The sequence below is a fragment of the Lissotriton vulgaris genome, chromosome 11, assembly GCF_964263255.1.
Source record: "Lissotriton vulgaris chromosome 11, aLisVul1.2, whole genome shotgun sequence".
Classification (NCBI taxonomy): Eukaryota; Metazoa; Chordata; class Amphibia; order Caudata; family Salamandridae; genus Lissotriton; species Lissotriton vulgaris.
Genome location: NC_141699.1, coordinates 993,629,014 through 993,917,371, shown reverse-complemented (window position 1 = coordinate 993,917,371; position 288,358 = coordinate 993,629,014). Strand labels below are relative to the sequence as shown.

At 43.7% G+C, this 288,358-nt stretch overlaps 1 protein-coding gene across 1 annotated transcript; it reads right to left on the bottom strand.

Moving 5' to 3' along the window:
• Positions 1-49,433: 49,433 nt before the first annotated feature.
• Positions 49,434-274,594, bottom strand: LOC147683839 (anosmin-1-like). The gene is made up of 14 exons (XM_086944239.1): positions 274,302-274,594; positions 183,234-183,281; positions 153,945-154,007; positions 137,842-138,049; positions 134,482-134,666; positions 129,638-129,767; positions 107,229-107,434; positions 82,354-82,489; positions 79,802-79,954; positions 73,700-73,794; positions 62,988-63,156; positions 58,032-58,264; positions 50,993-51,134; positions 49,434-50,550 (listed from the first exon to the last, which is right to left on the bottom strand). Exons 1-13 carry the CDS (start codon positions 274,491-274,493, stop codon positions 50,994-50,996), a joined length of 1,959 nt encoding a protein of 652 aa, XP_086800365.1. The 5' UTR covers positions 274,494-274,594; the 3' UTR covers positions 49,434-50,550; position 50,993.
• Between the last annotated feature and the right edge of the window lie 13,764 nt (positions 274,595-288,358).

The following is a 288,358-nucleotide window of genomic DNA, read 5'->3' as shown; positions in this document are numbered from 1 at the left end:
TTAACAGAATAATAAGAAAGCAAAACAAATACATTGTTGCATGGATATGAATTTACCTTAACCCCTTCGCTGCGGCGGCAATTCCGCCGCAGCGCTAGGGGGGGGGGGCCGAGCGGCGCTCCCATGCTCGTGACGGAGCCGCCCCGTCACGAGCCACGGTTGCGCTGTGCTCATGACGGAGCGGTTCGGTCATGGCCCCGCCCGCTCAATAGAACGCGCCGTGCGGCAGGGCCATGACGGAACCGCTCCGTCATGAGCACAGCGCAACCGCGGCTCATGACGGAGCGGCGCCGTCATGAGCATGGAACTGGTTAAAGAAAGGTAAACGACAAGAGGCGTTTGGCAAAACAGGAACAAGTTGGTTTCATTAAATGCAGCGGCCAGGAGCGTCTCAACAAAATGCGTCTTGAGAATGGTGTTGGTGTACAAAGTTTTGACTGACATTATTAACATCTGTGGGGTACAATAAATTCATTTCTGCATTCCTGAAACAGCATCTCAGTCGTTAATTAACCAGTGTGGGCAGCTGATAAGGACACAGATGACTCTCAGTCTTGGCGAGAGCTAATGTGGGCCAGTATGTATGTGTCTAGATGTACGGCATGAAGAGCGCGTGATCACTGTGTGGTGTGCATGTCGTGTCCTCCTGATTAGGGATGGGTGGCGCACCCCGCACCGCCAGCAGAGTTTGCAGAGTTCTGCCAACTCCACACTCTGAAGAGAATGCGGAGTTCGTCAAAAACTCAGATTCTACGGCGTGACGGAGTTTGCCACTGCCGCCTACCCCGTGAAGGGAGTTAAGGGATGAGGAGGACCAGCACTTACCTGGGTCTGGTGTTCTCCGCCGTGTCCTGGTCTCCTTGGTGCAAAAGCAAACCCCCTACGCTGTATATTTTGGGGGGGATTGTGCATGCTCAGTCCTCTCAAGCTGTACAGTGTAGGGGGTTTGCTTTTGCACCGGGGAGACAAGATAGAGGAGGACAGCCCGGGCACGGCAGAGAACGCCAGACCCTGGTAAGTGCTGCAAAGCAGGTGGCCATCTGAGGGTCAGGTACCCTCCAGGTCTGCCGCCAGCATGTAGGGCGGAGCTAAATTCCACTGAGTTTTTACGTAACTCCGTGGAATTCTGCATAGTGGCACTCTGCCCAACACTGGTCCTGATTGGCTGAGTGTTCCTATCTACATGTGGTATCTAGCTTTGGGAATTTTTGGGCAATGCGAGCCTTTGGCCAAAAGTATTTTATTGGGGCCCATTTCCTCAGGCTTGTTTGTGGTGCAACGATCTGTGGGACTGATCAGGGTTTCCCGTAGGCGCGCATTTGTCTTTGGGTTAAGAGAGACCCGACCTGTGACATGTTATTTGATAGGCCTGGGTTTGGGTCACAAGCCCTGCGTGACCATGTATCTCTGACTCAGGTTGATGGGGAGGTCACCTTGGGGGAATCCAACAGCAATGTTATGAGTTCACTGGAACTCCTGAAAATATTATGGCAGTCACAGGTGTCATTCTCAACATTGTGCATACAGTTGTCATAGCGTACATCCGTTATCCGTTCCTAGATGCTGGCATTGTGTTTTGCTGGTAACAACATTGTCATTCGTACATGGATTATGGCATACATTCACATCGTTACTGTCGGTATCAGCATGGTTGTGCGGACACAGGTGATGGTATATGTCGACTTTGCATTTATTAGTATTGCCGTTGTCGATCCTACACATATCACAGTAGTCATTGACATCGTATTTAACCATTCCAACAAGATTATTTTCACAGATCAAGTGAAATAGTAATAACTTCTCAAATAAAACAACAAAGTTCAGTCCATTATGCAGTCCTTAAATTTGATTGGGGATCAATTGATCTGTCAATTCAGTTCGCTTACCCCTGCAGTCATTGTTGACAAGCTGTTGCTCATTACAACGACTTGCACCAATTCCCTCTCAGGCTTCGAAATATCAGAAAAGTGTTACCAAATCTACATGTTTAGTCATCTGAATAATCTACTTGACCTAAATTAAATGTGCTTGACCCATACATTTGCTTCAAATTGTGTGATCCTAGGCAAATATTTTATTTCACAGAGTTGCCTTTGTCATCAGGACGGGGGAAGGAATGTTTCTCAGTTCATAGATAAAAACTCTCACTTTTAATAAATATATAACTAAAGCATGATGGGGTAACTCGCTGTCATTTACAAACAGACATTTTCAATTGAAATGGCACAAATGGCCCACTGAACTGCAGTCTTACTGATAACACTATATAACCTATAAACAATAAAGTGTGGAAATCAGGTTTCAGAAAATATTATAATTTGCTCATCACCAAGTAAAGCATTCTGATGTATTTTGATTCTATTAAAATCTTTGTTTCCACCTCACCCACTTTAGAATTACACAAACGTGCTTTCCTAATTACTGGAATATAGAAATATTTCTACAGTTCATTTACAAGCTCTTTAATTGTTATATGCTCAGCATAACTGTCCGAAATTTCACTTTACAAAATCCTCTAACTCTCGAGTCAGAGAAAGAAGAGTAAACACTTTAGAAAATAAGCAGCAACTGTTAAGAAGACATAAGATGCCTTAGACCTCTGTCTTTAAACACACAGCAAACATGACAAGATAAAAACAAGATTTAAAGGCACCTTTATTGCTCATTCATTTACTGAATGAACAGAGCATCTGTTATCTGGCTCTTTCACCACACTGCACTATTCGGCCCCAAAAATAGCTCACCCTGATGAAATCTGACTCGCCATAGCAAGTGGGGGAGTAGATTTCTCGAGGTTGGCCTGAGACATCGGAGGCAATAGCTCCTCAACATCATCATTATCAATCATCTGAATATTCACCTCAAACTCATCCCACAACCGACCATCATTGTATTCATGGTCACTCATATAGCATTCAGAAAAGCTGTCTCAAGCACAAGTTACTAATTCAGTAGCCTCATATATCAGTCTCCGTGTATATTGAAGGATGTTATTAATTTGACTTTGAAGATTTATCCTTTAATTGTTATGCCGGATGTCCTCGGGATCTTTTTGAAGTATTATATTCCACCTCTAAATCTAGCCAATGTCTGAGTGGCCGTAATGGCACAGTGCATTGGAAGGATTAAGTGGGGGAGTAAGGGTGGTTGGGGAAAAGGAAAGGAAAGGAAGGGGACAGCAGGGAGGGAGATCTGGAAAACACAAAGAGAACGTATATCATGAGTACCTTAATATTCTAATAGCACTGTTCATACTGCCAATCCTCACTAAGCACCTTATGCATTCTAAATACCTGAAAAGCAAAATACACTCCAGTGGATAGGTAGTTGATGGTTGATTATGTAGATGGTGGTATAAAGGGTTTTGCTGCAGTGATACAAAATCAACATAAACATATAACAACAACTTATTAGATGCATATCAGACTATATAGCAATGAGATTATAATGATGCATGAACATACCCCTAACTCACTCCTTTTACGCTTCACAGGGATAGAGTGTAGACCACTACCACTCATTAGGATTCCCTGTTAATAAAGGGAGCCAGAGACAGTTTGGGTTAATACACCATACATCCTGAACACAATATCCATCAAGAAATAAGAAAGTTACTGAATTTGAATTGCCCCGTAGTTTACAACACTCGTGGCAAATGAATCAGAGGCTTATTCCTCGAGTATTTCTTGAGCATAGTTAAGAGCTCCTTGCTCCTAATTCCTGAATATCAAATATATGAACATCCAAAATAACTGGAGATACTTGTGGATCTCAAAACATCCACATCTCCGTCGGCCGACAATACCGACCGGGTCAAGTTCCTGACTGACTTAGAAGTCCCCCCAAGAAGATCCAGAATAGCGCGTGTAGGCAAACCTTGCCAACACAACCAAAACCAAGTTAGAAACAAAAGTGGCCACAGTTAGTTCCTAGTGCAAGCACCCTTACCGCACCCACAGACGATCCAGCAACGGCCACCAGAAAGCGCTGGACAGGAGGAATTCCCGATGCCGAGCTCGGGAAAGGCTTCCTCCTTATGCTTCCTTGATCGTAGTTGGCGAGATTCGCGGAGGAGCATGGGAGTTGTAGTTCCGACTCGCGTCTTGCTGGGAAATGTAGTTCTTTCACCAAGCGCGATCGTGACATTAATATACATCTTAACAGTTTTGGTTTTATATTGTTTGTATATTATTAGTTGTAGTTGGGCTTGTAACAAAATGATAAATGATGGGGTTAACTAACCTTAAACATGTATCTTTTGTTGTAGTTAATGCAGTTTATCTTACACAAAGTACTTGCGAGGTTCTTAATCTTACTTGTTTATCAGATTGAATGATTGTAATTGACAATGAATACCTATTTGAAATACAAGTTCTCTATGTAACAATGTCAAATCAAAAATGGTAAAGCAATTAAAATCTGACCTATTAATGGTCCTGTGAGAAAAATAACCTTTTGTATTGGCATCCCCTTTTTTGCTGTATTTTCTTGCTGATTTTTAGACTCTGCATCCTGGGGCACTGGTATCCAGTGCTCAGTGTATGTCAACTGTGGTATGCAGCACTTACTATGCCATCCACTAGTGTGACAGGATAAACATTACTTCAGGTCTACAAATGTAACCTGACTGATACAGTTTAAACCTGCTGGCTGACTTGCCAAAATAACCCTTTTGACAGGGAAAGAACCTTTCTTTTAAATATTAATTTCAGCCATATGTGGCCTGTAGCCAACACTGTAGGGTGCATGGTATTTAAAAATGGAGCATGTAGACATGTAACGTCACCACGTCCCCCCAGTGGCAAGCCTTCAAAAACTATTTTCACTGTGGAAGGCTCTGGCTGTCCTATGTGAAAACCAGAGTACCGATTAACATATTCATTCTGTATCTCATGTTTGGAAACAGCTAGAAAAATATTCCACCCACTCTTTTTAATATTTATTAAAATCCCAATTCAGTGGTGAAGTTGAATGTTTAATACATATTTAGTAAAAGTAACATTTAGAAAGTGCCAGCCTAAAGTTCCTTGAGGCTAATCTGCATTAGTAATGAGGTGTGAAAACTATTCCCTGAACATGGAAAATTACCTGGGAGTGGGGAGGTGGTCTCATTCCCTAGTAGAAAGACCAGCTGGGGTCGGCCCGGGACCTTAATTAACTTCAAAGGGACCTGCCCTGTCACAAGTAAATGTCAGATGACACCTGGAAAGCCCCTAGCTTTTGTGCTCCTAGTCAGGCTAGAACCAAACCCAGTTGGAGGAAAGCTACCCAAGAACCATTTTTGGGTTCCATACAAGAGGAAACTCAACATTAGCCTGGCCACATCGCTGGATGGGCACACAGGCTCTGCACAAGGGAAGAGTAGTTTTCTTATCTATGATTTCAGGAGTAAGTTGCACTGTGGGATTGTTTGCAGCAAAGCAAACATGAACTGCTGCAAAAATGGGTAAGGTTGCCACAGGAATTCCTTACCCCATTAGAGAGAAAAGAGGTAAGAGTCACCCCTGCCCACTGATTTGTACTAAGCATAAATGTACCACAACGCACCATACTTAGAACACTTTCTGGACCTGTGGAAGAACAGAAAATGGAATACAACTGATGTTTGTGAACTGTGAGGAAGTCTGAAGGATGTACCTGCCCCCAGTACCTAGGACAAATAAGTGGATTCCAAGGGTCAGGTGGCTGACCTCCTGTGTGGCTACAGGGACACAAAACCTGCAAGAGACCTTTTTCTGTTGTGCCCAGTTGACTATTAGTTATTGGGCCCTACTGTTGGCCCCTCTCCGATACCCTTAGAGCCTTTAAGTGTTTCCCCTGATGTACTGGGGGCTTTGGTAGTGCATTTATGTGTTTGTTTGGCAACAGAAGAATGTTTGGAACCCTTTGAAAACTTTTTCTACACAGCTTCAATGGCATCCGCTCGAAAAAGTATTCAACTGGCAGTTTGTGGCATCAGACTGGATATTCAATTCAACATGCTCAAATGTCCCCTCACCTTAGAAAAAAACAACTAAGTCCCAGTCTGTGTTGCAACAACCTGCGGTTTTGCAACAAGCATCTTTCAGTTCCATGGTAGTCGATAAACTTTTAGTGGTGATCGGCTCAGGAAGGAGTCTTCTTCTCAAAACGTGACAAAGTCGAATTCTGATTTAGGACCTAGAAAAAAGTTCAACATATTTCTTTCAGAAAGTGGTGATGCACCTTTCTAAAGCTGGACTGAGAAACCTTTTTAGATGTCTGACTTCCAGAGATTCATCCTGACCAATCCACTTGGTGTACCTGTCCCAGGACTGAAATTGTATGATGGTCCTGGCCTACCACGACCATTGACTTACATTGGGTGCTTTATTTCACATGAATCAAATTAATTCTTTAAAATTCCACTTAAATCTTTAAAACTTCATATCTCCTGGAACCCTTATTGGATTTTAGTTATTTTGGTGTCATATTGCTTAGTAAAAGTTCCTTATTTTTATAATCTGGAGAGTGGTGTTTATTGCGTTGTGTCTTTGACATTTAACTGTTTTTGTACTTCTAAATACTTTACACATTTTCTCTAAGTTAAGCCTGTCTGCTCAGTGTCATGATTACAAGGGATTTAGTTCAAATTTAAATGATTGGAACTTTTGACAGGACCTAACAGGTTAGAGACTTTGGGCCAGATGTAGGTAAGTATATTTTACAGATTCATAAATACCGAATTTTACCAATTCGGTATTTATGAATCGGTAAAATAGAAGGGGGGAGATGTAGATAGAATCGGTAATTTAATTACCGATTCTGTCAGAATCGGTATTTACTGAATCGGTAAATACCGATTCGGTAATGCCCATTGATTCCTATGGGCATTGAAGCCCATAGGAATCAATGGGCATTACCGAATCGGTATTAACCGATTCGGTAAATACCGAATGTTGCAAGGGTGCAGGGGGTGTCACTTTGACACCCTCTAGCACCCCGAATTCAGGCATGTGTGACATGTGGCACACAGACATGCCCTAAGGGCATGTCTGTCTGTCACATGCCATAGGTGTGCATGCACACATGTGCATGCACACCTGGAATCGGTATTTTACCACCCAATTGGATTGGGTGGTAAAATACTGATTCGGTAAGGCCTGTGGGACTCAGAAGAGTCCCACCTATATCTCAAGATTACCGAATCGGTAGAAATACCGATTCGGTAAATTTACCGATTTTGTAAATTTACCGAATCGGTAAAATAGGGCCCCTACATGCCAAATACTGAATACCGGTTGGTAACGGCCGAAATCGGCCGTTACCGACCGTTATTTTGGCTCCTACATCTGGCCCTTTATTGCTTGTGTTCGACTACCATCCACCTAGTTTATAATTTACTTTTATACAGGTGAAAATTGTTTTACTTGCATTATCAGTGCACAGACAGTTCACACCTAAGAATGCTATGGAAAACAAGAACTACAAAGTGCTAAATAGTATTAAAACAAGGTTCACGTCCAACAGAACCTCTTTCTCTTAACTTGTAAGAGGCATGCCTCTAGGCTAATATCAATGGTAATTGTATTGGGTGCCATCTGAGTTTTTGTGCTTGATTTATCGTGGGATAGAAAATTCGCGCCGCCTATTTTGAATGCTGCCATATTGTACACCACAACCCTCCCAATTCAGGCAGGAGGTGCCCAGATGTTTAACTAAAACGCATTATATTTTAGTTTTACTTAAAACTTCTTCCACAACAGTGTAAGTCAATGAGAAATGTAATTTCCCTGGATTTGTTTCTATAATCTCCATCTAGTTGTTCGCAAATGTTATCACTTATGTTTTGTGTGAACAGCATAGTAGTATTACCCCGTGCCATGAGTTGCATGACACATACTGTTGTGTTTTCCCTGCATGGCCTATTGTAATTTTGCATATGTTAGCCTAACTGTGCACGTTGTAGGCCTCATTTTCCTTTGAACACTTTATTATATAAACACATTTTGCTTTTGTGCCACATAGTACTTTTCACATAAAACCTGCATGTTTTCACGTTCTTTTCTTTTCCTTGGATTTAGACTGACCACCATAGACAAGGTGAAAAAACAATGTCCCTTGTTATTTCTTCTTGCAAGGCACGGCACTAGCACCTAGACATATCACAAGAATGCAGCTGTTGTTTATGTGCACACATGTCCTATTATATTGATGAAAACATGAGTAGAAAATAGACACATAGAACAAGAGTTCTGAGACAAGAGTACTGCGTCTGCTTAAATGTATAGCATCCATCTGAGTATGCTAAGGTAGAGGGTCTGCCAGTAATCCCAGATATCTTTGATATATATTCATTTAGCTTCATTAGCAAGGAAGGGGGTTTAGGTTACTCTGTCCTATAAAATAACAGGGATTTTTTATGATATATGGATTGATAACCATGCTAACAGTATTTTTAGTATGGATTTGATTTTTAGTTGTGCATGTATACTGCATTTCAGAGCTCGATATATTAAATAAATATTCTAAACTTCCTTTGTGTCTCATTGTTATCTTATTGTGGATGAGACACAAAATGGTGAGAGTGAACGGGTGTGACCTGTTACCACAATCCCGAGAGGGTCAAGAGTGTTGTGTTCTGGGGTGCCAATTCATTTGTTTCTCTGGTAAGGTTAGGAGGGCAAGTGAGGCACTATAGCTAGTCGGACTCGGGCCCATAGGTACTGAAGTGGTATAGTGACTCAATCCCATACTAATGTTCTATGGTTCTAAGCACAGTTCTGTTCTAAGAGTAGAATCCCTGCAACATGGTGCCACCAACGTTTGGGCTGGTACTAACTTACGGGACCCCCTGAGTAGTGCTTGTGCTTGCCCCCAAAACCTTTGCACCTTGTTTTGGAGACATCCGTTGTGCAAGGGATCTCTCCTCCAAAGTTATTAGGCAGCACCTAGTTCCGTTGGTTTTATATGCTTGAATATTAAAAGTTTTTTTATACCCTGATTTTGCTCCACTTTAAATCCATTTTTAATTTGCCATGGCTCAGACTGTAACTATTGGTGTTAATTGCTCCTGGCAGCAACTCAATATTTAATGCAACATAGAGTTACTAATGCTGGTGCCACTGGGATTTTTGTAGTTGATGTGGATGCAGCGTTCCGCTTTGAGGTTTTATATTCCTGTGTCACCTTCCCAGCTATGGACGCTAATGATAATACTTTTCCTGTATATACCCTGCGGCTGTTCTTAACACTGATTGCCCATATGCTTATTTATTAAGAAGTTTTATATAGCGCTGGCCAGACCCGAGGGTATCTGAGCACTTTACAACAGATTTAAAGCAGAAATCACATAAAAAGGTAAAGGTAAATGTTCGAAAGACCCAGTGTGCTGTGCATCATTGAGGTAGGGAGGTCCCAAGATAGCCTCGATGAGTGCACAATGTCTTAGGCTAAACCTCCTTCTGGGAAGTGGGAACGAGGAGTGGGTAGGGAAGCGGGGATGAGGCAGGTAGTGGCGGAACTTTGTCAAGGGGCTGTAAAGTGCAGGAAGAGGACGGTTGTGGTGGAACATTGTCAGGTGACTGCAGAGTGCAGGCTTGTGCATTTTGGCTGCGATTCTTGGTTCGGGAAGGCACGGTTGAGGTAGAGGTCTTTTAGGAGTCTTTTAAATTTTATGAAGGAAAGGATAGTCCTGATATTGCCTGGGATGGAGTTCAAGACTTTGGGTGTGTTTCCAGCGAAGGATCGTACAGCTGTTTTTTGTTTGCGTGTTTTCATAGGGATGAGTAAGAGGGCGTTTGAGCTCCTTAGGATTCTTGTCTGGTCGGCTTTCTCAAGCTATTCTGGTTTCCCTTTGTACAGGGCTTTGTGCGTGAGGCAGGCAGTTTCTAAAACTGGTGCGCATTTCGACTGGGAGCGATTTTAGTTCTCTGATTGTAGTAGATAAGTGGTCATATTTCTTAACTCCGGTGACCATTCTGGCAGCTGCATTAAGAGTTGTTTTGAGTGGTGCTAGGTGGGATTGAGCTGCACCGGTGAGGACTGCGTTCACATAGTCGAGTCTAGATAGAACCAGCGATTGGGTGGCTTGTTTGAGGTCCTTGGGTGGGATGAAGGGCTTAATTTTGTTGAGATGCTTCAGATTGAGGAAGGCACTTTTCGCGGAGAACTTAATGTGTTTGGTCATGTTAAGTTTTGGGTCGAGGGTGATTCCTAGAGATTTTACCAAGTTAGCCAGGGTGAGATTACCGCTGAGAGGATTGATTGCTTTCAGCCACTCTATGATTTGAGGGTTTTCTTCTTTGTTGGGGATGAGGATTTTGGTTTTCTCTTGATTGAGTTTAAGGTGGTTTGTTGATAGCCACTGCTGAACTTCTCTAAGAGTGTTGTTGAGTCTTAGAATGTTATATGCTCTTAATGAAATACCACTTAGTGTCTGGGAGCACCAGACATGGGTTAATGGTGCCCTTCCCCATGAGCATGGCACTGTCTGGATGGGCCCCTTGAGAATTGAAGGGGCCCCATGGCCGGCACTAGCGGGTTATACCCTGTACTCGGACTTAGTTAATATTAATTTAGTACAAAGTAGAGCTTTATACACTGATCTAGTTCTATATCATTGCATTACCCAATTTATTGCATGCGCCTTGCTGGCTAGAAGAGCTAGGGTTGCCCTGCAGGGACAAGCACAGGTGCCTGCAGGTCATAATATTAGTCCCATAATTGTTCCTTCAGCTATGGGCAAACAACCCACAAATCGTGAGGAAATACCCTTCTGGATTGCCCGAAAAATAGATCAAGTTGAAGCTGTGTTTCCCCTATGGGACCACAAGACAAGCACAGAATTCTAACTGTGTGCTTACCCAATGGCCTGGTTCCCTCTCTAACCAACTTGGGGGACTATTTTTGCCAAAGTCTACACTCTTTGTCATGGCACTCCCACAATGGCAATTCTACTGAACGTCCTTAAACGGTTACAGAATAAGCATGGGGCAGGGCAGAAAATGTTCCCATCATCTCTGAAATGATTATTTCTAATGTTAAAGGTGAAGCAGCATCGTCGGCGATATGCCAGCGGCTTGCCCTGGTGGCAGTGGCTAACCGGGAACGTGAGTTGCCTGTCATTATTGCTAATGTGTATACATCTTTGAACATAATAGTTTTAGAACCAGACCTTCAGTACCACCGCTTGGCAAGGCTAGCTTGGACAAGGATGCCAGACCGGCCTGTCAGTTTCCTAGGAAACCATGGGTCAAATCTAAACAACAACCAAAACTAAGACAACGCGAAGGCACTCTACGCCCAGACTCTTCTGATAGGCGATATGATTTTCGTGATCGCACAAAAATTAAAACCGCTGACAGGTATCAGAATCCTGATCCCCATTCTTCTTGTTCCTTTCAGGACTCATCTAAACAACAGTATGACTGAGTAGGATGATCTGATATCAGACAAGGAGAGTATGTGCCACAAAAATGGGAAATACAATGCTTGTCTGATGTAAAGCTAAAGAAGGATGATAGACCTCCTCCATACAAACTTCCATTTTAGAAAAAGAAAGTTGCAGCTTTGACAGCTAACTATGCCACAGGCGGTGCAAACCCTACTCCTTAACATGAGTTGGGTGGTGACTCTCCTACATAGTGCAGCAGAAGTCCCCATTGTACGCCAAAATCTACACCAATTTCTGGTAGCGAAAGCAACTGAAACATTTATTGCAGTTGAAACTGTGGACACCCGCGTTCCCCCCACAGACAGATTATTTCTTCTGGCTATTCAAATTGAAGGTGGTGTTAAACACATCATTAAGGCAACATTCTGGAACAATTTAACTACATCTTATAGTATTCTCTTATATTCTAGGAAGTTGACCGGCCCACACTTTTTGTTCTTTCATGCCCCCAGGGAGAGGATGTCATTCTCCCTTCTTTTTCACACCTTGAGCCTGACAAAGTCAAACAAGCTTATTCTTCCGAATGGGCCCTTGCTTTGGCCCCTGCACTTTATCGTAACCATACAGGTTGGGATAAGGATTCTCCCTATAATGTTATTCCTATAAGGTCCACACCTCCGGTACAACCACAGCGTCCTATTAAACGGGATGCTAAAGCACTAATTTAAGGAAATTCTTTCCCAACTGGAGTACCAGAGAGTCATTGAACCCTGTGTCTCTCAAATGAACAAACCCTCTTTGTCCGGTTCTGAAACCAAATCATTCTTATTGTATTATCCTGGATTAAAGACAATTTGAATAGTATTACTCACACATTTGCAAAATACTCACTGATTAATAATATCATATGTAGAAAATGTAAAACCACGTGTATATTTCCAATGGCTTTTTCAGTCACAATTTGGCTCTAGAGAGCCGCCACTGGTCTGCATTTAGCACCCCTGGCTTTCAGAGTCGCTACGTTTGATTTCCTATGGGCTATAGGAAAAGCTCCGGAATCTTTGCTGCGTGCATTACATTGATTCTTCATGAGATAGACCCTGATGCACTATCCTATGTTGATGATATCTACCTAACTGATGATGAATTAAACCCCCATTTGTCAAGAGTGGATCACATTATTTTGTGATTTGCTGAACTTGGTTACAAGTTCAACTTCAAGACGTCTTTTATAGCTTTTTGCAGTGCCCTTTTCTTAGGTAATCAACTGACCAATGATGGAAAAAGTCTTACCCTTCATTTTCTAGAAAAGTGTGCTCAACTGCAGTCTCTGTACACGTGAAAAATGGCAGTCCCTTCTGGCATTTTTAAATTTTGGCAGAACTTATATACCAGATTTTTTTTAATTAGTTTATTTATGCATTTTCAAAAACATGTACAACCAGGTAAACATTAGCAATTGGCAGGGCATAGACAAGATATTCAAGTCATTTGGCATCTCACAACAATTATAGAGCTCGACTCTTCAGATAGGCACAGGTATGACAGTAATCAAAGTGCGTACAATGGAATTATTAAAACACAACATTACAGTGGTAACTTGGTTCATTAAATATCAGTTACAGTCATCAGATATGCAGTAAGCGGACCCCAAATATCGTGATGTTTCGAGGATCCAGGCAATTCTTCAGCATAGCATGTGAACTGACCCCGACAATAGATCAGGTCTTGTAACCATTGTTTAGATGTTGGTGCAGGTCTACCCCCCAACATATGGAAACTCTATATTTAGCTATCAGCAGTGCTATTGCTACTAACTTTCTGTGAGACGCTTTAATGCTGGCAACTGTACCCAGTAGACATAGTTGGGGAGCGTATGTTATGGGCGCCCCCACCATTAATTGCAAAGTGAGTGTGATTGACCTCCAATACAGATTCACTTTTGGACACAACCATGCTAAGTGATGAAAGTCAGCATCAGGTACACCGCATCTCTTTCATTTGGCATTCTCCCATAACCCATATTTATAGAGCTAGGCCGGAGTATAGTACATTTGGTGTAAATATTTAAAATGCACCAATCTTAGGTTGCCGTGCGCTGTCAACTGCCCTGTCAGTTGGCAACAGCCATACCACTCCTCTTCTGAGATTGGGCTTGGTAGCATGGCATTCCATTTGGTCAGTGCAGTCATCCTCACAGAGGCCTTGTCTCTCTGTGAGGCACGATACAGTCTAATGACCAGCTTGGCATGTGATGTAGTAGTGTATACAAGTTGTAGCGCCTCTAGTGTTGGTGGTTCGGCAGGAAACTGTGGTTATAGCGCACGCTTGGTGGAACGCAGTCGAGTGTATACAAACGTTAGCATTATAGTGTTATTTTCCTCAGTGAGTTTAGTCACTGATTGCACAAATTGACCCCCGGAAAACACATCTTCCATGGTGGTCATGTCCATTTCCTTAAAGGTTTTCAGTGCTCCAGTTTCTCCGGTAACCAAGAGCTCTGTGTGGTGTAACAATGGCATACGTAGGGCATAGAGCGGCAGTTTCTGCACCCCAGTTCTTGCCATGCCTTAGCCGTAATTAGCACTGTGTCTATTTCCCCTTTATCAAAAACTGTGTGTTTGTTAACTATCATGGCTTTAAGTGTTATCGGATGTACGGCGCCTGCTGCCACCGCTACATGGGGGATATAGGCTGGTTCTTGCTGCCAGTAGTAGGCATAGTACGCTTGTGCGCAGAGAATGAAAATCAGGTGATGTAAAACCACCCTGGTCGTAAGGGAGTGTTAGTGCTTCCCATTTGAGTTGTGGCTTCTTACCGCCCCATGCTAGTGTGACTAATAGGGAGCGGAGTGTGTCAAGTAAGTGTTGTGTTACAGTACAGGGATATTCATGAATAAATACAGAAACCGCGGAATTATCACCATCTTCATTAACGCTATCTGATCCGCAAATTATAATGGTAGCTTAATTCAGCGGTTCACTTGTTCTTCAAAGAGTGTAATAGCTGTGCCATAGTTGGATTGGATGACAACCTGTGAATCTCTATGGAGTCATATCCCCAAATATTTTACGGAGTCTGCACACCATGCTAATGGATAATCCAGTTCAACCTGGGGCGTGCTATCCGTGAGAGGTAATACGATTGATTTAGACCAAATGATCCCAGGCCCCGAGAACCATTCAAATCGGATATATTCCCTAATGAGCTGCGCCAGGTGTGCAGTGGGATCGCGCACATACAACACCATGTCGTCGGCATACATGGAGACTGCCAGAGGGCGCTGTTGAAAACGCAGCACTGCTTGAGCATAACGCTGTCGTAGAATACATGCTAATGGTTCTAGGACCAATGCAAAAATGCAAATAGAAAGGGCGATAGCGGACACCCTTGCCACGTGCCACGCTGTATTCCAAACACCTCTGATAATTGGCCATTGACTCTCACCCGCGCCATGGGATCTGTATAGAGCAGTTTATTCCAGTTGGTAAAAATGAATGGCACACCCATTCAGTGCAGAATTGCAAACATATGTCCACTATATAGAGTCAAAGGCCTTTGCGGCATCGAGGAGGTCCACCAATGCCAGTAGGGTGGATTCAAGTATGTGTAGCGCTGCAAATAGCATGCATAAATTATGGGACGTGGGTCAAGTTGGAATAAACCCCGACTGATCAGGAAGTACCATAATTGGAAGAAGTAGCTTCAGTCTATTTGCTAGTACTTTCGCTAGGATTTTTATGTCGGTATTTATGAAAGACAGGGGTCGATATGAATCACACCTGTCTGGCGCTTTCTCAGGCTTTAACAGGGTGACCACAAGTGCTTCGCACAAGGTGGGGGGCAGACTGAGTTTCGTATGCTTCCATGTATAATTTGAGAAGGCAGGGGGCCAGTGTGTCTATATACTCTTTATAAAATTCTGCTGGTAGACCATCAGTACCAGCCTTCTTCCCGTTTGGCAATGCGGTGATGGCCTCACGTATTTCCTCTAGTGTTATTGGGTGCATCAAAAACTTTTGCTGTCCGTGCAAGAGTCACACCAGTGCTATGTTGTCAAGGTATTGTGCTATATCTGCCTTGTCTGCCATTTGCCAATGAGTGTCATAGTGCATCGCGTCGTCGGCTGTGATGGCTTTAACTATATAGTTCTTGCCCCAGAGTGTTATGTATTATTTTAGGACCCTATTGTAAGTTTCCCGATTCATGCCCTTATATAGGTATAAATCACTATATCCTTATATAGGCATAGAAATCATAACCATATTTAGGCATAGCTCATGCAGTCCAAATACGGCAGGGCTACTTCCACTAGTTCCGAAAATCCACAACGATTTCTTGGAAAAACCCGCCTTCAGCAGTCAGGGACATCCCCTTGCTTGAGCACTGATTTTTCCAAGAGCTCATGGAGTTTTCAAAGAACTGAGACTCTTGATGACATTATTATGTCCAACCATACGTAAAACCAGGCACCTTCAAGGTATAAATATGCCCACACTTGCCCAAGCAAACACATGGTGGTTTGGAGCAGTTCGACTATCTACTTGCCCGACGCAGCCTGCTACAGCAAGCGCCGAAGGAAGCAGACCCTCCAGCAGACGCACTGAAAGATGCTGTCTTTTCTCCTGCTGAGAAATCCAGCTCCAGTGTTTCCAAGCTACCCTTGGGGGTTGCTGGGGAATCGAGTCCCGAGACCAGCCTTCTTCATTCTAAACTAAGGTACAGAGCTGATTAGACCCTTAGAGAAATCTTGAGCAGATTCTTGGCAAAAGAATACTACATTTATGCTACACCTCGCTTACTTATTCCCTTGTACTAAGCTTAGGTTAGGTACACGGGGGTAGGCGTATTTTAGAAGCACCAGTTGAGTACTTTTAGCCGCTGGTATTTATGTATGTATTTTTATATGGTTTAGGAACCATACAATGCTCTTACAGTATTATTTTATTCCACTATTTATACTGTACGCATTATATTTTACAAACTGTGTCACGATTGTAGCAGTTCATTTCTTATGCTTGAGAAAGAAGACTTCAATAAATCTTTTAAATGAAAACGCCCGTCTATCTATTTCTCTGCACCTCAAGTGAAACGGAGCATGCATGATTGACTGAGTGAAATATCTATCTATTGTTTCTATGACTCTGAAGATACTTTTTATCGTGGGGAAACAAAGTTGTCATGTTTATGCGGTTGTCAGAGACTAATCCCTTCTTGTGAATTCGAGAAAGTTTCTAGTGACCTCTGAGCTAGCTGGCACACACAATTAAGTTTAGTGTATTCGGTAGGGACCTAGTCCACCTCAGTCCTACGTCCAACCAACAGGATATATTATTCCAATGCGCAGAGCCTATTGAGACTATAGGAACTACACTACATGGCGCCCAACACTAATTTAACGCTAGATACTAGAGTAACTCAGTCGTGCTTTTCACAGAGACCCCCTTTTCCCGTAAAATACTCCAATAGACGTCTGGAGTGGGTTAAAGGATAAAATATCCGCCTCAAACTGAGTAGGACGGAAAATCCTATGTATTAGTTTTTGTATTAGTTTTTGGTTTTGTTCAACGTTGAAGGATACAGTGTTCCAAAATATTGTGCACCTTATCTTTATTTCCTTGAAACTTGCTCTGCAAAACCTTCATAAAAAATGACGGAAAGTGACGAAGAGTTGGCTAGAGCCGCACAAAACCTAGATACTACAGGTTTTAATGAAAATTACCCGGATGTTATACACATCCCGGCAACTGTAAGAAAAATTATAACTTACAAACTCATAAATAATGGAGTATGATTGAGAGGTGGTAAAGTAATATTTGTGATAGAGGCACATGAATATCGGCAGACAGAGGTATTCTATTCATGGATTGTCTTTCCACAAGCAAATCCAGTAACACATGAGTTCCACTACTATAAAAAGGAGGAACCTCCAGCGGAATACGTTCCTTTCGAGGACGTTGAAATTCCACTAACTTACCAAGAGCATCAGCTCTGGTTTAATGGCGCCCTACAACATCAAAATCATATTACCAGGCTCGGTCCACTAGGTAGACCAGGAGCTACATGGCCGGTATTAGCCAGCTATACACCACATCCTAACATCGAACGAATGACAGTTGTAGAACTGTTAGCTGAGCTAAAACAATTAATTAAAATAAATAGACAATTGGTACAATATGTCATGCGGACTTTAACAGTCCAACCAGCTGTAAGAATTCCATAGCACACCCCTCATCAGGGGAACACAAACAAAATCACACCACAGACAATACAGTCAGTAATCAGTACGTTGCCCGCAAAAAGGGAACAAATTCCATTCTGGTTAGCACAAAAAATTACTCAAATAGAGGCAGTTTTTCCCGATAGTACACCTCATGAGAAACAAAGGATTCTAACAATCTGTTTACCAATGGGGATTGCACCACACGTAGAGGACTGCAACACTTGGGGTACAGTCTTTGCTACAATTTACACAAAAACACATGGTGTCCCGTCTATAGCGGTAATAACAGACGTTCGGAGACAGATTCAAAATGAATACGGTCCAGAACCGGCCTTAAATCTTGGTATGAAATTACTGAAAGATTTCAAACAGGTCTCGGCTATACTATTAGCCAACATTAAAGGTGAAGCAGCATCTGTGGCAATCCGCCAAAAGCTAAAAGAAACAGATATTACTGAGCAACCACTCCATATGAAATCCTTTTTGGTACTAGAATGTTGGTCGAAGATCTCGATCGTCACACTTGAGTGGTGGAACAAAAACCCTTTGATATCAAAGTTTGTTTGGCTGTTTTACAGGACTTAAATGAAACAAGAAGAAGTCTAAGCAATACCAGTGAAAAACAAATGACCACTGAAGAAAAACCTCCTGTCCCAGCAAGACCTGTCTGGATTCCAAAGATTGGGGATCTGGTCAGGGAGAAAGTAGCGGACAAGAAGGAATTTGGGCCTTCTTACAGAAAACCAGTACCTGTGCTAGCGATCCACGGATCAAGAACAGTACTACTGCCGGCCCTTGCTGGAAAAAAGGAGAACCGGTCTGTGTCAATTGACCTGGTAAAACCACACCATGTGGCCGATAATAAGTAGTAGGCCCAGTGGACTCCCAAGATGTAGCAGATGACCAAATCTTGCTACAATCCAAGAGGTTCAAACTGAAAGACTTATCACCTTTGATAACCCTGTAGTGAGAAAAGAGGACTATGCAACAAAGCCATGGAACTTGTGCCTCTTGATACCCAAATAACAGTTCGTCAAGAAACTCCAGTCTACAATGATGTAGTTTCTGAATATACAAACATGTCAAGGGAACAAGCAAATCCAGCGATTTCGAAAAATCCGGATGCGATACCAACAATTGACAGAACTGCCTCTGGCTATTTTATCAACTTCGATAACTTTTCTGAGGATCCCAGTGAACCTGAAACTACGCCAGCAAGCAACTATTTCAAGGAAAAAGTAAAGGAACTTGGTCAAGAGCTTACACATACTTATCTAGTTTCACCATGGGTTGAACTTTGGATTGTATTAGGTGTACTTTATGTCCTGATATGGCTCATTGTTGTGTTAAGTTTGGGAAAGCTGATAGATGGAAAGCACATTAAAATGGACACAGCAAGTAAGAACATCAACCTGCTCCTGAAGCCACACAAATCATCTCATCGTGAACAACAAGACCTGTCATCAGTGAACATCACAGCGGTCCCACTACCTGGTGGAATAGCACGGGATACAACTGATTACGACATTTATGGCCCTGTTGATCTGCTAAAGATTCCTCATCAATTTAAGGTTTCCTTGAATGATTTCGTCTCACCTAGCACATTTTCTGATGATTGGGACTTTGAGACTGTTAATAACATGATGGCAGACTTAGAAATGTCAGCAAAATTTACAAAACATGAATGCTTAGAAGGTTCATCAAATTATGAGGAAATGTATTGTTTTAATCATTTTGGCCATCATTACTTGCATAAATCTGCAAACCCTAGAAATGTTTTAACTTATAATTAATGAGAACATTGTCCAACACCTCCAAAAGGTGGTTCTAAAACGTTTCTTAGAAAATTTCCATATTTTAAAGGTTTTAATGTTACAAACCCAGAAAGTTTTTACTTTAAAAATGTGAATAAGACAGGCATGAAAAGTATGTTGACAAATACTAAACAAATTTATTCTGCTGCCTTTTGTGCTCAATTGTCCACCTTAGGCTTTGACTTTTGGAAAGACAACATTGAGACAAAAACTGTTTGGTGCACAAAAGACTGGCAGGTACAAGGTTTAGAAGCATTGTTCAGAGCCTGCATTATCCCAGAAAAAATAATGTTCTTAAATGACACTGTTCAACAGACATCTTGTCTTGGCATTGCTAAGATAAAAGATTTAAACAAACCGTCAATACCTAAGCCCGCACCTGTTAGTAACTTAACTTCAGGTGAGGAGGTAGACGTAAATTATATTTTACAACAGAACAGAACAAATCCTGAATGGAAAAAATGGTTAATCTGGCCCACAGACACGAATAACTTTCAAGATAGATTCCTGAACAAAACACAAGGGTTTACAGTAACTCGGCCAGATCTAAGATATGCCCAGAGACAACATCCAGAGATAATAACAACTTATAGTGTAGGAAAACTATGCCTTGAGTGGCTAAAGAGATCCACACTTCCAGACATAAAACAACACTTATTTTTGCTTAAAGATGGCGTTGATTTACGAGAATTCTTTATGGGACCTCGTAATCCACGTAATAAACGTTTCATATGCGCCGGTATATACGCTTCTTACAATGAAGCTTGGAAAGTCACGCAACTGGAAACAGCTGAAAGAATACGTGAAATTGATCGTATTAATCTAGAGAAATCACTCTCTGTAGTTGACAATGGGTTAACAACTCTTTCGTCCAGAATGTATTCTTTGGACAGCATTGTATCATCTGCCATAGACATAATGGAACAGGACTTGCTAATGCTACAACATGATCAGTCTCAATTACGTTCTATAATGCTACTAGGCTGGACGTTGGGAAACCTTCGTTCTGGCTAGCTGCCCTGGCCTTTAATCAACACTACGTCATTGTTTACTATATTTAACCTTACAGATAAACAAATCTCGTTGGCACAGAAGGGAGCCGACTATACGGTGCTGAGCATTGAAAAGCTTGAGAGATTACCATTGACCATTTCTGAGAAACCATCAGTTGAATGGATAATACATGGCACCATCACGATACCAGTGACGACTTTCCAGTTTTAGTATTGCTTAAAACACATACCAACAGGCCTGTATGAAAGGTTGAGTAAAGAATACATTAAGTAGACCTGGGATTTACCATACACACACAAATGTTGGAGTGGGGGAAAGGAAGTATTTCTTAGTGGTAAAAATTGTGAAAACTCACTAAGCGGTACACTATTGTGTCAAGGTATTAATTTACACGGAGCCTGCGAAGATTCTTCCAATAACCTTTCTTGCCACCTGCAGGGTTCGCCCACAGCGGTGATAGATCCAATTTTCAGGCAGCTTTCCAATGGCAGCTACGTTATGTTAAATGATCACAGCTGTTGTGGAATGATGCCAGGAATAAGCTATCTCCTTACTGTGTCAGCCAGGGTCACTTGTTGTATGCAGGTATTGTTTCCTAAAACCAAGACAGAAGGGGAGTCGCCACTATGGCCTTCACTAACCATCTCTTCTATACAAATTGATACTTTAAGCAGAATGAAAGCCATTCTTTTGCAAAAAACTGTGCCACTGACCTTGTCCAGAGAAAGGTGTGATCTGCAAGTTTGAAGGTCCTCTGCAGAGATACATGCATTATTATCAACAAACTGCCCAATACATTTTGTAGAAATGTTACGTCGTATCTTTAACATGTCTGATACCAGCGGTATTGCACATGTGTTTAAGACAATTTTTTTCGGGACTATTAGCACCCTTTGAAGCAGTCCTGGGCATTTTCCCTAACTTCGTCCACTCTGTGTTCGGCGGCCTGCCTCTCATTTTGGGACTCGTAGCAGGGATCCTATTTTTATTCCTACTGCTCCGTTATGGCAAATCCAGCCACCAACCATACCCAAGCCGGCATGGAACATGCGCTACAGGCGATGAGGTACCGTGACAGAACAACACAGATCCTTGGCTTGGCTCGTTTGAGAGACCTGAATACCACATGGTTCCTGTCATTCAGACCAATCTGGCAAGATTGCATCTTACCTGTTCTACTATGCCTGCTTTATGGAGAGGAATGCGTGTTAGATGTCTGTCTAACATTACCATCGGTTGCGCCAACGGATCTATGACAGAATTTCGACTACAAAAATATCGACCTACAAGAATATCGAGTCAACAATATCGAGGGCAAAAATATCGACATCCTATCTACAACATGGTAAGTACAAAAATATCGAAAAAATAATATCGTTGTAAAAAATATCGATGTTAAAAATATCGATTTTTTTTTAATATATATAAATATAAAAGTAAGTATATAACACTAATAAATAAAATATACATATTTAAAAGTATCTAATAATGTTTAAAATTAATAAATAAAACATATATATTAATAATACATTAATTAAATATATACAGTAAAGATATAATATATATGTACTGAACAATAAGTATTAATAACTAATTTACTAATTTCTAAATTAATGAAATATATTCTAATTTACTAATACATGTACAAACATAAAACAATAACATACATAAAATGTAAGTAATATAAAAAATAAAATAAACATGTGATATTTTAACAATTAATTATATAAAGCGTTTGATAGCATAGGGATAAAATTACTATTCCCACTCCAGAGAGTGCAACAGTCGAGAAAACTGACCCTGAACCCAAAAACAACCCCTTTACCCACGAACTGAAAACTGACCCTGAACCCTAAAAATACCCCTTTACCCAAAAACTGAAAACTGACCCTGAACCCTAAAAATACCCCTTTACCCAAAAACTGAAAACTGACCCTGAACCCTAAAAATACCCCTTTACCCAAAAACTGAAAACTGACCCTGAACCCTAAAAATACCCCTTTACCCAAGAACTGAAAACTGACCCTGAACCCTAAAAATACCCCTTTCCCCATGAACTGAAAACTGACCCTGAACCCTAAGAATACCCCTTTACCCATGAACTGAAAACTGACCCTGATCCCTAAAAATACCCCTTTACCCATGAACTGAAAACTGACCCTGAACCCTAAAAATACCCCTTTACCCAAAAACTGAAAACTGACCCTGAACCCTAAAAATACCCCTTTACCCATGAACTGAAAACTGACCCTGAACACTAAAAATACCCCTTTACCCATGAACTGAAAACTGACCCAGAACCCTAAAAATACCCCTTTACCCAAAAACAGAAAACTGACCCTGAACCCTAAAAATACCCCTTTACCCATGAACTGAAAACTGACCCTGAACACTAAAAATACCCCTTTACCCATGAACTGAAAACTGACCCTGAACCCTAAAAATACCCCTTTACCCAAAAACTGAAAACTGACCCTGAACCCTAAAAATACCCCTTTACCCAAAAACTGAAAACTGCCCCTAAACACTCAAAATACCCCTTTACCCAAAAACCCAAAAATGACCCTGAACCCTAAAAATACTCCTTAACCCAAAGTTAAATAATATTATTTAATTAGCAATTAATAATTAATTAACAATAACAATAAAGTAAATATATTAGCACATAAGCTGTAATTAATATAATTTAATAATTAATATCATTTTCCCCCAATTAATTAATTAACAGTAACTAAAAATTATATATATAAATAAATTACTCTAATAATGTAATTAACTAACTAATATTATTTAATTACCAATTAATTACTAATTTAAAATATGTACCAAATTATATTAATTAATTAACTAATTAATATTAATTATTTGCCAATTAATTAGTTATAAATATTTAAAAACATATATTAATTAATTAATTATTATTAAATTACTCCCCACCCTATTCCCCTATAAACCCACATCCCGCTACAGAAAATATATATCAATTAATCAATTAATTATTTCCCAATTAATCAATATTAATTAGCAAATAATTATAATTAATTAATTAATCCTACTAATTATTAATCAACTTACCATAATTAAATTACTTCCCACCCTATTCCCCTATAAACCCACAACCCGCTCCGGTACTAAAACATCAAATTTCCTTATAAATTTCTATATTATTATAGAAAATGTATACACATATAATAGTAATTATTTTAAATACTTAAATTAAACCTATAACACATACATAATAAAAAACTATAAAATAATACAAATATCGATATTAGTGTCATCGAAATTATTAACATCGATATATATGCTATCGATATTACTAACTTCGATATTACTTACATCGATATTAAGTATTTCGATATTACTTACCTTGGGTCGATATTCTGTCCTACGATATTCTTGCCTTCGATATTATGCTCCTTCGATATTTCAGACTCGATATTATGGTAGGTCGATATTTCCAACTCGATATTTTGACTGCCTACCGCGCCAACGGATGCTGATGCATTACTGGGTCCAGTAACGGCTCATGCGTTGTGTTGCCCCCAACGGCTATCAATCCTGATGACGGCATTCATTGAGATCTCACCAGCAAATCCAACTGGAGGTGAGATACGCGGATCAAGAGGCACACAGGCACCATCTGATAGGAACATTGCTAACGGGCTGACGCTGATGGCGATGCTCCGCATCTGTGCACAATTGACCTTTTTAATGAAGTAGTCGAACTTTCATCTACTGTGATAGACGATTTATTTGCCAGCCTTGATGACTTAATGTGTTCTCCTGACACCGAGAATACCTTTTGAAATTAAGCACACAGCGTTCTTATGGACTCTGAAATACGACCTTCACTTTTTCAAGATAAAAAGCATCCATGTTTGGTACTCTACTTACTACAATTTGATTTGATTTTTTTTTTCAAAACAGACTGAACTTTGGCACTAAGTAATCTGCTTAAAGTAGAACTATTCTTAGAGAACAATAATTCCTTGAACACTTCCTAAGAAACAATATTAGCCTAATCCACAAACAAAGAACAGTATGTATTTTCTGCTATGGGATGGTCTCGACTTTTTCTTCTGTACCTAAGAGTCATTTCATAAATGTAATTTTCATGATTCATTTAGTTAGTATTACTAATATTTTATCATTTGCTTACAATAAAGTCATTTGCTTTAAATGTGTACTATACAACATACTCATTTTTTTGTGTGCAACAGTTTCAAATGCATTTTATATGATATTTTGGGCGTTGTAAACACATGCTCTAGATTATATGTTTTAGTATTTACTCTTAGATTAACATAATAGTGTGGAGTGGGTGTTATGTATTATTTTAGGACCGTATTGTAAGTTTCCCAATTCATACCCTTATATAGGTATAAATCACTATATCCTTATATAGGCATAGAAATCATAACCCTATTTAGGCATAGCTCATGCAGTCCAAATACGGCAGGGCTACTTCCACTAGTTCCGAAAATCCACAACGATTTCTTGGAAAAACCCGCCTTCAGCAGTCAAGGACTTCCCCTTGCTTGAGCACTGATTTATCCAAGAACTCATGGAGTTTTCAAAGAACTGAGACTGGTTTGGAGCAGTTCGACTATCTACTTGCCCGACGCAGCCTGCTACAGCAAGTGCCGAAGGAAGCCGACCGTCCAGCAGATGCACTGAGATAGACTCTGTCTTTTTTCCTGACGAGAAATCTAGCTCCAGTGTTTCCAAGCTACCCTTGCAAGTTGCTGGGGAATCGAGTCCCAAGATCAGCCTTCTTCATTCTAAACTAAGGTACAGAGCTGATTAGACCCTTAGAGAAATCTTGAGCAGATTCTTGGCAAAAGAATACTACATTTATGCTACACCTCACTTACTTCTTCCCTTGTACTAAGCTTAGGTTAGGTACACCGGGGTAGGCATATTTTAGAAGCACCAGTTGAGTACTTTTAGCCTCTGTTATTTATGTATGTATTTTTATATGGTTTAGGCACCATACAATGCTCTTACAGTATTATATTATTCTACTATTTATACTGTACGCATTATATTTTACAAACTGTGTTACGATTGAAGCAGTTCATTTCATATGCTTGAGAAAGAAGACTATTCAATAAATCTTTTTATTGAAAACTCCCGTCTATCTATTTCTCTCACCTCTAGTGAAACGAAGCATGCTCGATTGACTGAGTGAAATATCTATCTATTGTTTCCACAACTCTGAAGATACGTTTTATGTTGGGGAAACAAAGTTGTCATGTTTATGCGGTTGTCAGAGACTAATCCCTTCTTGTGAATTCGAGAAAGTTTCTAGTGACCTCTGAGCTAGCTGGCACACACAATTAAGTTTAGTATATTCGGTAGAGACCTAGTCGACCTCAGTCCTACGTCTAACCTACAGGATATATTATTCGAATGCGCATAGCCTATTGGGAATATAGGAACTACACTACTCAGGTCTGGTATTCTGCTAGCCAGTGCTCTATCAGGCCTACCCCCTTCGCCATGGTATCTGGCTTTGCTTCTTCTCGACATGTGGCGTATTTCTTGGTCAGCCACTTCGTTATTCTCTGTGACTTTCATTTTAATAATTGATAGTGTAACGGGGTCTGTTGTAGTGCTATATTTGCGCTCAAGGTCACACAATTCTCACTCTAATTTACTCATAGTGCCACATAGGGATTTCAGAACTCCCGCCTGTAGGCCTATACAGGCATCCCGAATGGTCACATCAAAGGCCTCCCAGAGTGTCCCCACAGTTTGCACCGATTCATTATTGTGCGAGAAATTGTCTGATCTAGCTCCACGAATTCCTTTGCAAAAGACCTGGTCGAGTAGGGAGGAAGATTGCAGGCGCCATTGAAATTGGCAATGTTATGCTGAGAAGTACCGGGAAGTGGTCTGACAGGGTCCTAGGTCGGTGTTGTATCTGTATAGTCCATGCATTGATGTCATTCATGACTAACCAATTGTCTATGCAGGACCAGGATTGAGGCGCATATGAGTGACATGTACCTTCTTGTGAGCTCGCATCTCTCAGCCTCCAAATATCTATGAGCCCCAGGTTTAGTAGACCAATGTGTACTGATGCTGCCGCTTTTTTCCAAGTGGGTTCAACTATGGATAATCTATCCATTGCAGGGTCCAACACGACTTTGAAGTCTCTTCCACATATAATGGTTGAAGGGAGCAGTTTGCATAGCTTACCCCATAACGTTTCATAGAAGGTATGGTTGTCAATGTTGGGCCTGTATATGTTCACAATAACTATCCTCGTATCATGCAGTGTACTTTGCACTAGTATGTACCGACCCCCCTCATCTTCCGCCACATGAAGTGGTTTGAAGGGGACACCTCTTTTAATGAGTATCATAACGCCCCATGCTTAAGAGGAATTTGAGGCAGCCAATCGTATTCCCGCCCACTTAGTGGCTATTGTTAAGACCTCTCGCTTAGTAAGGTGAGACTCCTGTAACAGGGCTATTTGGATATGGTGGCAATCCAGGTTGGAAAGCACTTGCCTCGCCTTATTGGGGTTGTTAAGACCTCTAACATTCCAAGTTAACCACGAGATCGTATCAGCTCTAGGTCCTGTCATAGCTAATGGCGGTGAATAAGAAAATGTGCCATCTCCCATAATTTGGTGTTGTGTAAGCCAAGATCTGCCAGTGTGGTGTGGCCCTCGCAGCTTCAATGATATATAACAACATTCCCTCCCACCCACTCCAGCATCAGAACTATGCTGAGATTCCCCACCCACATAACAAAACAATAACTGAGCACTCACATGCCTGAATCAGAACAACAGGAAAGACACTTAAAAGGTGCTGTAACACAATAAGAAACTTTTGAGGGGCATTCCCTTTCTGAGGGTCGCTAGTAGCCATTAGCCCCCTGTTGGTACAGGGTGGGTCGAGGCAGAAATTAACAGGCATTCCAACCTTAGGCATAATAACTTATTGTAGATTCCAAACTGTAGCACCATCAAAGATTACTAGTAACTTTAAACATCGCGCACTATGCATGGTAACAGTCACAATATACGTGGAAGTGCAGTTATTGCAGGGTAGCGGGTAGCAACTGTATAATGCAACTAGTATATCAAAAAAGGTCAGCGTTCATAACTACAGTCCTCGAACAAAGTTCTATCTCATTTTAGTAAACAATTTGAGTCTGACATGGTCAGCCCTCAGTATCGAAATCAGCTCCTGTCTCTTGCATCGACTACTGCTGCTCAATCTGTAGTACATATTGCAGGGCATCTTTGGGCGTTAAGAAGATGTGGGCTTTCCCAGCATGTTGTATTCGCAGTCGTGCTGGGTATAACATTGCGTATTGGATGTGCAATGTTTAAAGTTTTTTCTTGACAGCTTGGAACTCACGCCATGCTTGTTGTACAGTCACCGTGAAGTCAGGAATAAGCTCCACTTTCAGTCCTTGGTAGGTTAAGTTCCCTTTTTCTCTAGCTAGACGTAACGCTGTATCCCGTTGACGATAATTTAAGAGTCTTGCTATAATGAGACGCAGTGGTGCCCCTGGTATAGGTCGGGCCGCCAGGGATCGATGAGCCCTCGCCACGATAGGTACATTAGAGAGATTTTCCACTCCCAGCATGTCTTTAAGCAGAGTCTCAATGTATGATTCCATGGGTCCCGTGTTGGTGGACTCTGGTATACCTGTGACTCGTAAATTGGTCCTGCGAGAGCGGGCTTGAATGTCCGCGTTTTTTGGCCAGATCACCACCAAAAGTTTTTCCACGCTGGAGCATGATGCGCAAACAACCTCCATCCAGTCCTCCGTCGTGGAAATGCGCTACTCAGCTTCTGCTATCTGTATGCCATACTTGTCAATTTTCGCCGCCATATTGTCCATGCACAGGTTAAGGTGATCTATTGTTGCCTCAATAGTTTGCACACTCTGTTGCATGCTTAGCATCGTTAGCAAGTCCATCTGAGTTGGCATTTTCAAGTCCTGCTGCTGAGTCCCAGCCTCCTGTTTTTCAGCTGAGTACCTCCGGGTACTATATGGATCAAGGTAATTTTTCTTTTGACAGTTCTTTCATTTTGTACACGTCTCTATTTGTGTCTTTATTTCATGGTTTAAACACACTTATCTGGTCCCTCCTTGGATATGTGACTGAATCATACTCTCCTGTTCTTGTGTATTGGATCTGTGACTGTTTTTTTCCCACTGATCAATGGCCATTGCCTCCCGGAACTCTCTGCTCCAGAACTGTTCAACAGGGTGTTGGCCTCCCATTCTTCATCACATAAAATGAAAAGGGACTTGTCCCTCGTTAACATTTCAGCCGTTCCAGTGACTGATGGGAATGTTTGGAATAAAGTTCCTTTCGACATATTCGGTCCGACGGAGATCCTGCAGATACCATGTGTGTTTAAAGTTTCTATGGGTGAAGGAATAGTACCTGGGTTACAGTCAGATGATTGGGATGTGACACTGTAAATTCTATGCTTTCTGACTTAGAATATTATACTGTTTTTGAATCAGAAGATCTATACCTTAATTCTGCTAACTATGCTGATATGTTCTGCTACCATCATTATGGGCACCATTTCCTACATAGAACTGGTAGACAAAGTCCCCATTTTAACTATAGCCAATGGAAACATTGTACAACCCCCCCCCCCCCAGAAAGTTCCAAAAAGTGAAGAGATAAGTATACATATTTTACGGGATATTAGACCCCACATCATATTATTTTAAATTAACTTCAACACCACCAAAAAAATATATGCTTACTCAAACGAAGCTTAATATATACCAATTTTTAGTTAATCTATTAGCCCTTAAAGGTTATGATTACTGGAAGGGCACCATAGATCTGAAATCAGTTTGGGGTACGAAGCCCTGGCAGGTTCAGGGAACAGGAAACCTTGTTTTTAACCTGTTAAATTTCACACAAATGATTTTCCTGAATTAAACAATCCAGCAAACTACTTGTTTAGGATTGGCTAAAATTAAAGAAATACATTCCCTGACCATTCCCCCTGTTGTCCTCTTTAAGAATTGGCAGAATCTAAAAAATTACACTGGAGAACAGTTAAATAGCATGGTGCAGAACTGTACATTCAATTCTTCATTTTGAGTCCTGGTGGGTGATTATTGTGGACAGTAGACATAAATAGTTGTCATGCTTGTTTTCTCAATCCCACATCTGGGTTTAAATCAAGTACACCTGATCCCCGATATCTTCAGTCAACACATTCTGGTACCATTACCACTTATTCAGTGGGAAAGTTATGTCAACAATGGTTAGAACATTCCTCACTGTCTGCAGTAAAACAATATCTCTCCCTCCTGCCTGAGGACATGAATTTATCAGATTTTCTTTTGTGACCTAAATCCCCAAATTCTAAAAGATTTATATATGCTACTTATAATGAAATATGGAAATTATCCCAAATGGAAGCTGCTGCACGTGTGAGACAAACAGACTACGATAACTTGGACAAAGTATTATCTCTTGTTGATTATAGTAATAATAGGTTGTCATCTCGTATTTATAATTTAAACAAAATGTTGTTGCCTGTTATTGATATTGTGCAGAGTGACATGTCGAGAAATGCGTCCCTTAAATTTAAGGGGCGACCCTCTGGGCGCAGCTTCTTAAAAATCGTAACTGCGATATAAATATCAAATTATCTACGTTTTTTTTCACCAAAAAGATTTAACTGAAACAACAGAAATCATTCTTTTGAAATCCACTTGTATCCATTTATTATGGCAAGGCCCCGTTTGATTCTGATACAAGAATTGGAGAGTTTGAATAATATCAATGATTGCATTGAATTTACTTATCAAATTCATCAAAAATCCATAACTTATCTGGATGTTCTACTTCAAATTGAAGACAACAAGATCCCTACCACCTTGTTCAATAAGCCCACTGATTGAAACAATTTGCTTCATTACCGAAGCTTTCATCAATCTTCACAAAAAAACAACCTACCTATATCACAGCTGTACAGAGTTAAAAGGATAGCTTCAGAACCCAATGAATCTAATGCACAGATACAGAAAATTATCCAACGTTTCCATGAACGTGGGTACCCACCTGAGATCTTAAAAAGAGCAGAGGAGAAGGTTTCAGCTAAAACACGGTCTGAATTATTACAGACGTTCACAAAGAGAGATGAAAGGCGGATGGTAATAGTCTCTAAATTTTCCACAAAGAGTCACATGTACAAGCAAACTATCTTAAAACATTGGCAGATTCTTTCGAACGAACCTGACTTCAAGGGCATTTTTCTAGAAAGACCCAGATTTTCTTTCACCAGAAGCAAGAATATTCTAGACATACTCAAACCCACTAGTTCTATTTCAACCAACATACAACCCAAAGGTACTTTGCCTTGTCATAACTGTAATAATTGTCATGCTATCATCAAAGGTACCACAATTAACCATCCACGCAGGGGCACACCAATTTGCTTAAAAGTCACAGCACTTGTGACTCAATGAACTTGGTCTATTTATTGAAATGCCCATGTGGTGTTGTTTATGTGGGTAATCCCATTAGAAAGATTAAAACAAGACTCTCAGAACACAAGAGGTATCAGGAGAAACTATGACAAATCAACAGTGGCAGTTCATTTCAATGAACGAAGACACAACATCTCACAACTACAATTCATGGTTTTGGAAACTATCACAAACACTGAAAATCAAGATGTTAATAAAAGACTGCTTCAGAAAGAAAATGAATGGATTTTTAAACTTGATTCTATGAAGCCCTTTGGGCTGAATGACCGATTGGAATTTTCCTGTTGCCTGTAATACTTTGAGTTATATCGTATTTGAGAAGCTAAGATTCTACAGTTTTTTTTGCATCATAAATTAGATTTATGATTGTTACTTAGCGATATATTTTTATGCACAATGTTACACATCTATCTCACTTCCACATGGTGGTCTCTTTTTTTAAAAATTTTGTTTGTCACCTGATATACATCTAACTTGTTCTCGGAACTTTCACTGTCCGCTTTAAGATGGCCGACACTCAGGATCACTTTAAATTATGTTTGGAACTGAACGTCGTCTATGTTTATACTCTGAGCATGCTCAATAATAGGCCAGTGCGGTCTTTACAACTCACAACCGCGACACTGACGGCGTTTAGTTTTTCGTGGTGACTACGGCCCTAGGGCCAAACCGGTAAGAGATTGATAACTTGTCTTGATATTATGCGCATAGTGTGGCACCCGTTTCTTTACCGCAGACCACTTTTGAACTATTGCGAGCACGTACACGTGCATCATTTAACGCGCAGTGACGGCACAACCTACTGTCAACAATCGGGATCGCGAATAGTTCACGGTTTTGCTCTCACCTTTGTACTCGTTTGTGCACATATTTTCACTACTCTGATTTCACACGTCCTAGTTTCTTTTCAACGAGCACTACCTTGACTTATCAGGCATTTATGTATAATTCTCAGGATACGGAAGTACCTTTCACTTACACCGTTTCGTTTTCACATTGAACGTCGGGTTCTATTTATCTTGTATGTCTATCCATTCACAATATAGTCACACAATTTTGATTTGATGTATTTAATTGTGAATAGTGTGGGTCCTCATAATAAATTTGTATCTTCAGATTCCGCTGATGAAGTGCCATGGTGAGCACGAAATGCATTGGGACCATTCTATATGTTTGAATAACCTTATTGAAAGAAGAAGAAAAAATTAATGTGATTTACAACATTGAATTTCGTTTTCACATGCATGTGAAATAAATGGATACACGTGGATTTCAAAAGAATTATTTCTATTGTTTCAGTTAAATCTTTTTGGTGAACAAAAACTTTGATAATTTGATATTTATATCGCAGTTACGATTTCTAAGTAGCTGCGCCCAGAGGGTCGCCCCTTAAATTTAAGGGACGCATTTCTCTCGCTGTTTCTAATTTGACACCTAAAGAACGACTAGGTGATACCTCTGTGGCACGCTACAACATATTCACCTACTTTCAGAGTGCCTGTGCACAGTTGACAAACTTTTCCTCAGAGTGACATGTCAATATTATGTCATGGACAAACTCAGCTTATGTAATAGCTGCCTGAAAACAGCAGGGGGGGAGCTCTGGTATTGAGAATGTCCTCAAATTGAAACAAATGAAAATATCTCCTTTGTCGAAAATATCCCCTTTGCCGTAACGGTAACTTTTCTGTCTTCGCTGCCCGGCCGCGAAGTTCAAACACTCAACTGAAGCGGTTTCCAGGCAATGCGCAGGCTAGCGTGTCACCTGGCCAGAAAACAAAGGCAGGACCATGTTACCTGTCAGCGTTGTGCAGGCATGCTGACACCCCATCCACTCAGGACGTTGCCGACATCTAGTAGGTTGCCTAGCAACGCGCTTAAACATGACGTTGCCAGGCCTCCCCTTAAAGGCTAAAATTTAGGCAATAAGTAACCTCTCCCCTTTTAGGAGAGGTTACTTGGGAGGCACGTGGACAGACCGATGGCTTTCCTCATTGCACCATGTCTCCCTTCCAAAAGCTAACTGAGCAGAGGCCATGCCAAAAGGAGAAGCACCTCTAATAATGACAATGTGTCCCCGTACAGCGGCTACGCCTGCAATGCCCACATGTGAAAGAAACCTCAGAGGCACTTTTCGCACTTTTGGCATGGCACAGCAGTCAAAGACTATACCTAAAAAAAACAAGCAATTAAGCTAGAAAAAACAAACTTACCTAGCCGACCATATATTGGAGGGACACAATAGAAAAAGACATACTCGTAAGCATGAGCTATGGGAGAAACTATCAATAAAGCAAACTTAAATGGCAAAAGGTAGTACTTATCTTGTCAGGTGCAGCGAATAAAAGAGGAGGATACCTGCGTGCACTGGATACTTATGTGTTTTGAACATTCTAAATGCTTTGTGATGGGTAGATATTCTTTAAAGGACTGCATGTTAGGGCAGAAATAAAGGATTAGTGCATAATGGTAGCCTCCAGTCTTGTAATGAAATTGGCAATTATCTATTCCTTCAACCGTAGAAACTAAAAGCCGTAGATCATTGTTTCTGAGAATCTGGACACTTCTGGAAATACGGAAGCAGGAAGCATTGCATGATAATGGGATAATTTTTAATATAAGTTGGAAAGGTAGGAATGAAGAAGTAATCTGGTAGCTTGTCTCACTCAATACTAGCTTTGATTCAAACAATGTTACTAAAGTATTTTGGAAAAAATACATGTATTTTTAAAGAGAAATATACATAAGGGCAATCACAACTGAAATGATTTGATTGGACGCTTAATTGAAAAGTTGTAACGCCTAAAAACTAAAAGCTTGAATTCATTGTAAATGTACTTTGTTAAGAAACAGCACATCATCAGCACAGTCTCAACAGTTGCTTTCCATGACATTAGGACGAACTAACGTCCCAGGAATAGATGTTTTAAGTCATTGCAAGCCGTTGTGGCTGTGTAATAGAAGTATGGCTAAGCACCACAAAACTAGAAGCACTATACCATGTCAAATTCGGAACTAAAAGGATAATGCAATGAAAGTCAATTAATAACACAGAGGAAAGTATCAACTGATCTAGATGAACTTTGTTTAGATAGAACTACCAAATAATTGGGGGCGAAATCCATGTGGATTTTGAGGATTCTCGTCATGTAAGAGTAGTGTAAAGACAACTGGCAGCAAATTATTATTGTGGAAAGGAAATATGATTAAATCTGTATGGCTAAACAAATTGGAAAAGGAAAAAAATGACCAGAGGGTTCAGTTGGTATTCATGAAATTGGCACAGCATGGACTCTGTAAGTCCTGGAGGAGAATCTTCTCCCGGATATTTAGCCAGAGTCTGATGTTGATTAAATGGGATGGAGTAGATCAACTATGAACAGGCTTCAGTTATATTTCCTTTAACAGTGGTGGTGTTACGAGATTACAGCCTAATGCTCGTGAGAGATATGGCAAAAGGTATTATCTCTGTTATTGACAGGTGACTGGGCAGCTGCATTCTAAAAAATTTAAATCACAATACGTGAGAGTACAAAAATGCAGACAAATTAGAATATTTGCTAAAGTATGTTTAAACAAGCACCCCAAACAGGTCACCATGCATTGCAGCCTGCATGGAGAACATGCGCTCAGGCCAATCACAATGCTGCATTGCAGCTTTGTGAGAGGCTTAGGGGAGGAAGGAAGCCTGCCTGCCTGCTTCCTGTTCCTGTCGGAATCAGGTGAGCAGGAGCAGAGAAGATGCGGGACCCGGCCTAAAGGTAAGTTTTTTTAAAAATTAAGACCACCCCGCGACCACCAGCCCCCTCCCGCAAGCCATGCCGGCGGCAACTGTCACCATATTTCCCTAAACTCCTAGTTAGTACTTTGCTATTGTTGAGTAGTAATCATAGATAGGTGTGGACGTGGATCACATTAATAAAGGGAACAATGTTTAGTGGTAGGCCTTGCTTTGTTGTATCCCAGTGATCCACTGGGCAGTGGAATAATGTGATCTCACATGGAACAAGGTTTGATAATTTTGGGCAGAGAACACTTGATTTGTGTGATACAGAGCTGTTACTGCAAGCTTGGCCATCAATTTTCCTATGATCATGTTTGTAATAAAATTGTTTGGCTAAAAGCACACTAATGTGGTAATACATGTACAAAGCTACAAACTGGCAGCATTTAAAAAAATCTTTTTTTTGCATAATGTAAATTAATCAGGAAAAGAAGCAAACTAAATTTAAAAAGTGGAATTAAATGGGAAGAAAATGGAGAAGAAAGGGTAGGTACAGTGCCACATCCATGATTGAGCTTTCAAGCTGTAAGCAACAGTTTGGCAGATAAACAATTCATATATAAATTATTGTATAGTTTCAGAAAGGAACCAAGTGAACTAATTTTTTTTGAAACACCACACAGCACTGGATCAACAGCAAGAATGTGTAGAAATCAAAATGAGAATTTGTCTGGAGAATCAGAGCTGTACCTCCTTGCACTTCTCATCTTTTCAGATTGATGCTGTTCTGGTCTTTTTCTGTGTAGCTGACTACTGACAACATTCTTGAATGTCATGTATGTAACTTCTCCGTTGTGTTCAAATTACCTAAAGGAACTGTTGATGTTCTTGAAAACTGGAATGCAAACACAGGCAATGCAAATCTCAACTGATTGCAGTATATTGTCTGGACCACCCCATTGGCTTGAGTCCTGTTATCCATGTTGAAGGCAATGGGAGGATAAATCAAAAGACTATATTGAATTGAGAATAGGGCAAAAGTTTTCATGGTTCTTTAACACTCTATTCCAAGTTTTCTACCAAAATGAGAAGAACAAAAGTGAACATGTGTAACCGAAGCCTTGCAGAGAGAAGGACGCATGGACTAATATTTCATGGTAAATGTGCCTACTGAGTAGTCTGAGATTAACCACATCGCTGCTGTGGTTATTTTTCCCCTGTGCTGGAAATTGAACTTAGACTCTATTCATGACGAGCTCAGCTCGTCATCAGCACAGCTCAACTGTGCCTCATGACGAGCTGAGCTCGTCATGAGCATGGAAGGGGTTAAAGACACAATTTCCTCTTTAGTCTATGGCCATTCTTTGTCAATACCGTGTTTGTTTGAAATTCTCTTCTTGTTTTACATTTGAAAGTCTGCCAGTGGTGTAATTGATCATAAAATGAACCTGGATCCTCAAAGCTATTTCCACTTGAAACCTTCAAACTCACAGTCCAAAGTGTCCTTTCCGAGAAAGGGCTGATGTTTCTCAAAGTTATGGAATCCAGGCAAAAGGACAAGCAGTACCTCTTTATGTGATGTTACTTTTATTTTACTGGGCATTTGTTCGGAGCATTGTGACCAATCAACGGTCAATGGTTGCACTGAGAAAAGGTATGTACTAACAGGCACATGCATCAATGTTGGCTTTTGCGATTCCTAATTGCGATTTTTAAGGAATCTCAATTAAGGAATCGCAAAAGCCTATGCATGTAGAAACTGCTTAAAAAATAGCGATTTCTAAACATTCCTTAATTGCGACTAGCAAATTGCGAATCGCAATTAAGGAATACCTCCCCATTCATTCCTAGGGGCCTAGAGGCCCATAGGAATGAATGGGAAGAAATTCTCAATTTGCGATTCTCAATTAGAGAATCGCAAATTGAGAATGCAATTTCAAGGGTGCCAGGGTGTCAAAAGGACACCCTGTTGCACCCCTGAAATTGATCTGTCCACATATGTTGCGGACACACATTCCCTAAGGGCATGTGTGTGCGCAACATGAAACTTTGAAAAATGCACAAAAGTGCATTTTTCAAAGTTTTTGCAAAAATTTGCTCCCCCTATTTGCGAAATCGCAGATTTTTTAACTTTAATGCATTGCATTTAAGGAATCGCAAAAAATGCGATTTCCTAAATGCAATTGCAGTTTGAGAACTCGCAATTAATTGCGAATTCTCAAATTACGAGGGCCTTGCCCCTTGATGCATTGCTAAAGCTAATTTTGCAATCGCAAACGGACAATTTTTGCGATTCGCACCGTTTGCGTTTGCAAAAGGCTTTGATGCATGTGCCTGTAAGTATCTATAGTATTTTCTGAAAAAATAAAAATAAACATGTTTATTGCATTTCAACATAAGGGACACATAATGAAAATTGACACATTTATATTGAAGTAAGATATAAATCGGCCTCAGAACGTTTCATGTTTTGTGAGCAGCCCCAGGCATGATAGTGGGATAGTCATGATCTGTCCATGCGTGAGTCTATCTATTTACTTCTGGCACATCTCTGGTGACCCAACGCAATGCCTTTTTGGCAAGAAGCTACCCATGATTAATTAAGTTTTTCATCTAGCTCAGATCCTCCACAGGGCCCAAGAGGGCGGTGTGCAACAGAACACTTTAGGACTGTTGATGGTTTGGTGATTGGCATTATGCATGGAGCATACATATAATTGCATGGGAGGACATGATTATTTTTTAAATGTATCTCACATAAACATTAGTGCACATTAAGATTATTTTTATGGATACGTTTGTGAGCATGATGTCAGTGACACGTACTGTGTAGGCCATGTCAACAGAATTCATGATTAATGACACATTTTTAATTGTGTTTTCAAAGTAGGTGGGAAGGAGCAGCCCAGAGATGTAGAGGGGCATTGGTGAAATTATCTAAGACAAATAGAGTTTAAGGTACTGAGGGATTTGGCCTAGGATGGCTGGGTGCTGCAAGCAAATGAAGGTCAGCATCTCCAGGATCTGGTTAGAAGGTGAATTAAGTGAGGGTATTTCAAGGTAATTGGCTGCCATGTCTGTTTCATTTGAAGACTAAGTTTCAATATTTGAAATTGGGCTCTGTTGCTAGAAAGGTTTTATATGGTATGTGGAGGTGGGTTCATGATGAGCACGGTTGAAAACCTATGGACTGGACTATACACCCGATACTCCAAAAGGTTTGATTGAACTGACTAGCAAAAAAGATAGAGCGGTGCAAGGAAACAGTATCAGGATTGGTGGAAAATAATCTTCTGGCTCCAAGCTACCTTGGGGAATTGACTACTTCAAACTTGATAGAAAATACTTTTGACTACAAATTACTTTTTAAAAAGAAACATTTCTTTTTATTGAAACATAAAGAATCGACTTCCACAGTACAGCTTCAAATGCGAATAAGATACATAGAGGTGAAAATGCAATCAAGTTCTGAATCATTAGACAAGAGTTATTTAATCAATTATGGGGACTGAGAATCTTCAAGCTGGGGAACACTTGGGGGAGTACAGATATTTCCACAGTAAACATTCCTGTCATTCCAGATTAAGAACCATTTTCGGGGGCATCCCCCGCCACATATACTGTCTTTTCCATGAACATGCACCAGTAGATGTCTGTTTTCCAGGCCTCTAATTTGGGTGGGTGTCCCCCCCCCCCCACAATTGTGCAATATTCCGTTTTGAAATCAATAAACCCAGTGTGACCCAAAGTGTGCATTTGATGTTAAGGTCTGTGGGCTCCCACACATTTAGGAGGCACCTCTTTGCTTCCGGGCCAATAGTAATTGTGAGTTCTTCACTAAGGACTTTGTGTATCTTGCGCCAATAGTGCTGAATCTGCTCCCACTCCCAAAGGATATGCATAAAGGTCCCCTCCTGGCCACACTGTCTCCTACAACCCCCACTCTCCACTCTGCCCACACGCACCAGACACAGGATGTTATGTACACTCTGTGCAGAATTTTAAGGTGCATGAGCCGCAATCTGACTGAGATGGCCACCTCTCGGGGAGAGGCCACTGCTTCCTGCCAGTCTTCATCATCCAGCACTATCCCATCTCTTTCCCAATGTTCTCTACTGCGCTGGAGAGGGTCAACAGAGTTATTAATCAGTTTTTTTATAGGCCAATGAAATGGCTTTCGTTGGCAGATAGCCATCTAGCATTTGGTCCTCTAGGGGGGGGGGGGACTACACCCTTAGTCAGTTTCGATAGCAGGGCTTGTCAAATCTGACGGTACCGGAAATGCGCTGAGTCTGCCAAGTCATATTCTTGTTGTAAAATAGTGAAAGCTTTCACCTCCCCTTTCACCCAGAAATCTTTTATTTTGGAGATGCCAATTAGGTCCCATTTATCAAACCCCCTTTGACTACCACAGGTTCCCCAGGGCTTTGGAGTCCCACAAAGGGGTAGTCAGGGTGAGTTTTTTCTCCCAGCTTCTGTTCGCGGCGTGCCATATTTGAATAGCAAGGAGAGTCGCCCGGGTTCAGAGTGTAGTATTCTGTTGTAATTTCCTCCCGGCAGGAGACATCTGTCCATGGCATAGACCAGGTCATCAGCGCGCCGATATGTCTCATGGTTTTTGGCCGCAAGATGTGCTGCCCAATAATATTTTTTAATGACTGGGAGGCCAATATCTCCGTCATACCAGCTAAGCTTTAGTTTGGCCAGCGCTATACGGGGTTTCCTGTTCCATAGTAGAGTCCTCTGCAGACTTTAGATCTCTCTAAAGTAGCTTACGGGGACCAAGTCTGGAGTATTTAGCAATGCATACAAAAAGCGGGAAAAGGACATTATTTTAAAGAAAGCCGCCCTGCCTAACAACGAGAGCGGGTGCGTCATTCAGTTTGTCGCGTCTCGCTTCAGTCTTTGCAGAGGAGGAATCAGGTTCTGGTCGTATCGGCTCCTAGTGTCTGTGGTAACGAAAATTCCAAGATACTTAAAGCCCACCATGCTGGATTACATGGGGCAGTTCCTTGGCAGGACCGGTGGGGGTCCCTTAAGGACATACAATATTGATTTACTCCAGTTAACTGAGTAGCCGAACTACTGGCCAAAGATAGCCAAGATGTCTAGCACCGCACTGATTGAAGATTTCGGAGAGGCCAGGAAAAGGAGGATATCATCCGCATACATAGGGATGCGGTCTTCCCAAGTTTCTGACCAGCGCAGCCCGTGTATCACTGGATCCTTGCAAATCCAGGAGGCCAATGGTTCCAGTACCAGAGCGAACAGGAGGGGGGACAGAGTGCAGCCCTGGCGGGTTCCGCGACTTAAATTAAATATTTCGGATTTTTTGTTGTTGACTACAACTTGAGCCAGGGGTTCAGAGTAAAGGAGCCTGACCCATTGGATGAACTTGGGCCCAAACCACATTTTAATGAGGACTGCAAAGAGTTATGGCCATTCAACTGTGTCAAATGCCATTGTGGCATCCAGCGACACTACTGTCGCCGTTTCTTGAATCGTTGCCACCCTTCCCATCTTCGATGAACTCTGCACAGATTTAATGCAGTGTTGCGATTGGGCATAAAGCCCGATTGGTCGGGGTGTACCAGACTACTAATTACTTTGGCAAGTCGCGTGGCTAAAAGCTTTACAAATTACTTTTGAGTATATTTACCACAAGCTCAGACATTCCCTCTCCAGTTCCTGCTACACATTTATGGCAGATTGCTGTAGGACTGGCTTATCTGCTAGTGTTACAAGGGACCTAGGCCTGCAGAGTTCTCACACATGGATAACATAATGTATGTCTCCGTGTGTTAGATGTCATCCGGTAAATGGTCAGCTGCCTGGACAGTGAATGTCAGAGAGATGGATAGACGAGGATGAGCAGCAGCCTTCTTTGCACTGGATGTGTGTATTTTCTGGAATGGGAGGCACTGTGAAGTTGCTCTACAAGTAGACAAAATATTCATTCTAAGACAATAGAAGGTGACTTGTGAATCTAATATGCTCATGGTGATAGTTATATCCCAAATACTTTCCCTGCATGTTTCTAATAAAATAACAATTACATGCAGCATGTATACATCATATAATGAAAGGCTTACATGGCTAAAAGAGACTGGTCTCATTAGGAGGAACAACTGATGTTATTGAGTGATAACACCTGTAAAGCTTTATATTGTGGACCTGACCATCTTAAGGCACTCTACCGTACAATGGTTTATGCTGTCAGTTATTGGAAATAGCACATTTTTGAGAAAATCCCAGGTTTTTTTAATAAACATTTCCACTGAAAAAGTAACATTTCCTGGCATCTTACAGAGGAACTTAAGAAATTAAAGATGAGCATGTACTTTTGGCTGTAAGACATTTGCCCTGTAACAGAAATCGAGCATCTATGAGTATTCATTCATACCAGTTTGGACTCCTCCATGCTGTTTTCTTGGCTTGGGAAGGTAACATTTCCTAAAACTTCATAACGCTGAAAATCTACGCTAGAGCTGCTACAGTTAGGCTATTTAGTGACAACAGTATTTTGCACATAATTATTGAATTTCAGCAGTCAGCACATACACCATCATTTTTGAATAGTTTAAAGAGCACAACAAAAGTCCAATTTCTAGCTCAAAAGGATCAAAGTAATTTGAAATGTTGCACCCTGGGTGCAAATCTGTTCCTGGGACTTTGCAATAGTTACTTGATCACCTTCCAAATGTCGATTGCTATATCCATGCATTTAGAGATTTCTGTTTTCTGTAAATTAAGAAAACATACCTAATTAACGTATTGTGGGTGTACAGCACAGTAGGAACAAAACCTTAAATATTTAAATTAAATTCTTCATCTCCTACTAGGGAGGAAATACAATACAATGAATTTCTGCGTAAAACTGCTGTCAGACCTTGAACTGTTTGTTTCTAGCATTAGTAATCTGAAATGGATTTTAATTCAGTTGTATTATTCGATGAACAGCCCTGAAGAAGTTCCTTCCAGTGGACCGAAACACATTGGCTGTGACTGTATTTTGAATGTCTTTGAGGAACTTAATATAGAATTGTTTTGAAAGAATATCGGATGCTGTTGAAAAATTCAATTGCGTGAAGTGAAAAGATACTTACCAAGACATTACTTATTTGGAAGGAAGTCCTTGAATAAATGAATGGTTTTTGCATCTTTGTGACGGTTGACAGAGGAAAGTGGACAATGGTAACCTACAGAATTGTGGTATAACCAATTTATGCGTTAGATTTGCCAGAACAATCCTATGTAAATTAGTAAAATATTATTCATTGTTATTTGGAGCAGCCATCACAGTAAATCATAACATATACTGTTTAGATGTGCAATCTCACCTTATAGGGTTAGCAAAATGTACTTGAATTTGTGGGTAGCCAAGTAATAGATGTCAACCGACTACCTCACATTTTCTAAAAGTTTTTGTGTTTCTTCTACTCAACATCTGGTCTATTAGTTGTATTGTATATGTCCGGTTGACAGGAGTGAGGGCACAAACAAAGATCTATGAAGAACAGGGACAATACAAAGCCCAGCAGTAATGCCCCAAACAAATATTGAGGATTCTATAGAAATAGTGGAAGAAATTTCTGCTCTTTCCTGAAAGAAGAAGCCTCTCCCAGATTCTCACTACCTCGAGTCTGGTGACAGTGTCAAATGACGCTAACAGATTAACCCCTTGTGTGCTTGTGACGGAACCACTCCGTCACAAGCCACGGGTGAGCTGTGCTTGTGACGGAACGGTTCCGTCGCGGCCCGCTCGGCGCGCCTGCGCGGCGTGTTCCATTGAGCGGGCTCGTTCGTGATGGAACCGTTCCGTCACAAGCACAGCTCACCCGCGTGCCGTGACGGAGCGGTTCCGTCACAAGCACGTGACCGCCGCGCGGCCGCCCTACCCCCTTAGCGCTGCAGCAGAATAGCCACCGCAGCGAAGGGGTTAAGCAGGATCATGACGCCACCACTGTCCTAAACTTGTTACCCCAGCCCTTCATAAAGGACACTTAACACTTCCAATTCCATAGGTGCCAAGGTGGAACCTAGCCAGAAGGGAATCAAGAACAACACTACCCTGAGTAAACAGCTTCCACTTTGAGTTATTACCACTATTGCTAACAAGTTAGCATGGCATACTGAGCTACAACCTGGGTGGTGTTTGCACACATTTTTGGAGTCTAATTGTGGTTTCTTTAGCAGCCGCAGAGCTTTAGTTAGATTTTGGGGAAATTAAGTCATGAAATTCCACATAATATTGTGAATGTCATTCCACACTTTTGAAAGTCTGTGAACATTTACACATACAATTTTGTGAGTAAATTACTAAAATGGAAATCGATTATCAGGCAATGTCCAAAGTGGAATCTTTTTACCTTACCCATTTTAATTCTGAGAGTAGACTTCAAAGCAGAGTAACCAACACCACTTGTAAGAGCCCCATCTGGAAGCAGGGAATGGAGAAAGGAACTTGTGAGGAGAAGGAAGTAAAATGCATGTCAGCTAGTTGAAGGATAATATTTTAGAGGCTTCAGAGGTCACAAAAGTTTTGAAGGGGATGAAGAGTGGGTCTCCTAGTGACCCAGTGCCCATGAAATATCTTAAACTAGTGGCAGACACTTTATCCTCCCCGCTGTCTGACCTCATTAATCTTTCAGTATCCCAGGGCACAGAGCCTCATAGATGGAAAAAGGCGGTGGTAAAAGCACCACTGAAGAAACCAGGCTTAGACTCTTCTAACTTGGCCAACTTTAGGCCGATCTCACTTCTGCCCGGCTTTTCTTATTGTCGCAGAAAAGTTGGTCAATCGTCAACTTTCTTACCATCTTGAGTCCCATCATCTGCTGGGAGACTCCCAGACGGGCTTCCACCCTGGTCAGGGAATGGACACAGCTTTATTGGCTGTAGTGGAGGAAGCTAGGAGCATTCTTGATTCAGGAGGGTCAGTGGCAGTGATCCTCCTGGACTTGAGTGCTGCCTTCGACACCGTAAGTCATCAGGTGCTCCTCCAACGCCTGTCAGAGGTGGGTGTGACAGGGCTGGCTTTGAAATGGCTCGAATCCTTCCTCTCCAACCGTTGTTATCAAGTTTGGGAAGGGGTAGAGCAGTCGGCCTTGTTTCCTCTTCAATGTGGAGTCCCGCAGGGCTCATCTTTGAGCCCTACCTTATTTAACATTTATATGACTCCTCTTGAAAGAGTGGTCGCCCCTTCAGGAGTTAAGATCATCAGTTATGCTGATGACACTCAGCTGGTGGTAGGGCTCACCCAGTTGGCGGAACAACCTGAAGTCCTTCATGACTGCCTTGCCAATGTCCATCGTTGGATGTCCCACTCTGCCCTCAATCTAAATGGGGAGAAAACTGAGCTGATGCTCCTGGGAAAATCCAGTCCCTCTATCATTGCTAGCTGCTGGCCTCGGTCTCTGGGCGACCCTCCATCCCCCAAGAAGGAGATCAAGACCTTGGGAGTATGGTTGGAGGAAGATCTGTCCCTTAGGACCCACGCCAGGAAGACCGCAGGGGTGTGCTTCGGCTTGCTTCGGTCAGCTCGCAAGGTTTTACCACTGCTCCCTGATCCAGCAAGGAAGCTTTTGATTCGTGGTCTAATCTTGTCGAGGCTTGATTACGGGAACGCGGTGTTTCTCGGTGCCCCCGAAGCGACTTTGAAAACCCTCCAACAGGTACAAAATGCAGCCGCTAGAGTGTTGATGGATGTTCCCAGAAGACATTCAGCTGCTCCGGCCCTGAAAACGCTTCACTGGCTCCCCGTTAGGGAACGGGTGAAGTTTAAGGCGCTGTGCACGGCCCATAAAATTCTGCATGGTAAGGGCCCACCGATTCTTGCCCCCATGGTACGCCCCTATAAGCCCACATGCCTACTGCGTTCGGACCAAAGACATCTCCTGCAGTCAACTAGAGTAAAGAGAGCTCGCTCTGGGGGTAGACGTTTCTCAGTGCAAGTGGCGGCACTGTGGAATTCCCTCCGCCTTTAAGATCCGTTCAGAGCCTAAGATCCTACTCTTTAGGAAACTTCTGAAGACCCATCTGTTTCCAGTGTAGTGATCGTTCGGTGCCTCTTCTTGTTCTGTATTGCGCCGGGATGCCCCTGGGTAACTGAGCGCATTATAAATTTTATATAATAATAATAATAATAATAAACCTTGATATTTCATTGTAAACATGGTGCAAGCTATCAAAGTAGCTGCCTTTGTGGTTGTTTTGTGGGCATATGCTGGTCTTAAAAATGTCTTAATGGGCTTAGAGGAACCACTAAGCAGAGTATGGACAACTTCATACCTTGGTTCTGAAGAAATAACTCCCTGAGGAAGGCATGGATGTATGACAGACTGTATATTTGAGTATGATAGTGGGTGATACAGTAGTTTTGCACATTACAAATAGTTGTAAGCAACAACTCTCCTGAAAGGGTTCACCATGCTAGATAGCCATCCTTTCAGGACAGAGGACGGGATTACATTTGTTGGTGGTTTGAGAAAGTAAAATAGAGCAATAAGACAACACAGATGTTATGGGGCACAGTTGTTATCAGAACAAATTCAGAATTGACACAAGCCAAGACCACAGCTGCACTGAAATTGACAAATACAAAGACCTGCTCTCAAAATATTAAGAAGTGTCTCAAAAGCCAGAAGTCATTTGGATCTCTATGAATGTCAATATATGTATTTGGCTTTTGTAATTTAAATATGAGCCACTTGGAGCCTGGAAGCAAATACATTGAAGCATTGAAAAGGAAACTATTGTGTAAAACGTGTAAAAAAACCATAAAACAAAGAAAAATGAAACCAGCTCATCATGTACTGCCAGTTTGTGCCGAGTGGTGGGGGCGCTATAAAACAAAGAAAAAACATTCAAACACAAGAGCAACTGGGCTAGGTAAAGAAGGAAAAGGGAGAAAGGTATGGATCATCTTCCAGGAATAATCCACTTCTTAGTACCTATTGGGTATCCAAAGATATTGAAGTAGACGCCTCACTCACTTTATCGTGACATGCTTCATCATTGGCACCTATCCCCACCCTGGTAGGGTGATATCAATAGGGCGGACTCAACCAAAAAGGAATGAATGTTCTTAGATTAAATCTGGCTGGTTAAGCAAGAATACAAAGAACATTGGGAGGTTAAAAATACCAACAAGTATACCGAAAGAGTTCCTTTATTTATAGGGTACCTGGAGTATGAATACAACTTTTTTAAAAGGTTTTTATTGAATCTAATTGTTAAATTAACCCTACTATATGAAACAAAGAATAATGCCTTGCCAGCTAGAGAATGACATATGCAGTTTCAGAAGAATAGGTGGATGAAACACTTCATGTGACACTTATATTCTCTGTATGATAAGCATTGGATCACACATCAGGCCTGTGCATTGTCCCCCCGCTCACAAAAACACTCAGGAGCAACTAAACTATATTTTGTTACCAGGGAGTGTACGTGTTCTAAAAGGGAAGTATAAATTACCTTTTGATTTAACTAGAATTATTATACTCGTGGGGGATTTCAGCCAACCCTCTTCATACATTGGTCTGTTGTGTCATTCACATTTTTTGTTCACCCAATACATACTACAGCATGGGGCAATGGGTCAGTCCACTTCAGTCACTGGCTAACATCAGCTTGAATGAGGGCATTCTGCTCTTTTCATAGGAGGCACATCCACCCACACAACAGTTTCCTTCAGTCTCAGGAACTACTATGGCAATGGATGCTTTATTTTTTTAATACTTTTTATTGGTTTTCAAAACTTATAACCACGGTTGTACGCCCATTCTTGTTGTTACAAATCAAGATTAACATTGCATGTGGTACATTACACAGAAAAATTATTTGGCGTCAAATAGTGTAGCCGACTACTCCTGGTCAGTGCATTCCTGCATACCAGCACGTCAAAGGAATACCTAGTATTCTTTTCCCTGGTGTCCGTAGTGTGTCAACAATCCCATAATGGCCTGACATGGTGTACATTGTGAATGATAACGATACGCATTAACATCTACTGGGCAATTTATTCACTCTTCAACATTAAGATCTACTCCACTTCCAGGCCTTCGTTCATGTTACCGACATCTCACACTGAGCAGTGTCGTAGCATTCCTTTTCTGTCCAGTATAGAAATTATGGAGTTACAGGTTCCACCCTCATGAAGGATGACAGGGATGCAGCCCATTTGTCTGCAATTGGGCGGGTTTGCAGGTTCCTACACTCTTCATCTCTGAGAGCTGACTCCTCGGCCAGTGCCCAGCGTTCAACCTTCCCAGTACATATGCCCTGAGGAGAACACCCAGGTGAGCTCCAGTGCATTGGAATAGCCCTTTTAGCAAGGATTAGGGCTAGATTCCCAACTCCAAGAGATTGGTGCAGCTAAAGGTTAACTCCGGCTCGCCTATTAGTGCTTGCCAGAATTGCTCTATTTGAGGGCAAGCCCAAATCATAAGTAAAAAAGCATCATCGGGTACCCTACATCTTGGGCATGACTTATCGTGCGTCCGATGGATCCTGTTTAGTTTGTGTGGTGTGAGGTAGGACAAATCCAGGTGGTAGTTGAATTGAGTGTAGCAAAATCTAGTGTTTCGGCAGACTAAGTGCATGTTCTGGAATTCTATCCCAATGGCAATGTGAGCTTTTAGAGATCAAAAGGTATTTTTGTTTCAGCCATTAGTTTCACAAAAACCTTGACAAAACAAAATAAACAAGTTGAAAGGCTGGAAACCAGTGCCATGCCTCTTGGTTTTGCCATGCTTGTGTTTTATATAGACTATAATGATACCTGACCAGTCGTCAGACTTTCTGATCCACAATGGGGACTACTATTTGTCATTTCATGTGACTTGCAAACAGAAAAACATTATCAAGACCACATTGGGCCTACAAAAAGCTCATAGACCCACAAGGTTTTGAGCAAAAACATGGTGGCTTGAGAAGACCTATTTCGTTAATCAATTGAAAAAAATGTGCTCTGAGACCAAGATTTCAATTCAATATAATATAAAAACTGTGATACGCAGATGGAGACCTTTCATATTTGAGTAAAAAGACTTCTGAAGGTGTGCTAAGCAAACCATGTTCTTTTTCTGCAAAAAAAGATCTAAAGTGACTTAAATGAGATATTGGTCATGCCATATTCCTTCAAGTTCAACCTGGCATTTGGCTGTATAAAAAGTAGTAGCAACACCTTTCTAAAGAGGCTACTAAAATAAAACACATAGAAGGAGGTTGGAGCACACGGCTTCACCTCCCAGCACAGTTCGCCCCTTAGCATTATGGTAAATGCAGTTCATGGTAAATGCTTACTTGAATATTTACTGGAGTATTTCACCAATTTTCTCCAGTAAATATACAAGTAAGCATTTACCATGAACTGCATTGACCAGAATGCTAAGGGGTGAACTGTGCTGGGAGGTGAAGCCGTGTGCTTCCACCCCCTTCTGCTTAAAAAGGCTTCCTTGAGCCATTGAGCTGACGAGCTTTTGGAGATGCACCTATGCACCTGTGAGAGGTACTGAGACCTGAAAGGATTGCGGCAGCTTACTCAGCAACCCCAGATTAAATGTGTTTTTATCTATACTGATGATAGATGAAACACGCGTCTAGAGCTTTACAGCACTAACCTGCACACATTTTGGTGACATACTTCAGTAAATATTCAAATAAACATTTACCATTGTTGGACAGGCCACATGAAGGGCTCGCTCCCTCCCCGCATGACAGGGCCCAGACACCGGCTCTCCCAGGGCCACCCACAGAAGCACCCCGCAACCCGTCCCCTACGGGACGCCTGCTCCCGGACATCTCTGCATCCCTGGCCCGGGCCACCGTCAGCACCATTGCCCAGACCAGCCGCCATCTTGGACACTGCACCACGAGGCCGCGTGGCCTCAGCTCGACCCCAACCCTGGGCCTGGCCAGGCCCCGACAGCCCGGCACCACCATCCACCCAGGAGGTGAACGGACCACTTGGCAGGTCAATGGGAGGAAGAAGTATCGATGGCTCTCCCCTGCCAGGTGCCGATCGCCCCCAGCCTCCCCGGGCGCTGGCTCCACCCCCCTGCTGGGTGTCTGGACTCCCTCATCCCGGACCTCCCGACCTCCAAGTGCGAGGGTCCGGACATCAAAGGGCGCCAGACCTATAACTGGGGCAGCTCCAGAGCAGGAAGGAGTTGTATCCTGGAGTCGAGAGACACCTAGAAGAACTCATCCTTGACGGACTGCTGGCGCTGCCGCAGCCCTGCCTTGTGAACTGTCGTCCTGCCTGCTGGCGCTGCCGCGGCCCTCTGCAACCTTCATCCTCGCCGGGACCTGCTGGCGCTGCCGCGGCCCGTTGTAACTACCATCTTCGTCGGGACCTGCTGGCGCTGCCGCGGACCGTTGCTACCTTCGATCACCTCGGGACCTGCTGGCGCTGCCGCGGCCCGTCTTCCTAGAACGCCGAGCTCGAGGATTGTGAGCTACCCACCTTCTCATCGCAACTGCCAGATTGGTAACAAGACTGTCCCGCTACCCCCTTCTCCCATCCATGAGACTAGAATCGAGGGGACCTCTGAGTCCTGACCTCCTTGTACCATTCTACCGTACTTCAAGATTGCTTATAAAGAACGTTAAACCTTATCTTTGTGTGGTGTCCGTCTGTGGGGGCGAAGTTACTTGTCTATACGATCACTGGAGACGGCTCTCCCCGGAGACCTCTCCCCTTGTCCTCGGCCGACCCTCCAGGTCCCGTCTAACAACCATGAACTGCACTTACCATAATGCTAAGGGGTGAACTGTGCTGGGAGGTGAAGCAGTGTGCTCCCACCCCCTTCTGTTTAAAATAAAACACATATTGGGATGGACACTCAGGCTTGGAGATAATAACATTTAATATTATACATTTTAGAAACACACAATACATGAAAATATTCCCAATTCAAATTCATAATCCTTCCATAAATTAAGGATTAGCTGGATTCTTCATTTCTTCTAAACAATGCAGCATATAATACATTAAAATATTTACACTTTGTGATCAGGTCAGGGGTGAGACCTGAATGGGAAGAGATAACACTTCAGCAGCTCAATTAGGGAGCTCACCTTGTCCTCATTCATTCTGCTGAGAAAATCCACTTCAGTGACAACATCTACACAACATGGGGGTTTTCATTAGTTGGACATGAGCATTGCAACTGGAGGCTTATTTTGTGAAAATGCAAACGGATGGAGCAAACGTTAAACCACAATCGAGATTCATGTTTCATCAGAAAGCCCAAGGTTGAAGGTTAGCATGAGCATACCAAATGGCACCAGCATTTGTAGGTGACAACCCCACCACTTGACCATTTCAGAGTTATATTTGGGGAATGCATTTGGCCATTTTGTAGATATTTTCCAGCTCTCCTTTTCAAACGTCTTTGTGTCTTAAGAGTTTAGGTAGAAGGTGGAACGTATCCCACCTCTGTAACCAAGACGTGCTCCAATGCGGATGGTCATTGAAGCCATTGACCACAGTTAGGCTGACTATACAGCTCCTAACACGTACCTTTGTTTAGACCTTACTTTGAAACTGGCCAATGATTGGTTTATTAGGCAGAAGATAAATAATTATGTAGTTCAGATCTGGACCCAAGGGCATGCGTGGTTATGCTGAAGAAAGTCAGAAGTAACACTGGCCGCTTTCTGCTGGTTTTCCTGTAATCCTTATTTATTGAAGCTGTGCTGTATTATTTTCTTTTTAATACTAATGCAGAGTTGTTCAGTGCTTGATCTTTGAAAGAGACTTCATCTTCTGAAGATGCTCCTGATTCATACTGTAGAAGTTAGATAGGTATGTTAAGATGGCAAGCGGCCACTGTTTTCCTTCATTGGCAAAGTTTCACATTTCTTCGTGCCACGCCATATGCTACAGTGGGTACAGAATACAGTTCGTCTCCTAGAAAAGAATGGAAACAGATAATGGATAAAATAAAAGGTGGGAAGTGAAGATGGCAATTACATTATATATTAGGTTAGACCTTCAACAGTGTTGGTGTTCTATTCCATCTCTCATTATGCTGTACCTTTTCTGTATGCATGCTTGCATTAAGTTAATCAGGAAATATTGTGTTACAGGACTCCTGATCTGGAATGAAACTATTGGTGCAGTACCAGATGTGTCTGATAAAATCCTTTGATTAGTCTGCCTGAGTTCTGCATGTAGTTCAGCCAGAAGAAGAGGGCTCTACATCAATGAGAGCTGCATACAGTGAGCGTAAAACATGTGGACTAACGTCATCTTCTTGGTCATGGCTCACAGAAAATATTATGGGGCAATGTATAAGTCAGCTTCTTTTCAGAGGCCAATCAATGAATTCCAATTAAAGTTGATCACTAACCTCATAAACCTGTTTCATTAAGTGCCGGTGTCCAGAAGGTCTTCGTTGTTGCTGGCCCATGGCCAGCCGTCGAAAGCACTTGAACTTCCACATGATAGAGGGTTAATGGTTTAAGACTGTCAATCACCACAAATAACTGAGCCTAAAGGAGGAAAATTGACTGTTTAATTACAGGTGTTCACATGTGTTACGTTTTCTTCATAACAAATCAGGGTAGTTTCAAATACTAGTAAATTGCATTTCATTCACTAGAAAATAAATCCCCAAAGCAATTGATATTGACCGAAGCCGTAGATCACGTGGCAGTATATTTGATATCTGGCATCTTACCACATCTCACTGGTCTTCAACAAATGTCACACTGGCTCCAGATTGAAACTTGATGCATATTTACAAAGGATATCCAAATACAAACATCCCCTCACTATCCAAAATAGGCTGATAAGCTATCCATATCATGAAGCCATTTTGTTTCTACAACAAAAGGAATCTCGCCAGAAATTCCCAATTACAGGACTCTTTAGTCAATCTTTCTTCTGAGTCAATCATTCCCTTGAGTCAATCTTTCCCTTGAGTCAATCTTTCCCTTGAGTCAATCTTTCTTCTGAGTCAATCATTCCCATGAGTCAATCTTTCCCTTAAGTCAATCTTTCCTTTAAGTCAATCATTCCCTTGAGTCAATCTTTCCCTTGAGTCAATCTTTCCCTTGAGCCAATCTTTCCCTTGAGTCAATCTTTCTCTTTAGTCAATTTTTCCCTTGAGTCAATCTTTCCCTTAAGTTTATCTTTCCTTTGAGTCAATCATTCCCTTGAGTCAATCCTTCCCTTGAGTCAATCTTTCCCTTGAGTCAATCTTTCTCTTTAGTCAATCTTTCCCTTGAGTCAATCTTTCCCTTAAGTTTATCTTTCCCTTGAGTCAATCTTTCCCTTAAGTTTATCTTTCCCTTGAGTCAATCTTTCCATTGAGTCAATCTTTCCCTTGAGTCAATCTTTCCCTTGAGTCATTCTTTCTCTGGTAGTGCCCTACAGAGCTACAGCTCTCACTCACCTAACCAACACTGAGCCTCATCCCTCTTTGCCTTACTAAAGGAGGCCATGATCTGCCTTTCAAGGGTCACTTCTAACACAGGATCCCATTCCACCCCACAGCCACCGAGCCACAGGAATCAATAAAACATAGTAGCTGGTGCATGGTTTCCGAGGCACTAAATTGGTGGTCATTTTCCCCAATATGCTCATTCAACTGCCCTCTGCCTGGTACTCCAAATACGGACAATTTATGTGTTGGCCGCATGTGGAGCGCTTTATGCCAGAACTTTATCAGCACTCATAGCTTAGCTATATGCATGTGCTTGGATATGGTATCATCCCACTAATATGTCCTACTTCACATGCTGTTGAACTAACTGGGGTTTCACTCATGGAAGCTCCTTTCGAGGGAGGCATTTCCCTTCCTTTACATGCCACATTGGTCATCCTGGACACTTTGTCCTCTTTGTGGCCTTGCACCCTCCGTGTATCTGTGAGCACATATTGTGATCTAACCCTGCATCCAGCTATGAGTGTACCCAGCCATTTGTCAATGTCTACAAGGACTGTTCCTACTTCTCACTTTTAGATGTTAGTTTACTATAAGCGAGCACGTGGGTTAAATCCTAATTGCATTCTGCAAGGCTCTGGTGTATTTCCTTTCTTGCAACTAAGTTTATTTTTTTGTTTCATAATTCTTTATTAGAAATTAAAGAACATGCCAATATAAGTAACACACAGTGTAGGAAACTCACAGGGTCTATTGTCATTGCAGGTGCATGTGTTTTTGTTCAAAGGAAAAACTACCCAGAATAAGGGGATGGAGGAAGGTAGCAAGGACCAAGAGGAAGGGAGGGGGGGGGAAGGGGTGCGGGGGGATAAGGAGGAGGGAGGATGGATTACATATCAAAATCGGATGAATAGACTTTGTTAGTGGAAAGCAACAATGGGGTAGGATTCTGCGGGGGTAACCCCCCATATTGGGATCTGTGTGAAAGAATAAAGTAGTTTGGGGGTTTGAATACAATCAACTAAGTTTTGACATTCGGAGTTCACAACAGCTATCACCGAGACTCTATAAAAATTTCGGTGCAGCACTGTAACATTCATGATGGAATTAGGGAAGAGGTGGAAAAGATCCACGGTTTGTGCGTTACCCACAAAAGGGTGCTAGTACTTTGTTAATAAGCATTACTATCATCGAAATCAGAGTACATGGGCCTGGACAGCAGTTCTGCCGTTGCTATCTTTAAAGAACAGTTTTGCTTTATTTAGTAAAGAAAGCTGGTAGCATGTCATCTTAGTTTTCTTACGGATGTAGTCCTTGAAGATTGACACTGTTGATGAGCGTGAATCAGAGTAACTTGTTAGGTAATAGTTGGATGTCAACCAGTAGAGATTCGTGTTTTTGAGTCACTTTTTGACTAGTTGCTTTTGATTGTTAGGGAATAGAAGTCATTTGTTCTTGGTAAGTTTGAGTTCCCAGTAGGTGCTATACACCCCAATCTGGGTAAGGCACATGTAATGCTTGCATTGTTGTATGTTGAAAACAGAGATTGTCAGATAGAATTGTGCGTCATCTGCTTCTGGGATCTAGAGGATGAAGTGGTGTCAGTTGGATAAATAGGAAGAGAACCAGTGAAGGACGGTGCCTGCAAATCCCAGTTACAACTTAAGACTCTGGCTGAGGGTAAGATGGATGATAGTGTTGTATGTGAATAATCAGCCTTGCAGTAACAGGAAGCTTACTTCTATTTGTCAAGTAACTTGCTTACTATTTGTCAAGTGGCTGTTTCAGTGCAGTGGCATGATCTGAAGACTGGAGTCATTATGGTTAGGGCTGGTATTACTGAGTGCTTGAAGTTGTTTGTAGACTGATTTTCCATTGATCTTGCCAATGAAGACTAGGTATGTTATAGCCTGTAGTTGGTAAGGTCATCAGGCTCTAGGATTGGTTTCTGCAAGAGAGGCAGCATCTGTCCAGTTTTGACGGCTTCTGAGAAGATGCCTGAGGTTGTGAAGGCGATGATTATTGTGAGCAGGGATAAGGGAAATTCTCCAGTGAAGGTTTAATGACGTCTCAGGGTAAGGCCTCATCCTGATAGGAGGTAGGAAGCAGAGGCTTGAGGATGATGGTGAGGTCTGCTTTAGAGACGTCTGAAACATGTTCATTATGGTATGTTGTGTGCTGGGGTGGGTGCAAGGGCGCAAGCAGGCTTGGTGCAGTTGATGTCTGTCTGATTTGTATTTCTCCGAAGAATTTGATGGCATTGCACGTGCCAATGGAGTTGGGGATTGGCGGGTCTGACAGGTGATTGCTGCAATTCATGATGTCTTGAAGATCATCCTGCTTCTCAGGCATGCTCCATTGATGTAGGTGCAGTATTAGGCTGTGGCTGATGTGGAGAGTTATATGCATATTGTGGAAGGGGATTCTGTTAGTGCAAGGTTGGCAATGCTCCATTTTTCTTTCCTGTTTGTGAATGGTGTATTTGTTGCCAGTGAAGTCGCAGGAGTACCAAGATGATGAACGTTTAAATTTGCTCTAGACCCTTTTCATTGGTGCATTGATGATTACATGGTTTCCAGGAATACATTGAAGATATACACAAGGGTATTGATTTTGGTGATGTGGTGGGTGATGGAGGGTTTAGGGTAATGTTTGTGCCGTACATTGTCAACTGAGAACTCCTTGAAGGATCTGAAAGTTAGTTATTCTGTTTTCGGTTGGCCTTAAAGTGTTGATTGGGCATACACCGGGTGATGGAGATAGTGGGGTGATCAATTTATGGGTATTGGATGTTTGCACCGGATGGTTGTTCATGTAGAGTACAATGCTGCATATGTTGGTTCAGTGGCCTCCTGTTCTATGTTGCGAATGCTTATGACTGTAGAGGTGTCTATAATTCTTTGTTTGCTGATGTTGCCAGAGAGGCTTATGTTTCCAAGCAGGACAGTGTGTATGAGTGAGATGAATGAGGCAATGAGGGGGTTCTCAAATTGCAAGTATGAACTGCTTGCTTGTGTATACTTTAGTGTGAACTCCTTGTTCTGTAGTAGGTCATTAGATGAGGTGGAAGGTGGTAGACTGGGTTATGGAAAGTGAGAAGTGGCAAGTGAGGAGCTCTTTGAACGTAAGTGTTGCAGGTTCACCTCAGGTGTAGGCCCAGAGGACTTGAGGATGACAGGGAGAAAAAGACATCTGGACTGCTTGAGGAGGTGAATGTGAGCCATGTTTCTGGGATGAAGAGTGCATGAAGGTTGTGGTCTGTGATGAGTTCTCCCATGGGGATGAGTCTATTGCAGCACAGTGTTCATTGATAAGTATGAGTTGAAATGTGGGTTTGGTCATTTGTGGGTGTCTTGAATGTGTATAACGTTAGCTCTATGTGCTGTGAATGTGTGGTGTGGGTATTTGTGTTGTCTTGGTCTGAGTGTGTTTGTGCCGAGGGAGGGACAGTGTTGTGTAACATTCGGGCTGGGGCACATGGTGAAGTATTGGCTTGCAGGTGATTGTTGTTGTTGCAGTACTAGCAGGGGTTACAGTCGTCTTTCAGACTGAAAAAGGGTGTCATGTCACTGCCCACTCCTTTCTGAGGCTTCCCCAGTGATGAGACACTCTAACAAAGGTTGATAGAACCGGGAACACTCTAAACCCCTTTTTCCTAAAATGTCTATTTATTGATGTTCTTTTTTTAAAGTGTTTTTCGGTTTAATGGTTCAACTAGTATGGTAGGGAAAGTGGTAAGTTCCAGTCAGCGCTTCCAGTTCTGCTGACCGGAAAGTCATGGTCGTGTGACTGTATGCTCAGCCTGATGCTGCCTGCCCCTGGAGAGCACTGCTAGAATCCCGGCTACTGGATGGCAGAAGAGAAAAGGTGCCAATATTAGAAAATGCATGCCTGAAAGGCAAGTTAATGAAACGCTTCCTAGAAAGGAAATTGTTGCTCAAACGATGAGGGGACGGGAAGAACAATCTAGGCAGACATTTCCATAGCAACTAGCCCGTAGTTTTAAAAAGGTAATAAAGCAAGATTGTATAAAGCTGTGAGGCAGGTATGGCTATAATATCCAGAGACCAGGCCCAAACAATATGCGAGAGAAAGAGATGACCAATTATTTCCCTTATAGTGTTAATTAACGCCCTACAAAACTAGCATTAGCAAAGCCAATAGCTCTCGCCTATGCAAGACCTATTGGCTTTGCCAATGTGTTTTAGCCATGTTCTTCGCCAGTGTGGCTGCTGTTCAGCATGGCTAAAAGTTAGTGGCGTAGAGGAGAGTGGCGTTGGGAGGTGAGGCCTCAAAAAATCATATAAATGTTACTAGACCTGCAAGTCTAGTGACTTAAATAATCTACTCAACCTATGTATAATGCTCTTGACCCATAAACGGGTTTAAAATGATGTGATGAAAAGCCAGAATATGTGATTTACAATCCAGGGGCCATATTATGTATCAAGGCGTACTTTGTCAGTTTGCCACTGGCGCAATTTAAAACAGGTGCGCCGGGCACAAACAGGGAAAGTGCGCCCTATTACATAAAATACGCTGCCCCAGGGCTGCTGTGAACGCGTGCGGCCCTAGGGGCAGCGCATTCAAGTGAAATACGGAGCGGCTTTGAAGCAGCCACTCCCTGCGTCACTGTGGAGCAGGCAACCCGCCTGCACTTTTAAGGGGGATTAGAGATCCCCTTGCATGCGGGTGCAGTGAGTGACTGCACCCGCCTCAAGGCGATGTCTGGGGGGTCCATTGGACCACCTGTACCCCCTCCAGACATCTGCTCTCAGGGGGCGCACTGTCTGTGCGCCTCCTGAAAGCAACTTTGCCTCTGCTCCCTTGTCTGTAGTAGGGCGCGAGCGCAGACGCAAAGCGATTCCCTCATTTGCATGGACCACGCCCCTGTGCAAATGAGGGACCGCCCTCTGATGGTAGCGCTGGTGCTTTTAGTGCCCCAGCGGTATTACAAAAGGGGCCACACAAGTTTCTGGGGGCACTTTATGTAATACGGCCCGTGAAAGCCAATGGTAAGGACTGGGCGGAATGCAATCACTCCCATAGAAGCTTTCCGAATGTCTCCAAGATGTCTTTAGCAAACTAGACAGCTGCGCTCTCTGGTAGGCTTCGATCTAGACAGTAAACACGCCTTCTTTAGTTCCATGGTCAAGAGCTTTTTCTAGCTGGCCACTGGATGTTGCTGTTGCGCTGATGTATATGTGTTCCTTCCTTTCGATTCCTGTAGGTAAAGCATGCTGGGGATTCCATGAATGTCAGTGTAAAAAAAAGATGGAAAAAATAATAATATAAACTGGGATTTCTAGGCATTACAAGGTACCATAAGCCAAGGGCTTTAAGTGGAATGAAAAAACAGAGGGTCTCTCAAAGGGGTATGGCCAATGTAATAAAGGGCGTGGTTTAAAAACACGTAAGCTAAAAATCTGTGCTCACCATAGTGTGCCGCCCGACTTGTATTTTGCTGTGTCTGTCATTGTATCCAGCTATAAGATACAACAAGTAACATCATACCTACAACAAGCCAGGGCTATTGGCTTTGTCAATGGTTAGTTCCATAAGATAAATAAGCAGCAACTATGGCTTGTATAAAATATTGCAAAAAAGCTTCCACTTAAAGCCCTGGTGACATCACTAAAATATTGCTTATCCTGAGTTTCAAAAAGAGAAGGGAAATGCAGAGAGAAAATGACTCTTTAAAGGAGTTTCCTTCCCCTACAACGCTCACCTGGCATGACGTCATGCCGTAAATTCTCCACTAGTGAGAGGTGAGCAGTGTGAGCAGCGCACATGATGTGCCTGCTGTCACTGCAGTCATGCAAAAAAACAGACTGTGCTAGGGCACAGAACAGCGCTCGACAGAGACCCGTTTCGAGGCCCCCTTTAAAAAACTGCCGGTGCTCAGCACCCGTGAGACCCGGCCCACTTAAAGCCCTACATAAGCCATGCCTCACTCATATTTTAAACACATATATATTTATGTACCCCGTAGCACACTTACTGGTGAGAGTGTCAGCGTTTGGGAAATTACTCTGTCATGGTCAGCCCCTTGAAGATCGGTGCCGGATATTTCCTCCCATCTGAACTGGTAACTGGTCACGGGCTGCTCCCTGGATGGGTCGCGCTGCAGCACCTCCCAGTGGAATTCCCCGGCAATGGAGCCGTTTACACTCCTAAACACAGCCGAGAGTTTCTCCGGCCTCAGCATCACTTTCCTGGACGGCAGGTGGCGCTCTGGTATAATATAACATTAACAGAGTTTTAATCAATGTAGGTGTAAAGAACACAAGCATGAGAGGAATCTTTCGATTAAACTGCTAAAAGGATGTGCTCAAAACTCGCTACAAGGGACCTGAGAAAGTGCATAGCATTAACTGAGCTGTGGCTCAAATTTTCTGTACAGTTTTCGTTAATTTGGGATTTTGTTTAGGGTAAATGTATAGAGCAGACCAGGGCCAAGCACCAGTGCAGTCTCAACACATCTAATATCAATCTTACAAACATCAGGAGACATACACCCATGATCACACATTTCAACCCATGATCACACATTTCATCAAAACTGGGATTCAAACATGGGTCTTTTGTATTCAAAGTCTTCAATTTACGCGTTAACCACGTATCTATTCCTCCCCCTTCCCGCTGCCCCTTCCCAAAAATAATTACTGACACTTTAGATAATCCATTTTACAAGTTTTGCAATTCTTTGAAGTTTTCTGAAAAATAGCGAAAATTGCGGAATTTTGTTGTTGTCAATATTCAATGGCAAATCCTTCCACGTTTATATTTTTTTTGGAAACCACACTTTGATTCCAGAACGGAAGGCTATTAATATTTGCCAAAATAACTCTGCCTTACAGGATGCATTATTAGCACGTTTATTTAACACCTCATCGTTCCTGTAGTATTGTACTATATCTATATTTCAGCTGGTTATGTTACCTTAGAGTTTGGAGAGAAATAAAAAAATTATTGTATTTCTGGGGGATACGCGCAATAGTCAGGATCACTGGAATTATACGTTGGTGCGGCCGCATTTGCAACATAATCCATTATCTGCAGCATAATCTTCAGATTTTAACAAAACAAAAACAAAATTCTACCTCAAATGGTTCAAAATTTACTAAAAATACAGCAATACATATTGCTGTGCAGTGGAAGGTTCTTTGCAAAGGCTGACTGCTCACCTTTCAGTTGCTTAATGCCATATTTAGGTGTTAAATCGGTACCAATGAGATGAAACCTCTGCTTAGTGTTAACAAGCATAAAAAGGAAGCAATGACATAATACTATGACAAAACGTTCCGTATTATGCAGCATAATTTGGCTTTTCTTGCTGCATAATTTAGTTAACCCTGCCACATAATTTGGCCCTCCCCTGCCGCATAATTCCTCCCTACCTATAGTCCACCAGCTGAATTTCCAGAGGTATTTGGAGTTTTCTTCAAAGACTTGGAAACCAGGGTCTTTCTGTTTCCGAGTTTGGAGAACATGTAAAATATTGGATTTTTAATCCTTGCCTAAGGGTATTTCACTTGCTAGAAATCGGTCAAAGTGCTTTTTTTTCCAGGGGATATTATCTCTTTCCTGCAACATGTTTCCTGTAGCTGTCTTAAAAGCCATCTTCTTGATAACCACAATAACTGCTATTGTTTAGAGGAGTTAACACCTGAAAAGAAAATCCAATAAATCACTAATTAAGTAATTAATCATCACACTGAACGATGAGTGACCCTTTTTAGGTCGAGCCTAGGCAGTGCATGCGCTGCTCTGTGAGCCATGCTGTATTTGAGTATGGAGTTGAAGCTCCACCCACTCCCCCGCCCATATTTTTCATTGGCTTGTGTAATTGTCCTTCATAAATGCTGGCTTCTGATTCGTTAATCGACTTGTTAGTCCCTACTTAGTACTGCCTTGTCTTCATTTGTAACCTCCCATGAGGACTGGCCCTTTTACTTCTGTTTTACATGGTATGTCTTATTTAGTCTGCAAGCACTATTTTCTTTAACCCTTTCGATGCTGATGACGAGCTGGGCTCGTCATGGTGCACAGTGGTCGTGTGCTGATGACGAGCCCAGCTCGTCATAAAATAAGGAAAATAGCAATTTCCAGCACAGGAGGGGAATTGCCTTAGCAGCGAAGGTGTTAATGAGTTTCTCCTACTGCATCATGCGCACTTTCGCTTTTCAAGCAGCCCGGGACAATGGCAGCCGCTTCTTTGAAATGAAATAGGTCGTGCATTTACAAGAGTTTCTTCTATTGGCATTGTAAATTACAATGCCATTTATTTATGTGTTATCAAAACAGATAAATAAAAGACATTGTCATTTACAATGCCAACAGCTTAAACTCTCAGAAATGCAAGACCTATTTCAAATGCTTGTCGTGCTAGCGACCCGCTAAATTGCCACTTCACTTCACATTTAGGGCCTCCTCCTGAAACTCGTGGCATTATGGAATTTATACTGGGGGCGATAAATACCTATCTCACAAGGTGTGATATTGATCAAAAGCATTTGTACCACAATATGCTGAAATAATGAGGTCAGAATGAGGCATAACATGCGGTTTCAAAGTCTATGCAGCCGATTAGCTCATGTTTGGCCTGTTTGGGACAATTTCTTTATTCGGCTAATTTAACTACTTTTTACATAGCTAAAACTAGTCTGGGACAAATCGGAGAGGTGTAGTACTTTACGCATGACATAGAACCCAGAATGACGTAAAACTCCCCTTTGTACTGGAATCAGGAATAGGGGTCACTCGGAAAGAGGCCCACAATTGGGGGCAGAGCAGCCTATCTCTGAATAAATACACAGTTCTATCATCAGTGTTCTTTTTAGCTCTCTTTTTTTAGGTGGGCCAGGACAGGAATAACTATGTGAACACGCATCGCTGCTACTTTCTTAATGCTAGCTGCTAAAAATCAGTAAAAACAAAACGATCGAGTTGGGGCCCAAGGGAGTTTAAAGACCAGGCTTTGACACATTCCCAAATAACACTTTCCTACACACAAGTATCAAAGGGTCTACAGAAGAAAATATACGCTTAAAGTGATAAAGGCTCCAAACACAGACACTATATTTATCCTGTACCTCAAGGTTAAACCCCAGACCTCCGGATTGGTCGGTAAAGGATACCCATCAGTCACCACACGGAACCGCCCTTCATCATTTGGGATTCCTTCTTGACCAAAAGATGGAACCCCTGCCCTTCACAGATGGGGACAAGATGGTAAAAGCCCTCACCTGTTCAGACAGGCCTCAGTATGGTCGCGTTACTCTGTGTTAGAGTTCATAGATGAAACAAAGTGACTGATGTCGCAGTGCAAAAATAAAAATGTAAGAAAATGGTGTGCTAAAATTGTATGAGGGAGTACCGAAGAGTTTTATTCTGGTGCTACTCACTCCTCCAATGTTAAAAAAGGTCAATGACAGTTTGCTAAGATAACTGCCTACGTGTAATGAGAGGTCAACATGTTTCAGCAAATCTCCTGGACAAATGTGTCCTTGCTTTCTTCAGGACCAATATGACTATTGCTACTGCAAAAATGTTAAAAAAACAAATAAAGTGTGATTCCGTAATGTATAAGAAATCATAAAGAGACAGCTTGGATGCCGGCGGAGAAGTACCGACGGACAGAGCAGTGCTTCACTCATTTCCTGAGCCGCAGCTAGGTGGGGTGAGGTCTCTACTTCTTACAATACTGTGACACACACAGTCTATGAGGCAGGACATGGCGTGGACACCTAGGGAACCAGGTGATCTCTAAACTTGTCTCTTTATGATTTCTTATAAATTACGGAATCACACTTTATTTGTTTTTTTCACATTTTTGCAGTAGCAATAGTCATATAGGTCCTGAAGAAACCAAGGACACATTTGTCCAGGAGATTCGCTGAAACATGTTGACCTCTCATTACACCTAGGCAGTTATCTTAGAAAACTTTCATTGACCTTTTTTAACATTGAAGGAGTGAGTAGCACCAGAATAAAACTCTTCAGTACTCCCTCATCCAATTTTAGCACACCAATTTCTGATACTTTTATTTTTGCACTGCGACATCAGTCACTTTGTTTCATCTATGGACTCTAACACAGGGTAACGTGACCATACTGAGGCCTGTCTGAGCAGGTGAGGGCTTTTACCATCTTGTCCCCATCTGTGAAGGGCAGGGGCTCCATCTTTTGGTCAAGAAGGAATCCCAAATGATGAAGGGCGGTTCTGTGTGGTGACTGATGGGTATCCTTTACCGACCAATCCGAAGGTCTGGGGTTTAACCTTGAGGTACAGGATAAATATAGTGTCTGTGTTTGGTGCCTTTATCACTTTAAGCGTATATTTTCTTCTGTAGACCCTTTGATACTTGTGTGTAGGAAAGTGTTAAAAATCAGTGCCTTCATCCAAGACTTTTTTTAAGATTGGAACAAAACATGTGAGTTTCCCCATTTAAACGAAAAATGATAGCTCAGCACTTCCTACTGAAATCTGGTAATGCCCTTGGGTTCACAGGTTCATATACCAGCAGGCCGACTCTCCTCTTCATCCTTCTGAGGTTGAGACACTGAGTGGCTGTCACTGAGCAATAATCCCACTGTTATTTTCAGCTCTTTAAAATTGCAAATTTGAGATTGACATTACTAAATATCTAAAACAAGTGATATTTCTGCAGTTCCTTTCCTTTTAGATTACAAGTAGTAAAATGATTTTATACACAAAAATCTGGAATTAGAGATGTGGATTTCTAAATTTATTTTCATAATGCATATTGTTTTGTAAACTTTATTTACTTAAGTGTCATTTAGGACCCCGGGAGAATGTTTAACTGAGGATACTCCCTTATCTTTAAAACACTCCCACGTAGAACACAGAAAATATTGGCAAACTACCAACAGAATTGCAAACCCTAGATTTACTCCAGTTAGGAATCTTAGAATGTTCCTGTTTGTCACTCACCTTCTGACATGCACTGCAGGCGCTTTGACCCTTTTTTCCGTAGTGAGCTGCATTTTGGAGTTGTCACGAAGGTCACCGCTTCCATTGACGCTTCCTGGAATGTGATTGGCTGCACAGTCATCTTGTATTTACACGCGAACTGGAGTCCAGTGATAATAAAATGGGAGCCCTGTGATCAAGAAAGCACACAAGAGACTAAAAATTAATTATAAAGGCAACCACCCAGTGAGACAAAAAAGGAAAATGCTACTTACCCGTATGCATCTGTTCTTGGCATGTAGAGCTGCAGAGTTGCACACTGTGTATAGATAGCAAACTAGTGTTGGGCCCGGATGTTTGCAGTTTGTTGTTGTCCTGAAAAGTTCTTTGGAAGTCACAAGATAGGTGACTCTTCCTTAGGACCACATTGCGCATGGGCATCGGCTCCATCCCCAGATTGTTTTTCGCCATTAGGGAAATGATGGAGCTTTGCAAGAAAAGGAAGGATGCACATGTAATTTGTATCTAATTAAGATAAAACTGGAACAGACAAGGGTAGCCGGGGAGGCGGGTGGGCGTGTGCAACTCTGCAGCTCTACATGCCAAGAATAGATGCATACTGGTAAGTAGCATTTTCCGTTCGAGGAATATGAGCTGCAGATTACACACTGTATAGCAGTACCCACTCTATCTGTTGCAGTAGTTTGGAATAATATTTTGAGAACAGCCTGGCTGACATTAGCTTGTTGTTTTGCTTGCACATCTACACAATTGTGTTTTGTGAATGTGTGCGGTGTAGACCATGTAGCTGCTCTGCAGATGTCATCTAGGGGAATGTTCCCTAAAAATGCCATTGAAGCCCCTATTTTTCTTGTAGAGTGGGCTTTAGGAGGAACAGATAACGTACGTTTAGCTTTGTGGTAGCAAATCTGTTTGCATTTGACAATCCATCTAGCTATCCCAGATTTTGAAATGGGATTACCCTTGTGTGGTGGTGGGAAAGACACAAAAAGTGGTTTTGTCCTACGAAAAGGTGTGTCCTTTCTATGTAGTAAAGCAATGCTCTTTTGACATCTAATGTGTGAAGAGCTCTTTCTGCTACTGACTGTGGTTGTGAGAAGAAAACGGGCAGTTCCACAGATTGATTGAGATGGAATGGAGAAATGACCTTGGGCAGTAATTTTGAATTAGTATGTAGAACTACCTTATTTTGATGCATTTGCAAGAAGGGTTCTTGGATGGTTAGTGCTTGTAGTTCACTAACTCTCCACAGAGAAGTAATAGCTACTAGGAAAGCAACTTTCCATGTTAAAAATTGTAATTCACATCTGTGTAAAGGTTCAAAGGGAGGTCCCACACGCGAAGGAGGAATTATTATTTTAAGGCCTTCCATAAAGGCTTTATTGGCAGGCACTCTGAACAGAGATAAATGTCTGTTTTGCAGATATGCTGCTATTGCAGCAAGATGTAGTCTAATAGACGTATAGGCTAAGTCGCATCTTTGGAGATGCAGTAAGTATCCTATGATGTGTTGAATAGACACATTTAGGGGATCAATATTGTTGTTTTGACAATATCACAAATCGTTTCCACTTGGCCGCGTAATATGCCCTGGTGGTAGGACGTCTAGCTTCTTTAATGACATTCATGCAGTCTGGAGGAAGGTTCAGATATCCAAATTCTAGGACTTCAGGAGCCAGATCGCAAGGTTGAGCTGAGCTAGGTCCGGGTGTCTGATCTCTCCACGGTTCTGTGTTAAGAGGTGTGGATACAGGTGCAGTTTTTGGTGCTCTACTACAGACAGTTGTAGCAGTCTGGTGTACCAAGGTTGTCTGGCCCACGTTGGAGCAACTAGGATGAGGGTCAGAGAATGCTGCTGTAGTTTGCGAACTACTAGTGGCATGAGTGGTAGAGGTGGAAAAGCCTACGCAAATCTGTTTGACCAATTCATCCATATCGCATTGTCTTTTGACTGTGGGTGTGGATATCTGGCGGCGAAGCTTGGGCATTTTGCGTTTTCGTGGGTGGCAAATAGGTCTATTTGAGGTTGTCCCCACATCTGAAAGAATCGTTGAAGAACTTGCATATAAAGTTCCCACTCATGGGCCTGTTGCGTTTGACGACTTAAAAGATCCGCCATAGTATTTTGTACTCCCAGAACATGCTGGGCTAGAAGGAATATGTTTTGAGTTATATCCCGCCTCCACATGTCCTGTGCTAGTTGAGAGAGTTGCAGGGAGTGTATGCCTCCCTGCTTCTGAATGTAGTACATTGCTGTCATGTTGTCTCTGCGGACTAACACAGCTTTGTTTGCTACTTGCTTCTGGAAAGCTTTTAGTGCTAGGAATATAGCTAGTAACTCCAGATGATTGATGTGGAGTAACTTTGGTTGCGGTGTCCACCTGCCTTGCATGGTGTGTTGCAGTAGGTGGGCTCCCCAGCCGTAGAGCGATGCGTCCGCAGTCAAGATTATGACTGTCTCTAGGAACGGTCGTCCCTTGGAAAGGTTTTTGGTGTTCCACCACTGCAGAGAGCGATGAGTCCGACCGTCTACCAACACTAGGTCTGTTAATTGACCTTGAGCCTGGTTCCATTGACGGGATAGGCACTCTTGTAGCGGAAGCCTCTGAAGTCTTGCATGGGGTACTATGAAGATGCAAGAGGCCATCATCCCTATGAGTTGCATGAACACTCGTGCTGGGAGGGAGTGTTGTAGCTGAAACTTTGCAGAGAAGAGTTTGCATGCTGTCTATCCTTGCTGGAGTGGGATAAGCTAGCGCTGTTGAGGTGTTTATTGTGACACCGACGTACTGTTGTACTTTGGATGGCAGTAGATGAGACTTGGTGTGGTTTATTGTGAACCCCAAATTGTGGAGCAGTTGGATGCTGGCATGAGTGTGTTCCACGCATTGGTTGTATGAGCTGGCTTTTATGAGCCAGTCGTCGAGGTAAGGGAAGACATGGATGTGCGGTCTTCGTAGATGCGCTGTCACTACTGCTAAGCACTTGGTGAATACTCTTGGTGCTGTTGTGACTCCGAATGGAAGTACTTTGAATTGATAGTGCTGCCCATCTATTACAAATCTGAGATACTTCCTGTGAGTCTTGTGAATGGGAATGTGGAAGTATGCGTCTTTGAGATCTAGAGTAGCCAGGAAGTCGTTTTGCAGCAGGAGCGGAAAGACTTGTTGAAGTGTGACTGTATGTATATGTTTAGCGGTCTGAGGTCTAAAATAGGCCTTAGAGAGCCGTCCTTCTTTGGAATCAGAAAATATAGAGAGTAAACCCCCTTGTTTTGTTGGTGCAGAGGAACTGGTTCTATTGCACTTTTTTCTAGCAGGGATACTACTTCTTGCTTTAACAGTGATAGATGTTCTTGTGACATTGAACACTGTTTGGGTGGTATGTTTGGGGGGGGGTAGATGTTAGTTCTAGACAGTAACCTGACTGAACAATTTGTCGGACCCACCTGTCTGATGTGATGTTGATCCAGGCAGGCAGGAATTGCTGAAGTCTTCCCACCACAGGAGTGGAATGTTGGGTGGGAAGGGGAGGAAAGTCATTGGGTAGGGGTAAAGGCAGAGCGGCAGTTATTGTTTTTGCCTCTGCCTTTGTTGTTGTTACCCCTGTAACCCCCTCTATGGTAGCCCTTAGTGAATGTGGATTGACCAGGGGTTTTGTATGAAGTGGGGAGACTTTCTGAGGAGTAGCCTCTTGTGTTGCCTCTGTATGATGAGCGACGAAAGGAACATCTGGGAGCTTGCTGCTGCAAGGCTCCCATACATTTAGCTGTATCAGTGTCTTTTTTCATTTTCTCTAAAGACACGTCAACATTTGGGCCAAATAAATGTGTCTCATCAAATGGCTGATTAAGGATGAAGTTTTGTCCCTCAGGTTTAAAACCTCAAATACGTAGCCAGGCATGACTACGTAGTAGGGTGCTGGTATTGATTGCCCTTGAGGCGGTATCTGCAGCGTCTAGGGCACAACGAATGGAAGAATTAGGGATATTTTTACCTTCCTGTATAAGTTCATTAGCCCTGTTTTTGTATTTGTCTGGTAGGTGCTGCATTATGGACTCTAGTTCATCGTAATGTGCCCTGTCATATCTTGCCAGCAACGCTTGGGTGTTGGCAATGGGCCAGATGTTAGCTGCTTGTGCCGCTGTTCGCTTGCCAGAGGTGCCAAGGAGCTTAAAATCTTAGTCTGGTGGTGAGGCCTCACCTGATGTCTGGGAATTAGCACGTTTACATGCATTAGACACTACTAGAGAATCTAATTGTGCTGGACCTTTAACCTGTTGGCTGCTGCTGTCGGCCAACGGTCGTCACGAGCACTACCTTGGCAGTGCTGCGCACGTCCGTTGGCGGACGCTACCCCACCCGTTTTTCGAACGTTCAGCACTGGAGCAGAACGTTCGAAGCAGCCAACGGGTTAATATAAACTGTGTTTGCAGGGGCAGCTTTATATTTTTTATCAATGCAAGGATTGAGGACCCTAGCCCTGACAGGATCCTTAAAAACCTCTGTTGCGTGCTTGATGACACCCTTAAGCATTGGTAAAATGGCAGTAGACCTTTGTGTGATATCAAAAGTGTCTAGTAGGAAATCTTCCTCTACTGCATCGGTGTGTAAGTCCACCCCATGATATTGTGCCGCCCTTTGGACTAGTAGATTAAACCCTATAGTGTCCTCTGGTGGGGAAGGTCTGGAAGGGTATACATCATCTTGTGGGACGTAAGGCACATCAGGGGTGTTGTAATCATCCCATGGATTAGGTGACTATGGGAGACTATTGGTGCCTGCTGGGTCGTGTGCACCCCCACATATGTCGCCAGAATCTGTGTCTACATCATCATCTTGATTAGTAGATGGTGTAGGTGAATGATGTGGTGGAGGGGGTGTAGGAGGAGGAACAATATGGGGAGGTGGTGGAGAAGGCACCCTTAATGGAGAGGTTGCAATGTCCTTCTTCTTTGGAGGGGGAGGAGGTGCTGGCACCTCAAGTGCTCTCTTTTTGGAGCTGAGAGTCAATTGTCCGGTTTTAGGATCCTTTACAAGAGTTTTCTGATTGGGATCCGGTGTAAAAAGTTCTTCTAAGAGGGGCAAATTCTTCGGCGTCGAAGTTTTTTGCTCTGTATGTTCTTTCGGCACCGAGTAGGTAACTGATGTCGAGTCTTTCGGCTTAGGAGTGTGCCCTTTTGCAATGTCTTTTACCGGAACCTGTTTTTTCGGTTCCGGGTGTTTTTTCGGCTCCGACGCGTGTGAATCTGGTGCTTTGGGCGGTTTTTTACTCGGCTCTGAGTGCGGTTTCGGCATCGATGAGGCTCTGCCAGTCTTTGGCGCCGTGTGCTTAGGTGTCAGAGCAACGGTCGGCGTAGTAGAGGAAGATGGCTTCTTCTTCGGTGTCGATATAGGATTGGCACCGGGAATAGGCTGGCTCGAGCCCGAGCCGCCTGAAGGCTTAGTGGGCTTCTTTTCTGGGCCCGAAGGCGGGGCGTGTAAAGCAGTGTCTCGGTGTGCACCCGGGCCCAAAGGTGAGGGTGTGACAAAGCCTTTTTTGAGGGTGTCGAGGAAGGGTTGGGGTCGACGGTCTTACTTACGACCCGTTGAGCTGGAGTGATGTCCTCGACATTGGAGTCTTCTGCATCTGAGGATCCGATACTCTCTTCGGCGTGCTGGTTTTCTGGCACGTAGACGCCCTCTTCGAAGATGTCGTCGGGGATCGAAGCTGACGAGTGAGCCATATTTTTCCGGGCTCGTCAGTCCCGAATGGTTTTCTTGGAACGGAATGAGGCACACGCCGAACAGTCTTTGGCTTCGTGCTCCGGTGAAAGGCAAAGGCTGCACACCTCATGTAGGTCGGTGTGGGGAAACTTCGACCCACATTGAGGACACTTCTTGAATGGCGTTCTTTCCATGAGCCAGAAAGCAAGGCCTAGGTAGGCCCGAAGTCCTTCGTCGACGTCCGGAATCGAAGACTTCGAAGTGGTAGAGAATCGTGTCGATGTAGCGCAATCGAAACAATACTGCCGAACTGGGTGAGGATTGCGCATCGAAGGAAAATCAGTTCCAAACTGGAGTGCAGGAAACACATCCGAGCCCAATGTCCGAAAAAAACAATCTGGGGATGGAGCCAATGCCCATGCGCAATGTGGTCCTAAGGAGGAGACACCTATCTCGTGACTTCCAAAGAACTTTTCAGGACAACAACAAACTGCAAACATCCGGGCCCAACACTAGGTGGCGATCTATGCACAGTGTGCAATCTGCAACTCATATGCCTCGAACACTAATTTTGCAAATATTTTCCAGCTCCCTCCTTTTGAAAATGTAGATGTCACTTAACACTTATCTAGTGTGACATTATCTCAGCAGTGTCCATGGTACTGGTGATGACCCTAAGAAGCCATCATTTAGATTGTTTTGGATGGCCCAATAAAAGCTGGACTATTTCAGAACAAATAGAAATATACACTTTTAGATGACTCAGTAGCTCTTTCTTTAAATATCTTTTTTTGTGAGTGTGAACTAGCATGGGGCACCTCTTTATTAGGTTCCCTACAATGGGTTGCATGGAAACACCAAGGGCCCTATTTTTCCTTTGCTAAAGGCCCAGGAGTGTCAGAATCTCATAAGACCCCTCAGATGGTGAGCATGGTCACTCTACACATCTGGAGTGGTGGAAACAGATGCTGTTTCCCTCACTTGAGAAGAGTGAGGTAATGAAATAGCTGCACTTCTAAATCAAACATTGCCTCTTCAATGTCCAGGTGCTTCATTTTCTTACAAGAACGTTTGCTCAAGAGAGTTGTAAATGTACATGTATTTATATAGTGCAAATCACCCACATCGCAGGTATCTAAGCGCTTGCTTAGGGAACCCGTCCTGGTATTCCCCTGTGAGATAACCCCGGCAGGGTATCCACAAGGTGAAAGCCAGGCATCCCGTCGCGAGGGGCCGTTGTGGAGATTAAGCAAGCTATTGCCCAGAGTCGCAGAGTGTGAACCCGTGAGTCGAGTAGGCACCGGAGCGAGAATTATCGAGTCCGTGGAATTATTGAGTCCAAGCCCCGTTGAGGCGGGGAATTGAACCCTGGTCCAGGGCCGATCTCAGCTTCCGGGTCTGCCGCCTCTAACCCCTGAGCCACACTTCTCCACTGAGTTGGTTGATCAACTTTTCTACTCTGAAAGTTTGAGTTACTGTTAGACCTGTCAGCCTGAGGATGGACTCCCCCAAACATTTTGCCTTCACCCTATTATTTTTCAGAATTTGTTTTTTCTGGCCTTAGGTCTCTGTGCACTTTACCACTGCTAACCAGTGATAGAGTGGTTGTGATCACGCCCCAAAATATGGTGAACTTGGATATCACCCGATTGGCATATTTAATCTACTTATATGTCCCTAGTAAAGTGGTATAACATATAACCAGGGCTTGCACATTACATGCTACTAGCGGGCCTTCAGCATTCCCTGTTCTACCCACTTAAGTAGACCTTTAAATCATATCTCAGGCATGCAATTGGAGCGTGCCACCAGTTTTAAACCGTCAATTCGACTTGGGAAGTCTAAAACTCCCTTTTTGTATGACACATAAGTCACCCCTAATGTAGGCCCTAAACAGCACAAAGGGCAGAATGTACTTTAATTCAAAAGTTGGCCCTGTAGTTTTAAGTTTTACATGTCCTGGTAGTGAAAAAATAACAAATTATTTTTCACTACTGTGAGACATATCTGTCCCATAGGATGGGTTACCTTATTACATTTAATAAGTGTTACCTTTTGATTAGGTGTAGGTAGGAAAGTCCTGTTTGGTACCTGAGGAATTGCAATGCAAAATTCTCTTTAATGGTAAAGTCAGATTTAAGTCACAATTCTGAAAATGGCACTTTTAGACTGTTGGAATTTGCTTGTCCTAACCATTTGATGCCTGCACCCTGCTCTTGGGTTGCATGACTAGACGTGAATGGCAGTTGGCCTTTGTATATTCCTCCTAGACTACCAGATAGTAGAGGGACTAGGTGTGCCTGAATGGGCTTTCACTTGCAGGATGGGGGCAGAGCTGTGCACAGCCCCACTTACACATCAATAGGCTGGGACCTGCTCACACACAAAGAACTTCACATTGGTCCACTGTGCCTCTAGCCAAGTTGGAGCCAGGGCAGGAAGGCAGGAAATTCCAGACACGTCTGTAGGGGAAAGCCTCCAGAAGTTTCTCCCACTTCAAAGAAGGCATCAAGGATGAAAAGGGGGCCCTCTGACACACTTCTAAATTCACTGTTGGACCTGCAGAAGAACTCTCAGTGGACTGCCTGCTGCTGTGGCCAGGTGTGTACTTCAAAGGGACATCTTTGCTGCACCATCTAGGACTGCTCTGCTGCTTGGAGCCCACTCTGAACCCCAGACATCTGCCCTGCTGTTTGAGCCCTGCTCTTCTCCTTGAACCCAGGACTCCAAAGGCTAGTTGGCTGGCCTCCTGATCAGAGCCTTAGGGACAGAAAAGGCTCCAACCATCTTAAACCCACACTTGGACACAGTCTGAGTGAGTCCAGACCCTATAAGTGGTACATCACCTGCCTGGACCCTTGGATTTGGTGCTAAAGGTGCCCAGAGAGCCCCAATCCATATCTTGGGACTTACTTTTTTTTGCCTACTTGCTTGTTGATCGACCCCCTAAGTGCATCGACGATCGGCCTGACTTTGCGGCAGTTCCCACTATGTTCTTCGCAGCAGCAAGTCCTATTCAACGGCTCCTTACAGAATGGGTATCTGACCTCATCGGCTACAGTCCGCAGCTTTGTCCTGGTGGAGATTTTTGGTTTCCAAGAGAGAGACTAAGTCCAAACGAAGGAATCTTTACTTCGACTTTGTCCAGCGTCCCCGATGACAACACCTCCTCCTCGGACACTTCTAGCTACCTTGCCCCCTTTCCCTTCTACGACATTTTTCCTTGAAATTTCTTATAAGTCAGAAGGTAAGTGGAGACCGGGCCAAAACACTTTGTGTATTTTAACCGTGCTCCATCCCGCTCAGCCATAACTTTCGACTTTGCCCCGGTCTCGTGCAGCTAGGTGTTTGCGGTTGATACTTTGATCTTTTAAGATGCTAGTTTTCACTTTAAACTTGAAAAATTCATAACTCCAATTCTACTGATTGGAATTTTGTCAATTTGGTCTCAATTTATTAAAATTTACTCTATTTTTCTACATTAGTGTGGAATTTTTATTGTGTTTTCACTTTATTACTATGTGTGTGCTGCATAAATACTTTACACATTGTCTCTAAATTAAGACTGACTGCATTTTTGCCAAGCTATCCGAGGGTTAAGCACAGGTTCATCTATTGACTTTAGGGGTTCACTCTGATGCGGGATTGTGGCTATGCTTTGGCAGGGCTCACCCCCTCCCACTGTCTGGGGAGAATACACAAAACCTCACAAGCAGGCACTTATCTCAGAGACAGCCAACGTTAGAGCAAACAGGATAATCGGTCTGTAAATCACCTCTGCCTATAGTCAAGCTGAACATCAAATCACCCCCCCACCCTTCCCACAGGGTGTTTTGTGGTTAAATAAAATCCAATTGGCATTCCAAAACACTTGTGAACAGAACGCATCATCTCTTCAATAGATGATTAAGGAAACCCCCACCCTTTGACAATGAATTAGGAACGTGAAAGTCTCTGCTGACTGCTTGAACACTTCTTCTAAGATAGCCCTGTATCCAAGCCTTTGAAGCTATCTCCATGGACACCAAGCACACCAAAACTAGGCGTAGGAAAATAGGTTTGGTACGCCATCTGGTAATGTAATGCAGTATATTGGACACTGGACACACTGCATTGAAATTCAACATGCATTCGTTAGTCAGCTGGAGTGATGCAACATGAGTCCAATTTACTTGAAAGCTTGTGATATTTTCCTTGTGAGATTGTTATTCTGTATGTCCAATTATTGGCTTCAGGAGCAATCACTATCCTTAAATACTCCCCTTGTTCCAACATATGATAACAAGACTGACATCTTAGAGTTCCAAAGGTGCCAAGTCATGTCTTGAGTACAATGTTCAGCCAATCATGGCTTTTTAGCCAGCAGAACATTACCGTCTAGGATGTTTGAGATTATAGCCACCAGGTAATGAGCAAGACAGGAAAAAGGGAAGTCCAGGTAAAGTTATTGCACATGCCATTGAGCCCTTTGCAGCAATTTATTTTAAAGAGTTTTATATAGCGCGAACTAGACCTAAGACATCTAGCGCTTTACATGAGCACCAGTTTCCTTACAGAAGGACACATTCATTGTTGTTAGGCACATGAAGATTAAGTGATTTGCCCAGAATCACAGGATGTTGAGCGTCGTTGCCGAGACTCGGACACGGTTCTCCAGCTTCGAGGTCGACAGCTCTAACCGCAAGGCTACATCCTCTCCCATATAGAGCTGTATTACCCAATATATAAATATTGAAGAAGATTAGAGAAAAGTAATAGGCATTAAAAATAAAATATGTATGCTATCCCCCTATACATATATTATTACTGTATTGACGCAACAGGTATTTTCAATTGCATGATATCACAAGTACACAAGACCCGCGATGTGGCGTGAAGTCACTCATTGCCAGAGTGCATTTAAAGCCTTGTGTAACTCTTTTTGTAGATTAATGTATTCTTTTATCTGTATCCCCCATGATGTCAGTGCACCTGCTGCTACTGAGAAATAAGCTTCACCATATGTACCTGGACTGTTGCCCTTTCCTCGTCCGCTGTGCTGTTTCCCGCACAAATTTCTGGCTTCCATTTTATAAGGTAAGCACTGGACTCCCCATGGTTGTCTGAAAATCAAATTTCACAAATATGTTAGCATTTTCCCTTAATACGTGAACTTCAAATGCAAACTTATCAGACAGCTTTTCTTATAAGGACTCAAAATATGAATTATTTTGTAAAGCCTTCTCCTAAATGTGAAATCAGTAGTTCAGAGGATCTGACTTTGAGTTTATTGGGTTAATTGAAATCTTTACATGAAGTTTATTTTCAAAGATGGCTGCAAGCTGTCCACTCTGCAGTGACTTGTATACCTGCATCTTCACCATAGATATTGTATTGAAGTATGTATCTATCATATAACACACACTGATATTGAAACAAATATTACAGCTTTGCTTGTCCTACCATAAGAAAGCAACATATACAAAGTTGTACTAAGTTGCTAAATTGAAATCTGCCCATTGAAGGTGAAGTTCGGCTGATAGATCACACAATAAGTCACAATTGTAACCTTTGAGGAGATTTAGGGCCCTGTCTATAAGTTGGCGGACAGCCCATCATTTTGCCAGGGGAACGGAGTAAAGCACGCGTGATTTATAACGCAATGTCAGGAACCGCCGTCATGGCTGTTCCTGCCAGTGCCTTTCGCTAATCAGTAAAAGGCTGTGTCAGCTTGATGCAGCCCTGCACCAATTTGTTTTATTTGTCTATTCTCAAAAATGAAATGCCAAAACAGGATTTTCTTTTTTGAAAATAAAAAATGTAATGCTCTCCTTTACCATGGGAGTTATCTCCCAGGACAAGGGAAGCATTATTAGCATTTTGTTGCTTACCTCCTGTTTGCCGGACAGTAAATGCTTAGCAACATATCTGCCCATCCTGATTGGGTGGGTGGACAGTTACCTGTTTCTCCGATGGCCCCCTACTCCATCGGACCATCAGAGAATTTTGGCTATGGTGGTGATGGAGTAGTCCCTGCTGTAGCTAAACCTATGGTCCGCCCACATCTAAATCTGATGATCGGACCATTCTGTTGGCGGGAAGGGTACTCCATTGTGATGGAGTATCCTTATCGCCAACATATGAATCAGCCCCTCAGTTCCGTTGTTTGGAGGTGAATAGCACATTGTTTTTACATGATTAAACATGAGGGGGTGCTTAAGTGCCAAAACATTAACTGGTCACTGATGAAGGTCCTGAGCCTCTTGAGGACAAGAACAAAACCTGACAGGTTTAAAACAGACGTTTTATTGGCCAAGGTACAGAGGTTGTCCCTCTGGCCTCATGCTCCAATGGAAAGAGAGGTAACGGTACTGGGATGCAGACTTATAGCATCGTCCAAGGAGGCAGTAATAATGGTGGCATTGACGCAACCCTATATTCTCTTTTTAGAAATTTCTATTGATCAATTAGCAATGAAGACATAGAATTATATCTGAATTGAGAATCTTCTAAGATCATCTTTTGTTTACTCTCCAAGCCCCAATGAGCTTAAAGGAAAAGGCAAAGGAAGTCCAGGAGAGGGGAGAAACGGGGACTACTTAATGTACTGATATGACACTCCATTTCCTCTGGGTAACCTCATTTAGATAGCTCTGTGTTCCAGTTCTTGTGACTTTGCTGTTACTTTCATATTTTTTATCGATACCAGGAAACTCCTGTGGTTTTAGAAGCTCGCCTACGCAAGCAGTGAAATACTGATATATGGCAGCCACGGGTATACAGTCCAACAAACTAACTTCAAAAGAACAACTAATACAAGTCAAAGCAAACACATACTGTCAGTGCTATCCCGATAAATTAAAATTCTAAAAAAAGTATGTTTTGCACAATAGCAGTCTTATCAGCCAGTTTTATATGGGAGCTACCACCTGTGGGAAAGTGATCCTTTTTTGCCCTGATCACCCCATTTTTTGATTGATACTGGTGGTAACTGACTATGACTGTGCCCTGGTCCCTGCTAACCAGGCCCAGTGTTCTGATCAAAAGGTATATGGTAATTAGGTGTAATTACAATTGGTACTGACAACCTACCTGTAAGTCCCCAGTTTTTTTACGGTAGTGCATTTAAGTTGAGAGACCCAGCAGATTTAACGATCTTATACGTGCATGGCTGTTTTGCCGCTGTCATTTTAAAAGTCAGCCCTGCTTTGCAATCTGCTTTTAAATTGAAATTATACGCAAATTCGACTTTCAATTTAAATGTTCTTTCAAAGTATGAAACTACCTTATTAGAACATATAAGTTAGGTGTCCCCAGGGTAGGGTGCCATGTAAAAATAGGCAGGGACATTTTAAAACATGTTTTATTTGCCCTGGTGAGGTAAAAACTGCCAATTTCGTTTTTCCCCATGATAGCATTTTAGTTCCGTTAGCTAACAGGAGAATATATTAATAAAGTATAATTATTGACAGGAGTGAGCTAAACTAATATCTCAAGAACTTAAAAGCCTTGCTACTGTTGAATTTAACATTACTAGTACAGGAGAGAAGTATTAAAACTTTATTTTCAGTGAGCCAAAATCCAGCCTTCTAGCAGCCACTCTTGATTGGACAGTCTTGCCAGGCCGAGCCAAACCTCTTTTGAAAAGGTGATAAGTGGCCTGCATAGGGACAGTGGTTGTCTGGTGGGGGGGGGGGGGCAGAGATTTGCAGAAGCAGAGAACATGCTGGGAAAGGGGTTGCGTAAACAAACTGATCTTCAAAGAGAGCAGGACAGTAGGCCTGCAACCAGGCCTACCACCTTGTCCTGTACCCCAGCCAGATGCGATCCCCACGAATGGAATTTGCAAGAGGTCTCGGTGGGGATTAAAGGGAAAGGAGCCACATCAGTAGTTTAGCTTAACCCCATGGAGAAAGATTCTCCATCTGGAATTATGAAGCACAGTGCTTTGTAGGACAAGAATATGCCACACTATTGATGTGTTTTATCTAGGAACCCGATTCAATATTGTGACTTTATGCTCCTATACGACTATAATCAATAATATCCCTATAATGGCATTATAATCAGATCCATATTTCAGTAAATCGCCCTTGCAGTCCAAGGCACGGCAAAAGCTATTTCCTTGGGTTCCTAGAGAGCACACAGAGTTCTTTGGACACACCAAACCTCCAGCAACCTGGGAAAGCCCCGCTTGCTTTGTTTTGATTTGTAATAGAACTCCTGCGAGCACTGTAAGAACGGCCAGTTCTTAGTGACATCTTTATTGACGTCTTATGTCCAAACCTTACGTCAAACTCTGCACCTTTCAGGTATAAATATACCAATGTTGCCTTAAGCAAACACACGGTGGTGGTTTTGGAGCAGAGCAGCTAATCTACTTTCCGAGAGCCCAGCAGAAGCGAGATGCCCACGGACGCTGCCCCTCCTCCTTTGACGCACTGAGAAAGACGCTGTCTTTTCTCCTGCCGAGAAAATCCATCTCCGGCGTTTCCAGCCTACCCTTGCGGGTGACTGGGATATCGGGTCCTGAGAGAGAGATACCAGACCTCCTACATTCTATTCCCAAGGTACAGTGCTGACTAAACCCTTAGAGAGAATTCTTGAACAGATCCTTGGCAACAAACCTACTTAACTTAAACTGCTACTTACTTACTCCTTCCCACGTATTAGGCTTAGGTCAGGTACACCGGGGTAGGCTTATTTTAGAAGGACCAGTTGAGCATGTTAGCCTATGTATATATGTATATATATTTTATCAATTTTAAAGTGTCTTATGGCTAAGAAACCATATCAATGCTTTTACAGTATTATTTCATAATACTCCTTTTACTGTACGTACTTTACTTTATATTAAGTATTGCAATTGTGGCAATTCATTTCTCTTGCATGAGAAGGAAGACTGCTCAATAAATAATACCTTTTATTGAAAACGCCCGTCTCTCTATTCTCCGCACCCTGGTGGAACTAAATATGCACATCTGACTGAGTGAAATAGCTGTCTATTGTTTCACATGACTCTAGAGATTGACTCTTATTCTGAGGGAGCAAAGTTGTCAGGTTTATGCGGTTGTCGGAAGCTGAATCCCTTCTTGTCTGAGCCAGGGAAGCTGATCACTTCCTATTCATTCCAGAAAGTTTCCAGTGACCTCTGAGCTAGCTGGCGCAAACCTAAATTAAGTCTAACATAGTCAGTAGAGACCTAGAAGACCTCAGTCCTACGTCTACACTGCTGTTTATGTTATTCCAATGCACAGGGCCTATAGGGAAAATAGGAACTACACTACACTATGGAGGAAGCTGACATATCTTTGGGAGGCAACTTGTACCCCATTGGTCAAGAGTGCCCCTCGCTTGTAGCCCCAGAAAACTAGATAAATATGGAAGAGCTGCATAGCAAATCAGATCTGCTGCCTGATACTACAACAAGAAGAAGGACTGTCCTGCTGGAACCCTGGCAGGCATCAAAAGGAATGCACTCTGAAGGACTGCACCTGCTGCACACTAAGGAACTACGGCCCTAAGGACTTTTCTTTGCTCCAAAAAGAGAAGAAGTGGACTTCATGAAAGCATATGTTAAAAGAGCTCCACCTGCATCAACTCCAGCAAGAATAACCCAGCTGAAGCTGGCCGCCTTCAGGTGGACTTTAAAGGATTTGGCCAGGTGGATTATGGGAACTGTAGTCTCAACTTCCAAGGAGCAACTCGGAGAGTCTGGAACTTTTTTTTTTTTGGACACTTTGAAACTTCAAGAGGAACTTCAGGAAGAAGTTCCAGAAGTTTGTAGCAACTTTTGGAAAACGCTCCATAAAGTGACCGACCTGTCATCGAGTTAAGCTGACTGAAAAACTGCGGCCCGGCCTGGATTTCAGGTTTGTCCTGCTCTAAGCTCCGGAGCTCAAGACTTTCAGGAGTTGACCAAGGGCTTCTGCTGAGCTAAGCTGACTAAGCTGCTGTGAATCTGGCCGGCTGGAGCGGCCCGCTCGACGTCAAGAGAACATCAACCAGAAAAGTTTCTTAGTGCAAAGGTAAAGTTTTGACCAAAGCCTTCGCTTAGTGCATCCAACCAGGGCTCCATATCGGTCGGCCTCAAACTTTGACTTTGTCTCAGTCAAGCCGGACCAGATGTGCCAATTTGGAACTATTTGTTTGTAATCACTAGAAAGTGTTTATTCTTTACAAATTCATATCTCTGGTTCCCTACATCCGATTTTTTGTCGTTTTGGTATTATTTTAAAGATACAAATAGTTCTTATTTCTATAAATTGGTGTTGAATTTTTATTGTGTGTTGTGTCTTACTTATTTAAGTATTGGTGCTTTTAAATGCTTTACACACCTGTCTCCCAAGTTAAGCCTGCCTGCTTGTTGCCAGCTACCAAAGGTTGACCAAGGGAATGAATTATTGAGACCTTGTCTGGGCCTTATATTGTGTTGGTGGCCTTATTGCTAGTGGTTGAAGTATACTTACTCCTACACATAATCCACCTTCCAACACCACCAACCTGAACTTTGTGGGCCACACCTTCACCCACTATTGTTCCCGAGCCCTGTCAGCCATTATGGTGCAGGAGCCCAGCCCATTATCTATGTTTGTGAAAGAGCTCTAAGTCAGTCTCTATTGTGAAGAAGCTGCTTAGATGGCTCAATTACTTAGGTAATCCCATCAGCCAACATGATGCAAGGATTACCATAAGCCAACCATGTACAGGTTCACTTATGAGCATCCTGCACAGTTCCTACCAAAACCTTAACCCTTCAGGTCCCGTCCAAGAGTAAATCCCACCTGCCAGCAGACTCCCACAGGAACCCCCATCCCTTAGACCCATTTCTCAATACCTTCACCACATAGACTCCTGCCCTAGAAATCTTAGCTGCAGACCCATTTTGAGGGCTCTCACTCCTAGAAGGTCCAGCCATTCACCTTCTTACTATGTTTCTCATAGACACACCCTCTCCAGTATTCACCCATCAACAGTGTCCATCAATAACATTCCCCTTGGAGTCCAGCTAGCTTGACATGTGACTGGTTCTGCACTCCCTTCAAACTTTCATAGGCACTGACCAGTTTGAAACCCTGTGATTTCCACAGTGCTGTCAGCCTCTCATTCAACCTCCTCTGGTTTATGTACCTTCTGTTTTTTTCCAATAGATTTTTACTTGCAACTGCCCATCATGGTAATAAGGAGAGGCGGCTTCCACCTTCTTTATGGGTGACGCTTTGTGTAGCGCTGGTAGCTCATTCGATACCACAGCATCAGGGTTCAGACTGCGGTCTTTGAGATCTGAAAATGTAAGCACAAAACATTTATGTTTCACAAGTAGTGTAACTGATATCTCAAAATACCATTGGATCTAGATAAACATTTCACTAGAGAACAGTCGCACTAGTGTCAATATTTTGACCATGTGAACTGTTTAAAAAAAAAAACATTGATAATAATATCATTCAGGTGAGCTATTTTAATCATGTGAAATTTTTATCCTATTTCAAAGGAGGATGACAATTCTGGCAAGGCGAGCACCAGGGTTGGCTGGTGAGCATTCAAATAATTAAAATTGAAACCCTCTGTTGCTCATGTCATGAGAGCACAATCAACAGAACTGAGTCCATCCCTCTCAGCAGTGATCCTATGACCCTCCAGATAAAAGTTTCAAAAAATTAGGACAAATTATGAATTTCTTGTATATTTTCAATTTAAATTGGCTAAAATCACCAGGTCTTACAGGAAACTGCGACGTGCCATCCAAGAAATGTTGCCCTCTAACAGTGCTTTTGTGAGGGTTACACCCACAGAATATTGATAAAAAGGGACAACATGCCATTTTACATCCAATGTCCCCAAGAGATTGTCTAAAGACTGTAGGCCTTTTTAGAGTTTGATGTATGGGATACTCCATCAAAAACATGGTATATGTCCGGCTGTTGTTTTACAAGTGCATTAAAGCCTATGGTACTTGTAATACAGTACATAGGATATCCACTACATTTTGACGGAGTATCCCCCCCACCAAAGTATAAATATATAAATATGGTCCAATGATTAAATAATAAGAAGTTATAACTGGAAACAGTTTCCTATGATTTTTCAGATTGTATAAAGCGTTTGACTGTTCCTCTACTTTCAGCTTTCTTTCATTTGTCCATCCTGTCTTTTCTATAATATGAACGAGAATCTCTTTGGACATCGAAGGAATGAAAAATGAAAAATTATACATAGGACCCAATATCATGCATTAAACAGCAGAGCTAGCTCTCGTGTTTCACATATTTTACAGGCACTGGTTGAATAAACAGCAGCAGATGCAACTGATATTACAGTCTTAGGTTTCAGAAAACAGTTATGCATAGTAAGACACAGGGCATTAAAAGCAGTCAGTTTAGATTAGGATTTGTCACAGGAACAAATAAATAAGCTACACAGCAGCAAGCAAAGTGCACTCTATAGCCAAAGAAAAAAATCCATTCTGGAGGCCCCCAAATTACCGCTGGCATATAAATTTGAAAAAAAAATGTAAATGCACTTACCTTCTGCTTTTCTGAAAATACCCTTATTGGCCCCCAAATACCACATCTCACATTTATTTACCTAATTGTGTCATTTTTATAACAATATACTAACTCTGTCCTCAAATAACACATTTTCATTCTACAAAAAACACTGATTGGTTCTCAAATCTTATTGAAATTTTTAGAAAATAAAAAAACTAATTTTAGCTCAATCAACCTGTCCATAAAAGCTACTGGGATACTATCAAGTGCTCAGGTGGCTCATATTTTGTAATGAAGATATTGCTAACATGTGACTGACGTTTGTCACATACAAACGTGAATGACATGATGTGACCCAGGTTTTCATACGCCAGTTAATGCCATATGAGCTCTAGGCAAGAATTCACATGCCATTTTATAATCATAAAGTTCCTGTGGACTCCACACAAATATACCATACAGTGACCATGATGTACATATGTTTTTCCGCACACGCCAGTTGATGTCCTTGGCATTCCATTGGTACCGCCTCCACACGCCAATCAACAGTTGTGATATGCGACTGCTATCTCCACCCGGCACAATATGAACATTTAATATTTGCATTATTTGTACCACTTATGAATTATGAAACGCTTTTATATAGGGTGCTTTTTGACCGGCAGTGTGGAGTTTGCATCCCTTTAGGGATCCTATCCAGCACAAAACAAATGTTATTCTGGAAAGGAAATCACTATTCTATACTTTGCACAGGTTTGCGTCACTTTTTTGATAGAAACCCTGTATAAAGTTTTAGCAAATCTGGGGCTTGACTTCAGGAAGAACATGTTGGGATCCACCATTACAATTGATAGTCCGTTAGCAATTTCAGTTCTCTCATTTGTATAATCTCTGGTAGGTTTTCGATTACATTTTTCAACTTTATCCTCAAAATGGTAAGAAGATCTATAAATTTCAAGGATATCTAAGATTGCTGTAAACTCCAGAAGATTGATAGGTACTCATGGACACCCTTAGGCACAGATTTTCTTATTTCACTCAACTGTTTGGCGTAAGTGGTGGCGATTAAAAAAACTATTTTTTGTTAAGAAATTTCAACATCTAGGGAAACATTAAAATATTTGTTCTTCTTGTTGCTGACACTGAAGCTAGTACATTCACGATGATTAAAGAAAGATGCATTGTTCTTACCCAGGAGCGGTGTATGTACATGAAGCAGAGATTTCGGGCTCTTGAGACGCTTCTGGCCCCAATAAGATATCGCTTGCACCTGTACCAGGTACTCTGTGTTTGGCTGCAGTCCATCCAGTTCTATTTCCGGCTTCATCTGGAAAAAAAAAATATTTATTTAGCATACATATGCCACAAGACTAGTGACGCGCGTATTGTATTTGTTACCCTTATGCACGGTTATAACTAGGACAGTGGGTTGCACGCCTTTTAAACACTGCACATTTCTTGCTTGTTTATATTTAAACCTATTACCTGCTACCAGGGAGAGTCCTCGAACCAAAGACCCACTAGCAAAAAAATCAGGGATTAATGATTGACAAATAAATGTGATCAATACATTGGCAAATTCAAATAAACTCATTAATACATTGTATTTGTTTTAATAATAAATAAAGATAATGCAAAAAGCTAATGCTTGGAGACTAGCGATTGTAAATGTTTACGTCAAATGTGATATAAACTGCTTCTCAAGTATGGAACGTGTGAATCAGAATGGAGTTCAGAAGGGGACACTTCCAATGTTGGAATAGTACTGTAATTTTTGCAATGCTTATGCACCATTTACAACAATGCCTCGTTACAAATAATTTGCAAAAATGATTTTTGGGTAAAAAAATAAATATATTGTAAAAATGCATATGCACAGTTGGAAGCCATATAAAAGGAATGGTTCCATAAGTCCAAATACATGTGTTGACATTGGACAGCATAAACAAATTAAACTAATTCCTCATAATAAGTGCCCGGGAGTCTTTGCATTAATACCAAAGATCATAGATATGTTGTTTCCAGATGCGGTATTCCCTCCTGAGTCAAGGTCTTTCAGTTCGAAATGAGGGACAATCTCAGCCATCATAGTTTTCTGGACTCAAAATCTCAGATTTCCCTATTTGCAAGAATTTTTCCTGTTCAAATTTCACCAGATTTTTCCAGCCGAAACGTCAAGGGGTATTTTTTAATATGAGTTGTAAATTCTGAAAAACACAAATTCAGGATCAACACCGGACTCAGGATGAGGTCTTAAACTATTGGGCAGATATTTGGTTTGAGCACCAAGTCAACTACAGCAACCAAAGACGTTTTCAGTAGTCACATGAAAATTAAGGGTCTTTAGCTAGGGTTCTGGCTGGAAAGGACCACATGTGCAGTTGGCTGACATTTGTGTTAAAGGTTTTGAGTTACTTTTGGGATTAAACACCCTACAAAGTGATAGTAAATGGGTACTCCAGAAAAAAAACTGGTCACCCTTTCTCTTAAAGTTTGGTGAAAAATAAATCTCTTATTCAGATTCTAATATATTTTGTGTTTTAATTCCAATATTGTTGAAGCATCTAAGCATTCAGTCCTCCTAACATGTAGGTCAAGTTAATTTCCAGCCAACACATGTTTCGCCCTAAGCTCATTGGCAGTGGAGCCTTTGCAATTCTGAACCATGTGTAATGTTGGACAATCGTACCTGATTCAGTTAAGCACTTTGGTTCTTGTAAGATCAGCTGCTGTATGTGTGTGGTTCCGCTGAGGCGTAAAGAAACGTGAGGGGGCCTCCCTGCAAGGTAAGTGGAGGGCCCCCCTCCGGACTCAATCAGAATCTCTCCGGCCGAAGTGCTGTGCAGAGGAGGCCTCTGGAGTTTGGGCCACTGCACCACAGGGGCTGCAGGGGCCTGTGGTCCCGGTCTATGAGTCTGAATAAGAGTTGTATTTATCAGCCAGTCCTTGAGACATTGCTACCCGGTCTTTCTAAGAGCACATCATTTTAGTATACACATGCCTTGAAATAGCTCAGACTTCCCCCCACTATGTTTGCCCTACTATCGTAATCTTTGAGACCATTCTACCCTGTGACATTCGTTTCAATATTACGGCCCTGATCACAAGTTTGGCGTACCGGGTTTCTCCATCACAAATGTGACGGATATCCTGTCCGCCAATTTACAATTCCATTATATTCTGTGGAACCTGTAATAGAGCGGATGGGATTTCCGTCACCTTTGTGACGTAGTATCCCATCCGCCAAACCCGTAATCAGGCCCTATGACATGCTTTCCAATTTCATTTTGCAGCGCCACAGAGTTTATTATGCCCTACAAACTCCGGGTAGGACATTCAAGCATTGAACAAAACAGGTTAGAATTAGATAGAAAGCGCAGTAGGCACTAACACAATACAGAAATTGTTTTTTAAAAGATGTAAGATTGTCCTATTTATGGGCGTCCCCAGGTAGACTATTCCACCATTTTGTAGCCCAGTCCAAGAAATGTCTGCCTCCTCATCACAGCTGTCTATTCATAGTGACAGGGAGCCGAGATTTCACTGATTGCCAGAATGCAAATGTTCTTCATCAGGTAAAGAGTTAGAATGTTGGATGCAGCGTGAGGTTTAAAAGGGATACAGTGTAAACCACTTCATACTAGTGGTGGTTAATATTTAAAATTCAACTGCAAAGTTGACATAGCAGAAATGTATGCAGCAGCTCTATGAATATGTAAAAAAAACCATGCGGTGACATACAAGCACCACACAGAGGCAATCAATCTCTTTTAATTAAAAAAGAAGTCCTACTAATCTCTGGTTGGCCATGACACCACAGACTCCTCTGCTAGATGATCTAGGAAGCCCGCTTAACCATTGGTGCCAAAGACCAACAATTAGTGAAGCATCATCAACTTGATCCAATCCAGTCCCACACACTGACCAATCGGAACATGAAAAAGCATAGCCTCTGTACCTCTTGCTTGTCAATATTTTAAAGTGCTGATTAACTAGTACTTGATTGGACTCAAGCATGGTCTGCAACTGTTTAAAAGGGTTTTAGTGGGAAATGAATGTTAGAAATAGATGAACTTGATCAAATGAAGCATTAACTATCCATGCAGTGTTTAATGAGTCTAGTGCAAAGGGTGAAGCAAATGAGTTCTTTCTGTGTCACGACTGATGAGCATACGGTCAAAATGATGGAACTCTGGCACTGAGTCACTGAAAACAAGGGAAGTTGTTTACATTTACTTCATTATCACCTTAGCAGCTATGGAACGTCCAGCTCCAGTGCTGAACGTTCCATTGCGCAGGTGAGGTTCGAACGTCCAACGGCCGACGGCAGCACTCCTGAGGTAGTGGTGCCGTCGGCCGTTGGACTAGGCGCAGCACTTATGAGGTTATAAGCATCTGATCTGCTTCCAAAATAAACAGAAGAAAAGGTGGATAGAGCTGGTTTTAATTGGCCCAAGACTCTAAAGTTTGAGAGCGGCTCCTATGTGAACGTATAGTGGGACTTTAACGTTACCAGTAGGTACAGAACTCATAACGGATTCCCATATTTCCAGACACTTGCAATTAAAAGCAAGCAAAGCTTGATAAACTTCTGGGTGACAGAATAGATGGAACAGTTGTATGCTCTCCTCTGTGTCTAAGGACTTTAAAGTTTCTAGTTCGATCGGTCAAAGGCATGCCGCAAGCCACCTATGCTTCGATGATTGGATTGTCAGTTTTTTAAATTTGTTTAAAAAGTTCAGATTGAGTCCTGATTACATGACCTTTGTTCATGCATACGCAAAATACTTCAGCCAAGTTTTTTAGTAGGAATTTCTTTATAGAATTAACACTTTAGCATTATAAAAGTGCACATTTGGCTATAATCATCTTATCCCAATCTTAAAGATAGTTTTCTTGATACCTTTCCAATAGAAATTAATAGCATGGTGTACACCTCCACCAATGAAATCAGTATCAAGGAGATAGATTGCACTTTCCGCTCTCAGAATCCATCCATCCACCCACCAAGGTAACTACATAAATTTAATAATGAATTTGAGAAGCCAGAATGTAGTGAATTAGAAACGACTCGGCCCCCATGAACTCTGTGACTACCCGATTACTCCGTTCATTACACAAGCCAAGCACCTGTAAAATACATTGAGAAGAAATGGAAGTATCATCTTACTCTCCTACACAACCTCTATCTCACTCAACAAGTCTCAATCTGGAGTTTCTGTGGTTCAAACCCCCCAAACTCTGATGGCTTCACCAATATTCAAGGATATTCAAGAACTTAAAAGTTGTGCTGCCTTCCTGGGGAGAACATGATACATTTGGTCCCATGAGTTTGAGCTTATAAGCGGGTTATACATTCTGAACTTGGAGTAAATCACACAATAGTTAGAAAGTGCAGATCAAAGGATGGCTTTTGCAAAAACATGTATTAAATACAGATCGATTTCTCTACAAAAATTATGAATATGGATTCCTGGATTAGGAAATAACCAATAATTATTTACTACAGCTTAAAAGAGATAAAAGGTGTTAGACCTGTCTGCATCTGGGGATGTTCTAACCAACATTAATTATTTTTGTCCCCCTTAGCCTCCCAGTGTTTCTATTTTTATTTTTTATATAACCACCAGGATTTTTCAGTGCTGTCAGGGGGCTAGGTGTTCCTTGACCATGACGCCATTTTCCCCTCATATTCTGTGAGGCCTAGTTATGCTCCTGGAAAATCTAGGGACACTCAGGAACCTAAAATGGTGTCCACCAACTGCCATAACGGACATTCCAGAGGAACAGGCCCATAGGCTAATATGAGGAAGGTTCCAGAAACATCCAGTGGCTTCCAGAGGTCTCAGGCCACTCTATAAAAGGCCAGTGACCAGCAGCCATTTTGTGCAGTCTCAGGAGTGACCAGTGAGGAGAGAGGCGACTTGAGGAGGAGGATTGCGCACCAGTGGTGACCATATCGACCTGTGGGCCGGCTGTCGCGTGTTGGGAAGTGCCCCCTTTCAGGCTGACCAAACCCCACTGTCACACCATCCATAAAGTGTGACCAGAGACTTTGTGACTAGTTTGTAGAGCACCGGGTCGTGTTGTGAGAAGACCCTCGTAAATTGCGACAACGCGACCCCTTTTGTGTGTCCTGTACACCTGCCCTGAAGGCTGTGGGCAGATCTGGTGGACATTGAATCAGCGCTGTGCCACCCGGCTGAGGAACGTCAGTCACATTCCTTACACTAGTGACCGGCTCTCATCCTGTGGAGAAAGGCGGTGAAAACAGCGGAGACTCCTACCTGTGAGGAGCGCCAACAGCACGTCTGACCCAGGCACGAGGGAAGTGCCCAGCTGTTCCGTGTATTGACGGAAGAAATCATCGTGGGAGAGAAGGCGGAGTCCGGAGCCAGGAGGAGGCCGGCGCCGCCGGAAGAAGCGCGCCTGAGGCAGAGCCTGTCTGCAGGAAGGACTCAGCCGCGTCATAGAAGAAGCGCCCGAGGCGGAGCTCCAACCTGAGGGAGCGCGGAAGGAAGCTGCGGCGTCGCCACGGTCCCGCCGGAGGAGCGTCCAGACCGCAGGTAAGCTGACCCGTTTCCCCACCCCGAAGCCGACTCCACTGAGGCCCCGTCGTCTGCGCTGAGGGAAGACAACTGAGCGCGGGGGTGACCGGACGGATCGCTTCACAGAACAAGTAAGCAGGGATCAAGGGGAGAGCGGGAGGCGGCAGCACCTGCTGGCCAGGAGCCCGGAAGCGGCCACATTAAAAGAACGATCCGATTAACTGAGGAGCTGCCGGGGATTAGGAAACGAGAACTTGGCCTCGGACTCTCTTAAAATATTGGCATTGATTATACCCAGTTCACTAACGGAAGGGGGGAAGCAGCGAGCAGGGGAAACAAAGAGTTAAGCTCCGGTGCCTGACAAAATAGTATTGCAAGTTGGGCAAAAGGGTGCCAGTAACAAACAGGGCCCAGTCGCAGCCACCCGTCCAGTTAGTCCTTTGCCTAGCGGCAGTTCCCATCAGGAAGGTGTAGCCATAGATTAGATATAGGGCAGCACCATTAACTTGCCTTATCTCTTCTAGCCATCTAGCTGGCTGCCTGAACTGTGAGGAGCGCAGCTGGGGGTGTGGAAACCTATTGAGCTGCTCTGGAATCTGAGAGGAGAGGGGTAAGGTACATGCCAAGATTGTAAGAAGTTGCGCATTGAACCTGTAATGTGAATTTTCCCTTCTGTAACCATTGATTGAAGAAGTAATTTTGTGGAATTGACAGTAACTTATCTCAAGTGAAATGTACCTGTGATATAGCATTGCTATAGTGAGAAGTGTATTGAAGTCTGTGTAACATGTGTGAATTTATGCTGAGCCAAATGTAAACAGATTTTGCATAAGAAACCGAACAATCATTATTTTTATAAAAGGTACTGGTATTTTTCTAAACTGGTGTAGTGTCTTTTATTTTAGTGGTCAATCATTGGGTTACTGTGAGTGGGTTCTGTAAGCACTTAACCAACGCCTAGAGTTTAGCTGTTTCCTCTACTGTTCCAGGCTACCCTATGTAGTCTAGGATACCCTAGGTCTAACATAATTGGTGTTTCAGCGGTGGGATCACGGATTTGTGCTTACACTCACTTAGTAGTAACTCAGTGCCTACCACGGGACCACACCTGGAGTTTACTCCCTGCGGCCCTCCTAATCTGAATTTTGCTTTTTCTAAATTGACTTCTGGTGGTGGGTGGAGGTTGACCCCAGGTCACTTTTTGGATTTCTCCTGGGTAAAAGTTTATCCTCTAAGTGGAAATGGAGGTAAATGTGGAAGAGCTGGAAAACTATACCGTGACCCAACTAAAGGACTGGTGTCAGCAGCAAGGGGTGTTTTTTAAGAAAGGCGCCAGGAAAGGTGAGCTGCTGACCAGTATCTGGGCATGGGTGGAGGCTCATTCCGGGGAGGAAATAGATCCAGAGGGGAGTGACCGGGACACTGTCCTTGAGACCGCAACACTGTACCAGGCGGGAGGGGGGAACCTTTTAACAGGTCCTTGGACACCTTCCAGAGTGGGCAGCAGCGTCTCGGAGAGGGGTTTGACCGACGCCGAGCTAGAAGATAGGAGGGAGGAGAGGAAGATGAGATTAGAACTAGCCAGGATGGACATGGAAAGGGAGGATAAGAGGTTGGCACATGAGCGAACCATCAAAGAGATGGACCTACAAGCCCTAAACCTAAGGTCCCCCAAATCTGAGAATGGTGGCAGCGATACCAAGGCAAGCATCAGAGAACCCAGACCCTATTTACCCAAAGATGTCATGGCTAGCTATGTACCCAGTGATGATATTGCAAAATGGCTAGCCGCCTATGAGGTCTCACTGAGGGCCCATGGGATCTTGGAAGCCCACTGGGGGGGTGGGTTATATAAATACATGCCACCCACTGGCAGGGATACCTTGTTGGCTCTGGAGCAAAGTGAGCAGACCTACTACCCTGCTATGAAGGTGGCGCTGATAAGGAAGTTTGGGCTAACCCCTGAGAAGTATAGGCAGAAGTTTAGGGGTAGCCACAAACTGGGCACGCAGAACTGGGTGGACTTTCTGGATTACACCAGGAAGGCCTTGGAGGGTTGGGTGAAAGGCAGCGAGGTAGGGGACTATGAGGGTTTATATGACCTCATACTCAAGGAACACCTACTCGAGAAATGTCTTCCCGAGCTATGACAGCATCTGGTGGACAGCAAGCTGACCAGCCCCAGGAAGCTTGCTGAGGAGGCGGACATCTGGGTTAGTACCCGGGTGTCAACTAAGGGGACTGGAGGGGATTCCCAGAAGTCTGGACAGGGAGCCCCCCAGAAGAAAGAGGGCGGGGATAATAAGAGGGAGTTCTCAAAAGGTCCACAAAATACTTCACACGGAAGGGGCAGAGGATTCATCCCTAAGAGTAACCCCCCTCGCAACCCTAATCCTGGCCAAAGCCAGCAGCCCAGGGTTGTTCATTGTTTTGAGTGTGGTGGTGTGGGACACTATAAGGGAGATGTGAGATGCCCAAAAAGACCACCCCCTCCCACTGGAGGAAAAACCCCGGGAATAACTAGTGTAGTGCTCGGGGAGGAGATGCCTTTGGGTAACGGAGGGGAGCGGGCGGGTGTCACCTTAGTGTCCCTGGGTGATAAGGAGATGGTGCCAAAGACCCAGCTGCCCTCTAATACTACCAAGTATGAGCAGTGGGTCACCATCAATGTCCGTAGAGGGGAGGCTCTGAGAGACACAGGAGCCAGTATGACTATGGTAAGGAGTCAACTGGTGTCCCCAGAGCAGGTCATCCCAGATGTACTCCATCCCGCCGTGATGGCTGACGGCAGATTGGGCCACTATCCGGTGGCCGAGGTTCCCTTTGAATGGGGAGGGGTTGCAGGTCCACTTCGAGTTGCCGTAAGCCCTGCCGTGCCTGTTGACTGCCTGTTAGGAAATGATATGGAGCACAATGCTTGGAGGAGGGTGGAGTACCAGACTCACTCTGAGATGCTGGGACCCCCTGACTGGGCCTGTGTCAGCACAAGGTCCACGACTGCCCGAAGGGGGAGTTCACTTACGCTGGAGCCTGGAACAATGGCCCAGCCGGCTGCCAGAGAGGAGAAGGACAGGAGGCCGGAGGACCCTGCCTCGGCATCTCCACCTCGTGAGACAGACGGGCCACCTGCGGAGGTGGATCTGGAGTCCTCAGGGGAGAATATTGCTTCCTTGGAGAACCTACCCATCCCTACTGAATGGTATGTGGAGGGAGGTCCTTCCCGGGAAGAGTTCTGCAAAGCTCAGAAGGAGTGTCCTACTCTTGAGGGGCTGCGGCAACAGGCCAAAGCCCAGGCAGCAGGAAACATTGGGGGGAGCTACCAGATTTACTGGGAGGATGGACTTCTCTATAGTGAGCCCAAGGCACCTGGACATGGTTCATCCAGGGCCTTGGTGGTACCTCAATGCTTTAGAGCCTTCCTTTTGGAACTGGCTCATGAGATACCATTGGCAGGACACCTAGGACAGGACAAGACCTTTGCCCGGCTTGTCCCCCACTTCTACTGGCCTCGAATGAAAGTGGCGTCTGATACATATTGTCGGACGTGTGTGTCCTGCCAAGCCAGTGGGAAAACAGGGGTGAAGCTAAAAGCTCCCCTGGAACCACTACCTGTCGTTAGCACCCCCTTTGAGAGGGTGGGCATCGACATTGTAGGGCCATTGGATCCACCAACTTCAGCTGGTCACCGGTTCATCCTGGTTTTAGTGGATCATGCCACCCGGTACCCGGAGCCAATACCTCTGAGGACCATTACTGCACCCGCAGTGGCAAGGGCCCTAATGGGGATCTTCACCCAAGTGGGTTTCCCCAAGGAGGTTGTGTCCGACAGGGGGACTAACTTCCTTTCAGCATACATGCGGGCTATGTGGAAGGAGTGCGGTGTTACCTATCGGTTTACCACCCCTTACCACCCACAAACCAATGGTCTTGTGGAAAGGTTTAATAAAACCTTGAAAGGCATGATAAGAAGTCTGCCTGAGAGCCTGCGGAGGAAATGGGACGTCCTCCTACCCTGTCTCTTGTTTTCTTACAGGGAAGTGCCACAGAAGGGAGTGGGCTTCAGCCCCTTCGAACTTTTGTACGGGCACCCTGTACGGGGTCCTCTCAGCCTGGTGAAGGACGGATGGGAAAAGACTCCCAGGAAGCTTCCCCAGGACGTGGTGAGCTACATGCTGGCCTTCCGGAGCCAAATGGCTAAGTTGTGGAAGCAAGCTTCTGACAACTTGGAGGCCAGCCAAGCAGTTATGAAGGAGTGGTATGACCACAACGCTCACCCAGTGGAACTGGAGCCTGGACAAAAAGTGTGGGTAATGGAACCTGGAGAGCTAAATGCCCTCCAGGATCGTTGGACAGGCCCCTTTGAGGTATTGGAGAAAAAGGGTAAATCCACCTACTTGGTGGATCTTAAGACCCCGAGACAGCCCCACAGAGTGCTGCATGCCAATCGCCTCAAGCCACACCATGAGAGGCCCGAGGTTGTCTTAATGATGGTGACCGATGGAGCAGAGGAAGAGGAAAGCGAACCTCTCCCTGATCTTCTCTCGTCCCAAGAAAAGGATGGGTCGGTGGAGGGAGTGATTCTCTCACCATCCCTGACTCCTGAACAGCAGAGAGATTGCCGCCAGATCCTGGAGCAATTTTCTTCTCTGTTCTCCCTTGTCCCGGGTAGGACCCCCCTGTGTACCCATGACGTGGACACAGGAGACAGCCCACCTGTGAAGTCTAAGATCTACCGGCTGTCGGACAAGGTGAAGGCCAGCATCAAAAGTGAAGTCGCTAAGATGCTGGAGCTAGGAGTGATTGAACCTTCTAGTAGCCCTTGGTCTAGTCCGGTGGTTTTGGTACCAAAAGCTGCCCCGCCGGGCACCACACCTGAATTGAGATTCTGTGTGGACTACCGAGGACTAAATTCAGTAACCAAGACAGACGCTCATCCCATCCCTAGGGCGGATGAACTTATTGACCGGTTGGGAGCTGCCCAATACTTAAGTACCTTTGACCTAACTTCAGGGTACTGGCAGATTTCCCTTACTGAGGGGACGAAGGAAAGGTCAGCCTTCTCTACACCTCAGGGACACTACCAGTTCTGTGTGATGCCCTTTGGGCTCAAGAACGCCCCTGCCACTTTTCAGCGGCTGGTGAACAAGGTCCTTTCTGGTATGGAAGCTTTTTCTGCTGCTTACCTGGATGACATTGCTGTCTTCAGTAGCAGCTGGGAGGACCACTTGCAACACTTGCAAGCTGTTCTGCATGCCCTGCAACAGGCTGGCTTGACAATCAAGGCCAGCAAGTGTCAGATCGGTCAGGGGTCGGTGGTGTACCTAGGTCACTTGGTGGGCAGAGGGTCGGTGCAGCCCCTCCAGGCAAAGATTGAGGCTATCATAGCCTGGGAGCCCCCCAAGACTCAAACTGAGGTCCGAGCCTTCCTGGGCCTCACTGGATACTACCGTCGCTTCGTGAAGGGGTATGGCACCATCGTGGCACCCCTCACTGAACTTACTTCCAAGAAACAACCCCGATGGGTAGTCTGGACGGAGGCTTGCCAGCGAGCCTTCATGACCTTGAAGCAAGCATTGTGTTCCGCTCCAATACTCAAGGCCCCTGATTTTGCTAGAGAATTCATTGTCCAAACAGATGCGTCAGAACATGGCATTGGGGCAGTGTTATCGCAGCTAAATGATGAGGGCTTGGATCAACCCGTGGTTTTCCTGTCTAGGAGACTACTCCCCAGGGACCGGAGGTGGAGTACCATTGAGCGAGAAGCCTTTGCGGTGGTTTGGGCTCTGAAGAAGCTGCGTCCATACTTGTTTGGTTCGCACTTCCTAGTTCAGACCGACCACCGACCCCTTCGTTGGCTAATGCAAATGAAGGGGGAAAATCCCAAGTTGTTAAGGTGGTCTATCTCCCTACAGGGAATGGACTTTCGGGTGGAACACCGGCCTGGATCGGACCATGCCAATGCAGACGGTCTATCCAGGTATTTCCGCCTTAGTGATGAGAACTCCCAAGGGATTGGGTAGCTCTCCCCACTTTCAGCTGGGGGGGACGCGTGTTAGACCTGTCTGCATCTGGGGATGTTCTAACCAACATTATTTATTTTTGTCATCCATAGCCTCCCAGTGTTTCTATTTTTATTTTTTATATAACCACCAGGATTTTTCAGTGCTGTCAGGGGGCTAGGTGTTCCTTGACCATGACGCCATTTTCCCCTCATATTCTGTGAGGCCTAGTTATGCTCCTGGAAAATCTAGGGACACTCAGGAACCTAAAATGGTGTCCACCAACTGCCATAACGGACATTCCAGAGGAACAGGCCCATAGGCTAATATGAGGAAGGTTCCAGAAACATCCAGTGGCTTCCAGAGGTCTCAGGCCACTCTATAAAAGGCCAGTGACCAGCAGCCATTTTGTGCAGTCTCAGGAGTGACCAGTGAGGAGAGAGGCGACTTGAGGAGGAGGATTGCGCACCAGTGGTGACCAGATCGACCTGTGGGCCGGCTGTCGCGTGTTGGGAAGTGCCCCCTTTCAGGCTGACCAAACCCCACTGTCACACCATCCATAAAGTGTGACCAGAGACTTTGTGACTAGTTTGTAGAGCACCGGGTCGTGTTGTGAGAAGACCCTCGTAAATTGCGACAACGCGACCCCTTTTGTGTGTCCTGTACACCTGCCCTGAAGGCTGTGGGCAGATCTGGTGGACATTGAATCAGCGCTGTGCCACCCGGCTGAGGAACGTTAGTCACATTCCTTACACTAGTGACCGGCTCTCATCCTGTGGAGAAAGGCGGTGAAAACAGCGGAGACTCCTACCTGTGAGGAGCGCCAACAGCACGTCTGACCCAGGCACGAGGGAAGTGCCCAGCTGTTCCGTGTATTGACGGAAGAAATCATCGTGGGAGAGAAGGCGGAGTCCGGAGCCAGGAGGAGGCCGGCGCCGCCGGAAGAAGCGCGCCTGAGGCGGAGCCTGTCTGCAGGAAGGACTCAGCCGCGTCATTGAAGAAGCGCCCGAGGCGGAGCTCCAACCTGAGGGAGCGCGGAAGGAAGCTGCGGCGTCGCCACGGTCCCGCCGGAGGAGCGTCCAGACCGGCAGTAAGCTGACCCGTTTCCCCACCCCGAAGCCGACTCCACTGAGGCCCCGTCGTCTGCGCTGAGGGAAGACAACTGAGCGCGGGGGTGACCGGACGGATCGCTTCACAGAACAAGTAAGCAGGGATCAAGGGGAGAGCGGGAGGCGGCAGCGCCTGCTGGCCAGGAGCCCGGAAGCGGCCACATTAAAAGAACGATCCGATTAACTGAGGAGCTGCCGGGGATTAGGAAACGAGAACTTGGCCTCGGACTCTCTTAAAATATTGGCATTGATTATACCCAGTTCACTAACGGAAGGGGGGAAGCAGCGAGCAGGGGAAACAAAGAGTTAAGCTCCGGTGCCTGACAAAATAGTATTGCAAGTTGGGCAAAAGGGTGCCAGTAACAAACAGGGCCCAGTCGCAGCCACCCGTCCAGTTAGTCCTTTGCCTAGCGGCAGTTCCCATCAGGAAGGTGTAGCCATAGATTAGATATAGGGCAGCACCATTAACTTGCCTTATCTCTTCTAGCCATCTAGCTGGCTGCCTGAACTGTGAGGAGCGCAGCTGGGGGTGTGGAAACCTATTGAGCTGCTCTGGAATCTGAGAGGAGAGGGGTAAGGTACATGCCAAGATTGTAAGAAGTTGCGCATTGAACCTGTAATGTGAATTTTCCCTTCTGTAACCATTGATTGAAGAAGTAATTTTGTGGAATTGACAGTAACTTATCTCAAGTGAAATGTACCTGTGATTTAGCATTGCTATAGTGAGAAGTGTATTGAAGTCTGTGTAACATGTGTGAATTTATGCTGAGCCAATGTAAACAGATTTTGCATAAGAAACCGAACAATCATTATTTTTATAAAAGGTACTGGTATTTTTCTAAACTGGTGTAGTGTCTTTTATTTTAGTGGTCAATCATTGGGTTACTGTGAGTGGGTTCTGTAAGCACTTAACCAATGCCTAGAGTTTAGCTGTTTCCTCTACTGTGCCAGGCTACCCTATGTAGTCTAGGATACCCTAGGTCTAACAAAAGGTATGTGAACATTTGTCCCAAAATGAAACCAATTAGATCCTACATTTTAGCTCCAAAGTAGCGGGGTAATTTTGGGGTTTGGCAGAGAGGAATGATCAAAGTAAAACTCCACAGTTCTCATGTTTCACCAAACCCATGGTTCCTCTGCTGCATCTGGAGGTTGGGAAGCACCCAGTCTCAAACAGGTGAGCGTCAGTGGGCTATGCCACCACAAACCTTCTGCAGCCAACCACCCCACACGTCCATAACAGGCTCGCAGGCTAATGAAAATCAGAAGTTCCACGTTATTTAGGACGGGGGTTCCAATTTCTTTTTTCTTGACCATAGGCATTGTTCACTTGTCCAGAAAAAAAGCCAACATTTCATTGACATGCCTTGGGAAAATTCATCAGGTTCATGTCTTTTTGGTTTCTTATGAATCAATCTGCACTTGGAGTTTGAATCTGAGAAACATCAGCATTACAGAGCGGAACCATAACTTAGAGGCCCATCTTAGCACTAATTGTTTGCCAACAGTGCTCCTGCAGTGTCAAAGAGATGCACTTTAGGCAAAAAGGGTGCACCCAGCCAGTCATTTCACCGACGTGCTGTTGGACGATAGCCTGCCGCCTGAGGAATTTTGTATTTACGAGTTAAGCCCCTGCCTTCCCGGAGGGAACCTGCTACTGCCGGGACTCCCGGGAGTTTCTGTGCAACTTTGAGGAAGTCTCCCTCGATCCGGACTATAGCCCCCATATTCCACGGAGGGGATACGATTAGACTTGGACTCCCATGTTTTTCCCTGCCTGACCAGAGGAGGTTTTGCCTTTCTTTAGCACTGTGATTTGTCTCCATACCGACTTTTTCATTATTGAGCTATTCGTTATTCATTCTCTAGCCCAACTTTGGCCATCTGTGTTCGTGGGATCCTGCCCTGGAGGGCGTGTGTGGGCCCCCATATCGAGTTGATTCTCCGCCTGTTACATTTCTGGACGCTGTAGAGTAGTTCCGCTCCGCTGTGGACTGCTGGAGATGTTATAAAGTCATATGTATTATTTCTGAAGTGACAGCCCTGAGTATCTATATATCTACAATTTGGATAGATTATTTGAACATTGAACACTGAAGAATTCTACGCTCTTGAAGAAATTGTTTATATTTCCATTGCGCCCTGACGAAGGATTTGTGGATACTTGTCCTTTCCGAAACGCGCGTCGGCGCTCTTTGTTTGTATTTATTTGTGTTTTTGTCTGTAATGTGTTACAATTGTATATGGTTTTGTGGTTGCCTGTGAGGATGCTTGGTTGCTTGAGGTTGCTTGGGGGCTGCATGATATATCTATTTTATTAAATTATATTGTATATACTTTTTATGCAAAAAAAGTCATGATTAATGGATAAAAAATAAAGTGATATGTTTTTCAAATAAATGTTCTTGTGCGGGACAATGTTCATATAAAGAAATTGATGGATATATTACCTATAGATTAATAGTTTCTAGGAAGAGGCCTCTGTGTTTGTTGCTGCACCCAGCCAGCAGACAACTCTCTATTTGGTGGGTGGGTTGGTACACGCTGATAGGGCCTCTGCACCCCCAGCCTTTGTGCGGCCCACCCCGCAAAACACAAAGGATGCTCTAGCCATCTTTACATCTGTTTGTCAGAACACTGCCTACAGAAATATCGAAAGATTCTGGAAAACCAAACCTGGCAGTTTGGTTGCATCGACAAACCCTATGATGCCTGGCATGATAGATGACTGGCAGAAAAGTTTTTTAGTTTGGATCATTTGTTTTGTTGATGATCTAGGTGGCTTTGTCCTATAAGACTGGTTACATCTTGTCCAAGATACGCTGGATTGATAATGGCGCACGGAGACCCTGATGAAGTGCAGCACCCTGGACAATATTCATCCAAAGCAAAATAACTGCATCATTGAACAAGGACATCAGAATGTTGCTTAGCTATTGTGGTGCATCAGGAAGTGATATGGACAATTCTTCATAAGTCACAAGAGTGCTTTCGCTTACATATCTGTTTCCGCAACACATGATGTTAGATTAACATGTGGACACAACTTCTTCCAAAGGTTTCCAGAGAGCTGGACCACTTTGTTTCATGAGCCAGAGCTCTTTGTAGAACTATTTGTTTTGAAGTGATTTGAAGTGATTTAGCTGGCAGGCTTGTAACAGTAGATACAGAGAAGAGAATTTTTCCTTAGTGAAGGGCCCATACTATTGGCAAGAAGTGATGCTCTTTCTGATGTATGGAATGTCTCTGGTGGACGCTATGCTCTGCTGTTGGTAGGCTTGAATACCACGAAGAAGGGCTTTGTGCTCTGAAACCCCAGTATAAATCCAGGTTCTGTCTTTAACTCTACATATGTTATAACTCTCAAAGCACTTGGTACTCCAGTAAAAAGTCTGTTCTATGTTACAATAATTTCCATGTTGTTTATGGTGGGCCAGCAATTTCCGGTTCCAGTCGTTAAAGACATATGTGCATATTACCATTCCTAGGGAAGGCATTCAGAGTCACCGTACTAAGATTATGTGGTGACATGACTTGTGTGGGAGCTGAGCCTTCACCATAGAAGCAACATGCAGGAACTGACACAGGTCATACAGGTCCATGTATATGATTCACCAATAATACATGATAGGGGCCATTTTCGTCTTCCTCTGGAGGCACCGATGCTGTGGATATCAGTATCCTGTTGAGCCGCAGGGTAGGAATTACACCAGCACGTAATGCTATGCCAAGTGTGAGACTAGGCCCATGAGAAATAAGGGACCTTTTAATTAGTGTCAAACAAGGAAAACAATTCTTGCCCTTAACATTCACTCACCTGCAGTCCCTGACTCTGACTGCGGCATCAACAAGGAAAGTTGCTTCCTGTGAGTGGTATACATGCTGCGGGGGGTCCAGAGTAACCCTGGGCGTAGTTCACGTAGTAGCGCTACGCTTAGCAACGCGAAGTGCACTTCGCGCTACGCGAACTGCGTAGTGCACTGTGCAAAATGCCGCTCGCACTGATTGCATAGTGCCGTATGCTTGTAAGCTCTGTGCAATCAGTGCAAACCACATCTTGCACAGTGCAAGCGGTCGTTTTCTGCTGCTCGAGTAGATTTCTACTCGAGTGGCAGCTTTCTCAACGTGGACTGGTAGTTTCTCATCGCGAGCGGTTGCGAGCATACGCGACCACTCGCAATGAGAAACCTGACCTCCCCGCTTTGAAAATCTCGCTGGGAGGTTTATTTTCCATGCTCGCGATTGGCAACTTGATGTTGCTGATTGCGAGCGAGGAAAAAGTCTCGCCGGGATGTCATTTTGCGTGCTTGCGGTTGCCAACTTGATATTGAGGACCGCGAGCAAGCAAAAAATGACAGCTACGCGTGTTTGCACTATGCTACGTGCAAGTTTCGTATTGCGAAGTAGCGCAAACTTCGCAAACTATACGAACGTAGGGTAGTACTTTGCCCGGGGTTAATCCAGAGGTGGAGACTACTGCGCTTACTCAGAGGAGAGGTAGGAGCAGTACTCGCACAAAAGTCAGTGTAGCTGCAGACTAGTCACCTCAAAACCAGGCCAAGTGGCACACCCTCTGGGACCACTTCTGTCCTCCTACTCCTGTACCCACAGGCCAGATGAAGAAGTGTGGTTGGGCATTACAACACAGTCACACCTGCACAATAGAATCTGCGAAGCAGAAGAAGGGTGACCAATATGGGCAAAGCCCCCCCCCACACTTATTTTACTGCTTTCTAATGTTTTTCTACTTTAGCTAATTAGCGGTAAAATTAACAAAAAAAATATGCTGATAGTACCAGTTGGTGGATTGCTTGGCTGCCTGTCTGTCATACTGAGGGTAGGCGGGTAGCAGTGGCGAAGGAAGGGGGAGGCAGTGGGTGCTGGCCACCCCGGGTTTTATCACTCGGGGAGGTGACTAAATGGCAAAAAAATGTGTTTTAAACACATATTTTTGCCATTTTGTCAAAACACATATTTTTGCCATTTTGTCAAGCCGGGGGTGGCAAGAAATTTTTTGCATGGGTTACCACCTGACCTTGCTACGCCACTGGCAGGTAGTACGGAAGCATGTAGCTTCTCGTGCACTTATGCGCATGCACAAGCCAGATGAGGCCTGTGAGGTCATCATCTCACAAAAGTCACCGCTTCCTATGCTCATGGCCTCCTTCTGGAAGTAAAGTTAGCCCTGGGCCCTTTGGGCCTCATCGCTGCAGTGCCAAGATGTTATGCTATGTTAATTATTTTATTAAGCGCGACTGTTACCCTTGGGTGTCCTGGCGCTAACTGCTATCCTGATGAGGGGAGAGTCTAGGAAAAGATTAGAACAGCCAGATCTTAAGCATTTTCCTGAACACCAGCAAATCGGTGCTGTTCCTCAGAAAAAAGGACGCTGATTCCACGCCTTTGCAGCACCTACCACAAAGCTTTTCCCACCCCAACGAGCTCTTTTCGCGTGTGGAACTTTGACCAGCTTTTGAGCAGATGATCGTAGCGGTCTGGGAGGAGTATGCCATTAAAATTGTTCCTGCAGGTAGCCTGGTACTTGATTGTGAAGTGATTTAAAAACTAGATTTAGGGATTTTAATTGAACTTGTTGCCTTACTGGCAACCAATGAAGTCTGCGGATTTCATTAGAGATCGGGGCAAATTTTGGTAAGCCAGATAGCAACCTAGCGGCGGTGTTCTGCAGCATCTGGAGTCTATGCAGCAGACTCTCTTGCATGTTTAGATAGAGGCTGTTGCAATAGTCCAGGCGTGACATAATCAAAGCCGTAACCACCGTTTTCCGACTCTCCTTGGGCAGAAAAGGAAGGATTTTCTTAGTAGTCCTAAGAGTAAACATCGTAGATGATACAATGGTGTTGACTTGCCTTTTCACGTCCAATTTCTCATCCAAGTACAATCCCAAGTTTTTCACTTGCTTAGAAGGTGCTAGGAGGGGCCCCAAGGAGTCAGGCCAGCATTCAGGGGTCCACAGGTTGAGATCATTCCCAAATAGGATGACTTCAGTCTTGCCTGAGTTTAGTTTAAGGCAGTTACTGGTTAGCCAACAACCGACTGCCTCCATACAGTTGTGTAGCCTGTGGCTTGTGCTCCTTTCTAATCCTGGGAGAAGTGATACCACTATCTGCGTATCGTCTGCATAAGAGTTAAGATGGAAGCCAAAATATCTAATCAATGGAGCCAGCGACGATACGTAGACATTAAATAGGGTAGGACTTAACGATGACCCCTGTGGTACCCCACATGGCAACTGAAAAGGGGAGAAACAGAAATTACCTAACACCACTATTTGCTGATGGTCGGAGAGAAAGGATTTTAAAACCCTCCAGGTAGTCTTCTCTACTCCGCAGGCTGACAATCGGTCCATCAAAATATCATGATGGACTGTGTCAAACGCTGCGGAAAGGTCCAGCATAATCATCACCGCTCTGCCCCCCTGATGCAAGATTTTCCTGATCTCATTAGTGGACTTGAGGAGGGAAGTTTCAGTGCTGTGGCCCTCCCGAAAGCCTTAATGGGTATAGTCGAGTATTTCCGCACTTTGAAGGTACTTACTCACATGACTGTTAATCCATTTTTCAAGCATTTTAGCAGGAAAGTGGAGGCGGGATAGATATCTCCATCAGGGTCTGGAGGCTCAGCAATGCCCATCCTTTCACAACTTAGCTTGGGTGGTTGTTAGCTAGCACCTCACTAACACCACCCCAACCTGTGATGAGTGGTGAAAGGGAGGCGTTAACACAGGAGAGGCAGCATTTAGAAAGGCAATGTCCTGCAGCTTGCCTCCTGCATAGGCACAAGTTGTGATAACGGGCTGTGCAAGTGCCAACTCTGAATTTCCTGCGCTGTTCTGAGGTATTGCGCGTTACTAAAGTGCGCAGTTCATACAGAACAGCCCCAGCCAGCTAGGAATAATGTGTTGGCATCTGCGAAGCTGTTGGTGTCCTACGTCTTACAGAGAGAAAAGTTCTTCTAGGGTGGTAAGATAGCTGAGTGGTCTGCTTGCTCATGGGAGAGATCTGTGAGAAGCATGCAAGTTACCATTTTGAAACTTGGTCAGCCTGTTTAATGCGCCTAAGAACAATAACTACTTTCAAAACGCAATTTAGTTTATGGTATAATGTGTGTGGTAACGTTATCTGTTTTTTTATTTTTTGCAAATTTCATGTGGAAGTGCTTCAATGAACGCTGAATATAAATGCCCATGTATATATATATATATATATATATATATATATATATATACACACACACACACACACACACACACACACATGTACTGAAGGTGCTGCATTTTTAATACATATGTAAAGAAAATGTATATGATTGATGACCAATGGTGATTGGTCAATGTGTTACATGGGCATTTTTTTTAGTTAATCTGCTCGTGTCCGGGCCTGCTGAGAAAAAAGCCTTCCGTTATGGGCTCGTCCACCCTAGAGGCGGAGGGCATGGTACCTTGTAGTTTGCCACCTTTACAGCCATGCTTTTGCAAGAGGCTTATTGCGAGCGCAAGCCTACAGAACACCCTCCTGGGTCATGTGCTCTCCCCAATGTGACTTATCCACAGTGGGGACGTCACTAGTGTTTCAATTACTTAGTAGTAATCTTCACTACCCTGATTCCTAGTCCCCCTCCTCGCAGTCCTTACGTAGAAAGGCATTCTGCCTACAGGCAGAATGCTTACACTCTATGGGATGTAATTCCAGCTTTCTTTGTCCTCTTTCTACTTCTATAAAAATGTTAAAGAACACCTCAGCTCCTGTATATTACATGATCCAAAGATTGGAAGTGCAAAACTTAGGAGGGAGGGAGGCTTGTGGACTGAGACAAGGAGGACTATGAGTCAGGATGCTAAAGATTACCGGTAAGTAATTGAAACCAGTGCCTTGTTTGTAAAATAATAAGTGCCAGGGCGCTAACCAGGAGGCCAGTGCAGCTTGCGCCACTCATTGTCCGACATCGTACCAATAGCGAACCAAAACAACTACTAACCATCTCTCTCACCTGCAAGCGCATCAGTTAGGATTATTCCAGGTCCCCACAGCTAAAGGAATGGCTGGGGAGACAGGCATTAGTATGTGAGGAAGTACTCACCGATGCGGTCCCGTGGGCCGATAATCTCCAACGGACTTCAAAGACAACAACACCCGATCCTGATCCATGTCGTCTTTTCCTCTCCCTACAGAATGGCTGAGAGGCAGAACCCGGAAGAGGACGGCGGCAACCCCGGAAGTGGAAAACGGGGTCCAATGAAAACGGAGCACTGCGTGGACAGAGGCGGGTTTTCGAACGAAGGAGAAGAGCGGGAGAAGACGTCGGGAAAGGTGACGCTAGGAGAGAAGTTGAACCGGAACCGAGAAGACTGCAAGGAGAAGCCCAGGAGCGGAGAAGCCCAGGACGAGGAAGCGGACGAGCCCTGGAGTGAGGAGTGGTGGATCCCACCGGAGGACGCTGAAGAGCGGCCGCGGACTCAGGAGAGTTTGCGGCAGGAGTCGGTGAGTTAAGGGTTACCACGCTATCTTGGGAAGCAGGGACTATACGGGAGGGTAGCGGGTGGAGCGGGTGGACACTGTAGGGTGGCGGGTGGAATGTACTTCGCTATTGTTCACAGTGAACCGCTATCTTCCTTGTCAATTACAGTAAACCTGTAACAGGATTCGTAACAGTGGCCATTAATTGTCAGTGATTAGAAAACTGACTAGAAAACCTGAAACAGACTTGTAATGGTGGATATTGAGTATATGTGATTAGATACCCTGACTTTCTGTTCAAACCTTTGTAGAAAGTATCATAAGATACCCAACCTCTATGTTGAAATCACTTGTTAATAAGTGAAAGTCATTTCTTTAAGGTGAGGGTTCCTCACCAGACTCTTGAATTACTTTTTCCTTCCCATGGTTCCTTATCCTCACTACTACCCTAGTTTAAAATTCACAACCCCAACTGTCTTACGCTGAGCACAAACGAGGTGCGGTGACGGGTTAAAACTTCCCTGATAAAAGGTAAACTAGTGTTCTGACGACTCCCTCTCTTTCCTCTTTTATGAGCCTCCGGGGAGCACCCTTCGATTCCGAAGACGAAGAGCCAGGACCATTGCCAAATACTGAAGAGGATTCCCAGGAAGAAGACTATTGTGACGCCCGGACATCTGTTTTACCTGACCCTACACTTATTCAAAATAAACCTTTGCCTGTTCGCAATCTTATTCAGCCTCCTCGCCTGTATATTAGACCCGCACTCCCACATAGTATTTTTTTATGTATATGGTATTCATAAACAACCATTGTTCTGCTCCTCTTTAAATTAGATAAGCAGCGCCACCATGTGGCAGACTGCCATAAGTGTGGTGCTGATAATTAAGTGCCGTACCGAGCACCTGAAACCAATTAAGTGGCGGTGCAGAGCACGGAAACCACTGGCTCAAATTAAGCACTGATTGAAATATTACCATCTTGTCCTCCTCACCCCAGTTCTTATGTAGCAAGGATGTACCAAGCTTTAAAAATAAATGCACAGACAATCCATGATGCAGAAACACCTGTTTTGTTACTGCAACAATTATTTCATTGCTGCGTGCAAAACAGTAGAAGAAAATTTCCGAAAATCTAAAGTGAAAAGATCCATATTGTAGTGTTTTTCCAACGGGTGATGAGGAGACCATGTGGTGGCCCTACAAATCTCTAGTAAGGATGCCCCTCCCGGTTCAGCCCAAGTTGCAGAGACCGCTCTAGTTGAATGGCCTTGTCAGAAGATAGAGGAGATTCATTCATCACCTTGTATGCCTGCGGAACCTCATGGCGAACCCACCATCCAATTGTCTGAGAATTGGCTTATTCTCTTTATTGCAGTGCCATATGATACAAAAAGTGACTTGGATATTCTAACATCTTTTGTACAATCCAGATATATTGGTGAAAGGAAGAAGGAATTTGAGCATTGTTGACTGTAAAACAGGAAGAACTACATGGAAGGATGAAGTAACTTTGTAAAGAAATTCAACGCCCAATCTTAAATTCACACTGGCTGGAAAGAAACACAAATAGAGAAAAGAATTACCCAACGCACTCAATTCCCCCAAACTCCTGGCTGACATTATTAAAAAAGGGAAACATCCTTTACATCGCGATGATTACACCGTGATGCATTTAGACGCTGACGCTGGCATTACAACGTAAGTATTACATCGACTTCCACTGGAGGGCGTTAGACCTTAAGGAATAGTAAGATTTACTATTCCAACACCTTCCCTACTGTACGTAGACTGGTGTTGGAATAGTAAATCTTACTACTACTAAGTCCAGTGCCCTCCAGCGCAAGTCGTTGTAATGACTTGCTTTGTAAAAACTGCGAGGTTACAAACCGCAATCATTTTGATCGCGTTGTAACATCACATATTCTTAAAAAAGCTGTCTTTGCAGATAACAAACCAATTTCCATTTCTTCTAGATGTTTGAAAGAAGGTAAATGCAATCCTTTCAAAACTTTTGACTGATCCCAAGAGAGAGAAGGTGCAGCTCCTGTTGACTTCTTTAGACAAAAACTTTTTTAAAGTTGTCATGTCAATGGTAATATATCTTTGCAGACTTGCCCGCCCATAAGAGCCATAATGGCCGCTCACTGAGCAGACAAGGAGAGGGCGCTAAGCCTTGCAAACCCCGTTTGGAGCAGGATTATGACTGATTTGCATTTGGCTTGGTCCAATTTGTGGTGGCATGGTGTGCAAAAAAACAATGGATTGGGAAGTGGCCCAAATAATTACCAGTGGTTGAGATTAGTTCAAACATTGCATCCATTATTTTTATGTATACTTTAGTGTGTCACCCTAAGACGGATGGTATGCCCAGATAAGGGTCATGGGAACACTGTGTCAGTGGAACCAAGCTGTACCAGGTTGATGAGGCCATAGCATGGCAAAACCTGTTCTGGGTGGCTCGTGTTCCAGTTCAGGAAGAAACTGCCTTGGCAGTTCAGTCTGGACTGTCCCGATTGGAGCAGGGTTAAGACTGATTTGTTTATGGTTGTGTCCAATCTGAGGTGTAATGGTGTGCAAAATAACAATGTATTGGGATGCGGCACAAGTAATTACCAATGGCTAAGATTAATGTATGCATTCCAACCATCACTTTTCTGTATACTTTAGTGTGTCGCCCTAAGTAGGATGGGTATTCCCAGACACAGGTCCCATGGACAGAGTCACTGGAACCAACCTTTCCCCGGATTATGAGCCCATAACTAGGGTGAAACTGGTCCTGGGTTGCTTGTGTTCCAGTTCAGGGAGGACCAGGCTTGGCAGTTCAGGCTGGACTGTTCCGATTGGAGCAGGGTCCAGACTCATTGGCAAATGGCTGGGTCCAAACTGTGGTGGCCTGGTGTGAGAAATAAGGATGCACCTCAGAGTAATTACCAGTGGCTGAGATTAATCCAAGCATTCCATTCATCACTTTTTTGTGTACTTGTATGCTATCTAGAGTAAGACATTATTGGCCCATCAACAGCACTACCCCTGCATGACAAAAATTCCTTGAAGGTTGGGCCAGTATCCTCTGATTAAACCCCTCACTTCTTTTCACTGCCTTTAGTGCACTCTTGATTGCACTGCATTTCGGCAGGAAAACCAATTTCAATATTGGTCTGTGGAGGAAGTACAATTTTGCCATTTTTTTTGCACCAGTGCCTTGAGGAAAGGGGGAGTCATCCACTCACTAAGATTAGTAGGGGGAAGCCTTCCACCCTGTCTTGTGCTCAGCCAATGGATTACATGACAGACACTTAGTCCTCCATCCTGAGTAGTGTGATACCCACCACAAATGCACTTCAGTGCATACCTATCAGTTGGCAGTGCTTAATTTGTAAATAAATAAAATAAAAAATAATAATACTTTTCGGGACCTAAAATGTCTCAGATGCCCGAGGGGTGCTGCTGAATGTCAATGTGGCTGACTACTAAGGATGCCTATTTTTGTTCCGCTTTGTCTCTGTTCTTCAATCACCTACAATTCTAGTCTCTTTACTTCACCCTTGGAAATTCGTTCTCATCCTGCTTTCTCCTTTTGTCACTGTTTTCCTCTCTTTATCCATTATCTGCCTCTCTCTCTCTCTCTCTCTCTTGCTCTGAGTCACAGTCTGAGGGTGAAAAATAAGTCCTGGTCCCCAAAAATGAGTGCAGCTGCCCACGACATCCAACCACCAGCCTAAATGAATCACTGCAAGTAGGACATCCATTTAATACATGCTACCCCACTCCTTCAGGCCATTAGAACTGGCCCATGCTCCTAGGTGGTCTATTGCCTTACCCTTGCCTTTTCAGTTCCTATACTGAATAAAATGTTATTAGGAATTCAGAAATGTCTTTCCCTAATCATATAAGGTGCTTACTGGACACACATAGTGACAGTCATACGCACACCATCTGACAGCCTCCAGTGGTCCTTCTTTGCCAGTAGGATGTGTTTCCGGGGCATCCAGTAGTTCCAAGAGATTTTGTAGTGATGGATTTCCAGGTCTTCCTCCTGAGGTGAATCCCAGGAAATGATGACGCCAAAGGTGCCATCCGCGCTTATCGTAAAATTCCCACTTCGGAGATCCCTGGGAGAATTTGGAGGCAACGGATCTGTGTAGAAAAAAAATCATATAATCGCAGTATATTAATACATGCATTAATGGTGAAAAATATTATCAGTGAGTAGGGATTTCATATAAAAGATGCTGTATCGTTCTGAATCTTGGGAACATGCATTAATGGTTGTGGTAATAGCGCGCCAGCAAATTGCAATACCAATTGGAGTTAAATTCTGCAGGTAAGGTCCTGAGATTTTGAGTAACTTCATCCCGTTTCATTGGTCCCTTATCTTGGCAAGATTCTGGGGAAATCTGTGCTTATCCAACTTCCAAAGTATGTTGAATGTAATCACATCATAACTCCTTTCTTGCTAAAGTTTACTGCCCACCAAAAGTGATGAGCCCTTTTTCTGATGTATGGGGCAATTCGCACTGAAGACTTTCTAACTTTTTTCTCTTTGTTTCTCACATTTTGCTGATTCTAAAGATATCCAGAGTTTTTGGACTGCCCTGGAGAAAATAACCATATAAAGTCCCCAAAAAATGTAATGTGAAAAAATGCGATGTGTGAGAAAGTGCATGTTTTTATTTTAGAAAAATCACATCAACAAAAGGTTTGCTTTGCTCAGATTGTAATCTTCCTAGCATTTACTAACAGACAAAGTTGCAAGACAAAATCATATTCACGGATAAAACAAAGGTTAAATTGACATTAAAGTTAGGTATTCAAATAACACAAAATCGAATCTTTAAAAAACAAAAGACATTGAAATTCACCAGTCAAACTTTACAGAGCTAACTATAACTTGTGCCTCGCCGTGCACTGCTTTTGACCTTTTGTTGGCTGCAGGGCTTGGCCTCCAACCATGCCATCTGGGCAACCCCCCTTAGTGCGGAAAACCATCCTTTCGCAGAAAGCCAACCCGCCCTCCCCCCACTGCTAAGGCCTTTGACGACTGGCCAAGCAGATACGCCGCACCCTCTGCGGATCCCCTGTCACCCCACAGATTTCCAACCTACATTTTAGTTTTATTGCCGGCCACCACCCACTGTGCACAGCTACAGGTCACGTGCAGCAGGACTTGGCTGCAGGGCCTTGCCTCATCCCAGATACTACAGCCAACCCACTGATGCATGTGGGCAACGTCCCAGGGGGTGGCCATCCACCCCACGGATTCCCACCCCACAATTTATGTATTCATTTTCATAATTATTTGTTTATGTCATTTTTTTGTCTGTTCAAACACATGGTCCCACGGTACTTTGAAGGACACACCATGAGCAAAAATATAAACAATGTTACATTGTTATGATAGAGGGTCCAGGGGCGGCTCTAGGGTCATGGTTGCCCTGGGCAGGGAGCGTAGGTAAGGGGCCCCGGAAGAGGGGGTCCGGGCGGGGCGGAGCACGGAGGCCAGTAAAGAAGGGGGGGGGGGAGGGGTCAGGGTGTTTGGAAGCGGAACAGAGCTGGAGGCCGCCAAATCCCTGCCAGGGGCCACCACGCAAATATGTATCCATCCTCAGAGGATTATTATATTAAGGATATATATTGGCGTGGTGGCCCTTGGGGGTTGGTGGCCTTGTGCAGGTGCACAGCTAGCACGGAGGCCAGTAAAGAGGGGGGGTCAGGGTGTTTGGAAGTGGAACAGAGCTGGAGGCCGCCAAATCCCTGCCCGGGGCCACCACACAAATATGTATCCATCCTCAGAGGATTATTATATTAAGGATATATATTGGCGTGGTGGCCACTGGGGTTTGGTTGCCTTGTGCAGGTGCACAGCTTGCACATGCCTAAGTCCGTCCCTGGAGGGTCCAAGTACGGCCAGTGGTACTCTCACGGAGTCCTCATTCAAGTTTCACTCCCATGGTACCATGCAAGCTTCACACAGATAAGCTTGCATGGCCCAGGGTATCATGGGGTGAAGCTTAAGTGGTAACTATGTGGGAGTACCACTGGCCGTACTTGGTCCTTTGAGCGTAACGATTTAAAAACATATCTATCTTTGCACCCCTGGTGGGTCCTTCTGTGTCCCGCCCCTTAAAGAGCCTGGAGAGAAGGGTACCCCTAACCTGACCCCTTATACTATTTTTAAATTACTTCCAGGACTTGAGGACCGATTCAAGTCGTATATTCAATGACTGACACATAGATACCAAAGTTTACCAGATGATTCCATATTATTAATGGCACAATACTGCACTCTTGGGGTTTTCTGTAACAACAATGTGCATTTGGGGACATGCAGCCTTGGTTCGTTGGTTCTGAAGAAACTGGACAACAGCCGTAAAGCAACAATTTGTAAAAAGAAAGCCCAACGTTTGAACCTGGTGCCCAATGACACGGAGTTATACGGTAAATTCTGCACACCCTTTACTGCACAGATTTGGGCCTGATTTTTTTAAAACTTCGGGTGGATGGATGGCTGTGAGACTTCCGGATCCCTAAGAAGACCATGACCTTAGAGTTATAACCTAGCTTTTATTAAGTGAAGGGGCCTTTAGGCGCTGTTTGCAAAGGTGACACATGACAGGGTTGCTAAAATAAATGTCGTGTCACTTTCTTCCACACCATAAGCCTAATGTCTCTGTATATCCCTCCGGAGTTTATTTTTCGTCAGTGTGTCTCTGTTTTCTTATCTTTCTCCATTCTCTGTTTTTTTCTCTTTGGCTCAAAATCTGTTAACGAATATAAGCCCCGGTTGACAAAAATGAGTGCCAATGCCATGCTTGCCAACACACCCAGTCAGATTGGCGACTCCTAATTTTTCTAAGCCAAAAATTGATTTATTTACCTTTCCCTCACCTAAAATTACTCCACTGCAAAGCAAGTCAATGTGGGTGAATATATTCTTCCAGTTCATTTCTCAAAATCTCCCTTTTTGCCTGCTTCCAAAGCTTGTTATACGACCTGCCACCTGCACAAATTAAGCACTCATGTATTGGCATACGTCTAATTCATAAACCTGCGTGACCGGTAGAGTACCTTCAACCCTCGAACATATCTCCACCTCCCTGTCATGTCAGCGCCATACACTAAATATGAGCCTGTCACACTGATGATGACGCGTCTGATAACTGCTCCTAGAAATTAATTTTTGCAGAATTAAGTACTGGAGAAGGGATGAACGGGGTCTGGGCTTCCGGTTCCCCTCAATCGAGGCTGTCATCGGAGGCAGACGGGTCAGAGCTGGCGGCACCGCCTCGACCTTGGTGTACGCTGCCAGAGCCCGACAGACGTCCATTGTGGACAGACAGGCGCGGAGGTCTCACTTCTTGTTTAGAAGCTTTGTTCTTCCGCAAGTCACGTTCGGTAACATTCACTTTCAATCTATCTCCCGACCCGTGCTTTAAAGAGAAGGCTATGACCCCCTGGGCGGTGCCAAGTGCAATCAAGCAGAGGGGGACCTTTTAACCCTTGATTCTTTTTTCTCAAGTGCTCTAGGGGGTGAACCTCTCCGGTGCTTATGTTTGCATGAGCTGAATTATAAGTGATCTGTTTACCACTGCAACTCCCCTAATCAGTGACACTCGTGATTACGTCTAAACGGGAGATATGCGAAATATAATCTGCCTTTTGTCAAAGAATATTTTTTAAAGCGATCATTCCATTTGACTGCGAGTTTAGTGACATGACATGTGGTGTTCGGATTCCCAGTATGGGTTTTTTCCGCCTTCCTTTTATTTTCTGCTCTTGGCACGTGGAGAGAGGTACAGACCCAGCGACCGGCCCTCAGGGCTGGGTCGGAGTCCCTCGTCGCTTTTTAGTGGTAACATGGCTGTGTGCAGTCTGGAATTTTCAGTCCAGTTAGTCTCTGCATGATAGATGACTTTGTGGCCCATTATTCAACTTTTTATCTTATCTAAGAGGTCATTAAGTGAAGGTGTGTAAACATTTAAAGATGTTACGTGACGAATCAGGCAAATGGGATAATAATTAGCTAGCTAAAGGTCATGGGTCACTCCACGGGTTTAACTGGGCCTAGTTGGGATGGAAGCCAAACGAAGACGCAAAAAAAACAATCTTGCATTTATTGCCATCAGAAATGCGTGCTACTGTGCATTTAGTGTGTTCCTAGGAGGCACTTAGGGGAACTTTAAATGAAGTACAGAAACCTCTTTTCACTGATGGAAATATTGCGATGGATTGAATCTTTTTTATATTAGAGCTGCACCAGGGGCTTTCTTTACTCAGAGAGTGTGATGACATGCTGGCCTTGCTTTTGATTAGGGAGAAGGGGCGTGCGTGCAGGGAGCGCGTGCTAGTACTGCATATCCCTGCAGACGTAAATTCATAAAGTGCTCAGTGTTTGTGGAAGGAAAGATGTGGTCAGTTTAATCTCTGCTGGATGTTGTTGCACAGTACATTAGCACAGGTAGCGCCTATAGACCGGAATTGTGGATTCTGTAGCTGCTGTGTTTTCCACATCATAGTGGATTAGCCGCATTTTCCACATAATCCATCATCTGCAGCAAAATTTGCATTTTTTAACCCAAAAAAATGGTTTCTAACTCAAACTATGGCAAGTCTAAAAAACGTGTTGCTGCAAAGTTGGAGAACCTTCACAGAAGCTGACTGGTTACCCTTCAGCTGCTTATTGTTGTGTTTTGGTATTAAATAGGTATTAATGTGGCGAAACCTCTCTCCAGACATGTGGAAAAATGAACAAATAATGAAGAATACTAACGCAAAATGAGATGCGTTATGCCACATAATTTGTCTTTTCCTGTTACATAATTTAATCAACTCTGCCATATATTTGGTCCTCCGCTGCTTCATAGTTCAATTGGTCCTGCTAATAGATAGTAGCGGAGAATGAGAATAGGGTTCTAGTAGGAATGGGCTACTACACCTTTTAACACAATGAAGGCATAAACCGGTCACCACCCTTCTAGGAATGATTCAATATATTATATTGGAAATGTATTTTTTCGAGGTATTAATGACCCTAACAAGGGGCCAAGATGCAGCAAGATGGGGATAGATTGCCATCTTTGTAAGAAAGTTCAAACTTTGTGTGCAAGAAAACTAGAAGTTTCAGCCTTCCTCAGACCAGTGCCTCAGGAAAATGTGTTGCCCACCAAGGAAGCTATTCTAGGAGGTGACTGGAAGGTAACCGAGCTATAGGAAAACATACAGGAAGATGGAACTGGGGAAGAGGAGCTGGTGCAGGGGTCTCCAACCTTTTCTGTAACAAGAGCTACTTATGTTCAACACAAATTATCCTGAGTGCCAGTAATATTAGTGGTGCAATAGTGCACACAGCAGACAAGATTACATTAGTGGCCATGCTATGCTAGATTACCAGTAATGTTCACCAGTGGTAATCTGAAAAACAGGTATTGTGAATCTTGAAAACCTGTAGCCGTAGCTGCTATTCTCATGGGGGAAACATCCTTTACAACGTAACTGGTACAACGCGGTACCGTTACGACGCAGCTTTAACAACGAAAGTCGTTACAACGACTTTCGCTGGAGGGCGCTCTAGGATAGGGGATAGTTTAATTTACTATCCAACACCTTCCCTACTATCCAGGGGGACTGGTGTTGGAATAGTAAATTAAACTATTCACTATCAGCGCCCCCCCAACGCAAGTCGTTGTAACGACTTGCGTTGTTAAAACTGCGTCGTAAAGGGACGCATTGTAACGGTACGCGTTGTACCGTTATACATCCTTCTCATGGCACCTAGGTAATAATATTCACAAGTTTCTGCATACGTACATGATTCATCATTTAGACATTAGTGTTAAAAATATTTTTGAAATTGAAGTATTTTCCTCTAAATATTTTATGAGTTCTGACAATGCACACATTTTCGTTTTGAATACACACTTTTCAATTTAAAAAATATATATATATTGAGCCAAGTAAAAGGTTTTTTTCTCCAAACACCAGTTTATGAGTTCTGAAAAATACACTCTTTTCAATTCTTTCATGCATTTACTAATTTAGCCAAATAAAAGCTTCTTTTTTTAGTAGGCTGAGCAGCATACAGAAAAGCCACTCACAGGTAGCTGGAAAGCTAGCAGTAGCTCGCGAGCTATTCGGAGAAGACTGGTGCATCCTCCTTGTAATGTAGGGCGCCCACCTACGGATACTAAAGACCATCTTTTAAGGGGCACATGTTTACACCTGTACACTCTATGTACATCTTGCCAATGTATTTAGATTGTGCTCTAAAATACACTATTTTGCACATTTAAAAAAAATATATATATCTTTGGAGGTGGGAGCCAGGTTTAGTCATTACTCAAGGTCATTACTTTTGGTAAGGGCAGGTCTTTACGCCCCACCTAACTGAGAGTCCCCCCCGCCACCCACTGATTCTCAGGGCTGCATGCACTTAGTATCCACTATATAATCCAAACACACCGCTGACCTAGGGCTGTGTAATTGAAGACAGTGTGATGTAAACCATACTTGATTCGTTTAATCCGATGAAACAAAGCTCTACTTAAACTCTCAGCTGAACACAACTAGTGGCCCACCATTTGATTCCCATTACATGCCTGTCAGATCCGTCCTGTAAATCTCCCGTGACACCCGGGGCCCCATAAATCATCATTGCTTTGAGCAAACATTTTCTGCGCTTGAGATATTGGCAGAGACGAAAGAAAGGTTAATGGCGACCGCATCAATCAACCAATCAGTTGAGTGGCATGCTGGTGGAGTGGTAATCGCTTCCATGCTCTGCGGCATCTGAGAGCAATCTCCGCTCCTTGGCATGGTCGTCAGCGGGTCATACAATGTGCCACATTTGTTTTTGCAGGACGGTGAGTGACAGATGGTGAACTTGCCTACATCTGCCCTGGTGTTCCTTTAAACCAGAAGAGCTCATAAGTACTTGATTCCCGCGTCCTTCAAGTTCTATTGATGGGCTCTCAATGGTAATTGACCCAGTAAAAGTGGCACAAACTTGGGCTTAATTTGAAGTGGCGGGTAAAGTAACAGTCTGCCTTGGATTTTATTCTTTGTATGAAGCATGTTTCTTCAGGACATGGGGCCCGCATGCATGTCTACTACACTGACCTGGCAGTGGGACCATAGTGCTGTAAAGCTATTGAGGTAGGTATTGTCTTGTATCGTAATTGCATTTATATAGCGCTTACTACCCCAGACGAGGCGTCAAAGCGCTTTTTCGGCGAGTAGCGTGCTACTCCGGAACCTACAAAGGATTAGTGTTGAATAAGTATAGTGAAATATGAAAGTGATTTAAGTGGTGGATAGATTAGTCAATTATTTTGATTCAGAAAGATCACATGTTAGACGGACCGGGAGGGTCGGCCGAGATTACGGGGAGAGGTCTCCAGGGAGAGCCGTCTCCAACGACTGTACAGACAAGTAACTTCCCCCCCACAGACGGACACCACACAAGATTGAAGGTTAACGAGACTTTATATGCAATTCTTAGGTTACGTTGGTATGATACAAGGAGGTCTGGACTCAGGGGTCCCCTCGATTCTAGTCTTTGGTTGAGGAAAGGGGTAGCGGGACAGTCTTAGTTACCAATGAGTACAAAATAGCTCTCAATCCTCGAGCTCGGCGTTCTAGATGATCGGGCCGTGGAGGAGCCAAGCAGGTCCCGAGATGGATGAAGGAAGGACGACGGTCCGCGGCGGAGCCTGCAGGTCCCGGTGAAAGATGACGGTTACAACGGTCCGCGGCCACGCCAGCAGATCCCGACGACGATGAAGGATGAAGGTTACGACGGCTGTGGCAGCGCCAACAGGCAGGACGATGGTGCACAGGACAGAGCTATGGCAGCGCCAGTAGTCCGTCCAGGATGAGTTCCTCTTTACGTCTCTCGACTCCAAGATACAACTCCCTTCCTGCTCTGGAGCTGCCCCAGTTATAGGGCTGGTGTGCTTTGATGTCCGGACCCTCGCACTTGGAGGTCGGGAGGTCCGGGATGAGGGAGTCCAGACACCCAGCAGGGGGGTGGAGCCAGCGCCCGGGGAGGCGATGGGCGAGCGGCACTTGGCGGGGGAGAGCCATCGGCACCTCTTTCTCCCATTGACTTGCCAAGTAGCCCGCTCACCTCCTGGGTGGAGGGTGGTGCCGGAATGTCTGAGGCCGGGCTAGGCCCCGGGTTGAGGTCGATCGGGGGCCAGGCGGCCTCGTGGTGAAGTGTCCAAGATGGCGGCCCGGGCTGGGCGCGTGGGCCGGCAGTGGATCGGATCCACGAGGTTAACGTGCTCGGGGCCAGGGGTCCCTGAGGGGACGGAGGACGTGCAATGGTGGTGTGTGGTACTTGCGTGACCGGGCTCGGGCCTGGTTGAGCCGGGGGAGAGCGGCCCTTCATGTGGCCTGTCCAACATGCGTCCCCCCCAGCTGAAGGCGGGGAGAGTTACCCATCCTCTTGGGGACTCTCCTCGTCGAGGCGGAAAAACCGGGACAGGCCATCCGCGTTGGCGTGGTCTGACCCAGGCCGGTGTTCGACTGTGAAGTCCATACCTTGCAAGGAGATGGACCAGTGTAGCAACTTTGGGTTTTCCCCCCGCATATGCATCAGCCACTGCAGGGGTCGGTGGTCGGTCTGCACCCGAAAGTGGGTGCCAAAAAGGTAGGGCCGGAGCTTCTTGAGGGCCCATACCACAGCGAAGGCTTCCCTCTCTATGGTGCTCCAGCGTTGCTCCCGTGGTAGGAGTCTCCGGCTGATGAAGGCCACCGGTTGATCAAGGCCTTCGGTGTTCACTTGAGACAGGACCGCCCCAATGCCCTGGTCGGAGGCGTCCGTCTGGACGACGAACTCCCGGCTGTAGTCTGGGGCCTGGAGCACAGGAGCGGAACACATGGCGGCCTTCAACTGTTCGAATGCCGCTTGACACTCTGGGGTCCAGTTCACCTTCTTGGGCTGATTCTTTGACGTGAGTTCGGTGAGAGGCCCCACTATGGTACCATAGTCTTTCACGAACCTTCGGTAATAGCCCGTGAGGCCCAGGAAGGCTCGTACCTCGGTTTGGGTGATAGGGGGCTGCCAGTCCTGGATGGCGGCAATTTTCAGCTGTAGAGGGGCCACTAGGCCGCTTCCCACCTGGTGTCCGAGGTAGGTCACAGACCCTTGTCCAATTTGACACTTGCTGGCCTTGATCGTGAGGCCAGCTCGCTGAAGGGCTTGCAGCACTGCTCGGAGGTGGTGGAGGTGCTCGGTCCAATGGTGGCTGTACACAGCGATGTCGTCTAGGTAGGCGGCGCTGAACCCTTCGAGCCCCGCCAGGACCTGATTGACGAGCCGTTGGAAAGTCGCTGGGGCATTCTTCATGCCGAAGGGCATGACCGTAAAATGGTAGTGGCCATCGGGGGTGGAGAAGGCAGAACGTTCTTGTGCTCGGGGTGTGAGGCCGATCTGCCAATAACCTGCTGTCAGGTCGAAGATGCTGAGGTAGCGGGCAGCTCCCATTCGGTCGACCAGTTCATCTGCCCGGGGGATGGGATGTGCGTCCGTTCTGGTGACTTCATTCAGGCCCCGGTAGTCGACGCAGAACCGGAGTTCTGGTGTGGTTCCGGGGGCGGCTGCTTTGGGGACCAGTACGACCGGGCTGGCCCATGGACTGTCTGAGGGCTCGATGACCCCGAGCGTGAGCATCTTAGCCACTTCCGCCTGGATGCAGGCCCGTACCCGATCAGGTACGCGGTAGGCCCGGTGGCGGATAGGAGGGCTGTCTCCGGTGTCCACATCGTGCACACACCAGGAAGTGACACCTGGGGTGAGGGAGAACAGACTGGCGAACCGTGACAGGAGGGCTTGGCACTCTTGGCGTTGTTCTCTGGTGAGGGTCTCCGAGAGTCGGACCCCATCCACGGAGCCGTCTTGCTCCTGGGTCCGCAGGAGGTCAGGGAGAGGCTCGGAGTCGTCTTCAACCCCATTGTCTGTGGCCATCAGTAGGCTGAGTTCTGTTCGTGCAAAGTGGGGTTTCAGTCTGTTGGTGTGGAGGACTCGGAGTGGGTTCCGGGAGGACTCCATATCGATCAGATAGGTGGCAGGACCCTTGCGCTCGATTACCTTGAAGGGTCCCGTCCATTTGTCTTGGAGAGCGCATGGCTCCGTGGGGGACATTACCCATACCTGTTGCCCCGGCTCGAATTCAATGGATGAGGCGTTCTGGTCATACCATTTTTTCATGTCCTCTTGACTGGCCTCTAGGTTGGCTTTTGCTAGGTCTCTGAACCGCCGGGACTGGTTGCGGAGGGTGAGGAGGTACCGGAAGACATCTGGAGGGCTCTTGGCCGGAGGCATCTCCCAGCCTTCTTTGATCAGGCTGAGCGGCCCCCGCACTGGGTGCCCATATAGCAGTTCGAATGGGCTGAAGCCTAGAGATTTCTGTGGGACCTCTCGGTAGGCGAAGAGGAGGCACGGCAGCAGCACATCCCACTGGCGACGGAGGGGCTCTTCCAATCCCCCGATCATCCCTTTTAGCGTGCGGTTGAACCGCTCAACAAGTCCGTTCCCTTGGGGGTGATAGGGGGTCGTGAATCGGTAGGTGACCCCACACTGTTGCCAGAGGGATTTCATGTATTTAGAGATAAAGTTCGTGCCTCTGTCGCTGACGACTTCTCGGGGGAACCCCACGCGGGAGAAGATCCCCATCAGGGCCCGGCCGACCACTGGGGCTGTCACGGTCCGGAGAGGAACAGCCTCAGGGTAGCGGGTGGCGTGGTCCACTAGCACCAGAATGAAGCGATGGCCTTGTTTTGTACGCGGGTCCAGGGGTCCCACAATGTCTATTCCGACCCTCTCAAATGGGGTCGTGACTACTGGAAAAGGTTGCAAGGGGGCCTTTAGTTTGCGGCCGCTCTTCCCACTGGCTTGGCACGTGGGGCAAGATCGGCAATGCTGGTGTACATCGTTTCTCATTTTGGGCCAGAAGAAGTGGGTCACTAGGCGACTGTAGGTTTTATCTTGTCCCAGGTGCCCTGCCAGGGGGACATCGTGGGCCAGGTTTAGCAGGAAGTCTCTAAAGCGGAGGGGCACTACTAGTACTCGGTTGGCCCCCAGCTCGGCGATTCGTTGCTCGCTGTACAACAGATCATTGTCCCAGTAGACCCAATGAGTTCCGGAGGTATCCCCTGCGCTTTGGGCGAGCGCTTGTTGGCGGAGTCCCTCGAGGGAGGGACAGGTCTTCTGTTCCTGGCGAAATTGTTCTTGTGTGGGTCCCCCCTCTTGGGCCCACTGGTCAAGGTTAGCGAGGTCGGAAGGTTGAGCAGGTTCGAGGGGGGTGTCATGGTCGGGGGTCTCGGCTGGGGCGACCGGAGGCGGTGGCGCCGGCCATTCTGGTTCTTCCGGGTGATGGTTGGCACGGGCGGCCATGGACCGGGTGGTGACGCACGCCCAGTCCGGGACGCCCAACATCCCCAAGTGTTCTTTTCGCTCCACGGCTGCCCACGGGGAGCTCTCCAGGTCATTTCCGAGGAGGCAGTCCACGGGGGCGTCGTCTCGGACCGTCACCTTCAACATGCCGGAGACCCCTCCCCACTCAAAGGGGACGCAGGCCATCCGACACAGACTTTCCGAGTTGTCGGCTGATCGCACAGGGCAGAGAATGTTCGGTAGATATTGTTCTGGGGTCACCAGGTGACAGCGGACGGCTGTCACACTGGCCCCGGTGTCCCGAAGGGCTTCGGCCCGTTGTCCATTGATGCTCACCCATTGGCTGTACTTCTGGGTGTTAGCGGGTAGGGGGACCCGCGGGACCATGTCTCTTCCCCCTAAGCACGCGAGAGTCATGGCGGCTGGCTCCCACTCTTGATACTCTTGCTCGTCTGTTTCTTGTTCCTCGGAGATCTGTTCTTCCCCTAGTGCCGCGGCGGCCACATGGCGGGGTTTTGGACTCTGATACTGCGGGCAGCTTGGGTCGTTTGCATAGTGGCCGACTCGTTGGCATCGGTGACACGTGACATTGGCTCTGTACCCCGGTCGCGCCGGGGTGCTGCCCCGGTTGGCCGGGGGGGGTGGTGCTGGTAACGGGGGCGGCCGGAGTGTTGTCTCTTCCTCGTCCTTGGCCCCCTCCTCCTCCTCTGGGTCGGTGGTGACCATTGTTGTTCCTGTTCTGCTCGTAGGACCCATTCCGGCCCACTCTGGTGATCTCCCACCGGTCAGCTTCGGCTGCGAGCTGCCGGGGATCGGTTAACTTGCTGTCGAGGAGGTGTTGGCGTAGTTCAATGAAGCAATTGTTGGACAGATGCTCCCATACCATCAGATTGAACAGCTGCTCGTAGGTCGTGACGTTGTTCCCTCTGATCCAGCCTTCGAAAGCTCGGCTAAAGTACGTTACATAGTCCACCCAAGTTGTACCCGGGATGCGTGTGCAGTCTCGGAACCTCTGACGGTACATCTCGGGCGTGAGGCCATAGCGGGTGAGGAGGGCCGCTTTCATATGGTCGTAGGAGGTCATCTGGTGGTCTGGGAGCTGTAACAGGGTATCGCGGCCCTCATTGAGGAATCTGCCCCATAGGCCGGCTCCCCAATCGTTTCTATCGATCCGGTGCGCAGTCATAGCGATTTCATAGGCCTTAAACCATTGCTGGATGTCGTCCTCTCGAAAATATTCTCGGACAACATCCTTGGGGATGTGTACTTTTTTCTCCGTGGTCCCTGGGGTGTGTGGTCTCTCGGGCACCCCTAACTCTTTATTCTGCTTGCGCAGGTTGATCTCGGCTAGGTTCCGTTCATGCTCGTATGCTAGTTTCTTTTCCTCGAGCTCCCTTTGTCTCTGTTTCTCCTCTCTTTCTTCTCGGAGACGTAGGTGCTCTAAGTTTATTTTTTGTTCGGCCAACTTGAGTTCTACGTCCATCTTGAGTCGGGCCATTTCTAGCTCGTGTAGTCGGGTTTTTTCTCTTTCTTGGATCTCGTCTTGCGAGAGACCGGTTCTTTGCCCTTCAGGGGCCGTGTTGGTTTTTTTCGCGGTGCTTTGCTCAGGGGCTTCGGCATCCCCGGTCTCTGCCCAAGATTCTAGGGCATGCTTAAAATCGTCCTTGGTGCTTAGTCCGGTGGTAGCGATACCTAGTTCGATGCAGAACTGCTTTAGTTCACGATGGCTGTACTCCTCTAGTTTTTCCATTTGGAACTTCTCAGTTGATCCGCTCTCTTTAGTTGTCATTGTGGTTCGTTGTGGGGTGAGCTACTCTCTGTACGTTATGCGGTGATTCGGATCGCGCCGCTGGCCACCAATGTTAGACGGACCGGGAGGGTCGGCCGAGATTACGGGGAGAGGTCTCCAGGGAGAGCCGTCTCCAACGACTGTACAGACAAGTAACTTCCCCCCCACAGACGGACACCACACAAGATTGAAGGTTAACGAGACTTTATATGCAATTCTTAGGTTACGTTGGTATGATACAAGGAGGTCTGGACTCAGGGGTCCCCTCGATTCTAGTCTTTGGTTGAGGAAAGGGGTAGCGGGACAGTCTTAGTTACCAATGAGTACAAAATAGCTCTCAATCCTCGAGCTCGGCGTTCTAGATGATCGGGCCGTGGAGGAGCCAAGCAGGTCCCGAGATGGATGAAGGAAGGACGACGGTCCGCGGCGGAGCCTGCAGGTCCCGGTGAAAGATGACGGTTACAACGGTCCGCGGCCACGCCAGCAGATCCCGACGACGATGAAGGATGAAGGTTACGACGGCTGTGGCAGCGCCAACAGGCAGGACGATGGTGCACAGGACAGAGCTATGGCAGCGCCAGTAGTCCGTCCAGGATGAGTTCCTCTTTACGTCTCTCGACTCCAAGATACAACTCCCTTCCTGCTCTGGAGCTGCCCCAGTTATAGGGCTGGTGTGCTTTGATGTCCGGACCCTCGCACTTGGAGGTCGGGAGGTCCGGGATGAGGGAGTCCAGACACCCAGCAGGGGGGTGGAGCCAGCGCCCGGGGAGGCGATGGGCGAGCGGCACTTGGCGGGGGAGAGCCATCGGCACCTCTTTCTCCCATTGACTTGCCAAGTAGCCCGCTCACCTCCTGGGTGGAGGGTGGTGCCGGAATGTCTGAGGCCGGGCTAGGCCCCGGGTTGAGGTCGATCGGGGGCCAGGCGGCCTCGTGGTGAAGTGTCCAAGATGGCGGCCCGGGCTGGGCGCGTGGGCCGGCAGTGGATCGGATCCACGAGGTTAACGTGCTCGGGGCCAGGGGTCCCTGAGGGGACGGAGGACGTGCAATGGTGGTGTGTGGTACTTGCGTGACCGGGCTCGGGCCTGGTTGAGCCGGGGGAGAGCGGCCCTTCATGTGGCCTGTCCAACATCACATAGAAGGGCTAATGCATGCATTTTAGACATGTGGGTGTGAACTGATGTTCACAGGTTCAAATCTTGGTCTCTCTGCTCAGCCTTTTTTAATTCTAAGGTTGATAAATTAGTATCATTGAGATGATAATTAACACCAACTAGTAGCTCTTAGATACCAGAGAAATGGTAGCATTTGCTATATAAATGCTGTAATTGTTATTATAAATAGGTTAATGAAATTGGAATAAGTGTCTGCATGGGTCAACACATACGCTTTACCTCTACACGCACATTCTTTGATGTTATTCTGGGTTCCCAGTGCATTTTTTTTATCAAATCCATTTCCAGGTAATACATGTAGGATTGTTTTTGGGTGAAAATGTGGATTTTCTGCTGCTTTTTTTGAAAACCTCTACGCTCTCCGTGATTTCTACAAAGGTAGATGGTTAACATTTCGGGCTGTAGCTAGAACAGGTTTGTAAAGGAGTTTCGATGCATACTGTGCAGTCTGTAAGCCTGTAGTGATGGTAGGGTCAGACTGAGGGGAGGGTTAAAGCAATGTGTGATCTGCCAGTGAGCATGCAACGGAAGTCCCAGAATATTGGTGCTGAAGGTGGGCTCAGGACCACACACTTATCTACCTACAAAAATGTTAAAGTGCGCCTACTGTCAACATCTGGTGTTTGCTCCCTGGTATACTAGGACTGGATTTCAAATGCACATTTAATCGAATTTTCCAATATGTGGCACATTCATTTGATTGGATTTTGTGATTCTTAAGAGATTAACATTTTCATACATTGATAATTTTGAACGGCGTACATCACTATATCCTTAATGAAATATCAACCTGCAAAACTATTCAAGCCACAATATTGACTATAACTATTTTGTCGAGGTAAGTGTATATGGGTAAGTATAGAATAACTTATTTTAACACCACGTCTACTTATTTTGACTGTGCAGAGGGCTGATCAAAATAAATGGATGCAATATTTTTGCACGTCAAACTTCATGATTTACCACAATATCTGAATGGTCTTTATTTCTGGAACAGCAAGTAACCAGATTACTAAATCTAGATAAGTATTACAGCATGATTTACATTTTCTAGAGATTTAGAGATGCAGACTCATGTGCAAGAACAGAGAAGACCACCAACATTCTTGGGTCAGTAAAGGCTGGACAGGGTAAACACCTGGAACTACGCGGCTAGAGCCACACGTTCCAGAAGCCCGCAAGCGTAACCACGCTTGCCCGAACAACGCATTTGCCTAAACCACGCATATGCGTGGTTGAGGAAAACAGCTAGTGTTCGGGATTGGCAGAGACTCGAAACAGGAACAGAAGCATCAGAATTGGAAGCAGACATGGACAGGTGAGTGGGGCTGGGGGTCGCTTTCAGGGGGGTGGCAGATTTATAGGACTCAGGGTGGTAGGGTGTCAGGGTACTTTTAAGGAGGGGGCAAGTTTTTAGGGCTCTGGGCAGGCGGAGGGGTTTGGGCGAGCATTTAAGGAATGGGGCGTTTTTAGGGCTCAGGGCGGGGGGGGGCAGGTAGGGTTTTTGTAATTTAGGACTTAGGTTGGGGAGGCAGGTAGGGGTTGTAATTTAGGGCTGGGGGGTTAGAGTAGTGGCGAACGTAGCCACACATTCACCCTTACCACTCATGTCTTTACTATGAAGTTGCGTGGTAAAGGAATGCATGGTTAAGTCGCATTCGTAGTTTGAGCTATGTGGTAGAGGCACATGTTGTTGAGCCTTGTATGCTTCTATCATACAACCGCTGGACATCATTCCCTGTGGAGCAACAGCACCTTCCAGTGATGTCTGCATGTATTAAGAGGGTAAAAGTGAGGTTCTCATGTGCAACTGTTCCTCTTTTAGACAAAACATTGTTGCCTTCAATACATCGCGGCCTACGTTTGGATCGATATTTGCCCAACACAACAAAATCCGACTCGGCAGGGTTGGATCGGGAATTAAGAAACGCCTGTAATTACTATTCAAGTCATCACAATCATGCCAATTACTAAGTGAACAAAAATCTCCAGAATTAGCACAGCAAATGATAGCCAAGTGCTTATTGCTAGTGTCAGACAGGACAAGAGCCTTGATAGTTGCATAGTAAGACCATGGGAAACAGCCAATCAAGAAACAATAAGGACAAGTATGTTAGAGTTAAAAGAAGACAAGGGAGTAAAATTCATTCATAACAAGCAGAAAGAAATGGGCCATTTCACAAAGGCATTTATGAATATGGGAAGCAGCACTCCTTACTCATAAATGACTTCATGATTTGGCACCATGGTTTGGAACGTAGGCAAGTATGAAAAATGGTGTACGTGTGTGCCAAGAAAGCAGCCATTAAAAGTGGAGGCCACTATAAAACTGAAACATTAATTAAAGGTTAAACAAAGATTATGGAGCCAGACCCAAAGGATTTATGAGTTGGCAAAGTAGTACAAGAGCACTTCTACTTCACATATTCATAAATGCCTTTGTGAACTGTTCACAAAGATTTACTTATGGTGTGAAAGTAAAAGTGGAAGTGTTGCAATCAGCAGCAATAACTATATACACACATAAGTGAGGCAATAATTGGTAAAGTAATGTCTTGAGTAGGAGAAAACACTAACAGAGCTGTTACTGAAGGGCAAACAAAAGTACATTTGCAGTCATGGTTCTCAATGAGCATGTCCCAGAAAATGTATTTGAAAGCACTAAAAATGGGGCATTCCTGATATGCAAGCGAAGAGCATTCCAAACTTGAGGAGCATTGCCTAAGAAGGATCTACACACAAACAAGGAGTGTAGAAAGATCTTTTGATTTTTTTTTTCACAACCGTCTTTATTGAATTGTTAGGCAGAGCATAGGTACAGTACTCCACAATCAGGAGGATACCGTCCACATTAATCAAATAGCAGGATGAACAGAAGCCTAAATTTGAAATAACCCCTCTCCCCGTTCCACGTCCCACCCATCCCCAAAAACACACCCCAACTCCCTTCCCCGGCTACCCACCCCTTATCCCACCCTAGCCCTGTGCACGTGTCCACATTTCACAAATTATACAAGCAAGGCAATGTAGGTATCAGGTAGCGACCTAGGGCCCAAGGCCCCCATCCGGAGGCGGCACATCCTCTATATCAGCTGGGGGTTCCAAATCCAGTCCTCTGTAGTCTGCCCACCGCTTCCAGATCTTATAATGTTTCCGGGGGCACCCTCTGGCCTCAAAGACAGGCAACTCTAAGCCCATAAGGAAGTCTAAGCCCGCCTTCCAGGCGGTAAGTTGGGGGGCACGATCACTCTTCCAGGCTTTTGCCAGATCTCGCTTAGCTACAACCAAACCTAGCAACAGCAGGTGGCATTTATAGATGTTGCCTCCAACATTTTCCAGAACATGGAGGAGGCCCAACCTGGGTGTACGGGGGAGATCCCACCCCAGCACTTCCGACAGACAATTCCACACCCCATTCCAATAGCGAGTCAGACCCACACAAGACCACACCGTATGCAGCAACGTTCCTCTTTCAGTTCCACAGCGCAAACATTCCAGAGTGGCAATGAGGCCTGCCCTCCACAGTCTCTCCCGAGTGTAGTATGCTCTATGCAGGTATTTAAATTGTATGAACCTGAGTCGCACAGCAATGGCAGCCCCACGGGGAAGATCTTTTGATTTTTGAGTGATTGTTTCTTGAACACCTAGAAATTGATATCTCATGAGTGACATATCTAAGTGTAGGACGTAACGAAAAGGGTCTGTGGCCGACTGGTGGATCAATAACTGCCACTTGGTTAAACAGCTTTTTCTATTATCTTTGTGATGACCATTTACAAAGCTGGTAGCAACTTTCCTAACCAGAAATCAAGGTGTATGTTTAAGAAGGTGAGAGAGTTAATAAAAAAATTGGGGAATTAGATATGTAGAGGTGTTATTTCTCATAGTACATCTACCCTCAATTAGTACCTTTTTATGGTAAGCAAAAGCTGGAGGATATATTTATTTTTCTGGTGTTAGTGAAAAATTTGACATCAGCATGAAGGGAATCCAATCAATTTTTGGGGAGGCTGGCGAGGCGGGCCAAAACGTTACCACAGAACACTACCAGCACCTCCACTGCTAATTTGGAGCCTTTGACAGACAGTATATATTTTAACTGTTTAAGATTTCAGAATTGAAATTTAGCAGGTTTATGCCATGATCTGTTTGTATGAATTGTAAGAATGTTTTTTAAACTTTGAGCTTTTATGATTGTTTGTCTGTTCAATTGAATAAAGCCTTCTTTGAAATTGGCTGTGTTCTTGAGGTTTTAATCCAAGAGGAATCCCAGAGATTTCCCAGCCATGTCATGTTTCGGAACGATGCCAGCATTCTTGATGGTTTCAAAGCCAGACTCCATTGTTATAAGGTTAGGTTTGAGGAAGAATAAAAGAAATTCAGCCTTCAGATAACTGAAATGGAAGCATTTCATTTCCATCCTGTTATGAGTGGCTTGAAGAGAAAGTCTGATCCAGGAGATAGATTCAGGGAAATGCATTTTACAAAAAATGTTTAGGTGTCAACGACCTACTGACAAAATGACAGGCCAAGATCTTTAAAAAGCTCTCCAACATAGAGATTACAATGAATGGTCAATATGGAGGTCTACGGGATACCCCATGGCATAGGAGTTCAGTCGTAGAAGGATTCCACGATTTTTCTCTCCAATGTGAGATCCATGAGATTTGATTCACACCATTTCTGTTTTATTGAAACCCATCCTGCTTTTGAGAGTGTCTAACAGGATTTGTTGTTTAAGGAGACAAATTATGCTGTAAGATCCAGTAGCATGTGAATACAAGAGTCATCACAGGAAAGGCAGATGTCAACTACTAACATGCGCATCCCATGCTACAGCCACTGCTTTAATCCGGAGTGAAACAAGCTTGGAAGTTCATTCCCTTGAATGTCTTTTGTAATTGTGAGGCAACTCATTTTTCAATGACATTAAAGATGAAGGGGAGATTGGGAACGAGGTAGTCAACAAATGGTTGGCCGGATTCTGGTTGTGATTTGACATGGACAGCTTTGAAGCACTGCAAAAAGAAACCATGTTGGAGGGATAAGTTCTAGAGGGCCAGGCATATTTTGAAAGGATAATTTGGGCTAGTTCATTGGCAAGAACTGGTGGGAAAGCACTGTCAGACTTAAAGCCTAATTACGAGTACAGGTGGTATTTATCGCACATGATAAATAAGGATACTAAGGGGTACTTCATTTTTGTGTGCACTAAATACCTCCTATTACGAGTTGTTGGGGAACAACATGCAGATTTTGGTGTTTAATGTACCAAAATCCACATGATACTGTAAATACCGTATGGTTTTCCCCTGTTAAATTTGTGGCAAGTTTGACCTCGTGTAAGTTAACAAAGATTGAGTTATTTAACTCACTTATCGGGTTTATTAAATACCCAAGAACTCATAATTCTACACGTGCGTAAACAGGGGTGTACACACGTGACGAAATTTAACAAGCAACTTGTAATCAGGCTCTAAGAATGATGCTTAGTGTCAGTATCTGCAGCGATATTATCTTAATTTACTCTTGTGATGGATAGTTCTTGCCTAATTTTGTTTGAGTTAGAGAGAGTTCATCTATAAATGTTATAATTTTGCTGTATAAAATGTAAAGAAATTCATTGTATCTAGATTTATTTGGCCCAGCAAGGCAGGTGTTAGTTTGTGATTTAATGATTGTAATAGAAATTTGGGTTAACTGAGTAGATTTCAGATTTTAGACAGGAAGCTGTTTTTTGAGAAAATGTATGATTTTTAAGTTTTTCTTTTGATTTGCACCTTATTTAGTGAGAATGGCTGTTTTCTGAGTTTCCAGATTCTTTCAGTTTACAGACGGAGCGTCTTTTGAGAATGAGACGCATGCAACAATTTGGAAGTCTTGGTTTTATTTGCATCCTCCTAGATAGAGGAGTGCAATCATCAACAATGACTTTGAGAGATGAGTTAAAGTTCTGAAAGAGAAGGTTTAGGTTGTTGGTGTCCGAGGGTTCTACTAGAAATGAACAGATCAAAGAGCTCAGGTCTTCTTCTTCTAAGTTTCTGTGGTCTCCGGCCACTTATATTCTCGTTTGGTTTGAATATAATGCATATTATTATATGTTGAGATAGAGAATGGAATCAAAAATTGATCCATCTAATCAATGGTAATGGGGTCAAAGATCTGAATGGAGACTTGCTTGCCAATAATAAGGTCAATTAGAGAGTCCTGACACTGTTTGGGTTTAAGGACATGTTGTTTGAGATTGTTGGCTGTGAGGAAGGATGCAACTTCAGTAGTATGATATTTTATTCCACTTAACCGTAGGAAGGTTGTATCACAGGGGAGAAGGAGGTTTAAGGTAATGAGCTCAATAAGTGCAGTTGTAAATAAAGGGACAATGCGGGCCATTTGAAGGCTAGTAGATAATGGCAAGCCTCCTTTAGTTCATAGTGGGATGGTGATCTCAGCTTAGGGAATTTGAAGAAAGCCGAAAAGGAACATCTATTTTTAACAACACTCATAAGTTATGGCGTCTAAGAAAGGAGAGCCTTTGTTCCATCTGCTACACTCTACTTAGAACCCTTTACATTAACTGTGTTATATATTTAGACAATGTTTGCTAGGAGTGTCCCAGCTCAAAATAAGGAATAAAATAGGAACAAAAGCAAAGCTGCTCAGTTAACATTACTGCGGATCAAAAGGAGAATTGGCAATCAGTGATTGTCTAAATGCACACCTAAATAAATACAGGATTTGACTTAAGATGGACTAGAATGGACAATGTCAGAAGGAATATATATCAAACTATTCAATATTGATGATAGATTACAGGATGCTCTCGTAAACTGGTGTGTGTTTGTACAGCAATTGCTATACGCTCTGGATGGCTGACCTCTCTAGATATATATTAGGCGTTAACATATATACGGTACCAATGTCGATTATCTACTTATGTACTTATATACTTATGATCTGAACAATGTTATTGATCCATATGACAATGTGTCTCTTGATCAACTGGATATTTACCTGTTGTTTGTTTAACCAATTTTCTCTGTGTGCTGTCACGACCAAATGTAATGCTGCAATGCTGTATAAAAATGCTTGAACTTGTGTAAAATTAAATAAATTATATTTAGAAGACATCCTTCTAGTAAATCAACTTTGGTGACCTGAATCTAAATTTGATAAAAGAACAATCCAATCAACCTTATCTCCCTTGCTTGAAATTCAAGGATTCTGAGTTATTAGGTTCATTTTGGAGTTACCCTAGCTTTGGGAATATATAGTCTACTACGACACACATTTTGTTTGTAGCACAGTGTCCAATGCTTTCAGTTGCCCCTTGGGTTGGTGGTACCACATGGGAGTAAGTCCTGAGACTCACAGGGCATCCCCTGCACCTCCACTTTCCTTGTGCTACCTGATCATGAGGGTGGGGGTTACGGGTTACTGGTTGTGCAGTGTGTCCTCCTTAAGTGGTCCTGTTTTGTCATTTTCAATGAATGTGGCTATCACAGAACTCTGTGTGGGGGAGTTTGCCTTGCAAGTTAGCGCCACTATTAGCGGGTGTGCTAGATTAGGGATGTGTGCTGTGCTGATGGGTGTGTCATTGAATGTTTTGTGTGTGTCTGTATTATTGTATTCTCCAGTTGTGCCATCACTGAAGTTCTGTGGTGTTGTGGTAGGGTCTTCATCCTTGTCGTCCAGTGCGCGGTTGCAGCATGGACATAGAGTTAGGAGTTGTGTTGTGGTGCACCACGTGAGGATGGGACATGTTAAGTTGTAGTGAGAATGAAGTCTGGCAGGTGGCGTTCAGTGTCCTCTGAAGCATCAGTAAATTAACGGGAGACTTGTGAGCAAACATTGGTTAACTGTGCAGTCCTCCACGCCTTCGCAGGCGCATTTCCCCTAATTCTGCCTGCCACGGATGGCGCGCACCGAACCACAAGGCCTACTTTGCAGTGTGTTTGCGATTAGCGCCTGCTTTGCCGGGCACTCACCTCTCGACGAATAGAAGTGTTTGCTGGGGGTGGTGAAGCCCCGGGTCCCGTGGACGTTGATCGCTGCCACCCTGAACTGGTACCATCTGCTTGGCCTCGTGTCCTGTAAACGAGCACGGTCTTCCGCGGTCTAGGGTTTCAAGAAAAGGGGTGTCATGGAAACAGTGTGCTAACGTCTTCAGTCTGCGCCTGCGCGACTCTTATCTGCCTGGTGACATCAGGGATAACCTTCCACTTTATTTATATATTTCACGCTTATGAATCTGTTTCATACAGCATACCACTAGGCTGAAAAGCAGGCAGAACACTGAAAGCGCTACAAGGCCTTACCAAAGCCAGAGTGGGTGCTGCACAAAAGTCAATGTCATACCATACCATGACACAACACAACATAACATAATGTAACATAACAGCATTACACAACGCAACATAGCATAACATAACACAACACAGCACAGCTCAGCACAACACAACAATGCATATCTCATAACACGAATTATGGAGTACAAAAGAGACAGGTGCCATTTAATTAGTTATCATAGCAAATGTGCAGCAAACGATGAAATTAAAAAACAAATGTGCTGGCATATGAGGCTAAGAATAGTGCATATGACTTGAAAATAGTGAAGCAAATTTGAACAAATTAGTGCAATAGAATTCAAACGTAAAATGTGCATAACTTCTGGGGCTGAATCATATGCTCAGTGCATAGCTGAGAGCCTATTTTATGAGTATGAGAAAATGCCCCTTTTTGCGTGAACGCGTGCATTCTTTCCTGAATTTTGTTGATGGTTTTTAGACTCTGCACACTGGGGCACTGCTGTCCAGTATTTAGTGTGTGTGCTGCAAACCCTAAAAGATGTAGAAATTGGCTAATCCCTAATGGGCATATTTAACTCCCCCGGAAGGCCATAGTATATGGTGGAGAAACTAGAGCCATGGCATGGAAAGTTAAATATCTACTGTGGACTTATAGTACCACCGACTAGTGTATTGAAGGAAACCATGGTGGCCTACCATTGTAGCCTGCCTGCTATCGTTTAAACCTGCAGTTCAACCTCTCAAAGTAACCCTTTCTAACAGGAAAACCTCCCTTTCAAAATTAATGTCACCCCTACGTAGGCTTTGTAGCCAACAAGGTAAGTGCTTGGAATTTTAAAGTGGGACATGTAGAAATGTAACATTACCATGTCCACAATTCTCCACTCTGGAATACTCTGGCCAGCCTATGATAAACTAGAATACAGATTAAAATATTAATTCTCCACTACTTGTAATAGTTATCACAAATACAACCTAATGGTAGAGTTGATTTTTAATTAATATTTTGGGAAATTAACTTTTAGAAAGTTACCTTTTCCGTGCCTGAAGCTTTTGGAGGCTAATTTCAATTAGCCTGCCAGCAGCTGTTTGTCAGTGCTTGATCTTAACAAGGTGTGAAAACTGCCCCCAGAGCAAAACAATGGCTTAGGTATGGTGACAGGATGAGCTGGGTGCAAGACAGGCGTTCTCTACCAGCTCATGTAGAGCAGCTGGGGAGGTACCAGGAACTTCATTAACTTGAAAAGGACACAGGTGAAGCATGCCCATTCATAGCACAGTTTTCTGTAAGGGGAAACCTAAGAAAGGGAAGCCTTTATATTTTAGGCAGAGGACAGTCAATTAGTCACCAAACCAGTAGGAGGGGGAGCTAGTCTCAGAAACATTTTGGTGTAGCTTAGGAGGAGGGATTGCTCATTTACCTAAACACACCCCTGCCTCACACATGACCGCCATCCAAGGGCAGAAGACATGTTCCTTCAAAAGGACGTTGCCAAATACAACTTGTTACTTTGATGTGCTGCAGGATTTCAAATTCGATTTCGGAGACTAAGTCAGTTGGTAAAATCTTTGATCGGGACAAACCTGGTTTGTGTATACAACCCAGGCTGCCATTTAGGTTGGCCTGAAATTGTGCCGAGATCCTGGTCAACCGTGAACAGTGATTTCTGATTGCCCATTACTTTTTCTTGGCACTTTTTGCCTAGAATCTTTTAACAATTGTATCTGTGGTTCCATTTATTGGATTTTTGTCATTTAGGTGGCATTTTGTTTATTACATTTTTCTCTATTTTCATAAATGAGTGGGATTTTTATTGTGTTGAATTTTTGACTCCATAACTGTTTTGGTATGTCTAAATGCTTTACACATTTTTTCTAAGTTATACCAGTCTATTCTGTGCCATTGCTATGAGGGACTGAGCTCAGATTTAAATTATTGAAACCTTTGCTTGGACCTAAGAGCATAGTTACTTTATTACTTGTGGGGGACTACCATTAACCCCAACTAATAATTACATTTTTTACAATGTGCTTTAATGTTGGAACGTGCATTCCTTTGCCCTTATTTAGAGCATGGTTTTCAGATGGCTTAGCTTAGACTCATTAAGGAGCGTCCCTTTCTGTTCCGGAACTATGCTTCCTAAAGATCATGAAGTAACTCAGAGAAATTTCATGATTAAATGAATGCACTTTAGACACTAGCTCATAAGAGTCAACTCTGCTCTGAGCTACTGCAATTGTTCTTGATACATCCCCAGGTAATGAAAAAAACAAGCTTTGGTAAAGCAAATCAGTATGGCACTGACTGCAAGCCCTTTGGCTTTATCAATGCTTGTTTTGTCACATTTTTTGTTAATTCTCATTGGGGGAACTACAGAGCCCTGGCAAAAATAAAAATAAATTGTCCAAAATTAAAAATGTGTATTTGATCTCAAAAAGCACACATTGCCACAGTAGATCCAGGCACTGAAGAGACCAACTTTTTGTGAGATTGTGCTCCTTGTGAAAGAGCAGCGTGCCATCATTGACGGTCAAATTATCCAATGGCCGTTCTACTGCCTCATGTTGTATGCTGTAGTGGGTGGGAGAAACATGTGAATGAAACACCAACATATCAATGGGTGAAGAGGAGGGGTTGAAAACCCTAAATTGTTACTAAAATCAAAAGATCTTGGCTAATGCTAGACCTAAAAAGAGCAGAAAAAATTGAGGCCAACACTCAGAGCCTTCATCATGAAGACTCCCATCCTATCTTGTGAGGGCATCCTTGAGATCTTCCTAACAACTTATTTCCTCCAGAGGACTAGGACTTCAATAAGATAGTATTTTGCATTAAATTATGGAGCGTGTTACAGGATGCACAATTCGATTTGCTTTTAGCACTGTTAATCGACTCAACATCCTCCACCCCCATGCATGAACTCCTCATCCATGTCTGCCGAAAGACCCTGCAGGCTAGGAAAATATATAATCTATTGCCCATAACTAGGTGCCACCATTGAGGAAAACATCTAGGACAACACTGCAGGAAGTTTACAACAGGACCAATACATGCCCACCATTTTTTTCTGATTGTGTAATATGGAATAGAGAAAGCTAAAAATGGACCAGGGTAAACACAGCATGAACAGATTTAGCTTTATATTTTTTGTGTTTATATAAGTATAAAAGCATAAAATGTCCAAGTGAATGATGTGCGGGTGGTGCTTGGCTGGGAGCGGAATGGAGGTTTCTTTCTTCGCCCGACGTTCACTCCTGATTTACTTTCTGCAGGCATAGTCTGTGATGTCATTGCTGGTGGTAGACATTTGCTTCTAAACCACTGATCCTTGGTGCATCAGCTGGCTTCATGTAGATTGTTAGTTGTCCATTGGTGGAATGAGAAAAGACCTCCATACCCAAGGCAAATTCAAGATGCCATGGGATGCCATGGGATGCACCTGCATGCTTTGGCACAGTACTTTACCTGATTAGTTCTAAGCTTTCTTGCTGCTTTCTGCTAAAGACGGAAAAGTACTGCAGTGCGTAATTTGTAAAAAAAAATAAGTGCCAGGGCACTCGTCAGGAGGCAACTGCAGCCCGCTACAACTATTTCCCTTGCCAGCACGGCCAATGACAGTACCAGTATAACTACTAACCAACACACTCCTACAAATGTGACAATTCAGACTAATCCTAATGCTATAAGAATGGCCTGGGAGGCAGGTATTGGTCATTTTACTGTATATTGAACAAATAAGCAACTGTTGTTGTCCTCATTTCTAAATTAGATAAACACCGCCACCATGTCGCAGACTGTCATAAGTCCCGTTGTTGACAATGAAGTGCTGGTGCCGAGCACCGGAAAGCACCGGCTCAAATTAAGCACTGCTACCCAGAAACACAAGTCATTAATTTCAAGCACTGGTTGTGCACACACTGGTCATTAAACACTGTTTTACTTGTAATTCAAACACACTATGGACTGCATCTACCATCATGCAATAGGAAAACTGGGGGGGGTATCGACTACCTGGAAGTGTGCAACCCTCACTTGCTGCCAGACGAGGTCTCCTCCAGAAGGGACAATAAGCAACCCCAGAACTGCTTCACCCTACTTGCTCATCAATAGGGTGTAGCTTGAGTCCTAGGGCACAACAAGCACAGGACCAATGCTTGGGCATACTTGTCGTACATAGCGCATCAACTGCAACAACAAGGTGATGGATGGAAAGTTCGGTTAGTAGAGCATCTGAGACAAGGGTATCCAGAAAAGGTCCAGGAAGGCTAGATCTATGCCTTATTTTTAGCATAGCAGTATTAGATGAGTTTAGGTACAATTAATCTATATGGAACTAATTTACAAAGTCAGTTGTTATGCTGAAAATAAGGTAGCGAGTGGGCCCTCCTGGACATCTGTTGGACACCTCTGATCTAGGAAGATAACACTGTGAGAACCGCTCCCAGAGAAAGTCCTTACCCAAATATGGCAAAAGATGATACAGCATCAGCACAATAGCAGTGCACAGTGTAACATAGCTCACCATAGCTACTGTCTGCCATTGCGTAGACTCATCTTCGTTGGGGTGAATACCATAATTCCATCGTCTTTGGAGGAGATAAAAGACAGGCTCCACCGAAACGTTGAACTTAGACTTCCAAGAGACGTCAAGGCTGCCGTTCAATTGCTCCGTGAAGGATATTTCTTTTCTTGGTTTTAGCGGGACCCCTGTGCATCAAAAATCAGAAACATGAGGAAAGAAAGTTGTGTTCACACTAGAGCCACGTGCCACTGCTTAATTTGTACAGGTGTTTCCCAGAGCCTAGTAAAGGTTTCGGAACACCAGCCCTCAGTTAGCAAAGCACACCACTTAGTGGCGCTGTCTGTTTATTTTTATGTAGAGCACATCAGCAGAGTGTTTAAAAATCATTACACTTTAAAAAATGAGACAACTAGCCATGGTATGCTATCCCTGCAGCTTGACATGAACTACAATAGTCCAAAATGTCCCTCTTGTATGAGTGTGATGGTTAGTAGGTAATGCTAGAACTGGCATTTTACAGCACAGGCAGAAGTTGAGGGCTGCGCCAGCTGCAGTGAAATCCCCAAAACAATTTGGGCTCTGTCACTTATGTCTTTTACAAGTTAGGCATGGATGGCAGGATATGGACTATGGCTCCTTCCTTCTGGCGAGAAGGGGTTAGTCTCATAGTTGCATTTCTGCATTTATAATGTGGAAGACAAGCCTACAAGCCCCACCATGCATCAACATGCAGGAGTGGATACAATAAACACACCCGACATGAAAAGAAGTGGCGATTTGTGAGTTTGCATTGATCAGGACTTAGATCAATTCCAGGTGGCAGGTCAGGGGTTCATCGTGTCAGTGGTCATACAGTACAAAACTTTACATGTGCTACTTAAACCAACATTCTAAAAAGATAAATTGCACGGTGGGAACAAATTGTCCATGAGGTACACGAGAATGATGTGCTAAGGGGTTATTCAGATGACACCATTCTCAGCTGGGCACAGACCCTTAACCCCTCCCATGCTCATGATGGAACCGTTCCGTCATGAGCCTCGGGTGGTCTGTGCTGGTAACGGAACGGTTCCGTCACGGCCCGCTCGTCGCGGATTCCGCACCTGCGCTGGACGTTCTGAAGAGCTGGCGGGGCCGTGACGGAACCGTTCCGTCACAAGCACAGCTCACCCGCGGGCCGTGACGGAGCGGTTCCGTCACGAGCACAGGACCGGCGCGCGGCCCCGCCTCCCCCTTAGCGCTGCGGTGGAATAGCCGCCGCAGCGAAGTGGTTAAAGGCTGGGTAACAGCACAGCACATTTCTGATGGGGGCATGGATCCTCATTTTTATAGTCATATGAGGCATGTGGGCACCTGGTACCCCCTGACATCAGACCCCCAAATGTAGAGTACAGGACATAAAGCACCCATACTCTCAGAGGTACTGATTTGCAAGCATGAAGGGCCTTTTCAGAAGGGCATTTTGGAGTATGTAAAGTGGTACTCTGGTAATACTCTGGTAGTACTGTGTTACATGTCTTTGTGAATTGGTCATAAGACATTAAAAGCATATACAATGGGAGTAAAAAGGAAATATAATGGGAATAGTCTTTTAAAAATTATACAAATAGGAGAGACTGTACCCTTTTTCCATATTTACTCATACAAAGTGGACATTTAAGGACCAATAGTCCCAAAGCATGTAAGAGTACGGAGAAGTTACTCCTGTAATACTCAAAAGCTTTTGTGAATCAGCCTGTTAGAATCTCACCGGCCCCAGAGTCCTGATAGCAGCTATGAAAAATGTAATTGAATTGTAGACTATTGGCCCATTTCATGTTAAGGGATTGCTGTAGGTACTTACCATTCACCCTGTGGTCACGGGTTCAAATCCACAGAGGTCCACTCAGCAGTTGATCCTCCCAAGGTTGATAAACTGAGACCAATAACTTGTGTCGTAATAATCATCTGTTATTTAGCGCCAAGAAACCCATGGGTGAAGTTATGCTTTACATCTAGGTGTTATGTTTACTTTACAATTTGCACTTAAACTGTTGGAATAGTTTCAAGAACGTCTTTGTTTGGATGAATGTGTTTATTTGAAAAGAAAGCAATCTAAACCTTATTATACATTCCCTTAGAAAGAAATATACCAACAGAGTATTTTAGGGGATTCTGGCGAGTTTTGAATCTTTCTTGCAGAAACGGGCCTCTTACAAACGTCTGATGAAATTATAAGTCACAACGCAATTACTACCAGCATCTCCTCCCCCTCCCCCACTGCCAGTGAATCAAAAGTGAAAAATAAAATGGTAATAAAATGAATTACCATTTTTTTTCAACCCGAGCAGTATTTCGGGGCGGGGTTTTACTTTTGACTGGTAGCATGGGAGTTGTGATCACCTCACCAGTTTATACTACGCATGTAACTTTGGCCTGCTGTCTTGCAACGGCCAGCCTGACATGCGCAGTGTAAACCTCTCCACCTTGCTGCCTTAGCTGGGTGGAGAGCGGCAGGGGCGGCTCTAGGCTCATGGCGGCCCTGGGCAGGGAGCGTAGGTAGGGGGCCCCGGAAGAGGGGGTCTGTGAGGGGCGGAGCGCGGAGGCCAATGAAGAGGGGCGGGGTCAGGGTGTTTGGAAGTGGAACAGAGCCGGAGGCCGCCAAATCCCTGCCAGGGGCCGCCACGCATATATGTATCCATCCTCAGAGGATTATTATATTAAGGATATATATTGGATTGGTGGCCCCTGGGGTTTGGTGGCCCTGTGCAGGTGCACAGCTTGCACATGCCTAAGGCCGCCCCTGAGAGCAGACACAGACCCCTGTGCCTGCTGGAGCCGTGAGGCAGCCCGCTCCAGCAAATCCTGGTGCTGCTCTCAAGCTGCTCATCTGCAGCATGAGAGCAGCATCAGGATTTGGAAAGGGTTGGCTGAGACTCCAGGAGGATTCAAGCTGATTGCTGAGGAAGCTTGGGCAAGTAGGTTTTATTGTATATTTTTACATTTTTGGTCCGTTATAAAATCTGTTAACGAGCCATGATTGAGAGCTTTGGAATGTGAGCTTAACCTCTTTAGCGCGCCGCAAATTCCGCCCCAGTGTGGACGTTCCATTGCTCGGGCGGGATCGGAACGTTCAGCGGACGTGCGCAGCATTAGCGAGGTAGTGCACGCGACGTCCGCTGAACGTTCGCCGCACTTAAGGGGTTAAAGGCATTGTGATTTATTAAAGTGCCCGTCACTGGCTTTGGCACGCGGCTCGACAACCCTCCACTGTTGAGGGTCACCGCTCGCCACTGCGGCTACCTAGTGCGTGGTGATGTCACGGCTGGGTCTCGTGCCACTTCAGACAGCAGAGGGGGTTTGAGGTGGTGCTCGGCTCACCTCTGTAAATATTTGCCGGTATCTGGCAGGTGTACCCGCAGTCATTGGAGCAGCACTTCCTGGTGCCCGGACACTCGTGATCAGCCACACAGCTCTCGACACAGGCAGCAGCAAAGCCGGATGCCTTCTCGGCTGGGGGGCAGTCACCTTGCTTTAACGTCTGGAGCGACCGCAGAAACGCGCAGCTGGTCAGGCATTCGGGGTGATTCTGTTTAAATGATAAAAAAGCAGGTTTAATGAATGAAAACCACAACCCTGCCAAGAATAGTAGGTACTTGGGTGGCTAGATACTCCAGCCTAGGTTTTTATTTCTATTATGCGACTTGTATCCCATTATAAATCCAAGACTATAAGTTCTAGACTGGACTGAAGCAGCTAGACATGCTTGGACCTTGACAACTTGGTATCCGTGAAAGTAAAAGTGTTCTTCTATCACTGAGAGCTGCTCACTAGCCATCTTCAAGCTTGCTTCTGTCATAGAGAGATGCACACTAGCACTCCCCAAGCGTGCTTCTGTCACTGAGCGCTCCACCCTAGCAATCTCCAAGCATTCTTCTATCACTGAGAGCTGCACACTAGCAATCCCCAAGCGTGCTTCTGTCACAGAGCTGTACATTAACAATCCCTAAGCGTGCTTCTGTCACTGAGCGCTCCACCCTAGCAATCTCCAAGCATTCTTCTATCACTGAGAGCTGCACACTAGCAATCCCCAAGCGTGCTTCTGCCTTTGAGAGCTGCACACTAGCAATCTGCAAGCATGTTTCTTTCTGTCACTGAGAGCTGTGCACTACCATTCCCCATGCCATGTATACTTCTATCAATGAGAGCTGCATACTAGCACTCTCCAAGAATGCTTCTGTCATTGAGCGCTGAACACTAGCACTCCCCAAGCGTGCTTCTGTCTCTGAGAGCTCCACACTAGCACTCCCCAAGCGTGCTTCTGTCCCTGAGAGCTGCACACTAGCACTCCCCAAGCGTGCTTCTGTCACTGAGAGCTGCACACTAGCAATCCCCAAGCGTGCTTCTGTCACTGAGAGCTGCACACTAGCAATCCCCAAGAGTGCTTCTGTCACTAAGAGCTGCACACTAGCAATCCCCAAGCGTGCTTCTGTCACTGAGAGCTGCACACTAGCAATCCCCAAGCGTGCTTCTGTCACTGAGAGCTACACACTAGCAATCCCCAAGAGTGCTTCTGTCACTAAGAGCTGCACACTACCAATCCCCAAGCGTGCTTCTGTCACTAAGAGCTGCACACTACCAATCCCCAAGCGTGCTTCTGTCACTGAGACCTGCACACTAGCAATCCCCAAGAGTGCTTCTGTCACTAAGAGCTGCACACTACCAATCCCCAAGCGTGCTTCTGTCTCTGAGAGCTGCACACTAGCAATCCCCAAGAGTGCTTCTGTCACTAAGAGCTGCACACTAGCAATCTTCAAGTGTGCTTCTATCACTTAAAACTGTACACAAGCAATCCCCAAGCGTGCTTCTGTCACTGAGATCTGCAAATTAGCAATCCCCAAGAGTTCTTCTGCCACTGAGAGCTGCACACTAGCAAATCCCAAATGTGCTTCTTTCACTGAGAGCTGCAAACTAGCATTTCCCAAGAGTTCCTCTGTCACTGAGAGCTGCACATTAGAAATCCCTGAGCGTGCTTCTGTCACAGAGCTGTACATTAACAATCCCTAAGCGTGCTTCTGTCTTTGAGAGCTGCACACTAGCAATCCCCAAGCATGCTTCTATCACTGACAGCTGCACACTAGCAATCCCCAAGGTTGCTTCTGTCTTTGAGAGCTGCACACTAGCAATCTGCAAGTGTGCTTCTGTCACTGAGAGCTGTGCACTACCATTCCCCATGCCATGCATGCTTCTATCAATGAGAGCTGCATACTAGCACTCTCCAAGAATGCTTCTGTCTTTGAGCGCTGCACACTAGCACTCCCCAAGCATGCTTCTGTCCCTGAGAGCTGCACACTAGCACTCCCCAAACGTGATTCTGTCACTGAGAGCTGCACACTAGCAATCCCCAAGAGTGCTTCTGTCACTAAGACCTGCACACCAGCAATACCCAAGCGTGCTTCTGTCGCTGAGAGCTGCACACTAGCAATCCCCTAGCGTGCTTTTGTCTCTGAGAGCTGCACACTAGCAATCCCCAATCGTGCTTCTGTCACTGAGATCTGCATACTAGCACTCCCCTAGCATGCTTCTGTCTCTGAGAGCTGCACACTAGCAATCCCCAAGAGTGCTTCTGTCACTAAGACCTGCACACCAGCAATACCCAAGCGTGCTTCTGTCGCTGAGAGCTGCACACTAGCAATCCCCTAGCGTGCTTTTGTCTCTGAGAGCTGCACACTAGCAATCCCCAATCGTGCTTCTGTCACTGAGATCTGCATACTAGCACTCCCCTAGCATGCTTCTGTCTCTGAGAGCTGCACACTAGCAATCCCCAAGAGTGCTTCTGTCACTAAGATCTGCACACTAGCAATACCCAAGCGTGCTTCTGTCGCTGAGAGCTGCACACTAGCAATCCCCAAGAGTGCTTCTGTCACTAAGATCTGCACACTAGCAATACCCAAGCGTGCTTCTGTCGCTGAGAGCTGCACACTAGCAATCCCCTAGCGTGCTTTTGTCTCTGAGAGCTGCACACTAGCAATCCCCAAGCGTGCTTCTGTCAGTGAGATCTGCATACTAGCACTCCCCTAGCATGCTTCTTTCTCTGAGAGCTGCACACTAGCAATCCCCAAGCGTGCTTCTGTCACTAAGAGCTGTACACTAGCAAACCCCAAGCATGCTTCTGTCACTGAGAGCTGCACACTAGCAATCCCCAAGCATGCTTCTGTCACTGAGAGCTGCACACTAGCAATCCCCAAGCGTGCTTCTGTCACTGAGAGCTGCACACTAGCATTTCCCAAGCGTGCCTCTGTAACTGAGAGCTGCACACTAGCAATCCCCAAGCGTGCTTCTGTCACTGAGAGCTGCACACTAGCAATCCCCAAGCGTTATATCTCAATGATGTACAGTGATGCCCACAAAATAAGTAATGTGTCATGTTCTCCAGTTGTCTTCCTGTGGACCAGCTAGCAGTATGAATAGTAATAATGGAGGTGTGCAATACACATAGAATATCTAGCCAGAGTTCATCCTTTAAGAAAATAACAGCACTTTAATAAACAATTAAAAATAAGTAGTAATAATTCCCCACTATGTCCTCTCTTTCCTATCACCCCCTGGGGGTAGCTTCGGGGGAGGGTGGGGTTTGGAGTGTTACACCCCCTAATAAATGTATTTTCTGCTAAATAGTTGGGCGCAAGTGCTTTCAGTTGGGTATGGTGATGTGATGCGTCTGTCGGATTTCACCAGGAATTTTGACATACACACAGACAAAAATGCACACACACTGTCTCATCTCTCTGTTTTGAAAATATCTTTAAAAATGTTGGTTAGTTTACAAAACATTGCGTTTTCCCTCACTTAGTACCAATCTGCATTCCTCTCCCTTCCCACTGACCCATAAGCCTCTTTCATGCCCCCTGCTTGCCATATCATGTATTTTAACATTATATGCCAGCATGATTGCTGGAAACCCTGAAGCTCTCCCCCCAATCTTACTGACCAAGCTATGCCCCTGATCACCCCTACCTCTAGCTTCTATTTCTGCTCTTCCACATAAACACTTCTGACTTTTACGGGGTGTTCCCTATATATATTATAGGGTATATTATTCCCTATGTATATCTCCAACTCTGTACACCACTATTTTAATATCCAGTTTAAGGCCTACATGTGCTTCATGCTTATTTGCACTGTACCCCTCTCAACTAAGCCCCCAACGACATACCATAAATCATGTTTTTTTTGTTCTTTAAAAATCGATAAAATTATTCTGAAATTACAAAAAAAGGCAGTATTAAACCACACATAATCTCAATTCTGAACAGAGAAGGCCTACCTAAAAAGGTCTGGTTGAATGAGAATCTAGTGTTCTGATTGTGGTAACTGTGCTGTTTGAAACCTGATGTTCACAAATTATAAGGCGTGTGATCATTTCCCATAGGAAACAAATGGCCAGTGTTATCGTATCAGCACCTTTTCTGGCAACTACACTTTTGATTTCGTCCATTTTGATCACAGCCACTTCAGTTTTTGCAACCACTCTTCTCAATGCGTGAGACCCATAGCTCTCTCACCATAGCCACACTGCTGGTGGTCTTTCACCTAGGCCCACCTTTCATTCATTTTGGGTATGAGTTGGGCACTTTGTTTTTTTCAGTCTCTTCGTGTTTGTCCTACTCTAGCTCCCAGTCCATTAGCCCCCGACTTGCGCCTGCTTCCATCTAGAGCCTTTGAGTTCTCGGTTTGTTTAAGCATCCAAACCTTCCACCATTGTGTGTTTTAGTCTTTGGATCTATGACTTTGGTCTGCTCTGTCTGCCTTTCTACCTCTTTATTTTAGTTTTTTTTGTGCACAAGATCTTTGGTTTACAAAAATTGTAATCAAAGATGGCGGCATCACCCAACTCAATTGAACATGTTTTAATGTCTGCCTGAGGATGAATGGTTCACTAAGCCCGATCATATTTTCAAACAGCGACCTAGAGGTTAGATACAGGTATCCGTACCAGGTGATCTGAACTACCAAACCTTTTGATTGCTCCTTGACGGTACTAGCCTCCTAGCTCTTGACCAGCATCAGGCAATGACCTAAATCAGAACCCGCTCATTCAGGGTAATGGCTGACGGTAATGCTGTTAGTGCCATAGTCACAATCACATTATTTACTGGTGGGTATATAATTAGGCACCTACCTTCCTGCTGAGATGAGGGAGCAGCATTCATCCTGCACACTAAACATAAGAAGGTAGGGACTTTTATTCCATCGGACCTGCTCTGTGAAACATTTGATTTCATTGAACCGCCTGTGTGGAACATTTTATACCACAGGCCCTACTCTGTGGAACTTTCATTCCATAGAACCTCCTCTGTGGAGCCATTTATACCATAGGATCTGCTCTGTGAAACATGTTATCCAATTAGACCTCCTCTGTGGAACCTTTTATACCATAGAACCTGCTCTGTGAAACATGTTATCCTATAGGACCTCCTCTGTGGAACCTTTTATACCATTGGACCTGCTTTGTGAAACATGTTATCCCATTGGACCTCCTTTGTGGAACCTTTTATACCATTGGACCTGCTTTGTGAAACATGTTATCCCATTGGACCTCCTCTGTGGAACATTTTATTCCATAGGATAGCAATTGTATAACCTTTTATTCCATTGGACGTCCTCTGAGGAACCTTTTATACCATTGGACCTGCTCTGTGAAGCATGTTATCCCATTGGACGTCCTCTGAGGAACCTTTTATCCCACAGGACCTGCTCTGTGAAACCTTTTATCCCACAGGACCTGCTCTGTGGAACCTTTTCTACCACAGGACCTGCTCTCTGAAACCTTTTATCCCACAGGACCTGCTATGTGGAACCTTTTATTCAATCGGATATCCTCTGTGGTACCTTATATTCCATAGGGTAGCATTTGTGGAACCTTTTATTCAATTGGACGTCTTCTGTGGAACCTTTTAATCTACAGGTGCTCCTCTGTGAAACCTTTCATTCCATAAAACCTCCTCTGTGGAAACCTTTTATTACACAGGACCTGCTCAGTGAAACATTTTATTCCATCGGTCCTCCTCTGTGGAACCTTTTATTCCATAGGATCGCATCTGTATAACCTTTTTTTTTCCATTGGACCTAATCTGTGGAACCTCCTTCCTAGCTTTGGTACATATTCATCCTTTTTCAGAAAAATCTATTTAAAAGTTGTCTGTCCTTGGTGCATCCTTTGGTCCCACAACCTTCCTCTTTTCAAATGCTCGCTTCTTTTTTAAATAAAGTTAAAGAACATGCAATTATTCTCGAAGCCTGTCACATTCCACTGCCAGTGTAACACGAAAGAAACATGACAAGTCCCACAATGGCAGACTTTGTACATCCGAAAACAATTACAATGTTCAAAGTTAAAAGAACCCGTTAGAGCACTTTAAGGGGAAGCTGCAATTATCATGTCAAGTCCAAGTGCTGCCAGATCAGGCCACGTGCGAAACTGACAGCGACAGAGATCACTCAGTGCTCACAGTTAAAAGAGTAACAGAGACAAAGAAGAAGGACTGAAAGAAAATGCAATGAAAATGAATTTCACTGCACTCTTTCTGTGGGAAAAGTTTTATAATTAAAACAAGAGACGTCTATCTATCTGTCTATCTGTCTATCTGTCTGTCTGTCTGTCTGTCTGTCTGTCTGTCTGTCTGTCTGTCTGTCTGTCTGTCTGTCTGTCTGTCTATCTATCTATCTATCTATCTATCTATCTATCTATCTATCTATCTATCTATCTATCTCCCTCACTCTATCTATCTATTTATCTATCTATCTATCTATCTATCTATCTATCTATCTATCTATCTATCTATCTATCTATCTATCTATCTATCTATCTATCTATCTATCTATCTATCTATCTATCTATCGGGACTTTGGTATCGTCCAATCACTACACTGAAAACCGGAAACACTTATAGCAAAGAAGCTACATTTTCAGCTTTATCAAGAACACCAAGGATACTCCTGGTGCAAGCAGGTTTCACGCGACTTCTGAACTTTCGATTTCTAGTCATTGATTGCAATACTAACTGCAAGTTGTTCCAGACAGGAGGTCAGCACTGAGAAATACATACCCTCTTTCCTCACTCTTCGATAACGGGGGCTCTACAGCGCATTTATATTATTAGAATAAATAGTGTGTAGCGCCTAGGACCTTGAAATAATCTGGGCGCTACATGAGCATCCAGGAGAGAGACCTTAGGTACAACTGGTTCAAATATAGGGGCGCCACCACGAGTCATGTGATCATTGTCTGGACTGACTGAAGTGGTGTCAACAGATGCTTTAGGGGTCTAGATTTAAGGTATTCACGTAATCAGATGTGAATCCTCTGGTAGAAGTAAATGTAAAGGAAATCTCAGCACCTCAATCTGTGCAAAAAAAAAATTTGATCCGAAAGTTTCCTTCACTTTATCAGTGAAAAAGGCCGATTCTTGCCTAAGTTGAGGAAATGCATCTGCCACAAAGTGCCAACTGCTGATATGCAAGACTACTGCAAAAGCGCTTGAAATTGGTCCTATTTAGTATGCAGGGAGCACTTCACCTGCATTCTATTTTTCTTGCACCTTCCCTGTCACACTCAGAGGGTGCTTTTTCAGTTTTGAATTTTCTGTGCGTATTAGGGCTGGGAAGTCACCCATCTCTGAAGACCAGAAGGAGGTAGTCGAGAGGCCATCACCGCCAACCTTTGGGTGCATTCAGCGTAAAGACCGCTCTATTGAATGTCAAAACAGACAACTGAACATGCAGGAGCAAACTTGGCTGCCTATTTTCAATAGGGCCATTGACTAAGCAGCCATGTCTCAGGGACATGCCCTCATCTGGTCGAAAACTATTTGCTTAAAATGTATCTGTTCTCAAATGTCTAATGGAAATGGTTCCAGCATCATGACACAGAGCCGGGTCCTCTCATGATGGTTGGCAATGACTGGGAGTAAATGTGGTCAGGAGGCTAATTGCTGACCTTGGAATGACCTTTGAAGCTGGCCCTGGTTTTTGTGACCCTGGGCAAATGCCTGTGTCTTCCTGTATCTCTTTTGAGTTGAAAATGTATACATCATGAATATGTGAAAAAGAACTGTGCAGAGGGCTGTCCTGGCCTATTGTCACCCTTCCCCTCACATCCTGGTTTCTGTACTGTGGTGTGTCTAGACTCCACACACCACACTGCTCTATTTATAGCACTTCAAAGCAGGTGATGATCCTGCAACAGTAAAAGTGGGCTCTGTAAAATGCTCTCTGCTCCTCCTTTTATATAGATCTGTGCTACATACAAATGCTGGCAAGATGGCTCAGGGAGCTATACACTCGCCGCTGACAAAAGATTCAGCCTTCCATCCTTCCTAGGTTGGGAAATGGAATACCATACATTTGGTAATAGTAAAGTCAATTGGTTATAGCACTTACAGGTGACTTACAAAGAGCACTAACAGGAGCCATTTAAAAAGATGGACGGAAAATGGGGGGAGCTTAATGCCCAAATCCTGAATACAGCATGTCTCGAAGAGACAGCCAAGCGCTGCGTAAGGGAGACCTAAAAAACACATCATGATTATAAATACCATTATAATTACTATTTTCATAATTATTATTCATATTATTAATAATAATATTATTATTGAAATAAGACTGAGGAACATGGTGTACACCAGTTTTGTGTTTCCGGACAGGATCCAGCACCAGAAATGGAAGGGGTTTTGTAGTATCATTTTATTGTTGCTTATGCGTAGTCAACTTACACAGGCTGTGTCAGAAAAATTCTGAAGCCAGGGCCAAGAAAACCAGGCCCACCGGTTGTTTGTGGAAAGTGTTCACACTAAAACATGGAGAACTTAGAAATATTTCTCTGTGGGAGAGGATTTTCTTTGCAGAATCCCTCTAGTCCTGTGTGTCTCTCAGTCTATTTGCTTAAAATGAATCTGTTTTCAAATGTATAATTGGAAGGAAAATGGTTCCAGCATCATGACACAGAGCCTGGTCCTCCCATGATGGTTAGCAACAACTGGGAGTAAATGTGGTCAGGAGGCAAACTGCCGACCTTGGAATGACCTTCGAAGCTCGAACCAAAGTCCTGGCCCTATTTTTTGTGATCCTGGGCAAATTACACTGTCTTCCTTTATCTCTTTTGAATTGAAAATATATGCAACATATTAATGAAAAGGAACTGTGCAGTGTGCTGTTCTGGCCTATTGCCACCCTTCTCCTCACATTCTGGTTTCTGTACTGTGGTGTGGAAATGGAAGGGGTTTTGTAGTACAATTTTATTGTTGCTTGTGTGTAGTCAGCTTACACAGGCTGTGTCAGAACAATTTCGAAGCCAGGGCCAAGAAAACCAGGCCCACCGGTTGTTTGTGGAAAGTTGGACTGTCCAACCCGATGCATATGCACATGTTTTTTTTAACTTTCTCTTTTTCTTTTTCGTTTAAATCTCTTTGCACTTTAAATGTTTTTCTTAAAACATTTATCTTTTATCAATCAACTGTTTTTTACCATGATTGTAATATACTTCGCTTTTGTAAATGATTTAGGTAATCATACAATAAAGCATTCTTTCATTGTTTGTGGAAAGTTTTGACACTAAATTGCAAAAAACACAGTTGATGGACAGAATGCAGAACAATGTCTTACATTCACCCCAGTACAAAGATCTGGGCCTAAATCCATCGTTTTTTGCACTCCACACCACCCTAGGTCAGACAATGGCTATATGCAAATCAGCCTTGACCCGGTGCCTCATGGGAACAGTCCAGCCCGAACTACCAAGCCATGTCTTTCCTAGACCGGAATCAAGCATCCAAGGACCGGTTTCTGGCTATCAGCCTTCTTCAGCCTGGATAGCTTGACTCCAGTGATGTGGAGAGCCTGGGACTCACGTCTGAGCATACCCAGCCTGGTACTGGGGTGAATGTGTGACATTGTTCTGCATTCTGTCCAAAAATCAATTGTTAAGTTTTGACACTAAAACATGGATTTTCTTTGTAGAATCCCTCTAGTCCTGTGTGTCTCTCAGTCTTACATCAAATTGCCACTCCGCCTACTCACTGGGTCTCACTTGCTACCTTGAGTAGCAAAGCAGTATGTCTTGGTGGTGGCATCGTAGGTGGATACTTATCCTACAGCCAGCACTACTGCCTCTGGGCGGAAATGGTTGGCTTATTGTTCTTCAGTGATCCACACATCGAATGAATGTGTGGAATCACATTGCACTTTCTATGGGAAGTACAGGCCGAGCAAACTTTATTTCAAGAAGGGTTTGTCGTTTGTGGACTTGCTTTTTCTATGAGTTTGATGATGTGGCATATGGCACAGGCTTTGATGCATGTGAATTGAGCTGTGGTTTGTGCACTGAAATGTTTAGAGATTGTAAACTGAACATCAGTATGCTGGGCCTAATGCATGCCTCTGTCAACATGAGTTTCTGAACTTCATTTTATGTCTGGCGATAGCAACAAAGTTTTGAATAAAAAAAAAACTAAAATAAAACTAAAATGGATGTATGATGTTACAACGCGTACTTTTAGCACGCATACCATTACAACGGATTTTTTACAACGCAGGTCATTTTACAACGGATACCATTACAACGCAAAACACTACAACGCACATACTATTACAACGCATATCATTACAACGTAAGTATAGGTAAGTATATGATAATATATAATTTTAAAATATGTTGTAAATATTTATTAATGTATTATTTAATTTAATTATTTGTTATATATTATTTTAATAAAATTAATAATTAAATTAATTTAAATTTTTAAATTTGTAAAAATAGGTTAAAAATACCCCTCTACCCCAAAACCCAAACCCAGCCCTAAAACCTAAAAATACCCCTGTACCCCAAAACCCAAACCCAGCCCTAAAACCTAAAAATACCCCTGTACCCCAAAACCCAAACCCAACCCTAAAACCTAAAAATACCCCTCTACCCCAAAACCCAAACCCAACCCTAAAACCTACAAATACCCCTGTACCCCAAAACCCAAACCCAACCCTAAAACCTAAAAATACCCCTGTACCCCAAAACCCAAACCCAACCCTAAAACCTAAAAATACCCCTGTCCCCCAAAACCCAAACCCAGCCCTAAAACCTAAAAATACCCCTGTACCCAAAACCCAAACCCAGCCCTAAAACCTAAAAATACCTCTGTACCCCAAAACCCAAACCCAGCCCTAAAACCTAAAAATACCCCTGTACCCCAAAACCCAAACCCAACCCTAAAACCTAAAAATACCCCTGTACCCCAAATCCCAAACCCAGCCCTAAAACCTAAAAATACCCCTGTACCCCAAAACCCAAACCCAGCCCTAAAACCTAATACCCCTGTACCCCAAAACCCAAACCCAGCCCTAAAACCTAAAAATACCCCTGTACCCCAAAACCCAAACCCAGCCCTAAAACCTAAAAATACCCCTGTACCCCAAAACCCAAACCCAACCCTAAAACCTAAAAATACCCCTGTACCCCAAAACCCAATGTTTATAAAAAAAGATAAACTTACCTATAATTATACTTACGATGTAATGGTATGCGTTGTAATAGTATGTGCGTTGTAGTGTAATGCGATGTAAAGGTATCCGTTGTAAAATGACCTGCGTTGTAATAGTATCCGTTGTAATGGTATGCGTTGTAAAAAATCTGTGGTAACAGTTGCATACCAACTAATATATATATATATATATATATATATATATATATATATATATATATATATATATATATAAATATATAAAAGGCTTTCAGCCAGCTTTCATCATCAATTAGTTTGTTGGTGTGTCAGTCACATTTTGCTTCCGCCCACTACAGCATGGGGCAAGCGTGTCAGCCCACTTCAGCCACTGGATAACTTCACTTTGAGTGATTACATTTTACTCTTACACAAGGGGCATATCGCACACAAGCTAGCTCTCTTCTGTGCCATTGTTTTATTTTAGTTAATTACTTTGATGTTGCCTTTGTGATTAGAGTTTGATGTGACAGCAGGAATCTTTATACCAGATGTGAGCACAGGCCGTATTATTTTTTCTGTCTCCTGCCAGGGCTGTTGTAAATTCCTTTTGTGAAAGTCCTTTGTTTATCTGACTTTCTCAGATAAACAAAGGACTCTCCAAAAGGAACTTCACAGCATACCAGATTGTGTCCATTTGAAACTGTTCTGTATTAAGTTATTGAAAGATTCAATATTATTCATTTGAATTCATAAGCGGACAATTCTTTAGAACACCTTTATTCTAGACCCAATAACACCAATGGTCTCTAATACATTTTGCTCAGGAAGAAGGCCTTTATCGTGTTTAATTTGAAGCACTTGCAACAATTTTTTCATTCCTACTTTCGCTCTTTCTTTCTGTCTTTCTCTCTTTCTTTCCTCTTTCTTTCCTTCTTTCTTTTTTGCTTTCTTTCATTTTTTCATTACTCATTTCTCCCTTTTCTCTTTACTTTCCTTTCTTCCTTCTTTCTTTCCTTTCTTTCTTTTATTCCTTCTTTCCTTCTTTACTCCTTCTTTCTTTCTTGTTTTTCTCTTTTCTTGTGACTCGGTTCTACCGAGTCACAGGATGGCTGCCAACACTTCCTCGTTTGGAATGTTGACAGCCAATTAGAATAAAGCTTGTGGTCGGGAGGGTGAGCGGATCCACCGCGCCTCTAGATATCGATATCTTTATTTTGGAATTTCTCAGCAACTACTGAACGGATTTACACCATTTTTAAAAAGGTCGCTTTCTGAACCAAGCACCACCTTTTTGCAAAATTTGGTGTAATTCTGTTCAGCAATTCGGGCTGTAGCCCTGGCTAAATTTTCCTATAACAATTAACATGGAGAAAACACTTTTTGGGACCCCTTTTTCTCAGCCCCCACTTGCCGAATCACCCCCAAACTTTCAGGATAGGAGCGGACCCGGATAGACTTTTTTTGAGAATTTCGCGAAGATTCGTCAAACGACGCCAAAGTTATTAGCAAATCAAAAAATATTTTCCTATCGAAACTAGGTAACTAGGTTCTAACTATAACTACCTACTTGCGACTGCCAGTAGGTTATATATATATATATATATATATATATATATATATATATATATATATATATATATATATATATATATATATATATATATATATATATATATATATATATATCATTAACTGCATCCGCTCCCATAATAGTGCTACAAGCGTTTCGATTGCTCAAGGCAAACTTGTTTACAACATATATATATATGTATATACATGTAATAACGTAATAATATCTGCATAGCCAGACATGTATGTTGGGGATAAATATTTAAATATATAAACTTATTTTTTACCTTCTTTCTCTCTCTCTCTCTCTCGCTCTCTCTCTCTCTCTATATATATATATATATATATAAGACATTACGAAACGCGTCAGGCTTGATGTTTGATGTAACTAATGCTGTACTCTGTGTGTCAAGCCAAACAGTAAGTCTTTCATTATAAACCAGCGAAATGTATCTCCTGTTTGGGTTCCTTCCTGTTGTTGTGGCAACTATTTTTGGATTTGGAACGGCCGGCCCAGGCCGTGGAGGGAGCCCTGCTGAGTTCACAGACCCGCGGTCCCGCTGGATGCGGTTCTGCAATACGGGACAGGAGAAGCTTTGAAAGCAGTAATGAGACTGTTTTGGGCTGCGCAAGATCCTACAGCGCTCCACTTGGGATAATGTATGCTATTCACAACGCGGCACATACAAACTCACTGGAGTATGAGCGAGGGCACTACACCGACCAGAGTGCCGTGTTCACGGCCACGCCCACTTGTGCTGGTAGGAGGGAGAATTTAGAGTGCCCCGCAAAAAAGTCCGTGCACGCTGTTTGTTTCAAGCCTCTGAGGAAGTAAGACATTACGAAACGCGTCAGGCTTGATGTTTGATGTAACTAATGCTGTACTCTGTGTGTCAAGCCAAACAGCAAGTCTTTCATTCTAAACCAGCGAAATGTATCTCCTGTTTGGGTTCCTTCCTGTTGTTGTGGTAACTATTTTTTTGTATATATATATATATATATATATATATATATATATATATATATATATATATATATATATATATATATATATATATATATATATATATATATCCTTATAGAAAACATAAAAACACAAAACACATACAAAGGCACAAGTACCTAACCTATAATTATATTTACATAATCTCATATCTATGACATATGTGTATTATCATACAATGAAGAATGGATCCATATACTCCTGTATATGTCAAGAGTCAAAGTGCTAACTGGTCTACTCGCTCAGAACTTTAAATGTAATGTTTGTGGGAGAACTGGTCTATTCCATAGGCCTTTCTAACTTCTATCTTGGGGACTTTATTTTCCCCATTGAAATACACTGAAGCAAAGGCAATTTTAGGCAGGAGACTGCTAAAATAAAGCAATTTTTGGCCTACAAAAAATGGTGAGTTTGCCGCCTGAATTGGGTCTGTTGGCATGTGTGGGGTTCTTAGAGAGAATGCAGATAAAGAAATGTTAGTGACTGTCTTGCAACAAGGGGAGAGTAGACAACATCTCCTCACAAAGCTTGTCTTTGTTTTACCTCTAGATAGCTTTGTAGTCATAACCGGACACTGCAAGTACTGTCTGTTAGCGCTCTAGTATTACAGCTCCATGCGAGGGAGGAGGCCGGTAGGCATGTGACCTGATATGTTACAGGTAGAAAGTCCTGTTATGTCTCGTCTCCCTTGTCCTTTGTCTATGTCTGCCTGAGTGATGTCAGAGTGCAGAGCATTGTGTGATGCCTATGGAATGTGTGGTGTATGATCCATTCCAGTTACTTGGGCGAGCTCCTTCTAGATGGGCTGAGATAGAATCATCAAGATCCTGGAAGGTGTAACCTGTTGCGTCATCCCTTACTAGTAAACTGGATTGAACTTGAAGGTTTACCTACAACTGTGTGGAAGTTATCATTATAACATTAGCGACGAGTGACAGCAGACTTTGGGCTCAGAAGAGTGTCAAGCTCCTTCTAAGAGGAGAAAGATGACTACACACAACTGGTGGCAAGAGTCACCTGCAGCCCAGAAAAGAATCTAGAAGCAGTGCACAAGAGGATGCAGGGCTTGGAACAAGCAGGGTCTGGGTGTGCTTGAAGCAGCCTCCAGGGGCGGCCTTAGGCATGTGCAAGCTGTGCACCTGCACAGGGCCACCAAACCCCAGGGGCCACCTGCCAATATATATATCCTTAATATAATAATCCTCTGAGGATGGATACATATTTGTGTGGTGGCCCCTGGCAGGGATTTGGCGGCCTCCGGCTCTGTTCCACTTCCAAACACACTGACCCCCCCCCCTCTTTACTGGCCTCCGTGCTCTGCCCCGCCCAGACCCCCTCTTCCGGGGCCCCCTTCCTACCCTCCCTGCCCAGGGCCGCCATGAGCCTAGAGACGCCCCTGCAGCCTCTGTGGGCCAGGGAGAGAACATTCAGAGCATACATACACCTGAGTGAGTATCATCAGCAGGGGCCGGGCTAGCCGGTAAACTCAACATGCATTATCAGGTGGGAGGGGGCCTCTGCCAGCACACATAGTGTTGGCATAAGCAGAGAAAAAAGAGAGAATGAAGGAAAAGGATGTGGAAGCGGTAAAAAGAGGGAGAGGATTAGAGAGATACAAAGGAGAGAGCAGAGAGAGACAGAGAATAGATAGATGGAAAGGGAGATAAAGAGAAAGGAGGAAGGGCGCAGGCTGCTTTAAACATTTTTGATTTTAGAGTCAAGCCCTGATCATAACCCGGCCATTTGTACCATTTGTACGAGACAGTGTGTTCGCCTATGTGGATTTAAAGCATCTCATTCCTGACCAACACATACAGCGGGAGTTAACAGTAAAGATGCCATTAAAACAAGCATTTGCAATGCAATAGGTCTCACTTTTACGGGAATTTGAGCTAATGCATTGTAAATGACAATGCCTTTTATATATTGTTTTTAAAACAGATACTTAAAAGACAGTCATTTACAATGCCAATAGCTTAAACTCTCGTAAATGTGAGAGCTATTGCACTGCAAATGCGTTTTTGCTATAATGATAAAAATAAAAGAGTTAGGCGAGAGCGTGTCCTGTCTGCAACAGCAGGCAGCACAAAGCTATTTGAGAAAATAGTGCTCGGAGGCTGTAATTAAAGCCTACGGAGTAACAACACACGTAACAGGGGTGTCGCCATGGGAGTTTACAACATGAGACAAGGCGGTACTAAGGAGGGACTACTAAGCCTATTGACCAATGAACAGCTACAGTTTACAAAGGACAATGCCATGTGCCAATGAAAAATATTGGCGGAGCTACAAGTCCCTACCAGAATACAGCATGCCTTGCAGAGCAGCGTATATGTTGCCCAATCTCGACCTAATACATATGACAGCTGCTTGAAACATTTACAAATGCCTCATGCTTCGTAGAAGAGAACAGTACGTACCTCACATTTTCCGAGACATGGCTTCCTGTGCGGATCCCAGAATTCTTTGCACGGTTGCAGACACTACAGAAACAAATCAGGATCCACAAATAAAAACAAAGAATACACTGGTCAGCATCTGTTTTTTAATAAAAATTATGTTAAATATAATTACATTGGAGACGTTTATTGAAATTGGCACTACACTGGCCCCCTTCCTGTCCCTTTAAATTTCTCTTGCGTAAGCCAGTACATTTTTTATCGATGGTCGATGGTCGATTCATAAGACCGACAAGTTTAGAATATATCATGTTTCTAAATCTCTTTCAGCAAGATCACGAGGCGGTATTCTTCATTAGAACATTGTGGTAAAGCTATAGTAGAACAATGTGGAATTAAAGGACACTGCTGCAGAAATATGCTTCAGTTGACACATCAGACTGCTTTTTAGACGCATGTGGTAGATTTAGAGAACATTTAACCTCATTTAAACTTTCAGGACCACTATTCATAATTTAAATTAAAACACCATGAGAGAAAATTGTTGGTACATCAAACCCAAAGAGAAGATTTACTTTTAGACATAGTGAAAAGGACATGAAAATCACAATTATTGAAATCAGTGTCACACCACCAATAAATAATTGAAGTTGTGACTTAAAAGCCATTATCATGTTTATGAACATGGGGGCATATTACCAGGCAATAGCGATAATTGTCGCTATTGCACGGTTAGAGACAAAAATTTACCGCAGATAAACCTTGGAATTACCAAGGTTTATCGCAAATGCGATAAAAATCGGCCGCAATGCATGAATATCGCTGAAAAGTCCGCGATATTCACGCATTACCGAGCTAATGCTCTTAGCCATGTTATCCACCTCCCATTGGATAACATGGCTAAGAACTGCTCAGGGCAGGTGTTAGCTTTTGGAGATATTCACGCTTAGCGTGAATATCTCCAAAAGTTGGTAATAGGAGATAGCGATGTTAGCGACTGGTTCCAGTCGCTAACATGTTGGCACGCCCACTTAGCATGTCGTTAGTGATAAATATCACTGACATTCAAAGTGGGGCCCAAGATGGTCGCTATCTCCTACTAGCTGTCGCTAACTGGTGTTAGCGACAGCTAGGTAATAGGGAGATAATTTTATCTCCGCTTTCTTGGCTTTCAAAGCCAAAAAAGCGGAGATAAACCCCCTTGATAATATGCCCCATGGTCCTTTGATATGACCCTCTGCCATCCACTGCCTATCAGTGGAAAGTCCACACATTTGTTGATGAAAAGTTGGGGGTGCCTTTTCACAACAAAATGCTGTGACTGCCCCTCATTTCAGATTTACATCAGCAACATTTTCCAAGAGGGAAGGTACTCCGTGGTAGATATTGACCGAGGGTGGAATAGGGTCCTTAACTTCACTAGGGGGTGGAGGGCTCTGACTCCACTCCAAGTAAATAATTACTTGGGAATCCCATCTTCCCTGGATAATATTGCTTCTCCATGGATAATGTAAGCCATACATGGTGATGTTCTTGAAATGATTCATAATCAGCAACAAGCTATTTGTGAACACAGACCTGATAGGGAGACTTGATACAAGGGTCTATATACCAAGACATTCCCCATTATCATACATCAGATATTCTATTCACAAAGAAAATGTTCCATAGCACAATCAGTCTAAATATTTCTCTTCACAATAAAGTTGATGCAGGGTCTGTTCAATGTCAATAACCATGATCGCATGCGACTTTGGAATGTCACATGCACCTACAATAATGCAATGTGAACCGAAATTTAGAAAGCTATTGGTTCTAGCAATTTCACCCAAGACCTGGAATGACATCCCCAGGATTATCACGACCACCACAATCCTGCTCCAATTTAAGAAAGTAGCACAAAACAACTGATGCACAGAATGCGGAACAAATCAAACATTCCCCCCCAGTCACGGATCTGGGTTTAATCCATCTTTCTTTTGCTCGCCACACCCCTCCAGCTTGGACCCAGCCATATGCAAATCATTCTTGGTCCTGCTCCCCATGGCAGCAGTCCAGCCCAAACTGCCACCTAGGTACTCCTCAGACCAGAAACAAAGCATCCTGGAACCGGTTTCAGGGTATCACCCCTCATCAGCTCGCCTAGCTTGAATCTGCTTGCGCAGTGAGCATGGGGCCCACGTCTGAGCATACCCACCTCACTTAGGGTGGAAAAATTGTACAAAACAACTGATGGACGAAAGGCGGAACATAACAAACATTCACCCTTAGTCACAGATCTGGGTTTAATTCACCATTCTTTTGCTTGCCACGCCCCTTCAGCTTGGACCCAGCCATGTGCAAATCCTAGAGCGGCCTGTGCATATAAGGGCGGTGGCCACTCTTACCTGCACATGTCGCTCCTTTGCAAATCAGTCCTCAGCCTCGTGGAAACAGTCCAGCCCGAACTGCCAGGCCAGGTCCGTCCTGAACCGGAAAACAAGTATCCTTGGACCAGTTTTGGGGTATCACCCCATATCAGCCAGGCTAGCTTGAAGCCGTTCAAAGCAGCTGCCGCATTAATAAAAGTAAATTAAGGTGGGCTGTAATTGACATATTCTAAAACGGTGCAGCAAAAGCGAGGGCCCAACTGCACTATTTTATAATTTCTCCTTGAGTATTGCCCACGTATCCCATGGCCGGCTCAGTGCTGTGTCACAGCATTTGTACACATCTCTAAAGTGATTACAGAAGACAACTGAATAACTGAACACAAAGCAAAATAACAACACAACATGAACATAGAAATTACAGTTCAACACAACAATAACGCAATGCACACAAAAAACAGCAGAGCACATCACCATCACAACAAAATGCAGCGTAACAAATACCCATAAATATTCCTGTAATGTATTTCACTTCCACAAATCTTCTTAAATAGTAAAGGTGAAAGGTTTTTGCACAAACTACCGCCTCATTTACCACAGCGCCAGGGAAAATTGTTTTGTGATAGGTCACAAATATGTCCTTCTATAGGGGTCAGCGCGGATATTTTCTTAATAAATATGTTGGCAACATTTCTGCAGAGTTTAGCAGATTTTTAAATTCATGAAATTTACTGTAGAAAAAAAACCAAACAGGCTGCTCTGTAAAGACAATAATTGTTACGTTTACCTGTGTAGCTATTATGGCCCACATGCATCAAGCATTTTTGGAGTCGCAAACGGTGCGATTCCTTAAAATCGGCCGTTTGCGATTCCAAAAGTGCTGTTTGGGATGCATCATGCTATTTTAGAAATCGCAACTTTTTTGCGATTTCTAAAATTGCGATAGCATATAAGAAATAGCAATTTTGCGATTTCTTAAATGCTATGCATCATTTCCAAAAAATGTGCGATTTTTCAAATTGGAAGTGCAAATTACCACGAAGTTCAACCTCGTGGTAATTTGCGAAATTGTTTAAAAATGCACAAAAATGCATTTTTTAAATTGTTAAGTTACAGACACACATGTCCTTAGGACATGTGTGTATGTAACTTCTACTGAAAAGTACATTTCATGGGTGCAGGGGGGGTCACTTAGACACCCCTCTCCACCCTTGAAATGGATTGATGAATTTCGATTTCAAATTGCGAATTCACAATTTCCATTCATTCCTATGGGCATTTTGGCCCATAGGAATGAATGGGAATTGCGAATTCGCAATTTGAAATTCGCATTTTTTATGCGATTCGGTAAAAATAGCGATTTTTACCGAATTGCATAAAAAATGAAAAAATAATCATGCATAGGCTTTTGCGATTTCTAAATTCCGAATCGCTATTTTTCGCAATTTAGAAATCGCAAAAGCCGATATTGATGCATGTGGGCCTATGTTTCTATACATCGAGTCAAGTACATTTTTTATTGTGATGGGTTCAAAATACCCTTGATGAATAGTCCTCCCTAGAGTTTTCGAGTATCTATTCTCCAAGCCTTTATCATTTCCTGATTTTCCAAGGCGCTCTTGACATACTTGATAAAAATAGTTAAAATGCAGTTTATCGAGCAGTAATTACCCGTCAGGCACCTGGCAGCTCGAGGCATGCAGCGCCCAGGTCTCTGGCAGTCAGGCAGCCTGCCCTGCAGTCTTCCGGTTCCTAGCAGCACTGACATTGAACTTAGATATTCCTTCTAAAGGTGCCAGTGGAGCCCTGACAGGCCTGGGGCCTGTCAGCAGCAAGGTACTGAGCCCCAGCACTAAATAAAGTAATGCACAGGAATTCCAGAAATCTACAAAAAAGGAAATGCGTCCATCAACATTAATGACTAACATTCCACTAAATTGCAGTATTCCTGTGGGATTCTTTCATTTCTCTGGGAGTTGTCTGTTCGGAAATCTTTCTCAGCTAGTGCTAGTAAGTAAGCAATTTTATTAGCATTTTAGTAAAACGTAACATTTATAAAGATTATAGTAAGGGTGGTGAAGCATTCAACAATAACAGATATGGCGTTAATAAAATTAAAATGACACTGATAAGTTAATATTGGCATTTAAACATCTACATTTAAACGTCTACTCTAAATAATAAAATAAGCCCTCATAAATACAATATAAACATTAACTTCTGCATTATAAATAAGGCTCCGCGTTATCCATTTTTACTGATTTTTACAGATAAATACAGACAGAAAACATTATTTTTCTTGTCTCTATTTTTAAATGTGGAAAAAAACGAAAATTGGGTTGCTTTTTGAGTAATTCTAAATACTGTTTCCCATGACTGCAAGGCCAATAGATAGGATGGGATAAAAAAGGAATTTTAGTACAGAGGCTTTAACAGCAGTATATACACACAAGGTTGATACTGAAATTTGCATATTTTCATGTAAGTACACTGATTTATCTTCTGTGGGTGTTCACAGCACTGAAACCTGGTAGACATTCAAGATTGAGTGCATATATATTGGTTAAATAAATGTGGAAATATACTAATTTCAGCATACTATTTCCACAAAACCCAAAATAAATATGGATAAATACAGATAAAATTAGCAAAAATAAATATGGCTAAATACAGACGGAAAAGGCAAAAAAAAAATAGCTGTAAAACCGGGAGCCCTAATTATAAACCCTCAAGCCCACGGTAATAAATACTTTATGACTATTGCCGCAATGACAATTTCTACCCTCGGAATTACCCACATGAGGCTGGCACACCTCTGAGACTTAGTAATCTCATTGCTTCAGCCACAAATGTAACAACTAGATGGCACATGCCACGTATAGCCAAGTGTGAAGCATCATACCACGTAGCTATGTGATTTTTATTTAAATAATACATGTAAATAAGAACTCCTGAGGACTTCTAACCCAGGGCATAAAATGACAATGACAGGGATCTTTCAGGGTGTAAATTAAAAAATTGCTATTCCTTACTTTTAGACTAGCGCTGTTCCAAATGGCTTTAATATCCAACATGTCCAGTTGTTGAAATTGTATTCTTGCGATTATAAATGGTTTAATGACCCTACATTGTAATACCACTACTGCAGTCGGATACACTCAGGATGGACACGTGACTGATCATTTTAAATGTTCTAGAGGGGTAAGACAGGGATGTATTCTGGACCCATTTTTATTTACGTTATATATTAACGGAAGCGTCCCTGATTGCACATCAGGCTGATACCCCAAGAATAGGAAGAAGATCTGTCCCAGTCTTGTTGTACGCAGAGGATGCGGTATTGCTTGCACGAAGCCCTAGAGACTTGCAGGCCTTATTGGATGGATTTGTGGCCTTCATGAGGGAATGGACCTCTCACCAAACTTTTCAAAATCATACATAATGGAATTCAGTAAACAGATCACAAGGAACAATACCTACAAAATAGGCACTCATAAGCTAGTGAAGGTCCCGGTATTCTCCTATTTAGGTATCTTATTTGATGATAAACTTAATTGTAATCCTTTGCAGGAGGGGAATACACTTGAGATGAGAAATTCAATGGGAGCAATTGCAAATTATGCACATAGACTCAGTACCTAGTCACTGGGGGTAATAGTACATTTGTACAACTCTTTTTGCATGTCAAAGGCATTATATGGTAGTGAGGTATGTGGCTATGTAGTGGCAAACACTCTACAAACTGCAGAAATTATATACCTTAGAAGAATTCTGAAAGTGCCCAGGGTACTACGGCATATATAGCACACAGAGAATTAGGAATGAAGTACATAACACATTGGGTGGCGGTTAAACCTTTGATATGTTGAGTGAAGATATGGACAAGCCAGGAGGCGGGCTTTAACCAACTAGTGATTGAGGACTGTCTCTCTCTTGGGCATGGTTTAAAAATTCCATGGCTAAGATATATAAAGGATACCCTAACATCCCTAGGTAGAGCAACTGTCTTCACTCACTGTTATACAGTGAAATCACTTGATAAGCACACAGTGAAAGAACTATTCTTGAAGCATGCCATGGCCTCCGGTAAGAGGGCATGTCCTAGTAAAATCAGTGCTGGAATGGAGAATTACCTATTGATTTTAACAAATGCATATTTTTAATGACCTGTTTCAGATTGAGCCTGATGCATCATTAATTGGCTTCAACAACTGTTTTTTTTTTGCGCATGTAGAAGAGAGAGGTCCTTGTGGCTGCGACAATAGATCTCCACAAGATACCTTACACTTTATATTTTCATGTAAATCTTTGACGTACCCAAGGAGGCTGTTTCTTAAGCGTCTTTTAAAAGAAATGAATTTTAGGCATGCTTGTGTCGCCTTACTGTTTTCTCAGCTCCTGCCTAGTGTCCACACTCTTTTTTGTGTTGTAAACCCTTTAAGAGCTGCTCTAAAGTCTAGGTATTCTAGGGGTGACTACGTTTGTAGGGAGATTGTTTATGTACATTTTAAGCTACAAGCTGACACTGAAGAATTTGTTCAGGATTTTAACAAGGTCTATCTTTGTTTTAATTGTGTGTCAACAACTACAGCGGTTGGGTTTTTATATTTTATTGGGTTATTTAACTGATGGGGGAAGTGATTAACGTTTACATCGACAATTTGCAAATTTTGTACACGGTGCTATGCTTTCAATAAGTGATCCTGTTGCTGAAATTTTTATTTCATTTCTAACGTTGTCTCTTTTATGGCTGCGCCCAATGCCGAATATAGATTATTATCATTAATATTGTATTCTCATAAAGACAGATTTGACAAGTGGTTAAATACCAGATGTAAGATATATCCCTTGAGTTTCTGTAAGGCATAATATTGTGGTAAGGAGCACTCAATTAAAAACATTTCAAGATAGGATTTATATTTCCCAGGCTGCTTCCAAAGAGTTTATAAATTGCCACTTTAAACAAATCTGAATTCTTCTCTCCCTCAGAAAGCTTCCAGACTTCAAGCACAGGCTACTGGAGAACTAGGGCGCATATATCAGAGGGAGGCAGGCTCATACACTCTCCTTAGCAATGGGTCTAACCATTGTCCAGTCCCATTTTACTGATTGCTCTTTTTCCAAGATGCTCTCGTACCCTGTGGACTTTAGGAGGTCAACTTCCTTGCTCCTGATTATCACCTTGATAATGTGGGTTCCAAGAGAAAGCAGGATAAAAGTCCCCACTCCTGCTTGAGGCAGACAGGTTTATCTTGACAGAATTCTTCTACTTCTTGTCTTCTCTGTGTTCCAGTATTGTTTTGAGTTTAAAGTGGGTGGAGTCCTACGTTAAAGGGGTAATTCAGCAGGGGGTGCTGGAAAAAACAGAATTTATCCTGGTAAGTTTCTCAAACTGAACCCTCCCAAGCTGTTCAGCGGTTTCTCTGATGTATGGCCAAGACCATCCCAGAAGTATTATTCTTAGTGTTTCCTAGACTTTTCAATATTATCTTAGCTAGTTGAGTTCCCCATGTCTGTCTATGGCACAGGGTGATGCTTTCTTGTAGTGTGACGTTCTATAATTATTATTGTTTTGCTCTAATGACAATGACGTCTCACCCGGCAAGAGACATACTCTAGACGGATGTATGACGTTACAACGCATACTTTTACCACGCATTTTTTACAACGCATGCCTTTACAACGCATAGCGCTTTGGGGTGCTGGTTAGTGAAAAGTTTAATTTACTATTCCAACTCCAGTCCCCGTGGACACTAGGGAAGGTGTTGGATAGTAAATTAAACGTATTCCCTATCCTAGAGCGCCCCCCAGCGCAATGCGTTGTAATGGTTTGCGTTGTAATGACTGCGTTGTAATGGTAGTGCGTTGTAAAAGTTTTGTTGTAAAGGTTGTATACCACTCTAGACATATGACTTAACAACTATACTTCACACTTTCAGGGAAGAGTTCTTGACTCGGGAGAATCTAATTGCAGGGTCTACAGGTGGTGAATGCCTGGCAAATGTTTAGGGGCTGCCAGGAAAGATGCTGAAATAAACATCCTTTCCAGAAATCATCTTTGTGACTTTACACTAATATTCAAAGTCTGCAAAATAAGTAGATTTTCTTTGTTTAGTAAAATGTTTTGAAAATAATATTTCTAGATTATTCCAAAGCCATATTACATAATAAGGGGTTTTAAACAAAACCAGTTTTTTCCACTATCAAAGCTACCTCAGCATTTACTGTAAATATTACTTTTCCTCTTTTTTACTACAACTACGTATAATTTAACTTACTTTGCTTGGTTCACTACAGATCATTATGTAACTAGGACTGACTTACTACAAGAGCACTTTACTGTTGGCGTATCTAATATTAACATTAGACTTTATCATATCACACCAGTTTCACTCTGACATGTTTAATGCTTCAGCTTTTATCTATGCTATAGGGGTACAGAGCCACTGGGCAGGTGTAATGCCAATTTGGGACATTAGCATTTTATGTAGCCTGCCTAGTTTTAGTGCATTTTTATCTTATCTTACCTGAAAGCCAAATGAACCAATTGATGGTTGACAGTTGCCGTAATAAGTGTTGAGCAGCCTATCAGAGCTCACAGGTCCAAACACGCCAGAAGTCAGAAAACAAAATGGATGAAGCAGACAAAAAGCGGGTTTTTCTCAGAGCCAGCAGTGTCCTTTGTAAAGGCACAGGAAGAAACCAGAGAGTGGAAAACAAGAGGGCAATAGGTGAGGTGATGAGAGCTATTGCTTGGTAAATATTGTTTCACGTCCAATATAACTAGGTCTAGTTAAGTGAGATTTCTCAACGGTTTGTTCAAGGATTAGAAATTTGCACACATCCGTGACATCCTTCTCTTTATGAAGGAGTCAGTCTGGCATACAATACATGTAACCTCCATTCCACTTTCCAGGCAAGGGCTCTGTTAACAGAGCCCTGGATACAGCATTCCAGGAGAAATTCATTTCATCTCTAGAGCAGTTGACGTGGCTATTTCAACCTAGAGGTAGAAGCACCCGGGACACATTGGACATTCTGCCACTCTCACATTTCCCTGGTAGGCTACAGGCTAGTGGTCTGCTTTCAGAGCTGAATGGGCTGGCATTACCCAGCATGCCCCATTTTAGATGCAGGCCTCTGCAGTGAGGGGCTAGCTTGATCATTTCCCTAGGACTGATATTGGTTTCCAGTCTGGCCATGTGTGGTGTGAAAGTTCGGGCATAAGAGTTCTGACTCTACTGTGTTCACTGTATACATCAAGAACCATCGTTCAGGGGTAATGCCTGGCATCACCTTATGTGCAATACCCTTCTGTGTGGTGGAGAAGAGGAGATGGCTTCACTATGTCATTAGATGATTGTTTTACTGCACCTTGAAATGCTGAAAAGAAGTAAAGGTTGGCCCTCACCCCTTGATCTTGGCCTTGTTTTCTCCCGGTCAACTGTCACTTAGAACTTTGCAATCTTGTCCGCAAAGTCTCTCATATTGTGTCTTAGGAAAACACTTTTCTGATACACTTGCATCGAGATGTATTGTTGTAGGTAGATACAGCAACTTTGTCTTGGGGTCTAGCAGAGGCTGGGGTATAAGGAGGCCAAGAATATTGATTACTTTATCTAACTTATTTACCCTTAGAGGGAAGTCTGCATAACCTTATTATATATATAATAACCTGAAATAAAGGTTTTGAAAATAAATGAATTAAAATAATTTGTGCTTTCCAGTCTGAATTTAGAAGCTAACTGAGTGGACTAGTGGAGATGAATCAATGACCATATTCATGCACCTCCTTCCTCATGCATGAATTAATCTCCATGCTGGGAAGTGACAGAAAAGGTACTCACTACTAACATGGCCTAAAGACAACATGCCTTCAGAAGACACCCCTTCCACAGCACAGTCAGCGCTCATACCCATATGGGATGACCTGGAACCTTGGCGTCATCCTGGATTCTTCACTCTCAATGAACAGACAAGTCAGCGCCGTATCCTCTTCCTGCTTTAACATTCTTCGCATGCTCAGAAAAACATTTCGCTGGATCCCCTCCGAAACAAGGAAAACAGTCACCCATGCTCTAGTCACGAGCCGACTGGACTACGGAAACACCCTCTACGCAGGTACCACCGCTAAACTCCAGAAGAAACTACAACGAATCCAAAACGCCTCAGCCAGGCTCATATTAGACATCCCACGCAACGAACACATCTCTGGTCACCTTAAAGACCTCCACTGGCTACCCGTCAATAAGAGGATCACTTTCCGACTGCTTACCCACGCACACAAATCACTCTACGACATCGGACCAGATTGCCTCAACTCCCGACTGTCCTTCTACACCCCCTCCCGCCAACTTCGCTCTTCCAGCCAAGCCTTCGCCACTGTACCTCGCATCAACAAGACCACCATGGGAGGCAGATCCTTTTCATACCTGGCTGCCAAAACATGGAACTCACTCCCCGCTTACCTTCGCCTCACCCAGAATCACCTAGCGTTCAGAAAGCAGCTTAAAACGTGGATATTTGACAAATAATCCTCCTCCCCTTCCTAAGCGCCTTGAAACCCTCTGGGTATGTAGTGCGCTATACAAATTTTATGACTTGACTTGACTTGACAAGCAGGGCTTTAAGTGGGGGGGGGGTCTGTGGGGGGCTGAGCCCCCCCCAGTTTTTTGGAGGGCCTCGGAAGGGGGCTCTAGGGGGCTCTATTTTCAGGTCTCAAAGGTCAAAGGTAGGGTGAGCAGACGTCCCGGTTTTTGTTTGGTGTTACTAGTGTCTGTAACATGTCTTGATATTGAAATACTGCCAATTTAGTTTTTCACTATTGAAAGGCTATCTTGCCCATAGGATAACATGGGGAATTCTGTGTAACATGTTTACCTGCATATCTTCCCATAACAGCAAGATAGACTTATGGAATCTGGTATCCCTGAACTCAGGCGAGCAACACCCATTGAACTCCAAGGGCTTCAACCCCCCCCCCCATCATGTGTGGCAGCCCGGGATGAGACGCTTCCCTGGCACACACACAGCCGCACCCGAGCACTTCACAGGTCTTTAAAAAACCATTTGCATATTAATGAAGAATTGTTGTTGTCTCACCCCTTCTAGGAGCCCCTGCAGCTCCACTCTGACTATTGCTTAAAGATTTGAACCACAAACGCCGAGCTCTTCCAGGACGCCGCCAACCCCTTACAGGAAGCCTGCTCCACCGCTACGCCTCGCCGGACCCGCTCCGCGGGTCCCGCTTTGCATTTTTGCAGCGGACCTTAGCCGAGATAAGGGGGGCTAACTTGGACTGACCGGCAGGGCTGCGAGCGATTGCGGAGGACTCCGAGGACCAGGAGTGCCCGCGTGCCCTTGACCAGCTGGGCTGCTCTCCCTGCCGGCCCCGCCCACATCTCCGCAGCGCCAAAAAGCGCTGTCTCCAGGGATTCAGCGGATTTGAACCACAAACGCCGAGCTCTTCCAGGACGCCGCCAACCCCTTACAGGAAGCCTGCTCCAGCCGCTACGCCTAGCCGGACCCGCTCCGCGGGTCACGCTTTGCGGTTTTTGCAGCGGACCTTAGCCGAGATAAGGGAGGCTAACTTGGACTGACCGGCAGGGCTGCGAGCGATTGCGGAGGACTCCGAGGACCAGGAGTCCCCGCGCGCCCTTGACCAGCTGGGCTGCTCTCCCTGCCTGCCCCGACCACATCTCCGCAGCGCCAAAAAGCGCTGTCTCCAGGGATTCAGCGGATTTGAACCACAAACGCCGAGCTCTTCCAGGACGCCGCCAACCCCTTACAGGAAGCCTGCTCCAGCCGCTACGCCTCGCCGGACCCGCTCCGCGGGTCCCGCTTTGCGGTTTTTGCAGCGGACCTTAGCCGAGATAAGGGGGGCTAACTTGGACTGACCGGCAGGGCTGCGAGCGATAGCGGAGGACTCCGAGGACCAGGAGTCCCCGCGCGCCCTTGACCAGCTGGGCTGCTCTCCCTGCCGGCCCCGCCCACATCTCCGCAGCGCCAAAAAGCGCTGTCTCCAGGGATTCAGCAGATTTGAACCCAAAACGCCGAGCTCTTCCAGGACGCCGCCAACCCCTTACAGGAAGCCTGCTCCAGCCGCTACGCCTCGCCGGACCCGCTCCGCGTTTTTTGCAGCGGACCTTAGCCGAGATAAGGGGGGCTAACTTGGACTGACCGGCAGGGCTGCGAGCGATTGCGGAGGACTCCGAGGACCAGGAGTCCCCGCGCGCCCTTGACCAGCTGGGCTGCTCTCCCTGCCGGCCCCGCCCACATCTCCGCAGCGCCAAAAAGCGCTGTCTCCAGGGATTCAGCGGATTTGAACCACAAACGCAGAGCTCTTCCAGGACGCCGCCAACCCCTTACAGGAAGCCTGCTCCAGCCGCTACGCCTCGCCGGACCCGCTCCGCGGGTCCCGCTTTGCGGTTTTTGCAGCGGACCTTAGCCGAGATAAGGGGGGCTAACTTGGACTGACCGGCAGGGCTGCGAGCGATTGCGGAGGACTCCGAGGACCAGGAGTCCCCGCGCGCCCTTGACCAGCTGGGCTGCTCTCCCTGCCGGCCCCGCCCTCCCGGTGCCCAATTGGACAGCTACATAGAGGAAGCACCGATCCCGCTGCGCGGGAGCGCGCGGGAGGGCGCCGGGAGAAGCCCGGGACAAGGGCGGGACCGTCTGTGGCCGTCCGGGGCCGAGGGTGGCCGGGCTGGGCCAGGTCACTGACATTTGCATTTATTCACTGTCCACTGTTTAACAGGTTTGCAGTATTGTACTAAGAGTGTTATCTGTGCCAGCTAGTACACTTAGCCTAGTCTAGTTATGAGTCATTCCCCCCTCCCAGGCGTGGGTGTTTCTGTACTCGGCCCACTTGATAGATTTTTTAAGAAAACTACCAAGGAAGTAGATATGGAACTTCTCCTTGCTGAGAAAAGAGCTGAGCGCTGACGCTCAATTGAGCATCTAAAGAAAATTCCACTGCCTACCCTATTAGACCCAAACTACACCCAAGAAACGGCTGCCCAAGGGCTGAGCTCTATTGAAGATGATGTAACTGACATTGATCAAATCCCCAGTATATTCAGGTTCCCAATTATTTCCCCTCCATGTGCCAGTGTTATCAGCGAAGGCCATATAGATTGTCCCCCTATTGATCACTCTAGCCTCATTGATTTAAACACCCCTGTTGTCCAGATTATGGAATCTAATTCTCATCCAACGCCGACCAACCGGTCATTAGACTGTGCAGAGCGATAATCTGTCACCAACTAGTGTTTGTGACGCTGGAGTTAAGTCTGCTAAGGCCAAGAGGGTTGTGCGTTCCCCACCTAGGAAAAAAAGGAGAAAGGGAGGGGTAAAAAGGAAAGGCCCAAGTCGACAATCACCTCTCCCGTCCCTACCTAAACCAAACACTGAGCTGCCGGTTGCACCCAATGCTGAGACAGCGTTGGTTGACTTACACGATTTGGTTACCCCTGAGATTGTCATTGAAGGGTTTAATGAGGTGTCTTATGCCATCCTAGAGAAGCTTATTAAATCATATATGTTACCACTGTTGGAGCGTGTAAGGATAATGGGTGACAAAATGGATCGCCTATTGGCGTCTGTTAAGCTAACACATCCCCCTAGCTCAAATAAGGAATCTGGACCATCCATTAAACCACATGGTACAACCCTTGTTGCTGGAAATACAAATACTATCTCTAGCCAACAACCTAAAAATACAAATAATATAGGCACTACCTCAGTTAAAACATCGGCTTTGGCTGCTAAACCCCCCCGAGCAGCTAGCTCTGCCAAAGCGAACCCCGTGGTGGCTACCAACAAAACACATACTAAGGGAGTAATGCCACAGGTAAAGAATGGGGTGGGTAAATCCGTTAACACTAAAAACAACAAATCCCTACCACGTAGGAACAATGTGGATTTGCCACCGGACTCAATTAACTATGTAATTGTAATGACGGGTGTGCCACCAATTTCAGAGGGGGATCGGGAAAATAATGAAAGCTTAAAAAACAAAGTCATTTTCTGGCTGAAAACTAATAGACCCCTTCCTGTTCATCTTAATGGGGATATTGTTACGGTCAGAAGATGTAAGTGGGTGGGGGTACACCCCAAGGATATAGAGGGGGATATAGTGATCATAAACTTTAGGGACCATAGAGTAGTATCCCATCTCTCAGATTGGTATGTGGGAAGTAACGAGGGAGGGATCTCCACGAGAAACCACAGTTATTTTTATCCTGAGACCCTGATTAACCCAACTGATCAACCTCCTTCCAAAAATGTCAAAAGTTCCCTTAAATGGTCCAACTTCACTCCTAGTTTCAATGGATCACAATTCAACCCAGAGGCACGGTATCGCTCCTACACACAATCTAGTTATAATAGTTCCTTACGAACACCGGGTTGGGCCAAGGTTAAGCCTCAGCCTTTTGGTCCCTCAGCCTTACCGGATCTTCCACTCCCTAACAAGCCTCTGTTCCCTCTGGCTCCCCCCACTCCAGCTTTTTTACATTTTCAACAGCCCCCAAGTTTCTACCCAGCTTGTAATTATTCAAATAAGTTCACTCAGCCTAACGAGTATTGGAACATCCCGCTGAGGAACCTCTATGACCCTCTATCAGGGCTGGCGTCTAATGATTGACCAGCTTTTCCAACAAATGTCAATGAGTGTAACTTTGATTGTATGCGTGTCGGAGATGCCCTGGGCAATCCACTGTGTACTGTCAAAGGTTTTGAGGACCAGTTTGATCATTGTGTGAAAGGGTGCATGGTCTACTCAAGAGAGCCAGTTGTATTGGCTATGGTACCCACCTCAGCGTCCCCCATGGACTACACCACTGAAAGTGTTAATTTTGAGCCAATCACTCAGGTTGGGTCAATGTGTATGGCTATGGAAGGTACGAATATTGTTGCCCCTGTGCATGAAGAATCCTTTCCCCAGTCCATCGAATCCCACCCTCCAGACATAACTAAATCATGCGCCCGAGTATGTACAAAGGGTACCATTTTGGGATGTTGGAATATAGCGGGAATTGAATCACGCATTTGCGTTCCTGATTGGATTGATTTTATCTGTCGAGGCGATGTTTGGTCTTTTCAAGAAACATGGGCAACCTCACCAGTGTTTCTATCAGGTTTCTTGAATTTTAACAAACCAGCCATCAGAAGTCATAGAGGCCGAGCTATGGGTAGCTTAACAATCTGGGTTCGCCAATTTGAAGGTGTGTCTGTCAAGGAAGTTTTTATTGACTGTCCAGATATATTGATAGTTAGTATCAAATCAAAAAGTGGGATGGATATACTGCTGATCAATGTATATGCTAGAGGTACCCTGGGTGGCAGAGTTTCAACCACCCTTCTCTGTTTGGATGATTTCTTAAGTACTACCTCAGTAGCTGGTCATGTGGTTGTTATGGGTGACTTAAACACTTGTTTTGAACCTTTGAGTACAGACGATGGTTTATTAACAGAGGCAGAGGATCTGGTTTGGGGGGTTCCTCAGCTAGACATAGCCCCGATTAATAAGTGGTCCCAAGCAGCTACATTTATTAAAGGTCTTTGTTTGAACCAGGGGTTACGTGCCCTTAACGGACGAGCAAGCTCAGACAGGATGGGTAAACATACATTCACCAATGGTAGACATAGCAGTCGTATTGACTACATCCTAGTAGATATTAAACTGTGGCCTGTGGTATCGGACATGGAAGTTAAGCCACGTCCGGAAAGTGACCACGAACCTTTGGTAGCGGAACTAAAGGATTTTAGTTTTGTAGGGCCGGTGGAACGTCAGCTAAATTCTGTACAGGAGGCTGTCGTACTTACAAATGACATGAGGAGGGTTCGCTGGCCAAAGGTTTCTGTGGATGTGGAAGCACGTAAAAAAATCAGAGCCCTGGTTTCCAACTCACTGGTAGAAATTGATAAGTGTGAAAACCAGGAAATGATTAACATAAACATTACAGGCATCCACGCTAGTTTGTTTTTGTCTCTTAAATCACTGTTTATTAAGTATGTTGCCAACAAAGGTAGAAAGAAGGTTAGGAAACCCGCCAATTGGTTCAACGACGTTTGCCGACAGACCCATGCGGATCTGTTTAAAGCTTTAAAACTAAAGATCCCAGCCCTAATTAAAGCAAGTAGGAAGGCTTTCAATGTTGCTAAACGCTCTGCTAAAGCCGCTTGGGATGACGAACGTTGGACATCATTGGCTGAGGCCTGTGGCTCTAGGAACCTACAGCAGTTTTTGCACCTTCTCAAATGGGATTTGCCACAGGATGATCGCCCAAGCTCGGCATCTGTTGAACAACAGAAATGGGTGTGCCATTTTGAGGAACAATTTAGATGCCATAGCAACACGCAGGATTCCATTAGTTGGCCACTATCGTTAGATTCACTTGTGTTCTCGGCCAGAGAAGTCGAAATAGTCTTGAAAGCTATCCCTAGGGGAAAAGCGCCTGGTCCTGACTGCATACCAGCGGACATATTCCAACAGGACCATGATCTTTGGGTACCATACATAGTGCAGTTGGTAAATGCACTGGCCACGGGTGCTAGGATACCTGACTCCTGGGCAGGCGCAGAAATCTTGCCTATTTTTAAGAAGGGTGATCGGTCGGTTCCAACCAACTACCGGCCGATCAGTCTCATTGACGCGGTACAGAAGATCATAACCCGTCTCGTTCTCACCAGGATTCAGGCATGGATAGAGGAGTATAATATCCTTACTCCTCTTCAAGCTGGATTTAGACCTCACGTGAGTACCCTAGATCAGGCATTCCGTTTCATGCTTTTGCATTGGAAGACGGTCACCTTGGGTAAAGGCAACCTATACGCGGCCTTCGCGGATCTACGGTCAGCATTTGACCTAGTCCCGAGGGCCGGGTTGTGGAAATGCTTACTAGATATGGGCATGCCCCCCACCTTAGTACGACTTATAGTGAATCTACATGCACATACCTTTGCTTTTGTGCGCTGGGGCAAACCGGGTGAGGTGACGGAGAATTTTCCAGTGGCCAAAGGTGTCAGGCAAGGATGCGTGCTGGCACCCACCCTGTTTTCTCTATATATAAATAGAGTTACTAAGTATTATGATAATTATCCCACGGATGCCCCAAGTCTGGCTGGAATGAAAATCCCCTTGCTCATGTTCCCTGACGATACACTTCTGATCTCTCAAACCAGACAGGGTTTGCAGAAAGCTCTGTCAAGGTTTGAGTGTTTCTGCAGCGAACATGAGCTAGAGGTGAACGTGTCTAAAACCAAATTTATGGTTCTAAGAGGGCATAAACAAATTAATGCCAGGGTTACTATGGGGGAAACCCCCCTGGAGCAGACAAAGCATTTCACCTATTTGGGAGTTACCTTTAGTGAGACATTGAGTTGGTCCCATCAGGTTGAGCTTATGACCTTGAAGCACCAGCAGCTGGGTGGGGCACTGATTAAAGAACATAAAGGCTCCTTTACCAGGCCAATGTCTCCGCTTATTAAGATATATGGCGGCAAGGTATTACCAGCAGTCCTATATGGGGCAGAACTATGGGGTGGTAGCAACTTGGACCCATTAAGATATGCCCAAAATAAATTCTTAAGAATGGCAACAGGTCTGCCTCAGTCATCACCATTGATTCCCCTTTTCTATGATTTAGGGTGCCAACCGGTGGAGGACCAAGCTAGACTTCGCCCCCTAACATTCTGGCGTCGTCTATGGACAACGCCGGAACTTCACTACTATGCAAAAGCCTGCCTGGAGGTTAAAAATTGCTTCTGTGCCACTAACATAGGCTGGTTTAGAGACCTTAAGGCTACCCTAATAGCTCTGGGGTATGGAGACCTGTGGACCTCCCCCGAGACAGTCAACTTTCCATCTAAAAAGGATTTAAAACGGTGCTATTGGGATTGGGTGACTCACAATAGGCATTCGAAATTGTGCTCTAGTAGCCTTACTGGTCTGTTTATTGTTTATAAGGATACGTCCAAGTTTGAAAGGTATTGGGACATTATAACAAAGCCCATGGACCGCAAATTATTCCACCAATTCAGATGTGGTTCACTTCCTCTTGGGGATTTTTCTAAAAAGTGGGGAGCTGATAGGTCGGGGCATTGTCCCAAGTGCCAAGGAGTAGGGGAAAGCTTGAATCACTTTTTGTATGTGTGCCCATTATATACTGCCCCTAGAGCCAAATGGCTTAGGCCGGTATGTAGAAACCTAGGCACTAGATTGGCTGGTGAAGCAAGCAGAATTTTAAAAAACCAACCTGGCCCCTGTAATTGTTGTGGGGGTTGCTAAATTTTTGGGGTGGGCCTGGCTGCTTAGAATTAGGTTTATTAAAAGCAATCAAACGGGGACTTAAAAGTAGTGATTGTTTATCAATTAGGCCCTGTTCTCTGATGAAACATGCATGTATTTGAGCGCTATTGTAAATTCTGTAAATATGCAACAAGAAGCTGATTAGCCTGCTAATGATTTAATACTTGTTTTAGATGTTTTATATGTATAAACTGTATTTTATGTCTTTTATGATGAACTAATCGAATAAAGATTTCTTGAATTGAAAATTGAATTGATTCAGCCCCCCCCGAAATATTTTTCTTAGCCCCTCCTGAAATTTGGCTCTAGTTGAGCCTCTGCCTGAACTCAGAATTTAATAACACATCCTTTAGGGAAGATGTTTTTTAAATTCTAAGTTTGGAAATAGCAAATGTTTTTTTTAAGTTTTGGTATTTTGGCTTATACTTAATATACTTTTTTGCCTATTTTATTATCCTTTGCTGGATGGGACTTCATGATTTTCTTAAGCACACAATGCTAGTTATCTTGATTTAGACCACGTCCCTACTGGGATAGGCCACACCCCTTTAAGAAAATTGCTACGCCCCTTTTAGAGCACCCCCAGTTTTGTTTTCCCACTTAAAGCCCTGCCTACAAGTCAAAGTTAATTTAAATGGAGCAGTGTCCTACTGCATCTGGAGCTATCTGTATTGGACACATTCCACCGTAAGTCACTACTACACAGACTCCATCATCCTGAAATAGTTTAAAATGGCCTCCTACCTCAAAGGCAGAAGGAGCCTGGCATTCTTAACAAATTTTATGTCTGCCTCTCTGGGGCTTCCTCAGGGGTCCATCGTCTCTCATATTCAACATTTGGCTTTTCCCCTCACCAGACCTGATAAGATTGTTCAATGTCACCCGCTACAATGATGCAGATGACATACAAAACTTTCTGAAAAAAGAGAAGTCCGTAAGACCGCTACAAGTGAAGCCCTGGCAATTGCTTCAACGCCATTGATGCATACACTTCAACGTATCAAATACAGAGATCATTCTCGTTGGACAATGGCAAACACACTATCCTATGGCTTTATGGCTCAAGGAACATGATGCCCCGCTAGCCATGTCAAGAGAGGTGTGGAAGGTAGGGTAGCCATGGACCACATGCAAACAATTTACAAAGAGCACCTTCGACACAAGGAGAGACCTGTGATGTATCTTTCAGTGCTTTGGATCAGCAGCGGTTCCTCCCTTAGGGCGGGGGGCACCCCCCCCCCCCATTATAGTGCAGCCAGCAAGCATGAAAAATAAAATGGTAATTAAGAGATTCCATAACCATTTTATTTTTTATTTCAGCTGATCTGAGTGGCAGAGCTGGGCGGGGCCATAGCTGCTGATTGGTAGTAGGGAGCAGTGCGTGTGTGACTTTGGCTGGCTGTCTTGCGACGGCCAGCCTGACATGCGCATTTTAAACTTCTCCACTCAGCTGTCTTAGACAGCTGGGTGGAGACCAGGCACAGGCCCCCAGTGCCTGATGGAACATCAAGGCAGCCCACTCCAACCTATCCTGGTGCTGATCTCATGCTGCAGGCATTATCAGCAGCATAAGAGCAGCCTCCGGATTCGTGGAGAGGAGTTGGCTGAGGCTCCAGGAGGACTCGGCGTACCTGAAGAAACACGGAGTGGAGGACGACGAGGGAGTGTTGGTAAGTACATTTATTTATTTTTTTGTATTATTTTAGGGTGGCTGGGGGGACACTTTAACAAAAAATGTAAGGCATGAGGAATTCAATATGCTTATGAAACATTGGTTCACGCAAATTCTTCCACTTTTCAATTGTATCTGCAAACAATCCAAAACATGTCTACCCAGAATTCAATAGACTATTGTACAAAATTCCCCTGCGCATTGCAGAGGAATCTATCTTCTAAGAATTTATTTTAGGGAGTAACTAAACAGAAAGCACCCCTCAAAAAACATCATACGAATAAAAAAAACATAAATGTGCATTTATGCTGATGGAGGTTAAAAAATCCAACAGGCTTGAACTGAAGGAAGATGCCAGAAATCTATTTTAAAGCATAGGTTGCCAGTGAAAACCTATTATTTGTGTGTGGTTCTTATTCGAGGAAAGGGTCCGTCAGAGCTGTGGGAGGGGGGATGGTACGAGGATCACATGGCTCTTGAAGGGCCGTAAGAGCTGTTTGTGTTTTTAACCCATTGCATGCTGATGACGGAACCGCTCCGTCATCAGCTGCGGTGGCGCTGTGCTGATGATGGAGCGATTCCGTCATGGCCCGCCCGACGCTCCTGCGCGGCACGAATTCCGCCCCTGCACTGGGCGTACTATTGAGCCGGCGGGACCATGATGGAACCGCTCCGTCATAAGCACAGGGCAACCGACGCTGGTGACGGAGCAGTTCCGTCACCAGCATGCGCCCGCCGCATTTCCGCCCCGCCCCCTTAGCACTGCGGCGGAATAGCCGCCGCGGTGAAGGGGTTAAAATGCCAGTAGTCAAGGTTCTCAGATTTCTGGGAGTAGTAGTCAAGGGGTGATTCAGTTCATGCAAGTGAACAAACACATGAAAACTTTAATTTGTGACAGAAAAGCCCATAGCGTCATCTGGTAGCTTTCACCACTCACCCGCCATGCCCCACAGAGCTTACCTGCGCGGGCCGCTACTGTAGCCTAAGATCTAAAAGGCAGGAATTGCTGTGATAAGGTCTGTGGGAGCAGAGCACATCAGCTCAAACAAAGGATGGGCTGCTAGAAGGGTGCAGGTACCTTGGAACAGTGCACTGCTCAGAAGTCTTTTGAAGGGTTGCACACTTAGCACATGAAAAGTATTATTGGTTGCTAAGGTTTCAGGAAGGCTGAAGGGGCGCAGGCATAGTTGTGAGAAGGAATGTAGGACTTGCCTGGTTGGGGGCAGTGCAAGAAGAGTTCATGGTTGTGGGAAGGGTTATACGAGCAGTGCATGCACACTGAAAGGCTGTACAAAGGGTGCCAAATGGGATTTCTCAACTGGGAGGGCTGGTAAGAGGTCAGGCGCACTGATAACAGAATAGGAGACTGCTCCTGTGCCTGGGTACCCTACTGGATGATTTGCCATGCTGGACAAACTTACATAACGTAACTGATGTACATGGTAAAGGGGGTGCTTGGATACAAAGAGCTGTAGAAGGGTGTTCTCTTTTCATTAAAAAATTTGTAGTAAATGTATGCTGTAAAATCCACCATTTTGATCTATTTTTACAAAATTGTCTTGAGGGGACCGCGCTCTCCTCTTTCCCTTTGGGCTCGCTTGCTACGCTCGCTCACACATTATACTCAGGTTTGAAATTGCCATCTCACCAGTTTTTAACTTTCACCAGCTGCCACTGATAAGACTCCTTCTTTACCATCACCACACAGAGCACATGGCAGCAGGCCTGCAAGCACTCTCCTGGCTCCCGGTATGGAGATGAGCAATATTCAAGCCACTGCATCGTCCACAGAGGCTACCAAGGGAAATGACCACTATTCCTACAAATTCAATTTAAGCAATACAAAATAGGACCCTGTGTTCCAAGCTAGCACTATAGATTGAAGCATAACATGTATCTGTAAAGTGCACATTCACCCATGGGGATCTTGGTGCTGAATAATAGATGTTTACTGTTACCCAACTCAATGGTGCTCATTTTATGGACCTCAGAAGGATGAATAGGTGAGTGGACCTACCAGGATTTTAACCTGTGACCATGAGGTCAAACAAAACAGGCCCAAGAGTGGATGCATTAGTCCACTAAGCCACCAGACCCTATGAAAATAAATAAATAGTAGGCTCCATTTTCTCAGTTCAAGCTGCCAAACTTTGAAACTTATCGTCAGCTAAGATAGAACACATTTAGGAACCAGGTGTGACTGGCACAGATAACACCGATGGGGCTGAGCAGGTGGGGGGAAGTGGACAGACGATGACATAGGGAAAGTAAAATAAAAGAGTTGAGTCAGCAAGGTAAGTGGTTTTATTTATTTTTTATTTTATTTTCCCTATCCCATCATCTGTCCACTTCCCCCGCACCGGCCCTGTCCCACCCCATCCCTGCCTCACTGCTGTTACCTGTGCTGGCACGCCAGTTGGGAACATATGAAGTTCAGAATTGAAGTTCAAGATAATTAAATCATTCTTACCCTGGCATATACTCCAAAACAATATTCCCTCTTATCAGTATAAGTACGGTCCAGAGATATGGAAAAGTCACTCCATCCACCCAAGAAGATAGACACAGGCACCCAACTCATGCTGGGACATTCAGCAAAACTCACTCACTTGCACCTGGGGCACAGACATGATTGGATGGCTGGATGTCAAATCCCCCATCCTTAGCAGAATGACTGTGACGTCAGGTAGTATTACTGCACAAAAAATAAATTAGTTCTGTTGGAGAGTGAACCACTTTTAAACTTTTAATGTAATGAGAAACCATTATGACACTCCTAAGAGAAAAATAATAAACGTACACCAACTACACGTTCAAGAAAACATGACAAGACTAGAGAATTTTTTTGTTACTGCATCGTAAAAGCATGCAGAAACGATGTAGCCTAGATTATTTCATTCCTGTGAATAATATAGACTGTGGTTTACTAATTGACAAAGAACTATATTTCATTAACGCATACTAGAAATGTGTAAATGTGAGCTCTCACGTTATGGTGTTTACCTCTAATCATTCTTTATTATCATTGACATGTGTGTATAACTAATGAGAATTAATCAAATATTATGATTAAATCAGATTATGATGGTACATTTTATTAAAATGGATCTTTTGTGTGAGTAAAGTGTGCACTGAAATGACAAAAAGAAAAGTAGGTGTTACACATTCCTAATTAACGATGCATCTGTGAAACTTTCAGATTGTATTTCACGTGTGCTAATGTTATACACCTAAAATGATATTCTGAATCGCTGCCAGCCTCCGGGTTGTAGGCACTGACGCTGTGTATATATGCCCTGTGCATCTATTCCTTGCTGCCGGCCAAGGTGGTTGTAGGCATATAGCTGTGTATTTACGATTGATTGCCTTATAAAACAATAAAAATATTTGTTCCATAAAATGATATTCTGAATATATGTTTTGAAATATATTTACATGTTGGCACATTTGAAAAGTAGTACTGTACCATACTGATACATGTTATCTATAACCGTACTAAATGATTTCAAGTGCATCAAAGTTATACTAGAATCATGACGTCTTTATATTCCCTATGAATGTATGTTTAATAATTATATATATTTTATGATATAATAGCTCAAAATAATGTGGGCCTGACTGAATGCATGAAGTTTTGTGACTTGCTGAATCCACTACTCATGAGAGAATTTCTCAATAAAACAAATAACGTGAAACAGTGTTTTCTTTCCTGAGTTCTCATGTACTGTACAAGATATTTTGCTACATTTTTTCGTTACAGTCTGGAACAGCTGCCTGGGAAACTGTCCTCTTGAACTTTCTTATGTGTCTTGCTAAAGGAGCATTGTTCACATATTGGATTGCTTAAGGACTGCCTAATTGTCCCAACTATTTCTCTACATTTTGTGTCTTCTTTACGAACTGACCAATGAACTGAGTGGTCTGATCCGATGCGGTGATTCCCGGAAGTGTCACTCTCGGTACTTCAAGAATATAATATTGCCTGATTTAACTGACAGGCACTGGATGGTGACAGATGGTCTGCTGGCTCTTTCCTTTCTTTCGGAGTTCCCCTAACACAAACAAATCGCATGAAGCAGACTTGGCCGAAATCTCTCGACAATCTTGACTTGCCTGATGCGGACTCACCTGGGTTTCTTTCCGATCTGACGCATACCACCTATGCGCCTAGTGTTCTCTTCCTTCTTGGGAGACTGTTTGGACTGGCATGTTTCATGTCCTTTCCTGAACTCTTTTTTTTGGTCCTCATCTCACCTTACAAGCCTCTGCGGGTCTTATGAAGCCGCCTTCGTTACTGGTCACCCCTACGGCTTACCGCACTCGCTTGGGTCATCCGATCAGTCCCATTGATTAGTATGGGACCCTGGTGTAATCATAAGACCAATGATGTTACAGTAATCTTAAATCCTTGCCCCAGCTCACCAGGGGGTGCCAGATATTCAATGGCTTATCTTCCACTCCATCATACTCCAGTCGTGCCATAGAGAATGCAGCTTTAAGCCAATCCTCCCTTTGCGGGGGTAGGGCATCCTTCCACCTCTTACACACTTCCCTTCTTGCCAGCAGTATCAAATTCAATAATAGACCCCTATCTTTCCACGATAGGTTCTGGCTGAGGCGACCATCATCTCCAAAAAATACCAATTGTGTATTGATCTCAATATTGGTGTTGAAAAGATCCCTGAGCTAAATCTAAAGAGGGTGGTAAAGGAATTGACAGCTTATTCAGTAGATGGAGAAATCCACCTTTGACTATATACGGAAAAACCAATTTAGTAAAGATGGTCATCCTTCCTAAACTGTCATATCTCTTTTCTTCAGTTCCTTTGACATTTGCAGGTAAAAGTCTCAGTAAAGTACAGAGTAAGATCAACAGTTTCATTTGGGGCAACAAAGGGGTTCGACTAGCATGGAGAAAACTTAGACGCAGACTAAAAAAAGGAGGGTTGGCGCTCCCAGATGTAAGACTATATGCTGAAGCGTTCCAGTTTAAAAGCATACGGATGTTGTTAGTTAAGCCAGGGGAATCAGCTTGGGGGAAGTTGTTAGGCGAAATGGTGCGGGTAGAAGGGGGAGGCAATGGTGAAGCATTTCTGTATAAATTTGGATCACCTAGGTTCTTCAAGAGGGTCCGTCTGAAGGTCCTAAGGACAGCTCTGGAGATTTGGTGTAGGCTCAGGCATAGCTGGGGCATTGGATACTTTCCTGAACTCTTGAGCTTTTGTTATATTATTAGAATTTGACCAAATCGTATTATAACCTGATGCAAAGTTACCAATGCATTTGTCGTTCTTTACATTTTGATTAACTAGACTAAAATTACCACATTGACTCAGCTATCATGGTTTATTTCCTTCCAAATTAATGTGCGTTATTAATTTTGATTCACCAATGATCAGGAGGGATCATATTGAGAGATTTCAGAGCATCAAATACTAATGCTATTATTCTGTATAGCTTTAACCGAGCTCTTGGTATTTATGATTTTTTGCTTTGCCTACGTTTCTTCAGGGGATTTGGGCTTGAAGTGATAATCCTATGCCTTTACAGCATTGTCCTGAGAGTAATTTACATGAATCTGATTTCTACTTTGTGGTCCAGTTATCCAATTACTGGTCCTCCTTGGATGACGGTTAGGACCCTTTATGTCCGACCCCTCTCGCACAACACAAGGTCCATCCGAGGACTAAGAGAGTGGTACAAATTAAAGAAAGGAGACAAATGTATGGGCCGACTGACAATACAACAGTACCATGGCCTTACCTGGCTCATGTAGTCCCTTCATGGTCCTTCTACTAGTGGGCTTAGGCAAAGAACAATGCAGGTGCTAATTTAGGTTGCTGAGTGATGGCAAAGTCTTATGCTTTCTACTCTCCGCCTTTGTCTGTGACATTTGATGACAGCCAGTTAACAGGGGAGATCACAACAGAAAAGTACATTTTATATTCTGAAAACCAAAATACAGTATGAAACAATATAGTTAGAAACAAAAAATGCAATTGGATCAGGGAGTGTACACTTTGGCAAATATGTTGTCTTCACCTTCCAACGTTCCTGGTACAGACAGGCTTCTCTGCCATCTTTGGACTGAAGCCGGAGAAGGAGAGTATGGCCTGTGCCAAGCAAAAGAAGTTCGAAGTGATGATTATGGTCAAATTTTAGCTCTTCATGGCAGCAGGCCCAAACTACACGAAGCACTGAAAACATTCCACTAATCTGAATTCATATTATTCCAATTATGTCTTAAATTAACATTGGGTTACAGTCTAACACTAATCCCCAGGGAACTGGCCATCTTCACACGTACTGTTGATTGAAGTAGTTTTATTGCAAAGTTTTCATAGGCGGTACTTTGCAACATATACGCGTACGCACGCACATACATGCACACGCACACATTGGTACACTAGATGGGGCCGTTCACCACGCGTGCTCACATTGAATTTTTCCTCAAAAATGAAAAGGTGTAAATTGTGGTGGGGAGTGGGAGCATGGTGCACTATGGGCCTTCGTCACTCACTTTAAGACAACTAGAATGCATGGCAACAACTTCAGGGAGCACATTAGAGAAGTCATCATTAACAATTTTAACTATAGTTCATGTGCTTAGAGCTGGACCAGTTATTTCCACACAGTACACTTCAGCTCTGACATCAGAGCTTTGTGATTGAATATCCACATTATTCCCAGTGGCTTAGCTCAACATGAGGAAGACCCACTATAAAGTTCACGGAGGGTGACCTACACGCTCCAAACCCAGTAAGGAGCTTTCAGGCAAGGGCCCCACCGCCCGTGCACAGTGCTGGAGTGGGCCCCCTGGAGCTCGGCCCATCCACATTGCAGGGGCTGCAGGGGCGAATGTATGACGTTACAGCACAGTTTTTACATCGCAACATCCTTTACAACGCACTCCATTACATCGCACTCCATTACATCGCATTTTTAGAAACTACCTTCACAACACATTCCTTTACATCGCATTATTCCTTTACAACGCATACCATTACAACGCATACCATTACATTGCATTTACGGTAAGCATTGGAAAGTATAGGGGAAAAAATTACTATTCTAACTCCCGGGGGTGCAACAGTAGGGTAAGTGTTGGATAGTGTAGGGGTAAAAATTACTATTCTAACTCCAGGGAGTGCAACAGAAGGGTAAGTGTTGGATAGTATAGGGGTAAAAATTACTATTTAACTCCAGGGGGTGCAACAGTAGGGTAAGTGTTGGATAGTGTATGGGTTACAATTTCTATTCTAATTCCAGGGGGTGCAACTGTAGGGTAAGTGTTGGATAGTGTAGGTGTAAAAATTACTATTCTAACTCCAGGGGGTGCAACAGTAGGGTAAGTTTTGTACAGTCTAGGGGTACTATGCGCTGTAATGGTATGCATTTTAATAGTATGCGTTGTAATGCCTACGTTGTAGTGACATGTGATGTAGTGTAATGCGTTGTAATGCCTGCGTTGTAGTGACGTGCATTGTAAAGGATGTTGCGATGTAATGACTGCGTTGTAAGTGTAGTGCGATGTAATGGTTGCGTTGTAAAGGATCTTTCCCACAGGGGCTGTTGTTACACCACCACAAATTCCCGCACCCACAATCATTGGCACTCTCTAATTCTCCAAGTTCTTTGACACCCCCACAACTTGTCTTAAAACATCCAGACAGTATTCTATGCATGATGGGCACAGAATGTGGACTTTAGTATTTGATAGAATACTGAAGAGAGGAACGAATGGTATCCAACGAGCTGACTGCACAGACTTGTTTTAGCTGCCACTGCATTTTAATAAAATAACCCTTAGACAAGCTTTGCTGCTAGAGAGGCGTACAAAAGGCTATAGGAGGCTGCTTCCAATGAGTCTAACTGGCAATAGCTTAGGGTAACACTCCAACCCATCTTTCTTTTGCTCTCCACACCTCCTCAGTTTGGACCCAGCCATATGAAATCAGGCTTGACACTGTTCATCTGGGAACAATTCAGCACAAACTGCTAAGCTAGGTCCTTCCTGAACCGGAGCACAACAACCAGGAACAATTTTGCCCTAGTTATTGGCTGATCAGCGAGGTACAGCTTGGTGGGCCAAAAAAATGGACTGGGATGCGGACCGGTCAATTGCCAGTGGCTGAGATTAATTTAAACATTCCACCTATCACCTTGTTGTTTTTGCATTTGCCGCTCTAAGTGCACCGGGTATGCCCATATGTGGGTTCTGGGATCACTTTGCTACTGGAACCAAGCTAAACCTGGCTGAAGAGTCCTAACTAGGGCGAAACCAGTCCTAGGTCGCTTTTGTTCTGGTTAAGGGAGGACCTGACCTGGCAGTTCGGGCTGGACTGTTCCCATGCAGAGCTGGGTCAAGGCTGATTTGCATATGGCTGAGTCCAAACTGAGGTGGCATGGTGAGCTGAAGACCAGTGGATTGGGATGCTATCCGAGTGATTGACAGTGACTGAGATTAATTCAAGCATTCCATACATCACCTTGTTGTTTTTGTTATCGCTAGAGAAAACGTGTAGCTCCTTATGCTAGTTGGGTTTACAATGTTACTTACAGCTGCGTGTCATCTGTATGTCTCTGGATCAATGGAGTAGGGCATGTACAGCAGCAGACAGCTTTGATTATTACATAACAATAATGAGAGTTTAGTTCATTTGAAGGATTACAAAGGAGCTGTAGATTTAAATCCCAGACGACCCAATCAGCATTGTGATCAAAATGGCTAAACAAAAAGGCACACATGCTTTTGTTGCAGGAGACCCTATGTGGACAGGCTCTATGTCAACACTGTCAACAGACACTAATACTAAAAGGGTGGCTTCATCCAAGTTATAAAGGTCACTAACAGCAAACCAACAAAAATATTTGAGGTAGTCAGACTCCAACACACAATCTAATTGTAGGGCATTATTAAATAAAAATGTTGGCCCACCAGGATTAACTTGCCTTACCTGAGAACATCTTCTGTTGCTGTCACACCAATTCAAAATGTCATCATTCTAGAGAGAAGAAAAAGTGAAAATTTTTGGTTGCAGTCAAAATACAATTCGATGTACAGTAAAAGTGGAATAAACGTCTTTGATAGCAATAGGTTATAACATGAAACACTTCACTAAGGACTTCCTGGAAACACAAAAAAGCTTCATAAAGCAACAAGCAAACCACCCTAACTAGGGGAACAACTATCCCCAGAAGCCAACACTACACAAGAAGCATTGGCAACTTAGACTTGAAATCAAGAAGTGAATAAGAAAAATAGCCAAGCCAAGCTCACTCAAGCTACCTGCTTAAGTTACTGAACAACACATCATCACACAACAGACTTGATTCTACATTCATGCACACTGGAAAGGAGCTCTAAGCACCTCTCTTGAAGGCTGCCACAAGACAAAGTAAGGTAGCATCAATGGAAGTGTGAGAGAAACACAAATCTCTCTATCTGATTGCCTACTAATTATAGGAACAGACGGGAAGCCAAAAACGTTTTGGACTTATGCTGTGTTTATAAAGAAAGGCATCTTTATGGAAGAGGAAACCTCACACACATAATAGTTTCAAGCTTCATCATCTCCATCATCGGCATCCTCTCCCCAACCAGGTAGGTAAATACCACCAGGACAGACTCATCTCCTCAAAGACTTCAATGGAAGAAAGGAGTTCTTGAATAAGACTAACTGGACAAAGACAGGATCTGGATATTTAATAATACCTCGGTGGTGTCAGGTTATTACTTTTATTCAAAGGGGCACCGGGTATCACTAAACACAATCTTGAATGGGTATAATCAGGATAATGGCTCAAACCTGTTCCTCATCTGGCAACATGTTTCAGCCCAATGATGATAACCAAAGTGGTCTGGGGCATTCTTCAGAGCTAATGGATCCCTTCCGAAGTATGTGTGACTTTGATAGTCATTAAAACCTCTTGACGAATGTGTGACTACAAAGGACAACACCTCTTTCGAGACCAGGAAGCCCGTATCCCCTAAAGTACAGGGAATCTATTGAAGATTAGAACCTGAACCAGGTAGGATTCACCTGGGTTTAAAGAGAGTTCACACCTTCTTTCTATTTTTCATTTTAGTGACTTTTAGAAGTCACAAATACTTCGGAGTGTCATACTGAGGCAGCAGGATGGCAGGACACCTGCTCAGAATAAATTTCAAAAGGGTAGAATCACAGGCGAGGCCTAATTACAGTGCACAAATGTACAGTCATGCAGACAGCAGAGAAGATGGGACCACTACGCAATACAAATTGTGGAGAAGTGTGGCTCACTGGTTAGAGCAGGCAGACCCTGAAGCAGAGGTCAGACCGGGACCAGGGTTCAATTCCCGACGCGGCAGGGTCTTGAGCTCAAATGTCCATGGACTCGATAATTCTCGCTTCGGTGCCTGACCTAATCATGGGTTCACACTCTGCAACTCTGGGCATTAAGCTTGCTTAATCTCCACAACGGCCCCCCGCGGCGGGATGCCTGGCTTTCACCTTGGGGATGCCCTGTAGGGGCTATCTCACAGGGAAAAGCCAGGACGGGTTCCCAAGGCAAGCGCGGAGATACCCCTTCAGGGGTCGATTCAGGCGCTATATAAGAAACATAATAATAATAATAATAATATTAGGTTTAAGGTACAAGGCACAGAAATGCTAGAACCACTGCTCAGCACAACCCATATGAGATTTTGCAGACCAAGAAAATGAACTATTCCATAGAACATGAGAAATATATGCTGTTGACTGTTTAACACCTACTCTGATCTTGTTACTTACTATTGAGAATGCTTATGGTGTCTTAGAATGATTAAGCATATATTTGACATTATGTAATTGTGTGCGTTATTATTTGGTATAATGCATTATGTAAATATTGATTGAATAATATTTTACTACATAAAAGTATTTTGTAATCCAAATGATACCACACAATGTGAAGTATATCATAGTATATAAGATCTACTTTTTGTATACATATTTTTTTGTAAATGAATACTAATCATTCATCTTCAGCACATACAACCATTGGAAAGAGCATTTATCAACCTAATTTTCAATTGTGATAGGTTGTGTTCTGTGTGTTCAGCTAACAAAATATACAAGAAAAGGCAACAAAATATAAGGGACAATTCAAATTACATTAGATTATTTAATGCATTATTTATTTTGTTGTTATTCACAGAGCTGTTCAATTTTCTAAATAAACAAACACTCATTCGCAAATGTGAAAAGAGCAAATGCAGGCACTTCTGGGGAGTAGCACATGGCATAATGTCCGTGGTTTGTTTGTTAGATTTTTTTCTTTTTTAAAGACATACTTACAATAGACATAGTAGAAAGCATAACAATTCGTATCATGGTTTTTTACAATATTTTTTACAATCATATTATGTGTTTAACATAAACATTTATGTCTTCCTGTTCCATTTACATTTTTTCAATTTTTTCTTTCTTTCAAAAATTAAGTTTTTTTACACTTTTTTCCATTCTCACACATTTTTTGTATATATATAAAAACCAAAGTCCTTTTGACATTCTTTTTATAAATCTAAAAAATCCTGGATATAGATCTGCTCACCTCAAATGTCTGCTTTTCTATCAAAGTCTTTAAGCATAGGATTAGTCAAAACAATACCCTTTCAGTACTTAAAGACTTTGCTGTAGAAATGGCAAAAGACTTTGGGGCAGATTTACAAGCCCCTTGCTCCACTTTTGCCCCACTTTTAACATGGGAAAAGGTATGCCAAAGTGGCGCAAGGGGCTTGTAAATCTGCCCCTTTGTCCCTTTCTATCTCAACGTGGATGGCACTGTGCTAATACTATGTTTAAAGAAATTGATAGAAAAGCAGACATTTGAGGTGAGCAGATCTAGAGTGTCGCTGGTGTTGAGAGTGCTCTATACAGGAGCTGCTTTCCACCTAAATGTGAGAACTACCCAGAGTTCTCTGCTTTTTTTTGCATGCATTATTTGTTACTTTATGCCTGAAAGGGTAATTTTATGACTTATACTGGGTGCTCCCTTGTGTCTGGACAAAGCCATACCTCTCTGAAGAGCTCTAATTAGAGCGAGGCACTGTGTCGGGGGTTGCTTTTGCTCATTTCAGGTTGGCTTGGTTGGTATTTTATCAATCCAAAGCTGTAATATTGTGCCTGGAGTGATAAATGGCTTTTGTCATTTTACAGTTCAGCAAGGACAGCATTGTGCTAGTCCTATGCTCAGTGGCGGCTGGTGACATTTGAAAGTGGTGAGGCGTGAAAGTTGTGGGTGGATGTATCGTGTGAGCGAGCAAATTCAGCAAGCCTGACCGGCATAAGGGGCGTTTAGGGGGTTCTCCCCCTGAGAAAAAGTTTGGGAAAAAAAAGTGGGTAAATAGTGCACTTTTAAGCACATTTGAAAAATCAAGAAGGTTAATAAAGCTTTTGTGAAAGTGTAGATATGACAGCAGAGTTAGCAACAAAGGCCTTGGATCACGAAGGTCCCCCATGGAGTGGGGGAGGGGCTGCATAACTTACATCCAGGGCTTTAAGTGAAACCAATCCAATGGCTTCCTTTAGCCCAGACCTTTCAAAAAGAGAAATACTACTGTGGATTGACCGATTGCAGCTCGTGCAAAGCACTTCGGAAGGAGTCCATATAAAACTGCAAAAGCAGTGTTCTTATGGTCGGGAGTTCGAATTCCGGCTATGGACGTTAGAAACCTATAGATGTGTGTTCGTTAGAGCTATTAAAAAACACACGTTTATTTAATGCCTCGGCAAGGATGTCATTGGAAAAAAAAAAGTCTTGCTTTACTGTGCTACCTCTTGCCACACATTTCATCACAGCCGTGCCTCTGTGGGCACATCAAGCTTGCTGGATGGCATCACAGAGCATGGTTCCTTTACGATAATTATGTACACCCTCACTGAGCACATCGCACCTCCTGACACGGCTGTTGTTTCTTGCACCTTGTACCCATGCTTGCACTAAAGTGCACATCTTCACGTGTGCGCCTTTTATTCATTGTGTAGCAAAGGTGCCACGGGGCTTAACGCGATCAAGGGAAATTAACTCCCAGCTTAGGTTTGGAAGTGAAGAGATATAATTGGGGCGCAAGGCCCTCTACTCCGGTTGCACTGCACCTGCTGATCTATTGATAACTATGCATCTGCATTTATCTTTTTAAAACACAATGCAATAAAAAGAAAGGGTTCATGCGGACATTTCTTTCCCTCCTGTCACCCTGTGTCAGTGAATGAAACGCGTGCGCCCTTCTGCCTGAGGGTGCAGTGTTAGTCAGCCCAGCACTCACCTTGTCTGCCCCCTGACTGGCCATCCTGCACGGGGGTCTCCTGGCTGGGGGGGCACTGGCTGTTTATGAGCTGTGCCACCTCCCGGCTGCTGCTCTCCAGGCTCCGTCCCAGGCTCACCATCTCCCGCTCCAGCTGCCTCTTCTCCTCTTCCAGGGTGCCCTTGTCCCTCAGCAGGTCCCGGTAGGAAGCCTCGGCTCTGGCGGCCTGAGCTTTAGCCTCAGCCTTCTCATTCCTCAGGGCCTCCAGCTCCCACTGCAACTCCTGAACGGCGGGCCCGGCCTGGCCCGGGTCAGGGCAGCTGGCCTCGTGCAGGCTGGGCACGGTGTAGGTGCAGCGCCCGCTGCTGCAGTCATTGGCACAGTGGAGGTGCACGGTGCTGGACAGAGCCTGCCATGCCAAGAATGCCCAGAGCAGCAGGGGCAGCAGGGGTCGGAGGCTCAGAGCAGAGGCATCCCGGGGTCCAGAGGAGGCTGTGCGAGGACGGCGCCGGTTGTAAGTGCCTCTCAGCACTGCAGCTGTGCCCGGGGGGGGGGGTGGAAATGGGGTCGCCGTGCCCCGGAAGGGATGGGGGGAGGCAGGAGGGGTTTAAGGGGAAAAAAAGAGTTAAAGCATCCCGGCCGGAGACTCCCGCCGTCCTGTTTTCAATTCCTGCAGTACACGTCATCACACTGCAGGCAGACTCCCTCCCATCCACCGCAGCCTTGCGATTGGTCAGGCCGCTGCCCCACCCGCGTCATTTTCTCTCTGTATGCTGCAGCATACTGAGAGAACAGGGAGAGTGGGCGGTGTTTCTCGAGGGCAGGGGGGTTTGGCTTGCCCACTGTTGTTAATACTGTCTGTTTGGGCAGCCTCAGGCTGCCCAAACAGTCAGTATTAACAAAAGTGGGCAAGCCACTCCCCCCTGCCCTCGAGAAACACCGCCCACCCCAACCAGGAATTTCAGCTTTCACGCCGTGCGAGAAGGAAGAAACAAATGGTAGTTATTATGGTAATAACTACCATTTGTTTCTGCCTTCTCCCACAGAGAGAAAGCAGGGGGCCGCGCCCAAACGCCCACATAGAGGAGCCGCCACTGCCTATGCTTAAAAACTTTGCTGTAGAAATGGCAAAAGACTTTGTCCTTTTCTATCTGGGCGTGGATGGCACTGTGCTAATCCTATGCTTAAAGACTTTGATAGAAAAACAGACATTTGAGGTGAGCAGATCTAGAGTGTCGCTGGTGTTTAGAGTCCTCAATACAGGAGCTGCTTTCCACCTAAAGTTAACAACTACACAGAGTTCTCTGCTTCTTTTTTGTCATACATTATTTGTCACTCTATGCCTGAAAGAGTATTTGTTTACTTATACTGGGTGCTTCCTTGTGTCTGGACACACCTATACCTCTCCGAAGAGCTCTATTAGAGCGAGGCATTCTGTCAGGGGATGCTTTTGCTAATTTCAGGTTGGCTTGGTTGGTATTATACCAATTCAAAGCTGTAGTGCTGTGCCTGCTAGATGAACCCATTAGGCCATTTGAAATACGTGAAGCAATACTGGCCTTTTCCAACTGGTTGAACGCCGGGCCCGGATGGATAGCCCGCGGAGTTCTATAAGGCTTACGCCCCATTATTGATGTCACGATTGCAGGCTCTATGTGATGAGGCGTCGAGGACGTCCTGTCCCTCAGTATCCCTACAAGAAGCACTTGTAATTTAATTGCCAAAACCTGGCAGAGACCTAGATGCCCTATGCTCATATAGGCCATTGGCCTTACTTAAGACAGAATCGAAAATCTTAGCAAAAGAATTGGCAGATACGCTATCCCTGTTGACCCCAGCATTAGCACACCCATATCAAAATGGGTTTGTCCTGACATGCACCACCTCCCTCAATCTGCGGCAATTTTTTTGCATACTGAAATATGCCCAGCTGCTCGGCCCCAAGGAGGCAGTTTATGCTGGATCTGGAACGAGCCTTTGACTCGTTTGAGTGGTCCTGCCTGCTAACAGTAGTATCCCATAACGGTTTTGGAGCTAGATTTATTAGATATGTCAGGCTGCTATATATGTTATCACTAGCTAAGGTGAAGACTGGGCGCCTCGTATCTGAACCGATCCACATAGAACGAGGTACAAGGCAGGGATTCCCCCTCTTTCCACTGCTAAGTCTTTGATGGTCCTGAGGCTTCAAAACAGGAGGCAAGCTAGCAAACCCTTGGAGCCACTTAAGTTTTTAGGGCATGTAGAGATCCATTCCTTCTCACTCCCAGGTGGTAGTCCCCAGGCCCGGACTGGCCATAGCGGGCACCGCCAATCCACCGGTGTGCCGCAAGGGTGGGGGCCGGTTTTGAGCCCCTGGAGGCCGATTTTGTTACAGGGTCGAAATTGGCCCTGCAACAAAATCGGCCGAAAACCGGCACCGGCAAAGAGCTCGGCAGCACCTCCAACCCCCCCCGAGTGGGTGGGGGGCGGCGGCGGCCAAGCACTTTGCCAGGGCCGGTTTTGGTTCCAAGTCCGGCCCTGGTAGTCCCTCCTGGTAGCGCATCAGTCCTTCTTCCTGGCAGAATGGCCTCAGATCCAGATGTGTACTGAGTTAGTGGTGTCAGGGACTCAGAGCCACAATCTAAAATAAACGTAGTCTCTGCGGATTCCTACATCCAGCCTCATCTCGTTAGGATAAACACACCTGAAAGAGCGGCTTTGAATAAACTGCGCCTATCCATGCAGTCATGTTCCGGCAATGTCAGCAGGTTCCCATTTCTCCCAGTCTGCAGCGGTTTGGCGGCTTTCAATACCTTGAAGGAAATCCCAAAAAAGGGACCACTACTGCCACCAAACAACTAGAGGAGGGGTGCCCAAGCATGCCTATATATATGCAAGCCTTATTCAACTGCCACCTTATTGAAGTGAAGCTAACTGTGTGAAAGGCATTGCAAATCATGATGAATAACAACACAGTATTGAATATGTGTCTGCCTTTCTCATTTGCATTGCATTCCACACAACACTCCCTCTGACTCCTCCAGGAATGCCCACTACTCCTTCTATGTCTGTTACCACTGTGGAAAAATGCGCTATTTGTGCTGAATATCCATACTTGTATCCTCCATTTTAGCATGAAAACTTATGCTAAAGTGTGAATAAATTTGCAGTTTTGCACATTGACTTTAAAACGTTTTCCTTGTGGATATTTGAAAAGGGTACCAGAATGTCTTGTGAAAGACACAAGGCCCCTAACCACACTGCTTTTGATTTTGTTGTCGGGCCTGATTACGAATAGACCGCCATCGTGAGTACGGCAGTCCCAAGACTGCCGTACTCACAATGGCGGTCTGAGTGTTGCGTCCTCAATGGTCCGACCGCCCGATTAGGACCATGGTGGTTGGACTGCCACAAGACTACCGCCACCGCCAGGATATAAGATACCACAGGTGTGGCGGTGAGGAAAGGCGCGATCTGTGCCGGAGGTGTTGATGTCGCCACCGCCGTGCAGATCACAACCTTCTTTTCTGCCAACCTTTTCTTGGCGGGTACCTCTCCATGAAAAGGTTGGTGGAAAGGAAGGTAAGGGCCTCTAAACAGGGCAATTCTGCCTAGTGTAGGTAGTGGCTGGGAGCATGTTGTACCCCACTATGCTTCAACAATCGTGCGTGCACTGTGCGCCATTCATGACATGGTGCACAACAACAGTGCATGCGCGACAGCGGAGGCACCGCAGTGTGGCTACATTGCCTTCAGACTCTGTATACGAGCTGAAGCATGTGACTGCCACAAGACTGCAGCTGGCACACCACCAGCCCGGCAGTAAAGTCAAAATCCGGCAGTCGGGATGCCGCCGGCTTGGCCGCATTGTCCCGACCACCAACGGTGTGGCCTTGTGGTTCAACTGTCAAGGTCATAATCAGATCAAAATCAACAAAGGAGACAGGAAGGGTATTTCACCATGTAGGTGGGGAAGGAACTCCTGGTCCCCTGAACTTAGTATAACACAACAAATAGAGGAGTGTCCCCTTGAGGTTCGTTACAACCTCTGTTCTATAAGGTGCATATATTGTACCCCAAATTAGGGACAACCTTTGTCCTTAGAAGACCCCTCACTCACCAACCTAGTTGGTGACATGCTCCACTGTAGTCAGGTGTCGCAGCACACCCAGATGGCACTCGGCTGTCTGGGTGGGACCCCAATGATGAAGCATGTCACCAACTAGGTTGGTGAGTAAGGGGTCTTCTAAGGACAAAGGTTGTCCCTAATTTGGGGTACAATATATGCACCTTATAGAACAGAGGTTGTAACGAACCTCAAGGGGACACTCCTCTATTTGTTGTGTTATATTAAGGTCATAATCAGCCCTTTAGTCTGTTTTCAAACTTTTCCATTTACGAACCCAGATTATATAAATGCGATTTCAAAAGCATTTTACATGCAACTTGTACTTACAAGTCACCTCTTATGATGGCCTCGTTCATGCTATTTTGGATAAAGAAAAATAATTTGGCCCCAAAAATGACAGTGCTCTAAAGCAGTGGTTCTTAACCTTTTGATGCTTGGGGACCCCCACTTAATCATTATTGGAATCTGGAGACCCCCACTGAGTCTTAACTGGAAGCCAAAGACTCCAGCCTAAGCACTGTCGATGATTTAAACCGCAAAATATTACGCAAAAAATACAGAACAAGCATTTGCAATGCAATCGGTCTCGCAGCATTAAAGTTTGATTTATTGGCATTGTGTATGACAATGCGTTGCATAAATTTTTTAGCATACTTTGAATTGGTGAGCAGTTTGAGTGTGTGCAAGAGTGCTGTTGCTCACAGCTGTTATTATTCACGCAGCTCTAATGATGCACCTCACGCACGGGGCTGACGCAGTCATTATTCACAAAGCTCTGATGATGCACCTTATGCACGGGCTCACAGCTGTTATTATTCACGCAGCTGTAATGATGCACCTCACCACGGGGCTGACGCAGTAATTATGCACCTCACCATGGGGCTGACGCAGTTATTATTCACAAAGCTCTGATGATGCACCTCAGGCACGGGCTCACAGCTGTTATTATTCACACTAGCCAATCCTAATAAGGCTGAGGATACGACAGAGCCCAAAGACTCAGTCTGTGCCACCCTATGAGGAAGAGGAATGCGTTGGAAGGAGCAAGGTCTAGTGGAGAGCCCTACAGATACTCCCTGAGTAACGTGTGAGGAAACAGCTGTGTACCGATTGGGTCATTGCCGGTGTGCATAAGCAATACGGCTTCCCCCATATGCAACGAGAGGGCCGTTGTGACTTGAACTGTATTGCGAGTACCATGTGGGAAGCACCAGGTCCACATCGCCGCGTTGCCGTCACCAGGTATACCAGACAGTGCCACCTCTGAGTTATTTGTTGCCAGGAGTGTCAAGACTTGTAATGTCCTTAATAGGCTACCCCATATGCCAGGAGCGGCTGCCGTGCTGAAGGTGACTGCAACAGAAAAGTGTGAGCTTCAGCAAAGAATATTGCATCAACCCCATATGCCAGAAGGGGCTGGCGGCACCTGACTGAACCACCAGGATCGCGAAGGGGTCTGCCTGAGACGTTGCACCCTTGCTGGGCTCCATTCAGGAGCCAGAGGATCGAATTCGCCCTTAAGGGAAAGAGTGACATACCTTATCTTTGAGGAGAGGTCATCCGAACGGTGGGACAAGCCGGTAGCATGGCTTGAGGGGAGAGAGCCTACGTCTGCTGGCTCAATTTTCCGTGGGACGCCTGACTTTGCAAAACAGTATACAGGCTTGTGAGTGCCCGCGGAGAGGGCACTCGCTGCACCACTGGAAGTTTTTATACCACCAGAGCACACACCAATAGTTTTCAAAGACAGCGGCTGCCTCCGCAGGCCACGCAGAGCCCCGCTCCGTTTTCTATGTTCATGCCGGGCCGGCTGCTATGTATGCTAATGATAGAGGAAAGCAGGAAGTAATAGGCGGAGTCCACGCTGCGCGCTGATCAATGGGATCGCTGGAGGTCCTCCCTCCGGCCGCGCGCGGTGCAGGCTGGGATCGCGGGGGCGGCTGCGGGCCCCGGCTGATGGAGCCCTGGGAGATAGTAGGTGGAAAGGACTGCGGAGGACCCAGCGGCAGCCCGCAAGGAGCGGCTCACACCGGGGAGGGGGGCACCCGGCACCAGCGAGTGACCCCGCCCCCCCCCCCCCCCCCCCCCGGGATGGGAGACAGCTGGGGTGAGCTGCGGCAGCGCGCGGATCACTGTGGGAGCTGGGGGGAGCTATGTGACCCCCTCAGGGGAAGGGGGGAATGCCTGTATGTGTGAGTGTGTGTGTGCGACGGCGGAGGGGTGGGGGGGGACGTCTCCCCGTGCGTGTATGTGCGCGTGTGTATGTGTGTGGTGCTGTGTGCGCATGCGTGCAGGGGGAGGTGTGCCTGTGTATGTATGCTTCCCAGGAGACAGCCACGGCGAGCGCGTTCACGCGCGCGTGGCCTGCGCCGATCGCCTTTTGCGAGATGCGCGCGGCCAGGTGCTGTCTCCTGGGAAGCAGAGTCAGTAACAAAAGATCTCTGGCGAGACACAGCGCTTACGCGCTGTTTTCGCTACGAGACCAAAAAAGCATTCATCAAACTACACAAATGATGACACAATGTATTCGATTCTAAACACATAAATTGAAAAAAAATCATAATTATAATTTTAATAGAAAGGTTGCAGCTTTTCTAAATTCAATTGAGGCCACTCATAATCCATACCATATACCGTTTGATTAATTTTTAGCCTGCAATTTCAAATTCCTTCACATTTACAGAACATTTTAAAATGTTCAATTGTACATTTAGCTTCTTTATTTATATACACTTTATTATTCTGTTAATATTATTCAATTTTCTAAGTAGCCGCAAACCACCTGGGAAGCTTCACGGACCCCCAGAGGTGCCCGGATCACAGGTTGTGAACCACTGCTCTACAGCATCTATTCTACCTTTGACTTTGAAAAGGCACATTCTCATCAGAGGTACAGCATAATTCTAGAAAATTAAAGTGATTTCCAATGTTTTTGCTGGATGTCATACTTGACTTCAGAATCTGAAAAACATGTTTTGGCAGGACTGCTGTCTCGCAGAGATTTGGAGCATTCGTGCTTCGTACACAGAGCCCAGCTTTGATGCCAAGGGATGAAACATCCAGGCTTTTCCAGGAATCCATCGCCTGCCTGCCTCATCCTCTCTGCCAAGGTTCCTCAGGGCAAGAATATCTGTGTGCTTAAAACATGTCCACGTTTCTCATTTGGGTTGATTTGGACAGAACATATTTCAACCATGTCACAGGCTGGTTGTTCTGCAAATTAAGGCATCCTTCAAATAGTGTGCACTTTCCTGTCAGCTTCAAAGCACTGAAGGTGGCAAAGAGAGAGGATTAATGAAGGGTGCATGGAAAGTAAACACTCCAGAAGGAAAAGTCCAGGCCCAAGGGACAAGCCAGGTCCTCTGGGAGCAGGATCAAGATTGATGCGCTTACGGCTGATTCATCTCCGTCCCATGATATATTGCTCTTGTTCTTAGGATTGACAGAGGTTGGCATTTGTGGTTCAGGTCTTTATTGGATCAGGTCCCATTTGGCAAATATATTGCAGCAGTACATTTGTCCCATTGGACACATTTAAGTCCTCAAAGCAGGGCTTTGCGCAACGCTCCTGGCAGAGCCCCACCCTTTCTAATCTTTCCTACACTTCTTCACCCAGTTGATAGTCTCATGGAGTCAATTTCGTGACCCATTCTAAGGCTACCCAGCTGCCTATCTCTGTTGACAAGACTAAACCTTATGAGCACTTTTAGGGTTGTGTGGTAGACTTTGCTTCGTGGATATCACCTAATTCCTTGAAATCCAATACTGATGAGGTAGAGGTCTTGTTTTTTTCCAGGGGCCTCCCTCTGAAGCCATCCCTAAGTACCTGTGGTCAGCGTCACTCAGTTCCCCCTATCCAGCCAATATTGTGCATAATTTGGGTATCTATTTAGACAACCAGCTGCCTTTGACCAGTCAGATCAACCATCATTCAGCTACCTGTTTTATTTCCTTTTGCATGCCCTGCACAACATTTTCCCTTTCTTTTATCCTCTGCATGTCCCTTAGGGGTACAGGCCACAATTTTAATCCGTTTGGAATTCTTTATTCCTTGTTTTACCTGCAGTTCTCTCAAAATGGTTAGGTGGCATCAGAATGTGGGTGCCAAGTTTGCATTGCAATGGCTTCATATGATCCACATTGGCAGCACTGAACATTTTACACTGGTTACCTATTGCCAAGGTAATCAATTTTTAGGACTGACTATTAAATGATTAGGACCAGAATATTGACATTTACATTACGACCTGTCAAAATATTGTGATTATAAAATCGAAACCAAATATTGTGAAGATAAGCATATTTGTATTCATAGGGTTACTAATCTGCACATATATGTACCATAACTATGTATTATATACCTATATATGTGTGTGTTTCTAAAATATATATATATATATATATATATATATATATATATATATATATATATATATATATATATATATATATATATATATATATATATATATATATATATATATATATATACATATCCCAGTGGTGGTTGCCACTGGGAAATTATAATTAGAACCATCTTCCATAGGAAATTTATTTTTAGTTTGCTAATAACTTTGGTGCCTTATGACAAACCTTCACAAAACTTTTCAACAAAAAATCTCAACCAACACAGCTTTGTGCTTAAAATGTTCAGATACATCCATCAAGATGGGAATGAGAAAAGGGGGACTCCCAAAACAAGTTTTCTCCATGCAGTTTTCCATAGAAAAAGTGAATAGCAAAACTGCAAGAATAGTGGACAGAATTTCACCAAACCAGGCAGAAAGCTAGATCTTGATCTAGAAAGTGAGCTTATTGTGAATTGGTGTAAACCAGTTCAGTAGTCTTTAAGAAATTAAGGCTCACATTTTATGTATAAATAGCAAATAAAGTGTAAATTTCATGCCACAGGGAATCCGCAGATCCCCGAGCTCACGCAGGTGTTTTGATTTGCTGGATGCAACCTTAAGGAAAAGTTGAAGCTACCATCTTACGACTCGATCCAATAGTACTACAAAATGAAAGATAGAAAGTTATTAAGAGACATGGTTACCCTGACATCCTGGGCCTTGTGGGGAGGGGGTCCTAGAGGGAACGCCCTGGGGCCAATTAAAAAAAAAAATTGGGGATCTTTTTGTGGTTTGGGCACCAGTTGGGCATTGGGCCTGACTTGTGGCCAACCTCACAACTTGCACAGAGATGGACATCTTACTTCACGTTCAAAAACAAAATTCACTGAAAAAACAAAGGTTAAAGCGACATTATAGTTAGGAATTATATTATTATCTTATTTTCCATTAACAAAACCTTAGCAATTCACTGAAAAACCAAAGGTTAAAAGGACTTTATAGTTACATGTTAATGGCAGTTAAAACATAATATTTTAAACTAACAAACCCCACTGAAATTCACCAGTTATAGTTATCTCAAGTAACTATAACTCGTCCCCTACGGAAGCTATAACTTGTGCCATCTCCATGCACTACTTATACCATCACATATTACATCACTTGCGACATGTTCAGTGACTGCATTGATAATATTCCTAATGACATCTGAAATTACATAATTGATAACACGGAGCATTATGAGGGTGCAAGTTATAGTTACTTTAGAGCGCTGTGGCTATCTTGGGATGATTTTTCCCAAAGCAATAGAAAAGTCCTTCCAACATGACTGTCGAGCATGTTTACATATCTACGATGATCATCTTGGAATGTGTTTTCATTTACTTTAAGAAAAATCAAGAATAAGAAGGAAAGCCATTGAATCGATAACCGGGATGTGAGATAGACAAGCATGCTATCAAATCATGAGCATGGAGTGGACACAAATCCTATTCTAAATTTATATTGGATACAGTATCTCTATTTACCAATAGACAACTAGGGGCTAGATGGAGGTAAATTAGATTTACAGATTCATAAATACCCAACTTTACTGATTCGGTATTCAGGAATCGGTAAATCTAATGTAGGTAATCATTCGGTATCAAATACCGAATCGGTAGGAATCGGTATTTACCGATTCGGTAATTACCGAATCAGTATTTGCCATTGATTCCTATGGGCCTTAAAGCCCATAGGAATCAATGGCAAATATCGATTCGGTAATTACAGAATTGGTAAAAATACCGAATTGCCAAGGGGGACAGGGTGTCAATTTGACACCCTGTAGCACCCCTGTTTCTGGCTTGTGTGCCACGTGACACACATACATGCCCATGGTACAGGTGTACATGCACAGATGTGCATGTACACAGGAATTCGTTATTTACCACCCAATATTATTGGGTGGTAACTAACGAATTCTTAAGGGCCTGTGGCACTGTTTATCTGGATTTACAGAATCAGTAAATTTAACGATTCGGTATTTTACCGATTCGGTAAATTTACGGAATCGGTAAATTTACAGATTCTGTAAATCTCAAGCCCCCTACATGTCAAACACCAAATACCGGTCGGTAACGGCCGAAATCGGCCGTTACCGACAGGTATTTGGTCTCCTACATCTGGCCCTAGAGGTTTATTTAGGCAAGATACGGAAAGGAGTCAAAATAAATTGTGTATGCATTATATATGGATGTGATTTATAGAGACTAAATTTGGCTACCAAGAAATGGAGCACTGTACAAAAAGGAGAAGAGGGTTACTCTGTAAACACCTTCTGGTTATAACAAAATGAAGAGTTGAATGGGTTTGGGATTTGAAAGGGGTCATCATTAGGGAGATCTTGCATGTATTGGGATACTTTGCAATGATAAGTCAAAAAGAAAACAAGGGCCAAACCTAATAAACCTAGGAACAAGGGTAATCATAAGTTTCAAACAAACTACAGTATTTGGGTGTCCTATATGTCAATAGTGACTTGGGGAGCCTCAACAGTGCTATAATAAACTCTTGTCCTATAAGTACCCAAACATGTAATATAAACAAAACAAACAGCAGATATGTAAACCAACATAAAAGTTTGGCAAAAGGTGCTCCAGGTGAAGGTGCGGTGTGGGGCGTAGTGAAAAATGTTATTGGTACACAATGAAAATATATGCTATGGTCCCAGTGGCAAAGACAGTAGACCCCTGAATTGTTATTAGTTCGGGGGATGTTTTCCGCTATAAAGGCATGACTGAGTAGAGACCAGTTGATGTTTCGGTCCACAACATGACTTAGAATAGGTCCTCTTCATGACAAACAGACTGGGTAGCAACCTAAAATGAAAGATAAGGATGCAGAATAAAAATCCACAATCTGTATTAGGGATGTGTGTAGAGAAAAAGAATAAGTCACAGAAAGGTCAAAATAGTTCATCTATATTCTTCTATTTCAGATTACTGACATATATGGTGAGTGTGAAAATCCTATTAAGGCCATAATATATATCTAATAATTGAAGTAAATTATGCAATTAGTTTGATTTTAGAAACAGATTATGGCCAACCTATAGCAATGACCTTGAAACAATTGTCTGGCTAGGACTGGTGCATGCCGAAACAAATGAATGGAAAAAAATCAATAATTGTATCGTATCTTATAGTTCAAAGTACCTGGAAACATGGTAACTAGCAAGTGTCATGAATGCTGTTTCTGTGAAACATGGGAAAAAATTGGCTAAGTTCCCGAATACTTCTACCACTACTATTGTCATAAAACATTTGCTCATGTAGGGCATATTAAAATGTAGTTGAAAACAATTATGTGTTTTTTCCTATCCTTCTGGAATAGTTAGAGGAAAAATATTGAATCTCCAGTGGCATTTGTTTCAGAATCTCAACAAGCCAGTGCAATCACTTATAATCAATAAATAACACCTAAAAAGCATTAGAATTGCACCAATAAAGTGCATCTTTCAAAAAGGCTCCCACAGGATAAGTCACATAGTGATTTGGGAGCATCCGCAGATAGTGATTCATCACAGGGACAGAACAAAATGATTTTTGGGTCGAATGGCCAAGGGGGAACCTTAAGTGGAGGTTGATGGTACCTAGATGAAACTCAGTCAGTAATGCCCTTTCCCTTATGTTATTTACGTACAGCAAATATGGCTCGACTCGCTCTTTATTTTGTAGACCTCGTGACCTCTCTATCTTCCCTATTCGACGCTGCCCATTTTAGGAACAGATTTACAAAAAGGGGGGTGGTGATGAACAGAGTGTCTGAGTTAAACAGACCACTCTTACCCAGTCCAAAGATCAGGGCTTGATCCATCACCGTTATTTATCTCACTGCCCCATCCCAGCTCAGAACCTGGCTATATGCAAATCAGTCTGTCCCTGGCCCAGTGCATCATGGGAACAGGGCAGACTAAACTACCAAGCCAATTCTTCACCAGAAAGGAGACAAGCTACCGGGGACCGGTTTCTGGCATTTCAGCCTTCTTCGGCCCGGCTTGCTTGAATCCTGATGGAGCAGTGAGAAAGGGACTCATGTCTGAGTATACCCTGCCACACCTATAGTGGCCAAAAACGATTTACAAAAAGGGGGGTGGTGATGAACAGAGTGTCTGAGTTAAACAGACCACTCTTACCCAGTCCAAAGATCAGGGCTTGATCCATCACCGTTATTTATCTCACTGCCCCATCCCAGCTCAGAACCTGGCTATATGCAAATCAGTCTGTCCCTGGCCCAGTGCATCATGGGAACAGGGCAGACTAAACTACCAAGCCAATTCTTCACCAGAAAGGAGACAAGCTACCGGGGACCGGTTTCTGGCATTTCAGCCTTCTTCGGCCCGGCTTGCTTGAATCCTGATGGAGCAGTGAGAAAGGGACTCATGTCTGAGTATACCCTGCCACACCTATAGTGGCCAAAAACGATTTACAAAAAGGGGGGTGGTGATGAACAGAGTGTCTGAGTTAAACAGACCACTCTTACCCAGTCCAAAGATCAGGGCTTGATCCATCACCGTTATTTATCTCACTGCCCCATCCCAGCTCAGAACCTGGCTATATGCAAATCAGTCTGTCCCTGGCCCAGTGCATCATGGGAACAGGGCAGACTAAACTACCAAGCCAATTCTTCACCAGAAAGGAGACAAGCTACCGGGGACCGGTTTCTGGCATTTCAGCCTTCTTCGGCCCGGCTTGCTTGAATCCTGATGGAGCAGTGAGAAAGGGACTCATGTCTGAGTATACCCTGCCACACCTATAGTGGCCAAAAACGATTTACAAAAAGGGGGGTGGTGATGAACAGAGTGTCTGAGTTAAACAGACCACTCTTACCCAGTCCAAAGATCAGGGCTTGATCCATCACCGTTATTTATCTCACTGCCCCATCCCAGCTCAGAACCTGGCTATATGCAAATCAGTCTGTCCCTGGCCCAGTGCATCATGGGAACAGGGCAGACTAAACTACCAAGCCAATTCTTCACCAGAAAGGAGACAAGCTACCGGGGACCGGTTTCTGGCATTTCAGCCTTCTTCGGCCCGGCTTGCTTGAATCCTGATGGAGCAGTGAGAAAGGGACGCATGTCTGAGTATACCCTGCCACACCTATAGTGGCCAAAAACGATTTACAAAAAGGGGGGTGGTGATGAACAGAGTGTCTGAGTTAAACAGACCACTCTTACCCAGTCCAAAGATCAGGGCTTGATCCATCACCGTTATTTATCTCACTGCCCCATCCCAGCTCAGAACCTGGCTATATGCAAATCAGTCTGTCCCTGGCCCAGTGCATCATGGGAACAGGGCAGACTAAACTACCAAGCCAATTCTTCACCAGAAAGGAGACAAGCTACCGGGGACCGGTTTCTGCCATTTCAGCCTTCTTCGGCCCGGCTTGCTTGAATCCTGATGGAGCAGTGAGAAAGGGACTCATGTCTGAGTATACCCTGCCACACCTATAGTGGCCAAAAACGATTTACAAAAAGGGGGGTGGTGATGAACAGAGTGTCTGAGTTAAACAGACCACTCTTACCCAGTCCAAAGATCAGGGCTTGATCCATCACCGTTATTTATCTCACTGCCCCATCCCAGCTCAGAACCTGGCTATATGCAAATCAGTCTGTCCCTGGCCCAGTGCATCATGGGAACAGGGCAGACTAAACTACCAAGCCAATTCTTCACCAGAAAGGAGACAAGCTACCGGGGACCGGTTTCTGGCATTTCAGCCTTCTTCGGCCCGGCTTGCTTGAATCCTGATGGAGCAGTGAGAAAGGGACTCATGTCTGAGTATACCCTGCCACACCTATAGTGGCCAAAAACGATTTACAAAAAGGGGGGTGGTGATGAACAGAGTGTCTGAGTTAAACAGACCACTCTTACCCAGTCCAAAGATCAGGGCTTGATCCATCACCGTTATTTATCTCACTGCCCCATCCCAGCTCAGAACCTGGCTATATGCAAATCAGTCTGTCCCTGGCCCAGTGCATCATGGGAACAGGGCAGACTAAACTACCAAGCCAATTCTTCACCAGAAAGGAGACAAGCTACCGGGGACCGGTTTCTGGCATTTCAGCCTTCTTCGGCCCGGCTTGCTTGAATCCTGATGGAGCAGTGAGAAAGGGACTCATGTCTGAGTATACCCTGCCACACCTATAGTGGCCAAAAACGATTTACAAAAAGGGGGGTGGTGATGAACAGAGTGTCTGAGTTAAACAGACCACTCTTACCCAGTCCAAAGATCAGGGCTTGATCCATCACCGTTATTTATCTCACTGCCCCATCCCAGCTCAGAACCTGGCTATATGCAAATCAGTCTGTCCCTGGCCCAGTGCATCATGGGAACAGGGCAGACTAAACTACCAAGCCAATTCTTCACCAGAAAGGAGACAAGCTACCGGGGACCGGTTTCTGGCATTTCAGCCTTCTTCGGCCCGGCTTGCTTGAATCCTGATGGAGCAGTGAGAAAGGGACTCATGTCTGAGTATACCCTGCCACACCTATAGTGGCCAAAAACGATTTACAAAAATGGGGGTGGTGATGAACAGAGTGTCTGAGTTAAACAGACCACTCTTACCCAGTCCAAAGATCAGGGCTTGATCCATCACCGTTATTTATCTCACTGCCCCATCCCAGCTCAGAACCTGGCTATATGCAAATCAGTCTGTCCCTGGCCCAGGATTTTAGGAACAGGTCTTTAATTTTGTCAGACTCCCCCTTAGAGATAGGGAACAGGTTGGAGATCAATTCTGGTCTTCCTATGGCTTCCAATGTTTTTTGTAAATATTTCACCTGTGGGATCGGTAGGCCATAATAACAAGACAAGCAACCCTCTATAATCTCATGGTTAAAGAAGGCCTCTGGGTTACTCCAGATGGAGATCCATAGGAAGCTCCACCAAATCTGTGACATAAGCCACACCCAGTTCCTCATGTATAAAGTGCCGGGAGCTGGCTGGTCCAATGCCAAGAAGTTGCCTACCAAAACATTTTTCCTCTCGCTCCTGGCTACTACATTTTTTGTACCCCCATATTCAAGCCCCGTAAGTGAGAACAGGTAGGCATTTAAATATATATATACATTTCCAACAAAGGGACAATAGGTTTAAGGTTTACTCCCTTCTCTGGTGGACACGTTAAGGAGATCCCTCACTGTGCTGTTGAGTCATGAGCAGCGGTTGGAAAGGCAGGACACAAACCTGTTGTTGCTACCAAAAAGCACTCCCAAATAACTGATGAGAGTTAGTTTTAAATTTCCTGGTGTTAAGTCTCGGATGTGTGGAGGATGCATTTGGTAAGCCGTGCGCACACCCTGTCCTGAACAGTGAAAAGGCAGTTTTTTTGGACCAGCAACATCTCATAGGATCGAATTTTCAAGCCAATTTGGTGTATGTTGTTGTCCCTTTTAACTAGAACGGCTACAAACGGTCGTTATTGGAAGGCTGATGATAACCGGGGAGAGCGTTGCACCTTCTGGTACACTACAGGTCATAGTGAAGCATTCCAATCTAGACACACAGCCCTTGACTAGCTGAGCTTTGTTCCTAAGGTACAAACATGAACCACTGTAATGTGTATTCCTTTCCTCCAACCCTTTACTGATGATACGTGTGTTGAGCTATAGATGCTGGTTGAATTTGCAAAAGACTGTTGAGAGACCAAGAAGAGGAAGGTAGAGGTTGCTTTTGTCTATGATGTGAAGTTCATTTTCAACAAGCTGAATCAAGTGGGTATTTCTGTGCTGTACTGAAGCCTGAATCTAGATTGGTAGGCTAGTAGGAGGCTGTTCATTTTGTTTAGCTGCACAGTGACAGCCTTTTTAGTTATTTTCTCTAATATGGGAAGGTTATTGGCCAATCGTAAGCTGGGTGCAAGCTGTGTTTTTTCATTAGCCAGAATTTACCAATCCTTGTTGCAGTCTAGGAAGACGCTTTCGGAGAGAGAGCTGTTGATAATGTTGAGATGTGACATCAAAGCATCTATCTCCCTTGATCTCTTTTATGATCAACGCTGTCACAATGCCATCTCCACAGGCTGTGATTGTCAGAGATCAGAGAAGAGTGTCAAGTCATCTAAGGAAAGGTTGTCAAAGGTGATCCATTCAGGTGTGCCACAAGGAGAGATTGACAGGATGATTTTGGGTGGGTCACAGAGAAGAATGCCCTGTCTGATTTATGTTGATCTTGTTTGTGAAAAACACATCTATGGTAGTAAATTTTTTCCTTGGAATGGAATACAGGAGCAACAAGCATGGTGTTCAGAAAGGGTTGGTGGCTTTTAAGAGCGAACTATCACTGTTGGGGGCTGTTATGATTAAAATTGTGTGGTTGGTGAATTTATTATAGAGAGAACCTATCTTTGGGTTGGACAGAGGTTTTTTAGAGGCTGTAAATCTTATTGTTACTGAGTGCTGTGCCATTTTTTACACTTGATCGGATGGGTCACTTGCTGTTGGTGAGTTCTGGTTTGTACAAGGAGCAGAGGGGGTTTCTTTCTGTGGCCAGATACAGTGGTGAATGATGCTTGGTGTCATAAGGAGAGTGTGTTGAAGTTGCAGAGGAGAAAGACTCCTTGTTTAGAAGTGGTAAAAAGCAGAACATTGACGCTAACAATTGTGTAATGATCTTGTGACCCTAGTTGGCTTCTGGTCTTTGGTATGTGGGTGGGAAACGGTGAATGCCAAAGGTGATGTATGCATGGTGGGACCAGTCCACTGGTTTGAGAGGGTAGCATGTGGGGTTGATCATGTTGGAGCACATGAAGTTCATGGTCTTACCTTTGGTGTATGTTGCGAATATACTGTGCTGCGTTATGTTAGTGGACCTAGGCACATAGTCAAAGGAGGATTTCATTGTCCTGATTGCAGCATCTGTTATGAGGCTGCTATTACATAGGTAGAAGTTGGTTTATGGTAGAGGCTGTGCCTATCTTTCTGTTCCGACTCCTTTTTCATTTTTTTGCCTAAGTCCTGTTTCTTAAATCAATGTTAGACCTGACATCTTTTGGTGTGTTTCCCCTGGGTTTTTGCTTTCTGACCTCCCGGTTTTGACTCTGTTTTCACTGGTTTTGTGTCGCTGTGCACTTTCTCACAGCTTTTTAGTGTTAAAGTGGAAGTGCTCATGTTGTAAATTGTGTTATGGATTGGCGTTTCCATGAGTGGCATAATTGATTTACTGGTAAGTCTCTAGTAAATTGCATGGGGTGTGCCAGGGCCTGTATATAAAATGCTGCTGGTGGGCCTGCAGCACTGGTTGTGCTACCCACACAAGCAGCCCTGTAAAGGGTTCTCAGACCTGCCACTGCAGTGTCTGCGAGCAGTTTGTAAATGCCATGTCGACCTGGCAAGTGCACCCACTTGCCAGGCCCTTATCTTCCCTTTTCCTACATGTAAGTCACCCCTAAGGTAGGCCCAAGGTACCTCTGTGGGAAGGGTGCCATGTGTATTAAATGTAGGACATGTACTGGTGAGTGCCACATGTCCTGGTAGTGAATTACAGTGTATTTCGTTTTCACTATGGAAACTAATCCGACCTGATTCAACGCTGCAAAGCAAAGCACCTCGAAAATTGAATAATCTAATCAGCTTGGTGCTTCGAGAGCGGGGTATCAAGCGTTTGCTCTTGATATGGGCAGGAAACTGACGTTACAAGAAGGAAGGGTGTCGTGCTGAGACATTCCATGTGCCTTTGTTGGTCCAAAATTGAAAGGAATAGCTTCATCAAGTGAAGCTTGGTCCTGAGGAGAACTCCATGAGTGAAAGGAGTTCGGAACGCGTAGACCATTTTTTGTTTTGGCCATAAGAGTATTGCACAAAGTGTAAATTGCCAAAATTTGAGTGAATGTGAATGTAGTATGAAAAGGTTGTGAAAGTGGAAAGAATGTAAGAATGTAAAAAGATTTGTATTAAAAAGTTTGATGTGTAATGTGTAAAAGATTTAAAGATGTATAGAGTTGTTTAAATTGTGTTGATATGTGAAACATTTAAATAAATGAAAGGATTTATTTCAGACTGAAAAGGTGGTCTATGGCATAAATAATTGGACTTTCAATTTGGCCGCTCATGAGTAAAAGACTCAGAATTGGTTAGCAGTATTGGCATTTGTTTAGTTTGTTAATAAGTTGAGGCTTGGCCTTACTGTTGGGAGCCCAAACCCAGTGGTGTTTTCAGTACAATGGTGGGAAGCACATAGTGATTCTTAAATACCCCTCACACACCAAAAGGACCCTTGGTGACATGCTTCATCATCGGGGTCTTCCCCCCGCTGCGGGACGGGGCGTGCTACGACCTACGCCTACGTGGGAGCACTGATGTCACAACTATGTGTGGTGTTGGATTGGGTGAAAAAAGGTCAGGAGTGAATAGGAAAGTGAAATTAAAAAATACCTAGCTCTTGAGGATTAGAAAATCTGAATATTCCGTCGAGGCGGTAATATTAAAAAGGTGAGCCAGAGGTATGTTGCTTTAATGTTCAATGCCTCCTGTGTGTGTCAAAATGTATCAAAGCGTGCTGCTTCTTCTTCAGGCAGGACAAGTTTCTTATCCCTTCTGTTCACAACAATGATGTTGAAAAAAATAAAATAAATGTATGAGTAGATAATACTATTGATTCGTCTTTAGTTATATATACAATACCCAACGGTCCTTCCTAGTAGGTAATCTGTAAGAGAAACACAGCAGTTAAAAAACGTAGGATTGTGATGAACGTCAAATGCAGCTGTGATGACCTATGAAAAAAGTGGTATGTATTATTCCACTATGTCCGAAACGTGGGAATTATCTATCCGTGTTGTGCCCTGTAATATAAAAAGACAATATAAGACATACAAACACATACAACATAAATCACAGACACTCTATAGGGAAAAATTCAGGAGTCTGTGAGGTAATAGCGGTCATTAGATCTATTATGATACATGCTATTATAATCTTAAAGGCGGAGGTAAAAAGATATTAAGGAATAGTACACCACATACTTGTTTGGGGAAACAATAATGCCCCAAGAGCCTTAGAACGAGGGGGGACCATGTGCCCGTAGCACACTCTGTGAATAAAAATGATGTGGTCAGGATCTAGTCGATGCAGAAAAGGAAAAATTCCAGGCCCTCTTTATCTATGTGTCCGCTATGCCGTACCTACAAGATCTGGGGCGCTGTTGAAATTCAGGCTCCACTTCTCGTTGCCCCGTCGATGGACTGAAGCCATGAGGGTGCTACTATTTATACTACCTCTGATAGTGCTGTCTAAATGCTTTCAGATGTGAGTGGCAGCCGCGCCCTATGCATGCACTGCCTCTGTTGACCCGGAAGTTGAATAGGCTGCTTCTGGTCGCGCTAGGATAGAGCGCTCCACCACTCGCGGTCAAGGAAAGTGGTAGGGTTGATTGTCAGGGCGAAAAGGGTGTGGGAGCACTTTGGCTAGCGAGGAAAAAACTAGACCGTATACGAAATGTGCACGATCAGGGATCTACAATACTAAACACTTTTCACACGGTAGGAGAAAAGTGAAAAGGGGGATGGTTACTCACTGGATAAGCCAGGTTATTAAAGTGGTGTTTAAAAAAATCTGTGGTGTTACAAAAGATATTTAAGAGACTAGTTGTGTCCACCCTGAGAGAAAGAAATAAACCTTCCTTATAGGCGGTATATACATGGAATGGATAAACTATGGTTTTGAGATTGTTGCTGGCGAAAAGGGTAATCAACCAGTCACATTCAGAGGTGGGGAGACACCATAGCCAAAGTTGTTCCTCATGTCGAGTGAGGGGTTCCCAAAAATAAATATGAGATTAGGTGGAAATTAACTTGTGGTCAGTTTTTTGAAAAAATTACAAAGGATTATGGGAACCATATCCATTGAGTATCGTGGGTACCTAAGATAATACAGATTCACGGAATTCAGAAACGTCCGATTCAGGGGTATCTTGATAGTTCCCTTAGAGCAGGAGTTCTCTGAGTAAAATTCAAGTGAAATGACTTCAGTGTATTTAATCGTTGAGGCCCTTTATGTGGGTGCCCAGACGGAACACCCATTGTTGTTCCTTCTCAAGTAGGGCACTCTCAGTTTGCACTTGTTCAATGACCGTCCACTGTAGGTCGTCCACTGTATGTTGGGTTATCAGGTAATATGTGGCCATCTTGGTTATGCTCCTCTTACATCGGACATTGCTTTTGTGCTCGCCTATCCGGATTTTTATTGGTCGAGATGTCATTCCAATGTACTCTAATCCGCACGGGCATGTGATCGCGTATATGACATTCCTGCTGTTGCAGTTTGTGAACCGTCTTTGTTCCAATTTGCTGCCATTCCTGAATTTGATTTGTCTGCTTTTCTTTGTGAGAGGGCAATTGCTACAATTCCCACATGGATGATGCCCCTGGACTGGGTGGAGGAGCGGGCTCCTAGTGGTTGTAGGTAGGCCTGTGCGAGGTCTCGTGTGAGCTAGCATATCTTTTATGTTCCTTCCCCTCTTGTGGGCGAACATAGATCTTTGTGGGTTCAGACTTCCGCAGTTCAGGATCCTCCAGTGTTTGTTCACAATCTTTGATATTTTGTTTGAGTGGATGTTACATGTGGTGACACAGATAGGTCTCTCCTCTTGCTCTATTTGTACTTTTTCCTCTGGAAGGGCCTCTCTGTTGTTGTTGTGGGCCCTGTTCATTGCTTTATTGATGATTCTCGTTGGGTAATTCCGATTTGTGTATCTGGTTTTTAGATCCAGAGCTTGTCTCTTGTAGTCCCTCAATTTTGTGCAGTTTCTTTGCAAGCAGAGAAATTGCCCATAGGGGAGGTTGTCACGTAGGGGGCGGGGGTCGAAACTGTCGTATAACAGAAGACAGTTTTGGGTGGTTGGTTTGAAATGTGTGGTGGTTTTCAGAGTGCCACTATCTGGGTATATGTTCAAATCTAGAAATTCCAAGATTTCACATGACGTAGTGTTGGTGAATCTGAGGAAGGCGTTTTGCTGGTTTAGCCAGACCATAAAGGCCTCAGTAGAAGGGATGTCTCCTTCCCAAATCACCATCACGTTGTCTACATACCTCTTCCAGGTTTTTATGTTGTGCCAAAATGGGTTGTCTGGATGTAGGATTTTGTTTGTCTCAAGATGGTGTACATAGAGACCAGCTAGACTGAGAGCAAATGTACTCACCATGCTAGACCCATGTTTCTTTAAGTATAGGGTGTCCTCATACTGAAAAAAGTTTTGGGTGAGGGCCAGTGAGACACATTTCATTGCTAGACTGTGGGGTGTCTGGTAATCCCACGTGGTGGAAAAAAAGATCTACTCGATTATGTTCAATGTCTCGTCGTATAAGAGGAGCACAACCAAGATGGCCACACATTACCTGACAACCCAACACCCAGTGGACGACCTACGGTGGACAGTCATTGAACAAGTACAAACTAAGAGTGCCCTACTTGAGAAGGAAAAACAATGGAACTTCTGTCTGGGCACCCACATAAAGGGCCTCAACAATGAAATACCCTGGAGTCATTTCACTTGAATTTTACTCTGAGAACTCCTACTCTAAGGGAACCATCAAGATACCCCCGTATTGGACATTTCTGAATTCCGCAAATTTGTAATATACTCAATGGATATGGTTCCCATAATCCTTTGTATTTTTTTCCAAAAACTGACCACAAGTTAATTTACCCCTAATCTTATATTTATTTTTGGGAACTCCTCACTCGACATGAGGAACAACTTTGGCTATGGTGTCTCCCCACCTCTGAATGTGACTGGTTGATTACCCTTTTCACCAGCAACAATCTCAAAATCATAGTTTTTCTTTTCCATGTGTATACCGCCTATAAGGAAGTTTCTTTCCCTGAGGGTGGACACAACTAGTCCCTTAAATATCTTTTATAACACCACAGATTTTTCAAACACCACTTTAATAACCTGGCTTATCCAGTGAGTAACCGTTCCCTTTTTCGCTTTTCTCCTACTGTGTGAAAAACGTTTAGTATTGTATATCCCTGCTCGAGCACATTTCGTATGCAGTCTAGTTTTTCCCTCGTGAGCGGAAGTGCTCCCATGCCCCTTCAGCCCTGACAATGACCCTACCACTTTCCTTGATCGTGAGCGGTGAAGCGCTCTATCCTAACGCAACCAGAAGCAGCATCTTCAACTTCCGGGTCAACAGAGGCAGTGCATCCATAGCGCGCGGCTGCCACTCGCACCCGAAAGCATTTAGACCTATCAGAGGTAGTATAAATAGTAGCACCCTCGCGGCTTCAGTCCATCGATGGAACTGCGAGGAGTGGAACCTGAATTTCGACAGCGTCCCAGATCGTTTAAGTACGGCATATCCGACACATAGATAAAAAGGGCCTAGAACGTTTGCTTTTATGCACCGACTAGATACTGACCACATTCAATAGGGCGACCCAATATTCCCAAGGAACTGGGTATATTCAATAACAGAAAAACAGTGTTCCTTAGGCAAATTATTTCAACTTGACTTCTCAGTTAAAGACTTGTCACAATAGTGAACATCAATTATGTTTTTTCAAGAGAACATACAAATAGTATATCATTTGTTTTTATTCGATCATATTCATCTTAAATCATAAGAATATGTATATACATCATATTACAATCCACTTTCGGCAACTCAGTAGTGTACCGTTTACTCAGTTTTTTCAAAATATACAGTACCATAAGACACTTTTGTAAAGAATATGGACAGTATTTACATTTCTTCCATATAAACAGTGATTTTGCACAAATTATATATACAAAATTGCAACTCAATCAATGTTGATGCTATTTACAAAAGAGTGTCGTTGTGTCGACGTTTCGGTCTCATACAATGCAATATAACGAGACCATCATCAGGACATAGGTTGCACCATGGACCTATAGTGGAACAATGTAAATAGAAACATAACTCTTTATGTACAAACTCTTGAAAGCAAAGTCTCGATTGTCTGCCCACACAACAACAATAGTTCTAGAATGTCTGAATTGTCTGAAACAGATATACATAGCCTGGTGTGACCAAAAGGTAAGCATGCTCGAGAATGGCATTGCTGAAAACAACCAAATCATACCTTCAATGGGTGCGAGGGAAGCAACAGGCTCGGAGGCAGTTCACAAAGAACCTCAATCTGCTCCGGCTAACTGTACCAAAACAGAACCAAGGGGAGCAGTGAGACAACAGTTGTAGCGGTAAATATTGCATTCTCGAGTAAGCTTACCTTGTGGTCACACCAGGCTATGTATACCTGTTTCAGACAATTCAGACATTCTAGAACTATTGTTGTTTTGCTCTGTTCCCAATAGGACAAGAATCATTTCTTTTGATTTGATGTGAGTATCTCTCTGATATATTTCTTCTATTTATTCTTTCCCACGGTGTTACTATAAGGGTGGGTGCATGTCGTTTTGGGACATGGCCACTATGTAAATATATATAGCTTTGTAAATAGGACATTTTAGTCCCTTGGCACAAGTTGTTGGCACTTTTTATTTATTTATATGTTCACCACTTGGTTTGGTGTGGACAGACAATCGAGACTTTGCTTTCAAGAGTTTGTACATAAAGAGTTATGTTTCTACGACACTCTTTTGTAAATAGCATCAACATTGATTGAGTTGCAATTTTGTATATATAATTTGTGCAAAATCACTGTATATATGGAAGATATGTAAATACTGTCCATATTCTTTACAAAAGTGTCTTATGGTACTGTATATTTTGAAAAAACTGAGTAAACAGTACACTACTGTGTTGCCGAAAGTGGATTGTAATATGATGTATATACATATTCTTATGATTTAAGATGAATATGATCGAATAAAAACAAATGATATCCTATTTGTATGTTCTCTTGAAAAAACATAATTGATGTTCACTATTGTGACAAGTCTTTAACTGCCTAAGGAACACTGTTTTTCTGTTATTAGATACTGACCACATCATTTTTATTTACAGAGTGCGATACTGGCACATGGTCCCCCCTCGTTCTAAGGCTCATGGGGCATTATTATATCCTAAAACAAGTATGTGGTGTACTATTCCCTTATATCTTTTTACCTCCGCCTTTAAGATTATGACAGCATGTATCATAATAGATCTAATGACCTCTATTACCTCACAGACTCCGGAATTGTTCCCTATAGAGTGTGTGATTTATGTTGTATGTGTTTGCATGTCTTACATTGTCCTCTTATTTTACAGGGCACAACACCAGTAGATAATCCGCATGTTTAGTACATAGTGGAATAATACACACCACTTTTTTCATAGGTCATCACGGCTGCATTTGGCATGCATTACATACCTACGTTTTTGTAACTGCTGTGTTTTTCCTACAGATTACCTTCTAGGAAGTACCTTGGGTATTGTATATATAACTAAAGACAAGTTGGTAGTATTATCTACTCATACATTTATTTTTATTACATTTTTTTCAACATCATTGTTGTGAACAGAAGGGATCAGAAACTTGTCCTGAAGAAGAAGCAGCACGCTTCGAAACATGTTGACACTCACAGGAGGCATTGCATATTAAAGCAACATACCTCAGACTCACCTTTTTAATAATACCGGCTTGATGGAATATTAAAAAATTTTAAACTCACTTTCCTATTCACTCCTGACCCTTTTTTCAACCATTCCTACACCACACATAGTTGTGACATCAGTGCTCCCACGTAGTCGTAGGTCATACCACGCCCCATCCCGCAGCGGCGTGGGAAGACCCTGATGATGAAGCATGACACCAAGGGCCCTTTTGGGGTGTGAGGGGTATTTAAGAAATACTATGTCCTTCCCACCATTGTAGGCAATACACATGACCCACTATTTGTGATCCTCCTTTTTCCTATAAAGACTCCCTGAAGGTGGATACCATTGTTTATTACACAAATAAATATTAATGCAGTCATAGATTTTAATTCAAACAATAAGACTTCTTTTATTGGGTTATCCAGTGAATGATGACATGTTAGACCTCAAAAATCCAAACAGACATCATCAAACAAAGGAACATTTGTAGAAAGCAAATTGGTAAATGTTAGCTGGTTCAGGACTGGGTAAAGAGAACTGCTTTATTTCTCTATAATGGAGGGCGGTCATAATTTAGGAGAGTATTAGATTTTGAGACTTAGAATGTCACAGATTTCCTTGATCTTAACTGAGGCTCACAGTTTCAGTGTTTACTGATATTTACACATAACTATAGATGGAATACAATCTGGTTTATTTTTAAAAATTCAAGTAGGCCTTTTTTTAGTTGACTCCCTAGGCTGTCATCTATAACCAGGCTAAAAGCTAATTAGGCTGTGCTCTTGAAGGTGCTACAAAATTAAATCATTGATGAGGGTTCCTGGTGATCTGGACACTTTTATGCACCACCCACTAAAACTCTCCACTGCTGCAGCACTACCCTCAATCACACTAATTGAAGCACAGGGGATCGCTGAAACCCACCCGGTTCACCTGACAATTAGAACATTGGAATGTTACGAGCTCTATTGAAGACCATGGAGTGATTCGGGCTGGTAGAAACCCGAAGATACAACATTCCAATGTTTGTTCACAGCTATAGCTGTGAATAAAGGCCTCATGGAGCCCAAGGAGATTTCAATCCTCTCGGGCTCCGTGAGGCCTCTGTTTTACAATTAGAATATTCTGTTATCTGGTGCGGGATGTTCTAATAGTTTAAGAATCTCAGACCGAAGCGTTTTCAACTTAATTCTGGATTTGCCATATTTGTCACATAGTCCATCATCGGCTGAATAGTGTGCATATATTAACCCCCCAAAAATGTTTCTATCTCAGATGGATCAAAGGTTACTAAAAACATGGTGAATTGTTCCCACGCATTGGAAGGCCCTTCGTAAAAGTTGACTGGTCATCTTTCAGTTGCTTATTGCTGTATTTGGTTGTTAAACCAGTACTAATGAGGTTAAATCTTTGCCCAGACAGTGTTCAGATTAGTAAAAAAAAAACAAAATTAGGATGCAATACTGTCACACAATGTGGTGAATTATGCTGTATAATTTGTCTTTTCTTGCCGCATAATTTAGTCAAACCTGCCACATGATTTGATCCTCTCCTGCTGCATAATTCCAGTGACCCTAACCATAATAAAAATGAAACTCTCAAAAAATAAGGGGCAACCAAATAACCCTAGGACCTGGATAGGCTAAGCTATAAAGACACAAGTAGTCCCTATGGGGAAAGTGTAGCCCTTTACTTCCACGGCAATAGCAATAGTTTAAAAAAACCTCCACTAGTAAGGTTTAGAATCCAATTTTTGTTGTTGTTATTTCTCAATGGTATTGTCCTGTTGCAAACAAGAACTCTGTTTTATGAATCAAATGTAACAGTTAAGGTGCTCCTAAGAGTGTGATGGCGCAGTGAGAGTGATAGGATGAATAATTTGTGCGCAAGGGCTATACGTTATGCAAGTATTTACATGTGACTGAAAAGGACACTCAACTGAAACCCCATGTATCTGGGTTTCCAAGCTGTCAAGGAGCTCTAATACAACTTCTACTGTTATTTAAAGTAGGATGACAGAAAGTCATGGTTGGAAAACGTAGCGGTAGAACAACTGATTAACTCCAAAGGTGTGCGCGGTCATATTTATCAAAAATATGAGATTGTAAAACAATGCCAGACCTAGTAGATTATGATTTATTAAATTTTCAGGAGCTTGAGTGATGCCTGTGACATGACATGATGTAGTCTTCCTTTTCCTCAATGCTCCAGGTGTGGCTCAATGTGACTGGAATAAACATTGGTCATTAGCTTGTTGGATGTCAAAGAGCTAACTATATTTATCGGTGTTCAGGGCATAAGGATATAGTCTAAGCTTGTCTGAATGTACACAGAAGGCTAACATGTCTGGTATGCTCTGAGGATTTAATAACTTCTAATATGGCATGGGGATTGATCCATTTCCAGGGTTCCAGAAGGTAAACCCCACAACGAAATCCCAGAGTGCAACTTTGTCAAACCTAGCTATTTCTGCCATGATTTTGGATGTATTTTGTAAAAGGTTGGTCTTTACGCCAATGGATGTATACACCACATCTACCAGTTGCCATTTCCCATGTACATTTATTTTGGCAAGGGTCATCCTTCTACTTAAGCTCTCCACATCTCAGAGAATCTCCTGTGTAAAAATTTTAAAATGAACTTTGCCACATCATATCCCCCAATCCTTCCTGCAGGTTTTCATTGGTCCAGCAAACTCCCATTCCTGTTACTCACCAATTTCATATTCAACATCTTACACTCTACTTGAGATGATTGTGTCACTTAAATTAAAGCTATGTCCAGTGACCTAGGTGCTAGGTAGATGAGTATCATTTTTACTTTGGTGTAATGTTGCATTCCAGTGATGATCAGGGATATCATTTTAAGGAAGTGGTCTTCAAATGATTTCATATCAAGCCCCGCTCTCTTAAGTAAGAACAAAATAATACTAGTTAGTTGGGCTCCCCAATTGGTGTAACCTGCTAACTTGTTTCATGGAAAACAGGGCTTTCGGCTAAAATGAAGGATTGTGCAAAATACATGATATTTAGTTGCGCGGTGCCCCGCTTCTGACTTCCAAGCATCAAAATTACACAACAAACTTCTCAAATACACAATAGCTACACAAGGGACAGAAGCAATTGCCCGATTCACAAAATAATTTGTGTACCTAAGTGAATGAGATTAGAGCAACATTTTCACTGTGCAAAGGGAATTTGTAAATGCAGAAAATGTAATCAGTATGGTGGAAATTACACACTCAAAAATGTACTTGGAAGAGTAGGTTTGTGGACGTTCCTGTAAATGTTTGTGAACCCCAACAAGCATATAGGTTTCTGTGTATTGGGCACGAGTAAGCATGTTATTTCTCACCTTGGGAACGCATGCGAATTTACTCCAGTGAAGGCAAGAGTAAGCAAGTTTCGATGGTGGGAATGCTAAGATAATACTCCTGAAATTAAAGGAGGTTTAGTAGCAGAAGGTGTTCCTCATAGAGAAACGAAAAATGGGCTGACATATTTATGTACAATTGCGTCAAGTGTATGCAGCACATTCCATGTTGTGAAAACTACACATGCATTCATTTTAGGCATTAGGCATGTGGCCATCCAGGAGAACCCTGATGGCTGTTGTTTACGGTACTGCCCCTGGAATTCTTAGAAAAATCCCCAAAATCACAACTTTGCTCTGGACAACAAGGTAACCATAAAAAGCAAATTCGTGCCTTCTTTCAAATTGCATTAATTGTGCCCCTGAATATTAATGCATAAGGAGAAGGAAGTTGCGCAGTAGAACATAGCCGATGTGGGATCACTGAATGTCTGGGGTGGGTGGTAATTGAAAGTTGGATCAAACTTGAGAACAACAGTGAGCGTTTAATTGACAAATTTAAGCTCGTGCTCGTGCCCTTGGAGGTTGTCAGGGGTTAGTAAAGAAGGAAGTGCATCTTTTGAGTTGACCAATGGGCTTCTCTGGGTTCTTGTGAAAGGGAAGAAGACGGGTCCGGTTCTAAGCTGTAGGGGGTGGATGTTTCAATGTTAGACGAAAGAAGGTTAGATGGCCTCAATTTAGCGGAGGTGCAGGGGGTGTACGCACTGGACAATCAGTGAAGGTTCCAAGTTATAACAGGCAGCGTAGCGCGTATAAGGAGGCCATTTTGGCAAGATTGGTAGGGCAAAACCAGAAATGGATATAAACTCCGCTGTCAGGAACTTGCTCCGGGATTGGTTGTAGATCATGAGACTACGAGCCGTGAAGGGCTAACCTGGGTGCTTGTAGCAACATTGAAGATTTTCTTCAGGGTCTGGCTTCAGTAATGTGGAGGCCATCAATAGAGCTGTTGCAGTCGCCTCGCCAGTCATGGCTAGACCTGAAAGTTTGTTTTTGGAAGAAAAAAAATTAGACAAAGAAGTAGCGGACGGAGGACACTACCTACTGAAAACCATTTGCCGTGAGGGGAACGGCTGTTGATGCTCGTGAATCCAGTGCCGACCTGGTACCGCCGTGAGGGGAACGGCTCTCACCTGCTGGAAGCGCCGCGGCCAGGGCAGGGACTACAATCCCCGGGTGCCCTGGCGGCCACGGCGCACGAGTGACGCGATTGCAGCGCCCGGAGACGCTTGAAATACGAGGAGCGCCGAGCGCCTAGTGGGAGCCTTTACCGGAGTAGCGGACGGAGGGGATAGTAGTCCCTGCCCTAGCCGCCACGGCGCACGAGTGACGCGATTGCAGCGCCCGGAGGCGCTTGAAATACGAGGAAAGCCTCTCGCCCACGCGAGTCGCGCGCGGGCGAAGCTCGGGCAATGGGCGGGCCCTCTGTGGCCCTCAGAGGCCTGAGGAGGCTGAGCTGGGCCATCCCCCCTTCAAGCTGCTCCCCATGACTGTGAACAAGGTGACTTTTTGACTTTATTCCCTCCCGGTATCTGGTTTTTCAATCTGACACACGTCAATATATTGTGTCTGTATAATAACTTTACTTAAGGGGGGCATTGTATACCATACTTACAGCTGTGCCAAGGAAATATATTATGAATAAGTCTAAACATATACCAATGTTGACTGGATCTACCTCAAGGAAAAAGGCGCCAGTTACCACCCCACTCCCAAGTCTCACCGCAATTGACAGAATGCTCCAAAAGTCCATAGGCATCATAGTCAATGCGATTGAGAGCACAGAGAGGCGCTTTTCCCTACCCCCAAGTATGTGCCTATCCAACCAGTCAACCCAAATGACCACGAATGCTAATATTTCCAATACCACAGTGTACTCCCAGGACTCTATCCTCATGCAATCATATGCAGGCTTTCCAAACATAGATAGCAATCAGATAATCCCATTAGACCAAACTCCACCACCTGACTTTGACAATATGGAAAGTAGACTGTCAATGACCCCTAGCATGCCAACAAACGCAGAACCGCCCATCCTCATTAATGAGCTGGATGGAGAAGAAGGGACTGATGTTTGCATCCCTAATGGAGCTTATACACCATCTGATAAAGGGAGCTCCCGAAATGAGTGCCCAAGAGTGAAAGGGTACACAGGCAATTCGCCATCAAGCAGAATCACGAGGGCTGCTAGAAAATCTAAGGCAAAATTGAAGGTCGTATGGCACAAACCTAGACACAGAAAGAGGAGAAGCACGAGCCATACACAGAGAATTATCTATAGGGCTCCAAAACCTAACACACCATTAGTCTTCAACCAGGCAGTTGACATCCAAGGAGCCATAGGGCAAGACACTACTGAACTAGCAAGCCAGGTCTGTGATAACCATATCTGTGTGAAGCCTCTTATGGAAAAAATGGAACATCTAATGAGATCTCTTATGCTCCCCATCCTTGAAAGGGTAAAAATGATAGGGGAGAAATTGGAGAAACTAGAAGAAGCACAACAGCAAAATAACGAAACTATTACAACATTTACCAAATCCCACAAACCACAGCTTCAACAAAAACTTAATGATAAACCATTGAACCCGCTAAACAATAAAAACACTTGAGAAGCTGCATCAGTTACTAGTAAATCATCTAAGCAGATACAGACACCGACACCTTTAGTTGAAAATCGCAAGGAGTCCCACATCATGCGAGGTGATAGTACGGATGTGTTGTCCCCCGAAGTAAAAACTAGGGAAGAAGCAGCAGAAAATATAAACGGGATGGACGGGAGTGAGTGGGCGGCAGAGGGCACGAAACATATTGTTACCAATAGCCAGCAAGAGCAACCTAAAAGACCAAGACCTGTAAATAAGAACATGCGCACTGACTTGCCCCCTGAATCCCACGCCTATACTGTGGTCATGATAGGCGTACCAACACTAGGTGAGGGGAAAACGGAAAATCATAGTGAACTAAAAAATAAAGTTAGCCATTGGCTAACCAGACATAGACCAATTCCCTCACACCTAAATGGCCAAATTCTTCACGTTAGACGGGTAGACTGGGTGGGACAGAGAAGCAAGGCCTTAGAAGGAGACTGCATCATTATAAATTTCAAAGACATGCGCGTGGCAAACTACATTAGTGGCTGGAGGGAGGGAGACTTAGAAAGTAGGATTCAAACTGTCGAACTCTGCTACTTTTACCCACCAACCCCCACGACCCAAAGAAATATGTTTCAACACCATACAAAGGGAAATAGGTTTTACGACTACCTTGACAACCAACCAATGATGCATGGTAATCCGCACCCAAACTATATCCATGTAAACAGGTACTACGACTACCATGACAATCATTAGAGGGCTCCCATCTTTAATCGATTTAAGGCCTTCCACTCCCAGGGAGGCCTTGAGGGAGTGGATTGACTTTGTGTAAAGACCCCGCTCCCTGCTAGTTATAATTCTATTGAACCACGAGGCGGGATAGTAAACAGGGAACAGATGAAGGTAGTTCAGGTTTCTATAGCTGCTACAAGGGATACATCAAACCCATTTAAAGCTGATACAGCCAGGGCAACCGACATGGCTGGGCTTCACCTAGAGCATTTAGTGATAGATAATGCTCCTCTGAATCATAGCGGCCCAGACAAAGTCTATCCCGTAACAACCTGTGAATTTACTCAAGTGTCAAAAATTACCCAGAGAGACGACACTGAGTCAATCACAGTCACAGGGGATAGCACTGAAGTTAGTCAAATGGCTCCCCCAGAAAAAGCCCTAGATGCATGTGTGAAGGCCCCTAATGAACCGATGACACCTAGTTTCAACGTAATCTCCTGGAACATTGCTGGGTTAGCAGGTAAAATTAGTGACCCGACCTGGGTAGCCTTTATAAGATCTTTCTCAGTGGTATGTCTTAAGAGACATGGCTGGTTGGGAATAATGTATTTATAGAAGGATATAAAAGCTTCTTTGTACCGGCAGAACCATCACGCAGCGGTAGAGCCAAAGGGGGATTGGTTGTGTTTATTAATCTAGCACTAGTTTGCACTGTCAAAAGATATTCCTTCTGCAATACTGACATTCAAGTGCTGCTGGTCAAGAAAGGGAAAGACTCACTAACCCTGATTAATTTTTATAATGTTGTAAACCATAACGGTGAGTGCAGACTTGCAGATTTGGGTAACTTCCTTAGGAATAAACTGGAGACCCTGCATCACCATATAATTATCTCAGGGGATTTTAATGCACACCCCTGTGGGAACCCAGGGGTTACTGTATCAGGCTCAATGGGCTGTCATTGACAGAGAGGTTTTCATTTCGATCACACACGGCGGGGTAATCTGTTGAACGACCGTTTGAACGAATTTAATTTAACCTCGGCCATGTCAGTGGTGGCTGACCACACCCTTCATGATGTACCTACCTATAAAGGTATCCCAGGGGGATCCTACATTGACCATATACTTCTTTCTGGTGACCCCAGTACCTCTATCTTGGACTTTAAAATTCAGGAGAACCAACATAGCGATCATACCCCAGTCTGTATTCAACTGGAAGGTGTGATCTTTGAACTGCGCAAGAAGAGGGTAGATGTTGGCGTCTTAAAGAGTACTGATGGTAAACGTCGTTTAAAGTGGGCAGCGGTAGACCCGAGCCAACTATACGAGTCTATTAATAATATGTGTGGCCCTGAGTTGTCTCTTTGTGTGTCTTCGGTCCCCTCGCCCCAGGAGATGCTGTCTGCCTTTGATGGCATTGTATCTAAAGTTAGGGCAATGTTAACCGTGCCCCTCATGGGGCCGCCTCGTAGTGGTCCGAAATGGTTCGATCACTCTTGCTCTAAGGCAAGTCGTGACTTAAAGGTGGCACTAAAGGCCAGGCCCAGAGACCTTGCACGAATTAGGGCTTCACGCATTTGTTACAAGAAGGCCCTAGCTAAACGCAAATCAGAAGTGAAGGCCTCTATTTGGGAAAACCTGTTAGACCCCAAAACCCTAGGTAATAGTGCAAAGTTTTGGGAAATTATAAATAACCCCCTTTTTAAAATAACAGGTAACTCCGCTGTTGGCACTAACATACCAGAAGAAGAATGGGTCTCTCATTTTAGCTCTATTTTTAACAGTAATTTACCTCAAGCAGAATTCAAAATTGATGTATTAGAAGACAACCCTCTGTGCTTTTTAATTAGCGAGGTTGAAAAGGGAATCATGGACCTAACAAGTAATAAAGCCCCAGGGCCCGACGGCCTGCCCCCGGACCTTTATAAGTCACATGTTTCATTATGGGCACCTGTCCTCACCGCTGTGCTTAATGCAGCCGTTGTATCCGGATGTCCCAGGTCGTGGGGGGTCTCCACGATAGTTCCCGTGTTCAAGAAAGGGGACCGAAATAGCACGGCCTGCTACAGACCAATATCTTTAATTGATTCCGTGGTCAAAGTAGCAGGGGGGGTAATCTTAAATAGACTGACAACCTGGGCGGAAGAGCACAACATAATCTCCCCGATCCAATACGGCTTTAGGCCAGGCCACTCCACAATCTCACAGTGTCTTAATTTGTATATGGTCCTAGGTAAATACACCTTAGCACGTCAGGGCATAATACACATGGCCTTTATGGACCTCTCATTGGCCTTCGATTGTGTTGACCGGGCCAAGCTGCGGGAGGCCATGGGCCATATGGGCGTGGAGCAAAACTTAGTTAATTTACTGTCAAATCTACACCAGGACACGAGGCCCAATGCACGTTACTCCCAAGAGTTAAAGGTAACAAGGGATTTTGGAGTGCACCGGGGAGTCCAGCAGGGCTGTATTTTATCTCCGTTTCTTTTTAACTTATATATCAACAACTTAGAAGAGAATCTTTTAAATACGGGAGCAGATTACCCCTATGTTGGACGTAAAGGACTACCTGTCCTACTTTATGCGGACGACGCCGTCTTGCTGGCAAGGACCGCAAAAGGATTGCAATTGTTACTTAACTCCTTCTATAGCTCCTTCTATAGCTTCATGAAATCTCGAAACCTTGCCATTAACAATACAAAATCCTATTGGTCAGATAGGGACTTCCTGTTGCTACCTGGTTGGTTGCAAAATCAAATATGTTTCAATGTGTGAATGCAAGTGGTAAAAAACTGCGGCGAAGCTCGACGTTTGTGCGAATCGCAGAATTCTTTCGAAACATTCACAAAACCATCAGCATGGGGCGCAGAGACTTCGGTACATTACAGAGCAACAACACAATGGGGCCGATTCACAGAACTAACTTAAGACAAAATCCCAAAGTTACTACTTTTGGTATTCACAGAAGTTAGGATTTTGTCTTAAGTTTGACTTAAGACAGATTTAAGACAGACTTAAGACAAACTCCTAACTTAAGTCTGTCTTAAGTCAGTCTTAAGTCTGTCTTAAGTCAGTCTTAAGACAAAATCCTAACTTCTGTGAATACGAAAAGTAGTAAGTTTAGGATTTTGTCTTAAGTTTGTTCCGTGAATTGGGCCCTACGTATGCCCCTTCTCTGCAAAAGGAATTAGGCAGTTAATGCACCTACTGGACATCTGAGTGTGCATTATCAAATCTGTTTGCGATGTAACCAGATTACTGGTTTTTATTTTGGGAGACTTATATAGCGCAAGCTCGGCTCCAGGGCGCTTTACATAAGCACCAGATTTATTTAAGCATAATGGAGAGAAAGCGATTTGCGCAGGATCACAGAATGTTGAGCTGATGCCAAGCCTCGAACCTGGTTCCCCAGTTCCAAAGTCGGCTGCTCTAGCCATTAGCACATAGCAACAGGAGGCTTATGTGTGTCACTTCTTATTCCAAGATGCCATCAATTTTCCATGCAACACTCGCATGGAGGTTGTTGCTGAATATTAATGCAGCCATAGTTTCAAATTCAAGTGATAAGTCTTCTTTGATCGGGTCATCCAGTTAGTGATGACGCAATAGACCTCAAAAACCCAAACAGACATCATCAAACAAAGGAACATTTGGAGAAAGCCTATTGGTAAATGTTAGCTGGTTCAGGACTGGGCAAAGAGACCTGCTTTCGTTCTCTGCATTTTATTTTTATTTATTTATAAAGTTTTATATAGTGCAAACTTAATCCCGGAGGATATCAGAGCGCTTTACAATTTGAGGCAAAGGTAAGATGGTGTACTTAAAGTATTAGGTTTTGAGGCTTGGAATGGCACAGATTGCCTTGATCTTAACTGAGGCTCACAGTTTTCTGTATTTACTGATATTTATATAGAACTATAGATGGAAAACAATCTGGTTTATTTTTAAAAATGGAAGTAGGCCTTTTTTCGACTGACTTCCTAGGCTGCCATCTAGTATAAACAGGCTAATCAGCATGTACTCTTGGAGGTGCAACAAAATTAAATCAAGGATGAGGCTTCCTGGTGATCCATACACTTTTATGCTCCCCCCCTAAAACTATCCGCTGCTGCAGCACCACCCTCAACCACACTGATTACAGCACAGGGGATTGCTGAAGACCCGCCTGGTTCACCTGACAATTAGAACATTGGAATGTTACGTGTTCCATTGAAAACAATGGAGTGCTCTGTGCTTCTAATAGCTGTTAGAAGCCCGGAGCTCCAACAGTCCAAAGTTTGTTTACAGCTGTTGCTGTGAACAAAAGGCCTCATGGAGCCTGAGAGGATTTCAATACCCTCTGGCTCTGTGAGGTCTTTGTTTTACACATTTTAACATTATGTCCTCTAGGGGCGGAATTTTCTAACAGCCTTAGAGCCTGCCATAGTGGGCGTTACCCGCCATTAAAGACCCGCTCCCTTGTAAAAGGCCCTCACCTTCAGCTCGAACCTTTAACTGAGTCGACCTTTAAATGCCAGGAGAGCCCACTATGGTGGGCTTAAAGGCTATGATGGAACATAGGCTCCCAGGTCTCCTTGTCAACTGCATTTGTCTTTTTAGCCCTGTGTTCCTCTCCTTCCTTAGCCCTCGGGTGGCCATCTGATGGCCCCAGCATTTTACTCAGGAAGGAATAAAACACACAGAAAACCTGGCTTTTCATCCAGTGATTGGTTTCTGTATTAGTTCCCTTTCTTGCCTTAGCACCGGGATGCCTTGTTGGCAGTTGTTGCGCTCTATAAATTTCACGATTGATTGATTGAAAGAAGTAAATACATATAAGCATTTCAAATTGGATCCAATAAAGTGCCAAGGAAGTTGGCTGTCAACATATTTGCTATGGATTGAATTCGGGATTATTCTAATTGCATTTTGGAAGTGATTATGGGAGTCAAATGTTGCTTATTGGTTTTACATAGTTATTTAAACAGCACACATTCCTTTAAGTTTTAGCTGTGCATGTGTAGCCCAATCATTAAAAACCCATTGAATTGAACGTGGAGCAAACCACATTTAACTAGTGTTAGATAGCAGTTTATTTATTCAGTACAAGAAAGTTACAAAATATAGCTGCACATTCAATAAGGAACATTTATCAATATCCCTATCTATGTACAGCTAATGCAGTTCTCTGCTAATAAACACCAACATCAGGGCCACTGGAATTATGTGAATCTGGGGCGTTTTCCACTTAATTCTGGATTTGCCACATAGTCCATCATCGGCTGAATAGTTTGCATATATTAACCCCCCCCAAAAAATGTTTCTATCTCAGATGAATGAAAGGTTACTAAAACATGGTGACATGTTCCCACGCATTGGAAGGCCCTTCTTAAAAGTTGACTTGTCTTTCAGTTTTTATTGCTGTATTTGGTTGTTATACCAGTACTAATGAGGTGAAATCTTTGCCCTGACAGTGTTCAGATTAGTTTAAAAAAAGACCAAAATAAGGATGTAATACTATCACAAAATGTGTAGAATAATGCTGTATAATTTGCCTTTTCTTGCCCCATAATTTAGTCAACCCTGCCACATAATTTGGTCCTCTCCTTCTGCATAATTCCAGTGGCCCTGACAATAATAAAAATGAAAATAAAAAATAAGGGGCAACCCTGTAATCCTGGGACCATGACAGGATAAGATATAAAGACACAAGTGGTCCCTATGGGGGAAGTGTAGCCCTTGACTTCCATGGCAATAGTTTACAAAAAATCTCCATGAGTACGGTTTAGAATGCAATATTTAATTGAATTGCTATTTTTCAATTAGATTGTCTTATTGCAAACAAGAACTCTGTTTTATGAATCAAATTTAAGAGTTGAGGTGCTCCTAAGAGTGATAGCGTGAATAATTTGAGCGCAGTGCTCCATTTATGCAAGTATTTACATGTGACTGAAAAGGACACTGTACTGAAACCCATGTATCTGGGTTTCCAAGCTGTCAAGGAGCTCTAATACAACTTCTACTTTAATATAAGGGAGGGTGACAGAAAGTCATTGATGGAAAGTGTAGCCGTAGAACAACTGATTAACAGAAAAGGTGCCCGCGGTGATCTTTATCAAAGGTATGAGATTGTAAAACACTGTCAGACCTAGCAGATTATGATTTATTACATTTTCAGCTGCTGTCATGATGTAACCTTCCCTTTCCTCAATGCTCCAGGTGTGGCTGAAGGTGACTGGAATTAACATTGTTCTATAGATTGTTGGATCTCAAGAAGCTAACTATATTTTTCAGTGTTCAGGACATAGTCTAAGCTTGTCTGCATTCTGTGGACATATATCTGGTAAGCTCTGAGGATTTAATAACTTCTAAAATGGCACGAGGTTTTACCAATATCCAGGATTCTAGAAGGTAATTCCCACAACGAAACCCCAGGGTGCGGCTTTGTCCTTGCCACACCACAAGTGTGACCCATTGGATCTATCTACTACTGAGTTAAACCTAGCTATTTCTGCCATGATTTTGGATGGGTTTTGTAAGAGGTTGGTCTTTACGCCACTGCATCTACCGGTCGCCATTTCCTGTGTACATTTATTGTGAGAAAGGCTATCCTTCCACTTAATCTCGCCACATCTCAGAGACTCTCCCATTCAAGAATTTTAAAATGAAATTTGGCACATCATATCCCTTAATTCTTCCTACATATCTCCATTGGTCCAGCAAACCCCCATATCTGTTACTCACCAATTTCATATTCACCATCATACCCTCTACTTGAGATGATTGTGTCACTTATAATAAAGCTATGTCCAGTGACCAAGGTACTAGGTAGATCAGAATAATTTTTACTTTGGTATAATGTTACAATCCAATCATTTTCAGGGATATCAGTTTAAGGAAGTGGTCTTCAAATAATTTCATATCAAGCCACACTCTCTTAAGTAAGAACAAAATAATACTAGTTAGTTGGACTCCCCAATTGGTGTAACCTGCTAACTTGTTTAATGGAAAACAGGGCTTGGAGCTAAAATGAAGGATTGTGCAAAATACACGATATTTAGTTGCGCAGTCCCCCCGCTTCTGACTTCCAAGCATCAAAATCACACAACAAATACACAAATACACAATAGCTTCACACGGGACAGAAGCATTGGCCCTATTCACAAAAGCATTTCTGTACCTAAGCGCATGATAGGTGGGCAAAATGTTCACTGTGCAAAGTGAATTTGCAAATGCAGAAAAATTCATCAGTATGGTGGATTTTACACACTCAAAAATGTACTTGAAGAGTAGGTTTGTGGATGTTACGGTAAATGTTTGTGAACCCCAACAAGCATATCGGGGTCTGCGTATTGGGCACGAGTAAGCATGTTATTTCTCACCTTGGGAATGCATGCAAATTTACTCCAGTGAAGGCAAGAGTAAGCAATTTTCGATAGTGGAAATGCTAAGATGATACTCCTGAAATTAAAGGAGGTTTAGTAGCAGAAGGTGTTCCTCATAGAGAAACGAAAAATGGGCTGACATATTTATGTACAATTGCGTCAAGTTTCTGTATGCAGCACATTCCATGTTGTGAAAACTACACATGCATTCATTTTAGGCATTAGGCATGTGGCCATGCCAGGAGAACCCTGATGGCTGTTGTTTACTGTACTGGCCCTGGAATTCTTAGAAAAGTCCCAAAAATCACAACTTTGCTCTGGACAACAAGGTAACCATAAAAAGCAAATTTCTGTCTTCTTTCAAATTGCATTACTTGTTCCCCTGAATATTAATGCATAAGGACAAGGAAGTTACGCAGTAGAACATAGCCGATGTGGGATCACTGAATGTCTGGGGTGGGTGGTAATTGAAAGTTGGATCAAACTTGAGAACAACAGTGAGCGTTTAATTGAAAAATGTAAGCTCGTGCTCGTGCCCTTGGAGGTTATCCGGGGTTAGTAAAGAAGGAAGTGCATCTTTTGAGTTGACCAATGGGCTTCTCTGGGTTCTTGTGAAAGGCAAGAAGACGGGTCAATTTCTACGCTGTAGGGGATGGATGTTCCAATGTTAGATGAAAGAAGGTTAGATGGCCTCAATTTAGCGGAGGTGCAGGGAGTGTACGCACTGGACAATCAGTGAAGCGTCCAAGTTATAACAGGCAGCGTAGCGTGTATTAGGAGGCCATTTTGGCAAGATAGGTAGGGCAAAACCAGCAATGGATATATAAACTCCACTGTCAGGAACTTGTTCTAGGACTGGTTGTAGATCACGAGACTACGAGCTATGGGGAGCTAAACTGGGTGCTTGTAGTAACATTGAAGATTTTCTTCAGGGGCTGGCTTCAGTAATGTGGAGGCCATTGACAGAGCTGTTGCAGTCGCCTCGTCAGTCAGGGCTAGACCTGAAAGTTTGTTTTTGGAAGAAAATGAAATTAGACAAAGAAGCAAAAGCAACAGAATATTTGCCCTTTACAGACATATGTGGACTTTTCAGGGATGTAGCTTGCCTCTATGAAGAGCCTGTTTGAGGGATTAGTCGGGCGGAAGGAAAACAGGAACAATAAAACAGTGTTTCTTTTAACAGCAAAAGAGGCTCAAATACTTTGCATGTGGAATTCCGGCGTCGACTGCTCTCGCCTGCTCTTTATAGGAGGCAGACAGTCATTATTGTGTTTAAAAATGTTAAACACATGTACAAATATCAAATTAACTATACTCGCAATCCCTCCAGTTAGTGTAATGTTACTCTAATGTTACTGCCTTGGATTAAATCTGGCGCATTAATACATGCGTTGTTTTGTTAACAGCCGCCATCTTGGCCACCCGCCATCTTCAAATGGCCCTCAGTTTGGAAGGCTTTTTATGTGTTGTTTTAGTTTTAGGGCTTGGTATTTCATTAAAGATGCAAGAGTCACACCCACTCATTCATCATAGGTCTTACAATATGTTTTGTGCTCTCATTTTGATAATGTGAATGTAGGAACATGAATATATGAAGGACCAGTTGATTGCTCAGCATTTACTTTAAGGCACATTTTCTCTGCACTCACATGGAATAAAAAAACAGCTATGGGCATGTTCTCAAATTGTATGAGACGTTTGATAATGAGGGCCAATATAATCCAATGAGGCTTGTCAGGGTTGGGTGAAGATACAATCATAGGCTCACACTAGGACTGGACACAAAGCAACGTTAACCCGAAGACAATAGGAACCACCACATAAAGTGGTGGACCCAGCCATTTTTCCTGCTAAGCCCTCAAGTTCCTAGAAATAATATTCTTGTAGTTTGTAGAAACCCTTTGAGTTCAGCTGTCTGAAACTACTGCCAAGATGGTGACTGGACCAGGGAAGACATATCGAACAAGAGCCTCGGAAACTAGTATGAAGGCCCAATCCATGCTAGAAGGCCTCTACATTTACGATCAAAAGACAAGACCCTTACTTAGGCCTGAGCATACCTCCAGGGAGGGTGTTTGGGGTGTAACATCACACAAAGTAATGTATTCTTGGCTTGGTATCTGGGTCCTAGGTCCTGAGTCCGGTCTGCTATGTAGACCTACTTGCACAAAAACTATCCTAACTATAACACAGACACCCTTGCACTATGGCGCAAAAGTGCTTGCTTTGGCACTGGAAGGCCCAAAGTGTGCCATCACATGTAGAGAGCAGAACTGCACCATTTCTTTGAAGAGATGACACCGTTTTGGTCTCTTCAGGTAATGCAATCCAGTGCAGCAGCTTTGCTTGCTGCACTGGGTTGTGCCACGCCTTAGTGATCGGTTTACCAAACGAGTAGCAAATATATACCCATAGAAGTACTTCTTGAGTGGGTGCAAATTTACTACTTTTTGCAATTCACAACACTGGCAGTAGTTGGCTTGAAAAGCTGCGCCCTTCTTGGATTTCCAGGTGTACTACTGGCAATAAAATACCCAAAAGGTGATCGGGTGAATGCTTCCAAATAGTCTAACTACCGGCAATCCCTCTGGGTAGCATTCCAAAACATTGTTTTTCACCCACTGTCCAACTTCAGATAGAGGACCTAATTTAGAATTTAGGAGATGTAGTGGTGCAGCACTTTAGCGCTTTTACTCCACCCAACAAATTTAGAGCTGTCCGCCAGCCTAGTGAACATCTCTATACATTGGCAAGAACGGCCATCATAGCGGTGGCTGTCAATGTAGGAAAGTTATAATAGATGGCTCTGTCAAACATGACTGCTGGCTGTCAAACTTTACCAAGCTTTTTAATTTTTGAATAAAAGATCTCTCAAAGTGGGAGTTTATTTAAAATAAATGAACAAACGAATGGTCCCCCCACACTAGTTTTCTCTAATTGTGTAGGGGCCATTGTTCATTTTTGGCGGTGATGGTCAGTAAAACAATTAAATAAATCTGACTGTCCACTCTAAATAGGGCAAACAGTTGGCTTACTTTCGATGGCACCTACTCCACCGGGCCATCGAAAGAGGTTTAACACTGATAGAGTAAATTTTGCTTATCGGCATAAAGCTTGGGGTTGCCCGACTCAAAATCGGGCTGGCGGACTTTGAGTGTGGAGGACAGAGCACTCAATCACCATTGCAACAGAGTACCTGTTTGCCAAATTCTAAATCAGACCCAAAAGCCCACCTAACGCAAATCAGTACTACCCTACTCCTCATGGGAACAGTCAATCCCAAACATTGGTCACCTCACACATTTACTCTGTTGTCCAATGCATTTTTAGTTAGGAAATTTGAGATTCACACTCCCCGAATCTAACTGACTAAACTACACCCCTGTCAAAAGGTCACAACAATACCTGGTCATATTCTATCTATAGGTAACTTCATAGCAGGTTTTTAAACCGCCTCCACATCTTTTTTATTTTTTGGTGCTGCTTAGGTTTTATTTTTTCTTCAGTTGAAAAACCTACTTCCTCAATAATGTTATTTTATGCATGTTTTGAGTTTCCACAGTTCCAATCATCAGTTTTCTGGCACTGAAAAGAACTGTTGTCACTGATGAGCATTTATTTAATTTCAATAAAGGCAGGGTATTCATTTTTTATGAAATTACAACATGGACATCATTTAGGGAACTGCCTTTGCAACCCCTGGCCTCAGCGGTGGAAATACCCTTGGAACTGCCTTTGCAACCTCTGACCTCAGTGGTGGAAAAACTCAGTGCCAAGAACACACTGGGTTCTGTATTCCTTATTGTCTTCCTGTTTTTCATTATACTAATAATGAATAATATTTTATTATTCACTATTACTGTAATGAAAAAAATGATGGACACATAGGACTTATGGTGGCAGCTGTGGTAAGTTAAAATGGCTGTAAATGAATATTTAATCACGATTGCGGATGAGCATGTTAAAGTTAGAAAGATATAGAGCGATTATGTGTCAGAAAATATTTCTGTATATGTAAGCATGAATGCATTGTGCATGCCTCGAGTAGGCATAAGATTTTGGCGCAAATTCCTGTCCACCAATGATTTTAGTTAGGGATTTGCATCAAAACCCATGGGTGGTTGGATGGGAACCCCCATGCACCATCCAGGGAACACCCCCTTTTTACAAAATAATGCAAATAGTTCATAGCCCAACTTTCCAATACTTTTTGATACTATCCCAGTCAAACTTCAATTGTTGTAATTTTAGGTCATGTGACATGCCTTCCTGGAAAAAGTCAGGTGTCACATGAATGTCACTTCATGCGATGTCATTAAGGTCAAAGGGTATGTGATATCACATCAGCTACCCCAGGCATTTTGGTGAATTGACGCCCGTTAGTACAACAGAGCGACAGTGATCATTATTACCAATCTGTTGCAAGCAGAGATCGCAGAACAGACTAACAACAATCGACCTATAGCCTACTTGGGAAAAATCGGAGTCATTTCACCATAAAGACAGAATCTGCAGGGTCAAGCCTGGCTTGTATGTCTGATTCATATGACAACATAATTTAATACACAGTGTCCTTGCATAGGAATTGTGCACAAAGCAAGAAATGTTCCACAACACTGGTACAATTGGGGATCTCATTGCTGTTCCTTTATCTGCTGGACACACATCACTTTCTAGCATCTTTATTTGAAAGGCAGACATGTTCCAATACATGCCCTTATTATTGTCAGCTCTTGATAAGACCAAGGTATTACCTGAAGTTTTTGGAGTTGGACAAAATACGAGAAGAGTTTTTTGACTGATTTTAGGTTCTTCATCACTACGATGGGAATAGAAGTGCAGACGGGCAAGGGAAGGGCGTGAAAAACCACCCAACCATCAAAAGCTACTGGGGGGTGAAGTTGTGTAATTGTTTTCTTTTTTTTCCCTTGTTGAATACATATATTTTTCCTGAAAAAAGGACGTATTACATGGATTACGCATAGTTGGGATCGCTATGAAAATACGGCGTGGGATATGATCCGTCACTAAATGGCTAAAAATGCTATCTCCTGGATATCTTTTCCATACAGTTTCTAAAAGGTTATGGCGGGAACGCTGCTCGTGCAGTACATTAGGCAGTGAGCAACATTCAATTTCCGAGGACCTGCTGGACATTTTCTTCTGAAATCAGTCTCCAGTAAACAAATAATACACTTAACGTGTAAAGGGATGAATTGCAAACATGAAATGAAATATTGCTATTACAGTAAACAGGAATAATGAGGGGGTAAAGTTTACATAAGAAAATTTACACACAGGCTTACAAAATCTCTGTTTTGGGGTTTAACTTAAAAATGTTAATGTCCATCCATTTATCCGAGACTTTAAGGCATTGATCCAAGATTGGCCCCAAAATGGAAGGAGTGTGATTTTAAATTTAACAAGCGCTGGCATTGTTTGTGTTACTGAATAACCAGCCCGCGCAGTACAAGTGGGGAGTAGTGCCAACAAACGTAGCGCTTCCACCTGCCAGATGGAGCACGCCAGCCCGCCTGTACTGAGCCAGCCACTAGGGGCATCCTAGTTTACTCAGCCCGGCGAGAGGGAAGGAGCTGGGAAAGAGATCGAGGGGAACTATATAACTCGATAGCTAAACAAAGCACGACAGACAGATCGCATTAGTGAATGTCACCAGTCAAATAAAGCAGCGAGAAAAGAATCTCAAATATTCAACTACACGAATCGAGACGGAAGGTTTCACTACGGCTTCGATTTGTAGAGTCGGGCAAATAATTGCAGGGCAACTTCGTTACCTACATTTTTCAAGTCATATTCATCATCGCTCTTGTAGTAAAAAAAAAGAAAATTGCAGGGTAAATTCGTTACTTACATTTTTCAAGTCATATTCATCATGGCTCTTTTAACCACATGGCTGCTGCTATGATTTTTGCCGTGTGCTGGAAATTGCCATTTTGCTGTTTCCATGACGAGCTCAGCTCGTCATCAGCACACGACACCCGTGGGTGATGACGAGCTGAGCTCGTCATCAGCAGCGAAAGGGTTACATTTTTTTTTTACAAAAACACGCCCACAAGTGGTGCGCTTGCGAATCATATGTTTTCAATTATCGCACCCGTGTCTGGGCACGATAATTGAAAACATATGGGCTTTTTTACTACCTAATAAGCAAGCACTTGAACAAGCGGATCGTACTCTACCTCGCATGAGCAGGAGAGGGTAAATCTGTTTCTGAATCCTTTTATCCATTCCCTATGCTATAAGCTGTAAAAAAAAACATTTAAAAAAAGAAAGCGGAGTGCAGAAATATAACAATGTGGGCTACTATTTGATTTGTATTCTGGAAGTAGCGTGTAAGGTTTTATGTGGTCCTTTTGCCCACTTGAGCATTCGTCTGTTTTTTTAAGGGAGGTTAACCGACATGTAGCTATGACGGTGGGTGTAGTAACTGCAGTGTTACTCAAGCAACAAAAGTGAGTGTACCCAAGAGTCAATTAATCGTTAACGTCGTCTGTGGACTTCCTGGTTTTCTGTGGTGCAATGATCACAATTTAGCATCTATAGGCGGCTTACTTTTTACAGCAGCTGAAAGTAGTCTCTTTGTCTGCCAATGCCTGGTGCATTTGAAGGCATCCGAGACAGCTTGGAAGACTGGCTGCGGCAACTCGAAAGCTATTAAGGCGTGGACAAACTTGCTTGGGCAATTTAGGGGACTAGAGTTTGGTGGATGTGCGGCATCCTTTCTCATTAGGCCACGGCAACCCATTTTCTCACAAATCTGCCCGTCTCATGGGGAAAGATCAGCTTCAATGTTGCTGAAATGTCTATTGTTCGGCCACTTCCGATGTCAGGCATCTTAAAACAGATAAACGCCTTTTCTAGCTATCATGAAAAAACCCAGCTAGCGCCAGCCTTAACACACCCGAAACATGTCAACATTATCTTCGGGGAAAAGATACTTAGAGGACTCTTCTGAGCAAAACATGAGCACTCTGCCCCACAAAGTATTGTAAATACATCAGAAGCTGAGCAAAAGCTGAAAAAAGCGAAACCAAGGCTCACACGGCACCACACGGAGGGATTAGAGAAGACAAAGGCAACATTATTTTTTACGACATTCAGAAACAAAACTGCTAAAACAACCAGTACTGAAAGCGATCGCGAAAAAACCCCAAAAAAACACGCCCGCGAGTGGTGCGCACGCGCGTGCCACTGCAAAGCATATGGTTTCAATTATCGCGCCTATGTCTGGGCACGATAATTGAAAAAATATTGGCTTTGGTGCGCGTAACAGACACCAATAGGCCATGGGTGGAGTTACGCGACCGCCTATGGCCTATTGCGTGTTCGGTTAAAAAATAACACGCACGCAAAGCCCAATCAAAATGGACCATAGGAAATGAACACGCACGAGCGTGTGGAATTTCCAGGTCGATTTTGAAAACCCGGACAAAAGTGTGTGATCACCTTAACATGATTGTCAAACATACTATTCTGGCCAGACAGGCCTTACTAACACATGAGCATATCCACAGTGTGCTTATTAGAAATGGAGGTGGGGGTTTGGATGAATATTTGGCTTCCCTTTCCTTTTGGCACCTTTTCTCAGCCAGGATAAAAATGACAAACGAGGTTAGTGATGGCCCATTACAGAGTGGCTAACTGCTGCTCATTTTTTCCTTCTGAAAACAAAGCACTGTTAACAGCTTAATGCATTTTTTGCCACAGCTCCCCCCTCCCCTCCCCCTCCCCCCCTTTGAAGAACCCTTGCTGTACACAGTTGCACACACTCTGCACAAAAGCTGTGTCTGGAGAACATTCTGAATAGGGCACTTGAAAGGAGAACTACCTCAAACATGTCCTTAGCTTGAGACAGTGGATCCCCATCCCCTATCTAGACATCACATATGATAGCAGGGCCCAAACCCCCCTACATGGTTCTCATTTCTAGACCTCTATGAACATGGGTAGGGAATGCTCTACAGAGTACTCAAAGAATTGCTGTGCAGCCTTGTCTGGTGTCTGCATGACAGTCAGTCTCCCAGATGTGAAGGGACCTCTACTCAAGTCTGGCTTTCGAATGGGAGGAGCTGTGTTCCTGCTCTGAAGCCCTAAGAAGCCTGCCTGCCCACCGAGAGAGTGAAGGAGCTTTCTTGACCTTGCAGGCGGAGAGACTTGTCTAGGATATGTGAGATCCACTGCATCCCAGGTGGCTGTGGGACATCCAAGAACAAGCTGACTGCTCAAGAGTGATCGATGGCGAAGCATAGTGCCTGTGAAACCCTCAACCTGAGTCCTCAGCTTGGTTCCTGTTGGGAACTGCGATGCTACAACTGCATGATTGCCGAATGGCTAGCCAGGATGCAACAATGTGATTGCTATAGGCTCCATCAGGGTTGTATCTGCCTGATTCCTACAGGCCCAGTCAGACTGTCTCTGGCTGACTGCCATAAGACCCAATAGAGACCCATCTGCCTGCTTGCCATACGCCTGGTCGAGGGCTGCATCTGTCCTCTTACAATAGGCTTAGAAGGGGAGCTGCGTTTGCCAGATGCCGTAGTCCTAACTGAGGAGGCTTCTGCCTGACTACCTGAGGCAAGGACAGGGGCTACTCTGTGTGCCTACAATTGGCCCATCAAGAGCAGCACCTACCTTTGGTTTGCTCAGTACTGCCCATTGTATGCCTGATCCATCAGCTGTATCTGCTCCGGCAGCACCCCATGACTGCGGCCTCTGCAGGAGAGGCCGGGAAAGCGCTGCCAGACGTATCTTGCACCAGATCTGATGATCCCCAAAGGGTGCACCAGTTCTCCAGGACTGCCACCTTGGTAGAAGGCAAGCCAAGTACTGAGTGTGGCTGTTTAGGGACCATTGGGGATGGGGGTAAAGGGAATAACAAATGGAAAACTTCCCTCAGTCGACCATCAATATATATTTATCTTACACAAACACCATGCACAGGGACTTCAATTGTAGGGCTTGTAAAATGTATTCATGCAGGGGCATATTATCAAGGGGGTTTATCTCCGCTTTTTTGGCTTTAAAAGCCAAGAAAGCGGAGATAAAATTATCTCCCTATTACCTAGCTGCCGCTAACACCAGTTAGCGACAGCTAGTAGGAGATAGCGACCATCTTGGGCCCCACTTTGCATGTCAGTGATATTTATCACTAATGAGATGCAAAGTGGGCGTGCCAAGCTGTTAGAGACTGAAAACAGTCGCTAACATCGCTATCTCCTATTACCAACTTTTGGAGATATTCGCGCTAAGCGGGAATATCTCCAAAATCTAACACCTGCCCTGACCAGTTCTTAGCCATGTTATCCAATGGAAGGTGGATAACATGGCTAAGAGCATTAGCTCGCTAATGCATGAATATCGCGGACTTTTCAGCGATATTCATGCTTTGCGGCGATTTTTATCGCATTTGCGTTAAACCTTGGTAATACCAAGGTTTATTTGCGGTAAAAATCGCCGCAGCGCTGCGGTAAATTTTTGTCTCTAACCAAGCAATAGCGATAATTATCGCTATTGCTTGGTAATATGCCCCACAGTTATTTCAAAAGGTAATTCTCTGTAAAACACAACACAACTGTGATAATTGTTTGTAAAGCATTCACCTTCTTTTCTTGCTCTTTAATCAATCAGTAGATTTGTAGAGCGCAACTTGTAACCTGTGAGGGTATCTAGGCACTTCATGGTGTAAATATTGGACCTTTAGACCCAACTCTTCAGTACACTTCTGGACCTAGGGACCCTGCCAGAAAGAAGGACTGCGGTGCTGCTGAAAGGACTGACACTCTGCGATATCACAGTGCTCTTTGTTATTCTACGTCTTTTGTATGCCCATCAATCATACACGTTCCTCAATAGTAATTTGTGAACACATTTAAAACTTGTTTCCTTAAAATGATTACCAAAAATAAATATCCTGTTAATCCAATTGGTTATTTGGAATATGTTAGTTCAGATTACTTGTAGTCCATTTTAAGCAGTGTAAGGAACATAGTAATGAAAATGGACTGATAGGATAATAGCAATATAGGGAATATGGGCCATATGTAGGCAGCCATATGTAGGTAGCCCATTTGCGATTGCAAATGCTGAAATTCACAGAATTTCAGCATTTGCGATCGCAATTAGGGCAGTGTTCTATGTAGCACACAAAAACCCACATGCAAAATAAGGAATCGCAGAATTTGCGATTCCCTATTTTGCAATTGCATTTAACCCTTTCGATGCTGATGACGAGCTCAGCTCGTCATCACCCACGGGTGTCGTGTGCTGATGACAAGCTGAGCTCGTCATGGAACAAGCAAAATGGCAATTTGCAGCACAGCGCAAAAATCACAGCAGCAGCGATGCGGTTAAGGAATCTCAAATTGCGATTCCTTGAATGCCATGTAGGAAGCACCCAAGTTGTGCTACTTGTGGCTTAAGGAATCACAAAATAACACCAACTTCAGGTTGGTGGTAAATTGCGATTTCTTTGCAAAATGCACTTTTTGGCATTTTTCAGAGTGCCATGTGGGTCACATACATGGCCTTAGGGCATATATGTGGGCCACATGTGCACACATGTTAATTTCAGGGGTGCAACAGGGTGTCCTATTGACACCCTTGCAACCCTGAAATTGCATTCTCAATTTGCGAATCTCTAATTGAGAATCGCAAATTGAGAATGTCTTCCAATTAATTCCTATAGGCCTTCTAGCCCATAGGAATGAATGAGAAGGTATTCCTTATTTGCGAATCTCTATTTGCGATTCGCAAATAAGGAATAATTGGGATTCGCAAAAAAAAATTGCTAATTCTACCTACATTTCGTTTTGCGATTCTCTAATTGCGATTCCCAAAAAAAATCGCAATTTGAGAATTGTAAAACAAAAATTACCTACATATGCCCCTATATTACTAAAAATTGACAGTAGAAGGCCAGCAGGCTCTGCCTTCACCATTGACATGTTCCTTTCAGAGGGAGGCATGGTGATTTCCATCGCTTTCCTTTCAGGTGCTCAGCTTGTCACATTCCAATAGTCATGGTCATTCCCTCGACAAATGTCGCATTCCTCCATTGTTATTTTTATTCTCGTTCAGGCTGCTACAATCCCCTGGAGTTATTTTCATTACCCACCAATGTTTCTAATGTATGCACTGTCATTGCCAGGCACTCTGCGCCCACATACAGTGAAATGTCCACTCTCCCCCATTCAATTCACATTCCCCGACGGCTATTTCACTTCCGGTATTTTTACAATGTGGCCGGTAGCTTGATTTTAAGGCTAGTAAACACATTTCAGAGAATCAGTAAAAGCAATATTTGTTTAGGCTCTGAATTATAACTTAAGACATCAATTACAAGAGGAAACCATTAAAAAAATCATTTGGAGCTGTCTAAACTGTTCATAAATGATTACTCAAGCGAACAGAGGGAATGTGAAATACTAGCTCGCTCATGGCCCACTGGAAACACAAAACTTTAAAAAGATAATCAACAAAGGAAAAAACAAAAGTGAGTTTTGTTTTACCTCCAAACTGTATTCAACATATAAACTTTCCATGAAAGTTGCATTCCCACTAGTTTGCACGTGTTTCCCACATTAAATCATGCCCTCATTTCATTCTATTACCGAGCTACTTACTAAGCTTCTATAGAAATACAGCTGGAAACAAATTTTCTTTTCTGCTCTTTCAGATCAAACTACAAGATTCTTCACAGGAGATTTAATCTGTCCCCTCAGTACCTTGACCTCACAGACTGGCACTGTCTAGGCTACATCCAAACGGTGCCAGCCAAGCAATGCTGGGGCATATTACCAAGGGCATTATCGCCGCATTAGCAGGACAAACGGTGCCAGCCAAGCAATGCTGGGGCATATTACCAAGGGCATTATCGCCGCATTAGCAGGACTTTTTCCCGCTAATGCGGCGATAATTTTATCGCCCTATTACCAAGCTGTCGCTAACACCAGTTAGCGACAGCTTGTAGGCGATAGCGGGCATTTAGGGGCCCACTTTGCATGTCAGCGATAATTATCGCTAATGACATGCAAAGTGGGCGTGCCAAGATGTTAGCGACTGAAAACAGTCGCTAACATCTCTAACTCCTATTAACAACTTTTGGAAATATTCGCGCTAAGCGCGAATATCTCCAAAAGCACACACCTGCCCTGAGCAGTTCTTAGCCATGTTATCCAATGGAAGGTGGATAACATGGCTAAGAGCATTGTCACGATAATGCATGAATATCGCGGACTTCAGCGATATTCATGCATTTCGCAGGATTTTTACCGCTTTTGAGATAAACCTTGATAATATCAAGGTATCTCAGCGGTAAAAATCCTCGATGCTTGGCTCTCCTTTTACTCATGCACTGAGTCTCACTCACTGTGAGTTCTTTTATAATGTACTAAGTGCCAGTGTACGCCTTATTAGACAAGGTCTGCTGCTGCACAGCTAGGACAAAAGGCTCCTGTGTGATTGCACGTGAACAAGTGCACACAGGTGCTCAAAAGTGTGCAGGCTGAGCGTGTGAGACTACCATCTAATTCATCCTGGCACCAGCACACAAGTGGACTGTCCTTCGTGGACTGAGGCTGACCTGTGCATGCCTTATATGATGAGTGAGCATTAACAGTGTGAGTATGTACATCTGCTGTACTTCACTGAAGTATACGGAGTGCTTCATTTTATTGTTCAATAGGGGCGAATTCTGCACCAAACTACAGTTTCACCACAGTTAGGCCTAGGGACTAGGTTGACACACCAATATTATGTTAAATTGGGATCCAGAAGGCAGATCTGACATTAATTTCCACATATCAGAACTCCTTGGCACATTTCAAGAGTTATCAATTTCCTGTGACTTAGACCTTAATTAGATAAGGGCCTATGAACTTCCCACCTGGGCCAGGTTCATTATTCTGCTGGCCAGCCAGATGATCAAAGTCCTCCCTACACAATAGGTCAATTTGCCAGTAATCAGGCCTTTTCCTGGTGGAGGAAAGGGTGGGGCCGGAATCTGCATGTGCTAATTACCTTTCACACTGCACCTGGTCAGGGAGCCTCAATCCTGTAGAAACAAAGGGAGGTAGCCAGATCGCTGGACCTAATCACAGTAGGGGCTTCCTGCTGATGTTTTGGAGGGAAGGGTCCAGGGCAAATGTAGCAGTTAGGGGAGGGGCTTGTGTCTTAGATAAAGCCTTTCAAAAGACTATTTGAAGGTGTCATCTTGGCAATTCCTAAATTGCTCTGAAGGAGGGTTGGGGCAGTGGTGGGGTGATGATGTGTCACCTAGGATTGAGCAGAGATGCCTATCTTCTGAAACTTTCCACCCGCACCTAAAAACCCTGCACAAGACTTTTAAGAACAGCTTGGACCTGTGGGAAGCAATGTCGTAGGAGTGCCCTGGTGGAGGAGAGAAGACACCTGACTCCTCCCCTTGCAAAGATGGAGTCAAAGACTTTGGATTTTGATCGGCATAGAGGGACTAGGATTTGTTACTCGAGGGCCAGTAGCGCTGGCCCACCACTGCTGTGAGGGACAGTAGAGGGAAGCACCTACTCGGGGGACCGTGGGGGTTACCAAGGTTCTGTTGTGGAATGGGCCTGCAGGAGTGTGACATCCAGAAGAAGGAGTCCCCTCTCTTCTGCTGGTCCATGTGCCCTGCAGAGCGCCAAAAGAGGTTGTAGGACTGCTGGGTGCTGGTAGGGAGGACATTCTGTATTGGGAGATATGTGTTGCTGCTGAGGAGGACCCTGGGCCAAGGAGAAGTGCAAGGGGCCCAGGCACAAGTCAGATTTATGTGAGGAGGGAGAGCAGTAAAAATCAAGCTCCCTAAGACAATGAAAGTTTAGAGGACAGGTGGCCCCAAATGGATACTCCAGGTAAATAGAGCGGCCACCAAGAGCATGACGAGCCAAAAATAGTGGAAACCGGCTCAATGGGATGAGAAACAAGCATTGAAAATGCAATAGGTCTCGCACTCGTTTAAGTTAAAGCAATTCTGTTTGTAATTAGGTGGCTTTTTAGCTTTACTTTTATTAGTGCTTTTCAAACTTTCATGTACATAACATACATATGTATGCATATATGTATATGTATGCATGCATTTATATCTGTATTTATATAGATATGCAGATGTATATATATGTGTGGCAGAAGGACGTCTTGCAGCTAATTCAGCATAAAAAATGCATATATATGTATGTATGTATATATATATACACATACATATATATATACACACATACACATATATATATATATATATATATATATATATATATATATATATATCAATCGTGAAGTTCGGCAAACGCCGACCAGCGCCTTGACTCTTCCACTAATTAACAGCGGTTCGTGTTGGATGGCGAATCCATATAACAAATCGAAATCACACTTCAATCCTTGTGCTACTTCAAAGGTAAGTATGAAACACGAACTCCAAATTGCATCAAGTAGATTTTATTCGACGGACTTCAAGGCAACAAAGTAAATACTCGACGTGTTTCGGGAAACACCCTTGGTCACGATATATGTGCATATGTGTGCGCATAGAGAGAGGTAGAGGTAGAGAGGTAGTGAGTAGTAGAGAGGAGTAGAGAGTGAGTAGTAGAGAGTAGCAGAGAGTGAGTAGTAGAGTGAGAGTAGAGAGGGAGTAGTAGAGAGAAGTAGAGGTAGAGAGTAGAGAGTAGTAGAGAGAGAGGCAGAGAGAGGTAGTGCGAGAGGTATAGAGAGGTAGAGTGGTAGAGAGTGAGTAGAGAGTAGAAGAGAATAGTAGTGAGTGAGTAGTAGAGAGTGAGTAGTAGAGAGTGAGTAGAGAGTAGTAGAGAGTGAGTAGAGAGTAGTAGAGAGTGATTAATAGAGAGTAATAGAGAGTAGAAGAGTAGTAGAGAGTGAGTAGAGTAGTAGAGAGTGAGTAGTAGAGGGTGAGTAGTAGAGAGTAGTAAAGAGTGTAGTAGAGAGTGAGTAGTAGAGAATGAGAAGTAGAGAGTGAGTAGAGAGAGAGTAGAGAGTAGTAGTGAGTAATAGTGAGTGAGTAGTAGAGAGTGAGCAGTAGAGAGTAGTAGAGTGAGTAGTAGTGAGTAGTAGAGAGTGAGTAGTTGAGAGTAGTAGAGAGTGAGTAGAGAGTAGTAGAGTAGTAGTGAGTAGTATAGAGTAGTAGAGAGTGAGTAGAGAGTAGTAGAAAGTGGTAGTGAGTAGTAGAGAGTGGTAGTGAGTAGTACAGAGTGAGTAGAGAGTAGTAGAGAGTGGTAGTGAGTAGTAGAGAGTGAGTAGTAGAGAGTAGTAGAGAGCAAGTAGTAGAGAGTAGTAGAGAGTGAGTAGTAGAGGGTGAGTAGTAGAGAGTAGTAAAGAGTGTAGTAGAGAGTGAGTAGTAGAGAATGAGAAGTAGAGAGTGAGTAGAGAGTAGAGAGTAGTAGTGAGTAATAGTGCGTGAGTAGTAGAGAGTGAGTAGTAGAGAGTAGTAGAAAGTGGTAGGGAGTAGTAGAGAGTGGTAGTGAGTAGTACAGAGTGAGTAGAGAGTGGTAGTGAGTAGTAGAGAGTGAGTAGTGGAGAGTAGTAGAGAGCAAGTAATAGAGAGTTGTAGAGTGAGTATTAGAGAGTGAGTAGTAGAGAGTGAGTAGCAGAGAGTGAGTAGTAGAGAGTGAGTAGTAGAGAGTAGTAGCGAGTGAGTAGAGAGTAGTAGAGAGTGAGTAGTAGAGAGTAGTAAAGAGTGAGTAGTAGAGTGACTAGTAGAGAGGGAGTAGTACAGAGTAGTAAAGAGTGAGTAGTAGAGACTGAGTAGAGAGTAGTAAAGAGTGGTCGTGAGTAGTAGAGAGTGGTAGTGAGTAGTAGAGAGTGAGTAATAGAAAGTAGCAGAGAGTGAGTAGTAGAGAGTAGTAGAGGGAGTAGCAGATAGTGAGTAGTAGAGAGGGAGAAGTAGAGAGTAGTAGAGAGTAGAGTGTAGTAGAGAATAGTAGAGAGTGAGTAGTAGAGAGTAGTAGATAGTAGATAGTGAGTAGTAGAGAGTAGTAGAGTGCGTAGTAGAGATGGTAGTAGAGAGTAGTAGAGAGTAGAGTGTAGTAGAGAGTGAGTAGTAGAGTGAGTAGTAGAGAGGGAGTAGTAGAGAAGTAGTAGTAGAGAGGGAGTAGTAGAGAGGGAGCAGTAGAGAGTAGGGTGTAGTAGAGAGTAGAGTGTAGTAGAGCGTAGTAGAGAGTGAGTAGTAGAGAGAGTAGTAGAGAGAAGTAGAGAGAGAGTAGTAGAGAGTGAGTAGTAGAGAGAGAGTAGTAGATAGTGAGTAGTAGAGAGTAGTAGAGAGTGAGTAGAGATTAGTAGAGAGGGAGTAGTAGAGAGTAGCAGAGAGTGAGTAGAGAGTGAGTAGTAGAGAGTGAGTTGTAGAGAGTAGTAGAGAGGGAGTAGTAGAGAGGGAGAAGTAGAGAGTAGTAGAGTGTAGTAGAGAGTAGTAGAGAGTGAGTAGAGGAGAGGAGTAGAGAGTGAGTAGTAGAGAGTGAGTAGAGTAGTAGAGAGTGAGTAGTAGAGGGTGAGTAGTAGAGAGTAGTAAAGAGTGTAGTAGAGAGTGAGTAGTAGAGAATGAGAAGTAGAGAGTGAGTAGAGAGAGAGTAGAGAGTAGTAGTGAGTAATAGTGAGTGAGTAGTAGAGAGTGAGCAGTAGAGAGTAGTAGAGTGAGTAGTAGTGAGTAGTAGAGAGTGAGTAGTTGAGAGTAGTAGAGAGTGAGTAGAGAGTAGTAGAGTAGTAGTGAGTAGTATAGAGTAGTAGAGAGTGAGTAGAGAGTAGTAGAAAGTGGTAGTGAGTAGTAGAGAGTGGTAGTGAGTAGTACAGAGTGAGTAGAGAGTAGTAGAGAGTGGTAGTGAGTAGTAGAGAGTAGTAGAGAGCAAGTAGTAGAGAGTAGTAGAGAGTGAGTAGTAGAGGGTGAGTAGTAGAGAGTAGTAAAGAGTGTAGTAGAGAGTGAGTAGTAGAGAATGAGAAGTAGAGAGTGAGTAGAGAGTAGAGAGTAGTAGTGAGTAATAGTGCGTGAGTAGTAGAGAGTGAGTAGTAGAGAGTAGTAGAAAGTGGTAGGGAGTAGTAGAGAGTGGTAGTGAGTAGTACAGAGTGAGTAGGGAGTGGTAGTGAGTAGTAGAGAGTGAGTAGTGGAGAGTAGTAGAGAGCAAGTAATAGAGAGTAGTAGAGTGAGTATTAGAGAGTGAGTAGTAGAGAGTGAGTAGCAGAGAGTGAGTAGTAGAGAGTGAGTAGTAGAGAGTAGCAGCGAGTGAGTAGAGAGTAGTAGAGAGTGAGTAGTAGAGAGTAGTAAAGAGTGAGTAGTAGAGTGACTAGTAGAGAGGGAGTAGTACAGAGTAGTAAAGAGTGAGTAGTAGAGACTGAGTAGAGAGTAGTAGAGAGTGGTAGTGAGTAGTAGAGAGTGGTAGTGAGTAGTAGAGAGTGAGTAATAGAAAGTAGCAGAGAGTGAGTAGTAGAGAGTAGTAGAGGGAGTAGCAGATAGTGAGTAGTAGAGAGGGAGAAGTAGAGAGTAGTAGAGAGTAGAGTGTAGTAGAGAATAGTAGAGAGTGAGTAGTAGAGAGTAGTAGATAGTAGAGAGTGAGTAGTAGAGAGTAGTAGAGTGCGTAGTAGAGATGGTAGTAGAGAGTAGTAGAGAGTAGAGTGTAGTAGAGAGTGAGTAGTAGAGTGAGTAGTAGAGAGGGAGTAGTAGAGAAGTAGTAGTAGAGAGGGAGTAGTAGAGAGGGAGCAGTAGAGAGTAGGGTGTAGTAGAGAGTAGAGTGTAGTAGAGCGTAGTAGAGAGTTAGTAGTAGAGAGAGGGAGCAGTAGAGAGTAGGGTGTAGTAGAGAGTAGAGTGTAGTAGAGCGTAGTAGAGAGTTAGTAGTAGAGAGAGTAGTAGAGAGAAGTAGAGAGAGAGTAGTAGAGAGTGAGTAGTAGAGAGAGAGAGTAGTAGATAGTGAGTAGTAGAGAGTAGTAGAGAGTGAGTAGAGATTAGGAGAGAGGGAGTAGTAGAGAGTAGCAGAGAGTGAGTAGAGAGTGAGTAGTATAGAGTGAGTTGTAGAGAGTAGTAGAGAGGGAGTAGTAGAGAGGGAGAAGTAGAGAGTAGTAGAGTGTAGTAGAGAGTAGTAGAGAGTGAGTAGAGGAGAGGAGTAGAGAGTGAGTAGTAGAGAGTGAGTAGAGTAGTAGAGAGTGAGTAGTAGAGGGTGAGTAGTAGAGAGTAGTAAAGAGTGTAGTAGAGAGTGAGTAGTAGAGAATGAGAAGTAGAGAGTGAGTAGAGAGAGAGTAGAGAGTAGTAGTGAGTAATAGTGAGTGAGTAGTAGAGAGTGAGCAGTAGAGAGTAGTAGAGTGAGTAGTAGTGAGTAGTAGAGAGTGAGTAGTTGAGAGTAGTAGAGAGTGAGTAGAGAGTAGTAGAGTAGTAGTGAGTAGTATAGAGTAGTAGAGAGTGAGTAGAGAGTAGTAGAAAGTGGTAGTGAGTAGTAGAGAGTGGTAGTGAGTAGTACAGAGTGAGTAGAGAGTAGTAGAGAGTGGTAGTGAGTAGTAGAGAGTGAGTAGTAGAGAGTAGTAGAGAGCAAGTAGTAGAGAGTAGTAGAGAGTGAGTAGTAGAGGGTGAGTAGTAGAGAGTAGTAAAGAGTGTAGTAGAGAGTGAGTAGTAGAGAATGAGAAGTAGAGAAAGTGGTAGGGAGTAGTAGAGAGTGGTAGTGAGTAGTACAGAGTGAGTAGAGAGTGGTAGTGAGTAGTAGAGAGTGAGTAGTGGAGAGTAGTAGAGAGCAAGTAATAGAGAGTAGTAGAGTGGGTATTAGAGAGTGAGTAGTAGAGAGTGAGTAGCAGAGAGTGAGTAGTAGAGAGTGAGTAGTAGAGAGTAGTAGCGAGTGAGTAGAGAGTAGTAGAGAGTGAGTAGTAGAGAGTAGTAAAGAGTGAGTAGTAGAGTGACTAGTAGAGAGGGAGTAGTACAGAGTAGTAAAGAGTGAGTAGTAGAGACTGAGTAGAGAGTAGTAGAGAGTGGTAGTGAGTAGTAGAGAGTGGTAGTGAGTAGTAGAGAGTGAGTAATAGAAAGTAGCAGAGAGTGAGTAGTAGAGAGTAGTAGAGGGAGTAGCAGATAGTGAGTAGTAGAGAGGGAGAAGTAGAGAGTAGTAGAGAGTAGAGTGTAGTAGAGAATAGTAGAGAGTAGTAGATAGTAGAGAGTGAGTAGTAGAGAGTAGTAGAGTGCGTAGTAGAGATGGTAGTAGAGAGTAGTAGAGAGTAGAGTGTAGTAGAGAGTGAGTAGTAGAGTGAGTAGTAGAGAGGGAGTAGTAGAGAAGTAGTAGTAGAGAGGGAGTAGTAGAGAGGGAGCAGTAGAGAGTAGGGTGTAGTAGAGAGTAGAGTGTAGTAGAGCGTAGTAGAGAGTGAGTAGTAGAGAGAGTAGTAGAGAGAAGTAGAGAGAGAGTAGTAGAGAGTGAGTAGTAGAGAGAGAGTAGTAGATAGTGAGTAGTAGAGTGAGTAGTAGAGAGTGAGTAGTAGAGAGTAGTAGAGAGTGAGTAGAGATTAGTAGAGAGGGAGTAGTAGAGAGTAGCAGAGAGTGAGTAGAGAGTGAGTAGTAGAGAGTGAGTTGTAGAGAGTAGTAGAGAGGGAGTAGTAGAGAGGGAGAAGTAGAGAGTAGTAGAGTGTAGTAGAGAGTAGTAGAGAGTGAGTAGAGGAGAGGAGTAGAGAGTGAGTAGTAGAGAGTAATGTGTAGTAGAGAGTAGTAGAGAGTGAGTAGTACAGAGTGATTAGTAGAGAGAGAGTAGTAGAGAGTAGTAGAGTGAGTAGTAGAGAGTAGTAGAGAGTGAGTAGTAGAGTGAGAGTAGAGAGGGAGTAGTAGAGAGGAGTAGAGAGTGAGTAGAGAGTAGTAGAGAGTGAGTAGTAGAGAGTGACAGCAGCAGAAAACAACTGTAATTTTGGAAACGCAGGCGATTCAAGATCCACCTCAGTCTGGTCTTCTGGAACCAACTGTACGTACAACCATGGTGCCTGCTTCAGTGAAACTTGGTTGACAAAGTCACAAAAGGAAGTATTTCCCACGTCCTTCTCTGGTGATGTGATACTCCTCCAGACTCTTTAGTCGTCCGCTGTATGGAAGAGGAAACCTCTATGTCTTTATAAGTTGTGAGAGGCATATTATAGGACAGAAAATGTGTCACTCCTTTGCCATCACCATGAGAGTTGCTGGTTCCACCTCACCTTTGACAGGCAATAATTGATAACTCTGACAATCCATCACACTTTTGATTATCTACCTGTAAGTTGATTGATGTATGGGCCCCTTTGGAGATTGTGAAAACAATTATTATTATCTCCACTAATGGAGGTGGAAAATTGTTCTGCTAATGCATACTGATGTAGGTATTTGTAGTTGCATATATCAGGTTAGGTTGTAGGCCCAGAATGTATGAGAGTAAAGCATGCAATACTACCTCCGTATTTTCTAAGAGGTTATTCCCACACGATTTCCTTATGTTTGTAATAGCAGAACTTTCACGATTATCACAGTATTTTTCTAAGAGCACACCGAGCAAGCACCCCTTCTTTGGAATCTTAGGAAAAGTTTGAGATAAGCAGGTCTACAGGAAATGAATAGTTTCTGAAGGAGTTGTTCTTTAACCGAACCCAGAATCTTCTTTACCGAAGTGTGTGAAAGTTCACCAGTCCTGTCTTAACTCATGACCTTAATTCTATCCATCCCCCCACCTCACCCCCAGGGATTATTAACAATTTTTTTCCTCAGTCCTTTTTGTGACAAAACACAAACAACATATTGTATTCCATTTCTAAGCATCTCCTTATAAGTGTTCAAGTACTTGGGCAGGTCTGCAAAGTGTTGCAAACACTAGCCATGCATCGCAGCTCGATTCCTTCTGAGGTACCATGGTCTCAGGGATGTCATAAAACCCGACAGGCAGCCTTCCTCCAGTCTACTGTCAATTGTTACCTAGCTATGAAACTCCTCGGCTGCTTTTATGTTCTGAAACTGAAGTCTGCTGGAACTGCTTTATACCTCTTGAAGCGGATCCCGCCTCTTCCCCGGGAGGCCGCGAGACCCACCTCGCGCGGATGCAAATGAGTGTCACTATAGCTTGCCTTTTCCTAGGCGTGAGACGAGAACGTACAGGTTTGATTATAAAATATTCCATTTAATAATAACAGGCACCTATTAGCTTGTAACTGTCGTGAATGATTAATGACTGTCAGGCAGGAGACTCCAGCACCGCGCGCAACATTTATATAGAGCGACGGGTGAAGGCAGCAGGCGCTCCTGATGGGGGTTTGTTTGTGTGCCGCCCCACACCTGGGTTACACAAACTGGCTGCCGCAGTAAAAGGCTCGGACTGCTGCCGATTTTGAGGGACAGTGGGGTAAGCTCGGAGTTCGCATTTATAAAGGGCGAGGGTGAGGCCTGCACCAGTCACTCGCTGCTTCAGTTGTCAGGGACACCCTGGGACGCCTGCACCCGCTCTTACAAGAGAATGTTTTTTATATCCAAGAATTACTTCCATGAGAAAGAGCACCATGGGACTTTGCAAGACTTTGCTGTTATTGGAGTGATGCGTTGCAACCAGAAATTAATTCCAAGTGGGCTGAATGTCGTGCACACCAAGGGAAGTGTGCTTCTAGTGCCATCATGGTCATGCCATTTCAACGAGCCCGCATCAGCAAGGGTAGAATGTTCTTCCACTGGTCCACTGCCACTAAGGAGCCTTGGGTAATTAATTGGAAAGAGAAGATGTGCATGACGGTACGTGCAAAAGCTTGCTGAACTCTCTTGTCTGTAGGGGGCCATGTTTTTTGAACACATGGCCCCATTGAGCTAAGAAACCTTTTGAAACAAAAGGAAAGCAGGCGTGCCCAGCCAAGTGGGCCGTCTGAAAAAGCCAAAAGTACACGTCATAAAAAGCTCTTTTCCAATGGCTGGCCACCGTTTAGCATAAACGGTGACGCCAGCCAATGGAAAAGAGGGGGGGGGGGGGGCTTAAAGCCCTTTACAGAAGTTACTCAAAATCTTTACATTTCGCCAAGCGTGCTGCGCATGTGCGCAGCCACACTAGCCGAGACCTAAAAAGAATGAGAATGATTGTTCCCCCAGCAGGGAATGACCGGGACTAGGTGTGTGTGTAGTTCTCCGCTCCCAAAACCTCAATAGGTCCCCAGGCAGGGCCAAGGCCCTGGGGAGGAAAATGGCCTGCGGAGTGCCTGTTCACCTCATATATTTTTTCAACCTGTCCTTGGGGTCCCCACCTAACCTGGGCCGCAAATGGAAAGGAAAAACGGAACAAGCGCCGCTGTACTCCCATATGGCTATTTCCCTGGGAATCTTCATTCCCCCAGGGATGAAAAAGTGGCCTGACGACTAGTACAATGAACACCAGTGTGCTCTTATCAAATTCACTTCCTGCGAGGCTAGAGTCCCAGGGGTGCGCCCCTTCTACCGCCATGCCAGTACCTGGAGGTGCGGCAGGGAGCACACCTCATTGCCACAGTTGCCAAAGTACCCAGAAGTCACCCAAGTGCACAGAAGAATGACCTGGGAAGGCTCCCTTACAGTTTGTAAGCATTCCTGGAGCTGTGGCTTTATAGTGAATGCTCTAGGGTACAGACAGCCCTGTTGATGGGTCTGTAGGCTGCTATGAAGCAAGTCTAAAAGTAGAAAAAAGACTTACACATACAGTCTGTTGAAAATTGATTTGCTTTATTGACAGTGTGAACAGTAAATCATTATGGGCCAGATGTAGGTAAATCCCATTTACCGATTTTAAAATACCGAATCATACCGATTCGGTATTTCAAAATCGGTAAATGGGATGTAGGTCCCAACATCTGGATTCGTTACCGAATCCTTAACAATTCATTAATTACCGATTCGGTAAATACCGATTCGGTAATGCCCATTCATTCCTATAGGCTTTGAAGCCCATAGGAATGATTAGGCATTACTGATTCGGTTTTTTACCGAATCGGTAATTAATGAATTCACAAGGGTGCAGGGGGTGTCACTTTGACACCCTCTGGCACCCCCAAAACAGGCACAGGTGCCATGTGGCAGGCATACCTGCCCTAAGGGCAGGTCTGCCTGTCACATGACATAGGTGTGCATGCACACATGTGCATGCACACCGGAATCGGTATTTTACCATCAAATTGGTTTTGATGGTAAAATACCGATTCGTTAAGGCTCCTGGGACTCTGCAGAGTCCCACCTACATATGGGTGGCTTCAAATCGGTAAATTTACCGATGTTTTATTTGACCGAATCGGTAAAATTACCGAATCGGTAATTTTACCGATTTGGTAAAATATTGCCCCCTACATGCCAAATCTTGTAAACCGGTCGGTAACGGCCGAAAATACCGATTTTCGGCCTTTACCGACCAACCTACATCTGGCCCTATGTGTGTTAATGAATGTCACTAGAAGATGGGTAGTGTTTTAATGGTATTGTATAATTATGAGATATTTCTACTATGACATATTTATGAGTTCATTAATAATGTGACACCTTGACAAAGCTAGCAAGCCTGACTTATGATAACTACACCCCATTATATTATTGTGGTTTTAGGGTTAAGGATTTGCTAGGCATGGGAGCTGCTAAGAGGGTGTCACCAGGTATTTTCATCTGCTATCATGTATATATTTGTGAATTAATGCATATTAATGAGTATTGTGTACATAATGAAGTACTTTTCCTTTTTATGAGTGAAGCACTAACTGGTCAATGATTTATTGGCTGTTGGTTGTTGCATGCAGTGGGACGGGGCACTAGCTCAAACCACCTCTTCTAAGTAGGCATTGGACTGCTCTGCCTCCCTACCCTGAGAAATCAAGTGCTACATAGGGGTGCTTGGGGCACAGTTAAGGGAGATTGTGTACTTATTACTTGTTAAGAACACATCCTTTGCAACTAATAACCATATTCCTTAAAGACTCTTACAGGTATGGGTGTAGTGGTCAATGTGTGGGTTGTCTACGTATTACAGCGCAGGATCAGATCACACAAAGTTTTTGAGTGGCGTTGCACCATGTCTCTGATGGTAAGTTAAGGCAGTACTTGCTCCTAAGACCTCTAACAACCATATTACGAAATTAGAATTCTAGAGGTAGTAATGCGTGACATCGTTTGTGCATATTTGTTGTTCAATATTATGTTGTGGTTGTGATATGTTCTGTTGCTTTGCTACTGAGATTTTGTGCCGCATTATTTCAATGTGATTTTGTTGCATTGTACTGCAGTTGATGTGTTGTGTTTTGTTGTTATGCGCTCTCTTATTTTTTTTTACTTTGTGTCATGTTGCTTTGTGTATGCTGTTGCGTTATGTTCTAATGTTTACATTTGATATATCAACAAATGCAGCTACATTTCCAGCCAAAAGCAGCACATGCCTGGAAAGTTCTTGTAACACACAATCACTTACCCCAGTTAAAGGTGGTAAAATAGTGCTACTTCAGCTCTTCAACTCCTTAACCTCTTCGGTGCTCATGACGAGACCAGCTCGTCATGAGTCACGGTGGAGCTGTGCTCATTTTTTTTTTTTTTTTGTAAAACCGTTTTTATTGCAGATCCATATCATATATACATCTTACACTTATGAACCTCTTGCATGAACCGTATCAATACTTGTTTCCTACTTGGGTAATTCGTATAGACGGCCTATAAGCCCACAACCCGGGGGTCGGGCGGCGTCAACCAGTGAATCACCCCTCATAGCTACCCTTGTGCGCCTCCAATTCTCCATGCAAGACTTTCTTCAATCTGCTTTTACATTTTTATTCCCTTCTTCCCCCCCAAACCCCCTCCTCCCTCCCAGCTCCTAAATTCCCCAAACCCCTCCCCCCCCCCCCCTTCAACTCTCAGTGCCTGCCCCTACGCCTGGACTCGCTGTTAGTGTGTGTTTATGAACACTGTCGGGAGTGATCCGGGATGCTCAAAGAAAGTGCCCCTGGTGTGTCAGTGGGATCGTCAGTTGTGGAGCTGTGCTCATGACGAGCTGGTCTCAGTATAACAGCGCCGTTCCGCTCCGCCCACACGCAATTGATTCCCCGCCTGTGCAGGCGACTTAATCAGTGGGCGGGGTTGTGACGAGACCAGCTCATCATGAGCACAGCTCCACCGTGACTCATGACGAGCTGGTCTCGTCATGAGCACTGCGGCGCCGCGCTCACCCCCCGTTTCCCCGCACCATGGGGGAATTACCCCCACAGGGAAGGGGTTAAGACTTCAGTCAGCCCAAATCTGTGGCAGAGAATGTGTCTAAACTTAGCACACAGGGTACTTGTTTTCCCTGATATAGCCCCATTTTAGATTAGCATTTCCAGTGCTCACTTTATGTGATCAGACCCAGTGACTCTTCTTCACTTGCTCAGTTAATGATAAGTACTATGTAAAATGCACTTGCATCCAGCACTTAATTTGAGCCAGTGGTTGCAGATGGGGGACTACGGCACTCATTTGTCAGGATGGGCACTTATTTTTCCTCATCAGACTCCCAGAGCAAGAGAGTGAAAAATACAAAAGGGGAAAGGAGAAAGAAGAAGAGTGAAGGGAAACACTGGCAGAGTAAGAAAGCAGGTACCTAGAAAATTCGGACAGACTGGCAGGGAGTGTCTGGTGGCGAGGTAAAGAGCCATGAGGAGAAAATCAAGACCACACAGCCTTGGTATTCTGCACCCCAACATTCAATAACGTTAACCTCTGGAAATTTTTCTTTTACAAATTAAGCACTGCTGGCAACACAGAGAACTAACAGTTAAGGTTAGATTGCACTTCAGAGTTAAATCAAATGTAAAGTTGCTTAGGAGCGTTCCAAAAAATTATCAATATTACAGAAATGTAAAACTGATATAATTTTCATCCAGAGCTTTTGTGCAAGAAATGGTATGAAAGCGATATAGCCTTTTGCAGATTATTTAGGGAGAACAGTATGAAGAAACTTTTTTACTTGGTTCTGGGCATTCTCAAAAGGCAAAAACCACTATATTTACGTAAATTAAATTTAAAGACAAGAACGCAGTATTATGATGAGGGGCCTTTGGTAAAATACTTACAAATACTTTTAAGAAAAACTGCAAATGGCATTTTCAATATGTCTATTACGGCAATCAAATGTCTTGACATTTTTTTTTCTGCTAATTACCATATGTGGAAACCAGTCGTTTATGTTTTTTTTCACTGAATTATGCAATTTAGGACCGTGAATAGACTGAGCCTGCTTCTTTGGTAAGCGGAACCCTTGCTAAAAACGCCATTTAGAGTCGTGCAGTGTTCACAAAAGCATGTTTATTCCAGGGAAAAAATCCTCTGGTCCAAAATGAAGAGGATGTGCTAGGAGTCACCGAGAAAATTCAGCTGATGTGGGTAGGCAGAGGCGTTTTAAGGCATGGGAAAAGTGGGCACGGGCCCAAGGCCCCAGCCTTTCAGGGGGGGCCTGATAGAGCCAGCTCTGTTTTGCAAAGAGTCTTGCCCTCGTGACCTAAAATAATTACTAAACATTGTTTTAAATATCGTTTTCCTTATATCGTTTTCCTTTAACTTATTTTTAATGTGAGTTATGTGTGAGAGTCTATTGCAGACATTTTGCAGAGAAATGTATTTTTTTTCATGCAACATCCATAAATATGTTTCTTTCAGATCAAAACAGGACCACACTTATGAGACACTGGAGGGTGTCGGAGGTTATTTGCTGTACATTAGCTGCGTGTTACAATACTAAAAACACTGTCCAGCTGCTGTGTTACAATATTGAAAACACGTGCCACTACCAGGGCCGGACTGGGAACCAAAACCGGCCCTGGCCAAGTGCTCGGCCGCCCCCCCCCAGGGTGGGTGGGGGGGGAATGGGGGGGGGTTGGGGGTGCGACCTCTTTCTTTGCCAGGGCCGGTTTTCGGCCAATTTAGTTAAAGGGCCGTTTTTGCAGGAATGCTGAAAAAACGGCCCTGTAACAAAAACGGCTCCCAGGGGCCCAAAACCGGACCCCACCCTTGCGGCGCACCGGGGGATTGCCCGGTGCCCGCAACGACCAGTCCGGGCCTGGTCACTATCCCTGAATATTAGATGTAAACACATTTAGAATTTGGATAAGTGTACCTGTGCACTGTCAGTGACAAGGCCAAACAGGGCATGAAAGAGCTGAAACTGGATCATAAATTCAAAGCTGTTCCGAACAGGGGCCCTCAAAATCAGTTTGGGCCAGGGCCCCTATCCTTAAGATGTCCCTGTGGGTAGGGGAGAGACAGTGTCCTTGCCACCTTGGTAGGTAGTTTTCTCCTTGCCTCTTGACAATATGTATGGTAATGTATTGTATTGTAATTGCATTTATATAGCACTTACTGCCCCTGACGTCTGATTCAGAGTTTCATAGAGGTTGGTTTGTAAAGGGCACTCAGTCCAACCAGTACATGTGGTTTTGGGAGGTGATGCACAACCCATTGGCTATTAATGACAGGTATAATCATGGGTAAGTTGTGAGGTCATCCTTTATTTGCAGTGGCAGGAGGCACTGTTGTATAGTGGGGCGGGAGTGCCATAGCCTTGCTTGCCTGTGAGTTGGGTCACATTTCAGGCCTAGAAATAACTGAAAGACCAATCTTCAGCCACATTGGCCCTACTTGGTGATCATAGCGCCCTCTGCTGCTTCTTTCATAAGAGGATGTAAGGCAGTAGCTTTGGGTTGCCACCTCGTGGCAAAGCCACATTACTACAGGAACCTATTAATTATTTTCCTTAAGTGCATGTAGACGGCTTTTTCAAGCAAGTTTCTGCTTTGCTCTGAGTTTTTAAAATGTTTGATGTTTGATGCTCCCAGTTTGGGGTAGAAAACACTTATTCTGAGCATCTGTCTCCTGCGTCTGCAGTTCTGCTCCCCACCCATATCTCTTAAACAGAGCATACACCCCCCATCTTCACCGTGGCCCTGGTTTCCTGAATATGATCCCTGGTACGGGTTCATTTCAAATACCCCTGCATTATCTCCCTAAATAATGTATCTCCAACAGGGCACAAGTCGTAAAAAAAGAAGTGGGGGGGAGCTGTCACCGGAAGTGACGTCACAACAGGACGTGACGTCACGAAAGGTGCCGAGCTCCTCGTACAAGAGAGGCCAGAGAGTGAAGTCCAGCTGTTTGGCAGGGGGGACGGCGTCCCCCCGGTAAAATAAGTGGGGGGACGCCGCCCACCCGCGTGGTACCCCGACTCGAGCCCTGATCTCCATGAACGATATGAAGCGCACGTGGATTAATTTATGCTTCTCCCTTTGAATTTCCTACTGCTTCTTTTTTCATCTCTCCAGTCCCAAAATAGTATAAATATTTTTTTCTCAGGTGTCAAACAATCTTTAACATTTTCCACTGCAATTTATAACTTCAAATTGTATATTGTCAATCTTTACTATGTGCACTACTGCTTTCAGAATGACTCCTATCACATTCTGCACAGAGTTTGCAACCTCACTCATAAGTCAGCTTTTGGAATTTAAGATGAATTATGTTTGTCTGTAGCTTAAGAAATTGTAAGTTCAGGCTTCACCAGACTGTGTCAAATGCAGGAATGTGGAATGTGTATAGAGACGTGTCTGTGACAGGTCAGGGAAGAATGTCTAACTCTTCTCGCATCTGTACAGCTTAACTTCTGTTCCCAGGCTTTTAGACTCTCCTCTTCATATTATGCATGTGTTAAATCATGTGCTCACTGATCTACCATACATTCTCTCTACAGTCACCTCACAAACACAGTTTCCTCTTTCTATCATCACCCGGTAATTAATGGAAATCAAAAGGCACATTCAGATAGCATCTTTTTTTCTAACTAAGAGGGATCTTTAAGCACTGTGCTTGTGAAATGTGAAAAGTTTGTGACCGCGATTCTGATTGCAAAGAATTGAAAAGTTAATGACTCTTCAGAGGAGGTGGTAACCCATTCGCAAAGAGGGAAAAGTTCGCTTCGGACCCTACCCAGTGCTTGAAATAGAAAAATAGTAGTGCAGGGGCTCTGTACCAGAGTACCTGCTTTTTTCTGGAAAGTGCCGGTACTCTCCCTCTCAAAAAAAAAAAGTGCCAGTACTCTGTACCGGACACTGACCCTACCCACACTTGAGATTCTTCCACTCCATTTGGAGGTGGGACAGCCTTTAGTTTCTGTCGTTTAAGATTCAGTTTCTACTGGTGAAAACATTGAGCTGGTGGCCTTTCACCACTAGGTGGAGTGATGGTTGGCCCACCTTAACCTTATGTAAGGCAGAACACTAGGGGGCATATTATCAACAACTAGCGATATTTAACACTAAATAAGTTTAGCGACAATTTTTCTATCGCCGGATTTTATCGCAGAGATAACGTGCTATTAGCACGTTTCTCTCAAATGCGATAAAATATCCGGCGATAGTTGCTTAATGCGTGAATATCGCTGGAAATTCAGCGATTTTCAGGCATTAACCAATAGGGTCTTAACCTGAATATCCAACTCCCATTGGATATACAGGTTAAGAAGTGGTCTGAGCAGACGTTAGTTTTCAGCGATATTCACGCTTAGCGCTATTTTTTTCATTGCTACGCCTGCGTTGATAGTAGGCGATAGTGATGTTAGCGACTGCTTTCGGTCGCTAACAGGTTGGGTACGTCGACTTTGCATGTCATTAGCGATAAATATCGCTGACATGCAAAGCGGGCCCAAAACCGCTCGCTATCGCCTACAAACTGTCGCTAACTGCTGTTAGCGACAGCTTGCTAATAGAGCGATTACATTATCACCGCTTCTCGCCGTAAACGGCCGCAAAAGGGCAATAATTTCATATCGCCCACCTTGCTAATATGCCCCTCGATTTTCCGGCTCAGGAAATGTAGGAAAGACATGGTGCTTCAGGTAGGGACACCCCTCCCTCTGTGAATGTTTTAAAAAAAAGCTTTCTGGGGAGTAGGCAGTGGTCCAGGGCACCACTGCAAATTCCTTACCAAACCTCCAAAAAAACGTAAAATTATTTTTTCAAAAATGCAGATCAAATTCCTTTAGGGAATACAAGAAGTGTTTGAAAAAATAATTATTTAAATGCAATCACAGACATGGTGGTCTGCTGACCCTAGCAGGCTACCATCCCTGTGACGACATCCATTTGTAGTAAGTCACAATTTGTGACCTACCTCCTTAATATACATGGGGTAGATCAGGTTGCTACTGTAAATGGTAAGGTCTGTGGTTGTGCTCCCTCCTGGTATTATACACGCGTGGCCTTCTAATTCCACAGAGCATTTTGCTGAGCAGGCACCATGTTGTTTTGGTCCAAGTGTACAAAGTTTTTTGTTTTCTCAACGCAAAAATACAAACTAATATCTCTGATATGTGCGGTGTATTGTCCCTCCGTTTAAAGTACATTCTTTGATATCCCTGTCCTGATGCACCATGTCTTGCCTGCACATCCTAGGCCAGAAAATCTAGTGTTGTGCCCTACATAAGATGGATCAATCATCACTCCGCATAGTGGCGAAATGCCACCAACTCAGTGTTTCAACCAGTAGAACCTGTATCTTAAAGTACAGAAAATTGAGGCGGTCTACCTCTAAATGGAGTGGGAGAATACCAGGTCTGTGTAGGGGCGTGAACCACCAATTTGGGGTGGTTGACTTGCTCTATCAAACTCTAAATGACCCTCTAAATTTTTAATAGCTTAGCCCAATGCTTAATTTGTAAAAAAAACAAAAACAAGTGCCTGTGCTCTCGTCAGGGGGCCACTGAAGCTTGCACCACATAGTGCCCCTGCTATACTGCCAATGATATTAACAACACAACTACTATCCATCACACTCCTACAAATTTGAAAATTCAGACAATTTCAGGCCCCCAATTCTATAAGAATGGCTTGGACATCAGGTAATAAGCATTTTTAATGTATATTGAATAAATAATTAACTGATGTTGCTGTCATCTATAAACTAGCCAGACAGCACCCCCTTGTGGCAGACTGACACAAGCCACGGTGTTGACAATTAAGTGCTGATGCTGGACTCCGGAAACCACCGGCTCAAATTAAGCACTGGCTTACCACCTGGTCTCTGCAGTGAACGTGTGCCTTGCTCATCTTTGTTGAAAGAGATTTTTCATCTGTGAGCTTATATTATTGTAAGTAACACTGACTTCGGAGTTTGCTGCACTTAATTACCCTGTTCAGGGTCAAACAACAAAAAAAGACAAACTAAAAGAGATGGCACAAAGTGAAACCAATCTAGAAAAATAGCCATCTTCTTCCAGAGTGGAGAAGGATTTCAAATTCAGACCAGAACACATCCACTCTTGTCACTGAGCCACCAAAAGCAAGCCTAAGCAGGGAGGCAGAGTGAGGCATGATTACCCTAACTCAAAAGAGTCGACACCGAGTGATGGAAATTGCTGATAAATAGTTGTATCTGTATCTCCTCATCCCTTTCTCATTCCCGTCATTAATGTATTGATTAATACCTAAGCAACACTACTGGCCAGGCCTGCTGACCAGTTTGTGTTAGAAAAGCAACCCCCACACACACACGCCCACACCCACACATACACACTTCTCAATCACTCACCATTGTAGTTTTATTCTTCGCAGAATGTGTACTATGTCAAAATGCATTCTTACTTAATGGCTAAAAGTAGGAGAGACTGGATTCAAACCCCTAAACACTGCAGCAACATTGGCAAAGAGAGAGTCAGAATATGTGACTAGCACAAGTCAGTGGACATCTGTAAAATGCAGCTTTGTTTCCCTTGAGGGAGATGAATTAGACAAAAACTCAAGCAGCAAAATCTCTTGATCCAAATGAAAATCAGACTCTACTTTGTGAAAGGAGAAATGATTCATCATTAGCACAAGGATAGCTGACAAAATCATGATCTTCAAAACCAGAAAATCAAGGTTCACTTCCTGGAAGGTACATGGAAACAAGCACACATTCAAAACCTGGAATTAAATAATTATTCACTAGCCGAGTAGCTAAGAGCCCTTTAGAAGACATAGCTGCTGATCCACTTCAGATGTGATGAAAGGGACTAGAAGAAAGATGTGCAACAGACCTGAGGACTCAAGTGAGTGCATGACATCTTTGTCTCATGTGACCTTCTCTCACACACGTTGGTACAGAAGAGAGGAAGAACATCATTTGCCTAATTCATAAACAGGTCCTGCATCATTTACAGGATCTACTGAAAATCTGGACAATAAATTTTGGAAACAGACAACGATACTGTGAAGAGGGAGCCCTCGACTTAGCTGATCTCCTTTCATACTGTTCACTTCCTTTATATGAACAGGATAGCAGAGTTATTTGGATCTTGGCTGAGGGGAATACTCAGTCACAAATGTGATGGATATCCCGTGCACCTTGTTATAATCCCATTATATCCTAGGGAGATCATCATACGGCTTACAGGCAGTCATGTTTGTGACGGGTATTCCATCCGCTGAGATCTAAATAAGGCCCACAGTCATATGCACATCTTAAAATCAGTCCTGATAGATCCAAGAAGGTCACACTCACATCCACCCTGCTAACCTATACATGCTTTTGAAGTTGCGTTGTCTGTATGGTCCAGACGTACTATTGCTTGAATAACCTTGGTGAAAATGCCATTTGGATTGCTGCCAGTCCCATCCAGTGTGATGAGCGCCCCTGGCCTTGCAGTGACCGAGGGCCCTAGCAAACCTTCCCACTAAGTCAAACTTCATGAATTATTCTACGGTCTCAAGATCCTGGGAGTTGTGGCAGTAGAATAGGAGAGGGTGACGAGCCAGGACACTCAGATGGAATCTGGCCTGGGCACTACAAACAGGAACTTTGAAGGGTTCTCCTGAACAAGCAGCATATCTTACAACAGAGCTGCCCTTTTGAAGAGCAGAGCTACACAATGATTGTGTAGCTTGAATTCTCAATTTTTCAGTAGGTGGACTAAATCCGACATCCCTTTGTCATGAACAAGAGCCCCACTCAGGGAGTGATGATTTTTGAAGGAACATGTATCATATTGAAGGCCACAAAGGTTGTATTGATGCTCCAGTAGCATCAACCCCACAAACCTCTGGCAGGCTTCGGATAGGCTTTTACCAGGAATGCTTGTAATTCCTCTGGCTGAATCATAGGGATGACTTGTGGTGTACAATCAATTTTGAAGTAGATTGCATCCACTAGAATGCTAATTTTCTTTCGGCGTAGGCTAGCCTCCACCCAACAGAAGTTTTGTCTACCAAGAACATGGTGCTCTTCAAGCCTTTGTTCGGCTGGAGGCGATGGCAGAATGGATCTCTTTGCAGAAAGGGATTGGGCCCCCTCCCATAATGCATCTCCATCCTCTAGCAGAGAAGAGACAGGAAAAGGGATGAATCACAAATCTGGAGAAACTGAAGAAAAATCAATATTGAAGCCCCAAAGAACCCTCTTGTTCCTCTTTGTATCACCAACCCCACCTGTAACAAGCTTCAGATAGCATTGAGATCTAAAAACACCAGCAAAGACATTTTTGTGTTTCACTACACAACAGCGGGTGATTAAATATCTCATCAACCTAAGATATCACTTACACACAGGCCTTAAGCCTTGACAAAGACCTGGGCCATGGGATACAGGGGGTGAAACACAAGTTGGCAGTAGTGCTTCCTACTACTATAACATTTATCAAAAGAAAAGAAACGTTTAAGATCAAGTCAAGATAAATGTGACTGATTTGTGTGTAGTGTTGTTGTATATCAGCAATTTCTAAATTACCATGATGTCCAATCCTGATTCCAACACTCTCCATTAATGCACCTTATAAACAAATATTTGTTCCTGTCTCTTCCTTTAGGACATATTTTATTTATCATCTCTTTTGTTATATCTGCAAGAGCTATTGTATTATGTTAGCTCCCACGGCATTTCCTTTAATACCCTTCTCTACCTTAATCCAATTTCTTCTTAAGAATCTTTCTGTGTGCTCTATAACATGCAATATATCCACATAGAGCAAGATGCTATTAAGTATTTATTTTAGAAATACTGAAGCAAAGCTCTTGGGGCTACTGTGAAGCATCAAACCTGAGATTGTGACGCTGATCCCAAAGTAGCCTGCACCTCTGTGTCCAGCTCGGCTGCTCAGCCTCTCACTCGTGCCAAGCTCTCCTCCATGCACTCATGCGCCCCGCCAGCTCAGTTATCACTAACCTACTCACTCATTCACTCACTGACTTCCAACACGACATAAACCTGCAATTCTGACTCACTCATCCCCGCTTACCTAAACACACTCTCCCCTACTCACTCAAATATTTACTCACTCTTACTAGTTTGCACTAACCTACTCAGCCATGCACTCACTCACTCATTCGGACTCACTTACTCATCCTCACTTCCCTAAAGACTTAATTACCCTCTCACTAAATTATTCAGTAGCTTCAACTAGCATGAAGAATACACCAATTACTACTTCTATTGCTTTCCAACTAATAATACACTAACACAAAAGCTGAAACTACTGCTGCAGCTGCAACTTATATTGTTGGACTAATTGTTATTATTATTATTAAGGATTAACCCTTTCCTATGCTGATGACGAAACCGGTGGCGCTGTGCGGATGACGGAGCGGTTCCGTCATGGCCCTGCCGCCGCGCCTGCGCGGTGCTGATTTGGCGCCTGCGCGGCGCGTTCTATTGAGCGGGCGGGGTCATGACGGAACCGCTCCGTCATGAGCATAGCCCAACCGCGGCTGATGACGGAGCAGTTCCGGCATCAGTATGCGGCCGCCGAGCGGCCGCCCCGCCCACTTAGCGCTGCGGCGGAATAGCCGCCGCAGCGATGTGGTTAAGATGATGGTAATAGCAATGATATTAATAGAGAAATTGATTATACTAATACTAGTAATAATATTAACAGAAGAACTAATGCTACTTCTACAAATCATAAGATAACACTACTATAACAACAGTCCTACTGCCCTTCGACTACTACAATTACTGCTAATGATACCAATACTAATACTAGTACTGCCACAACCAATGATACCAGTACAATGCTCCTACTAATATTAGCACAAGAACCACTGCTACTTCTACAGAGCATAACAAAATAATACTAAATGAAATAATACTTCTGTGACTATTACTACAACTACTACTGATATAAACACTACTACCACTACTACTATTGATACCAATACCAATACAATTCTAGTAATAATAATAACACAAGAACTACTGCTACTCCTACAAATCATTACATAACAAAACCACAAAAAACAATTCTGCTACTTCTACTGCGACCACAACTACTGCTAATGATACCAGTGGCAATACTACTACCACAACTACTAATGATACCACTCCTGCTACTAATAACAATAATAATAAGCAAAAAAACAAGAATGACTGCTTCTCCTACAGAGCGTAAGATAATATAACTACAATAACCAAACCTACTACTTCTAAGGCTACCACTATTAATCATACCAATACTACTACTACTACTACTACTATAAGCCCTAATAAGAAAACCACAATAACTGCTACTACTCCTACTAAGCATAGGACAATAAACCTACACAAACCAGCCCTACTACTTCTAGGGCTAGTACTATTGACATCTGTACCAATACTACCACTAATAATAACACAAGAACTACAGCTACTTCTACAGATTATAAAATATTAAAACTCCCAAAAACATTCCTACGACTACAACTACTACTAATGATACCAATACTACTACTACGAATATGGCTACTTATAAAATCACAAGAACTACTGCTACTCCTATAAATCTTAATATATTAAAACGACAACAACAAGTCCTACTACTACAGCTACTACTAATTATACCAATGGCATTACTACTACAACTCCTACTAATGATGCAAATCCCAATCCTACTACATAATACTACAGCTACTACTAATGAAATGAATACCAATCCTAATAGTTCTAGGGCTACAAATCCTAAAGATACTAATACAACTACGATAACTGCTACTAAGAAAACCCAAGAACTACTACTAGTCCTACAAAGCGTAAGATAATAAACCTGCAATAAACAATCCTACTACTTCTAGTACTACTCCCAATAATGATACCAATACTCCTAATACTACTATAACTAATAGTATGAAAAACACAATAATTGCAACTACTTCTACAAAACATAAGATACTAAACCTACAATAACCAATCCTACTACTTCTAGGGCTAGTACTATTGATACCAATGCCAATACTACCACTAATAATAACACAAGAACTACTGCTACTCCTACAGATCATAAGATAATAAAATTACAAAAAACATTCCTACTACTCCTACTACGCCTACATCTATTACTAATAGTACCAATAGCAGTACTGCGACTACAACTACTACTGATACCAATACTACTACTACTTATAAGACATCAAGAACTACTGCTACTCCTACAGATCATAAAATAATAAAACTACAAAAAACATTTCTACTACAACTACATCTACTAGTAATGGTACCAATATCAATACTGCTACTACAAGTACTACTAATTAGACCAATACTATTGCTACTTATATAAGCACACAAGAACTACCACTACTCCCACAAATCTTAATATAATAAAGCTTTAATAACCAATACTACTACTAATACAGCTACTACTAATGATACCTGTAGGGATACTACTACAACTCCTACTATTGATACAAATACCAATCCTACTACTACAGCTACTACTACTGATACCTGTACTGCTACTACTACAACTCCTACTAATGATACAAATACCAATCCTACTACTACAGTGACTACTACTGATACCTGCACCGATACTACTACAACTTCTACTATTGATACAAATACCAATCCTACTACTACAGCTACTACTACTGATGCATGTACTGCTACTACTACAACTCCTACTAATGATACAAATACCAATCCTACTACTACAGTGACTACTACTGATACCTGTACCGATACTACTACAACTTCTACTATTGATACAAATACCAATCCTACTACTACAGCTACTACTACTGATGCCTGTACTGATACTACTACAACTCCTACTAATGATACAAATACCCAATTATACTACTACTACAGTGACTACTACTGATACCTGTACCAATACTACTACAACTTCTACTATTGATACAAATACCAATCCTACTACTACAGCTACTACTACTGATACCTGTACCGATACTACTACAACTCCTACTAATTATACAAATACCAATCCTACTACTAATACCTGTACCGATACTACTACAACTCCTACTATTGATACAAATACCAATCCTACTACTACTACAGCTACTACTAATGATACCCGTACCGATACTACTACAACTCCTACTATTGATACAAACACCAATCCTACTACTACAGCTACTACTACTACTGATGCCTGTACTGATACTACTACAACTCCTACTAATGATACAAATACCAATCCTACTACTACAGCGGCTACTACTAATGATACCTGTACTGATTCTACTACAACTCCTACTATTGATAGAAATACCAATCCTACTACTACAGTGACTACTACTGATACCTGCACCGATACTACTACAACTCCTACTAATAATACAAATACCAATCCTACTACTACAGCGACTACTACTACTGATACCTGTACTGATACTACTACAACTCCTACTAATAATACAAATACCAATCCTACTACTACAGCGACTACTACTAACGATACCTGTACTGATTCTACTACAACTCCTACTATTGATAGAAATACCAATCCTACTACTACAGCGGCTACTACTAATGATACCTGTACTGATTCTACTACAACTCCTACTATTGATAGAAATACCAATCCTACTACTACAGTGACTACTACTGATACCTGCACCGATACTACTACAACTCCTACTAATAATACAAATACCAATCCTACTACTACAGCGACTACTACTACTGATACCTGTACTGATACTACTACAACTCCTACTAATAATACAAATACCAATCCTACTACTACAGCGACTACTACTAACGATACCTGTACTGATTCTACTACAACTCCTACTAATGATAGAAATACCAATCCTACTACTAAAGCTACTACTAACGATACCTGTAACAATACTACTACAACTCTTACTATTGATACAAGTACCAATCCTACTACTACAGCTACTACTACTGATACCTGCACTGATACTACTACAACTCCTGCTAATAATACAAATACCAATCCTACTACTACAGCTACTACTAATGACACCTGTACATTAGTACTACACATCCCACTAATGATACCAATACTTCTTCTGCAGTTACTACTGCTGACACGGATACTACTTCTATTTATAATAATGATATCAGAAAGAGTCTTGTGGGCGGTGGCTCAGTCAATCCCAGCTCACCCCCTGATCCTGAAGCGCTCTCAGCCACGGTGCTCGTATCCTCGGTGTTACTGCACGCCCGGGGCCCCCTCCCCGGATGGGCACTACCACAGAGCCCCGTAGTGCTGCCGAGAGCACCGGTTACTCGGACATCTATGGAATACGAGAAGGTAAGGGGGGGGCATCTTATCTCTAAACCAGAGGATGCGTCAGAGTGGAGTCTCAATCAACCAACCTCGGGAAGTGACGGGTGGATGAATGAATGGGCGCTTTTAAATATGCAACAATGTATCAGTGCCACTCTAAATGCATGAATTAATGAATGAATGGGCGCTTTTAAATATGCAGCAATGTATTAGTGCCACTCTGAATGAATGAATGAATGAATGAATGAATGAATGAATGAATGAATGAATGAATGGGCGCTTTTAAATATGCAGCAATGTAAGTATTAGTGCCACTCTAAATGCAAGAATGAAATGAAATGAAAAATTGCATTTGTATAGCGCATAACCGCCCTGGGGCCTCGCAGCGCTTGAAGATAAAATGGTTTTAGCGCAGGCTCGGGGCAGATCAGAGAGATTTAGCAAACAAATGCGTTTTTAGGGCCTTTCTGAACGAGAGGAGGTTGCTGTTACCCCGGATGGCAAAGGGGAGGGCATTCCAGAGTCTGGTCGCCGAATGGGAAAAAGAGCGGCCACCCCAACGGGCTTTGTTAATTTTAGAGGAGGTGGCCAGCTGCAGGGTACCAGACCGAAGGGGGCGTGTTGGAACATAAGGCGTAACTAGAGGGTGCAGAATCGCTGGGCCTACACGGTGGAAGGATTTGTGCATGATGCACAGAGCTTTGAACTGCACTCTGGCAGCCATTGGGAGCCAATGAAGGTCCCTCAGAGCCTTCCTCGCCGACTGCCGACGGGACAGATTGAACAATAGGCGGGCCGCACTGTTTTGTGTGACCTGGAGCCTCTGAAGGACCGAAGCCGGTGCTCCCAGGTAGAGAGCATTCCCGCAATCCAGGCGAGAGAGAATGAGGGCCTGGACCATGATCCTCCTCGCCTGGAAAGGGAGCAAAGGGAGAACCCGCCGGAGCATCCTCATTAGTCCGAAGCAAGTGGCAGCAGTCTTAGTAGCCTGGACAGAGAAATCAAGGGCAGTGTCAAGCCAAATCCCGAGGCTCTTTATCTGGGACTTGGGCGCAGGAGGAGCGCCAAGACATGGTGGCCAGACGGGTGCAAGAGCAGACGGGGAGGGATTTCCAAGGAGAATGATATCTGTCTTCTCCCCGTTAAGCTTGAGACAGGAGGCTTGCATCCAACTGGCAACAGCCTCTAGACAGGGGCCTAAGGTGTTGGATGATCCATCTGCGTGGTCTAACGAGACCACCAGCTGCGTATCATCCGCGTAGGTGACTATACGCACACCAAAGGGATGGACTATCCTGTCCAGAGGCTCCATGTAGGCGTTAAAGAGGGTCGGGCCCAGGGAGGAGCCCTAAGGGACCCCACACCTGAGAGGATGTTTAGGAGAGACTGTCTCACCCTCAAAGACCCGGAAAAAGCGCTCACTCAAAAAGGAGGTGAGCCAGTCCAGAGCCGCGCCCGACACGAATGAATGAATGAATGAATTAATGAATGGGCGCTTTTAAATATGCAACAATGTAAGTATTAGTGCCACTCCAAACACAAGAGCGAATAAATGTATGAATGAATGGGAGCTTTTAAATATGCAGCATTGTATGTATTGGTGCCACTCCAAACGCAAGAACGAATAAATGAATGAATGAATGGATGCTTTTAAATATGCAGCAATGTAAGTATTAGTGCCACTCTAAATGCAAGAATGAATGAATAAATGAATGAGCGCTTTTAAATATGCAGCAATGTAAGTATCGGCGCCACTCTGAATGCAAGAATGAATGAATGAATGAATGGGAGCTTTTAAATATGCAACAATGTAAGTATTAGTGCCACTCTAAATGCAAGAACGAATAAATGATTGAATAAATGAATGGACGCTTTTAAATATGCAACAATGTAAGTATTAGTGCCACTCCAAACGCAAGAACGAATAAATGAATGAATGAATGGGAGAGTTTTAAATATGCAGCAATGTAAATATTTATGCCACTCTAAATGCAAGAATGAATGAACAAATGACTGAATGACCGCTTTTAAATATGCAGCAATGTAAGTATTGGCACCACTCTGAATGCAAGAATGAATGAATGAATGAATAAATAAATGGGCGCTTTTAAATATGCAACAATGTAAGTATTAGTGCCGCTCTAAATACAAGAATGAATTAATGAATGAGCGCTTTTAAATATGCAGCAATGTAAGTATTGGCGCCACTCTAAATGCAAGAATGAATGAATGAATGAATGAATGGGCGCTTTTAAATATGCAGCAATGTAAGTATTGGCGCCACTCTAAACGCAAGAACGAAAAAATGAATGAACGAATGAATGAATGGGCGCTTTTAAATATGCAGCAATGTAAGTATTGGTGCGACTCCAAACGCAAGAACGATTAAATGAATGAATGAATGGGTGCTTTTAAATATGCAGCATTGTAAGTATTGGTGCGACTCCAAACGCAAGAACGATTAAATGAATGAATGAATGGGTGCTTTTAAATATGCAGCATTGTAAGTGCTGGTGCCACTCCAAACGCAAGAACGAATAAATTAATGAATGAATGGGAGCTTTTAAATATGCAGCAATGTAAATATTAGTGCCACTCTAAATGCAAGAATGAATGAATGAATGAGCACTTTTAAATATGCAGCAATGTAAGTATTAGTTCCACTCTGAATGCAAGAATGAATGAACGAATGAATGAATGAATGGGCGCTTTTAAATATGCAGCAATGTAAGTATTGGCGCCACTCTGAATGCAAGAATGAATGAATGAATAAATGAATGAATGAATGAATGAATGAATGTGCGCTTTTAAATATGCAGCAATGTAAGTATTGGTGCTACTCCAAACGCAAGAACGAATAATTAAATGAATGAATAAATGGTTGCTTTTAAATGTGCAGCAATGTAAATATTAGTGCCACTCTAAATGCAAGAATGAATGAATTAATTAATTAATGGGCGCTTTTAAATATGCAGCAATGTAACCATTAGTGCCACTCTAAATGCAAGAATGAATGAATGAGTTGGCGCTTTTAAATGTGCAGCAATGTAAATATTAGTGCCACTCTAAATGCAAGAATGAATGAATTAATTAATTAATGGGCGCTTTTAAATATGCAGCAATGTCACTATTAGTGCCACTCTAAATGCAAGAATGAATGAATGAATGAATGAGCACTTTTAAATATGCAGCAATGTAAGTATCGGCGCCACTCTAAATGCAAGAATGAATGAATGAATGAATGAATGAATGGGCGCTTTTAAATATGCAGCAATGTAAGTATCGGCGCCACTCTAAATGCAAGAATGAATGAATGAATGAATGAATGAATGGGGGCGTTTTAATAAGCAGCAATGTAAATATTAGTGCCACTCTAAATGCAAGAATTAATGAATTAATTAATTAATGGGCGCTTTTAAATATGCAGCAATGTAAGTATTGGCGCCTCTCTGAATGCAAGAATGAATAAATAAATGAATGAATAAATGGGCGCTTTTAAATGTGCAGCAATGTAAATATTAGTGCCACTCTAAATGCAAGAATTAATGAATTAATTAATTAATGGGCGCTTTTAAATATGCAGCAATGTTAGTATTGGTGTCACTCCAAACGCAAGAACGAATAAATAAATGAATGAATAAATGGTTGCTTTTAAATGTGCAGCAATGTAAATATTAGTGCCACTCTAAATGCAAGAATGAATGAATTAATTAATTAATGGGCGCTTTTAAATATGCAGCAATGTCACTATTAGTGCCACTCTAAATGCAAGAATGAATGAATGAATGAATGAGCACTTTTAAATATGCAGCAATGTAAGTATCGGCGCCACTCTAAATGCAAGAATGAATGAATGAATGAATGAATGGGCGCTTTTAAATATGCAGCAATGTAAGTATCGGCACCACTCTAAATGCAAGAATGAATGAATGAATGAATGAATGGGCGCTTTTAAATATGCAGCAATGTAACTATTAGTGCCACTCTAAATGCAAGAATGAATGAATTAATTAATTAATGGGCGCTTTTAAATATGCAGCAATGTAAGTATCGGCGCCTCTCTGAATGCAAGAATGAATGAATTAATGAATGAATTAATTAATTAATTAATGGGCGCTTTTAAATATGCAGCATTGTAAGTATTAGTGCCACTCTAAAAGCAAGAATGAATGAATGGGCACTTTTAAATATGCAGCAATGTAAGTATCGGGGCCTCTCTGAATGCAAGAATGAATGAATTAATTAATTAATTAATGGGCGCTTTGAAATATGCAGCAATGTAAGTATCGGCGCCTCTCTGAATGCAAGAATGAATGAATGAATGAATGAAGGAATTAATTAATGGGCGCTTTTAAATATGCAGCATTGTAAGCATTAGTGCCACTCTAAATGCAAGAATGAATGAATGAATGAATGGGCGCTTTTAAATATGCAGCATTGTAAGTATCGGCGCCACTCTAAATGCAAGAATGAATGAATGAATGAATGAATGGGCGCTTTTAAATATGCAGCAATGTAAGTATCGGCGCCACTCTAAATGCAAGAATGAATGAATGAATGAATGAATGGGCGCTTTTAAATATGCAGCAATGTAACTATTAGTGCCACTCTAAATGCAAGAATGAATGAATTAATTAATTAATGGGCGCTTTTAAATATGCAGCAATGTAAGTATTGGCGCCTCTCTGAATGCAAGAATGAATGAATTAATTAATTAATTAATGGGCGCTTTTAAATATGCAGCAATGTAAGTATCGGCGCCTCTCTGAATGCAAGAATGAATGAATTAATGAATTAATTAATTAATTAATTAATGGGCGCTTTTAAATATGCAGCATTGTAAGTATTAGTGCCACTCTAAAAGCAAGAATGAATGAATGGGCGCTTTTAAATATGCAGCAATGTAAGTATCGGGGCCTCTCTGAATGCAAGAATGAATGAATTAATTAATTAATTAATGGGCGCTTTGAAATATGCAGCAATGTAAGTATCGGCGCCTCTCTGAATGCAAGAATGAATGAATGAATGAATGAAGGAATTAATTAATGGGCGCTTTTAAATATGCAGCATTGTAAGCATTAGTGCCACTCTAAATGCAAGAACGAATGAATGAATGAATGGGCGCTTTTAAATATGCAGCAATGTAAGTATTGGCGCCACTCTGAATGCAAGAATGAATGAATGAATAAATGAATGAATGAATGAATGAATGAATGAATGTGCGCTTTTAAATATGCAGCAATGTAAGTATTGGTGCCACTCCAAACGCAAGAACGAATAATTAAATGAATGAATAAATGGTTGCTTTTAAATGTGCAGCAATGTAAATATTAGTGCCACTCTAAATGCAAGAATGAATGAATTAATGAATTAATGGGCGCTTTTAAATATGCAGCAATGTAACCATTAGTGCCACTCTAAATGCAAGAATGAATGAATGAGTTGGCGCTTTTAAATGTGCAGCAATGTAAATATTAGTGCAACTCTAAATGCAAGAATGAATGAATTAATTAATTAATGGGCGCTTTTAAATATGCAGCAATGTCACTATTAGTGCCACTCTAAATGCAAGAATGAATGAATGAATGAATGAGCACTTTTAAATATGCAGCAATGTAAGTATCGGCGCCACTCTAAATGCAAGAATGAATGAATGAATGAATGAATGGGCGCTTTTAAATATGCAGCAATGTAAGTATCGGCGCCACTCTAAATGCAAGAATGAATGAATGAATGAATGAATGGGCGCTTTTAAATATGCAGCAATGTAACTATTAGTGCCACTCTAAATGCAAGAATGAATGAATGAATTAATTAATGGGCGCTTTTAAATATGCAGCAATGTAAGTATTGGCGCCTCTCTGAATGCAAGAATGAATAAATAAATGAATGAATAAATGGGCGCTTTTAAATGTGCAGCAATGTAAATATTAGTGCCACTCTAAACGCAAGAATGAATGAATTAATTAATTAATGGGCGCTTTTAAATATGCAGCAATGTAAGTATTGGTGCCACTCCAAACGCAAGAACGAATAAATAAATGAATGAATAAATGGTTGCTTTTAAATGTGCAGCAATGTAAATATTAGTGCCACTCTAAATGCAAGAATGAATGAATTAATTAATTAATGGGCGCTTTTAAATATGCAGCAATGTCACTATTAGTGCCACTCTAAATGCAAGAATGAATGAATGAATGAATGAGCACTTTTAAATATGCAGCAATGTAAGTATCGGCGCCACTCTAAATGCAAGAATGAATGAATGAATGAATGAATGAATGGGCGCTTTTAAATATGCAGCAATGTAAGTATCGGCGCCACTCTAAATGCAAGAATGAATGAATGAATGAATGAATGAATGGGCGCTTTTAAATATGCAGCAATGTAACTATTAGTGCCACTCTAAATGCAAGAATGAATGAATTAATTAATTAATGGGCGCTTTTAAATATGCAGCAATGTAAGTATTGGCGCCTCTCTGAATGCAAGAATGAATGAATGAATGAATTAATTAATTAATGGGCGCTTTTAAATATGCAGCAATGTAAGTATCGGCGCCTCTCTGAATGCAAGAATGAATGAATTAATGAATGAATTAATTAATTAATTAATGGGCGCTTTTAAATATGCAGCATTGTAAGTATTAGTGCCACTCTAAATGCAAGAATGAATGAATTAATTAATTAATGGGCGCTTTTAAATATGCAGCAATGTAAGTATCGGGGCCTCTCTGAATGCAAGAATGAATGAATGAATTAATTAAATAATGGGCGCTTTGAAATATGCAGCAATGTAAGTATCGGCGCCTCTCTGAATGCAAGAATGAATGAATGAAGGAATTAATTAATGGGCGCTTTTAAATATGCAGCATTGTAAGCATTAGTGCCACTCTAAATGCAAGAATGAATGAATGAATGAATGGGCGCTTTTAAATATGCAGCATTGTAAGTATCGGCGCCACTCTAAATGCAAGAATGAATGAATGAATGAATGAATGGGCGCTTTTAAATATGCAGCAATGTAAGTATCGGCGCCACTCTAAATGCAAGAATGAATGAATGAATGAATGAATGGGCGCTTTTAAATATGCAGCAATGTAACTATTAGTGCCACTCTAAATGCAAGAATGAATTAATTAATTAATTAATGGGCGCTTTTAAATATGCAGCAATGTAAGTATTGGCGCCTCTCTGAATGCAAGAATGAATGAATGAATTAATTAATTAATGGGCGCTTTTAAATATGCAGCAATGTAAGTATCGGCGCCTCTCTGAATGCAAGAATGAATGAATTAATGAATGAATTAATTAATTAATTAATGGGCGCTTTTAAATATGCAGCATTGTAAGTATTAGTGCCACTCTAAAAGCAAGAATGAATGAATGGGCGCTTTTAAATATGCAGCAATGTAAGTATCGGGGCCTCTCTGAATGCAAGAATGAATGAATTAATTAATTAATTAATGGGCGCTTTGAAATATGCAGCAATGTAAGTATCGGCGCCTCTCTGAATGCAAGAATGAATGAATGAAGGAATTAATTAATGGGCGCTTTTAAATATGCAGCATTGTAAGCATTAGTGCCACTCTAAATGCAAGAATGAATGAATGAATGAATGGGCGCTTTTAAATATGCAGCATTGTAAGTATTGGCGCCACTCTAAATGCAAGATGTGAGAGGCCAGGCATCAGAGTGCAACTGAGCAAAGCGCAAACCCACAGCCATTCCGCAGAAGCGTGTAAAACACCGACCAACTCCGGGTAAGGAAAGCATGACAGAGGGAAGACAGTAGTCTGGCTGGCGGCAGCCCCCGGGACGGAGACAGACACCCCTTCACGGACAGTCACCGAAAACAAACTTTTAGCAGCGGCGTTCATCAGTCAATAACATAACCACGTGCTGCTGCGTAATATCCAGCAAAAAGGGATAGGAAGGGGTGATTAATGAACGCCCCCCGTTCCCCGGCCGAGACAGACCCTGCTGGCCGCACGTTCATCCTTGTGAGGTCGGTGTGGAATAAGCAGAGCACAAACAGAAGACATCATGGAATATGTGGCCGCGGTGAAACCTAAGGTTGAGAGATCTAGAGTACGTGCTGATGAGCGCAGACAAGCACGCACACATAAACAAGCGCACACACAACAAACGCACACACCCACGCACATACCCCACACAACCACATGCTGGCACGCACACACAAAACACACGCAAACACACAGCACACAGACACAACACACAAGCGCACACACACAACAAACGCAGGCACATACACCACACAACCACATGCTGGCACGCACACACAAAAAACACGCACACACATAGCCCACAGACACAACACACACGCAGACACACACACCACACATAACTCACGCACACACACACATGCTGGCACAAACACACAAAATGCACGCGCACACACATAGCCCACAGACACAACACACACGCAGACACACACACCACACATAACTCACGCACACACACACATGCTGGCACAAACACACAAAATGCACGCGCGCACACAGCATACAGAGACAACACACACACAACAAACACACACAAAATACACACGCACACACAGCATATGCACGCACAAACACGCACACTCACACTTAATTGTGCTGCAGGTGTGCAGTAAACACAGTGTCAGTTCAAAAGAAAGACACATCATATCAATAAGAAGGCACAGAGAAACGTCATGCTCACTCACAAACACATACACGTGCGCTGACAGACACGTGCACTGAAGCTCACGCAAACACGCATATGCGCACGCACGCGGAGAGAAAGCGCTGCACTGTCTCCATAAAATAACTTCTTGTTAGAAACCAGAGCAACAATCGCAACGCCACAGGTGTACACCTTGATAAACAGCGCCCAGAAGATACAATGACATTTGCAAGGTGCTATCTCAATAAGGCGGTCAGACAAGTGAGTGACTCAATGCTTGAAATGGAAAAATAGAAGTGCAGGTACTCTGTAGCAGAGTACCTGCTTGTTTCTGAGAAGTGCCGGTACTCTCCCATTAAATGTATTCCATGTGTCTTGAGAAGTGCCGGTACTCTCCCTCTCAAAATAAAGAAGCGCCGGTACTCAGTACCGGACAGTTCCGCCCCATTTAAAGCACTACAGTGTCACCACAATCCCGAGGAGCTGCCAGGCGCCCCGAGGAGCCGTTCAACGACGATGGGTGCGCACCCCCAACAAATGCCATCACTGTGTTTTTTCTTTATTACCTGGAAGTTCCTGAAGGCCCCGGAGAGCTGCGCCATGTGCAGTGCCAGGCAGCGGGACGTGCACCTGGCCCTGGAGACCTGCTGTGCCAGCTCTGCCCCGGACCCCTCTTCACGGTCCCTGCGCCGGGAGGGGGCGACTGGCAGCACCCCGAAGCACAACAGGAGCCCCGCGGTCCACAACCTGGCAGCCATACGGAGAGCTGGTCCCCTCAGCGGAGCGTAACAATCACAGACCGAAGGGGGTGATGCGCAGCCCGGGTCTGCCCTCCACACAGCCTTGCGCCAGCAGCGTGCAGCGGGATACCCTGTGTGTGTAGGAATGCAGCCCGGCTCCTGAGGGGACCCTCCCTCCCCGGCTCCCGTGGGGACCCTCCCTCCCCTCCTCTGCCTCCGTCTTGTCCCTCCCACCAGCCCTGGCACACGAGGCACCAGCCAGGAGATGTCTGTTTGCATCTGGCCTGGCACAAGGCAGGCCCCTCGCACACGTCGGGATAACTGCGGGCTTCAGAGGCCACCACAGAGTGCTCACACGGTGATTTAGCCTGAAAACGTGTGCTGTAGAAAACACCTTCAGATAGCGCCTCTGGTACCGTTGGGCGCTGTATACTGCTGCAAAGCGTTCTCCTTCAGGGAAAGAACGAACCCAGCCAGCACGCCTTGATAAAATGAATAAACAGTAATCTTTTCAAAAAATGTTTAAATTTCCTTTTCATTTTCCGTTTTTTCATTTTCTCTTGGAATTTCATCTCCATAATGTTATAATCACATTATTTTCGATTATATTCACTGCTGGAGCAGCTGCACATGCTTATTAAGGGGAGAGGGTGTAACCTTACGACTAGATCTGTCGATCTGGAAGCTGGGGGGCCGGGTTGGAGTCTCGGCAACGAAGCTCAACATCCTGTGATTCTGGGCACATACATTAATCTCCCTGCCCTGTGCGCCTAACAAAAAAATGTAATGTGTCCATCTGTAACGAAACTGGTTGCTCATGTAAAGCGCTCTGATACTGTCTCCGGTCTAGTTCGCGCTATATAAAACTCTAAAAAAAAAATAATACAAAAAATGAACAGGTACCCCAATACATTTCGGGCCCATGCCCTTCGTCAGGGGGTGCTTCAAAGAAGGAATGAATGTCACTGATTAATCCAAAAGCTGGCGTGCCACTAAAAAAATGAACAGTACGATCCGACATTGACTGTGAAAAGTGTGAAAAAAGCCTTCATCGCAAAAACAGTGTTCATGTCAAAGCCAGTAGTTGACTTTGTGTGAGACGGAAATACAATAAACTATTTATAAACCTGTTGGGCGCTGTGTCAGTTACATCATTTGCCTACCGCAGGATGTATCTTTAAAGGTGGCAGCTCCGACTACTTGCCCCGAGCCTTATTTTACAGAAAGATACATGTAATTACGTGTTTTAGGGAGATTTCTGGTAACTGTATCGACCCAGCCTCATAGCCGGTTGCAGAGGGTTACACTGGGCACGAAAAGTTCTCTACCTATGTTAGAAGTCCAAACTGCAGGTGAGGGCCTATAACACACACGAGGGCCTTTAGCATCCTTTGTCTCCCTAGCCAGAGGGGCTATGATGCTATTACAACATTTCACCTGCTAAAGAGAGTCTGCGCAGGGTCAGGACTGATTTGCATATGGCTGGGTCCAAACTGGCATGGCATGGTGAGCAAAAAAAACTATGGATTCAGGCCCAGATTTCTGTACTATGGTGAATGTATGACATTGTTCTGCATCCTGTCCATCAATTGTTCTTTTTGCATTTGTCACTCTGAGTGGGATGGGTATGCCCAAACGTGGGTCCCGTGCTCTCCATGCCACTGGAGTCAAGCTATCCTGGCTGATGAGGGGTGAAAGCCAGAAACCGGTCTTAGGATGCTTGTTTCCAGTCCAGGGAGGACCTGCCTGGCAGGTTGGGCTGGACGCAGGGTCAAGACTGATTTGCATATGGCTGGGTCCAAACTGGAATGGCATGGTGAGCAAAAAAAAATTGGATTTAGGCCCAGATCTCTGTACTGGGGCGAATGTATGACATTGTTCTGCATTCTGTCCATCAACAGTTCTTTTTGCCCTCATTTATAAAGGGAGAAATAGAAAGACACACAAGCACGTCCATACCAGACTTTACTGCCCCTGCCACTCCCTTGTCTGCAAGGCAGCTCCCAATATTCAATGGTTTAATTTCACAAGTTATAATACTAAGATGACTAGGCTTTCTGACCAACCAAAAGTAGGGGTGAGCCTAACTCATGAAATTTGCTGCCGCATAATTACTCTAAATCACAGTAAAATTATGTTAGCAGCACGTAGCGCTATTTTCTCAGCACAAAAAATGGTCCCTGAAGACAAGTCCACAATGAACAAAAATAGAGCTAAATACGACAAAATTCAAACAGCAGCAGCCGCTCACGCTCCGTTCCTGGGCTCTTGCAGTAAGCATATTACCCCCAAATTACGCGGGTGGGTGTAATTGTGTGAAATTTTCAGTTATTTTGATTCACAAGAGTAACACAAAATTGTTAAAATTACTCCGATTAATTTGCCGTAATAAAAATTTTGCCCAGGCCTAATCAAAATACTCCATTGATCTTAGGATACTCGAGCTGCCTCCAGTGTTCATGAAGATTAACATGAGCATGGTATTCAATCTGTCATGCTTACGAGAAAAATGTAAACAACAATCAATCAGGGTTCTTATAGAGCACAACTAATCACCCACTAGAGTCTCAAGGTGTGTGTGTTGGGAGGGGGGGGGGGGGGGGGGGGAGGGGGGTCTGCAGTTCAGTCCAAGAGCCAGGTCTTGATGTCCTTCCCGAGTTGAGGCAGTGACGGTGATTGCCAAACAAAAATGGCCTTATTCACAATCCTTAATTACGATGGATGTCAGCCAGAGGTAGCAACAGTGACATCATGTGCCTCTGACCCCTGATGACAACAGAGGGATGACCCCTTGTCACACTCTAAGCCAGTCACTAGCCTCCTATAAGCTGCTAATGGTCATGACAAGGCAATTAGGGCTAACTAGGGACAGCAAAGAGCAATCCTAAAGCCTGGCTCAAGGGCCACTTCACTTTCCTGCTAATCCCCTATTGACCCCAGAGATGAGGAGCAGCAAAGGCCAGGAATCCCAATGACACGCGGATTTGGAACTACTCCCTGGTTACCCCTAACTATTACCATGTAAAATGATGCCTGAAAAAAAATGTTGTAATGTGAGCAGCTGTAGGTTTAATGCTTCTTAAAATAAAGCAGAAACATCATTTCAACATTCAAGAGCGTCATTATTCTACGCTATCTACGCAGTATATGTGTATATTACAAAATTTAGGGGTTCATTCCTGAGCCTTGTGATGCCGGAAAGGGCAGGAATGCGACATATTTAATGGAATGCGGCGCATTTGTGTCCTTTCCCATGCGCTGGTGCACAATGGGCTGCCTAGTGCCAAAGCAGGACCCCTAGCACCATGGTGCAAGGGGGCCTGCGTTGTATTCAGGTTTGTTTTTGTGCAGGAAGCAGAACCTTCCTACATAAAAATAATCTTGGGAGGCATATTCTTCTTTCTATGTGTACTGCAGAATGCGGTGTGGTTAAGAGCGCACAAACAGCCTCATGAATAGGCCCCTTAACCCCTTGTATGCGCGCCGAATTTTCACGCTGTGCGGCCGTTTTAAAGAGTGGGCGGGTTCATGACAGCCCCCAGCCGTCATCAGCACACACCCACCGTGATGCATGACGGCCAGGGCCGTCATCAGCATGGAAGGGGTTAATTTCTAAGCCCTCAATTACAAAGTGCCTTAGTAAACGGAGACATCCATGCTAACCCTGTATACATAGGTGTTACAATTATGAGTGGATCAGAGTTTTACGACCTCTTGGAGTTTCCCCCCCGGTTAATAACAGCAGGTCAAACCACTGATATTTACTGGATGAAAAGGCCCAATAAATAATGGTATAAGTGTATTTTGTCTCATGAAGCACCAAACCCAACAGGAATGTGGAAAACCTGTCGTGATTGGCTTAGGGTCGGCCCGTGTGCCTCCTGACTCCAGAAGAGAAGCGGATGAGAGCCCGCGGCCTTACAAAGATGTGTTCTTTATTTTTTTAAACCGTTCTTCATTTTTTTAAACCCCCCGCGCCGCCACCCCCGTTCAGTACCAGCCACCCCTGCCACAAAGTAATAATGTTTTCGAAATTGAAAGCGGCTTAAGAAGACATCTGAGAATTTTAATACACTGGACAACCATATAAAGTCTTATTATTGACTGATATGAACAAATGGTTGTTTAATACAAACCTTTTATGAAAATGAATTCCAACTGGCATTGGATGTCATTATCCTGTCTCTCTCAGCAGTGTATTGCGTATCTCAATTAAGTTTTCCATGTAGTTTGTTGCACTTACTGTTTCACTTTTCTCCAGTGGCTTCCAAGCTGGGTCCCCGGCCGTCCCCTGGATGGCATAAGGTTCACAGTGGTTGGTAGAATAAACTGCAAAGCTGGTAAACCTGGTTTCATGCTTTCTAACCTCGAAGACAGATTTGCTAAAAGCTGTGTTGTGATTTATTTTCTTTCCTTAGGTAGATGAACTGTTTTACACCTTTCAAGAGATATTCCTGTATCAAAACCTGTTCGCCTGCTACCAGGGACGAAGACACAAACATCACCTTGCTTTGTTTTTTTCCCTTCCCTAAGTTATCCTTTCCTGTTGCTCTAGTTTGGCATACCCAAATCAGTCAGGTTTAGAGGCAGAGCAGCAGTCAGAGCTCAGAACTGCCTCCAGATCCTGCCACTTCACCCACACCTAACTTTTTCTCAGGCCGTCTACTCTTTTTCTTTGTTTTTCTGGAGTTTTATACAGCACAAACTTGACCCGAAGGTATCAGAGTGCTTTACATGAGCACCAGTTGCGTTACAGATGGACACATACATTTTTTATTTTGTCAGGCGCAGGGAGATTAAGTGATTTGTCCAGAATCACAGGATGCTGAGTGTCCTTGCCGAGACTCAAACCTGGTTCCCCAGCGTCGAGGTCTACCGCTCTAGCCATAAGGCCACATCCAATCCCCAAAGCCTTTCACCAAGCCTTGCAATGGAAAGATTGTGGATGCAAAACCATTACAGGCAATGGCGTTGATCACAACCAATATCCCTGAGGAGTTAGAGACTGCTCCTATTGCGATGTCTCACCTTCTGACAACATCAGTAAATTAAAGGCCTCAGGCTGGTTCTTCGCGTCTAGTGTCGATGGATAGTCAAGTGATAGCCTCACGTCCTCTGGTGACTATTTGTGTAGTAATAAACCCTTCTAGAGTCTTAGGCTCTTCAGAGGGCATTTCCACTTTGGTCAGTCGACTCCTAATAAATTTGCAGGTGATCCACATCAATTTCAACATCTATCAGCCTAATTCATGTAAATTATACAGAATGGCCGCAACATTTTCAGAGAGAAGGAGCAAAACAATCTTAGTTGATTAAGGAAGCAGTGACGGGGGCAGCCTCCTTCCTACTGAACCAGTGTCTATGGCTAAAGAAATACAACAAATTCCTAATCCAATTTAATGTTAAATACAGAAGGAAGCAAACAACTGAAGATAGTACATTCTAGATTGTTAAAGCTAGGCCAAGAGTCATACGACTTTCTAGCATACATCAGTAACTTTCAGCTGTTAAATACAGAAGCAGCATTGACAGAAGGGGCTATTGCTGCATTTGAATAGAACTGAAGGCCATTTTATTAATGGTTGTCAATTGACCTATCACCGCCAGGGCATTTATTGTAATTGTAATTTATATTTATATAGCGCATTATCACCAAAGGTCTCTAAGCGCTTGCTTTGGGAACCCATCCTGGTTTTTTCCTGTGAGATAGCCCGTACTTGGCACCCCCAAGGTGAAAGCCAGGCATCCCGCCGCGGGGAGGCCATAGCGGAGATTAAGCAAGCTATTGCCCAGAGTTGCAGAGTGTGAACCCGTGATTCGAGCAGGCACCGAAGCGAGAATTATCGAGTCTGTGGACATTTTGGGCTCAAGACCCTGCCGCGTCGGGAATTGACCCTGGTCCTGGGTCTAACCTCTGCTTCATGGTCTGCCTCTTCTAACCATTGAGCCACACTTCTCCAATTCTCCTCTTTATTGACGTCACTTTACAACTCAATGTCAGATGAAAACATCATAGTGTAGAAAAAATACTCCCATCTGTCCAGTTGATACCCTGGTATTGGATGCTCCTACAGTCAGTCAATCAATCAACTCGGATTTGGAAAGCTTGGCTAATCACCCGTGAGTGTATCCAGGATGTTAGGTTCTTGATGGGATCACTCATAAGGCCAGTTCTTGAGTCCCCTTCTGAATTTCGGGAACAAGGATGATGTTCAGAGTTGAAGGGGGAGGTCGTTCCTGTACTTGGTGGTGAGGTAGGAGAAGGCTCGCCCTCCACTGTAGCTTTGATGGATATGGGGGGGGTTTGCGAGAGAGGTGGGGCGCAGGTGTTTGGAGGGTTGATGGAAGCTCAGGCCGTGATTGATGTATGCTGGTCCTTGGTCATGGAGGACCTTGTAGGCATGTGTCAGCACCTTGAATTGGCATCTTTTGGTGATGTTTGGCAGGAAAGCAAGAGGAATAGGTCAGAATTGTGTCTAGAGTCTACTGCTTCACCTGGACCTGACTCATCTCTCTGTTGCACCTCAGCCAGTTTCACACTATACAAATACAATATATACTTAATATTAGTAGAGATCTGCCCTGAGTGTCATTCAACATCAACCACAAAATACATTTTTTGCCTCGTGGATTGAACCTGGAACTCCAAATAGAACGAGTAAGCCATCTTCTTAATTAGAATCACACTTGAAATAGTGAGCTCTGAAAATTCACTCACTGCATTAAAAAGTAATAAATTGAGTTTCTATCACACAATAGCAACAATTATGTCAATTCTATCCAGCACAGAGAACTTCAGCATTTCCAAAACTCTTTTATACAAATAGACCTTGAAGTTGTCTTGTGCTATAAGATTTATCAAGTACATTTATTCGTAGTATATCTCATTGCAGTACATCTGCCCATAATTAACTCAGATTGCAGCCTAATATTTGCCTTTAGATACTGCCCCTGACCACACCATGACTAAACCATCTTAAAATAACTCAAAGACAATAACCTCACAAATGGGAAGAACATAAACATCACGTTTGTGTGATTGAATTAAAAATCTGGAGAGGTAGACTTTGGGCTTCACTGCTAGCATTTCAAGCTCAATTCATAAATGTATTCAATTGGATACTCCAATGCAACCCATACCAGGCCAGGCAATAAAAGTAACTTATCCCGCTTTTGGTTAACCATCGAATGCCAAGGCGTCTAGATGATTTGATCAATTATGAGACAAGCTGATCTCTCCCAACATTCAGTGTAGTAAAATAGAAACACATACTTCTACCGAAGGTATGAAGTCACACAAGGAGTAGGACTTGTATCGCCACCTGTGAAATTGGTTTAGACAATCACAAAAACCATTTTCAGCACAAGTATGCATTGTGCCGAATAGGTGAGGTGATCTGAGCTGTATAATGTCATCCAACAACTAACTTAACAGTATCTGAAACAACATCATGGCGGGATTGATAGTGTGCGCAACCAAAGGGAACCAAAAAAAATACACTTCAGAAATGAGCCAGGGATTCCTCACTGCCAGTGATGGAAAGGACTTAAACCAGGCTCCCATTTTAAATTGCAACAACCACAAGGTGATGGATGGAATGCTTAAATTAAAATGAGTTCACTTACACTAGGCTCCTAAAGCGACCTTTGGTGTTGGTACTGGTACATTGGTATATAGTATCTCTTGACGAGGCACCGAAGTTCCTTGTGACGGGTGGGACCCTACTCCCTGGAATGCAAATGTTAGTGATGGCTACAGTTAATCATAGTGTTTCCATTTATTGCCTTACAGTTTGTAGTAATCTGTCTCATTCAAATTTGGGCCAATTCCATATTCAGGTCTAATTTCATGTATGTTAATGTTTTGCTTCTTTCGATTGGAAGCATTGTCATGCATGCACTCTTTCGATTGGAAGCATTGCCATGCCATTATGTGTAGGGATAGACTTTGTTACACAGAACAGTGATTAAAAGGAGCGCACTCAGCAGCAACAGAAGGGCAACAGAGGAGCGACCAATTGGTGGCACAGTTAAACCACAAATGAGTACTAGACAGAGCCTACCCATGCACAAGGGAGGAGCAAACAAAAAGCATAAACGACACAGGAGTATTATAGGAAGACTACCCCAGGACATAAAAGGGGCATCAAAATAGCCAATCATTGCAGCATTGTTAAGCTACCAAGGAGTAATGACGTTTACCCTGGAGCAACAGAGGACACTGTTAAAACACCCGTAGTTTATGTTCCGTCTAGCGGGGGTAACAGATGAACTACTAAGAAGAAGCAATGAAGCAACCCATTGGATAAAAGCGTTGAATCGTCAGGGTACTATATATGTAATAAAGTACCCCCATCATACATTATAAGGACATTTACATTTACTGAGGAGTTTCATGATCATATAGAGGAAAGAGGGCAAAGGATGAGTTTCTTCATAAGGTCATGGAACTCTGGGATGGCTTGTGATATCCTTATAATGTATGGCAAGAGCATTTTATTCCTTACAATACATGGTCGCACCATTGTCCTTCCCATAAACAGCTTAAATCCTTAGTGCCTTACTGTTTACTGTTCATTGCAGACAATATGAGCAAAAGCAGAAAATGCACTGAGAAATTAAACCACCATAAAGCAGTTAGTAATTTTTCCAAAAATATGTTAGAATCAGGTTAATGTGAGTCAGGTTGTGGCTGTTTGTATACAAATACGTTCAGATTCTGTAGCTACCCCATTTCTTTAGACACCTCACAAGTTGCCTATAATAAGGAAAATATATTTATATACAGGAATTGCAGGCCGCCGAGTATTATATGCAGTCTCCCCAATAGCTTAGGTGGAGTCAGACTGTTGTAGGCTCTATTAAATCACCTAGGGGTATTATATGGAGTCTACCCAGGAGTATGGCATTCTTTATAACATGTCTCCCATATAACATAGCTCTGGTGTAAAAAGTTATCATATGTTGGTAACAGTCTGAAGTATTCCTGATCACAGTGCTGAATTATAGAAGGTGTCACATGATTCCACACTGCTCCCACCCAGTGCTTAGCTTGTAAAAAACATAAGTTCCAGGGCTCTTGTCATTAGGCCAAGGCAGCTTGTACCACACATTGCCCCTGCCAGCACTGCCAATGATAGTAACACCACAACTACTAACTATCACACTCTTACAGGTGTAACAATTCAGGCTACTTTAGGCGGTCAAAGCTGTGAGAATGGCTTGGGCGGCAGTCAATGGTTGTTTTTAGCGGTGCCACCATGTGCCAGACTGGTACAAGCCCCAGTGTTGACAATTAAGTGCCGTTGCTCAGCACCGCAACCCACCAGCTCAGATTAAGCACTGAACCTACCCTATCCCACACAGGGCAAGTGACAAATCAAACCATCCAATCTCCTACCTTTGATTAATTTTAGGTACAGGCAATACCATTTCACTCACATCAATTCCGGTGACACCTCAGACTGAGCGTACTCACATCTGGGGGCTTACTTACTAAGGGCTTGCATTGCCCTTGTGTGACTCAACTCAGCGCAAGGCAGCGTAAGTCCTTCAATGGTATTTACTATACCACGCAAACCCACCTTGCGTGGTTTAGTAAATCCAAAGTAATGCATTGCAGCACATATCGCTGCTCTGCATTGCCTTGCGGTAGGGAGGCATTCCATGAGTGGAACGTAGGCATTCCCACGCAACCACCGATGGTTTTTGACGCAAATCCCAGTTTTACTAAAGTCAGTACATCTGGGATTACACCGAAATACTGTGCTTTTCTGACCGAGCAGTAACGAAATATCTTTATCTCTCCTCATTACTAACTCTTTCACTGCGTGCTGCATTCTGCAGGACACACAGAAAGCAGAATGTGCCTTAACACCTTGCATGCTCATGACGAGCTCAGCTCGTCATGAGCTACAGTGCTCCGGTGCTCATGACGAGCTGAGCTCGTCATGGCCTTTAGAACGCTCGCACACTGGGCTAATTCCCCTGCTGTGCTGAGCGTTCTAAAAAAACGGGTGCGGCCGTGATGAGCTCAGCTCGTCATGAGCACAGGAGCACTGTAGCTCATGACGAGCTGAGCTCGTCATGAGCATGGGAGCGCTGCGCGCGCCCCCTTCCCCCCAGCACAGCAGGGGAATGTGCAGAGCAGCGAAGGGGTTTTAAAGGATTGTTTTTTTTTTGCAGGAAGATGTACCTTCCTGCACAAAAACAACCCTGCTGGTAACACAGCCACCACGCCCTTAATTACATTGACCACGCTCCTTTGAGAGACCCCCCAGTTTTTCCCTCCCACTTAAAGCCCTGCTTGGCGCTAAGCTGCCACAAGTGCACCAGCCCTAGGAGACAGAGGAAATGTGACATGGTGTAGTCGATATGGCGCATTTCTGCTGCCTCCCTACCATGCGGCGCTGCCCAGCAGAGCTTGCTTGCTGCGCCGCATGAAATGTTGGTAAATATACACCCTTGTGTCTGGTAATCCAATTCATCATGCAAAACAGCCCAGATTTAAAAGCCTACTTTGAGGAAGGGGTGTGCGGAATTTCTATAATTTCCTTTTGCGAAATTATGCAAAATTCCAGAAACGTGCGAATTGCATGAAATACAAATCTGGCATATTGCGTGTCTAAAGTGCACAGTGCATCCTCATGTCAAAAAATGACACGAGAACGCACTTCGTGCTAATGTGAAACACCAGGAATTAGGTGAATTACGCCGGCGTAATTGAAACTTCCCCTAGACCTCATCACGACCATGTCCTTAGACCTTTCAAACTACCAAACTATGGCCTCTTGCCTTTGACCCCTAATTCTTGAACCTGCAGGTGGGATTGCAGGTCTGGTTCTGGCACAATACTGGGGGCCTCATTTATGAGGCCGTTGGTCACTTTTACGCCGCCTGTGCGTCACTTTTTGTGACGCACCAGCAGCGTAAAAAATGTGCCTTGTACCATATTTACAAAGTGACGCATCTAGGTAGATGCGTCACTTTGTAAACCCCTGCACTACATTATACCTACGCCAGGTATAATGTATGCAGGGGGGGGGGGCGTTCTGACGCAAGAAAGGGTCATAGAAGTGACACAGTGAATTCTATAAGATTTCACTGCGCCACTTCTAGGACACAAATGCATCAATTTCTTACTCCTGCCTCACAGCAGGCGTAAGACTGACGCAGACCCTTTCACATGGGGCTTGCCCCATGTGAAAGGACACATTGCTGGAGTTGCGTCACTTTTGTGACACACTCCAGCAATGCGTCACTTTTGCGCCATACAGATATGTCAGAAATACTGACATATCTCAAAACTCCTTGCGCCATGATGCGTCATAATATAAATATGACTCATCATTGGTGTCGCAAGGAGGGCGCAGTGAAAAGTGATGCATCGCTGTTTTCACGCAGCGATGCGTCACTTTTCATAAATGAGACCCTAGGTATTTTTGACTTGCCACAGGACAGCACACACAGACATTTGAGGAAGAAGGCGGGAACTGAACTGGTGTCCAGACCAGCTTCCTGGTAAACAGAGGGCAAACATGTTTTGATTATGACTTCATGTTTCTGCTGGACAACAACAGATTCCAGTTCTGTGCCTTAAAAATCTGCACATTTGAATTATTTGTCACAGTATCCCCATAACCTTTTCTAAAAAAGATTCCCCTACTACACAGAGCCTCGGCCAGACAGTGCTATTTTATTGTGATTTTGCATTCTTTAAATATTGTTTTTTTGCAAAGTTTGACTCCTTGTGTATTTTTGTCACTTGGCTCAGCCAATAAAGTGATTGGGTCTCTTGTGGATTAGAGTGCAGTACAGTACTCATAAACTGCATATCTGGCCCTAATGTCCTAGTATTCACGTCGCTATTCTAGTCATTAGACCAGTGGGTGGGCTCTAGTGATGCTTTAAATGGGATTCCCAAGGTAGTCTTACAAAATGGCGCACAGATTGGAAGATAGCGCCCAAAAAACATCACTGTTAAAATAAGTGGTCTTTTGCATTATCAGTGGCACATAATTGATTTGTGATTATTTGCTGCATGATATTTTGTGCACCTAATTCTTTTTTAAAGTGTCTGCATTTGCACTCTTCCTCCCCTCGCTATCTGGCGAATAAACTCAAACTGTCTGGAGGCTAAAGACCTTCTCGGAATGCGGAAAAGTTCCTTCTTGAACCCCCCTCCTTCAAAAGAGAAAAACTGTTGGCACAATCGTTCTCAGGTGATGCGGTGAGAACCTGGAACTCGCTTCCTCCTTCGCTCCGTGCCATCACCTCCATCCAGATCTTCAAAGTGGACCTCAAATCCCTTTTATTCCAAAGACACTTTCAGAACTAATTCCCTCCTTCTCAGACCCTGCCAGGAAGTTCTTTAGTCTTTGTAAATTTGTCACATATGTTTATATTTTTGCTGTACATCCTGTGCTTGCTGTGTTTGAAACTGTTTTCCTTTTGCCTGCGTTGTTTTGATTCTATGGCCTGCTATTGTTCGCCTGGAAGTTCTTTAGTCATTGTAAAATTTGTCATATTTATTCTTACTTTTGCTTGTAAAGTCTGTTCATGCTATTTTTGTTTGTTCTCTTCCTGCAACAGTTCTCTCATCTATCGTAACTGGTTCTATTGTACAGTGCTCTGACACCTTCAGGTAAAGTCCGCGCTTTATAAAAATGCATTAAATAAATAAAAAAATAAAAAAATAAATACATTTAGACTAGAGCTTTGCACCATGGTAGAAATGTGTGTGAACAGTGAAGGGCACCTCCCGTGAGTTTTGTTCTTGCGTCCGCTAGTACAAATTCCAATGCACAGACGAGCACGCAGGGGTACCCCATGTAAATCTTTTCCTATGAAATTGCTCTTTAAGCATAATGTCTCAGGACACTTATGTATAAATTGCGCTTGGTACAACCTATGCTAACCCTGTAACAGAATTGCTAATGTGTTCGTGTATAAAAAATAAATAAAACATGTTTAAATAAAAAAAATAAAAAACAGCATGTGAGTATCCGGCAATATTCTGCATACCAATTGACGGCGCCTGGTGCCGCTAATTTGGTTGGTCTGTATTTGCGGCACTGCCTAATTTGTAAAAAAAAACAAGCACAGGGGCCCAATATGTACCTCAGAATGCCAACTGTTGATTTCTCCATCCACTGTCCTGGTCAACGCTGGCAAATACCAGTACCAATGCCAGCCCCTACACATCAACTCCAACAAATGTGTCAATTTGTAATATTCTAGGTCAAACAAAGCTGTAATAATGGCCTGGGCGTGCTGGTATTATTTTTTTTAAAATACAGATTGAATTATTAAATGTGCTATTAGTGTTCTTAGACATTGAAGAACAGTGCCACAATACGCTGGAATGTCAATAAAAATCTTGAAAAACAAGTGCTAGCACCAAGCCCTGGCAAGCACCGACACAAATTAAGCACTGAAGGCAGTCCTCACTATGTTGTATGGCATAGCTGGAGTTTGCCGCTTCATGGTGTGTTTCAGCCTGCACTCGCATGAAAATTTCATGAAAAATACTTTTTGCAAGCAAAAATTAATCAACACTGCTGTTTACCCCTATTTGTTCAACGTAGCGCCCATGCTCTAGCTTAGAAAATCTGTGCAGACAGCACTTTATGTGTAGCTCCTAAAACAAGGATAGGTTTTTGGTGTACAACTAGTGTGCCGGCCTCTAAATATTTTTACAAATTGAGCTCAAAGAGAGGTCAAAACAGTGATCTTTTCAGTGCTACAATAATGTCTGACGGCATAGTCTGCTGAACACATTTTAGAAAAAAAATAGAAGGAGCGCAAAACATAAGGGGGTCAAGAATTTTTGCAAAACGTGTAATATGTGCAAAACGGAAGTGTGACATCAGCCAGGTTAATTT

Bases quoted from the DNA above. Each gene is read 5' to 3' on its own strand.
- LOC147683839 (XM_086944239.1), bottom strand. From the start codon at position 274,493: ATGGCTGCCAGGTTGTGGACCGCGGGGCTCCTGTTGTGCTTCGGGGTG. The intron at 183,282-274,301 runs GTAATAAAGAAA...TCTTCTCTCTAG, and splicing joins GGGCCTTCAGGAACTTCCAG to AATGATGACATTTTGAATTG. The intron at 107,435-129,637 runs GTGAGTGCCCGG...TTTTCTACACAG, and splicing joins ACACTTCTATTCGTCGAGAG to ATCCGTTGCCTCCAAATTCT.